The 286,595-nt window shown below is 47.7% G+C and overlaps 4 protein-coding genes and 2 long non-coding RNA genes across 17 annotated transcripts; 4 read left to right on the forward strand and 2 right to left on the reverse strand.

Moving 5' to 3' along the window:
* Nucleotides 1–2,697: 2,697 nt before the first annotated feature.
* Nucleotides 2,698–126,526, forward strand: TMEM121 (transmembrane protein 121). 10 transcript variants are annotated; one of them, XM_077332278.1, is made up of 5 exons: nucleotides 3,870–4,395; nucleotides 9,281–9,469; nucleotides 16,905–17,019; nucleotides 73,056–73,099; nucleotides 121,459–126,526. In XM_077332278.1, exon 5 carries the CDS (start codon nucleotides 122,244–122,246, stop codon nucleotides 123,180–123,182), a length of 939 nt encoding a protein of 312 aa, XP_077188393.1. In that variant the 5' UTR covers nucleotides 3,870–4,395; nucleotides 9,281–9,469; nucleotides 16,905–17,019; nucleotides 73,056–73,099; nucleotides 121,459–122,243; the 3' UTR covers nucleotides 123,183–126,526. The 10 variants fall into 10 exon arrangements, 9 of the variants coding, with proteins under 9 accessions (XP_077188398.1, XP_077188393.1, XP_077188397.1 ...); XM_077332281.1 differs by lacking the exon at nucleotides 3,870–4,395 and adding an exon at nucleotides 5,098–5,162; XM_077332280.1 differs by lacking the exon at nucleotides 3,870–4,395 and adding an exon at nucleotides 6,413–6,674.
* Nucleotides 126,527–146,574: 20,048 nt separating this feature from the next.
* LOC143835118 (carboxyl-terminal PDZ ligand of neuronal nitric oxide synthase protein-like) lies at nucleotides 146,575–234,800 on the forward strand. Of its 3 annotated transcripts, XM_077332286.1 has the most exons (12): nucleotides 146,832–147,248; nucleotides 170,554–170,625; nucleotides 192,196–192,288; nucleotides 195,924–195,982; nucleotides 197,779–197,887; nucleotides 199,256–199,397; nucleotides 200,709–200,869; nucleotides 204,868–205,035; nucleotides 206,246–206,411; nucleotides 210,940–211,092; nucleotides 231,212–231,518; nucleotides 233,595–234,800. In XM_077332286.1, the coding sequence occupies exons 1-12, from the start codon at nucleotides 147,126–147,128 to the stop codon at nucleotides 234,076–234,078; spliced, it is 2,037 nt and encodes a 678-aa protein (XP_077188401.1). In that variant the 5' UTR covers nucleotides 146,832–147,125; the 3' UTR covers nucleotides 234,079–234,800. The 3 variants fall into 3 exon arrangements, with proteins under 3 accessions (XP_077188402.1, XP_077188403.1, XP_077188401.1); XM_077332287.1 differs by lacking the exon at nucleotides 170,554–170,625 and having other exon boundaries at nucleotides 146,575–147,248; XM_077332288.1 differs by lacking the exons at nucleotides 231,212–231,518; nucleotides 233,595–234,800 and having other exon boundaries at nucleotides 146,780–147,248; nucleotides 210,940–217,045.
* On the reverse strand, nucleotides 224,240–228,075 carry SPATA46 (spermatogenesis associated 46). Its single transcript, XM_077332289.1, has 2 exons — nucleotides 227,896–228,075; nucleotides 224,240–224,869 (listed from the first exon to the last, which is right to left on the reverse strand). The coding sequence occupies exons 1-2, from the start codon at nucleotides 227,999–228,001 to the stop codon at nucleotides 224,322–224,324; spliced, it is 654 nt and encodes a 217-aa protein (XP_077188404.1). The 5' UTR covers nucleotides 228,002–228,075; the 3' UTR covers nucleotides 224,240–224,321.
* Nucleotides 234,801–239,461: 4,661 nt separating the features above from the next.
* UHMK1 (U2AF homology motif kinase 1) lies at nucleotides 239,462–258,757 on the forward strand. The gene is made up of 8 exons (XM_077332290.1): nucleotides 239,462–239,873; nucleotides 244,936–245,228; nucleotides 246,791–246,982; nucleotides 248,247–248,341; nucleotides 251,604–251,680; nucleotides 253,014–253,112; nucleotides 254,845–254,933; nucleotides 256,937–258,757. Exons 1-8 carry the CDS (start codon nucleotides 239,477–239,479, stop codon nucleotides 257,081–257,083), a joined length of 1,389 nt encoding a protein of 462 aa, XP_077188405.1. The 5' UTR covers nucleotides 239,462–239,476; the 3' UTR covers nucleotides 257,084–258,757.
* An 11,926-nt stretch (nucleotides 258,758–270,683) lies between these two features.
* Nucleotides 270,684–276,052, reverse strand: LOC143835122 (uncharacterized). The gene is made up of 2 exons (XR_013230009.1): nucleotides 275,758–276,052; nucleotides 270,684–273,585 (listed from the first exon to the last, which is right to left on the reverse strand). It is a non-coding gene; the product is annotated as an uncharacterized LOC143835122 (long non-coding RNA).
* Nucleotides 276,053–280,762: 4,710 nt separating this feature from the next.
* LOC143835126 (uncharacterized) lies at nucleotides 280,763–282,050 on the forward strand. The gene is made up of 2 exons (XR_013230016.1): nucleotides 280,763–280,837; nucleotides 281,467–282,050. It is a non-coding gene; the product is annotated as an uncharacterized LOC143835126 (long non-coding RNA).
* Nucleotides 282,051–286,595: the final 4,545 nt, after the last annotated feature.

Raw genomic sequence — 286,595 nt, forward strand, 5'->3', positions numbered from 1 at the left:
CAAGCATCCCCATATGAAATGGAGACGCTAGCCAGATTATATGTTAAGAATTATTATATTTAATTAAGACATTATACATTCCTATTTGGAATCACTTATACTGATCTAATAGTGAGAGGAAAAGTCTGAAAACTTTTTTTCCCCTGAGGAAAAGTCTGAAAACGGGACACATCTGGAGACCGTTTGGGTGGAACCTTCACATTAAAAGAAAAACAAAGAGAAGTTTGTTTAATTTGTATAGCTTTATTCCTTGCAAAGACATCTTCTGTAAAATATTGATATTGTTACCTTATTGTGAGCCTAAAGGACAGGTTTACTTTTCTGCTCAGTGAATAACTACAAATTGTCCCACTTTTCTTTGTTGTCGCCCCCGTTTCCTGGCAGGGCTCGCTGTTGTGCTGATAAGACAGTGTGGTGTAGTGATTACAATCAGTGGACTCTAATCTGGAGAACCAGGTTTGATTCCCCCACTCCTCCACATGCATCCAGCTGGGTGACCTGTAGCCAGTCACAGTTCTCTCAGAGCTCTCAGCCTCTCCTACCTCACTGGGTATCTGTCGTTGGGAGAGCAAGAGAGAGATGTCCGTAAGCTGCTTTGGGACTCCTTCAGGTAGTGAACAGCGGGGTATAAAAAAACAGCTCTTCTTCTTCAGCTCTGTAATCTTCCACGGCCTGCTTGGGAGTGTTTTATAACCTCTGATGATGGAGAAGGGCTTGTGGGTTGTGCACAAATGTCACCATTCCTAGCAGCCGTGGCAAAAATAATTGCCGAGGGCCTCCAAGGCGGAAGAATGTGTGTAACCGCTCGACTCGCATGTCTCGTGTTGGCAACTGAAATGTGGCCAATAGCAGCTCACAGACAATTTCGAGCGGGGATGCCAGCCTCCAGGTGAGACAAGGTTTGACAAATGTGCTGTTCAGCTCTTATCTACCGGTTGATGTTAGATGCAGCTAGAGCTATTGGGAATTCTATGCCAGAGTGAAATTAGTGTGAGTACAGGCATCATAAGGATGAACCCCTGGCCTTATATATAGCTAGGGACAAAGCCGTTTCATTCAGGAATTCAACAGGCGCTAGATTGGGGTGGGGTTGAAGAACTCTGCAGATGGCCTATCCCTAGAAAGGCTGCAGGCTGGAGGCCCCCAGGAAGGAAACTCACTGGCAGGGGCAGCTCTCACACAGCAGGAATCTGCAGCCTCTGAGCCTTGGAGGGAAATGGAAGGAGGAGGGGTTGGTCAGGGTTGGGGGATGGAAGGCGATTGGCTGGCCGCTGGACAGACAGGCAAGCCAGTTGGAGGAAGAAGCACCCAGGGGCGGGAAAGCCACCCTGAGCGGGTGTTATGTGTTGAGTGGCACTTAAGCCATGAGACCAGCTCCTCCTCCAAGGCCTTATCAGAAATAGTAAGTGGAACAGATAATCCTTTGCCCATTCACATAGCATAGGCGAGAACAACAATATTCATAGGAACTGGGAATGCTATAGCATGAATTAACATGATCCTGGACACCAGTGACACATTCTGACAGTTGAAAATATTTTCTGTCTCCTTTATGGCCATCCTTCCCAATCTCCTTCACTGACTCCTGGTGACCCCAGCAAGAGGCTTTCAAGGCAAGTAAGAAGTGTATGTGTGTGTATGTGTGTGTGTGGGGGGGGGGGTTGCCAAGGCCTTCCTCTGCAGAGCCCTCCTTGGCCTTCTTTCCAAGTTCTTGTGTAGCTTCCAAGAGCCAACAAGATTGGGCTGCACCACGCCACCTTCCCTCCCCAAGGAATACTTAGGAATAGTTCTCTAAACTGTTCCGGTGTACCTGCAGGGGTGCCTTTCCCCTTATACTCTCCCAAAAGTGCTGAGATCTTCACAACACCACCTGCTCAGGGCCCCCAGCCAAAGAGAGGTGAAGTTAGCCTCGATCAGGGGCAGGGCCTTTTTCACCCTGGCCCCAGCCTGGTAGAATGAGCTCCTGGGAGAGATCAGGGCCTCTATTATAGAGCTTTTCCACCTGGCTTATGGTCAAGGCCAAAAGAATACCTACGGTAGAAGCTGACCTCACCATTAGGGGAAGAAGGAGAAGAGATGGAAGATCTGTCCCTGCCAAACCACCTCCTCCTGGGACTTAGTCGAGGGCATAAGTGGCAGGCATTGGGATGTCTTACATTGGAAGGGCGGGATATAAATAAAAATGTATTATTATCATTAATAATAATAGTAGTATGCTATGTGATGGCTAGAGATCTTCCCCAGGACAGAAGTTCTCCCTCGCTCAATCCTCACCGTGCAAAGATCCGAACGCCAACGCCCTCTCCTCCTCGTCTGTGGCCTTCAAGGCTGTCAGAGAAAAGGATGGGATCTGAATGGCGTTTCTGTTCTCCCTCTGATCTTCCCAGGGACAGCCAGAATACATTTCAATCAGTCTCTGGAGAGCCTTGATCCCAAGACCCATTAATGAGGATTAGCTCTGGGCTGTAATGGCATAAAGGGACAGAATGCATATGGCAGACATGAAGCCAGGGGAAATGGGAGAATTTTACAAGGCCTGTAATAGCTGTGCATTTTACTCCCACGGGTATGAACCGGAGGATCAGTCTGATATTAAAACAACTTTCTCTCTCTCTCTCTCTCTCTCTCTCTCTCTCTCTCTCTCTCTCTCTCTCTCTCTCTCTCTGTTTTTGCAGGAATAAATGCTTTTGCCCTGCTCCGTTTCTCTCGAGATGGATGTGCCTCTTCAGGAGAGTCGACCATGAAGGAAGATGTCAGCCCCCAACAGAGCAGATGGTGGGTGTGTTTTCCCCCCAACAGGCCTGCTAGGGCAGGATTTGATCTAGTCCTAAATTGAGAAAGATTGCAGTGTGCCGGAGGAAAAAAAGAAGGTTCAATTTGCCATGTCAAACAGGAGGAAGCAGGCTTCTGGGAGGGATTCAGAAGTGATTTTATTTTAAAACCTCCGTAGCAGTTTCCTATTTAAAATATGCTCAAGGTGGCTGGCAATCTAGGTATGAGTACCGTGTTTGACAACCAGCTAAACGCACGTTTTGAAAGCATCGGATAAGGCGACCGACCACAGGTTGCGAGGTATAGTGGGTAGAGCGGCCTTTCTCAACTTTATTTACCATTTGAGAAACCCTTGAAACATTCTTCAGGCTTCGAAAAACTCCAGAAGTGGAGCAATTGTGCAGAATGCGGTCGGGAAGAATAGCTGTGTCTATACCCATCCGTGCTCCTCCCCTTCCCACCCTTTTTAGGCCCATCATTGGCCATTTAAGGAAGGGTGGGTGGGTCAACATGACCATATATGATCATATCACGCAATAAATGCTAAAATATATATAAGCAACTAACTCCCACCCCATTCAGGAAACACTTCCAGGGCTGTCAAGAATCATAGTATAATAGAAATAGAAGGGACCTCATGGGTCATCTAGTCCAACCCCCTGCATTATGCAGGACACTCACAACCCTATCGCTCATCCGCTGTAACCTGCCACCCCCTTAAGCTTTCACAGAATCAGCCTCTCCGTCAGATGGCTATCCAGCCTCTGTTTAAAAGTTTCCAAAGAAAGATGACCAAACTCTATCTTCTGCTGTCTGCCTACAAATTGAATAGCTTCTCACACAGCTTGGTGTCGTGGTGATCTGGAATACCGGGTTTGATTCCATGCTCATCCACATGCAGCCAGGTGGGTGACCTCGGGCTAGTCACAGTCCTTTCACAGCTGTTCTGGCAGAGCAGTTCTTCATGTGACTCCCCAGCTAGCACTTTAAAATGGATGATGCAGCTACCGATTTGCTGCTTTGGCACTGGATGCTGGCGACGTCGTGCAAAACGTCAAAAATATGGCGTCAGCATGAGTTGAGTATTCCACTATATTTATCAGGTGCAGAATGGCCCTCAGACACGGATTGCTGTTGCTTTCCCTGAGCGTCACAACCCTGGACTTCCTTGGAGGACTCCCAACCAAATCTTAACCAGGGTCGATCCTGCTTTGCTTCCCTGATCTGATGAGATCCGGCTAGCGAGGGCCATCCTAGTCAGGCTGCAGACAGACTGAGTTGCCATTTGAGGCAGAAGCCAAGGCTTGGGCACCACCCCGCTTCCCAGCAGTTCACAACAAACCAGCATAAGAGAAAACACCCTGGCATTGCTGGCAAAACCAGCCAACCAATCTGAAAGATGTCAAAGGTGATCTAATGCCAGTTGCTTTGACCGCTTGCTTGCTGTCGAAGGTGATCTAGGTCAGCCAAAGCTCGGGTAATTGGCTTCAGCTGTTTACATTTAATTCTTACTCTGTTCAGCTGGGGGCTGTTAGCAAAGATGTATTTTACTAAGGTGGCTTGTGGGTCCACATAAATGCAGGTTACTACAGCACTTAGGAGCTGCATTTTTTGTCCATGCTGGTAAGCATTTGGCATGTATTCAGTGCATGGGGAACTGTTCTTCTAGATGTTGGGATGGTTTTGCGTTTTGCATTATTTGTATTTCAGATCTTTTGCGTTTTGCATTGTTTGTATTTCAGATCTTTTCAGGTGAAATATGCTATGATAAAGCTGAGGTGAAACAAGGTATTCCATACCAGAACCTTGTTGCATATTAATACAGAACAATATACGCCACTTGAATGTAAAAAGACAACTTTTATATGAACACTTGAACTGGTTGGTTGGTTGGTTTTGCCAGCTATGCCACAGTGTTTTCTCTTAGATGGATATTGTAACCGTTTCCTGTGGCAGCCTGTATTGATTTGCTTGTTCACAACAAGCCAGGCAGGAAGCCAAGAAGGAGGAAGAGCAGATTGTGTTTCTAGGTGAAAGGGAACTGTGGATACAGAGACTGCTCAACTAAATAGAAGAAGAGCTGGTTTTATACCCCAGTTTTCACTGGCCAAAGGAGTCTCAAAGCGGCTTACAATCACTTCCCACAACAGACACTCTGTAATGTAGAAGAAGAAGAAGAGGAATAATTGGTTCTTATATGCCACTTTTCTCTACCCGCAGGAGTCCCAGAGTGTTTTACAATCACTTCCCTTTCCTCTCCCCACAATAGACGCCCTGTGAGATAGAAGAAGAGGAGGAAGAGTTGGTTTTTATATGCCGCTTTTCTCTACCCAAAGGAGTCTCAACGGTTTACAATCGCCTTCCTCTCCCCACAGCAGACACCCCATGAGGTAGGTGGAGCTGAGAGAGCTCTGAAAGAACTGATCTGTTTGACTGGCTCTGACTGGCTCAAGGTCACCCATCTGGCTGCATGTGATGGAGGAGTGGGAAAGCAAACGTGGTTCTCCAGATTAGAATGTGCTGCTCTTTAACCACTACACCACACTGGAATTCTGTAGTACACGGTAACTTAACAGTTGGCTTCGTTCACATATTGCAGGGTTGTCTAGCTTAAAAGGTACCTAGAAAAATAAACGCACTCATTCTATAACCAATAATCAACCACCAGGTTCCACCAAACTTTTTTCTTGCTAGGTTTCTAAGAGGGCAGGAGAGAAAGATGGGTAGAAGCCTTCATCACTACAGACTGTGATCCATATTTCCCTTTCCAACTCCAGGATTGTGGGACCCACGTGAAATAATGACAATACGAGTCAGTAAAGGTAGAAAGTGCCGTCAAGTTGTAGATCAGTGGTCCCCAACCCGCGGGCCGCGGCCCGGTGGTGGGCCGCGAAGGCCTTGGCGCCGTGCCGCGGCTCCTTCTTCCCTCCCCCCCCCCGAAGCGAGAAGCTCGCCAGGCCACGAGCAAATTGGCTGCCAAAGCGGCCGATTAGCTCATGGCCCGGCAAGCTTCTTGTTTCGGGGGAGGGAAGAGAAGCTTGCCAAGCCGCAAGCTAATCGACCGCTTTAGTGGCCGATTTGCTTGCAGCCCAGAGGGGCCGGGAGGGGGAGCCGCGGCCGGCGGCAGCGCAAACGCGTATGCGCGGACTGCCGTGCACGCGCTTTTGCGCCCCTGCCGGGCGCAAACGAGCATGCGCAGCAGTCCACGCATGTGCGCTTGCGCTGGGGCTGCCGCGTGTGCTTGGGTCCCCGGGCTGCCCTCTCCCTGGACTCCGGAGCAGCGGTCCGCAGTGGGCGCAAGCTTGCGGACCGCTGTTATAGATGACTTTTGGAGACCCTACAGAGCAGGTGTGGCTCTATTGCAGATTTTTACAATATAGTTTACAATCACCTGCCGTTCCTCTCCCCACAACAGACATCCTGTGAGGTAAGTAAGGCTGAGAGAGCTCTGAGAGAACTGAGACTGGGCCAAGGTCACCTTCCTGGATGCATCTGGAGCCCTGGCAGTGGCCAAGGCCAGTTTTAGCTCTTAGTCACGTTTGTGGCATTTGGGTATATCAGTGACTGTGAGCCGTACAACTTAATGGTTGCTGTAATGGTTGAGCCCATAAAGGCTCAACTTTTAGGGTTCTTCTTACAAGGAAAAACTCAAGAAGCCTATCTGGGTTTCCGTCAAGATTATGACATTTGTGAAAGAATAAGAAGCTTTCCCTGAGCGGTGTTGTATGTACTATACATTTCAATCAGACATGAGAGAGAGGAAATTTTGAGATTCCACCCATCAACCATGATGCCTTCGGATGAAAATGTTTCCCAAGTTGACTTCCCAAACACAAGACACACTGGTTTGTTGGTAGCCCAAGGATCACAGGGTGAAGACTGAAGGGCAGCAGTGATGAAAGGTAAAACACTGGATGTGTTCATGGAGCAAGCCAGTGAAATGAAGCTGGTGAAGGAGGTGGAAAGTCTAAGGCGGGGTTGGTCTAACATGCTGTCAGGGGCTCATGGGAATTGTAGTCCATGGGCATCTGGAGAGCCACAATTTGGCCACACCCGGTCCAAGGCTTATGTGCATCTTCATACCTTGAAGAACAGTGCTAGATTTCCTCACAGGACAGGATAATTCTCACGGTCTTCAAAGAGTTACGGACATAAGAGTCCTCAGTTAGGCAGTCACTCCTGCTCTCAGATATACCAGAAAGTGTGCAGTACTGTAACAAGAAGAAGAAGAAGAAGAAGAAGAGTTGGTTCTTATATGCCGCTTTTCCCTACCCGAAGGAGGCTCAAAGCGGCTTACAGTCGCCTTCCCATTCCTCTCCCCACAACAGACACCCTGTGGGGTGGGTGAGGCTGAGAGAGCGCTGATATCACTGCTCGGTCAGAACAGTTTTATCAGTGCCGTGGCGAGCCCAAGGTCACCCAGCTGGCTGCATGTGGGGGAGTGCAGAATCGAACCCGGCATGCCCGATTAGAAGTCGGCACTCCTAACCACTACACCAAACTGGCTCTCAAGCAGTGTACAAGCAGTCCACAGGCCAAAGCTGGGGTGGTATTCTTCTTTCTGCCTGTACGAGCATCTGAATCGTCACCCTGAAGGATTCCCGACCATCACACCATCTCAGTTCGTGCTCACCATATTTATTTACAAGAACAATCACACAGCTGGATTTCTATTATCCCTCTCACTCACACCAGACAAACAATGCCTGTTTCTGGATTCAGGGAACGCACAAAGACAGAATACCATTCTTTTTTTTTTCTTTTTAAAAAGGGCTTTCTGTTTTCAGCCTTCCCAAACTGCCAAGGTGACGATGGAACTCCAAATTTCTCTGCAATGGCATTGGGATAGTTTGGGGAGTCATTGACTATTCACCTGTACACAAATCCCTTGTGCCTCAAAAGAACAGACAACCATCCCTTTAAATGTTTCTTCCTTTCCTTATCATCATCATGGTCCTTCCCACCCCACCACCCAGATTCGGCAGGCTCAGAAGAAGAGTTGGTTTTTATACCCCGCTTTTAACTGCCCGAAGAGGTGGCTTACGCTCCCTCTGTGAGGTAGGTGGGGCTGAGAGAGCTCTGACAGGATTCCTTGGTCAGAACTGCACTATCAGGACTGCGATGAGCCCAAGATCACCCAGCTGGCTGCATGTAGAGGAGTGGAGAATCGAGCCCGGCTCACCAGATTAGAAGCTGCTGCTCTTACACTGGCTCTCAGTTATATTTCTCAGATATATCCATTGGAATATTATTTGCCCCATGAGAAACACACTGGTCCCTATCTGGCTTCAGGACTCACCTCTTAAATCTGGAAGTGAGGTAAGGTCTGAAACTTTGACCCAACCCCCTTTTCTCCCATGAATTCCTGGACTCTTCCCTACCCAGCAGCATTTCAAGATATTTTGTCACCCCATGCTAAAATACAGGCATAAAGAAAAATGGGCCCAATACATATTTTTGCTTGACCGACAGTTTTTTTGTGTGTAATTGGTTATTACAAAGTCATTTAAAATAAGAATATCAGGCAGGTAATGTTCCTTTATACTGTTCACACATCTAAATCATGTTATAAGTTACAAACCTACAGATATGGTAGAAGATTTTGGTTTTCGTTCTAATGTCCTAAGGCTTACCCAGTTTAATTTTTTAATAATAATATCTGTATTTTAAAATACATATCAATAATATAAAAGAGATACAAAAGAAAAAGAGGGATTATATAACAGAAAAAATATATGTCCAACATTATAACATTTGACTGGGTGTATGGAGCAGAAACTATTTCTTCCCAGCATTCCCTTCATTATAATTAAGACATTTTTCTATCTATTACTTCAAACATTTTAAATTGCAAATTTCATAGCTGATGTATTTTACATTTTTATTTTATTTATTATTACTTTTATAGACCGCCCTCCCCTAAAGATCAGGGCGGTTTACAGGAAATGTAGGGGAACAGGAAACAATGCAGGATAACTTGGTAACCATGACAGATAACAAAAGTCACAGCAATAACTGAGAGGACAGTGATTAACAACCTCAACAATTTAACAGCCCTGTGGTTGGTCCATTCAGAGCGTTGGATTCATGGGGAGGGAGTTTCTATTATTGATTTTATCACTGCTACATATTCTGTGGCAGATTTTTCATTCCTGCCTACTAGCGATGAATTTTAATATGCCAAAGTTTAATAGAAAGTTTATGACATAGTTCAATAAGTCTCTCAAAAGTTTATTTCAATCTGTAGAGTAACCCGAATGGGGTTGTATACAACCCCATAACATTGGAGCAGATGCCTATGTGATACCTTATAATTTGATTTGTATTAAGCCTTCTTCAAACTGAGAATATATAGAGGAGTAATCACCGAAGAAATATTGGGGAAACAGGTTTGAATACCTAGGATCCCGTTTTGGTTACTCTACACATTGGAATAAAGTTTTGAGAGACTTACCGACCAGGTTAGGATTGATTTATCAGCCTCCTGATTTCCTTTGATTTTTTGCAGACTGTATAATAAACATGCCATCTCTCCTGAAAGTTCAAAACTGATTTCGCCATCACTGCATAATCGACAAGTTTGTTTCCCCATTCTTCTAAGCTTGGAAAGCCATCCAATTTCCATTTTGCTGCATAAATTATTCTAGCCACTGTCACCGAATATTCAAATATCTCTACCAACGCTTTTGATAATTAGGTGAGTGGTAGTCCTTTTCCTTTACAAATTGTGTCGGTTTATCAGGAAGAAAGGTTAAATCATAAAAAGAAAAATTACTTGCAATTAACTGGCCCAACAGTCTTGAAATTCTTTTGTGGTCTTCTATTGATTAGGCAGGTTAACTTTGCCATTATTGTGAACTCTCTGATCTTTCCAATAGAGCAGTCTAAATCAAGGGGTTCTTGTTGCTTCCACCTTGATGCAATCTGAAGTCCGGCAGCAGTGATCGCGTAAAAGTAATATTCTCTATCTTGCAGTGGTAATTCCACAGGATGTTGGCGGTAGTCCTAGCCTCACATTCCTAACTTCTGCAGGGAATTAAAATTTTAATATATTCAGCATTGCCCCATGTATTTCCTTCAAATACCTTTTTCCTTTTTTACTAGTCCACCACATACAGTAAAAGATTCCGTCTATATCTTGACCTTTCCAGCATTTTCCTTTGTCATAGAATCATAGAGTTGGAAGGGACCCTCTGGGTCATCTAGTCTAACCATGTGCCCTGTGCAGGACGCTCATAATCCTATTGCTCATCCACGCTAACCTGCCACCCCTTTGAACCTTCACAGAATCAGCCTCTCCATCAGATGGCTATCTTTGTTGTTGTTAGGTGCCTCTGTTTAAAAATTTCCAAAGATGGAGAACCCACCACCTCCGGGGGAAGCCTGTTCCATTGAGGTCCACTGTTGTTTTTATCTACTTTCTCACTATCCTTGGGAGTAAACATTATTATACCCATTTTCTCTCAACGTCTGACTGGCTGCAAACTTAATTCCTTTTTCCTGACATTGACAAATGTTTATATCTTTAAGTAAGATGGCCAGCCAAATCGACTTTTGACTTGGGCTGATATTTCAGTACACTGCATTTTAATAAAAAAACCCACAAACATTTGTCTATATTTGTCATTTTCAATTTCTGTCTTGGTAGGTGTCCGGGGATTGTGTCAGATGCTGCCTTCCAATTAACAGAAGCTGCAAATAACCTCTACTTTGTGTTACAAATGTACTTATTTAGCAACAGCAACAAAATCGCTGCCAAATCGGTTGTAGATTTTGCTTTTCGAAATGCTTCCTGAACCTTAAATGTTGAATTCTGTGCTTTTGCCCGTTGTTTGTATTTAACAATGCAATCACATGAAAACAGAAGGCTGGTAAGATTACTGATGAAACTGTCGCATCTGGCCAGGGGTAGTCAAACTGTGACCCTCCAGATGCCCATGGACTACATGAGCCCATAGATGCCAGCAGTGCAATAGCTTTGCTGAGGATTCCCTCTCCCCTTCCTGTTTCCAATACCTTATAATGGCCCTGATCTAGATAGCCCAGGCAAGCCCCATCCTGTCATGTTTTGGAAGCTAAGCAGGGCTGACCCTGCCTCTAGTATTTGGATGGGAGACCTCTGAGGATTTGGGTGGTAGTTCCTCCAAGGAACACTAGGGGTCATAATGCGGGGACAGGAAATGGCAAACCATCTCCAACATCCCACTCCTCAGCTCTCCTGGTTACACGAAACACGCCATACGATAGATAAATCAATAACGTTGTAACACTTGAGCATGAGCAGAACCATAAGGGCTCCTGCTGAGGTGGTCAACTACATATAAAGATCGATGCTCAGAATATGGGGAGCAATTTTTAAAATTCCGCCATCTTGTCTTTGTATTTATATTTAATATTGTTTTGGGGGAGAATTTTTATCGATACTGTTTGTGAACCACCACGAGCCAGTTTCTGGGAGCGGTGGTATAGAAATACAACAATAAATTAAAAAAAATAAAAGGAGTTCTTAGCCCTTAGAGACCACAGCCCGGACCAGCTGATGAGTTCAGGTTGGACCCAAGATGCAGTTTGTATTTTTGTTTGGCTTGTCTGCTGTTTGCCGGCTTTGTTGCATAGGTTTTGCGCTTGGAGTCCCTTTGGGGAGGGTAGTAGGGCACAAATCCTTAAAAATAAATCAACAGAAGTGCCACTATGAGTGCAACTATACCCCACGCTTCCTTCCCTCAGAGGCCAGATTTTCCCTCCATTTTTCGTGAGGAGGTGGATGGAGCAGAACAAGAAGGTCTCTGTTAATTACTCTCAGCGTTCCACAATTAAGAAGGGTACATTGACCGTATCATTGGTGTTGAAAAGGTCTCTGCTAGTCCTACCTCCCTTACTGGGTGGTTGTCGTGCAGATAAAACAGAGGAGCACGGGACAAAATCTGTGAGTTCCTTAGAAGAAAGGCAGCATAAAAATGTACTATAGGAGTAAATAAATGGGTAGGCTCTGCACCTTCCCCAAAGAAAAAGGGGAAAAAAGAAGAATGGACAATATCTACCTCTAGATCAGAAAGGATTAGACTTGGAACAATCCCCTTATAACAGGACCAGGAAGAAAGGTATCCAGATAATAACATTATAATGGTGGGGGTATCTGAACAATTTGTAATATGAGGAAATAACAGATATATCTCATATGTACAATTCTCAAAAATAAGGCTCTGGCAGACCTGAGTCAGTTTTACCTACTGGGAAACTCTTCCTTTTTGGCCTGTTGTCCTTAACGTGATTAACAGAAAGATATTTAATGACTTTCCTAGCCATTCTTCCCAACCTTATTAGCAGTGTGTTGGGGGATAAAATCCGTACCATGGAATGGACGAGAAGGGAGATTTTACTTCTATGATGAGGACAGAGCCCGTGGTTAGCGTGTCGAGACTCAAATATGGGAGACCCAGGTTCAAATCCCTGCTCTGTCGTGGAAGTTTCCTGTGTGGCCTTGGCCTAAATCCTCAGCCTTATCCTACCTCACAGGGTTGTTGTGAGGATAAAACAGAAGAGAGGAGAATGTTGTGAGCTGCCCATCAGGGAGAAAAGAGAGGGTCTAAATGAAGTAACCAAACCAACCAGCCTCTTAACACAAAGAGGCCTTGAGGTAGGGAAAGAGATATGTGGTGGGCAGAGGAAGAAGAGTTAACCTTTGCTCCTTGATGCCTCAGCCTCATCTAATTCGGTATTCGTTTTTCCTTCTATAAAATGGGAATAATGCCGCCAAGTAAAGCTTTTGTCAAGACAGGGGTGGAAAAAAGACCCCATAAAGCTCTAGGGAAGTTCTCAATAAACATGCGGCTGTCAGAACAAGTCTCTCCCGTTCTGGGAATTCTGGTTTGGCGATAAAAGATCTCTCTCTCTCTGCGCTTCCTCTCTTCAGCGTCTTTATGAACACGACAGCCGGCTGTTGCCTTGGTCACGGCTGTAGCATCACCACTGTGGTGAAGCCATTTATAAATGACTAATTGTACCTTTTAAACAGCGGGCAAAAGGCCCGAGAAGCCCAAAATAGGCTATTGTATTCAATAAATAAAAAGCAGCTGGATTGCTTTTGAACTCTTTCCATAATCCCTGGCATTTCCTATTTAGGATGGTGGCTGTTGGATTGGGGGGGGGGAGGGGTTGATTCTCTCTCTAGGAGTGTGGTGTGTGACCTGATCCTTGCTTCAGTGGGCTGTGTGTCCCATGACTTAAGGCAGGGGTAGTCAACCTGTGGTCCTCCAGATGTCCATGGACTACAATTCCCATGAGCCCCTGCCAGAAAACGCTGGCAGGGGCTCATGGGAATTGTAGTCCATGGACATCTGGAGGACCACGGGTTGACTACCCCTGCCTTAAGGGACCCAAACCCAATCTGTGTAGTGTGGTTGAATCTTAAAACAGTGGTGGTGGTGGTGAGAAGTACAGTCAGTTGCAGCTGACTTACAAGCTGTTGGCCAAGTTTAAATACACAAAGAGTAGAGAAGCCCCGGATTGTTTAAGAGCATAAAATAGTTTTATTAAGAGGAGAAACAAGACTGAGCGTCCTAGCTAATAGCTGCTCATCGTTGTTCTGTTAGTCAGTTCTGGAGGCAAGCAGGGAGGAAGTGTGGGCAGGGGAGAAGGAAGTCTCCAGGACACTTCCAGGAAAAATGCCAGGAAGCTCCTATTCTAACTATGCCAAATACACCTATGCCCCCTGTAGGATATTCTTCAGATGCTTTTAAATCACGCCCACTACAGATCTTGTATAGTCCTACAGTGGTGACCCACAGGGTTTTGAAGGCAAGAGATGAGTGGTAGCGGTTTGCCATTGCCTGCCCCTGCATAGCAAACTTCGTGGTCTCCCCATCTAAGTACTAACCAGGGCTGACCCTGCTTAGTTCCCAAGGCCAGGCAAGATCAGGGTAGCTTGTGCTACCCAGGCTGGAGTATAAGCAGAGTTACCCCCTTCAAAGCCCTTGACTTCTGTAGACGTAAAGGATGGTGTAACTCTGCCAGTTAATTTTCTTAAGGTTTAATAACCCATAAGCCTTACACCTATCCATTCAAGATTTTTAAAGCTGGAAAAGCAGATGTTGTCTATGAAAACAACACCGTTGAAGGAACAGTGTTGCACAAGTTGCAGTGGCACCTCCCCACCTAGGGATCCTTGGAACTTTTTAAAGCAACGGACAGCTTCACTGGGCTGAAAACATTTCTTGAATCTTGGTAGGATGTGCAAGTGTAAGGCCCAAATAAGGGGACCTTCACAGTTGTGCGGTTTGTGGTTCACGCCCATGCTCAATGAGTGATATGCAAGTTCAGTTACTAACAAAGCGTGCATATTGCCGTTTTTTCATTCCTGTAGTACACAAACCACATAAATATATAACAATCGCAGTGTGAAAGCCCCCTCACTGCACAGCACCATGAAGCCCCCAGAAACAGGAGGCCCGTAGCACATGCTGTTTGTGCTTCTGCTCCCTAGCCAGTCTCTGCCTTCCCTTTTAGCAGCACCTGCTCTGCGGACTTAGCAAAAGGGAACCCCACTCCCTTTGGAAGAGATCTTCATCGTCTGAAGCAGGGGTAGTCAAACTGCGGCCCCCCAGATGTCCATGGACTGCAATTCCCATGAGCCCCTGCCAGCATTTGCTGGCAGGGGTTCATGGGAATTGTAGTCCATGGACATCTGGAGGTCTGCAGTTTGATTACCCCTGGTCTGAAGAGATCATGGTTGCCAAGGTAAAGAGTAAGTAGAAGAAAAAAGTCTCAAGCTGGCGATGAAGAAGTGATTTAATGTTCAAACCGAATTCACAATATTCGAAACAATTCCAAAACAGATTCCCAGGTATACGTCCATTTTCGATTTCTTCATCAGTGAAGAGGACTGAGTTATTACAATATTGAGGTATTCCCAATTTTATTTTTGTACTTTTGAGCTTTACATTGAATTAACATGTAGCATGGGGATATATTTATATGTTAGATAAAATATTATATATATATTTAGATTTAGAAATCACTGATGAAGAAATCGAAAATGGACATATACCTGTTTTGAAATTGTTTCGAATATTGTGAATTTGGTTTGAACATTAAATCACTTTGCCATCGTCAGCTTGAGGCTTTTTTCTTCTACTTTATCATGGCTGATGGGTCTTCACCTGTTGAAGGAAGAGAGCAAGGCTGCTTATTTCCACACTGAATTCAGCCAAGGAGGGACTGTCATTCCGCAGAGGATCTCTGGCTAATTCAAAGAATCAGCCTCTTTAGAATCTGTGGCACTTCGCAAAGTCCCTCCCTTGCTCTGATCAGCTTGACAGCAGCATGAAAGGAGAAAGGACCGCCCCGTCCCAGAACAAAAGGAATTGCTTGCAAAGATGCAATCCCCAGGGCTGCATGTAGCTCCTGCTTCTAAGCAACGGTGTGCATGGTGTGGGAAGGAGAAGGGACCACAAGGACCCTGGTTCTAGTCCCCCTCCCCCCACATACTTATGAAGAGGAGTGACATTTTTCTTTTTAGCTTTGTACAATTCCTTGCCTTTCATCCCGATGTCAGAGACAATTGATCGGCTTACCAAATCATCATTTTTCCAGCATTGCCGACTTCATATTGCCTGGTGCTCTGTGTCAAGTTTCCTTTGAAAAACTTTGGAAATGCAAAAAGGAAAGGTCTTTTTGAAAATTAATTCAGGGGTAGGGATCGGCAGCCCTGACCCGGGTGGCCCAGGCTAGCCAGATCTCAGAAGCTGAGCAGGGTTGACCTTGGCTACTGTTTGGATGGGAGTGCACCAAGGAAGTCCAAGGTCACTTGTAGGGATGCCAACTTCCAGGAGGGCCAAATTCAAAGAAGCACCACAGGCCAGCAAATAGCAAGAAACAGGAGACAGCTGTTTGAAGAGGCTGCCAAGTTAATTAACAGAGAACTCTCAAAACTTTCTCTCTTCCTTGGTGTCCAGCCAGAACAACTTCTGGATTTATTTCATTTTCTGGGATCTTTCCTCAATTGCTAGGATGGCATTTGCACTTTATGTCAGACAAGCCAAAGCCTCAGTCTCAGTTAACTTCCTGAACTATTTAAAGTATCTTCACAGTCTCTAGATGCATATGTTAGGTAAGGAAAAACCTCCCCGTCCTCTCTCTGTGGACCCAGCCTTTAAGTGAAGTCTGCGAGGGTGCTTGTGGTCTTCCAGGTGGGACCTGGGGATCTCCCAGGATTATAACTCATTTCCAGACTACAGAGATCCCTGGAGAACTCTATAGGCCACCTTTTCCCACCCACTCCCGACTCCACCCCAAAGTCTCCAGGTATTTCCCAACCCAGAAATGACAACCTTAGCTGAACAGCTCCCTGACAGCCTCCATCAATATGGACTTCTTAGGAGTCAACTTGGGGGAGGTGGACGGCGGAGATCTTTTAACCTCCTCCTCCTGCTCAGCTGGAGGCAGCTTGGTCTCTGCAAGCCAGCCCTGGAGTTCACCTCTCCAATGAATGAGGTGACCGGTCCACTCAGCAAGCCTGCACTTGATATGTGGGTCACGCATGTCCACTCTTGGTTGGGAAAGACCTGGCGACTTTGGGGGTGGAGTCAGGAGTGGGTGGGAAAAAGTGGCATATAGAGCAAAAGCAGCATATAAACTAAATCCTCCCCCACTCCTCCTCTTCCTCCTTCATTTGGAGTGGAGGCTAACAGTATGGACTCTACCCTCCAAAGTAGCCATATTCTCCAGGGGAACTCTCTTTAGTCTGGAGATGAGCTGTAATTCCAGGGGATCCCCAGGTCCCAACTAAAGTTGCCAGTTCTGGGTTGAGGAATCCCTGGAGACATTGGGGGAGGAGCCAGGAGTGGGCAGCATTTGGGGCAGGAAGGGACCTCAATGGAGGATAATAGTTCCTGGAGATCCTCCAGTCCCACCTGGATACTGGCATCCCTATTGTTGGCATTAGTGGCAATGGGGTACCTGAGTATGACACAGTGGTGTGGAACTACGTACCTGGGCCTTATGTGTCACATGCCACCAATCTGCTGAGCCACTAGACTGAGAAAAAGACAGCCTGCTGAGACCTCTTGCTTGTGGCTCAGAGATTTCTCTCATGCTCACTGTGAAGCATGCCAACAGAATACTTTCTTTTCCAGAGAGGTGACTTCTTCAGCCTGCACCACTCACTTATTCCCCCCCAGAAGGCCAAGATGTCAATTTGCCTGAACATCAACCTGCTACTCTTGAACCACATGGCTCTGGATTCTGAGGGTGAGTCAAATTATTACACACTTGTGCCAGAATTCTCTGCCTTGGGGAGTCAGTGGGGGAGATGCCCTTCCCAAAGCTTAAGTCTCAGAAGCAGAAAGGAATAACAGGGAAGTTCTACAACTTGGTTGTCCCTCTATAAAATCTAGACAAAAGTTAGCGGGGCGCATGAAACACACAAATAGGATTTGAGGATTCGGTTTTAATTATTAACGTTTTACTTGTTATTTTATACCTTGTACTCTTTTACTGTTGTATACTGCCCTGGGACCTTTTTTTTAAAAGAGAGGGGCAGTCTAGAACTCTCAGTATACCCTATATACTCGCTCATAAGCCTAGTTTTTCAGCACCTTCACACTGAAAAAGCCCTCCTCAGCTTATATGTGGGTATATACGGTAATTGAAATAAAAGCCTGCTCCAGCCAGTTAATCATTGCATTGACTTTGGCAAATGTGTGCTGCAATCTGAGCTTGCTCTGGCAGCTTGTAGGACATCAATGGTTTGACTGAGGGACTCTGATCTTTCCTTTTGCCTTCAATGGTAAAAGGAATGGCAATGTGGGATGGGAGAGCCTGTGATGATGGAGCATTTCCCAGCCTTGGCTTATATGCAAGTCAATAAGTTTGCCTAGATTTTATGGAAAATTAGGTGCCTCGGCTTATACGCGAGTATGTACGGTAAATAAATAAAGCGGCACTGAGTGCGAAAACAGCTAATCACATTGGAAAACAATGTAACATACCTGCAGGCATTTCTACCAATTTCTGTATTGTACTGTGACATGTTTGATGCTGTAGGTAGGAAGGTTAAATTGTACAGGGTTACTCAGTGCTTATTTAAATGTCACTATAAACCTTGGGGGTTACAAGAACTTGTGTAAGAAATTACTGTGCATTCATCGGCTTTGTTACACACAATACTTGGTTCTCACTCAGGCAACCTCTGTAAAATCCACCTTCCAAATTGTGCTTTTAAAAAATCTTGTAAAGCCCTTTGACTGAATCCCAGTTGCTGTGCAGCAGAGTGGGAAGAAGAATGTGCTTGGGGCGTGGCACCTTGTGGCATAATCCTGTTTCTTTCTTTTTTGACAATATTATTATTTCCGGTTGATCCCTAAATGAGGAAGCATGGGATGGGAAATGCTGTTCTTGTCGCTCACATGAAGAAAAATAATATCATTGCAACGAGAGGAGATAGAAAAGTAGCCAGGAAAGTGAATTAAAAGAAGCTGAACCCACAGAAATACCTGGAACGAAGCTTCTTCTTTGCAGGAATGGGGGAGGGGAAGGTGAACCAATGATGACAGGCAGCTGTAGATGTATGTCTAGGTTCCTCTGAGCTTGTGGTGATGGTATAGGCTGCAGATTACAGAGAGAGGAGAACTCAAGGGCTCCAAACCCCACGGCTCTGGTGTTGAGGAGGCATTCCTTGGGGAAAAGGTGTTAGTGTGTTTGTATCTATGTCAGTACCCTGCCAGGTTGGCTTGTCTTCTCTGGAATGACAGTGGTTCTGTTGAGCTTGCCACATTGGCCCTGGGTTTTGCTTGACTTCTGAGGTTTGAACTTGGTAATATTAGACCTGCATCAGAGTCCCTTGCTTCATTAGGCTCGGCTTGAATTCCAAGGGTTGACATGCGTTGTGTTGGGCTTACCGCATTGGCCCATGCGTTCAGCTGGGATTCTCTGTCTTGACGTTGCTTCTCGTGGGCCTTGTTGGTGCTGTTTGCCTTCAAGTGTCCCTTAAAAGTGGATACATATGTGCGTGCTCCAAGAGGTATGATCACCATGGTCAGAAAGAACGGTTAAAGTTGCATTCTTTGGATGCGTGTGCTCAAAATTTCAAGATAGCCCTCATATAACCTAATACTTTTGCCACAGAGGATATCTGGAATGCCTTATAATTAACCAGCCTTGGCACTAACACGTGATTATATGTTATAGTGTGCATCAATAGACCACTGAGAAAAGCCTTGGAGACCAAACCACGTTTGGTCCTGTTTTAATGCGGTTCGAGGTTATCAACCTAAATGTATTGAATTATTGGTCCTGTTTTATTAATACTGGGTTTTTAACCTAGAAATATCAAAATGTATCAGGCTATACTTCTTAGTTCAACTATTCACCACTTCAAGGGCGTATTGTACCAATGTTTTTATAGCCTCATTTTAGTGCACTTTGTAATAAATACACATAGTTTGGTTTATTTATTTATTTAATTTATGTGCCATACTCCCAGTGCACCAGTTCAGGGTGGTGTACAATTTAGTTTTGTTTCTTTAGCGGGAATAAGTTTTGCTGCCACAGACACTGAGAAATATTGCTTTCTGTGATTCCATTAGCCAAAAAATAGCGATCTATGCCGGGCCTCTTGTGGCGCAGAGTGGTAAGCGGCAGAAATGCTGTCTGAAGCTGTCTGCCCATGAGGTTGGGAGTTCAGTCCCAGCAGCCAGCTCAAGGTTGACTCAGCCTTCCATCCTTCCGAGGTCGGTAAAATGAGTACCCAGCTTGCTGGGGGGTAAATGGTAATGACTGGGGAAGGCACTGGAAAACCACCCCGTATTGAGTCTGCCATGAAAACGCTGGAGGGTGTCACCCCAAGGGTCAGACATGACTCGGTGCTTGCACAGGGGATACCTTTACCTTTATATAGTTGCCATTCCTCCTTTTCTGAATCAAACTCCTCAATTTTGCCATATGAAGCCATGTTTGCACCTTCATGACCAATTTTATAATCAATAAATCTAGATGCTCATGGGAACTGCAGAACTCAGCTTCTTCATTTGCAACCTAGCTCCCACTAACTTAGGAAAATGAAAGGAAGGAAAAAGAATAAATTGAGAGGTGGAGTTTCCCTTAATAAGGCTTCAATTAACTCTTTACTATCCAGTTTATTATAGTTTCTATATTTTATTCTCTCACCCAACTTTTGGGTATCCAGTAATAGCTATGCAGATCAGTGGCTGCGGTGAGAAAGGAGGTGTTGTAACCCTTCGTGCCTGCACTGCTACATTGGCGGAAGGGGGAGGAGACATGGCACCAGCATAGCTAGGCACTGGTTCTCTCGGGATTATGCCGGCAGTGAGCTCAGTCTGTATCCTAAAATGATTGACAAGGAAGTATAGAGCTGTAACCTCAGTCGGGTCACAAGATGGCTCTCAGAGGATTCTTCACATCATCTGGGCTACAGACCTACTGAAGGGACGTAACACAAACCTTAGATTGAGGAAGAGTGCTTGCACGCAAAAGCTCACGCCTTGAATAAATCTTTGTTGGTCTTAAAGGTGCCAGTGGACTCTGATTTTCTTAGATCCCTGGTTATTCTAGAACAGTTTCCTCTGTGCTGGCTCATACATTTTGAAGAGATAAAAAAGAAGACTAGGCAACTGTAAACGAAAGCCACGTAGGAAGGGACCAGGAACAAGACGGCACACTGTAGTTAGATTAATTTGCACTTGTTGTTGGTAATTACAACTCTAGAGCTAAGGCACTTTTAGAAAAATCATGGTAGGGAGGGGGAAGCTTTTTGTCACAATCAAAATTACTATATTTTCTGCTTGGTAAAAATGCAATCGGATTCAACAGGAAAGAAGTTTTGGAAGTCCATTGAAAGGAACAGGAAAGTAACCGGTGGGGGTTGCCTTGGGCCCCCTTTGTGGGGTGAATGTGAAGGCAGGTTAGCCATGGTGGGAGGGAGGGAGAAAAAGAAAAATGTTAGAAAGTAGAAAGGGAGAATAGGAAGGGAGGAAGGAAAGGAGGAAGGGATGGAGGAAAGAAAGAAAGACGGGAGGAAGAAAGGAAGAGGGGGGAAATGAAAAATGTTAGAAAATAGAAAGGGAAGGAAGGATCTCAATAGTAATATATATATTACTCTTAATATATATATATATATATATATATATATATATATATATATATATATATATATATATATATATATATATATATATATATTCTTCCATTCATTCTTCCATTCAATGAATGTTCTGGAGGCAAGCAGAGAGGAAGTGTGCTCAAAAAACAAGAAGTCTCTTGTCGACCCAATCAAGACACTGGAGGATAAAATGTGAAAACCATTAGGAAGTTCCAATTCTAACTGTGTTACATATATATCTCCTCCAATACCCCCTGCAGGACACCTTTTATATTTTGCTCAGTTATGCACACTGCAGATATTGCAAATTCTGACATTTTTTTGTGGAATGAGATTTTAACTGGACAGGCATAAGCACTTTAAATTCCAGCTGATGAGGAGAAATAAGAATTACAATTGGGTGTCATCATGTGACAACCAACTCTGGATTAAAGGTGAGCAGAACTGGTTTGCCATTCGCTTCCTCTTCATAGCAACCCCTGTTTTTCTTGGTGGTCTCCCGTTCAAGGAATAACTGAGGCTGACCCTGCTTAGCTTCTAACCTAAGATGAGAACGGGCTCATCTGGGCAACTGAGATAAGGAGAAAATAAATAGTTTTCTACAAGATGCCTAGTAAAACGTTAATCCTTCTTTTGCCCTGACCTGGGCCTATTCTGCACACAATAGATAATGCACTTTAGAAGTAGATTTTCCTGTCCAGCTGCCAAAGCACATTGAAAGTGCATTATCCTATGTGTGCAGAATGGGCTATGGATAGTTCAGGCTAGCTTGATTTTGTCAGATCTCAGAAGCTAAGCAGCATTAGTCTGATCAGTGCTTGGATGGGATTCCTCCAAGGAATTCCAGAGTCACAATATGGAGGCGGGCAATGGCAAACCACCGCTGAACGTCTCTTGCCTTGAAAGCCCTACGGGGCTGACATTAGTCAGCTGTGACCTGACAACACCACCAAAAAAATCCTTCTTTTGCTGTGGTGGGCAAAGCAGTCCTTGGCCTTGATGGGAACACTCCACTCTGGTTTCGGTTTGACTTCCACGTTACCCTGTGGAAGGGAGAATTAAACAATGAAAAATTGATTTCCTAATGACTATCAATTAACTGTCTAAGCAGAATATTAAATTACACAGAGGCATTGGGGGGGATGCTGTGCGGTTTGCGAGGATCCTCGCCTTCTGCGGGCAGGCGATTAATTCAGAAATTCATTACGCCTCTTGTAGTAAACGAGAGCACATGAAACCCGTAAACATATTTAATTAGGGACTAGTGCTGGCTCTTATGAGCTCGGAATATTCAAGGCGCCCGTTGCCACGGGAGGGGCTTCTTGTGCTGAATAGCCTGACGAAATTTAATTACCTCTTTATTACTTAGGGAAATTGACAGGAAGCTTGAATGATGTGGGGCACTCTGCAATGAATAGCTGATGTCTCTGCCCTCCGCTGCTAGCTGAGTGAAATGTTATTTGGCATTAAGGACACTGGCACATTCACAAAACGCCAGCTCTCTCTTACTCGTGTATTCTGTCTCTGCCTCTCTGTCTCTCTGTCTCTCTCTCTCTGTCTGTCTCTCTGTCTCTCTCTCTGACTATCTCTGTCTCTGTCTCTCTCTGATGAAGAGTGCTTGCACTCGAAAGCTCACACCCTGAATAAATCTTTGTTGGTCTTAAAGGTGCTACTGGACTCAGATTTTATGATTATTCTGTCTCTGTCTCTGTCTCTCTCTCTCTCTCTCTGTCTCTCTCTCTGTCTCTCTCTCTCATATAAACATCCATAGCTGCCACGAGCCATGATCTAAATCAGTCTTTCTCCACCTTTTGACCATGGAGGAACCCCTGAAATGATTTTTCAGGCTTTGAGGAGCCCCGAAAGCGACGCCAGCTGGTCATGTCTTCCTGCCACACCCCTCAGAGGAGCCATGTCACCGGAAGTGATATCACCACCCACTTTAGAAGGCAGGCTTGAGGAAAACTGAGGAGGGAGAGACAGGAGAGGTTTAAGGCGGAGTAGCCACCCAGGCTCTATCCCTTCTCAGGCACAGAAACCACAAGAGAACTCACAGGAGAGAGCAGGGAAGTAACAAAAGTGGCCAATTCCCTAGCTTGTGGCTGAGTCCATTAAGGCAGGAGGGGAATAGCTGCGGATCCCCTCTGGAGATCCCACAGACTCCCAGGGCTCTGTGGGCTCTCTGGTTGGGAATCCCTGCTCTAAATACTCTCCTAAAACATGTACATAAAGAGGCTTCAGCAGCATGCTCCGGTTTCAGGGGGAAGCAGTGCTGGTCTAAAATAGAACAGTTACCTGTAGCGTCTTAGTCTAGCAGCATCTTAGAGACCATTAAGAATTTCAGAGTATCAGCTTGAAAGCTCATATTCTGAAGCTGTGGTTGGTCTCTGAAGTGTTAATTAATTCCAGTCTAACTGTGTTGCAGTGCACATCTCTCTTTTTCTCCTACTAGCGTCCAAGATTTATTAAAAAACCTTTTAATGTCATCCTGCCACCCAGTTTAAGGTCTCCAAGATGGCGAAGCGGTCAATAGCATTGAAACTAACTTTTAAAGAATTGGCTGGTTTTAGTGGTTTTAAAATGAAATTTTTATTATGTAGGTGTTTTAATTTGTTAGCTTCGGTGGCTCTTGTGAAGGCAGAAAGGCAGGATAGAAATTTTGTAAAATAAACACACAGGCATGGATAGTAAAAGCAGTTGCTCAACAAAAGTTACAAAAAATTAACAAAACTAAGATACATCCATAAACAGGAGGGAGGTGGTCATTGATAAAAGGCCAAACAAAACAGAAAAGTCTTCACCGACGAGCAGAAGACAATCCTAAAAATAGGAAATAATTGCATTGTTTGGGGGCACAACCAAGAAGGCCCTTCCTGGGATCAACACTCAGCTAGCCTTAGAGGGTGGGGGGTACCCAAAGTGGGGCCTCTGAGGATGACCATAGTTGGTCAGATAGGTTCATATGAGAGTAGGCAGTCCTTAAGGTATGCTGGTTCCAAATTGCATAGTGTTTTCAAGGTCAATGCCAGCACCCTGAACTGGGCCTGGAAGCTAGCGTTGATGGTACAAGACTGCAGTGTCATGATCCCATGAGCTCATCACAGGCAACATTCTTGCTACAAGATGCTCTGCCAACATTAACTTCCATTCACTCCTCAATTTCACTCCCCCGTGTCATTCCAGCAACCTAATCAAGATGTCACAAGGGCATGCACCACAATGGCCAGATTACCTTGCACCTTCCTGTCTCTTTTTCCGATCCACATCCTGGAACCTGCCAACAGTCTCACCTACATGGAACAACCTGGTGCTTCACAAGAATTTAGCCTTTTTGTATTTTGCTGGTTACCTCCATCACCACACACCACAGGGCTAGGGGGATGACCTCAACCTACTCACAGGGGCAGTTTTCCCCCTTCCCAAATGGAGTGGACTGGTGTTGCAGAATCTGAAGAATCCCTATCTGGGATTAGGCCCCATTGAATAAAATTTGATTTCCTTCTGAGTAAACATGCATATTTTTTTACCATGCGATTTTTTTACCATTGAGTAACCCCTGAAACAGTCTTCAGGCTTCGAGAAACCCCGGAAGTGCTGCGATTGTGCAGAATATGGTTGGGAAGCACAGCTGTGTACATGCCCTCTCGGGGCCACTCCCCCCTCCCTCCAGGCCCATCATTGGCTACTTTGGGAGGGGGAGGGCACGTCAACATGACCGTATATGGTCATATCCCCTGATAAATGCTTAACAATTTAAAAAAAATATATTAAAAATTAACTTCCACCAATTCAGGAAATCCTTCCAGGTCCCTTAAGAAACCCCAGGGTTTCATGAAAGTAGAGAAAGCCTGGGTTGGACTGTGATTACCCACCAAACAATCCGTTCTGCGGTTATTGATTGGCTGCTTATCTAGATTATGAAATCATTTGTTTCATTCAGTGATATTTTCCTGGTGGGTGTGGTGGGGGAGGGGGTTGTCTCCTCCTCAAACTCTTCATCAAGCTCAACGAATGGAGTTCTCCATTCCCAGTCAGGCCAAGCACTCCGAGAGGACCATCCCGGCCAATTTGGCTAAAAGAAGAGTGGCATCTTTAAGATGACAAAAGTTTTATTCGAGGAATAAGGGTTTGTGCATAAGCACACTTTGTCAGAATTTGGATCACTGAAGGGAGGCTTTGTAGCAAAACATTTCGCCCCGAACACAGAGATCTTGGGATGAGATTTGGTACGCACAATTAGGAGAGATTCTGCTTTTGAAGTTCAAATGCCATCAGAACTCCCACACCTGGGAGGGACGTGCAAAATATATTGCAATATAAAATCCACCTGAGATTCATACTGAAAGTTTAATGAGAACCAGTGTGGTGTTCTTGATCCTCCATCAGTCTCAAGCCTCAGGTTTGTGTGTGTGTGTGTGTGTGTGTGGAGGGGGTGGGGTGATCTTGATCCAGGATGATTACACTTACAGGGTTCTCCCAGCCCCAATGATCCTGGGACTGGAATGTGTTGGCCTAGGATGGGAATCGGTCGAGAATTTAGCCATCTGGTTGGTGTATCGCCTACCCAACACACAACCAGCTGCCGGAGGTGGTAACTGCTTGGATTTGCAGTTCCCCAAGTTAGTGGTCATGGGGGACTTCAATGTCCATGTGGAGTTGTCATCTCCAGGATTTGGCTCAGACCTGGTGTTGACCATGGCAATGCTGGTATTCCTGCAATTTGTTACTGGTACCACCCATAAGGCTGGCCACACTCTCGATTTGATCTTTGCTGCTGGGGTACAAGTGGATCTGATGGTAGCTAACGCCATCCCACGGTCAGACCACTATGCCCTGAAGCTCCGGTTGCAAGTCCCACCCCCTCCCTGTTTGGACGGTGGGTGTATTTTAGCCCACCCACAGACACTTATGGATTTATTTAAGGAATCACCATACTGGATAGTGCAGAGGGGAAATAGAGATAGAGATAGGCTGTCTACATGGCTGGCTAGCAGTGAGTGAATAAGAGAGAAGCTTCAGAGAAGAAGCAGGAAATTGTCCCTAAAAGTAGCAATCTAGAGACAGACAAGAAGCAACACTTAACAGGAGAGAAAGGTCCTGACCTCACTGACCTATCTAATGGTCTTCTTGCTGCCCCCTTCAGGCTCTTCTTCTCTTTTTATCTTTGTACACCAGACATTGCCTATTCCAACACTTATATGCCGCTTTTCTCTACTCAAAGGTGTCTCAAAGCGGCTAACAGGAATTGTAGTCCATGGACATCTGGAGGGCTGCAGTTTGACTACCCCTGCTATAAAGGGTTAACAAATTTTAAAATTAACTCCCACCCATTCAGGAAACCCTTCCAGGGCCATCACAAAAACCACAGTTGGCAGCACTTCCTGTCTACGCAATCATGCAAATCTTATGCAGCAGAATTTTGCTAGTCTAAGTCTATTGATGTCAAGAGGTTTAGACCTTAAAAATGTCACCAGTTTACGATTCTCCTTTATCTTCACCTCATTAAAAAAAACAAAAAAACCCTGTTAGTGAGATTGGTTGACTCCATTGGTCAGAAAGGCAGCATGCATATTTTGAAAATAAATAATAATAAATCAGAAAAACTGCTCCGAGGTCTTTAAAAGAGAGGGGATGTCAGCACAATAGTGTAAGAAACTCTGAGGATGGTTTTCAAGGCATCTCTGCTAAAAGCCAGCATGTTAAGAACTGGGCTTAATTTCCCACTCATATTTCCCATATGCAACCAGCTGGGTGACCTTGGGCCAGTCACAGTTCTTACAGCTCTCCTAGTACTCTCTCAGCCTACCTCACAGGGTGTCCGTTGTGGAGAGAGGAAGGGAAAGTCATTTGTAAGCTGTTTCAGGTAGTGAAAGGTAGGGTATAAAAAACCCAGCTCTTGTTATCTAAAGATGGAAACCATACTTTCCCTAAAAGTAAAGAAAGAAGAGCTGCTTAATTTAGCAGCAAAATATCTGTGGAGGGAACATGATAGAGGTAAATGGCATATATAGGGAGAAATGTTTTAAATCTACTTCCCTTGTAATACTGGAATTCATATTGCTTACGTGTTGAGATTCTCTGTATGTGGCTCTTGCCACTGCTGCAGGTGATCACACTGCAGTTTCATCCACAATTTCCTTACTTCAGCAGCAGCCCCTCAATTGCCACCATTCCCTTCCTTCACTTTTGTAAAAATTAGGAATTACCAGATTGTTATAGAGTTATAATTTAAGAATGTTATATCATTATAGCAATCTATTGGTCCAATCTAGTAGAGCCCAACTTTCTTTTGTTTTAATATCTTGAGCCCTTTGTGTTGTGAGTCAAGGGAAATGTGCAATCTGCACTTTCTCCCTTATAACTCCATAATAAAAAGGCCTGGATTTTGACTTTTCTTTTTTAAGCTGGGAACATATAAATTGTGGAAATAGTTCATTATACTATTATTGCAAAATAGCAATTAATTCCCAGAGGATATTTTTTTTGACCCTTCAAAATATTTGGAAGGAAGCTCTGGGGGGGCAGGCTAACGCTACAAAAATAGCACTGATGGGGGTGTTACATTCCCATTCACACAGTAGCCAAAGGCACTTTACTTACAATCATTCCAAAAAGATTGTGCCAAATTAGGTCTGAGAAATAAAACAGCAAAGCAGGAGAAACCCAGCCCAGAGTGAAAGATAGACTAATATCGTGGTTTTCAACCTACCTAATGCTGCGACCCTTTAATACAGTTCCTCATGTTGTGGTGACCCCCAACCATAAAATTATGCAAGGGTTCTTTCACAGAAATTAAACCAAAACCAATGGTGTGAAGATCATGATTGTATATAAATTGGTTTTCCACCTGGGGTTTCTCAGTTCAGTTCTGCCCCTTGTCCCACCATGCCAATCACGCTCTTTTCTGCTGCTCCAGACAGAAGAACGCTCTATCTCGATCTACCTCACAATGCTGTTGTGTGGGTGGCACCCCCCTGACCAAGCTGCTTGCCTTGCCATGACCCCTGTGAAAGAGTCGTTCGACCCCCAAAGGAGACCCGACTCCCAGGTTGAGAACCACTGGGTTAAACAGACTGGATCCTGCAGATGGGATCTAGCTGCACATTGACCAGTTGCATTGCCTGCTTTGATCCTGCCTTGGACCGTCAAGCTCGGTCCTCGGCAGAACCACAAACACAAAAACCCCCATTTTAGCGCTCTCAGAAACCAGGTGAACTTATGAGGTATGGGATGAATCACTCAGAGGGGTCCCGACACCCAAAGGGGTCCTGACACCCAGGTTGAGAACCACTGGACTAATATCAGGGGTCACGGCTGACACATGTTGCCTTAAATATTTCCCCACATTTGGGGGACGAAGCAACATGCCGCTTTTCGGCAAGTATGCCACTAGTGCATTCATGGTAGAGAATTGGAAGACATTGTTGACAATCACACACCGAGGTCTGAGCTTCTCTGGACACAGGGCCAACCCCGTAGCGCTTATCGTTAGAACTGATTGGCTGTCTGTGGGGGAGGGGAGAGAATGAACCGAACAGCAAAAAAAGAAAAAATGAAAAAAGATCCTGTTAAAATGTCAACAAAGAAAAACACGAAATCTCCATGTGGTTGCCATGGCGATGCTTTTTAAAGGGAAGCGATGGCGTCACGGGCGATCTCGGTGGTTCGTTTTCGCCTCTGTCGCGGACGCGTTCGCAAACCTCTTGGCCTTGAAAGTGTGTTGACTCCATCTCGTCCACGTAGCCCTCCGGGGTGAATCAGAATGAGAGGGGAAAGGGCGTCAGCAACCTCAGGCTGGACTCCGGGTGCAGGGTCCTTTCTCTTTCACCCGGCAGGGTCTGAAGGCCTCAATGAAACTTCTTTACTAACAGGGTGTGACCCTGGAAGTGCAAACAGCCACCGCACAACCGCAAGCACTGCTTGGCTCCGGCTGTTCGAGTGGCATATTAAACAACAGCACGCAGGCGATCCAGCAACAGAGCTCGACTCGCATATAAATTAAGAAGAACCGGGGTTTCTTGTAAACCGCTTTTTGTATTTTATTTATTTTGATTTTTATACTACCCTTCCCTACGGCTCTGGGTGGTTTACATAAAACATATAGAACATTTACGTAGAACAATATCAGTATAATAATAACAATATGACAGATATCAATATAACAAATAACAATAACGTATCAGCTAGAACAGAATTTCAACAAACAACTTCGACAAGACCTCTCAGTCTGAGGGGAGGGGGTGGGGCCCTGTAGATACTACCCAAAGGAGTCTCGAAGCGCTTTACAATTGCCTTCCTTTCCTCTCCCCGCAACAGACACCCTGTGAAGTGGGTGAGGCTGAGAGTGCCCTGATATTACTGAAGAAGAAGAGTTGGTTCTTATATGCCGCTTTTCCCTCCCCGAAGGAGTCTCAAAGTGGATTACAGTCACCTTCCCTTTCCTCTCCCCGCAACAGACACCCTGTTAGGGAGGTGAGGCTGAGAGAGCCCTGATATTACCGAAGAAGGAGAGTTGTTTCTTATATGCCGCTTTTCTCTACCTGAAGGAGTTTCAAAGCAGCTTATAGTCGCCTTCCCTTTCCTCTCCCCACAACAGACACCCTGTGAGGTGGGTGAGGCTGAGAGAGCCCTGATATTACTGAAGAAGAAGAGTTGGTTCTTATATGCCTCTTTTCTCTCCCCTAAGGAGTCTCAAAGTGGATTACAGTCGCCTTCCCTTTCCTCTCCCCGCCACAGACACCCTGTGTCTGTGGCTGAGAGAGTTCTGAGAGAATTGTGGCTGGCCCAAGGTTACCCAGCAGGCCTCATGAGTCTCAAAGCAGCTTACACCACAGAGTTGTTTGAGGAGCCTTGGCACATGAGATCCTTATGACTACCTTGTTAATTGTATGTATGGGATGTATTCTATATCTGTATTATAGCAGTAGTAAGGCTAATCTGTATATGGCTATATGGCCATAGGCCTTTACAAAATAACAATATAATCAACACATTACAGGATATATTTGATAAGATGAAAGCCCTTTAAAATGATTGACACATAAATCATTAAAAGCAGCATACAAAAGTATAAAATTTAAGCCTTTGCTGTTGTGCTAACAACTTTGCTGCTTATTTTCCTCACTGCCATGGCATACCATGGCATACCATCACGTTTTACACGTTGCATAGTCATCAGCATCAGATAAGAGAGAGATAATCTTCTCAGTAGCTGAATAGGAAACCAGACCGGATAATATCTCAGCAAGAGATTTGGCCCTAGGTTGTGTATAGCGGGGACAGTCAAGTATATAATGAGATAAATCCTCCGAGGCGTACATGCTACACATACAAAATCGTTAATTCTTTGGCATACGGGTGTAACGGCCAGACAGAGCTGTCGTTGGCATTGTTTCAAAATGCAGTGTATCTGTATACTAGATATTCAGAATGACCATGTACTGAAGACAGTGGTCAATGCAATTTCATCCGCTTGTGTTTACTATTCAATGATCATTTGATTTAGCGTGATTTCGTGGCTTTACCTCGATTTTGTTTTTTCTTCATGGAGTTTTTGTATTTCCAACCCTAACCTACCTGACATGCCCCTGCCGGCCCTACCACTTCGTATGTGCTGTAGGCTGCAGACTTCCTTGTTTCCGATTCCCTCTCCCCCTGACCTTGGGCCCAGCTTGGTCTTCCCTGCTGTGTCTGAACCTCCTCGATACAGTCAAGATCCAAGCAGAGGCAATCAATTTCCTCTCATCCGTGCCAAGCAAATACATCCCTGTGGTCTATAGAGCGTTCTAAACGATTGCTCTCTTGACCTGTATCTGACCAAGGATCTTTACCGCTCTATGAACAGTTCCACCGGATGGCTCTGAACAGACACAATGATGGCAGAGAAGTATAGCTTATTTGTTGCAGGCTTAGTAGGGATGCCTGATCTCCTCCCTGATCCCCCCTCCTCGACGCTGCGGGAAGAAGACATAGGGGGTCACCCAGATGCAGCCAATGGTGGGACTTCCTGCGCAGTCAGTCTTCCGGGCCTGCAGCAAGAGGCAGGCAGTGACAGCAGCAGGAAGCGGGACTTTTAAGGACCCAGGTGAGACGCGGGACAATGTCTTCAATGGTGTGAGTGTCCTGCAGAAGTTGGGACGGATGGGCAGCTTAAGCTAGGGTGCCCATGGGCACCACGTTGGGGGTCAGTTCAATACAGTATGGCAGCTCTCCCCTCCTCCTTGCTACGGGCATGAGTCACTAGCTGGGAATTTGTTTGGTCTGGGGTTATTTAATTCTTTTTAACTTTCTCAGTTTTGTATGGTGTTATTTGAAACGTAAAGCATTAGAAAGTAATCAGGGAAGGCATCTGCCATTTTATTGGTGCTTCAGATGATAGAGCTGTTTTTACAGGGTAGTAATGTCAGGGCTTAAGAGCCTCTTGTGGCGCAGAGTGGTAAGGCAGCAGACATGCAGTCTGAAAGCTCTACCCATGAGGCTGGGAGTTCAATCCCAGCAGCCGGCTCAAGGTTGACTCAGCCTTTCATCCTTCTGAGGTTGGTAAAATGAGTACCCAGCTTGCTGGGGGGTAAACGGTAATGACTGGGGAAGGCACTGGCAAACCACCCTGTATTGAGTCTGCCATGAAAACGCTAGAGGGCGTCACCCCAAGGGTCAGACATGACTCGGTGCTTGCACAGGGGATACCTTTACCTTTAATGTCAGGGCTACCTCCACCTACCTCACAGGGTGCCTGTTGTTGGGAGAAGATGGGAAGGCGATTGTAAGCTGCTTTGAGACTTCTTCTGGTAGTGTAAAGCGGGGTATAAAAACCTGTTCATCTTCATCTTTTACGTTAAAAAAAATTATGACAGAAAAATTAAGACATTTAGGGAAGCGCTGACAAGCTTCTTATGAAGTATTTCCTTTTTAATAAATGAGTGAAATGCTTTTTTTAAAAACAAGGCTTTCCTCACTCAGAAAGCATGACATGGGCATTTTTAGGTAGGACAATCTACAGCATTAGCTAATGATAATTCCAACTACTAGACCTATACAGCATGTTCTCAAAGATACATTATTGCCTACTTGTGAATAATTACGGCAGCAATCAAGATGCTATATAGTGGCTGATCATGACATGTTGTTAAAAAGTTTTCGGTGCCATAAAATGTAATTTGGTATCCAGATGTGCTGGCCCTGTTATTGCGGCTATCTGTGAGACGGTTCTGCCCACACAATCCACGCTCTCAGATTACAACGTCTTGCATTCTCGTTTTTTTTTCTCCCTTCCAGCCGTTGGGTAGGTTCATCATGAGTTTTCTATTTTCAGCTTTTATTTTCCATACTTCTCAGGAGGCAAAAATATCCTACAGTAACACAGGGTCCAGCACTGTATCACTCTAACTCAAATATGAATATGTATTCATTTATGTGCATTTATTTATTTTATGGAGTGTGTAGTATAGCAGGAGATCTGAGAATTGTCTGGCAGCTGGCCAAGATATGTTCAAAGGGGATTCGCCAAATCCTGCCTCTGCGCCATGCCCCCTAGTGTTCCTTGGAGGAACTACCACCCAAATTCTTGTTGGTCTCCCATCCAGATAACAGCCAGGGGATGCTCTGCTTAGCTTCTGAGATCTGATGGGGTCAGGCTTGCCTGGATTATCCAGGTACATTTGTGTATGTGTATGTGTAGTGCAGTCAAGTGGCTTTTGACTTCTGGCAATCCTATAAATGAAGCCCCCCCTCCCCCCAATATCTGATAATTAACAGCCTTGCTCAGGTCTTGCAGTCTCTGGTGTCCTTGACTGCATCGATCCATCTCATGTTGGGTCTTCCTCTATTCCTGCTGCCTTCAGCTTCTCCTAGCATGGTTGTCCTTTCCAGCAACTTGAGTTCTCAGAATGTAGCCAAATTGGAATACTCTCAGATTATCTGTTTTAAATTCCCAGGGAGCGTTCAGTCTTGATTTGACCAAGAACAGATTTATTTGTCTTTATTTGCAGTCTGGGTATCTGTAAAACTCTCCCCAAACAGGAAATTACAAATGAATCATAGAATCATAGAGTCGGAAGGGATCTCTAGGATCATCTAGTCCAGCCCCTTGCACTGTGCAGGACACTCACAACTACCTACCCACCTACAGTGACCTCAATTTCATGCCCAAATGATCCCTCCACTAAGGTGACCAGATTGTCCCACTTTTGGAGGGACATCTGGAGGCACCTGGCAAATTGTACCTATGTTGAAATTTTAAAAATATATATTTTACAATACTATTTTTGCATTCTACGCATTCTATGAAACTTTTTGTTGCTCCATATAGACCAAATTTTAATCAAGACCCCCTTCCCCGGTCAATGGTGTCCCGCTTTGCCAATGTTAAAATCTGGTCACCTTACCCTCCACCAAAAATATCCAGAATCCAGCCTGGCTTGGAGGAATCACAGTGGTAATTGGCAACTTTCTCCCTATCTGCTTTCTTCACTGTTCAGCTTTCACACCCATCCATAGTAAGTGGGACTACTGGGGTATGAATTAACTGGATCGTGGCCACCAGCAGCACATCTTTTCACTTAAGAATCTTTTGTAGCTCCTGCATGGCTGCCCTCCCTGGTCTGTCTCCTGATTTCTTAGTTGCTTTTTAGGATATATATTTTCCATTTTTCTTCTAGAAAACAAAGGCATTTAGAACTGTAAATTCAATAAGCATGTTGAACAGTTCCATTTTATACCCCAACCAAATTATACATTTCAATTTCCCCAAAATTTCCGTCACGAACCAAAGCTACTCTTTCGTGAGCTGCAAGACAATTGAGACATTCTTTATCAAACACAGTTCAGAGTTGTTTTATTAGATCCAAGAGGGTACCAAGAAGTATCATGGTAGAATTCGTGGTAGAAGACTTGGCCATTCTTGGGATACATATAGACACCTTCCCCTTTGTCACCAGTACACCATTTTCCCCATCTTAAGTTATTCCCACAGCAGAAGGGCTTTTATCTTCAAAGGACAGCTAAAACAAAGTAACATCTACAATTTTACACCTAGTGGTCAAAAGGCAGCGAGAACATGGAGCCATAACATACAAAGCAAGAGATAGTATCGTGAAGGACGTCTTTAACTGGTTTGTGCGTGAGCATTGAGAGCCAGACACAGGGGAAGGAGAGGGGAGGACGGAAAGTAGAAATACAGGAATAGCACCTGATGCCTCCTAGGCCTCCAGTTCACATCACCTGAATCCATGGCATGTAGTACAGGGTAGTCAACCTGTGGTCCTCCAGATGTCCATGGACTACAATTCCCATGAGCCCCTGCCAGCATTTGCTGGCAGGGGCTCATGGGAATTGTAGTCCATGGACATCTGGAGGACCACAGGTTGACTACTCCTGATGTAGTATACCCGTCTATATGACAATTTCTTTCCCCCCAATAGCTTCCAAATTCCCCCAAAGTTTCAAAAAGCTTTGTAATCCTGGGAGATCTCCCGGCATCACCTGGAGGTTGGCAACCTTATTAACACCCTCCTCATTGGCACAACCCCACTTTCCTACATTGCCTTGCAAAATTACTGGGAATGGCTTTACAGCAATGGTCCACAACCAACGGGCTGCGGCCCGGTGCCGGGCCGCGGCTCCTTCTTCCCTCCCCCCCCAAGTGAGAAGCTCACCAGGCTGCGAGCAAATCGGCCGCCAAAGCGGCCCGGCTCGCGGCCCGGCAAGCTTCTTGTTTCGGGAGGGGAGGGAAGAGAAGATTGCTGGCAGCCCGGAGGGGCCAGGAGGGGGAGCCGCGTCCGCCAGCATGGCGGCGGCGCAAACGCGCATGCGCGGACTGCTGCGCACGTGCGTTTTCCCCCTTGCCGAGCGCAAACGCGCGTGCGCGGCAGTCCGCGCAGGCGCGTTTGCGCTGGGGCTGCCGCCCGTGCGCAGGCTCCCAGTCCGCCCTTTCCCCCCACTCCGGAGCAGCGGTCCACAGCGGCCGAAAGATTGTGGACCGCTGCTTTACAGGACAGTTTCTGCAAAGCTGCATTTGGAGTCAGGGAGAGACAGGAAACTGGGGAATTAATGTTAGCTGCAGGCTGAGGACTCCATCCTTGGGCTGCCTCCTGCCTGGCTTCACAGTGGGGCTGTTCTCCTTTCCCACCTGTCGCCGGGACAGGTCTCAGCCCTCATCAGACTTCAGGAACACCAAGAAATTAGATGCTTGCTCCTGGCTGACTTGTCTCTACCTTCTCCCCACCCTCCTTTTCAGCTCTAAGTGGCATTTTGCAGCCCTCTAATCACTAGGTTCTCATTCAGATCTTTTGTTTCCCCAAAGCCAAGGGTGGAGGAGTTCCACCCTCTCCAGGTCTGATAGAGAGGAAAGCTCTTTGTATAAATTGCAAGAGAACAAAGCTCTCAGTATAAATTATAATATATCGCCTGCGACACTTTTCCGCCAGCTGCCCCCTCATCTCGTCTTACTTCAGACCTGTCGTTCTGCTTCACGCTCCCTCCGCCCCCCCTTGCTTTTCCTACTTTCCACTTTTCAGTGGGGCTTTCTACAATCCCTGCACTCCTGTCGAGCAAAAATATGATTTCCACCGTGATTTGAATCAAGCGAGCGACAGCGAGAATTGATCGGCCGGCAGCTCGGCACAAAGGCCGTTTTATTCCTTAGAACCGTTGTCACCCTTGGCGCCCTCCCAGATTTCACAGGCGGGAAAGAGCCTTCCTTTCTTGTCATTTGGTAATGCCCCCATTTCCTCAGAACGAGCCGGACCTACCAGCAAGAGTTGCTGCTTTTTGTAAGGTATGTATAATAGAATGTCTAAACTGGGGTTGGGCCCTTCGGTGCGCTTCGGCACGCTGCGGCTGCTTGATAATCGCAGAAGCGGCTGAAGTGTGCTGAAGCGCCCAACCCTAGTCTAAACTCATAGTGGCCCAGAGTTAGGGATGCCAACCTCCTGGTAGGGCCTGGAAACCTCTGGGAATTACAACTGGCCTCTAGATCAGTCTTTCCCAACCCCTGGGCTGTGGACCAGTATCGGGCCGTGAAGCCCTTGGTACCGGGCTGCGGCAGGGGGGAAGGAGGCACGGGCTTGCTCCTGGGCCCTGGCGCAGCGAGTGGCGCACCATGGGGGGAAGGCGTGTGGGAACAGGCGGCCGCAAACATGCAGGCACGGAGCTGCCATGCTTGCGCCCACCAGTGCGCCCTCACCTCGCTCTCCCCCCTCAGTCCCCGGGCCTCCCTCTCAACCTGAAAAAGGTTGGGGACCACTGCTCTAGATGACAGGGATCAGTTCTCCTGGAGAAAATGGCTGCCTTGGAGGATGGACTCTGCAGGAGTGTGGCCCTCCCCTCCCCAAATCTCTCATCCCCAGACTCCCCCCCCCCAATTCTCCAGAAATTTCTCAACCCAGGACAGACAATCCTAACCAGAATGTGCTCCTAAAATAGCTACATCTCAAGCACATTCATTAACATTTGCTGTCTGGAACGTTGGTGATGGAAGAAGAGGGAAGATGGGCCCTGGGTCAAAACGCATCAGGACCTCCATTCTGATGTCCACAGGTCCAGGGGAGGGCCTGAAAAGTGAAATACATGGAGATTTTGTGGGTAGTGCCGGGAATGGGCGGGATTTGGGTCAGGAAAGGAGCTTAATAGAGTATGACGTTATGGAGTCCTCCCTCCAAAGCTGCCCTTTTCTCCAGGGGAAATGATCTCTTTCATCTGGAGATGAGCTCTAATTCCAGGGGATCTCCTGGTCCCATCTAGGACTGCCTGCTGTGGGTTGGGAAACATCTGGAGACTTTGGGGGTGGAGCTGGGAGTGGGCAGGACCTCAGTGAAGTATAGTGCTATGGACTCCACTCTCCAAACAGCCATTTTCTCCAGGGGGACTGATCATAGAATCATAGAATCATGGAATTATAGAGTTGGAAGGGACCTTGTGGGTCATCTAGTCCAACTCCCTGCACTATGCAGGTGATCTCTGTCATTGTCAGGCGATCTCTGTCACCTGACAATGAGCTATAATTCCAGGGGATCTCCAGGTCCCACCTGGAGATTGGCATCTCTAAACAAAACAGAACAGTATTTTACAAGGTATTTTAGTCATGCAGAAAAGCTCCTTAGTTATGCAGATTATTGACTGCATTAGAGAACAAAGCACGTCACTGGCAAAACTACAGGGGGCAGGGCTATGAATTGTTTCATGCAGAGAGCATTGCAATGTAGTTTTTGAACAGACTATATTCAATGCAGAACTAGAATTGTAATATAATAAAGCGGTCTAAACTGGTTGTTTTTTAAACTGTTTTATTTGGCTCCAGGTCCCACCTGGGGACTGGCATCTCTAAACAAAACAGAACGGTATTTTACAAGGGATGAGATTTCAGTTCTTCCCACTCCAGGTCAAAAGTTGTAGTTCCTGAGCAGAAAAGCTCTGGAGGAGACTCCAGAGAGATGCTGCTTTCCCTGGAATCCATACCTAGTTTTGATTTTTATTGGACTTGGACTCAATAGAGGGTTTGGGTATGGTTCGCGAGGGTTGCCAACTCTAGATTGGGAAATACCTGGAGATTTACAGGGTAGAGCCAGAGGAGGGCAAGGTTTGGGAAGGGGAAGGACTTCATTGCTCTACACTGCCATCAGAGTCCATTCTCTGAAGCAGCCTTTTCCTTCAGGGAAACTAATCCTTGTTGTCCAGAGATTAGCTATAATTCCAGGTGAACTCGAGGCTCTGATTAGCTCAGCACCGGTCCCTCCTGAAATGTTTCTGTGGGCTCTTCAGAGTCATCCTCCATTGTGAGTGTGAGGCATCATTACCTATTTCGGGTGCATCTTCTTTGTGTCTGTCTCTGTGTTCCTCTACACAATGCAAAACCCCTCTCCCTTGGGGAAGCTGGGCCTTTTCTTAGCAATCTGTTTATGCCACTGAAAAAAAAAACAGGCTCTCACTTCTGAAAGCCTCTGCTGCTGTAGTCCTTTAAGGTTCGTTATCAGTTTTGAATCCCTCAGGAGCCCCAGTGCCCTATTTGCATATGAATCACAGCTCAGCGGCTTAACCTTTGCGAGACTTTTCTCTCTCATTGGGTAATGTTTAAGGATTTCAGAGAATGACCAGGAAGATTGTCTGATTACTTCTGTAGAGGATAATTGTCCCTCAGCCTCTAGAGTAAACTAGACAATTATTACAGGATGGAATCTCAGAAGCCATATCATAGTATCATAAGGGGGTTGTTCAAGTGAGAAGTTTCCTTATACTAAGACAGATTCTTTGCCTGTCAAGGTCGGTCTTGCAGAAGAGTGACTGGCAGTGGTTCTCCAAGATTTCGGGGTAGGGTTTTTCTCATCTCCTGCCATCTGATCCTTTCTCCTGGAGATGCTGGGGATTGAACCTGGGACCGTCTGCATGCCAAGCAGATGCTCTGCCCATTGAGCCACAGTTCCTCCTACTAGCTCAGCCTCCAGTGCAATACATACAAGCCTTACTATGTCAACAATGCCCTTCTGCTGTATGCATCAGGCAAACAGGTTGCTCTCTGTGCAAAAGAATTAACAGCTGCAGTTCTGACATCAAACAGGGCTACATTCCTGAAGCAGTGGGAGATCTTTTTCATCTCCCAAGGCAACATGCCACTGACCTGAAAGTCACCATTATTCATTAGAGGAAAAGGAAGATGGAAGCACACCGTTGTTGAATTAGAATTTATCAGCTAGGTCTCAGCTCAGAAATTGGTTTCACAGATCTTGATTTACTCAACAATTAGGATTGCAGAACTCCAGGTGGAACCTGAAGATCCCCCAGAATACAACTGATCTCCAAATTACAGAGATCAGTTCCTCTGGAGAAAATGGCAGCTCTGTAGGGTTGACTTCATGGCATTGCAACCTGCTGAGGTCTCACCTAGGGATGAGGATGAACCAGCTGACAAACTAAAGTTCGTCACGAATTTTGGGGTGGTTCGTGGTTGGCGAAGCTATGTTCACAAGCTGAAGAACCATCATGAACTTCCACAAATTTTGGTACGATTCGTGGCAGTTTACAAAAAAACCAGTTGCGTGGCAGTCTCAGGACTCAGCTTTTTGGAAATCCCTGCTTTCTGCTCCCCACGAAAAGCTGTGTGGGCAGCAGAAAGCAGGGGTTTAAACCTTAAATATCTTGCAAACAGCTATGAACCAGGTTTGTTCACAAATCAACCTCCCATATGAGTTTGTGCTTCAGCCATGAACTGAACCACAAAAGATGTGATCCATTTCTGTCTCCAGTCCCTTCCTTTTCCAAACGCTGCCCTCCCCACACTGCTCCCCCCAAATATCTCCAGGAGTCTTCCAACCTTGAGTTGGCAAATTTAAAAAGTTTACTAGGATGTGTTACATTGTCTGTAGCAACATAAAAGAGCAAGACTCCAGTAGCACCTTCAAGATATCTGAAAAAGTGAGCAATGACTCATAAAAGCTTCTATGCTGCCACAAATTTTGTTGGTGCTTAAGGTGTGCAGAACTATTGCTCTTTTCTGCGGCTGTGGGAATGTTTTAACGTTATTTGCTGTTGTGGATGCTTTCATTTCAGCTGCACAGACCTTTGCATACAGCTACCGAAGACCGCAGTACTGGGCTATCATGGCTGCTAGCCATCGCTGAACCACTCCTCTGTGGCAAAGCCCTTTCTTGACGCCAGCAGCTTCGCCACATCTTATGCAAGCGAATTTCATTAGGTGTTGCAGGAAGAAGTAATCTCTTTTGGTTAGCCCGAAATCGATTGCCAATCCACTTCATTAAGGTCTCCCAGAGTTCTGGTATTAGGAATGAAGAAGGCTTTTCTCCATATCTGATTCCTCCACTCCGTTCTTCATTTCATAGACCTCTAGAACAGGGGTAGTCAACCTGTGGTCCTCCAGATGTCCATGGACTACAATTCCCATGAGCCCCTGCCAGCAAACGCTGGCAGGGGCTCATGGGAATTGTAGTCCATGGACATCTGGAGGACCACAGGTTGATTACCCCTGCTCTAGAACATCCCTGGGCTTTTTCTTATACTTGTAGGACTATCCTAAACCAATGGATGCAGAAAAGTGTGATTTAGGATTGCATTCTATGAGTCTCTGGAATTCGTTGTTGAGGAGGAAGGAGGAGGAGTTGCGTTTTATATTTATTTGTTTGTTTGTTTATAAATATGCCATAAAATATTCCATTGCTGAAGTTTATTGTTCCATTGCTGAAGGTTCAATTTATTTCAATACAAGTTTCCTTTAAAAAACAAAAACAAATTTATTCGTTTCCATTAATAGCTTAGAAAGAACAAGGAAATAGAACAGAGGAACTCAGATGATTACAGATTCGACCTTAACATTATTCATATGATATGTTATGAGACTGCCTATTCACAGAGGCCCAATAAGGTTGCCAACCTTTCTGGAACTCCTCTGGCGATCTTCTCTTTACAAAGCTTGTTAGGTTTGCCATCTTACTCAGTTCACCATTCTTGTCAAGCCAGTCAGTCACTCCTGGTGTGTCTTCTTGCTTCCAATTTCGAGCTATTACCAACCTTGCCATTGCTGTAGCATAAAAAAACAGCTCTTTTGCCTCCCTTGTAAGATTTCTGGGAAAGAAACTTAACAGCACATATTCAGAATTAAGTGGAACAAGTTCTCTATTGTTAAAAATGCTATATTTCAAACCCAGTTGCTATTATATCATAATACTAGATTAAAAGCCCATTTTATCTGGAAATAAAATGGGCGCTAGAAGTTCTCCCCCCCCCCCCGAAGCACAAAGGCTTCTGCATGGGGGGGGGGAGTGAGAAAGGCGCCCTACCTTGTGTGTGGGCCGGCGGCTCCGAAGCGTGGGGTAGGCGTGGGGATGGAGGATGGCGGGCGCCTCAGAGGCGGGCGACCACACGGAGCAGCGCAGTGACTGCGGCCTAGGCGTGTCGCTTGGGGCGGCGGCCCAGGCGTGGCACTGGGGTCGTGTCCTGTCTTTGGCCTCGTTTCGGGAGGCAGGCATTCATCAGCGCGGCGGTGGCCTGGAAGTCCGGGGCCAGTGGGGAAAGCGGCGAGCAGCAAGTGAGAAGGGTTGGGCGGTGTTGGAAGGGTCTGGCGGCGGCTGTGGGCGGCTGCGGTTGTCGGCGGGGTGGGAAGGGCGTGCGGTCGCTGAGCTGGGGGCGGAGGGTGGTGGGGGATTCGCGAGGTTGGCAGGCAGCGGCATTCACGGAGGGCATGGTAGGGTCGCGGCGAGGTCTCCATTCGTCGGAGGGCAGTCGCTGGGCGGCGGGAGCGTCGTTTCTCCACAGCCCAGCGGCGTGGGGCCAGGGTCCTCCCTGGCGGCCATCTGGCAAGGATGATGGCTCGGGAGGACTGAAGAGTTAGCGACGAGGCCTCCAGGAGCCGGGCCAAGTAGCCAATAGTAGCCAAATGACCACTTGGCCCTGGATTGCCACTCTGAGGAGCGAATCAGGAGCCGCTTCGCAGCTCCTGATTCGCTCCTCAGAGTTTTTATCCCGGACGGGTCCCGCCCTAACTCCTCCCCAACAGCCCTTACTCTTTTATTTAATCCGCTCCACAGGATTAACAAGCAAACAAGCAAACAAACAAGCCATTTTTCTCTATCGTGAGTCTCAAAGCACCTTACAATTTCCTTCCATTCCTCTCCCCACAACAGACACCCTGTGAAGTAGGTGAGGCTGAGAGAACCCTGAGAGAAATGCTCTGTGAGACCAGCACTATCAGGGCTGTGATGAGCCCAAGGTCACCCAACTGGCTGCATGTGGAGGAGGAGTGGAGATTCAAACCTAGCTCACCAGATTAGCTGCTGCTCTTAACCACTCCACAATGCTGGCTCTCTTCTTCTTAAGAAGAAAAGTTGGTTTTATGTCCCACCTTTTATTGGCCGAAGGACTCTCACTCAGCGACTGACCTTCAGCCCTCTACTGCTGTCACCACAGCTCAGCCAATAACATAAAATCATTCCAGGAGACTCTCTGTCTTATGGTGCATAGGTTCACCAGTGGCTGTAGCTCAACAGAAGCAACTTTGCCTTGATCTAAAGCATCTGTTCCCTCTTGGGATCTGCTGATGCCTGGCAAAAGCTAGAGAGGTCATCAATCAATAGCTCAAGTCGAGCCATGTCCCTCCAGCCTCAAGGGTACCCATAACCTCCCATTTGCTCCCGCACAAGAATTGTCCAAACACCTGGCATGCTTCACCACATGTCTGTGAGCTGCCTTCACATGTCCTAGAATCACAGAAGAATAGAGTTGGAAGGGACCTCCTGGGTCATCTAGTCCAACCCCCTGCACTATGCAGGACACTCACAGCCCTATTGCTCATCCACTGTCACCTGCCACCCCCTTGAGCCTTCACAGAATCAGCCTCTCCGTCAGATGGCTATCCAGCCTCTGCTTTAAAATCTCCAAAGATGGACACCACCTTCCGAGGAAGCCTGTTCCACTGAGAAACCGCTCTAACTGTCAGGAACTTCTTCCGGATGTTTAGACGGAATTTCTTTTGAATTAATTTCATCCCACTGGTTCTGGTCTGTCTCTCTGGGGAAGAGAGAACAACTCTGCTCCGAGTATCCTGACTTAACCTTGACTATCTTAGCCCAGGTGAATCTCTGTACTCTGTTTTATTACATTTTTATCTCGATTCCAATTTCTCTCTCCCCTTGGTGCCGTGGTTAAGAATGGTAGCCTCTAATTTGGATAACCGGGTTTGATTCCCCACTCCTCCAGCTGGTTGACCTTGGGCCGGTCACAGTTCTCTCAGAGCCCTGTCAGCCTCACCTGTTTCAGTTCTCTCAGAGCTTTCTCATCCCCACCCATTTTACAGAGTGTCTGCTGTAAGGAGTGGAAGGGAACGCAATTGTTTGCTACGCTGAGACTCCTTTGGGTAGTAAAAAGCGTGTTACCAAAAACAGTTCTTTTTTTCTGTTATATTTTAATCTCAGTTTCAGTTTCTCTCTCCCCTCTGAATGAAACAAACAAGGAATTCATTTTTAAAAAAAATAACTGGAGCAGGCCTTTGTGGGGCAGGACATGACCTGTGTTCTAACCATATGGGAAGCAGTTCTGCCAGCTGCCGCTGAATCCTCTCCGGTCCCCTTAATTGTAAAGATGTCAGGCAAAAGACTCAGGCCTTCCGTGGAGAGCTCGCCTGAAGGAAAGTTGCCCAACTGGAATGGTTTGTTTATTCAATTACTTCATTTAAACCCTGCCTTTTCTCCCCAATGGGGACCCAAGGTGGCTTACACCGTGGGGCAGTGATTAAAGAGCAGTGGGCTCTAATTTGGAAAAACGGGTTTGATTCCCCACTCCTCCTCCTCATGCAGTCAGCTGGGTGACCTTGGGCCAGTCACAGTTCTCTCAGCGTTAGGGATGCCAGTCCCTAGGACCTCCAGCGATACTCAGCCTCTGAGTCCCAGAGCCAAACATCTAAAATTCTGGCCTCCCTGCCCAGTTCATCAGCCAAGCTGTCGCCATGCTCAGATTTGACATCTGCACCTCCCCCCTCACTGGGAAATTAAATGCGGATTTGAATTGATTTGGTTGTTTTAATGTGACACTAATAGTATTGCTTTTAAATACGTTGTTAACAGCCCTGAGCCTTTGGGGAAGGGTAAGCTATCAATTTACTATTACTATTACTATTGCTATTGCTATTGCTATTGCTATTGCTATTACTATTACTATTACTATTACTATTACTATTACTATTACTATACTCACCTTCACATTAAAGAGAGATCAGTTCCCCTGGAGAAAGTGGCTGCTTTGGAGAGTGGGCTCCACATTCTATAATTAGAATAAGAATTTGCACAGAGAAATAAGAACACCGAAATGAACACTATGCAAATAATGGCCTGATGTATAATAAATACGACAAAGGCTGTTCTCCAAAGTCTTTTACTTCAGTTCATTGCTTGAAGTGTGTACAGGTGAATTAAGACGATCGTTTCTGTCAACACGACTTTTCTTAACTGATAATTACATGAGACATACAGAAGCGTTAAAATTATAACATAACAACCAATCTAGTGAACATGCATTGGAAACAGCTTGGCAAGGAACAGCTCACTATATAAAGTTTCTCATACACTCCAAAAAGAGTTTTCTAAAATACAGGAAAAGTTTCTACAAAAATGAGATCCTAAATCAGCCTGGGGGTCAGGATCCATTTGGGGGTCAAATGACCCTTTCACAGGGGTCATGGCAAGGCAAGCAGCTTGGCCCGGAGGTGCCATCCACACAACAGCCTTGTGGAGTAGATCGAGATAGAGCGTTTATCTGTCTAGAGCAGTGGAAAAGAGCAAGATTGGCATGGTGGGACAAGAGGCAGAACTGAACTGAGAAACTCCAGGGGGGAAAAAAAAACAATTTATATACAATCATCATGAACAATGGATCTTCGCACCATTGGTCAGTTTCGGTTTAATTTCTGTGAAAGGACACTTGCATAATTTTATGGTTGGGGGTCACCACAACAAGAGGAACTGTATTAAAGGGTCGTGGCATTAGGAAGGTTGAAAATAATAGTCCTAAATGCATCTTTTAGTACTTAATGTCAAAGAATATAAAGCTTATACCCAAAACTGTATTCTTCTTATAAAGACATCCTTACCTTGCATCCTAATCTACATTCATCCCTCAGGCTTCTGTGACTATCAAGGTGTTACTGCCTTAAAGCATGCTAGGTCCTTAAGTGCAAATTTAAAAGACTAAGTGTTACTGGAGTCCCATCAAAAACATTCTTTCAGTGGTGGAAAGCACAAATTAACAGGCAGTTGTGTTGTTATTACAAAGTGTATCGCAGAGAACAGCTTAATTCAAGACAGATTCAAATGGGTAGCCGTGTTGGTCTGAAGTAGCACAATAAAACCAGAGTCCAATAGCACCTTTAAGGCCAACAAAGATTTATTCGTGAGCTCACACCCTGAATAAATCTTTGTTGGTCTTAAAGGTGCTACTGGACTCTGATTTTATTGTGCTAATTCAAGGCAGTTATTTAGACCAAAAAGGATTTAAGGTTCTTAAAAGGATAGTTAGTCTGGCCTCCTCTTGGAGGAGAATTTTGCAAGCATCTGCAGTTATATTTATGAGGTTCAAATATAAACAGAACAAAGAATCTTAGATCACCCTCTGAATGTCTTGCTTCAACAAAATGAACTGGTCATGGCATATCAATATTTTTTATTTGTAATGCATCTACGGTGTCCAAGCACATGAACGCGGACTGCTGGAAACTCTTCTGAGAGCTGTTCTTCCAGAGCAGTTCCTCTCAGAGCTCTCTCAGCCTCACCTACCTCAGAAGGGTGTCTGTTGTGGGGAGAGGAAGGGAAAGGTGTTTGTAAGCTGCTTTGGGGCTGCTGTATTTATATTTAAATTTATTAACCGCCACTCTCAGACATGCTGGCGCAAGGCGGTGTACGATAAAACCCATAAAGGCAGAATAGAATAGCAACATAATGCCATCTAAAAAGGTAAAGGTATCCCCTGTGCAAGCATCGGGTCATGTCTGACCCTTGGGGTGACGCCCTCTAGCGTTTTCATGGCAGACTCAATACGTGGTGGTTTGCCAGTGCCTTCCCCAGTCATTACCGTTTACCCCCCAGCAAGCTGGGTACTCATTTTACCGACCTCGGAAAGATGGAAGGCTGAGTCAACCTTGAGCCGGCTGCTGGGATTGAACTCCTAGCTTCATGGGCAGAGCTTCAGACAGCATGTCTGCTGCCTTGCCACTCTGCGCCACAAGAGGCTCTTCTATAATGCCATCTATTCCCTCCCAAACCACCAATCCAGACCCAGTTCCCCAACCACCCACCAGCCTCGGGAGAGGTTGTCTGCGTAGATGGACAGGCAACCAGAGGGACACTAAAGGCAGGACCCTCTATTTGTCTGCATTCTCTAGGTTTCCTTCGTACTTAAAGGGGACATCGAATTTGTGCCTGGCTCTACGCATATGTTGTCTCTGAATGGCAGTAGTGGTTTTGCCTCATGCCGTTCACATTTACTTCGGAGGCATGAGCGACTTGTCCCATCTTCTGTGGTTTTTCTGGGAAGGGTAGGCGGCCCCGCTGCAACCTTTTTGTTGTTGTTGTTGTTTGCACATGTGTGGTAAAGCTTCTGTGCAATAAAAATGTCAAACCCCAGGAGCAGAACTTGCCTCTCCAATGGGTGGGGAGGGGGGGACAAGTACCTCCTCTCGAATATACTAGGCTCTTTGGAGGCTTTGGCTTGCAGATGCCCCAGGAGCAGAACTTGCCGGGGGGGGGGGGGAGACAGAAATCGTTAACTTTCTAGAGCGTTTCCAGAGCTTATGCTATTGTTATTGCAAATTTGTCTCCCAACACAATCATCTTGAAAAGTAAAAAAAAATAAGGAGAGGAGGGAGAGGGGGGAGGAGAGGCAGAGTACTGTTTGAAGTTGACTCATCATCACTTGAGGTGGGAAATGGAGGGGGAAGCAGACTCAATCTAGTGCTTCCTCATTGGATAAATGCGAATTCCGTCCCCGGGAGGCAGAAGAGATCGCGTTTTACCAGAATGCCCAAACTGGGCAGCAAACAGGGAGTACCTTCAGATCGGCACCTCCGGGGAGGGCGGTATAGAAGTATGATAAATAAATAAATAAATGAACAGCAAGCTTTTTGTGTGGAAATGAAGAAATTTGGCAGGGCTAGAGGGGTGCTGCTGTGAAGTTTTTAGTCACTGCAGAATCACACAGAGTGATTAAAATGTGGAATTAACTGCCAAGGATGGCCACAGGAGTGAACAACTTTGAAAGGGATTAGATATTTTGTGGAGGATAGGTGTATCAGTGACTAAATGGGTGGAGAGGGGAGGGACCCTGGCCATTTAAACCTTTGCTCGCCAAGGTTCCTTTCAGAGGCGTGGCCAGCTGATATCACTTCCTGGTACTTCAAAGCATGAAAAATAGTACCTCCATTGTCAAGAAGTTGAAAAAGGCTGGACTAGATGGACCACTAGTTTGATCCAGCAGGGGCCAAGCCCGTTGCATTCAGGAATACAATATGTGCTAGATTGGGGGGGGGGGAGTGGAAGAACTCTGCAGATGGCCTCCCCCTCCCCCCAGGACCTGGAAAGGCTGCAGGCAGCTGTTAGGGAACTTACTGGCAGAGGTAGCTCTCATGTGGCAGGGATCTGAAGCCTCCGAGCCTCAGAGGGAAGTGGAAGGAGAAAGGGATGGTCAGGGGTGGGAGATGGAAGGTGATTGGCTGGCTGCTGGACAGACAGGCAAGCTGGTTGGGGGAGGAGGCATTCAGGGGCGGAACAGCCGCCCTAGGTGGGTGTTAAGTGCACTTAAGACATGAGACACACTCCTCCTCCAAGGCCTTACCAGAAATATTATCTGGAATAGATGGTCACATGGGAACATGCCTTGGCCCTCCTGATATGGGGAGCAGCTTGTAGCTGCTTAACAAAGCTCCACCATTTTGTGCTTGTTTCCATTCACATCATCAACGTGTTCTCCTTTCCCTTCACAAGATGGATTTTGTAGGGTTCTCCTGTAAATTAAAAAATATATATATTATGAATGATATTTCAAAAAGAATATTGCAGAACTGGGAAAAGCATAGAAGAGAGGACAGCCAAGATAATTAATGGGCCAAATAACCTTTACTTTTGAGGAGATTAAAAGGAGAAAACTTTTGAGGAGAAAAAAGACAGGAAAGGGGGAAACATGAAAGAGGCTTATAAAATTATACACAGGGTCTTCTCCCAATTGAACCACCCAATGAAATCATTGGAAAACCAGCTAAGGATGGACCAAAATAAAATTAGTTTCTCAATGAGTATTTAAACAGTGGAGTTCCTTGCCAGATGAGGTAGAGATGGCCATGAGCAAGGAGTTGCAAGGGAGTTAGACAGATTCCTGGAGGAGAGGTCCATCAGTGGCTGTTATCCAGTTGGATGTCATACTTACGGTTGCTTCTTGCCCATCTCCCAGTTCCTGATGAATGAGGTGGAATTACTCGCTTGTAAAGGACAGGCACTGCACAACTCTTGCCTTGAGGCACACCTTCTTCGTCATGACTTCGTATGTGGTGGGCATGAGTTGTAGCAGCCAAAAGATGTACCACAACTAAGCTTTGGGGACTTCTTACCATATAAATCCAATGTCAAAGTTCCTACGTCAGGGGTAGTCAAACTGCGGCCCTCCAGAGGTCCATGGACTACAATTCCCAGGAGCCCCCTGCCAGTGTTCGCTGGCAGGGGGCTCCTGGGAATTGTAGTCCATGGACATCTGGAGGGCCGCAGTTTGACTACCCCTGTCCTACGTAAATGTGGCATCCTTGTGTCAGCCAGATGTGATGTAGCATGTGGCAGGCATGGGGAGGGATGTTCTGGTTTGTGGCAGAATCCCTATGTTAGAATTAGCTTCTTACCATAGAGTTTTGCAAAAAAAACCCCAAACCAAACCAAAAAACAGAACATCCCCCTAGTCACAGATGTTCATATGTTACTTCTGAGTGATACAGGGATGTCATGTTTACTTCCTGGTTCTTCCCATCCCATATCTCGTAAATTCACTTGGTTTCTGAGAGTGCTAAAAGGGGGGGGGTGTTGTGTTTGTGGTTCTGTGGAGCAGGGGTAGTCAACCTGTGGTCCTCCAGATGTTCATGGACTACAATTCCCATGAGCCCCTGCCAGCATTTGTAGCCCATGTAGCCCATGAACATCTGGAGGACCACAGGTTGACTACCCCTGCTGTGGAGGACCGAGCTTGAGGGCTGAGGCAGGATCAAAGCAGGCAATGTTAATTGATCAATGTGAAGCTAGATCCCATCTGCAGGATCCTGTCTTGTTTAAACCGAAACTCACACTGGTGGGAAGAGCCATTGTTTGCTACTGCATGTAAACTGGGTTTTTACTGCATGTAAGCTGTTTGCTTTTGCCTTTTGTAAACATCATGTTGCGATCACAATACAGAGCTGACTGAACTTCCAGTGGTCCTGGCTTCCTTGAACCCATGATATTAACAGGGGGAGAGACTCCAAACCAGGGGATCCCCAGGCCCCAAGTAGGGATTGTCAACCCTAAATCAAAACCATTACACAGGAAACAAACATTGCCCTTTTCTGTACGTCTTTGTGCTTAGTGGCCTTTTCTCTGTTTCCTACAATTTCTAGTCATCTTCATGAGTTCTCCGTTCCTTTGCTTTCTTATTTGATCAAAGATCAAATCTTGGGGAGGTTACCCTGTGTCATATTCTCAAGGCTTCTGTTGTTTTCCGTATTTTTACAGAATTAGCTTTGGCGTCTGTTGTTTTCCAAAGTCTGTCTCTTTTTTTTTTTTTACACAATTAGCTTTGGCAGCTTGACATAATTGCTTTAAGTCCAGTTTATCCACTTCCAATAACCCATTTGCTGATGTCAGTATTTCTTAAACCATTTATTCCTGGATCTTGAAGAAAACAAACGTTGGATTTTCAAAACCAGCTTAACTTCAGGAACACTGTTCTATAAATTGCAATGGGTAAACTCCTTGTTTAACATGTTATGAAAGGTGTACCGTTCAATGGTTCTGTGTCACTTGGATGTGCAGAAATCTTGGGGACTTGGAAGAATTAAGTGGTAATCGAGCAGCGTTGTGTCTGACATGGGAGGCATACAGCGACATATCACTTAAGACAGCAGCCAAATGTCTTCATTGGCAAATCTGGAGATACATCAGTTTATAAGTGTTGGCAGTTTCTAATATGCAAAGAGGGGCAAATCACCAAGCTGTAAGGATAAAACAGAGGAGAAACAAACTTTGTATTGAAAGAGTCCTGTCTCTTCTGTACACAGGCCGGGAGGAAGTGTGCTCAAAAGAACAGGAAGTCTCCAAATGAACCAATCAGGATGCTGGAGCAGATTATTTGAAAAACTATCAGGGAAATCCTATTGTAACTATGCTAAATACACATCGCCTCTGATGCCCCCTGTAGGATATTACATATATCTTCTTGAATCATGCACACTGCAGATCTTGCATGGTCCAACGATAAGAAGGTACGCTGGTAAAGCACCATGCCGATGTAAACTTGGTGCTGGCACGACTGTTGTCAGAGGGACCAGGAATGGGCAGCACGGGGAACATGACAGAGAGACATAGGGTTTAGTCATTGTCCTAAACCCATTCAGTCCAAGTCCTGTCTTGACAGTTTATGGGGGCCAGTTTATGGTACGACCCCAATGCTTACAGGCAGGAATCTATGAGCAGATGCCTTTTTGATATCCAATAATATTGATTATAAAGCCTACAGATCTCCATGGAGGAATTGACGGTTCGGCTACTACTTGACATTACCATGACATTATTCTGGCAAAAACCATGGCAAGTACAAGCAGCTATAGCCCCACAAGGCAGCAAGGTGTCCCCATGGTAACCAGACTCTGGGTAGTGGGAGACACTGAGTCAAGGCCTCAGCATGTGGGAGGGAAGTGGGAAGTCCACTCCTGACCCTTCCAGTGGACTGTTCCTACAAAGTTGGTGGAGGCTGAACCAAGAGAGAGAGGAAAGCTTCTGTGGATGTCGGGAAAACCCATGAACAGGGCCTGCAGGTCATTGGTCTTCAAGAGAGTGTGGTAGGCTCCTCCAGAACTCACTTAGTGTAGCTGGTTTGGCATGAGGGGGGGGGGAGAGAGAAAGAGGTTATGAAGGAGGGGTTGCTGGGGTCACTAGCTGCATGCGACAATCGTGAATAGGGTTGCTGGCCCTGGGTTAGAAAATACCTTGAGATTTTGAATAGCAGCTTTGCTTTCTGCTCGTTGGAGTTGGGTTCTACTCAAGACCACTCTTGAATGAAAAGGATGCCATTCAATTTTTTTTTAAAGCATTATCCCTATTAAAATAAAACTGGCTGTCAAACAAGGCCAAGGGCCTAAAAACAGCACAAAACCGGCACCAAACACTAATGAAATCCACAGGGTGTTTCCGCACAAGGACCAATGTTGCCAATTGGTCCCACAAAGCGGAAACGTTATTTTTAAAAGTGCAATCTCGGCGTTACGCATACCTGCCTTTGTAGTGGAATCCAGTAGCGTTTCAATCGTTTCCCACAGGTTTCCGGTCTCGCAAAAATCGCTAGAAAGGAAGAGATTTTTTCTGTGCTTTGTCCCTCCCCTGGCCGTCAATCAAACAAACAGCCAATGGGCAGTTGTTATCATGCTCCCGAAAAGCCTCTTTCCCTTTAAGAACAGGTTTTTTTTAAAAAAAGAAAAACACACGTTGCAACGAATATGCCTTGATTCCTCCTAACGTAGAGACTAATCTAGCTGGTGTGTGAGCTGGCGAGTCATCGTTACCACACTCTCCTGAGTGGGAAAAAAAATCCCCCCCCTGCATGGACGCGATTTTCGGCCGAAAATAAAGGGAACTTGCAAACGGGGCTGTGTTGTGCTTGGGGACTTAGGGGAGCTTTAAAGCACTTTTGTGGAGGGACTGTAGCCGGAGAAGCCTCGCTGGGTGAATGAAGCCTCGCTGGTTCGTTGCTTTCTGCTCGCTCCGAGAAAAAAAAATGGCGATCGCTTGGCCGGAAGTTCGGAGGAGAGAGCCAGGGGAAGGGACTTTGTTGGAACCGCAACAATGGGAACGCACAGGTCTTTTTCGCTAGTGTTGCAGATTGTTTGCAAGAATGTAGTGCTTTTCGGAGGGTCAATCCACTTTTCCCAATTTCCCTTTAAGTGCTACAATGAATCGCTTTTTGCGGGACTGTTTCAGGAGTGTTGCAGATTGTGTGCGACGTCTTGCGGAACTGCAAATTAGTAGCGTTTACAATTTGCAAGCCTTCTACTACATTAAAGTCATGCGGAATGGCCCACAGAATAGACCTCAGACCAGAGATGACAACATAGCTAAAAAGGAGAGAATCCCTTAATTAAAAGGTTGGGCTGCCTGGGCAAAGTCTGCACTTACTTTGTTTATTCCATTGTCAATCCTGTTGAATTCAGATCGATTTGAACTCAGGTCTTCTTCTCCCCCCCCCCCATCCCCATTGAAACAGAAAAGTGTTCTGCATGTGATTAGGGTAGTTCAGAAGGGGGGGAAGCCAAGCCTATTTCTTTTCTTGAAGGGGGGGGGGAAAGGAGCCAAGCAGGGAGCCTCTTTCTTTTCTTGGAGGGGGGGGAGAGGATCGAAGAAGGCAGAGGAGGGAGAAAAAAATCCAAGACCGACAGAAGTTGAGAGAAATTAGGGGCTTCTCCTTTAAGGCAAGCTTGTCACATGATCACCTTTGGCCAATCGGGGGTTCTCTACCACAGAGCAAAGCCCAGATTCAAAACAGCCTGCATTCTCAATTCGATTTTTAAAATACTGAGCATTAAAAGCACTCTAAGATATCGCACAATAAAGGTAGGGTCACTCCGAATCAATACTTATTGTTGCAGAAGGAATTATTTAAATCGCCCAAAATCAAAATGGAAATCGCATTCTGTGTAGATGGCAGGGACTGAATCGACCTGGGATTGGAATAAAAGCTCCATGCAGTTTACACCCTGGTCTCGGCCAGCAAGCCCCAGGAGTAACTGAGAGTCTGAGCATTGACCTCACTTCTGGTTCAAACCATCTAAAGGCTAGAAGGTCTCCTTCATATCACTTCCAATTCAGACCCAAAGTGACATAGTCACACACACCGGTAGGCATCCGAGGGAATTGCCAGGAGGTAGGGTTACCAGCTCTGGGTTGGGAAATACCAGTTTGGTGTAGTGGTTAGGAGAGCAGCCTTCTAATCTGGTATACCAGGTTCGATTCTGCACTCCCCCACATGCAACCAGCTGGGTGACCTTGGGCTCGCCATGGCACTGATAAGACTGTTCTGACCGGGCAGTGATATCAGCGCTCTCTCAGCCTCACCCACCCCACAGGGTGTCTGTTGTGGGGAGAGTAAAGGGAAGGCGACTGTAAGCCGCTTTGAGCCTCCTTCGGGTAGGGAAAAGTGGCATATAAGAACCAACTCTTCTTCTTCTTCTTCTACCTGGAGGATTTGGGGGTGGACTTGGGAGTGGACTGGATTTGGAATGGGGAGGGGCCTCAGCAGAGTATAATGCAATGGAGTCCACCCTCCAAAGCACCCATTTTATCCAGGGGAACTGATCTCTGTCACCTGGAGCTATAATTCCAGGGGGATCCCCAGGTCCCACCTGGAGGCTGGCTCCCCTACAAAGGCCTCCTGCTACAGCTATGGCATCACTACTTAAAAGGTGACATTGGGCGAGCGATTTCAATGCCACACCAGCATTCATGATCTGCTGCCGTCCTACGCTTAGGATGGCCCCGCCCGGCTATTGAGTCAGAAGCCAGCTTGGCTGCCAGCAGCATTTTGAAACGCGCCCCCCTCTTGGACGCATTCCTAGAGCTTAATCCCTAAACAAATTCAGTGTTTGCATGAAGAGTTCCTGCTCATGAGACTCGTTCTGTGCCAGGCTTTAATCTCTGGGTGCTTTCGACTGCTCCGTTCTTTAACAGCGTTTTGCCTCTTCCCTTGCCAGCCTTTATCCAGGTTTCAACCCGCTTTGTTGAGCCAGCTAATTAATATAATGAAGATCTGATTCCAGATTAGGAATGTACACATGGCGTGAGCATGTACAGGCTCTCCTCTGGGTCATGGAGCACCTTTTATTGGCCTTGGCTGATAGTCTGGCCATGCTGTTCCTTGAAACATTGGTCACTTGGTCATCTTTCTCTGCTTACTACAAGCGATATAGTTTATGCCAGGGGTGGCCAAACTATGTCTGTCCAGATGTTCATGGACTACAGTTACCATGAGCCTTTGCCGGCATGTGCTGGCACCAGCATGGTATAGTGGTTAAGACTGGTGGCCTCAAATCTGGAGAATCGGGTTGGGTTCCCTGGTCCTCTGCATGCAGTCAGTGGGGTGACCTTGGGCTAGTCACAGCCCTGAAAGTGCTGTTCTCACAGAGCATTAACATCAATGCTGTCTCTGCCTCACCTACCTCACAGGGTTTCTGTTGTGGGGAAAGGAAGGGGAGGCGATTATAAGCCGCTTTGAGACTCCTTCGGGTAGTAAAAAGCAGAGTATGAAAGCCAACTCTTCTTATTTTTCTTCTGTTGACATAGAGCAGTTCTCTTAGAGTTCTCTCAGCCCCAGCTGCCTCACAGGGTGCCTGTTGTGGGGAGAGGAAAGGGAAGGAGAATGTAAACCACTCTGAGACTCCTTTGGGTAGTGAAAAGCGAGGTGTAAAAGAGCTCTTCGTCTTCTATCTTGCTTTGTTTTTGATTTGGACCTTTTTTGCAAAAAGCACCTTACAAATTTAGTTTAAAACATTCAAAAAGTCACCCTCCTGTTTTCCTACAGTTCTCTTTTTTCAGGTCTCTTTATTTGGTTTTAAACGGCTGGAAGTGCCAGGGAATTCATGGTCATTGTCTGGGTCTTACAATAAGTAAATCGACATCTTGGCACCACATCTGAATGTTGCCCCTGCAGATCTGCTGCAGGAATAAACATCTTTGCCTCCCTTTGTGGAAAGTTTCTGCCGAAGTCATGCAATAAGGGCGCACTCTGAAGCAGGCGATGATGACAGCTATTAAATCTGTTTTATGTTGCACACCCGTTTCCATTACCCTGTAGGGAATTCTGAAATGAATTTATGGTCGAAGCATAACAGTGCCAGACACTTGACGACTGGATATATTAGCACAGCGACATGAATGTCACTCAAGATCAAGACACGTAAAGGGACAACAAGAAACACTGGAATGCAACACCTCTGATGGAACAGGGATTCTGCTTGCGGCTGCTCTTCCTGCCAGTTCCCCCTTCCATGGCAGGCTCCCCCAGTTTGCCCCCTCTGCTGACCCCCCCCTCCCAGAATCATAGAGTTGGAAGGGGCCAAACAGGTCATCTAGTCCAACCCCCTGATCAATGCAGGATCGGCTTGAAGCATCCATGAGAAGTATCTGTCCAGCTGCTGCTTGACGGCTGCCTGTGTGGGTGACCCCACTGCCTCTCTAGTCAGAGCCAAACTGCTCTGACTGTAAAAAATAAAATCCCCCCCCCCAGATATCCAGCCAGTACTTTCCCACTAGTAATATATTTGTGAGTCCTCTCTTCTGCTCTGAACAGGAACAGTTCCCTGCTCTGAGAGAATCATGACTGGCCCAAGGTGACCCAGCAGGCCTCGAGTGTCTCAGAGTAGCTGACAATCCCCTACCCTTCTTCCCACAACAGAACCCTGTGAATTAGTTGAGGCTGAGAGAGCTCTGAGAGAACTGTGACTGGCCTAGAGCCACCCAGCAGGCTTCATGTGTCTCAAAGCGGCTGACAATCACCTACCCTTCTTCTCCCCACAACAGGCACCTTGTTTGGTGGGTGAGGCTGAGAGAGCTCTGAGAGAACCCTAACTGGCCCAAGGTCACCCAGTTGGCTGAAGGTTGCCAGCTCTGGGTTGGAAAATACCTGGAGACTTTGGGGGTAGATTGGGGAGTGAGTGGGATTTCAAGTAGGAAGAGACTTCAGAAGCCCTCAATTCTGCCTCAGTGCTATGAAGTCCTCCCTCCAAAGCAGCCATTTTCTACAGGGGACCTGATCTCTTTCGTCTGGAGATGAGTTGTAGATTAGAGGATCAAACCCAGTCCTTCAGATTAGAAGCTGCCACTCTTAACTACTACCTCTTGAGGTATGATTCCTCTATGATTCTATAATTCTACTACTTCAAACTCTATGATTCTCACTTGAGTAAATTCAATGTTAAGTAACACAGTGTGTGGGAATGACAATGGGTAATATTTTGAAATTGTTGGATCTAGCCCTGACCTGGCTACTGATCCAAGCTATTCTTTGCTTTGCTGCACTTCACTGATTTCAAAGTTTTTTTTTTCTTTCTCACAGTCAGTCTTACTTCAGCAATCAGAGCCTGGCTGGGAGAAAACTGCTCCGAGAGGTGGAATTTCGCTCCCTTGCCAATATACTCCATTTTTGTTTTTAAAAAGACCATTCCCCACTTTCTCCACATCCTAACGCACAGACTTGTGGATTCCTTATTGATTCTCATATAGGATTAGGGTGCCAAAAATCTTTTTGGGGATGCCATGTCTCCTTCATGGGCCAGCTTTGCAAGCAATCCTTTTAATTGCCTACAAAATGACTCCCCTCCCCCCGCCCCCAGCTATCTGAAATCTTCCTGTCTACTGCAGGTCCAACCTATGGATGTCAATACCGTTTTGGAGGAGGATTTAGCCATCTAAAAATTGCTGTGTGTTCCTTATCCTTAGGCCCCTGTGACAATTTTTAAATGCCTAATTTGGGATTCCTAACCAGGGGTCTGGGGAACCCTGGGGTTCTGCAGCCTTTCCCAGAAGTCTGGATGGCCGCTGTCATCACTAGATCTCACTGGAGCCCCCTTCCTCTGTTGTTCTCCAGGTCTAGCCTCTTTCTCCACAATGGAAACGGTAAATTGCTTTAGGATGCTTAGGGCTGATCCTGCGTAGAGCAGGGGGTTGGACTAGATGACCCATGATGTCCCTTCCAACTCTGATTCTATGATTCTATGATTCTATGAAATGATTTATTCATCCATTGCTTGGCTCCCACATCTTACTCCCATGCCCACTTCTCTAAATGGGTCACCACTTCCAGGGTCCCTTGAAGGATGAGAAATTTCAAGGGTTCCTCCATGGTCCAAAGGTTTCTCCTCTAAAATAGAGTTGGTGGCCAAGCCACGGCCACTGTAGCATTTCATTTGGCCCTGAGGATTCCTTGGTTACAGAGCACTGTTTCTGAGAATTTTATCCCAGTGGAGTAGCTAAGAAAAGATACAGGCGCAAATGCATTCCCCATGGAAACCAATAGAGATGAAAAATGAATGAAAGCAGTGTGTCCCTGCTGGTTGGCTTGGGCTTCTCAATTGCTTCTTGCTATTCCAATCAACAACCATAGTAACTGTTGAAGCTACCTTGTTGGGATTGCACCGAGAGGTTCTGTAGCTCCATTCCTTCGAGAACAGGGGTAGTCAACCTGTGGTCCTCCAGATGTTCATGGACTACAATTCCCATGAGCCCCTGCCAGCGAATGCTGGCAGGGGCTCGTGGGACTTGTAGTCCATGAACATCTGGAGGACCACAGGTTGACTACCCCTGTTTTAGAAGATTCCACAGATGATGCTGAGGAATCTTCTCAGTCTTCTCAGTGGCCTTTGGCCCGCAGAGGTCCATAGGGTCGGACAAGACATCGATCTCCTTCTAATTTTCAAAAGATCCGAAAAGCAGAAGACTGTTTGAATGAGGCTCTGAAGGTGGTGATGATGCACTCCCTGACAGGAAGAGGAAACTGGATAACAAGACAAAAATGTTGTTCATTGGGACTTCTGCTGAACTGAGTTGTACGATTTGACCTCTCTTGGACTGTGGTCATACACCCCCTGAAGAGTCAGATTCGTGGTTGAAAGAGTTTCTGGGCCCTGCTGAGTTCCTGAATAGTTCAGTGGCCAAAGTATCCAGCTAGGATAAGGTGACCAGATTTTAACATTGGTAAAGCGGGACACCATTGACCGGGGGGAGGGGGGGCTTGATTAAAAATTTGGTCCATATGGAGCAACAAAAAGTTTCCTAGAATGCAAAAATAGTATTGTTATATATATTTTTAAATTTCAACATAAGTACAATTTGCCAGGTACGCCCAGATGTCCCTCCAAAAGTGGGACAATCTGGTCACCTTAAGCTAGGAGGCCCTTTTAACAGCCCGGGCTGGTTTTGTTCCCCTCAAAGCAAAGAGACCATTCAACCATCTGCAACTGCCATTTTGGGATTGTCCCTGACCTTCATGGTGACGCCTGCTAACTTAAGATCAAAATTGCAAAATTGCCTGCAGGCTCAACAAGATTGGGAGGCCCTGTTCTAAGTGGTCCCTTTAAAAAAAAAGAAACTTTTAAAGAGAGATTTCTGGGGAGTAGAAATTTCAGAAGCAGAGGTGTGAGTCCCTCACGCGTGTCTGCGTAAGGGAAAGCTGATCGGCGCGATTGCTTTTAACTCAAGGCTGTGTATCTTGCCCGGTTTTCATCTTGTGCATTGAAATTCTACAGAGAGATTTCTTCCTCTTCAAAGTCTACTTCTGTAGACAGAAGAAAACCTTCGGGGGAAAGAGAGGTGGGCGAGCAGCAAAGATTTTTCAAAGCGAAAAGATTCCGCAGTTTACTGAAAGCTCTTCGGCGGATGGCGGAGAATGTGTACGTGTTTTTTTGGGGGGAGGGCGGGTACCTGGCCATTAGAAATGAAGCCCTCATTAATCAGTTTCTCTTAGGCATAGCGAGTCACTGCAGTCTGCAATCCTTAGTGCGCTTTCTTGGCAGTACACCCCAACTTCTTAGAAGACCTGCTTAGAATGGCTTCCACAATTTGCTCATCAGAGTTCATACAATTATAGAATCATAGAGTTGGAAAAGCTCTCCAGGGTCATCTCAACCAACCCCCTGCACAATGCAGGAACTCACCACTACTTGCCTACATACAATGACCACCATTTCATGCCCAAGGATCCCTCTACCCAAAATCTCCAGAATCCAGCCTGGCCTGGAAGAAATCCCACAGTGGCGATTAGCAATTCCCTGGGTATGCAAGGTTGGGCCACAAGAGACAAACACTGGCACTTCCTGCCTACTCACTCACAATCTTTCTAAGTTCATCAAATCTGCATTTCTGTCACATGACTATCTAGCCTCTGCTTAAAACTTCCATGAAAGGAGAACCCACCAGGTCTCGAGGAAGCCTATTCCACTGAGGAACTGCTCTAACTGTGAGGAACTTCTTCCGGATGTTTAGCTGGAAGAATGAATTCTTGTGAATTAATTTCAACCCATCGGTTCTGGTCCAGCCCTCTGGGGCAACAGAAAACAACTCTGCTCCATCATGTGCAGCCTTCTAAAAAGGGCAGTCAGAGTGCTACAGCTGAGGCTATACACTCTTGGGAACACGTCACCGAGATATTTTATTCTTGGCAGATGAGTTTGTATATATCTTCGCTGGCTTCTGGGGGGCAAGTCTTTTGCTTGTCAATCAATGACAAGCCAGCCGGACCTTGTGACATGATTTAAAGCGTTCAGCTGAAATCATCAAATCTCTTTCCAAGGACAAATTGCCAGGATAAATAATAATCTCGGATACATCCAGGTTGTTTTCCACTGGGTCAGAAGCAACCTGAGTGGGTGTACAAATGCAGATCCCATCAGAAGAAGAAGAGTTGGTTTTTATACCTCGCTTTCCACTACCCAAATGACTCTCAAAGCAGCTTACAAACACCTTTCCCTTCCTCTCCCCAAAACAGACACCTTATAAGTGGGGCTGAGAGAGCTCCAAGAGAACTGCTCTGTGAGAACAGCTCTAAGAGAACTGTGACTTGGCCAAGGTCACCCAATTGGCTGCGTGTGGAGGAGCGGTTAATCAAACCCAGCTTGTCGGATTAGAACCACTATACCCTATGCCCTGGAAATTTGCACCTATTGAATTGTAGTTTATTTCCCTATTTCTTACATGTTGTTTCTTTATTTATTGCATGGCATGGGTGCAGTATAGCCTGGAGATCTGAGGATTGTCTGGCAGCCAGGCAAGAGATGTTTGAAGGTGGTTTGCCATCACCTGCCCTGGCATCACAACCTTCATGTTCTCTGGAGGTCACCCACCCAAGCGCTTGCTGGGGCTGACCCTGCTTAGGGTCCAAGGTCTGATGAGATCAGGCTTGGTTGGGCTATCCCAGTCAGGGCTTCCGGCATGTCTTTCTATCGCTTTCTCCCCAGTTCTCTTTAGGCAATCGTTTCATGTATTAAGTGCTCTCTTTAACACAGAGGGTTAGCTGTAGTTTTATCTGCTGCGTTGAAAGGAGGTTGAGTCAACATTTAGTCTAGGAATAGAAATCCATGTCGCAATCTAGTACTGCAAATCTTTGCATGCCCTAGCAGTTGCTCTGGATGGCCCAGGGTAGCCGGGTCTTGCCAGATTTCAGAAGCTTGACCTGGTTAGCGTTTGAGTGGGAGATTGCCAAGGAATTCTAGCTTAGAAAATCGGGCCGTAGCCCACAAAGTGCATTTTAGTAGGGGGAATTGCAGAGTATTCCATTTGGGTAACAATAGTGTGATGCATAAATATAAGATGGGGGAATACCTGGCTTGATAGTCATACATGTGAAAGGGGCTTAGGAGTGCTGGTGGACAATAAGTTGAATATGAGCTGACAGTGCGATACGGCAGCTAAGAAATCTAATGCAATATTGGGTTACATTGCTAGGAGTATAAAGTCTGGAGTAAGGGAAGTTATAGTGCCACTTTCATCTGTATTGGTTAGACCTCATTTGGAGTACTGTGTCCAGTCCTGGGCACTGGAGTTCAGGAAGGAATTGGCAGCGTGAAACAGGTTCAGAGAAGGGTGACCAGGAGGGCTGGAGGGCTGGACTCTATGCCTTACGCAGAGAGGATGAGAGAGTTGGGCATGTGTAGCTTGGAGAAGAGGAAGGCCAGGGCTGATAGGATAGCTGGCTTTAACTACGTAAAAGGCAGACACATTGAAATCTGTTTACTGCAGCTTTCGAGACAAGGACTAAGATCCATGGGCCCCAATGATAGGAAAGGAGGTTCCACTTAAATATTAGGAAGCATTTTCTGATGATGATAACTGTTCATGGAAGGAACATGCTGCCCCAGAGGGTGGCAGAGTCTCTGTTAGCTATTTGTGCATCTTTTTGTTATTTTCTTCAATAAGGCTTATTTTTTTGTTTTACCATTTACACCTGTTTCTGCCTGGAGTTCCTATGGGTGTTATTGACCCTCGTACACATAGGCAACGATCCTATAATGCTAGTTACCCCCCTCTCGCTGCATTTGGGCTAATCTTCCCCACAAGCTCTAAGACGCATGTTCTAGGATGCGTGTCCACGCAGTTTGGGTAACAGATTATGGTGGAGAATACATCTCCTTCATTGGAAGTTTTTAGGATGAGATTGGATGAGCCCCTGTCCGGAGTGTGTGATTTTTAAGTCCTGACAAGCTGGGGCGTTGGACTGGATGGCTCTCTGCATTCTCTTCTAGCTTTGTGTGATACTGATTCTGCTGCACAGAGGCAAACCATCCCTGAACCTTTCTTACCCCAGAGCTTATCCAAAGCATGCATAACTTCCTGACCACACTCAGTTCCTCACTACAGCCCCTGGAGAAACTGCCCCCATACATGGCCTTCCTGGAATATTGTGACAATAAATCGGCCTTGTTCAAATGTTTTACCATTCAGATTATTTTTAAAAGTTTTTATTTCCCCACCCACCACCCACGCCCGCCGCTCCATGCCCTGTTAGCCCACCCACCCGCCAGCTACGCCTCCCCCCACTTGGAAGGGCAGCGCAGCTGCTAGCCAAGCACCACATCCACAGGACCCCCCTGACTCCTGCCATGCGCTTGGTTTTAGTTCCACCGTTGCCAATGCTGCCTCCCCTGAGCGCCACCATGGTGGCAAGCCGGGCCCCACCACTTGCCCCCCACCCACTGTTTCCGCCCAGCCCTGCTGCTCCTCCCCGGCCTGAGGACACTCCTTTTTTGTAATGCTTAATCCCCATTTTGTACACCTGTATCTCTTGGCATGGGCCTAGGGATGATAGATGGAACCTGTATCCAACAAATATCAAACGGCAATGAGTTACCCTGAGAGTGGTAAGGAATCCATCAGTCAAACAAAAGCCTATTTTGTGTTTAACCTATCAAGGTCCTCAAAACCCTGAAACCTTGAGATCGTAAATCTAAATCCTTCCACAACAAGAGAACAACATCTATCTGGCCGCAGTTTGTTTTGATGCCGTTGTTTAAGGCTGTTTAATGTTGCTGAGCTTGGATTTTTGTTAAGGTTGTTTTATACTGTAATTTTTAATTTATTTAAGCCGCCACAAGCCGGCATTGCTGGAAGTGGTGGGTCAGAAATTAGAAAGAAATATCTTAAGAGGGATTCATTCGAGGCCATTTGCTCCTAGGACCTTGCGGCCTCATGAAGGAGAAGGAGGAAGGGAGGAGAGAAGGAAAAGAGGAGCTGGATTTTTGTACCCCGGCTTTACTACCCGAAGGCGTCTCAAGTGGTGTCCTTCGTCTCCCCACAACAGAGACCCTGTGAAGTAGTTGAGTCCGAGAGTAAGGTGACCAGATTTTAACACTGGTAAAGCGGGACGCCATTGACCGGGAGAGTTCTTGGTCTATATGGTGCAACAAAAAGTTTTATAGAATACATAGAACGCAAAAATAGTATTGTAATATATATATATTTAATTGCAACGTAAGTATAATTTGCCAGGTACCCCCAGATGTCCCTCCAAAAGTGGGACAATTTGGTCACCTTATTCGAGAGAACTCTGAGAGAACTTCGACTAGCCCAAGGTCAGCCAGCTGGCTGCATGTGGAGAAGCGGGGAATCAAACCCGGTTCTCCAAATCAGAGGCTGATGTTCTTAACCACTACAACAAGTTGGCTCTCAGCCATCACCACAAGCTGACTCTCAACCACAACACCAGGCTGGCTCTCCGATTTGTTCTAACTAATAACCAATATCTCTAAAACTGTAGTCCCCAAACTTTTTTGGGACGGGGACGGGAGGGGGGAGAGGGAGGCCCGGGGACTGGGGGGGGGGAGATCCCCAGCTGGCATCTCAAGCTCCTGACTGGTTGCTCTACAATCCCAGCTTGGACCTCAAGCTCTGGTCCTCTGGGACAGGGGTAGTCAACTTGTGGTCCTCCAGATGTTCATGGACTACAATTCCCATGAGCCCCTGCCAGCAAACGCTGGCAGGGGCTCATGGGAATTGTAGTCCATGAACATCTGGAGGACCACAAGTTGACTACCCCTGCTCTGGGGAACTGCATGCCCAACATATATATTTTAACTACCCCCAAATATCCGTGTTTGCTCCATGCTAGCAAGAGAAGGCCCTTGCTTGTCGCAAGACCTTCCCGTGTATATCGATTTGGATAATGGGGAAAGGTCGGGTGAGTCCAGGGAGGTGAGGCTGAGGCCTTCCCATTTGACTAAAGCATGTGAAAGTCACTTGGTTTCTTTTTAGAAAAAGAAATGGTCTTCTGCAGAGAAGCTCTCGCTCTCAAACTGAATCAGATTAACTCGCCTGGGGTTCTTTTTAACCACATAGATGAGCCAAAGTATTCTGAGTCAGGGCAGTTGCCCCATTGGCCCCTCCCTGACGACAGTCCTGATTTAAGGCAGCTCCTTACATAAGAGGGGGGGGAGCAGAGAGTGCTTAATTACTGGGCATGCTAAAAAGCACCCTACAGCCAACAGCGGCTGTAATCTTCTCGTCAAGTCGGTATTCGAGAGGGATATCCAGGCGTGTCCCCTGGTAGGCACAATTGTTCTCCTCGTCGTGCGCTCTGCCTCCGCCGTACTCGTGTCCCGGCTTCAGGTCACTGCTGATTTGCATGTTAATTAAAATTGCCTCTTGCCTTGCACTGATGCAGAGCATTAAAACAAAACAGAAAAAGGAAGGAAGGAAGGAAGATGAGTGTTTTGCGCTCGGCCACTCGTGTTTCCCGGCCTGCGCCTCTCGTCTTAATTAGCAGGCCTTTCGAAAGCCTTCCTCTCGTCCGCCTGAGCGGCAGTCGGCAGCGTTTCTCGATGGACTGGGATGCTCCAGCGCTACATTGTGGGTGGGCGAGACTCCCCCCTGCCAAGGTACGCTAATTAACAGTGCCTCACCGCCGGAGGCCTTTTCTCCCAAGCAATCAACGCCTCCCTCCAGTTGATTAAGGAGTGCTGCTCCGTGGTCCCGGAGATGCCGTCGTCGTACTTTGGGGAGTTTATTTTTGCTGGCAGGTGACTTTCGACTTCAGCCCACATGGAATGTGTTTGAGTGCTGTGGGCGCTATGAGATGAATCGCAGAAGAGCTGCGCTCGGATCTCTCATCTCTGTGAATTTGTATAAATAGTAACATGTGCTAATAGGATCTGGACCACGCAAGAGACAGAGTGATATCGCTTTGCCCTTGTCTCTCACTCGGCACACGCTAGGGATGCAAGTCCCCTGGTGGGATCTGGAGATCCCCTGGAATTACAGTTCTTGCAGAAAATGACTGCTTTGGAGGGTAGACTCCGCGGCTTTATACTCTACTGAGGTCCCGTCCCGCCCCAAATCCCACCCACTCCCAGCCCACCCTGAAAATCCCCAGGTGTTTTCCCAACCCAGAGCTGGCAACCCTAGGTGTGACCTGGGGCTCCCCTGGAATTATATGTCATCTGCAGACTAAAGAGATCAGTTCTCCTGGAGAATATGGCTGCTTTGGTGGGTGGACTCCACAGCATTATACTCCACTGATGTCCCTCCCCGCCTCAAATCCCACCCACTTGTGGCTCCACCCCTAAAGTCTCCAGGTATTTCCCAACCCAGAGCTGGCAACCCTAGCACCCACACATCCTGGAGTCTTTTGTTCCCCAATAAAGTAAACGTATGTGTGGTGCAGTGGTTAAATGCTGTAGACTCTAATCTGGAGAGTGGTGTTTGATTCCTCACCCCTCTTCCACATGAGGCCTGCTAGGTGTCCTTGGACCAGTCACAGTTCTCTCAGAACTCTCTCAGCCCCACCTGCAGCAATCTTGTCCCCTCTTCTCCAGCCTGAACGTTTCCAAGTCCCTCAGCCCTTCTTCACAGGGCTTGGCCCCCAGGCCCAGGTGATCCTTGTCGTTTTTCTCAACAGTCCGCCAAGCAGATATCTATTTACATCAGTGCAAGCAGAAAAATGTACACATTCAAAGCTGAAGCCATGACATCCTCTTTCCCAAAAAGCATCCTTAAATTAGACTCATTCTATTACCTTTTCTTCTCTTAAAATTCTACCCAGTGGGTTATACACTTTCCAAAAGTTCACAAAGAGAGATCACTCTTTGTCTAAAATGTCCTAAAGGTAAGGGTCCTACAACTCATATGGGGTGGACAAGAGCCGGCGTGGTGTACTGTTTAAGAGCGGCAGCTTCTAATCTGGCGAGCCGAGTTTGATTCCCTGTTCCTCCTCCACATGCAGCCAGCCGGGTGACCTTGGGCTCGTCACAGCTCTGATAGTGCTGTTCTCACAGAGCAGTCCTGTCACTCGGCCTCGCCTACCTTACAATGTGTCTGACTGTTGCAGGGAGAGGAAGTGGGGTATAAAAAACAACTGTTCTCCTCCTTCTCAAAGACAGGGGTCTGTTGTGGGAGGAAGAAGGGAAGGCAATTGTCAGCCGCTTTGAGCCTCCTTCCGGCAGTGAAAAGTGGGGCATCGAAACCAACTCTTCTAAATTGGTCAAATCTGCTGGAATAAGGCCATAAACACAGGGAAGGGTGTGCCTTTGATTTTTTACCGACTGTCAGGCAAGGCATCTTGAAAGTCGCCCTTGCCTCTTTAAGATTTGCTGCCTGGGATGTGAAGGGCCCAGCTGTGTGCAGCTGGCACCAGGCTGAGAGTTGCTCTGCTGTCTTCCAGGGTCGATTTGCCGTCCTGGATCACTGTTGATGGGTAAAACCTGGACTGGGAATGGTAGCTTCTGATTGGCCCTAGGTAGTCACCTGATGGTATGGGGCCAAGAGGTTAAAAGTATGGGCCTGGGTCCAGAGAAGAGGGGGCTGACTTGGGTCTGTATATGCACAAGTGCTAAGGGCTGCCCAGGAGAGGATGCTAGATTAGATGTTTATTTCATGCATGGCATGAAAGGTGAAATTGTCTGACTTAAGAATAAGGAAATGTCAGGCTACAAACTCGCATTCACCGTTTTGTGGGTTGCACGCTTTCTGGATTCTTTGCTGGAATGAATGCAATGGCTTTTTAACCCCCTTTTAAAATTTCCCTACAATAAATTTCTTAAAATATCTTAATTAATGTCTGGTTGCTTGCTCTGCCTTGGGGTCCCAAAGGCCTGGCAGGTCTGTTCCTCGACACCAGCAGCTTTCCTTATCAGGGAATGTCTCCATAGGAACTAAAAAAGGAGCATAGCAATCTGGTCAGATATGTAATTATTGCAGCAAGGGATTGTGTTGGCACAGGTCTAGCGTCAGTGGGTATCTTTGGAGACTGGCTTGAAAGGGTGGCGAATGTAAGGGAGAGATTGATCCCTCACTTATTTATGTATTTATTTGGTTTCTATACCACCCTCCTGGCAAGCCAGCTCAGGGCGGGTTACAACATAGGCATTGGTAACACTAAAATAAAACAATTAATAACATTTTAAACTACTAAAACAGCACCTGTGATTAGCAGGCACATCAGTTAATAACTATTATTTCTAGATCATTCTCTAACCATAGATCTAGTTCCAAATTAGGTGTTTTAGTGGGAGTGTCTTTGGAGGCAGACCCTGGAGAGACAAAACTGTATACATTATTCTCTTTTCCACCATTTATCCTCTCAACAGCCCTGTGAGGTAGGCTAGGCTGAGCGGGAGTAACTGGCCCAAGATCAGAGTAGAAATTCAAGCCAAATTCTAGGCTGACACTCTTATTGATGATGATGTCACCTGTTCAGTCATGTCCGACCCTCAACAATTCTATAGGAAAGTTTCTGCCACGTGTCTCTGTCCATGACAGTTTCTTTTAGTTGGTTCATGGCCATCCCTGTGACGGCTTTGATCGTGTCATGCCAACAAATCCTTTGGCGACCACGTTTCCTTTTGCCGCTGACCATGCCGAGCATTAATGATTTTTCTCGCGAATCTGATCGCATGATTTGTCCAAAGTAAGTTAGCTGTGATATCTTGCCTTCTAATGACATAGTTGGTTTGCTCCTCTCTAAAACTATCTTGTTGGTAACTTTGGCTGTCCAAGGTATTCGCAGCAGTCGTCTCCAACACCATAATTTGAAGGCATCTATTCTCCTCCTGTCTTCTTTCTTTACGGTCCAGCTTTAACATCCATAGGGGATCCATATGGGGAAGACAATGGTGTTGACTAGCCGGCATTTTGTATTAAGGGTGATATCTTTACTATTCCATATATTGCTAATGGATAAATGTATTACTTGTCTTTGAACAAGAAAGGGGACATACCAGTGTCTGCACTTACCACTCAGATTTGCCTTCATTCCAGTTCAGTGAGAACAGTGTATACTGGATGGCAGATACACTCCTGGGAAGCAGTGAGTGTGAACCAGATCTTGGGGTCCTGGTGAACTGTAAGCTAAATAGGAGCAGACGGTGTGATGTGGCGGTAAAAAAGGAGAATGCAATCTTGGGTTGTATCAACAGAGGCATACAATATCGTAGTCCCGCTGCATACCTCACTGCTCAGACCCCACCTGGAGCATTGGGTGCAGTTCTGGAGGCTTCACTTCAAAAAGGACGTGGACAAAATTGAGAAGGTGCCGAGGAGAGCAACGGGATGATCCAGGGCCAGGGGACCAAGCCCTGTGAGGAAAGGCTGAGGGACTTGGGAATGTCAAGTCTGGAGAAGAGGAGGTTGAGAAGGGACATGATAGTATCTGAAAGGTTGTCACTTTGAGGAGGGCAGGAGAGGAGAAGGTTGGCAGCAGAGGAGAAGACCTGCAGTAATAGGTTTAAACTATGTGTAGAATGGTACCAGCCAGATATCAGGAAAATGATTTTTTGCAGAGTAGTTCAGTAGTGCAATTGGCTGCCTGAGGGGGTGGGGAGCTCCCCCTCACTGGTGGTCTTCAAGCTGCAGCTGGACACAGACTTCTCCTGGATGCCTGTGGCTGATCCTGCACTGAGCAGGATCCAGCTCTATGATTCTAATGCCTTCAATGATCACATGGGGAATAAAGTTCGCCTGGTCTCTCTACTCCTCTGGGATGAGGGCCATTATGTGGGCTCAAGTCGGTCCGCAGTTTGAACAATCTGACTTAAGCAGATGGACTCTTGAACTCATTTGATAACATAACCAATTGGCCATAAGCATAGCCTGTCTAAAGGCAGGTGAAGAACTAGCCAGAACTTCTCCGTCTTTTCGCCTCTAGCAAATAAAAAGAATGCTTTTCAAATAAAAAAAAACCCACACCCTGAACTCCTCCTGTGCCAGAAAAACCTCCATCTATTCACAAACCCTGTCAAGAGCCAGCTTGGTTTAGTGGTTAGGCGTGTGGACTTCTAATCTGGCAAGCCGGGTTTGATTCCCTGTTCCTCCCCCACATGCAGCCAGCTGGATGACCTTGGGCTTGCCACAGCACTGATAAAGCTGTTCTGACCAGGCAGTGATATCAGGGCTCTCTCAGCCTCACCCACCTCACAGGGTGTCTGTTGTGGGGAGAGGAAAGGGAAGGCGACTGGAAGCCCTTTTGAGATTCCTTCAGGTAGAGGAAAGTAGCAAATAAGAACCAACTTCTTTTTCTTCTTTTTCACTCAAGAGGCACAAATTTCAAAATCAGGCTCAGTTTAAGGTTTTGGGAAGCCAGAAGATGAAATGGGATCACCAAACTCAGCTTGTGCAATTTGAAACGGAGCTCCGGCATCAGGATGCAAAGTTATGCTTTATTTTAGCGATCATCCCGACGGCGGTTGCTGCATGCGGGATACGCTGAAATATCGACTGCGAAACTCACCAGTGAGTAGAATATAAGATAAACTTGCAGATGTCTGAGTCGAACGAGCCGGGTGTCAAATATTGATACAGAATATGAAATATTCAAAGGCTGTCTCGGAAACTTTCGTGCAGCCAGAGTACGTCGGAGGAATCTCTGCCCACTGATGCAGAGAGGCGAATTGCATGGGGATTTTTTTTTTCTACAGGCAATTTCGTTTCAGCTCCGTTTCTGGCAGGAGAGTAATACATGGGGAAGGAATACACGTTTCCCCTTTTGGATAAGGAATCCAGCTGGATGAGCAGGCAGACATGCTTTTGATGGAGCGCCAGCTCTATCTGTAAGGCATGGACAAACAAACAAATAAAGAATGTCCAATCCGGATTGCTGTTGTTTTGTTTGGATGGCCCCTGTTCGTGTTATTCAAGAGTCAAAATGCTTTCTGCTTTCAGACAAGAGTGACACCACTGACAAACACGCCCATGTTCCAAAAATGTTATTTCTTTCTTCCCGCTGGAGACACAAAGGGGCTTGCACAACATCCTTCACTCCTCCAGCATGCGTTTAAGAGCAGCGGCCTCTAATCTGGCGAGCCGGGTTTGATTCCCCATTCCCCCACATGCAACCAGCTGGGTGACCTTGGGCTTGTCACTGCAGGAATATCAGGGCTCTCTCAGCCTCACCTCCCTCACAGGGTGTCTGTTGTGGGGAGAGGAAGGGAAGGCAATTGTAAGCCACTTGGAGACTCCTTCAGGCAGTGAAAAGCAGGGTATAAAAACCAGCTTCTTCTTCTTCTTCTTCTTCTTCTTCTTCTTCTTCTTCTTCTTCTTCTTCTTCTTCTTCTTCTTCTTCTTCTTCTTCGTCTCCTCCTGCTCCTGCTCCTGCTCTTCTTCTTCCTCCTCCTCCTCCTCCTCCCCCTCTTCTTCTTCTTCTTCTTCTTCTTCTTCTTCTTCTTCTTCTTCTTCTTCTTCTTCTTCTTCTTCTTCTTCTTCTTCTTCATCTCCTCTTCTTCCTCCTATTCCTACTCCTCCCCCATTTTATTTTTATAGCCACCTTTGATGAGGTTAGTTAAGCTGAAAGGAGCGACTGGCCAAAGGTCTCCAGGAGAATGTCGGTGGGAATTCCAACCTGGGCATCCCAGATCTTAATCTGACTGGCCAACTGCAAAACCATCTTATCATCTGCATCCCATGAACAATCATTGTGCACACGTTGGCTAATGCACTTCCAGCATACTTTGGAAGCAGACTTTCCTGTTTCAAACTGGAAACTCCAGAAGCAAGTTGAAAGTGCATTATCCAACATTTGCGGAATGAGCGTATTTATCACATTCTCCTATATGATGCTCATTTAGGCTTCATACAGTTCTTGCAGAGCAGTTCTCACAGAGTTCTCTCAGCCTCACCTACTTCCCAGGGTGTCTGTTTTGGGGAGAGGAAGGGAAAGGTATTTGTAAGCCGCTTTGGCGCTCCTTCAGGTAGTGAAAAGCAGGGTATAAAAAAACCATCTCTCTCCTCTTTCTCCTGGAACAAGATATATTTTCCTGGCCAGCTGGCAGCCCTACGTGCACCTCACCAGCGTTCCACCTGCGGCACCATTATCTCTGTATTTGTTTCATTGTCATCATCCCAGCCATTTTGCTAAAGTGCTTTCTTTAATGATAAGCTGTGTAATTATTGTGCTAATGAAGCCGCATGTTCCTTGCTCAGTGATGCTGAACATACAGTGGGAGATTAGATCCCCTCTCAGAGATGATTCATCACCAGGATCCCACCATCAGGATGGGCCCGATCCACACATTCCTGTTTTCTCAGAGGAAGAAGAACAACATCAACAACACAGTCTGCATGAGGCTTTGTGCATCAGAGCAAGTCGATTTCTCCCTCCCTCACCTTGCAGTTAATTTGGAGATGTTTGCAATCTATAAGGATCACAGGTGGCTTTCTTTCCTCCTTTTTCGCCCCCCTGCAAAACAGGAAGGTTGGGAAGATGCTTCTCTCAGAATCAAGCTGTAATCAGACAAGAGAGGAAGAGCTGTTTTTTTTTTTGTCATACCCCACTTTTTAATCCCTGAAGGAGTCTCGAATGGTCTTCCTCTCCCCACAACAAACACCCAAGGTGGGGTCGAACTGCTCTGCAAGAACAGCTCTAAGAGAACAGTGATTAGCCCAAGGTCACCTAGCTGGTGTCACATGAAAGAGCGGGGAAATCAAACCTGGTTCTCCAGATTCGAGGCTGCTGCACTTAACCATGAGGCCTCGCAAGGAACAATGCTAGACCAAAAACCAAAGCAGACACAGGGCGGTTTGTTTGATTGTTTATTGTTGGATTTCTAGCCCACTTCTGTTGGACCTGCCATCTAGAGGTGGGTAACAACATTCAAATACAATACTCCAACATACATATCATTTCCACATGAGGAATCTGTTCCTGGACGGTCCTCTAATGTTGGTGGCTATTAGAGCCCCCTCCACATGATGTCGCCTGCATCCTGAGGCTATCACCAGCCAAGTTGAGATTTGACTATTTTTAACTCTCAGTTTCGGGAATCGTCAAAACTGGATTGTCCACTCTAAATCATGCGTCCCATTGGTAAGCAACCAGTGAGCAACCAGGGATAAGACCATAGAGAGGGGAAAATGTGCGATAGTCTCAGCAGCTTTGTCCCACTCTCGAACCCGCCCACCCCTCTCCATTTCCTGTTCTGAGTAATTTTTTCAAAGGTGCAGTCCATGTTGCAGCCCGACCGCAAAACTACATTGTCAAAGGTGAAATAAAATCTTTAAAGTGTCCACGGTCTTTTTGGGATCAGGCAGGCCAAACACAATCTGTTTTCTGGAGCTGGGAAAGGGGGGGGGTGATCAGGCTGCCTTCTCCTGATGATACAGGGGTCTGAGGACTTTGCTTTTAAGCCAGTCATTTACAGAAAATGTCTGTTTGGGCTTCAGTTACCTGTCCTGCCTTCTCACAACTGGGGAAGGCAAAAACAGCTCCTTTTCTGTTTTCTGAAGGTGGGAAGTGACCTGGGAAAGAGGGTGTGTGAGATTAGGCTGCCTTCTCGCAATCATACAAGGGTCTGAACGCTCTGTTTTAAAGCCAACAATTAGCACAAAATGCCCTTTTTGGCTCCAGGAACCATGTTCAACATCTCACAAATCCACCCAGATAGAAATAAAGTCCAAAAGAATACAAATCCTAAGGGGGGGGGGAAGCTGTATCGTTCTGGCATTTCTCTATATAGCAGTGTTAATTTTTATTAAAAATTCATCTGTGTTGTGGCATTACCGCATAGCAATGCTGAAGTGCCTTTAAAAAAAAAAATAATTTTGGGACCGGGGAGGAGAGGGGGGGAGAAAATTTGTCCACAAGAGAACTACTGTGCTGTGATTGGTGGCTTGCTGTGATTGACAAGTTAAGGAGCAAAGGGAGAAGTTTGGCTTGTTTTCCCTTGCAGCCTCGTCCGGAGGCAAAAAGCCACAGAGCAGAGGGAAAATGCAGGAGGGATCTCCCCATGAGGAAGGCTGCAAATGCAAGGTTTACCATCCCACATTTGCAAGAAGGAAGCCACTTGCGTTTTACCCCTCTGTGCGGAAATGGTCACAGTAATACAACAATTGTAAGATCCTAAAATAGATAAATCATTTAAAACAATAAAACAACTATTCATAGAATCATAGAATCCTAGAGTTGGAAGGGGGCATACAGGCCATCTAGTCCAACCCCCTGCTCAATGTAGGATCAGCCCAAAGCTTGGTTGTGTCTCGATTGGTTGTGTCTCCATTGTTGGTCTTAGTGAGTAGCAGACAGGAGAGCACATCTGGATTGCAGCAGGAGAGGCCCTTAGTTCAGGGCAGATGAAGGTTGATGCTGGAACTCCAGGTGTCCAGTGAAGCAGATGGACAGTAGGTTCAGGATGGAGAAGAGGAAATATGTCTTTACTCATGATTAAAATGTGGGATTTGCTGCCAGAGGATGTAGTGATGGCCACCGGAACAAACAGCTGTAAAAGCGGATTACATAGATTCATGAAGGATGGGTCTATCAGTGGCTGCTAGGCCTGGTGACTGAGGGGGACCTCTGTGTTCAGAGGTAGTGAACCTCTGCAGCCCAGTGCCAGGAGCCAGCATCAGGGGAAGGTTTGATTCCCCACTCCTCCACATGCAGCTAGCTGGGTGACCTTGGGCTAGTCAGAGCTCTCTTGGAGCTCTTCTTGCAGAGCAGTTCTCCTGAAGCTCTTTCGGCCCCACCTACCTCACAGGGTGCCTGTTGTGAGGAGAGGAAGGGAAAGGTGTTTAATCTGCTTTGGGATTCTTTCAGGTAGTGAAAAGCAAGATCTAAAAAAAAATCTCTCTCTTCTTCAGATCTCCATGGTGATAGTCTGACGGTCACTAGCAGAACAGGTTGCCTGTAATTAGCATTGGCCAGCTGTCTTGCGATTGCTGGTGGGAACAAGTGAATCTCCACCGTGCCATGGGATGTTGTTGGGTGACCTTGAGCCAGTCGCACTCAATGTAGCCTCCACTGCAGAGTTGTTGTTGGGAGGATAACACGGAGAAGGGGTGAGTGGTGTGGGAATCCACTTTGGGTTCCCTTGGGGAGAACGTGGTACACATGATGTAAAATAAAGAAATCTTCTTGCCACTAAGTTGTACCCCTAAGAACGGGGGCATTACTACTCGAGTACCTTCCATTGATGGCGTTCAGTCAATTCCTTTTCTTTTTCTAGGTCATGTCACAGCCAGCTTATGGTGGCTCCGGAGGGTTGTTAAGGTAAGAGACATCCAGGGGTGGCTGGCTACTGCCTGCCTCTGCATATCGACCCTCGACTTCCTTGGGGGTCTCCCATCCAAATACTGACCAAGGCTGACCCTGCTTAGCTTCCGAGGTCTGATGAGGTCAGACTACCTTGGGCCACCCAGCTCAGGGCCATCGATGGACTTTCCCACCTAGGCTCTCCTGGTTCTTGGCCAGCCTGGGTTCTCCAGGTCAGGGCATTCAGTGAATCAGGTGGAAATAAATGGCACAAAATGGTGTGTGGCCTCCCTTCAGGATTTTCACATTTTTGACTCAACAGGGCTTATGTAAACACACATTTCTTTTGCCATACAAATGTATTCTGTAGGGTCTTCAAAGAGACCGCAGCCTCTCAATTGTGGTGTAGTGGGTAAAGAGTGGTGGCCTCTAATAGGTGGAACCAGGTTTGAGTTCCCACTTCTCCTCCACATGCAGCCAGCAGAGTGACCTTGGGCTTCACTTACCTCACAGGGTGTCTGTTGTGGGGAGAGGAAGGAAAAGATGTTTGCAAGCTACTTTGGAACGCCTACAGTTAGTGAAAAGTGAGGTACAAAAAAACAACTTTCCTTCCTTCCTTCCTTCCTTCCTTCCTTCCTTCCTTCCTTCCTTCCTTCCTTCCTTCCTTCCTTCCTTCCTTCCTTCCTCTCTCCCTCCCTCCCTTCCTTTTCCTTCCTTCCTTCCTTCCTTCCTTCCTTCCTTCTTTTCAATTTACCTCCTTCCTTCTTTCCTTCCTCCCTCCCTCCCTCCCTTCCTTCCTTCCTTCCTCCCTCCCTCCCTCCCTCCCTCCCTCCCTCCCTCCCTTCTTTTCAATTTACCTCCTTCCTTCCTTCCTTCCTTCCTTCCTCTCTCCCTCCTTCCCTCCCTTCCTTTTCCTTCCTTCCTTCCTTCCTTCTTTCCTTCCTCCCTCCCTCCCTTCCTCCCTCCCTCCCTCCCTTCTTTTCAATTTACCTCCTTCCTTCCTTCCTTCCTTCCTTCCTTCCTTCCTTCCTTCCTTCCTTCCTTCCTTCCTTCCTTCCTTCCTTCCTTCCTTCCTTCCTTCCTTCCTTCTCCCTCCCTCCCCCTCTATCTTTTCCTCCCTCCCTCCCTCCCTTCCACAACTTCTATGCCCCCTTCCTCAAAGACTCGGGAAAGCTTACATTTGTAATAAAATCAGGTAAAACGTTCACATTTAAAATCAATTATTCATGCACATTTTAAAACATAATTTATAATTTAACAATAAAAACCACCTCGTGTTAGAATCTTAGGAACTCGTCGAGATCATTGTTGTAATAATGGGCTGGTGTGGAGGAATAAAATGCCATTTTATCATGACGGCATCTCGGTGATTTTCCATTTAGTCTTATGTTTGTTTCGTTTTGTAGCGAGGCCAGCTGCTGATGGTGAATCTGTGGGCCTCAGCCATAGCCCAGTGGAATAGCTTTGTCTTGTAGGCCTTGTAGAATTGTTGTAGACCCTGCAAGGCCATGGTCTTGTTAGGAAGAGCATTCTACCAGACCAGTGCCAAGGCAGAGAAAGCCTTGGCTCTGGTTGAGGCCAGTTTCTCCTCCTCCTCCTCCTCCTTCATTATAGAACTAGGGACATAGCCCGTATCATTCAGGAATACAATGGGCACTAGACTGGAGATGGGGTGGAAGAACTCTGCGGACGGCATCTCCCTTCCCCCAGGACCGAGAAAGGCTGCAGGCTGGAGGCCCCCAGGAAGGGAACTCACCAGCAGGGGCAGCTCTCACGCAGCAGGGCTCTGTAGCCTCCAAGCCTTGAAGGGAAGTGGAAGGAGGAGGGGGTGGTCAGGGGTGGAGGACAGAAGGCAATTGGCTGGCTGCTGGAGAGACAGGCAAGCCAGTTGGAGGAGGCTGCCCTAAGGGGTTGGATAGCCACCATGAGTGGGTGTTAAGCGCTGAGTGGCACTTAAGCCATGAGACCAGCTCCTCCTCCTAGCCTTTTTGAGAAATATTAAGTGGAACAGGTGCCAGGTAAAATGTTCCTGTAAGAACTGGGTAGAGATGTATGGGTGAAACTCGAGAATGGAAATCAGATATTGAAGATGCAATAGGAAATCAGGTGGCTGAACTACTGCTATGTTGCAAGTTGAAAATTAGACCCTGGGGAAAATGAGCAGTACAAGGACAATGACAATTTAGATATAGATTAGCTGGAGAAGAATCCTGCTGGCAGGGGGAGAGTTAACATTCAAACATAGCTTGTTTGTACCCCGGCAAATTAGTCTTTCAATTGCTTTGATGATTTGTTGGCAACGTAGTTTTGCATCTGTGTAGTGGGAGCGTTCAGCATGGCAGCTGGCTGCACATTCACAATGACCAGGTTGCTTGGAGGATGTATGCACCAAGCTGCTCATGCCTCATGGATCACCCATGCGACCGTGCTGCATTTGCGCCTGCACAGCTGGTAACATTCCTCACTCAGCAGTATTTATGGTGCTTGCATGTACTGAGAACTGATTAGCTCTAGCTACAGTTTGAGGAAGGGCCTGCATCACAGCGATGGAGCATCTGCTTGGCATGCAGAAGGTCTCAGGTTCCACCCCCAGCATCTCCAGTTGGAAGGACTGGGCAGTAGGTGATGTGAAAGAACTTCGCCTAAGACCTTGGAGAGCCATTGTACGTCTAGAGAAGTGGTCCCCAACCTTTTTATCACCAGGGACCACTCAACGCTTGACAATTTTACTAAGGCCCGGTGGGGGGGGGTAGTTTACTCCTCTGCTCACAACTACTGCCCTAATGCTCTCTGATCGCTATGGTAATGTTTAAACATCCCTTCAAAATAAGATACAGACACGCCACAACAATGAACATAAGGAACATTTTATTTTCATGGAAATTTTAACTCATGACAATGACAAATCAATGGGAACCCTGAGCTTGTTCCTCTGCAATGAGATAGTCCCATCTGGGAGTGAAGGGAGACAATGACACCTGAAGTGTGTTGTAAAGGGCCGGGGGGGTTGAAGTAAAGGGGGGGAGAAGGCGTCCTTCGGGGCCCACCTCCAATTAGTTGACGGACCACATGTGGTCAGCAGCCCACAGGTTGGGGATCGCTAGTCTAGAGTACTGAATAGACCAGGGGTGGCCAGACTGTGGCTCTCCAGCGGACCATGGACTACAATTCCCAAGAGCCCATGCCAGCACATGCTGGCAGGGGCTCCTGGGAATTGTAGTCCATGGACCTCTGGAGAACCACAATCTGCCCACCTCTGGAATAGATATTGTTGACTTGGATGGCCAATGGTCTGGTTGGCAGCTTCATGTATTCATATATCCCAAACAGATCTTTTTGTGACCTAGGCCGTCAGCTGGTGAGCTACCTGTTGGTGGAAACCTGCGGTTTTGAGTATTGCTAAGGTGGTCCATTGGAGATGGTCTTGCTTTGGAAGAGTCTTGCTTAAGGACAAGACTGTGTGGAGGACCAGCTCCCAACCTGGGAGCTGGTTCCTGGGAGCTGGTTCTTGCTTTTCTCCTTTTTACCATTCTCTGTAATCGAACACACCAAGAGGGACCTCGGCGTGAGATTAATGTTCCCCAGTTAGATTTTACCAGGCCGTTTTAGGGATCAGTCAGAAGAATGCTCTCCCATTACACACGTTAAATTAGTTTAGCAAGTCTAGCACAACCATAAAGGTGTCTCCTGGCACCTTAAGGACTAACAGATTTATTGTGGCAGAAGCTTTTCGTGGACTGGAACCCGTTTCATTAGATGTGTGAATTATGATCTCGCTTGGCAGATACACACAAATGCACACTGGCAGAGAGGGGGGGGGGGGAAACGGTAAACAATGGAATCAAAAGACCGTAAAGCATGGGAGATACAGTCACTGACACTTCTACGCCAAACTCAGTTGAGAAAACAGAGAGGATAAGTAATGTTGCACCAGCCTGGAGTCCCAAAACGAGCTTTACTGTTGCCTTTTGCTCTTCTGAAATATCCTTTCCCAACATTCATTTGAAAGTAAACTTGAAAGGGAGGTCCCCGTATGCCACAATTTAGTGCTTATTCATCATAAGGAATAAATGGGGAGCCAGGGTGGTGTAGTGGTTAAAGCGCAACAGACTCTAATCTGGAGAACTGGCTTTGCTTCCCCACTCCTCCCAGTGCAGCTAGGGTGACCGTGGACTAGTCAGAGTCCTGTTAGAGTTGTCCCTGCAGCCAGTTCTCTTAGAGCTCTCTCAGCTGCACCTAACTCACAGGGTGTCTGTGGTGGGGAGAGGAAGGGAAAGGTGATGGTATGCCGCTTTGAGACTCTTTTGGGTAGTGAAAAGTGGGGTATAAAACCTAATTATTCTTCTTTATAAAAATCTGTCTTCATAAGTAAGTCTGAAACCCTTTTCAGCCAAGGTTCCAAAACAATGTGAATTATTTCCCCGTCTCCTAAATAATTCATTACAGTCAGCTTGGTGTAGTGGTTAGGAGTGTGGACTTCTGATCTGGCGAACTGGATTGGATTCCCTGCTCCCCCACATGCAGCCAGCTGGGTGACCTTGGGCTTGCCACAGCACTGATAAAGCTGTTCTGACCGAGCAGTAATATCAGGGCTCTCTCAGCCTCACCCACCTCACAGGATCTCTGTTGTGGGGAGACGAAAGGGAAGGCGACTGTAAGCCGCTTTGAGACTCCTTTGGGTTGAGAAAAGTAGCATTTAAGAACCAATTCTTCTACATCCTATACTCATTGAGCAATAATTAATTATTACTTCCTCTTGAGGAAACGTTGGACCAAACTAGTGCTTTTCACCTTCTAGCCAGCCAAGGCCACTGCAAATATCTTCTTCAGTTGTATTGCTTCGGATTGTAACCGTGTGGACAAAAATGAAATAGGAAGAGCGCAGTGATTTTGCTATGTGGTCGGCCACAAGTCAGCTGCAACTAGACTCGAGGGCCCTTTCCCTGAAGCGATTTTGTATGCCTCCTGAGTGTAAGCCGATAGTTAAACCACCCTTTGACAAGTGGTTAATTTACAATTGATGGTTTGACGCTGGGCATGCACCAGCCAGCCACCAGAGAAACAGGAAACAATGAACTAAGCTGGAGGAAGTAATATTGAAAGAGGCAAACAACACAGAAGTCCAGGGGGACCTTAGAGAGCAACTGGCAGCCAGTTTTCCCTCTGAGCTGTGTGTGTGAGCAGCCACTCACCAACACTGGAAACCTTGTTCAGCAGTAGTTTGTTTAGCCTGGAGAGGAGACGACTGAGAGGGGAGCTGATAACCGTCTTCAAGTATTTAAAAGGCTGCCATATAGAGCAGGGGTAGTCAACCTGTGGTCCTCCAGATGTGCATGGACTACAATTCCCACGAGCCCCTGCCAGTGAGCCCCTGCCATATAGAGGATGGAGCAGAGTTGTTCTCTCTGGCCCCAGAGGGACGGACCAGAACCAATGGGATGAAATGAATGCAAAAGAAATTCCGTCTAAACCTCCGGAAGAAGTTCCTGACAGTTAGAGAGGTTTCTCAGTGGAACAGGCTTCCTCGGGAGGTGGTGGGTTCTCCATCTTTGGAGATTTTTAAACAGAGGCAGGATAGCGATCTGATGGAGAGGCTGATTCTGTGAAGGTTCAAAAGGGTGGCAGATTACAGTAGATAAGCGATAGGGTTGTGAGTGTCCTGCATGGTGCAGGGGGTTGGACTAGATGACCCATGAGGTACCTTCCAACTCGATTATTCTATGATTCTATGATTCTAGTCTAGCACTGCACTGGGTCTTGCACTGCCCCTTGGCCATTTTAAGACAATAGCAGTTCTAGCCCACTCAGGATGTGAACTGCCTCTCTCAGCAAGGAGGGGAGATAGAGGGAATGTTGCAGCTGATCTTGTCAGCTCTCCAGTAGCTGAGCAGGGTTGCCCTGGTTAGTATTTGGATGGGGGACCACTTGAGAAGTCCAGGGTTGCTAGGCAGAGTCAGGCAATGGCTAACCACTTCTGAACGCCGTTTCCAACCTTTTGACCATAGAGGAACCCCTTGAAATATTTTCCAGGTGTTGAGGAACCCCAGAAGTGGTGACATGCCCTTCAGAGAAGTGGGTGCGGAGGAAGAGTCCAGCTCTGTGGAGCAACCAAGGAAGTGGGCTCCAGTGAGGTCTAGTGATGTCAGCGGCCATCTGAACCTCTGGGAAAGGCCGTGTGACCCCCGAGGAGCTCCTGTGTAACCCTGGAGTTCCCCAGAACACAGGTTGCTAATCCCTGCCCTATGGGGTCACCATTAGTGGGCTGCTGCTTGAGAGCACTTTCCACCACCATCACCAACAGTCTGTCCACACCAACCAGCAGATGCATTTATTAATTTTATTATTTATTAACTAGCCTGCAAGCCCGTTGCATCCAGGAATGCAATTGGCGCTAGCAGTGCACCCCCCCCTAGAGGGGAGTGGCAGCGCCCGACCTACCGTAGCAGTTTGCAGTGGGGCCGACAGCTCAAGGAGGCAGAGGGCGTGCAGCGGTTGAGTGGGGTGTTGTGCTGGCACCTGGGGGAACAGCCCCGCAGCTGGGCATGCAGCGGTCGAGCCGGGAGCCCTGCTGCCGGGTGGGGCAACAGCCGTGCTGCCGGTTGGCCTGCCATGGCTGCTTGTGGCCGGGTCCATCTGTGGCAAAGTCACTGCACCGCGGGAGTGGCCTTCTTGTGTCCATCTGTTAATAAATAGATCTGTCTCCCCACTCTCACCAGAAAGACAGTCAGAAGATAGACCCTGGCTGGTCGAGAGGGTGACTTTAGTTAGTTTTTTTTCCGCTTGCCAACTTGTTACCTTTAGTAATTGTAATTATGGGTTTTTATGGTTTTTACTGTGCTTTTATTCTTTTATTATGTGAACCACTGTGAGCCCAACTGGGAACGGCGGAATATAAATCTAAATAATAAATAAATAAATAAAATTGTTGGCCAGGCAGCGTCTGGCTGTGAGGCTGGCTGAGCGCCTTTCAGCCGGCTTCTGGAGGCGGGTGCACCAGGGGCTAGTCCAATCAGGGCGCGCCCTGACCCCTGGATGTGTCCTGGACAGTGCTCCGCCCATAGTGGCTTTTCAGAATCATTACAGCCACCAATGGTTAGGATTTGTATTATTTACCACCACTCCTGGACTAGCCAGCTCATGGCAGTTTACAGTGAGAAACAATAAAATACAATAAAAACAGGCCCCATGATCTTATCTGCACCAGCCACAACCAAACGCCTGGTGGAAGAAGAGCTCTGTGTTGCATGCTCTGTGGAACGGAATCAGCTCCATCAGGGCCCTCAGCTCTTCCGGGAGCTCATTCCACCAGGTGGGGGGCAGGATCGAAAAGACCCTGGCCCTGGTCAAGGCCAGGCACACCATACCGTGGGCCAGGGATCACCAGCTTATTTTCCCGCAGAGCAGAGTGCTCTGTAGGGGCATAAGGAGATAGTTGTCCCTCAGATATGCTGGGCCCAGACCGCAGATGACCCTGAAGGTCAATACGAAGACCTTGAACTTGATCCAGAACACCACTGGCAACCCATGCAACTGTTTCAGCACTGGCTGGATATGGGTCCTCCAAGATGTTCCCATGAGGACCCTAACAGCCGCATTTTGCACCAGTTGTAACTTCTGGGTCAGGGTCAAGGGTAGGTACAGTGTGAGTTACAGAAATCTAACTGGGAGTTGCATGACGTGTACATCCATGCAGCCAAATAATAGTGGATATATATCTTATGAATTTCTATATGAGGCTCCATGAAAGAGAAAAAAGCAAGAAGGTGAAGATGCTGCAAAGGCAGACCAGTCTAAAACATATTCCAGTGTAATCAGTCCTGGGTTTAAACTGCACAGAGCTTTTATTCCAATCCCAGGTCGATTCAGTCCCTGCCATCTACACAGAATGCAATTTCCGTTTAGATTTGGGGCGATTTAAATTTTCCTTCTGCAGCAAGAAGGATTGATCTGGAGTGACCCTATCTTTATTGTGCGATATCTTAGAGTGCTTTTAAACCACAATATTTTTCAAAGCCAGATTGGGAAAGCAAGGTAGAGAACCCCTGATAGGCCACACCTGGTCATGTGACAAGCTTGCCTTAAAGGAGAAGCCCCTAATTTCTCTCAATTTCTTTCGGTCCTGGATTTTTTCTCCCTCCTCTGCCTTGTTCGATCCTCTCCCCCCCCTCCCCCGCCAAGAAAAGAAAGAGGCTCCCTGATTGGCTCCTCTCTCTCTCTCCCCCTTCAAGAACAGAAAGAAAGAAGCTTGGCTCCCCCCCCCCCTTCTGAACTATCCTAACCACGTGCAGAACACTTTCCTGTTTCAAGGGGGGGGGAGGAAGACCCGAGTTCAAATCGATCTGAATTCCACAGGGTTGACAATGGAATAAACAAAGTAAGTGCAGACTCTGCCCCGGTGAGGACCTCTCCCAATTGTTGACCGACAAAACAGGATCAATGTAAAACTTCATCTGGGGAAGCGCTTCAGGAAACACGAAAAGTGGGTCCAATTAGAAAAGTTAGAGATAGGCTGGGCTAATTAACATCTGTACGGTGGGCCATGCGCTCTAACAAGGTGGCCAGACTGTGGCTCTCCAGATGTCCATGGACTACAGTTCCCATGGGCCCCTGCCAACACGAGCCCATGGGAATTGTAGTCCATGGGCATGTGGAGAACCATAGTTTGGCCACCCCCCTGCTCTAGTAGCTCCCAAGGTGAGCAAGAAAATCAGAAGTCTGTGTGAAGGGGGAGTCATATTTGGTAGCTACTGGTTAATCTGGAGGGGGGGTAGCCATCTGGGTTTAAGGAACCTCTGTTGAACTTTGACTGTCCCCATTCAGGAAGCCTAATGCTCGCAGTTGCTTTTTTTTTTTTAATTGCTTCACCAGCAAAAATAAAATAAAAACATCAGAGACAACACTGGAATGCAGCCGGCTGGCCGCAACAAAATCTTTTCCAATGGTTGAATGAGTCCTGGCCATTCCAGACTGAACAGATCTCATGGGACTACCCCCTCCACCCCATGGGTGTCCCCCAGTGGGTCAGGCCTTTGCCAGTCCAGATGGTACTATGAATATGAGCACTGGAGAATAGGCTATCTCCCTGGTCACCCCCACCCACCCACCCACCCACCCATCCCGCGTTCCCCAGGCCATGGAGACGGGGGGAAGATCACTCCCGGTGTGTGGGAGGGGTTGGGTGGGGTGGGGTGGCATGGGGAGCAAAGCCGCCTTCCTTCCCCCTTGCATCGGGACCCCTCCCGGGCGGCTGGAGCGGAAAGGTGGGCAGGCGGGAGTAGCTTTGGCCAGGGCTGCGGAGCTCCTCGACGCGCGCGGCTCCCGGGTCCAGCTGCGCCGCGGGAGCCTCCCGCGCAGATGCGCGCCCCTCGAGACGCCGAAGGGTCCAGGCGGAGGAAGCCTTCGCATCCGCCCAGCCCAGCCCAGCCCACCCCAGCCCAGCCTTGCGCGTCGCGGCGTTGCGCTGCCAGACCCCGTCCCACCTGGGGGATCCCTCGCCCCCGCGCAGCGCAGCGCAGCCGGCCGGCTTCTCTCGCCTGTCCCCCGTTTGGGAAGCCTCGCTGCCAATCAGCCAAGCTCTGGCGCTGGGAAAGAGGCAGGCAGGCAGGCAGGCAGGCGGGGGTAGGCTGGCGGCGGGAGCGGGGCGGGGGCGGGGGGTGAGGGGGAGATCCTTTTGCAACCGGCCCGCCGCCCCCCCCCCCGTCTCCGCCGCCCCCGTCATCACCCCGCCCGCCTCCCCCCCTCTCCCTCCCCCCTTTCCGCCTGCGTGCAACGTGGAGGCGCCGGGGAAGCTGCAGCTGCGGCGACCGGGGGCCGCGTCGGGCATCGCCGAGGAGCCCCCGCGGGGTGCGGGAGAAGCCCGCTGGCGGCCGCGGAAGGAAGGAGCGCGGGAGGGAGGCAGGCAGGCAGGCAGGCAGGCGGGGGCCGGCAAGCAGCGCCGCCTCGCTCCGGCCGCCTCTCCTCCGCCGCTCCCGCTCGGCTTGCAGCACCCAGGGCCGGAGCGAGCGGCGGCGGGGAGATTTTCAGCACCTGGACAGCTCCCAGGTAAGCGACGGGCGGACCGGCCCCCAATGGCGCGTCCTTCTCCAGCCACCTCCGGGCTGCTTGGAGGGGTTGGGTGGATGGGTGGGTGGGGGAGAGCTGTCAATCTGGAGCATCCTTCCCGGGAGAGTATTTCCTCTCCCCCCCTCCCCAACGCCTTCAGGGAGTGTCCGGCCTAGCGAGCCCGGAGCCTTGCGGGGAGGTCGCTTCCTCGGAGGCAGAGGGCGGGGGGACGGACGAGAACCAGCCTCCAGGCTCAAGGAGCCTTCGGGGCTTCCAGGGTCGGCGGCGGAGATGGGGCAGGCGGGAAGTGACGAGGCCAAAGGTCTCTTGAAGCATGTGCAGAGTGCTTCCCCTCCCCACCGCCCTTCTCTTCTGAGTCGGCACAACATCTGGGGGGGAGGAGGGGGAGGAGGAGGAGGCTTCCGGGAAACGGGCGAGCCCTTTGCTCATTCTTTGGACAAACATGCGGCGATGTGGGTGGCTGGGAGTTGCTATGCCCAGTTGTCAGGGCAGTTCATCCCAGGAGGGCAGGCAATGGGGAAAGCAAGTAAGATGCGAGAGAGAGAGAGAGAGAGAGAGAGAGAGAGAGAGAGAGGTATTGAAGAGTCCCCTGTTTCCTTCCTTCTCCACCTTCCCAGATGTTGTGGCTACCAGAGGAGAAGGGTGGAGGCGTCCCCTGCTGTCTTAGGATAAAATGGGGAATGGGTCTGTGTCAAGATTTCCAGGCAGTTCCTCCAGCTGTAGCAGGGCTCCCTTCCCAGCATCCCTTCCCTTCCCATCCTCTGCCTTTCAGGTGAGAGCAATTAGGGAGGGTAGTCCCTGGTCTCCAAGACAAGCCAGGCGTCTGCCTCACTGACACTCAACAGTTCCAAGAACAGGAGAGTCCAAATCGCCACGAGGGCAATATAAACAGGTGGCCATACCTGGCCTGGGGCAGGGACAGAGGAAAGGGGAAACCTTCACCCAGCTGTTTCCAACAACCAAGTAAAAAGCACCCCCCCACACACACACACCATTCTCTTGAACCAGTGGTGTGATGCTTTAGCCTGATCTATTCAGACTTCCCACTATTTTTTGGAGAGAGAGAGAGAAATGTTTCATCAGCTTTCTGAAGGCTCTGCTGCTTTGGGCTTTGAATAAGTATTGGGGTTGGATGGGAGAGCCTCTCCCACAGGACTGAACTCAAATATCAGTGAGGGTCCTCTCCCATCACCCTTATTTCTGTGGGACATCCCTGAGTCGTCCTTAGCACACCATGTCTTCAGGCTCCAGAGAGACACAGAGAGAGAGAGACAGAGAGAGAGGGAGACAGAGAGAGAGATGGGTAGTAGCCATACTACTCCCTCCGTAGTGGCGGAAAAGAGCATGAGTCCAGCAGCATTTTAAACACCAGCAAAATCTGTGGCATGGCAGGAGCTTCCGTGACTCACTCACAAAATCGGTGGCAGGGGATAAGCTTCCGTGACTCATGAGAAAGCTCCTCCCATGAGCCACCTATTTGGTTGGCCTTTGAGGTGCTATTGGACTCTTGCTCTTATTCTACTCCCCCAGGAGAGGTACTGTGGCAGAATGGCCCGATGGACAGAAGGTCCAGCCCAATCCCAAATAGGATTGGCTAAAAATGGCAAGGAGTCCTGCTGTGAAGCAAAAGGAAGCTTATTCTCTCTCTCTCTCTCTCTCTCTCTCTCTCTCTCTCTCTCTCTCTCTCTCTCTCTCTCTCTCTCTCTCTCTCTCTCTTTCTCTCTACCCCCCCCCTTCCACGTCTCCATTCTTGGCCACGGTGGGCTGCAGCTGGAGACAGATTTGCTGCAGTTCTTGGGGTGGGCTGGCTGGAAAACGTTGTCTCTCCTGGATGTTGGTAGCCTTTGACGATGCTGAGAACCTGCGGAATCGCGTTTGTGCAGAGAGAGACCGGGGGAAAGGCTGGTGCTTCCCTGGTGGCCTGGTGGTGGAGAAGCATCTCCAGGCAGTGGGTCAAAGGGACTCTTTGGCCAGGCGCTCTCCACCGGAGATACCTCAGGGAAAGCGTTGGGGGGGGGGAGGTACAGGGCTTCCGGAGAAAGGACCGGCACCCTGGCAGGCTGTCTCCCCAGCAGTGCTCCTTGAAAGAAAGAGCTGAGGAGGAGCATAATAGTATGTGTTTGACACATTGTGTTCGTGGACCACATGAGCACTGCTTCCTTCTAGACTGCCCTTTCTGCCAGAGACCTGCTTGAGAAGCTGTCAGGTGCTTTTGGCCTAATAAAGGAGAGCACAGACCTCTTTTTTTTTTTTTTAAAGGAAACCTCAACCTGCTTCTAGTACTGGAGTCTGCTGTATACACCGTTGACCCCTTCTAATGTTTGCTGATCATCCGTCATTTGGGAGCCCAGCTTATAGGTGCAGTGTTTGCCTGGGCTGTGAGTGCAGGGGTGAACTGAACTCTATGTTCTTCCCCTTCCCCCTGCCAGGCTAGATGCTTGAAATGGTATGTCCAGCCCCAGGGGGCTGATTCAGTTTGAGTGAGGTGCCTTTTGTTTGGAGTAGGTTGACGCTTTAAGGGAGAAGAGGCTGGCCCAGTTTTCATGTGGGGAGGGGGGGCCTTTGGGGCATGTTTCCTGCAAATGTTGAAACAATCCACCCTCTGTTTAAATCTTGTATGTGAAATTCTTGACATGCAATCTCTGCACCTCTTTGGGGGGTGGAGGGGCTGTTTAACCTGGAGAGGGTTTTTTTTTTTGCCAGGTAGGTTAGGTCAAGGTGCTAATGCAGTGACTGGCCAGCTGCCTGTGGTTTAGAAGCAAAATGGGCATCTTCACTGGGGTGGGGGAGCCTGTTTTATTAGTAAAGACAGGAAAATCAGGCCCAATCACAGAATGAGCAGAAGGAGACTTCCTTAAAACTGTTGCATGCCAATCCAGCAAGGGGGAATGCATGGGGCAGGGAGGGAGAATGTCTTTGGATACCTCAGGCTGCTTTTAGCATTGAGGGGCGGGGAGCCAAAGGCAAATCTTCCCTCTACTCCCCATCAAGTATCTCAGCCTAATTGTTGCTTTCCTAATAGGACACCTTATATTTAGCAGCGTATGTGCCTAGTTTGATCAGGGCCTGATTTATCTGTTTGGGCAGAGAGGGAGGGAAAGAATACAGGCCTGTCCCAAACTCAGAATCTGGCCAAAGGGGGTTTCTTCTTGTCCATGTCACTGTCCACCTCTAGGAAAAATCCATACCCTGTCGAGGAATGTTCCTTTTCGATATGAACCACGTTTTGTTCTGCTAATCCCCGAGCATTTTTAATTACATTTGAGATTTGCACCAAATAGGTCAACTCTCCCCCCCCCCCAGGTAAGAAATAATGAAAGGGTCAGAATCCAGGAGATTTCTATCAGATCTGTTGCCGGCTCCCAGGAAACAGCACATTCAGTTTGAACTGGGGCGATCAAAGAGGGCGCTGAATGGTTTCCCACCCATGTTGCAGAGCAGAAGCGGTCACCACGTGGAATATCAGACTTTGGCTCCAATGCTCTCCATATCGAGGATGTAAACAGAGAATTTTGTTCCTTTGCTTTTTCCTTTATTACAGGGATAGTCAACCTGTGGTCCTCCAGAGGTCAATGGACTACAATTCCCATGAGCCCCTGCCAGCGTTTGTGGCAGGGGCTCATGGGAATTGTAGTCCATGGACCTCTGGAGGACCACAGGTTGACTACCCCTGCTTTATTACATTTATCACATAAATTAGAGTTCTGATTACATGAAGCTGCTTGATAGTCCAGGTCTATTAAGGCCTGTATTATCTGCTCAAACTGGAAGCAACTGTCCAGGGTCTTGAGCAGAGTTCTTTCACATTGCCTACTGCCTGGTCCTTCTCGGCTAGAGATGCTGGGGATTGAACCCAGGACCTTCTGCATGCCAAGTATATGATCTATTACTGAGCCCTGACACACATCCCCGCCCCAATTATAAAAATAGATCAGAAACGTATTTTGTTTTCCGATCAATTTAATGTATATACCGCTCCTCCTTGAGTAGCGAGCTTGGAGCCATTGACAATAAATAATAAATACAGATAAAACCAATACTTTCCCCACCCACCCACTAGATACCCTCTGCCTAGGCCGGGCTTTCTCAGCCACGGTTTCATGAAACTCTGGGGATTTGATGGCCCTGGAAGAGTTTTCTGAATGGTTGGGAGTTAATTTTTAATACATATTTTTATTTGTTAAACATTGATCTGGAGATATGACCGTACATCATCATGTCGCTCTGCCCTCCCCCTCAAAGTGGCCAATGATGGGGCTGGAGGGGGTGGGAAGGGGCGGGGCCTCTTGTGGGCGTGTCCACAGCTCTGCTTCCCCACCATATTCTGCATGATCGTGCCAATTCTGGGGTTTCTCAAAAGCTGAAGAATGTTTCAGGGGTTTCTCACCGGTGAAAAAGTTGAGAAAGGCTGACCATGCGTACCCTTTTGAAGGGGACAGTACCCCCTTTTCACATTTCTCAACTGTCCCCTCATCATTTTAATAAAAACAGCAATTTGTCCCCTTTTTAGTAAAAGGCATGCACTTCTTGTACAGTTGGTTTTTTTTGTTTTGCCATCTTGGTTAAGTGTTGAGACAATGAGGGCTGTGTTAGTTTTCAGACAAAATTATATCATGGAGTGTGAGAAGTTTTATGAGAAGGTGCTGAAATTTGCTGCATAAGGTTACTGCATCGGGGAAATATTCATGGTACGATCGTGGAGCAAAACAGTTCCCCTCTACTACCTCTCCCTAATTTTTTATGGCTTCTGTCACTGAAGAATAATGGCAGGCTCCATAGGTTTATAATGCTTTCTTATCGTCTTACTTTCATGAGTACTGAATATTTAACCCCTGCCCCGTGTCTGTCATCCCACAGTCCCCTTTTTGCATCAAGGGAATATGGTCAGCCTACCTCTGCTGGAATAATCAGACGGGGGGATCTAAAAGAAGGGGGGGGGGCTGAGTTGAAGGAGGGAGGCCTGCATCATGACCAGACAGCCCTGGCTTCAGTCATGGGCCAGGCGGAAAAGTGCTGTTTTGCAGGCCCTGTGGAACTTTGACAGGCCATGCGGAACTTTCTGCCTGTTAATGATTTGTATGTTGGAGGTATCTCGGGGCTGGATAGCTGGGGCAAACCTGATCCTGTCAGATCTCAGAAGCTAAGTAGGGTTGGCCAAGGGTTGGCTAGCCCTAGGATGGGTGACCTCCAAAGAACACCAGGGTCGTGATACAGGAGAAGACAACGGCAAACGACCTCCAAATGTCTCTTGCCTGGCTGCCAGTCAGTCCTAGGATCTCCTAGCTACATTACACTCTTGCCGCCTGATAAATAATAATACATAAAATACACCAATACATTGGTGGTATTATCCTCCCCATCAGGGTAAAAATCTAAGGTTTTACACTTCTTAGTTGGGGGATCCTCCCTATTAGTCAATGCAGATATTAGGGGGAAGTGTCAACGTTTCAAAAACAATTAAATTCTTGCTTTCACAGTCAGCACCGAGAGAGGTGAACTGATGTGTAACTGAGTTTTTCCACCTTTCCTGAGATGCACAAGTATGGATGGGGAGTGTGTGTGCCTAGTTCTACTGAGGACAGCTAAATCCTGAACTCTCCCATGCCTTAGCTTCCTGCAGTCATGAAGGAAGCCAGTTAGTCTCAGATTTGTCAGAGTGGGTGAAAAATGCCTAGAGCAGCAAAGCAAGGCCCAGAAGAAGAAATGGGGCCAGTTCCCCCTTACCTGCACACTTGGAAGTCACAGCTGCCTTATGGTGACCCCGTAGGTCTTTCATGGCAAGAGATGTTCAGAAGTGGCTGGCCATTGCCTGCCTCTGTGTAGCAGCCCTGGTCTTCCTTAATGGTCTCCCATCCAAGTACTGGACTGTGAAATCTAGAAGAAGAGTTGGTTTTTATGCCCTGTTTTTCGCTGTCCTAAGGAGTCTCAAAACAGCTTCCAATTCCCTTGCCTTCCTCTCCCCACAACAGACACCCCGTGAGGGAGGTGAGGCTGAGAGAGCCCTGAGATTACTGAAGAAGAAGAACAGTTGGTTCTTATGTGCCGCTTTTCTCTACCCGAAGGAGTCTCAGAGCGGCTCACAATTGCCTTCCCTTTCCTCTCCCCACAACAGACACCCTGTGAGGGAGGTGAGGCAGAGAGAGCCCTGAGATTATTGAAGAAGAAGAGTTGGTCCTTATATGCCGCTTTTCTCTACCTGAAGGAGTCTCAAAACAGCTTCCAATTACCTTCCCTTCTTCTGCCCACAACTGACACCCTGTGAGGAAGGTGAGGCTGAGAGAGCCCTGAGATTACTGCAGAAGAATTGGTCCTTATATGCCGCTTTTCTCTACTCGAAGGAGTCTCAAAACAGCTTCCAATTACCTTCCCTTCTTCTCCCCACAACTAACACCCTGTGAGGAAGGTGAGGCTGAGAGAGCCCTGAGATTACTGAAGAAGAAGAGTTGGTTCTTATATGCCGCTTTTCTCTACCCGAAGGAGTCTCAAAGTGGCTTACAGTCGCCTTCCCTTTCCTCTCCCCACAACAGACATCCTGTGAGGGAGGTGAGGCAGAGAGAGCCCTGAGATTATTGAAGAAGAGTTGGTCCTTATATGCCGCTTTTCTCTACCCGAAGGAGTGTCAAAACAGCTTCCAGTTACCTTCCCTTCCTCTCCCCATAACTGATACCTTGTGAGGTGTGTATGTGTGTGTGTGTGGGGGGGGGGGGTTGAAAGTTCTGTGACTAGCCCAAGGTCACCCAGCAGGGCGGAGGGAGAGTGGGGAATCAAACATGGTTCCCCAGATTAGAATCTGCAGCTCTTAATGACCACACCACATTGACTCGCTGGGCTTTTTGCACGCTTAATTTTTCACTTAAAAGGGGGCTCCTTTTAACTTGTGAACAGAAGGTTTCCCGTCTTCATGTACGAACAGGTGTCCTGTCTCTTTCCCTGCCAGAATTAGTAGCATCCGGAGGGAGATTTGTATCCGGCAATGGCATGGATATTCTTTGTGTTGAAATAAAAATTGTCAAAAGAGATTTCGGATCCTGTCTCCGTTGTCTCTCGCAGAGAGAGCTGATTCCCTCTGCCATCACCAATCTCTCATGTCTTGTTTGGTTTGGCGTATTTTGTGGCAAGTCTCCTCCCCCTGCCTCTGTTCTCCGGCAGTCTACAAAGCTAGAGAGCTTGCTGCCTGTTGGGGTGGGGAGAGCTTTCATTTTTGTCTGTATCAGCAGATTGGGATGAATGCCATCAATCAGATCGGGCTCCCAGCCAATCAGAAATGAGGGCTTTCCCTTCAAACTCTTGGCCAATACGATTGTAGGAGGAGGCGGGAGTTAAAGTTGTCATGAGGGTGCTTCTTCTTCTTCTATCTATAGTCTGTACTTCTCTGTTGACCTGCCAAACTAGAGATCCAGCTTGGTGTAGTGGTTAGGAGTGCCAACTTCTAATCTGGTGAGCTGGGCTTGAATCTGTGCTTCACCACATGCAGCCAGCTGGGTGACCTTGGGCTTGCCACAGCACTGATAAAGCTGTTCTGACCGAGCAGGAATATCAGGGCTCTCTCAGCCTTACCTCCCTCACAGGGTGTCTGTTGTGGGGAGAGGAAAGGGAAGGTGATTGTAAGCTTTGCCTTTGGGCAGAGAGAAGTGGCATATAAGAACCAACTCTTCTTCTTCTAGTCCAAGCAGAATGTTTGCTTAGTTCAGCCTCTGGAAGGTTGGTGCAACACCCTTACTGAATGGGGCACATTCCTTTTGTGTTATCAGGATTTGAAATTATTTCCTCTTCCCATAGAAAGCAGAAGCAGCCAGGGGAGAATAGTTAGAACTAGTTGGTGACATGTTTGGCACAGTTTTTTTTGTTTTTTTTAAGAGTAGCACTGGTTATCAAACCAAGAGGTATTATTACTCCTCACAGAGGTAACATGTGGCGTTTGTCCCAAATCTCCAAAGACCTTAATCATGCCAGATAGCTATTGCCTCAGGTAAGGTTTAACATTTGTCCAGTAAGAACAAACAGCCCTTGGTTGATCTGAGATTGGGAAGCAGAGGACCATCTAATCCTTTTATAAAAGAAATGGGTTTTCTTATCAATACAGAGGTATGGTGGAAAATTCAGGCCTCTCCTTAGCTTTAGGGACATCATGGTTGGTAGATGTTCCTTTTCCATTCTAACTCCTATCCCTGAAATCATCAATAAATCGGAAGTCGGGTAAATACGATTAGAATTGTGACCACCGCCGCTTACATGTTATATGCGACTTGTTGTTGACGTAAATTGGGGTTTTTATGGGGATTTTATTGTGTTTTAACTGTTTATGTTGTAAACCGCCCTGAGACCTATTTGGAGAAGGGTGGTCTAAAAATTAAATAAGAATAAGAATAATAAGAATAATAAGAATAACAATAACAATAACAATAATAATAATAATAATAATAATAATAATATCATCATCATCTTGGGGCAGGTGAGACTATCATATAGTCAACAACACTAGAACCGGAAGTACAGGTGTAATCCCTGTGAGTATCCTGTAGGCCTGATCCCTTTAAATGTAATACAAAGATCTACTAAATATGGGCCTGCTTGGTTTATGGCCCGGTCTCTTGACTTTCTGATGAGCACAAATTGGTATGGTGCACGACCCACAGAGCTCCTTCAGCCTGTGTAGCATTGCCTGTTGACCAGTAGGTACAAACAAGGATTTACCCCAGCTTAGCAGGGGGTATCCCAATTAATGACGTGGGCACTGCTCATAGATAAGATCATAAAAGCCTTACTAAGGCTCCATCCTTCTCCAAAAAAGGTAATTTACTCATAGACAGGGGGGAAATCACAAAGTCTTGCAGGTTTTTCTGCACCGTTTCCGGCGATGGTGACTCTGTTTCATTGTGGCAGTCCCAAAGTCTGCATTCAGTCCCCGAAGAAGTGTGAACAGCCCCTCAGTGAAAGGGAATGAAAGAAAGCTTTCATGGAGATGGTAATATCTGGGAGATCAGGGGGCTCACATTTTAAGACTATTATAATGTAATAATAATTTTCTTTTTATAACCTGCCCTTTCTTGGATGGCTCAGGGCAGGTAACAGGTTTTAAAACAATAAATACAAAATTTACATAAAAGCAATCATACAGAACATTAAACTGAATTTAGGTTATAAGACGGGTTGTAAAAAGCCGCTCCCCCTTCCATTAAAATCGTTTTCTGTGGGTTAGACGCAGATGGATGGTTTTTTCCTTTGGGTGGGTGGATTTTCAGGTAGGGAGGCCAACATCTCTTTGGTCTTATTTCCTGGCCTCAACCGTAAGCCTGGCAGAACAGTTCCATCTTGCAGTTCCTCCGGAACGGTTTAAAGTCCCAGGGGGGCCTGATCTCATTGGGAAGAGCATTCCACCAGGCCTGGAGAAAAACCTTTAAATTGACAGTAGCAATAAGGAAATATTAGAATACACTTGGTACCAGAGACATCCACGCTAGACGCTGCAAATGAATCCTGAGCCATGGCTGTCAAAACTTAGCTCCAGCTAAACAGGCCAGGTGACCTTCAGTCCCAACCCATTCTAGATCCCAGCTAGCTTTATTCGTTGATTTGATTTCATGTCTTTATGCTCCATCTTTCTCTCCAACGGGGATCTACAGTGGCTGACGTCACTCTCCTCCAGTTAATCCTCACAACAACCCTGGGAGGTAGGTTAGGCTGAGAGACTGTCCCAAAGCCGCCCAGCAATTTTCTGCAGCAAACGGGGATCTGAAATTGGGTTTCGCAGATAATCATCTGCTGCTCTTAACCGCTACACCCCACTGGATTTGCACACAAGACTGAGGATAACTTGGGCCCTGCTCTATAAAACCCGCCACACAAACACTTGTCCCTGGTCCTGCTCAGTGGGTCTTCTTTCCCATGCTCCATCTGCATTTCTGTTCACAGCCTCAGCTCCTTTTTTTCCCCCATGCCTTTTATTTATATTTATTCAAATGATTTTAAGACTTCCTATCCACGATGCATCACTCTCAAAGAGGCATACCGAAAACATCCAAAAATTGGCAAATTAGCAATGTGTGATGCTCATACAAACAGCTGTCAGGCTGATGCTTCAGCGTCCTTTCCTCAGCCTTCAAGGTCTTCCTGCTGTGGTTGTTCCAGCTGTTAGAGGAGCCAGCTTGGTGTGGCGGTTAAGAGCGGCAGCCTCTAATCTGGAGAGCTGGGTTTGATTCCCCACTCCCCCTCCACATGCAGCCAGCTGGGTGAACTTGGGCCAGTCACAGTTCTATTAGGGCTGTTCTCACCGAGCAGTTCTCTTAGAGATCTCTCAGACCCGCCTACCTCACAAGGGGTCTGGTGTAGGGAGAAGAAGGAAGCCACTTTGAGACTCCTTTGGGTATTGAAAAGCAGGGTATAAAAATGAACTGTTCTTCTACTTTTATTCCTGCTGCCAGATGTTGCGGCTGTTGGTTAAAAAACAGGCACCCATTCTACCACCAAGGAAAGTTGGAGGAAAGCTTCTTAGGCTGGTGGAGGACTTCAGACTTTTCTGAGGATACATTGCAGAAATGGGTTGCCATGCGTGTGTTCTAGAAGAGCAGCGGTGCTCATCTGTAGCAGCAAAATGGAACAGGAGTCTAGTGGAATTTTAGAAAGGAATAATAATAATAATAATAATAATGATAATAATAATAATAATAATAATAATAATAATAATAATAATAATATTTATAGCCCACCTTTCTCCTTTGGTTCAGGGTGGGTGACAACATTTTAAAAAACAGTAGCACAATATAATAGAATACTTTATATTAAAAACATAATGGATCCCTAAAAATAATTCTAACTGCTTCTGTTTTTGTAGCAGAAGTTTTGCTCTAGGACAGTGGCTTTCAACCTTGGGGTCAGGCCCCCCCTTGGTGGGTCAAACGAGCCTTTCACAGGGGTTGCACCAGGGCAAGCAGCTTGGCCGGAGGGGGCCCCATCCACGCAACAGCCTTGCAGGGTAGACCAAGATAGAGCATTTGTCAGTCTACAGCAGTGGAAAAGAGCGAGATCGGCATGATGGGACAAGAGGCGGAACTGAACTGAGAAACCCCGGGGGGAAAAACAATTTATATATAATCATGAACAATGGATCTTCACGCCATTGGTCAGTTTCGGTTTAATTTCTGTGAAAGAACCCTTGCATAATTTTATGGTTGGGGGTCACCACAATATGAGGAACTGTATTAAAGTCTCACAGCATTAGGAAGGTTGAGAAGGTTGAGAACCACTGATCTAGACTGAATATTCAGACTCAGATAATTTGGCTGTTGTTTTGAATGAGCGGACAGGATTTCCGCACTCTTTTTAGGCCTCAGGCGTAGGCCTGGTGGAACAGCTCTGACTGTCCAAGGTCCTGCAGAGTCCTGCCAGGGAGAGCGTTCCACCAAGGTGGAGCCAGGGCTGAAAAGACCTTTCTCCTGTTTGAGACCAATTTGGTATCTCTGGAGCCAGGGACCTTGAGCAGGTTTTGCTCTCTAGATCTGAAGTTCTTTGGGGGTATATATTTTTCAGCGTACGCTTTTGATTGACAGGGCTCTCTTCATCAGGGGCCTGGCATGTGTATCCATGGCGTGTTGCAGTTGATTTACGGCGGCCCTGTAGGGTTTTCAAGGCAAAGGATTAAGTAGGGTGGCTTGCCATTGCCATCCTCTGCACAGCAACCCTATTCATTTCTTTATTCTTATATTCTGCCCTTCCCCGAAGGCTCCGGGTGGATTAACAACGATTAAAATACAATTTACATATACAAAAATAGAAATTTAAATGAAGTTAGGTTTTTACATTCTCATAACTGAGAACTAAGAACTAAGTTGCCCGAAGCCATCTCAAGGGAGAGAGGAAGGGCGGGCACACAGTGTAACTCACCGGAGGAATTTAATTAGGTGGATTTTGATTGGGAGGGTCTCAACCGTAAGCCGGGCAGAACAGCTTGGTCTTGCAGGCCCTGCAGAACCATTCCAGGTCCCACGGGGCTCTCATCTCACTAGGCGTAGCATTCCACCAGGCCGGGGCCAGGCCAGAGAAGGCCCTGGCCCTGGTTGAGGCCAATTTAATTTCTTTCGGGTCAGGGATCCTGAGCAGATATTGCTCACTAGATCTTAATGTTCTTGGGGGGGACATAGTGGGAGAGGCGGTCCCACAGATATTCTTTGGCAGTCACTCATCCAAATGCCATCAGCTTCTAATGAGATTGGGCCATCCAGCTCCGGACCACTGATGGGCCTTTTCCCCATGGATCTGTCTGACCCCTGTTCAAAGCTATCTGTGCTCCTGGCATCCACCAGGCTGATGCTTTTGTGCCCCACTGTCTTTCCCCACAGTTGTGGGCCTTCTTCTCTTGTGCAGTTACGAAAGAGGTTTGTTCCTCCCATTCTACCCTCTTTGTCCCTGTGTGCTGCGGCGTCTGCACCTTGCCCCTTTTCTGCTCCTGTTCCTTCCTTTCACTCCCTTTCCTTCAGGGCTGGTTTTCTGGGTTGTTTCTCCCTGTCCACATGCATCACATTGAAACCGTATCAAAACCAGTACAGAGACATGGCCTAGGGATGACTGAGTCAGTGGAAAATGAGACAATTTCATTGGTGGGGTAACCACACACACACACGGTTTGGTGAATCCCACTGGGAAAAAGTGTTCTGCTTCTTTCGGGTGGTCCCCCCCTCCCCACTACTGAGCTGCAAAACCAAACTGGAATCTGGAGGACTTTGTCTGACTTAGGATGTATACATCCATTAGGCAGGTGTGTTTATCCGAAAAGAGGCAAACAGCAGAAATCTGGGGGTGGGTGGGGGAGGTAAACACATCTGCCTAACAGATGCATGCTTCACACATTCGATGAAACGAGCTCTGAATCAGGATGGCTCAGGCAAGCGCCGGTGTCCTCCTGTTTAATTTTGCGGCTGCAAACACAGCTATCTGGGATGGGTGAATGCATGCTCCTTTGTAGTCTCTCATCCAAATGCTATGTTTGAGGCACAGCTGGAGTGCCAATGAAGAGGAGCAGCCTTGCCCGTTCAGAATGTTCGTAAGCCATTAAGTAGATCTTGTTGGATTAGAATCCTGGTCCCTCTAGTTTAGCATCCTGTTTTACGCAGCAGCTAAGCAGTTGTCCTGGAAGGCCAGCAAACAGGGTACAGAGGCCAAGAACATCCCACTGGTTCCCAGCACTGGTTTTCAAAGGTTTGCTGCAACTGTATATGGAGGCTCCTTTTCAGTCACCGTGGCTCAGAGCAACTGATGATCCTTTCTACCATGAAGCTGTCTAACTCTCTCTTAAAGCTATCTATACGCGCCGGTTGTGAATTCCAGAAGTGTTTCCTTTTGGTCTGTCCTGAACCTCTTTGCCAGCAACCTTATTTAGGTGTCTGTGAGTTCAAGCATTAGGGAAATGGAGTAAAAAGTTCCCTCTTTTTTCCCCCATCCCATTTGCCATTCAATAAATCTCTATCCCCTCTCCCCCTTTCCTTTTCTTTGTTGTCAAGTTGCAGCTGACATATGGAGACCCCCATAGGCAGGGGTGGCCAAATTGTGGTTCTCTAGACATTCATGGACTACAACCCCAATGAGTCCCTGGACTCGTGATTCCCATGGACTACAATTCCCATGAGCCCCATGCCAGCTGTATGCTGGCAGGGGCTCAGTCCATGGCCATCTGGAAAGCCACAGTTTGGCCACTCCTGGGATTTTCAAAGAGAGAGATGTTCAGAGGTGGTTTGCCATTACCTGTCATGACTCTAGACTTCCTCGGTGGTCTCCCATGCAAGTACTGGCCAGGGCCAATCTGCTTACCTTCCGAGATCTGACAAAATGGGGCTAGCCTGCACTATCCAGTCCAGGACTGTCTCCCCTTTTCTATCCTGAAAAGTCCTAAACTCTCCCACTGTTCCATATAGGAAAGGTATTCCAGCCCCTTCATCATCCCTTCCAGTCACACACTCCAAATTGTTCTTTTCCATCATGTTTGCCTATCCCTGCCCTCCTTCCTTGCCTGCCCAACAGAAATATAAACACAAACTCTTCCATGCATCGCTCTGCTTGGTTGCCTTAATCTGGCTGGGGAGGCAGCGGGCCACGGAGTGGCATTCTGGCACTGACCATTTTCTTTGGCTGATTCCCAGAGTCAAAAGCGCTTGGCTTAATTGAGTGCCCCTTTGAGTATTGGGCTGCAATACCTGATGCACGCTCGCAGGGCCACCTGGGATCTGTGGCCCAATCCATTAAGTTCTGAGCGCCTGCCAACGTGACGCGCACCGCCGACTGGCAGATGCCGCTGACTGTGCAGGCACGGAAACAGTGCCTGAGCTTTGAACATTGTTGATTGTAAATGATGCATAACCTGCCCACATAGCATGCCCAAGCCAAGCTAGCTGGGGAATTGTGAATATCTCCTTAGGCCACATGCTGACAGATATCAGGCTGTATCCCGCTGGCTTTTCGGCTTCTGATTCCCCCTCCTCGGTGTAACCACCACCCCATGTGGCTTTTGCCCACATGGCTCCTAAGATCTCCAGTAGGCTCCCTCCTCTAGGGTTGCAAGCCTCCAGGTGGAAAGAAAGCAAATTAAAGGGAACCGCAGCCATATATAACAAATTGAGATAACCATAGTAAATGGCTGTAATGTTGTTTCATGGAATGGGGAAGAGCAAATATTAAACAACGCACAGAAGAGCAATATATTAACAAGTGCGTACTGTCAATAAAATCCAAGAACCCATATATATAATGACATTAATCTTGCAAAGGACTCGCGTCTCTGCCTAACAGTAAACGGCTCTCTCATTTTGCTTGAGCAGCAAATGAAGAAGAAAAGTCCTTGGTAAAATTCTTTCCAGCCTCTGGACCGTGTAGCCTTGAAGCTCTTAAAGCAGCCCTTTCTGAACTTTTTTATCGTTGAGAAACCCCTGAAACATTCTTCAGGCATTGAGAAACCCCAGAAATGGCCCAATGGGGCAGAATATGGTTGGGAAGCAGAGCTATGTACACACCCACCTGGCCCCCCCCCTTCCCATCCCCTCCAGGACCATCAATGGTCATTTTTTGGGGGGGTTAACATGACTATATATGGTCATATCACCCGATAAATGTTTAACAAATTAAAAAAATAAAAAACATTAACTACCACCCATTTGGGAAACCCTTCCTGGGCTGTCAAAAAAAGCCTGTCTTGAGCCAATTTTAAGGAGGTTTCCTCCGACTTATATGTGCAGGGTTGGCCAAACTGTGGCTCTCCAGATGTTCATGGACTACAATTCCCAAGAGCCTTTGCCAGCACCATGTTAGCAGAGACTCATGGGAATTGTAGTCCATGGACATCTGGAAAGCCACAGTTTGGCCACTCCCATAGATGGCTTTCTCATTGGAGGAAGAGCCAGCCTGTTGGGGAAAGTCTCCTTCAGCTCAAGGGACTTCCTAACATTTCCACACTATTAAATCCGGCAGTGCCTGAGATAAATACTGTCCCTTGGTGCAATGGCATGATTTATTCCCTATCCATCTGGCCTGTTTTTTTTTTTTAATTTCCTTAATCAGAATTCCCATGCTTGATAAACCAAAGTCCCCAAAGGCTCGTTTAGGCCAGGATTTTTCTTTTTTGCATTTAATTAATTGTTCACGGCCTTCAAAAGCCTTTACCTTAGAGGTTCCCAACTTTGCTGAGTGTAGGGATGCCCATCCCAAGGTGGAACCTGGGGATCCCCTGGAATTATACATCATCTCTAGGCTACAGAAATCAGTCTCCCAGGAGGAAATGAGTGCTTTGGAGGGCGGACTCCATAGCATAGTACTCCACTGAGGTCCCTCTTCACCCCAAATCCCGCTTACTCCCATCTCCACCTCCAAGGTCTCCAGGTCTTTCCCAACCCACAGCTGGCAACCCTAGATACCAGCCTCCAGGTATGAACTAGGGGTCCCCTGGAATTAGAGCTCATCTCCAGACTAAAGAGATCAGCCCCCCTGGAGAAAAGGGCTGCTTTGGAGGATGGACTCCTTAGCACTAGACCCCACTGAGGTCCCTCCCCGCCCCAAATCCCGCCCACTCCCAGCTCCACCCCCAGACTCTCCAGATCTTTCCCAGCCCAGAGCTGGTGGCAACCCTAGCTGAATACAAAGAAGCATCACAGGTCAGCAATAGGCAAGGAAATCAAGTGACACCTTTGTTAAAAGACTACTCGGTAAACTCACACCTACCTATTTACGGCCCCACCCACTCATCTGTTCACTCATCTGTCCATCTATTTATGTATTGATCCACTCCCAAATAATCCTGAATTTCTGGGAGAATTTATTTATGACAGTATCGTTACAGTTTTAACCCGTCACTATTTATTTAAATTAATTTTATTAGTTGTAATTGTGTATTTTATATATGTGTACACCACCCTGAGCTAGCCTGCTGGGAGGGCAGTCTAAAAATGTAATAAAGTAAATTAAACCCTAAAAACTTCTCAAAGTTGTTCTTATTCTTTGAAGTCCAGCTAGAGTGATCTCCGGATTTCATTTTGTTTTCAAAGGATCTTTCCTCAATGGCTAGGACTACACTTACAACTTATGTAAGACAAGCCAAAAGCTTCAGCTTCAGTTAATACCTTGAGCTTCACAGCCTCTTGATACCTCTGTTAGATAAGAGGAAACCTTCTCATTCTGAGGGCCCAGCCTTCGAAAGAAGTCTACAAAAGATGCTTCTGGCCCTAGCCACTGAAGAAAGATCTCTTGAAAATAAAATAAAATCTGGAGTTCGTTCTGGCTGGACTCAAAGAAGAAAAAAAAGCTTTGAGAGGAGGTGTTTTTTTTAAGCATTGTTATTGTTGATTTACTTGGTGCATCCCTAGCTGGGCCTGGTGGCTCTTTAGGATTTTTTAAAATCAGAATTTATTAGTTTTATAACATTAAATGGCTCTTTAGGATTTTGATAACAAACAGAGAGCTTGACAACAGCTATGTCCTTCTGTGGGATGTAGGTGACCACAAAATGACTGCCACACAGCCAATCACAGAATGTTGGGAGGCCCCAAGCTAAGCGACCTCTTATGATGGAGTAGCTGTTCCTAAATAAGCCCTTCCTGCAGACCCCTCCTGTGGTAGGGTAGGGATGCCAGTCTCAAGGTGCAGCCTGGGGAACCCCCAGAATTCTAGCTCTTTAGACCAGGGGTAGTCAACCTGTGGTCCTCCAGTTGTTCATGGACTACAATTCCCATGAGCCCTTGCCAGTGTTTGCTGGCATGGGCTCATGGGAATTGTAGTCCATGAACATCTGGAGGGCCACAGGTTGACTACCCCTGCTTTAGACTACAACAATCAGTTCCCCTGAAGAAAATGGATATTCAGAGGGTGGACTCTAGGGCAATGTACCCCACTGAGGTCCCTGTCCTCCCTAGGTTCCATCCCCAAATCTCTAGGAATTTCCTAGCCTGGATCTTGCAACTGTTACCCACCCACCCCCTGCAAGTGGGCCCTGACAATCCTATACTGGGGTCTTCTGAAGCACCTTCTATCCCTTGAGAGGGGTGAAAGTTAGTCTTGGCTTGTCGGTTTGGGGCACAGATGCTTTGGGGCAGAAGGAAGTGGGCACCCAAAATGCATTGGAGAGTCCCCATTTTGCTTGGGTGAAAAATTGTCCAACTGGCCAATGTCTCAGGTAACCAGACCCCAGTAAGGAAGTTCCAAGCCTAGCCCTATTCCTCCATTCCTCTGCTTTCCCCATTGCAGCCACAGGAGAAAAATAGAGATCTAGAGTCTCCTTGCTAAGGATACCAATTATTTTCTTTAAAAATCCTTATCAATTATTTCTCTAGGCTTTCTGCTGCTTTCTTACCCAGATCCGTGCTGGGTATAAAGCAAATCCCGGCGAGTCAAGCTTTTCTTCCTTGTCCTGTCTCTGTGAAGGGTTTCTGGAACCTCTTCTTAATTCCCTGATTAGTATAGACAGGGAGGCTTTTATGCTGAGTGCGGGAAGGCCACCGAGCGACAGAGATTGAATGGAGAGAATAAATGAGGTTTTGCCGAGAATGTAAAAGTTACTGAATACACAAAGGAGCGAGAAGCAAGCCGAGCGATGTGAGGCCTATTTACAGCCACCGCTCAAAGAATTAAATAAAAGGGAGCAACGCACAGAGGAAGGACATGGCAAGCCATCTCTGAACCTCTCTGGCCTTGAAAACCCTAGGGGGGAGGTCACCACAACCAGCTGGGTGACTTGATGGCAAAAAAAAAGGGACATCCCTTTTGTTTATCTTTAATTGTTTCTTTAGAACCTCTGCCTCATTGTCCACACGGGGCATGGATATCCTGTGGGATTTAAGATGTTTGCGCTAGTTGGAGGCCTTCCGGCCTTCCGGAGGAGATCTCACTGGTTAAGCAATGGAAGTGGTGCACTCTCAACAGAATATTTAAAAACCTGCAGAAGATCCTGCCATTTAGCACCCTTGTGCGTACAACTTGCCCCTCTCTGGTAGTATTTAAACAGCGGCCAGAATTATAATGGATCCTGCGTTGAGCAGGGGGGGGGGTGGACTTCATGGCCTGTACAGTTTTACGATTCTTCCAAGTAAAACTATTCTATTGTTTTAAGGGTTTTATTCCCTCCGCATATTCAAAGGCTGCCAACTCCTTCAAGGCTTCATAGTGGTCAGACTGGAGCACACATGTGTGCAGGGGTAGTCAAACTGCGGCCCTCCAGATGTCCATGGACTACAATTCCCAGGAGCCTCTGCCAGCATTCGCTGGCAGGGGCTCCTGGGAATTGTAGTCCATGGACATCTGGAGGGCCTCAGTTTGACTACCCCTGTGTTAAAGCTTTGTTTATATAAGAAGGAGGAAAACAGCTGTTTTTGCTCCCCGCTATTTACTGCCCAAAGGAGTCTCAAAGTGGCTTATGGTCGCCTTCCTTTCCTCTCCCCACAGCAGACACCCTGTGAGGTAGGTGAGGCTGAGAGGGCTCTGAGGAAACTGTGACTGGCCCAAGGTCACCCAGCTGGCTGCATGTGGAGAAGCAAGGAATCGAACGCAGTTCTCCGGATTAGAGGCTGTCACTCTTACCCGCTGCACCACGCTAGCTCTCCACCTGTCCCTTATGCAGCATGTTAAGATTGGACCTCTCCCCTTCCACTCTCACTATTTTGGCTGGAGGAGAAAAACTCTGGGCAGGGACAGACCTACCCCAGGGCTGCATCCGCCCACAGCTGGGTATTGTCTTTGTGCTATAGTAATCATTCGCAGCTTCAGTTTCCTGTGCGGGCGAGCCAATCCGTTTCCAAATGCTTGCTATCGCGCTGCAAGGGTACAATAGCCAGTCTCGTGCAGCTGCACAGTAGCCAGCCAGGTGTCAACTCAGAAGCTGAAACAACCTGGTTCACTCCAAGTACTTGGTCGATTCTAGCAGGACGGCATTGTGAAATGTTAACTTTTGACAGAGGTGATGGACATGGCCAGTAGAAAACGGCGGCGGTGACGGGCAGAGGACAGCCGGCTGACCATGTGCATGCACAGTCAGCTCTTTTTTTCTCTTTTTTTGCACAATCAAGAACATATGCAAACTGCTCAAACGCAGTTTGTCAAACATTCAGCGACGCCGATCAAAATTGGCAGACAGCTTGCAAACGGAGCCATCTGGGTGGCTCTCTCTCTCTCTCTCTGCATGGCAATGGCTCTCTGGCATTGTGTCAGCCTCGTGGTGGGTCCTTGTTGAGATTCCAGCCGCTTCATCTCGAGCAAAACGAAAGGCGCTCCAGGCATTCTTCAAAGGCCGGCCTGTGCCTATCACATCTCAGGGGTCTAAAGCTGGATATTACCCAGGCGTGTGTGGACTATTAATAAGTCTGCTCTCTCTAGGAATAGCTGCGTTAATGCTTGGATCCAAAGTAGGCATAAGCCATTACCCCATAATGACCAATGTCAATGTAGTGGGGTGACCCACTTGAAAGCCCGCCCCCCAAAATGGCCAAGATAGGGAAATTATGTTCAAGTCTCTGTAGGGTAAAACACATTGTAACAATACATATTAATATTTATTATTGATTTTTATTTTATTTATTTATAATTATATTTGGGTACCGCCGCTCACAAATGTCTCGTGGCAGTTTACAGGAGTCAATAAAACACAATAAAATTCCCAGCAATACCCTAACAAAATAACAATATAACATCAACACTAAAAACAAGATGGCGAACCATCTGGCATCAACGTTCACACTCCGTTAAAATTAAAAACCCAAGGCTTGAAATAGAATCATAGAATCATAGAGTTGGGGCCTCCTGGGTCATCTAGTCCAACCCCCCGCACTATACAGGACACTCACGATCCTATCGCTCATCCACTGTAACCTGCTACCCCCTTAAACCTTCACAGAATCAGCTTCTCCAGCCTCTGTTTAAAAATTCCCAAAGATGGAGAACTCACCACCTCCTGAGGAAGCCTGTTCCACTGAGAAACCGCTCTGTCAGGAACTTCTTCCAGAAGTTGAGGTGGAATTTCTTTTGAATTAATTTCATCCCATTGGTTCTGGTCCATCCCTCCGGGACAAGAGAAAACAACTCTGCTCCATCTTCTATATGGCAGCCTTTTAAATACTTGAAATGCAGCCTCATTAAAATCCAAATATACATTCATGCTAATTTTAATAAATATTTATATTTGATTTTACAACACGTTTTACCCTACAGAGGCTTGAGCATACTTTCCCTGTTTTGACCCTTTCTTGGGGGTGGGTTCTTGACCTGGGTCAGGATATTTTCTCCTTTTTGTTGTGGCCCGCACAACAGCCCGATTAATATTGTTAGCCACTGAAAACCACTCTTCAGTGTTCTTTAGGAGGTGGGATCAGAAAGAACCGGCCAAGGGGACCCTTTCCTGTATTTAACAATCCAAATGATTATCAATATCATAACTGTGAGTCAGCTACTGATCCAGGAGTCCCCTGTGGATGTTGGATCTTGTGAATCTTCCACTAACAGAAGTCAATCTTTGTCAGTGGAATGGGACTTACCACCCCACCTCCAACTACCAGCTGAACTGTTCCCCAAAATGCTCTTCTGTGTTCATGTGGCTGCGTGTGGCCTTCAGCATGAGCATCCTGGCTGCACCTGGGTCTCCAGGCATCTTGCGCTTGCAGGTGCACAGGCGGCTCCCAGCGGCCTCTGTCGAGCCGCATCAGGTGGAGTGGGGGGGGGAGCTCGCTTTGGGGCGACAGTGGAGGGCAGCGCAGAGAGCCTCGGCTGCCTGTTTCGGCCCCTCCAGGGTCTGTTCCCCTTGTTCCCCGCGCCGCATCTCCTCCTGCCCTAAGAGTTCGGAGCACAGGGTCAGGGGAGGGCTGCTGCATGCCTGGTGTCCTCGCCATCCAGGGACCATCAGGCAGCGAGCCTGTGCGAGCGGCGGGAGAGCGGAGACCAGAGGTGGGCCCTTTGGGGGGTGGTCCAATCACCAGAAGGCACAGAGCTTGCTGTGCATCTTCTGATTGGCCCAGGGCTGTTTGCACTGGACGGACAGGGCCTGCACTGGATGGACAGGGCCCCGGGCAGTCTCCTACTTGGAGGCTGTTTCCAAAATAGAAGGAGCACATGTTAAGGATTATGTTTTTGCGTCGTATTTGTTGGAATATGTAAGATCCACAGGGTGCATAACTGACCAGAATATAAAGAATGTCCCACAGGGGGCATCAGAGGAAATATATATTTAGCATAGTCAGGACAGGCACTTCCAGATGATTTTCAAATCAATTTCTCCAGTGTCCCTCAACAGTGTCCCTGCTTTTTGAGCATACTTCCTCCCAGCTTGCCTCCAGAACAGCAGTCGATTAGAAGAATAGCTTCAACTAGCTAGTTAGTTGGGTCTCTGTGTCTTTCTATACATAGTTGTTTCTCTTCATAATAAAATCTCTTTAATTTCTCAAGTAGCTTGATGCTTCGCTGTCTCTCTCTGCATATTCACATGCTGGCAGCAATACTGTGGCGTGAGAGTTTTTCGTGACTTCATACCTGCATCTCACAAAGACTCCGCCACTCTGGAGGCAAGTTTTAAACGCCAGCAGCTGCCTTAACGTAACCTTCTGAGCTGCTTGCAAACACCCAGATGGCTGCTTCCACCTCTCTGATTGGTCAAACAGTGGGTGACATGAGTCTTGCACGGTATCAAGTCCAACCCCTAAAAAGAAAGAAAGGACTGTTGTTTTTCAACTGGTAAAGGGAACTCCAAAGCCAGTGCTTGCCCTTGAAAACAGTGATTCCTAGCATGGTGTCCCCTGCTGTATTTCCTGGAGTCGCTTGCTTCTCCTTAAAATAAAAGTACAGTTTGGGCTTTCCGGCACCTCAGTGGAACTAGAAGGCTTGCTAGGGGTGGGAACGTGGCAGGTGAGGTGGCTCTCAGTGATGTTGTGATGTCACTTCCAGGCACAACCAGGAAGTGATGTCATGCCTCCCTAATAGATTGGGGTCTAGTACAATGGTCCCCAACCCCCGGGTCCAGGGACCGGGACCAGTCTGTGGATCAGTCGGTTCCGGGCCGTGGCTCCTCCTCATCCTCCTCCCTGGCTGCTGCCTCAGGGGCTGCCCTGCCACTCTGCTCACCTTTAGTGCTCTCCAGCGGCCGCCATGGCTGGGGCTCCCCCTCAGCGTGGCACTGCGCAGCTGCTACTGGTAGCGCCTTCCAGGGGGTGGCGGGAAGTCAGGGACACCAGCGAGAAAGCAAGCGGAGCAGGGGCTCAGGTGGTGGCAAAAAACAACCCCCCCCCCCCGGGCCTCAGTAAAATTGTCAAGCGTTGACGGTCCCCGGTGATAAAAAGGTTGGGGACCACTGGTCTAGTAGATTGGGAATTTATGTGGGAAAGGGAAGATAACATTTTTTAAAGTGCTGTATCTTAACCACTTTGAAGGCTTCATAGGCAATCTATGATCCTAGCAAAGGGGCGTGGAATTCTATCATCTCTCTCTCTCTCTCTCTCTCTCTCTCTCTCTCTCTCTCTCTCTCTCTCTCTCTCTCTCTCTCTCTCTCTCTCTCTCTCTCTGCTCCTTCATCATGCTCGTCCTTTGCCTCTGGCACTGAACGTTTCACAAATTTCAAAGGCCAGCTGGCTTTTAGTGGCCTCCAAAGCCCTGCACAAAAGCCGATCCCAAGGCCCCCCTGCCAAATACTCTGTATCAAGGCATGTGGGATTTTTCTTTCTTTGCTTCTTTAGGTTGTCCCTTGCCTTCCTCCCCCACGGGAACCTCAAGTGGCTTTACATCATTACCCTTCCCTCCATTTTCTCCTCACAACAACCCTATGAGGTAAATTAGGCAGAGAGGGTGGGGTAACTCAAGGTCACCCCGTGGTAGGATTGCCAGGTCCTTTGACACTGCTGGCGGGGGATATGCAGGAATGTTCTGGGAGTGGGGAGGACTGCCGTGACATCCTGACATCACCCTGGAGTGCCGTCAGCATGTCAGAGACGTCATGGGTTGACGCTCTGGCTTTATGGCAAAATTCTATGGTAGAATTTGTTTCGAGTCATAGAGTTTTGCCCAAAACACAGAATGCCACACTCCTCCAATGACCGTCACTTCTGGGTGACATTAACACGTCGCAATGTTCTTCCGGGTTCAGGGGAGTTGGGGGAGTTTGGGGGGGGATGAGGTACATCTGGAAAGTGGGGGTTGCCCTCCCGGACCAGTAGACCTGGCAATCCCCCCCAATGGGCTTCCATAGCATGAGCGGGGATTTGAACCCAGGCCTCACAGATACTTGTTCCACACTCTCAACAAGCAATATGGCACCCTGGCTCTCGACTCTTCCACATCAGTACTTCAAGTCACTTTGGACGAGGTGGCCATTTGTAGATCTCCACACTCCCAGAGCCTGCTTGCCTCTGGATCATTCCAAGCTTACCCATTCACCTTTTGCTGGAGATTCCCACACTTAATGCACCCAGGATTTACACTTTAAAGTCCCAGCAGAGCAACCAGGGATGAACCCACTACTGGTCAACACATTAAGACTCAACGTAGGTGCGGAATCATTCTAGCAAAATCACAGTAGCGGCGGTATTTGAATCGGGGACCACAGCTGCATTCTCTTAGCCGCTGTGCCAGACCGGCTCTTGTACGAATGAACCGGAAGGAGAATGGGGGTCGAGCCTGTGCCTCTCTTTTTGGGGGGTGAATGGAATGCATGCACAAGTATCTCTTTGGCTGTACTTCCGGAGTCAGGCCGCAGGGCGGATTGGATCCAAATCATTCATTCGCCCACGTTGTCCTCAAAACAAAACGACTACGCTTGGTTTGTTCTCATTCGCCCTTAATTAATCGATGCTGATTGCAAAGGTACCAGCCCATTTTCTTCTTGATGGAAAAATTGATTGTTTTATGTTTTGCGGTAATTACTTCCCAAGGTTGGAACTTGAACGAATGGATTTATTTGCCCTTCTCTGGCCTTTGGGAAACTCTGCATATTTTCAGATTTGAGGAATTCATGGTGGTGTTTTTCAGGCCTTGCTGACCTGTAGCTACATATTCTTCAAGGAATTCTTTTCTTGCCTTGTTCTTTGCTTGGAATGCATTATAGTCTCCTCCAGGGGAGAGAGGGGGGGGATAACAATTTCATAAACGAATAAACGATAGGCCCCACAACTACCTCTCCTGAGTTTTTCGTGTGGTAGCAGTTGCTTAGGTAGACATTGTGAGGGATGTGGCTGTGACTGGATTGGAGACTGAATGCCATCGGAAGAAAAACCACAACCCTTAGGTCCATAGGCTTGGACTCTACACCTTGATAGAGCAGTTCTGACCAAACAGTCCTCTCATCTCTCTTCAGCCCCACCTACCTCACAGTGTGTCTGTTGTGGGGAGAGGAAAGGGAGGGCGATTGTAAACCACTTTGAGCCCCTTTCGGGTAGAGAAAAGTGGCACAGAAGAACCAACCATCTTCAGTAATATCAGGGCTCTCTCAGCCCCACCTACCTCACAGGGTGCCTGTTGTGGGGAAATTCTGCCTTCACCAGTCACTGATGCTAGGGCAACATAAGGATGTGTGGACCAGATGGGGAAGAAAATGAGCCTGAACTTCTGGCCCTGGGATCTGTGCCCTTTCTGGCTTCTAAAATCTTCCAGAGCAGGGGTAGTCAACCTGTGGTCCTCCAGATGTCCATGGACTACAATTCCCATAAGCCCATGCCAGATTTTCCCAGCAGGGGCTCATGGGAATTGTAGTCCATGGACATCTGGAGGACCACAGGTTGACTACCCCTGTTCCAGAGGACAGTTCATCCCAAGAATTCAAACATCATAGAGCAGTGTTTTCCAACCTGGTGGCCAAGGGATGCCAGCCTCCAGGCGGAACCTGGGGATTTCCCAGAATCACAGCTCATCGCTAGGCAACAAAAATGAAAAAGCAGCTGTCTAGAAGGTGAACTGTATGGCATTGAAGTCCCTCCCCTCCCCAAACCCCACCTCTGCAGGCTTCACCCCCAAAGTCTCCAGGTTTCCCCAACCCAGAGCTGGCAACCCAGAAAGGGACATCAAACCCAACCTGTATGTTGTCGGTTATAAACAGCTCCCTGGCTGAAAAGGTCTGATACCTTTGGCTTGGAAACAGCCTTCCTTTAAACAAAAAAACAGCTTTGCTCATAACTCTGTGAAATCCCCAGCTATCATTTTGAATCCGGAACAATGGATGGCTGTGAAGAGTGTCATCCCCCACCCCCGTTTGCAGCCAGCCTAAGTCCTCCCACCGGTCTGACTCTTGGAGGAGAGATCTCTCTGGGGCAGCCTGTTGTTAGGATAGCTTCCAGCCTGCAGATGTTGGGGATTAGCTACGCGGAAGGGTGGGATTTTGTCTTCTTGTAATGCCTGCAGCTTTCCTCAAGGCACCGGGCCAACCCGGCATCCGAATCCTCCGCCAGAAGGATCGTTCATCTCCCCCTCCCTCAATATACAGGCCTCCTCGTGCTCTTATTCATTTCCCAGGCAGCCGGCATAAGCCTCGGAGGAAATCTGAGCTCTGGCTAGGGGCGATTGTTGTGCGAGCAAAAGAATGGAGAGGCAGAGATAGGCTGGCTGGCTTATAATTGGGGGGGGGGGGGTTCTATTTTTGTTGTGTGTGAGGAGATGCCAGATCTGCATCTTTGCTTTCCTGATGAGTCTATCTGAGACTTCCAGGCACATTTCGGCAAAAAGGAAGCCCCGAACACAAGGAAAGCTCAAGAATATTCAGGGGAAGATGTTTCGAAAGGGTTTGTCCGCTTTTGCTTTAAGCAAACGAACCGGTTTATTCAAATTGTTAAAAAGAGACAGGTTTTTGGAGATCTCTGTTTTTTCTTTTCTTTTCTTTTTTAATGCCTAGCCTATGTCAGATAGGTGCATTTGGAAAGGACGGGATTAAACAGTGTGGTAGATTTATTCGAAATTTTAAAAACAGATGGGATTTTAAACAAATCTGTCCATCTTGTCCTTCCTCCAAGAGAAGACTGTTTTTTTTATATCCTGCTTTTCACTACTCAACAGAGTTCCCGAGCAGCTTACAAACATCTTTCCCTTCCTTGCCCCACAACAGACACCCTGTGAGGTAGGTGGGGCTGAGAGAGCTCTAAGAGTTCTGCAAGAACAGCTCCAGGAGGACTGTGACTGGCCCAAGGGCACCCAACTAGCTGCACTGGAGGAGTGGAGAATCAGACTCGGTTCTCCAGGTTAGAATGTGCCATTCTTAAAACACTACAACAGGCTGGCTTTCAAGAGCTGAGGATGGAGTAAATAGTATTTCTCCCAACAACCTTGTGAGGTAGGCCAGACTTGGTGCCTTCCTAAGCATCATTACAACTTTCTAAACTTTCAGATTTATAATAGGAATGCCAGCCTCCACGGGGCACCTGGGGATCACCTGGATTAATAACATATTTATTTATTATAAATAATTATATTATTTATAACCTGGATTAATAACATACTTTAAGACTACAGAGATCAGTTCTCCTAGAGAATATGGACTCTTTGGAGGGTGAACTGTATGGCACTGTGCCCCACCGAGGGTTCTGCCCACCCCCCTTGGCTATATCCCCAAATCTCCAGGACTTTCCCAGTCTGGATTTAGCAACCTTACCTACCCCATGCTCTGTCAGTGGCCTAGGAGGACCTGCCAATGAGGGGGGATGTGGTGTCACTTCCAGGTGATGCTCTAGGCTGCATCCCTGAGTTTCTATGATCTTCACCATAGAAACTAGGGGAAATTCCCAGCATGTCATTATGTGGAAGCCATTTTCCCCCCCTGCTCCTCAATTCCTTGGGGGAAATGAGGCTGATGATTAGTAATTCTGTACTCCAGGCGGGTAAATGGGGGGGCCTATCCATAGCAGAGACAGAAATTTGAACCTGGGTCTCCCAGATGCTAGCACAGTGCTGTAACCACCACACCATACTTGCTTTCTCCCTTTCCTGAACCACCTCTGCAGGCTTCCATGGTCCAATCTTCTGCTGGGTGGTCTGAACAAAATGCAGCCAAGTATTGAAGTTCTAGGCACAGTTCGTTGAGTGTGCTTTGTAGAATGTATGGGAAGTTAAGATGCGGGCCTTCTCTTGCGCAAACGCAATCAGTGGTTTTTATTTTCTCAGTAAGCGCACACCAAGGCATAATTTCACTGTGACGGCCCTTTGGACCAGGGGTAGTCAAACTGCGGCCCTCCAGATGTCCATGGACTACAATTCCCACGAGCCCCTGCCAGCATTCGCTGGCAGGGGCTCGTGGGAATTGTAGTCCATCGACATCTGGAGGGCCGCAGTTTGACTACCCCTGCTTTGGACTTTCACCACTTCTCATTTCTCATTATTTTCCCCCCAAGAAGAAAGGCTCAAATTGGCGTAATTGGACTCATTCTATCATAGTTGGGAAAATTCACAGCCCTTATTAAGGGTCATCTGGGCAGCTTCTGCCACCTCCCATTCTAGTGAGAAAGACTTGCCCTTTTGAGACATTCTGATGTTGGCACCACTGCCTCTTGGACTAGGACAGCGTGCTTTGTGTGTGGGCCTCTTGTGGTCACTATTTTGTGTGAATAGGGCAGCTAATGTATTTTCCAGCACCAGGAAATGCAAGATTGTGCCTACAAAACACCTGGGGATTTCTTACTGTGTGTGTGGAAAGAGGAAAATACATGACCTAACCAGTTCACACAAGATGGCGCCTGGAGTGTTCTCCTGCTATGCAAAGTAAGCGCACCAGAACCGTAATGACCGAAAAGGGCTAGGAGAACCGAAGAGAGCCAGCATGGTAATGTGGTTTAGAACAGCGACTTCTAATTTGGCAGTCTGTTCTGACTGAGTGCTGTTCTGACTAAGCAGTGCTGTCAGAGCTCACTCAGCCCTATCTCCCTCACAGGGTGCCTGTTGTGGGGAGAGGAAGGGAAGGCAATTGTAAGCCACTTTGAGACTCCTTCGGGCAGTGAAAAGCAAGGTATAAAAACCAACTCTTCCTGTTCTTCTAAAACAGAGGTCCTGTCAGTGCCACACTGTAGGTCGACATCTTTCCTGGTGCCCTCCAATTGTTTTGGGGAAGTGGGTCAAATCAGGTGGGGCTCTTGCCCAGCAAGGCCATTGGAGATTTGATTGTCTGTTCAGATGTTCAAAAACATTGCTTTGGCAGCAGCTGCCCCCGCAGTGCAAGGATGGACGCTGTGTGACCGAAGGCAAGCCACGGCAGCCATTTTGTGGCTGATTCCGCCTGCTGCGGCGGCCATTTTGTGGCAGCCCTTTCGTAGCTGTGCACCCACTAGGCCGCGCCAGGATTCCGAAGGTAGCCACAAGTTGGGGAAGGCTGTCCTAAACCAGCTGAGCTCGTGGGCTGCCGTTTCCTAGCCAGTATTATGGCAGGGCCTATTCAGTGGGCTGCTTCCGCTGTCAGTGAACAGCCCGGCATTTCCCACGAAGCCCGCAAAGAGGAGCAGGAGGAGGAACAAGGAGCCTTCAGTCAGATCCCGGCAGAGCTGTGCGAAAAACAGTCAGTCGGAAGCACACTTCCTTGTTCTCGGCATCTCAGTCATCGCAGCCCACCAGAGAGGCTGCGAAAGAGAACAGCGGAGGGTTCCCAAACACAGCAAGGGGTGTGGCGCCTCGCCGCCTGCCACCAGGGCGGGTGTGGATCAAATGTAATGGAGCATTTGATGACCCGCAGCATGGGGCTCGAAGCTGCAGCTGCTTACGACGCAAGGCAGTTTCGTTCAAGCAGCTTGCCAGGAGGAGCTCTTGCCGAGACAGCAGGGAGGAGCGACGGGGGTGCAGGAAGCAGAGCCCAAAGAGGGCAAGATTTGCATCGACGCACTGAAGAAATGAGTCCTGGATGTTGTTCGGGCCACTGACCTGGAATTCTCCCCGGTGAGGGGCTCTTTGAAGCAGCCACAGCAGGGTTAGTGTTGGCAGGTACTTCCCCGAGGCTTTCTAGATCTTCTTGTCTGGACTAATGAACTCCCCTGGAACAATTTATGCAACTGGTGAGAGGGCTCCATTGCTGAATTTATAGAATCACAGAATCGTAGAGTTGGAAGGGGCCGAACAGGCCATCTAGTCCAACCCCCTGCTCAACGCAGGATTAGCCCTAAGCATCCTAAAGCATCCAAGAAAAGTGTGCATCCAACCTTTGCTCGAAGACTGCCAGTGAGGGGGAGCTCACCACCTCCTTAGGCAGCCTATTCCACTGCTGAACTACTCTGACTGTGAAATTTCCCCCCCTGATATCTAGCCTATATCGTTGTACTTGAAGTTTAAACCCATTACTGCGTGTCCTCTCCTCTGCAGCCAGCAGAAACAGCATCCTGCCCTCCTCCAAGTGACAACCTTTCAAATACTTAAAGAGGGCTATCAATTTAGACTCCCTACTCCCGACTGGAAAGTGGGCCTTGCCTCTGTGGAAGATAGGGATGCCAGCCCCCAAGTGGGACTTGGAGATCCCTGGAATTATAGCTCATCTGCAGGTGACAGAGATCAATTCCCCTGGAGAAAATGGACTCCCTAATCCCTTCCACTCCCGGCTCCATCCCCAAACTCTCCAGGTATTACCCAATCCAGAGTTGTCAATCCTAGGTGGGGCCTGGGAATCCCCTAGAATTATAGGTCATCTCCAGGGGAACAGAGATCAGTTCCCCTGGAGAAAATGGCTGCTTTGGAGAACTTCTTAGTATTAGAGATACTGTCTCTCCCCATCCCAAACCCCTTCCATTCCTGGCTCCACCCCCAAACTCTCCAGTCCAAAGTTGGCAACCTTAGTGGGAGAGCATCTGTGTGGCCTGCAGAAAACCCCAGGTTCAACCCCCTGCATTTCCTGGCCAGGTGGTAAAGGTAAAGGTATCCCCTGTGCAAGCACCGAGTCATGTCTGACCCTTGGGGTGACGCCCTCTAGCGTTTTCATGGCAGACTCAATACGGGGTGGTTTGCCAGTGCCTTCCCCCGTCATTACCGTTTACCCCCCAGCAAGCTGGGTACTCATTTTACCGACTTTGGAAGGATGGAAGGCTGAGTCAACCTTGAGCCAGCTGCTGGGATTGAACTCCCAGCCTCATGGGCAGAGCTTTCAGACTGCATGTCTGCTGCATTACCACTCTATGCCACAAGAGGCCAGGTGGTAGGGGAGTTGAAAAATCTCCTCCTGAGACCCTGGAGAGCTGCTGCCAGTCAGAGCAGACAATTCTGACCCCGATACACTGGTAGTCTGATTCAGTAGAACAACAGATTTATGCACTTATGAAATGCTGCTCTGAAGGATGCGGATCCTAAAAGAACAACATTAGGGCTGCGGCAACAAAGGAGAAGTGGTGTGATTGGTCAAGTTCATCTGGGTCTACTGAACTATTTATTTGTTATGACGGGCTCCAAAGCCCCTGATGTATTCCCGAGTATCCGGTTTCTTGCCAAGCTAGGACACTTGGTGGGTGGGGGAACCTTCCCTTCCTGTACATCTTTTGATCTTAATGCCACACTCCTTACTTGAAGGGGACAATTCATTAAACATTCATACACAAGGCAATGAGTTTTAGTGTTTGACATCATTCAGGGAGCCCTTGAGCATCGCGTTGACTCATAAATACTGCAGATTAACCTGAAATGAAATGTTCAGTCGGTGAATATCAGCCAAAAGATCAAATATTCCGATCTGAAGCTAGGCAAGTGCAGGCAGGGACAGATCAGAGACAGAATGGAAGGAAGTGGAGGACCCACAAGGAGTTGTGGAAGGAAGACTCTAATTTCCTCCTTCATTATTTCTCCTTTCCCTTCCCCCCCCAATCCCCACAGTCGCTCCCCCTTTCTGCCTACCTTCTGTCATTCCAACCCACCTGCCAACCTACCTTTCTTTGTCCCTGTCTCCAGCTTCTATTCCCCTCTGACAGGTAAACCTCAGCTGGTGGTACCAGCCACCAGACCAAGCGGTGCAGTGGGGAATTCACCAGAACTTGCCGGAGGTACCTTGTTTCACCCTGTAACCCCTTCCCCACTATTTCCCCCTTCCCTCCTTCTGGAAACTCCCACATCCTCACCTCCCCCCGCTTCCTTCTCTCCATCTATCCGTCCCTCCCACCAACCAACCTGCCTTTTATCCACCCCCCTGACTTCAGTTATATTATTTATATTTCATTAATACCCTGTGTTTCTCAGTGGGACTCAAAGCTTTCATCATTCTCCTCTGTTTCATCCTTACAGTAGCCCTGGGCCACAGTAAGGCTGAGAATGTGTAACTGGCCCAAAATCACACAGCAGCTTTCTGTAGCTGAGTGTTGACTGGAACTTGGATTTCCCTGATTCTTATCTAAACCTGTGCCTGCTGCACCAAACTGGTTTTCATGGGGTGATGCTGTTGGATAGTTGCAAGCAGACAAATCTGGATGAGCAATGGCACATCTGTGGAGTGGCAACCTGTCCTGGGTGCCATGTTATGGAGAGCACCATAGGAGCTTCCCCATTGCTAGAGAGGTCCTGGAAGCCAGGGAGGGAGGGGCCTGCCTTTGTCTTCCAGGCTGAACTTGGCACCAATCCTTTGCAACTCGTCCTTCCTGGGTGTCTTGGTAGGGCGCTGCCTCCCTCACCAGCTCCTGGAAGGGCCAGCCTGGCAACCTGCACTATAAAGTCAGAGGCTCTTCCTGTCCCCTGTGCTCTCCCCATACTCAAGAGCACTCCTGTTGCAGAGCCGTCCCTGGTGCCTGTAGCCCAGCCTGCTCTCCCTCACTCTCTCTGGCAGCACCTATTGCCATGGCCTTGGGCACCCACCTCATACAGCCAGTAGAGGCAAGGTGAGGCAAGGAGGATAGCAGCACACAGCTTGCAGGGACCTGGTGAAGCAGCCAGGCACGAACTCTACCAGCTGCTAAGACTGCCTGGGTATGCCCCCCACGTCCACATCTCCAATCCCCGCCCCACCTGCTCCCACCCTCCATGTCACCATGCGCCTACCCCCACATCACCAAGATCCATCCACCTGCCTGACCTGGGTGCCTGGTACTCTAGGCACACCACTGTGGATGGGTCATGAAAGCTGGCCCTCCAACGCCCAAACAGCCCTGGAAAGGGGCCCAGCTCTGAGCCGGGAAATGCCTGGAGATTTTGGGGGTGGAGCTTGGGGAGGGACTTCAGCAAGGTATAATGCCACAAAAGCCTCCCTCCAAAGCAGCCATTTCTCCTGGGAAACTGGTCTTGATCGCCTGAGGATCAATTGTCAGAGCTGAATCTCACCAGGTGCAACCTGGAGGTTGGCAACTCGATCCCCAGCCCTGCCTTTTGCCCTTGAGCCTCAGTGGCACGAGAGGCCTTTGCAATGGCGCCATGAAGGCAAGGGGGTTGCATTTGCGGCACGAAGCGACCCAAGCCGGAGATTCTCCTGCGAAAACTACTTCAGACTGTGCGGCATTAGCATTAATAATTAACTCTAAAACAGCACTCGCCGGGGTAAATGAGTCAGGGATCATTGCTTTTTAATATACTTTCCTCCCGCTTCCCAACCAGATAATCCAATCCAAACCCCTAGTTTAATTGCAAAGACTTTGCTCTTCTGCCTGCTTAACTCAATGGGGGCAAATTGGCTTAAATCCTGTCGCTTTGGTTTTCACCGGGCTGCCGATGGACTCCGTGCTGATGGGCCCTTCTCCTTGTGGTTATTGAATTTGTTTCTTATTGGGCTTGTAGGCCACCCCTCTCTGACACGGACTCGGGGAAGTTCACAACCATAAAACCCACGTGTACATGGCGTTGAAATACAATAGACTACTTCAAACCACTTCAAAATTAGTTTCATAAAAATATATAAAATGCTCTGAATATAACAATGGGTTGTTCTGATTCAAGCTCCATAGTTCAGGTCTGGGTTCCAGTCTCCGCACTCCAGTGGTGGAGAGGAGAGGAGAGGAGAGGAGAGGAGAGGAGAGGAGAGGAGAGGAGAGGAGAGGAGAGGAGAGGAGAGGAGAGGAGAGGAGAGGAGAGGAGAGGAGAGGAGAGGAGAGGAGAGGAGAGGAAGGCCTGCTTCAAAGTTTCTGTGTGCTTATGTTGGCTTCAACCATAAGGCTGGCGGAACAGTGCCATCTTACAGGACCTTCAGAACTTGGTAACTACTCAAGGGCCCAGTGTCAGGAACCCCTGGTTCCTGACCCATGGACCACATTCTGTAAGGTTCTTTGTTTCCTCTGATGTTGCTTGTTTCCTCTGATGCTCCCAGAACTCCCGCTGAGTTGTGGCGCCTCCGCAGGCCCTAGGGGCAAAGCCCCTCCCATCCCCCAGCTTTCATTTCAAAGGCTCATCCTGCTTACAAACTCCTTGCTATCTCACTTCAAGGCTAGCTTCCCATGCTGGGCAAAACACCAGATAGCTGGCTGAACTGCTTTGGCACCTTCCAGTATCAAAGAACACTACGGCCCTGTTTTCCTGTGTGAATACTCGGTTCCCACCTAAGACCAATCCCTTGCCCCTTTTCCCAGGTATATATCCCATGTAACCCCGCCCCCTTCCAGCATCTCTGTCAAGATTCCTGTCTGCGAGCCTATGCAAAGTGTAGATCCTGAATTCTGATTCTTCCAATTAAGACTTCTACTTAAAGCTTTGGCCTGACGCCCGAGAATGAGGACTGTGGAGTGATTTTGCGGGGTCTCAACCGCTTGGTTCCTGACACCCAGATCTCTTCCAGCAGATCATTCCACCAGGCTGGAGCCAGGGCTGAAAGTTGCACTTCTCCGGGGCCAGGGATCACCAAAAAATTGACATTGGCAGCACGTAGTGCTCTTTGGAGGCCTCTTGTGGCGCAGGGTGGTAAGGCAGCTGACATGCTGTCTGAAGCTCTGACCGTGAGGCTGGGAGTTCGATCCCAGCAGCCGGCTCAAGGTTGACTCAGCCTTCCATCCTTCCGAGGTTGGTAAAATGAGTACCCAGCTTGCTGGGGGGTAAACAGTCATGACTGGGGAAGGCACTGGCAAGGCCACCCTGTAGTGACTCAGCCATGAAAACGCTGGAGGGCATCACCCCAAGGGTCAGACATGACTCAGTGCTTGCACAGGGGATACCTTTACCTTTAGTGCTCTTTGGATAAGAACCAAGATGGGGCCTCCTGAGCTGGGGAGATTGGCTTAACTGGCTGCCACCTCTGACGTTGCATGAGAGATGGATCTGGCATGGTTAGGGTTGCCAGCTTCTCCCTGGCTGCCAGTAGGAGACAGGGGGTGGGGGTAGGATTGTCAGATCCAGGGTTAGGAACCTCCTGGAGATTTGGAGGTGGAGCCTGGGGAGGACAGGGGCCTCAGTGGGTACAATGCCATAGAGTCCACCTCCAAAACATACATCCCCTTCCAGGGGAAGTGATCTCTGTAGTCTGGAGATGAGCTGTCATTCTAGGGGCCACACCTGAAGGTTGGCATCCTTAGGTATGGCGTGTCTGCGATGAAGGGTGAGGAGGAGAGGGCTCCTGTGGGATCTGTATGTTTCTGGCCTACCAATACCTGGGAGATGATTCGGGAAGAGAGGGGGGATGTATTACCTAGAACGCACAGCCAGAGTATGCGGCTAACCATCCATAAATCATGGCTACAGGTGATAAATGGAACTAGTTAGTGGAGCCAAAAGCAATGGGAAAGTTTAGCACCCACACAAATTATGTATTTCAAGGCAAAATGAAACTATGTTTATTGATGGTGGCAGAGAGTTATTCTTTAATATTGTAAGAGAAGGGCGGGTTCTTTCTTCCCTTAAATCAATCTTTCAAAAACAGAATAGAAAGGCATTCATGGGTGTTTGTATAGAAAGACACTTACACACATTTTTACATTCAGCCTTACAGCCAGACTTTCTAAAGCATAATATAAGGAGGGTGACTTCAGAATCAAGGCGAGGGGAAATTACTAGAGTGTCACTGGGGGGAGGAGGCATTTATTTTCCTCCCACAAATCCTGGGGTATAGGAAATTTTAAGGGGTGCCAGACCAAACCTGGAAGCCAGCACAAGGATTTGAGACATGGAGGTGAATGCCATGAGTACAATGAGCAAACCCAAGCTCTGAAATTGCTGGCAGTCATTTAAACCCTCCCTTTGGCTTCCCTCCGTGTGGAAGGGCAGGGGGAACAAAAGGATTAAATGGCTGGCAGCTATTTAAAACCTCTGTTTTACTTCCCCCCTCCAAATAAGCCATTTCAGGGATCCATTTTGATTCCCTCCTGCTTCCACAGCCTGTCTGCTGTGAGGCCAAACTGGCTGCCAGCCATTTAAAACCTGCATTTCACTTCCCCCCGTTTGGGGGGGGGGCAGGAGCGAAACAGAAGTTTTTAGATAGCTGCTAGCCATTTAAATCTCACAGCTGACCAACGGTCCAGTGAAGTTGTGAGGTTGAAATGGCTGGCAGCTATTTAAAGCCTGTGTTTAGTTTTCCCCCTTACAAACAGAGAGAAGTGAAACAGGGGAGTTAAATGGCCTGAACCCAATCAGACAAAAGATTTGGGGAAGGCATCTTCTCTGAACCTGGGCTCGGGGGTGAATGAACCAGCCAAATTCGTCATGGATTTAAGGCCATGGTCTAAGGCAGGGGTAGTCAACCTGTGGTCCTCCAGATGTCCATGGACTGCTGGCAGGGGCTCATGGGAATTGTAGTCCATGAACATCTGGAGGACCACAGGTTGACTACCCCTGGTCTAAGGTTCATGCCTACTCTTAGACATCATACCAATGAAAACAAGAAACAACAGCAGTAGCTCTAGGAACCACTAGTATCTCTGTGTATTTACCATAGAGTTTCCAGATATTCCTAGAGCTACAAGGTTTTTCATGAAACGATGTCATCATGCTCCAAATGCTGGCCTGTATTTTAAAAAAAACCCCACACCATGGCTTGAAGCAGTGGCAGGCGGTAGCAGCTTGGAACAGGGGGTCCCCTTGCCCTGTCCATAGGTTTCCCAGCCTGGACAGGCAAAGGGAAGGCCTAGTTGGAAATCGCAATAGCTCATGCTCACTCCCAAATGCTTGTGCCTCCCGTCTTGCAGATGCCCTAATAACCTTGGGCTAGATGTCTGAAATCCATTTAAGTGACTCTGGAATATTTGAAGCCAGCCGCTCTGCCTCAGGGACAGCGACGCTACTAAAGCACCATCCAGTTACTTACAATTTGGTGCCTTAAGAACCAGCAACGAACGACATCATGCAAATGGCTGTTACCTTGTCCGCTGCTGTCAGCGAACGACTATGTAAGCTTTTAGCAACACCGAAATAAATAGTACAGTAGCACAGGATTATTCACTTTCCAGAGCCACTTGGCATCTGTTTCTGGGTCGCTCTGGCATCATGTCCTGAAGTTTGGGCATTCGAGCACAGGTGCTAGATGGATTCTCAAATTAAGCAGGCTGCACCGTGAAAGGTTGATGGGGCGTTCTGGAAACCTGGCACCCTGGGCAGGAGCAAATCATGACGGAAGTGCAAGCACCTGTCAAAAATGCTCCCTCGTCTATGACTACCTGGCCTGGCGTCGTGTGGTGTAGCAGCAATGGCTCTTTCTTGTAACCGAAGCATCCTGTAATAACTAATTGCCACACTAAGAAAGGAGCAGCTGCTAAGGGAGCTCTGGGCCTCTTGATGGGAGCTGATAGCAAGCGACTGCATAGAAACACAGATGGACTCGGTGTCATTTCCCCGCAATAGATGGCCTGTGGCTTAGTGGCAAAGCGTCCGCTTGGCAGGCAGAAGGTCCCAGGTTCAATCCCCAACAGCACAAGTTATAAGGATTAGGTAAGTTGTTGATGGCTCTGATTTGGATGGCCCAGGCTAGGTTCAGAAAGGCGGCCTCCAATCTGGAGAACCAGGGCTGATACTGCACTTATTTTGTTATTTCCATTGCTGATCCTGCTGAATTCAGATTGATTTGAAGCTGGGAGTTTTTAAATGTGAAAATCTTTAAAGAGGGTACAAGCAGCGGGCGGGTCATAATGCCCATGAAGGTATCAAAGATATGGACAAAAATATAGGAGAACAGTTGTTGGACTTGACCATATATATCAAAGAAGAAGGAGTCTCAAAGTGGCCTACAATCACCTTTCCTTCCTCTCCCCACAACAGATCCCCTGTGACAGAGCTTTGAAAGATTTCTGACTGGCCCAACATCGCCCAGCTGGCTGCATGTGAAGGAGTGGGGAAACAAACTCGGGTCTCCAGATATAATAGAGGAACAGAGCAAGCCTAGCCTCTCAGTGAAGCATGCCAGGAAGGATAGCCCAAGCAAGATCCGATCCCATCAGATCTCATAAGCTAAGCAGGGCTGTCCCTGGCTAGTATTTGGACAGGAGGCCTTTAAGACTCTGGTTGGCAGGAAAACCAGAGGCAGGTAATGGCCTAACCACATCCAAATGTCCTTTGCCTGACTGCCAATCAATCCTTAGGTTTGGCAAGAAGGGAGTCTAAATAATGCCAAGAAGGGAGTCTAGAGATCCAGAAAAGCCTTGTAGAGCGATAAGAAGACATAGTAATAGCATGATTGTATGGGTTTGTGTAGATCAGAAGCCGCCTAACCCACTGTCAATGGATACAATTTGTTGAGGCCCAGATGCAGAAGCAGCTGAGAATTTCAAGAATGTTCAGCTTCACAGAAATAAAAATATAGTTCAACGGAAAGGAAAGGAGGGGAGAGGAGAGAAAAGGAGTGGGGTCAGCCAGGGGGCTGCTAACAGAATTTCAGAATTTCTCATTGTTTATTGGATGTCCCATCCTGTTGACTATATTGTCTTACAGTGTGTAATCCATCTTGCAACTCAGTGAGAAAGGCAGACTATAAACAAAGAAAATAGCACCGCTGGAATGACCAAGGTTCTTGAGATCTTTGGTATGATCTCCATTTACTTGTTTTCCATGTTCTGTTGCAGATCACTGTGGATGAGATGGTGGATTGGGCCCCTCACTGGGCAATAGAAGCCTTGCTCATCATGGATGCAACTCCAGATAGGGCAGTGGCAAGAAGAGCAGAGAGAATTGTAAGCAAGAGGATACACTGGGAAGCCAGCAATCCTGTCTGCAGCCTTGGAAAAATCTGAGTTACCTGCTTGGGAGCAACACATTTTGACCTGTTTCTTCTCCGTCAGGCTGATGTGGATACCCGATCAGTTCTGTAATTGCAGAGGTTTTGGATAAGTGGCTGCCAGAAAGCCCGTAAACGGATTATCTACGGTCCACTGAGGGACTATCCCTTGTGAAAAGCCTGGGGTGAAAAGTCCAATGGAATCCAACAAAAGGAAACACACATGAAAGAAAGGGCGGTTTCCCAAAAGTACTTTTACAGGGACTGAAGGTAGCTCTGAGAGGGCAGTTCATTCCCTAGGGGAGCCCAATGGAGTATTCGTTTGAAAGCTTTGCATGTGGGAACCTCACTTCGCAGGCCGCAAAGCCTTTGGGATTTACCGTTGCGCCAGGTATGTTGTAGTTCCGAGTGACTATAGCCTGCAGCTATCCCATGAAATACCAGGCTCATTGGGACTCTCTTCTCCCTAACTTCCTTGGAGGAAGACTGGGATAAAAACCTGCCCTAAAAATAAACAAGTGAGAAGCCTGTCGTGTGCCAGGCGGCACTCCATTAATAAGGAATGTAGGACTGTCCTCGTAGCAAGACCAGGACGCCCGGAAGAGAGGGAGAAAACAGTGCCATCATCCCACCATGGTGCTTCCGCCTCCGGACAAGCGTCACGTGTGTCTCACCACGATTGTCATCATGACCAGCATGGCGTTCATGGATGCCTATCTGGTGGAACAGAACCAAGGTCCCCGTAAAATTGGCGTCTGCATCATCGTCCTGGTGGGAGACATCTGTTTCCTGATTGTGCTGCGCTACGTGGCCGTGTGGGTGGGGGCCGAGGTGAAGACGGCAAAGCGCGGCTATGCAATGATCCTTTGGTTCCTCTACATCTTCGTGCTGGAGATAAAGCTGTATTTTATATTCCAGAATTACAAGGCCGATAAGAGGAACCTGGAGACCGTGGCCAGGAAGGCCCTGACCTTGCTGCTCTCCATCTGCGTGCCGGGCTTGTACCTGGTGCTCGTGGCCTTGGATAGCATGGAGTACATACGCACCTTCCGGAAGAAAGAGGATTTGCGCGGGCGTCTCTTCTGGGTAGCCTTAGACCTCCTGGATATCTTAGACATCCAAGCCAACCTGTGGGAACCGCACAAAACGGGGCTGCCCATCTGGGCAGAAGGCCTCATGTTCTTCTACTGCTACATCCTGCTCCTCATCTTGCCTTGCGTTTCCCTCAGCGAGATCAGCATGCAGGGGGAGCACATCGCCCCCCAGAAAATGATGCTCTACCCGGTCTTGAGCCTGGTGACCATCAACATCGTCACCATATTCATCCGGGCCATCAACATGGTCTTGTTCCAAGACAGCCGGGTGTCCACCATCTTCATCGGCAAGAACATCATCGCCATCGCCACCAAAGCCTGCACGTTCCTCGAGTACAAGAAGCAGGTGAAGGAATTCCCCCAGAACGCCATCGCCCTCGAGCTGCAGCAGAACTCGGTGCCCCACAACCAGACTGTCCACAGTACGCAAGGCATGGCCCACGAGCCCTCGCCGACCAGGGAGATCTTGAATACATGACGGGGTCCTGCCGGACACCAGAACTTGCTGACGTTTTCTTGGGGGAGGGGGCAGGAGAGGGGGATACTGCTCTCATCCCAGCACTGAGAGCTGCACCTGGGCACAAGCTTTTGATCAAAAAGAAAGGGAAAAAAAAGGTGACATGTCCCCTGCATCTCAGGTATTTCCTAGGGGCCCTCTAGAAACAAAAGAAAACCAAATGAACCTTCGGAGAAGAACCTTGCCCCAGAATCTAATCTTTTGTATCTGTTCCTTGTGCTTCGATAGGCCAGGAAGGACCATTTTTGTTAGAAGAGTCTTTTTAAATGGGGGAGGGGGGAGGGACTGGCAGGGAAGGGGGTGGGAAGGTCAGGAGGAGTGCTTGAACCAGTGGACCTGTGTCCTTCGATGTCCTATTCGAAATGACTGTGTTTACAGTTTCTGGATTTTTTTTTAAAAAAGAGGAAACGCTACCTGTTTAATCATTGCTGGGAATCCTGGTTGAATGTTGATCATTTTTTAAAAAAACAAAAGATCTTTAACCATTTGATCCCCGGACTGTTCTGTTCAAAAGCAGACAGCAAATGACGCAGGTAGGAAAGTCGCTAGCTTCAAAACGATAAGCCAGTCCCACGGGGGGAAAGCATTTGACCAACTCAATTTTATAGTCACCCTGGTGCTTTTATCACATCTGCCAGAACAGTCTTTCTGTGTGGGGAGGAGGCTCTTTTCTCTTGTTCCCCAACCGCATTCCTGGAGGCATGAGAAGGGAAGGGAGGGGAAGGGAAGGCGAGGGCAACCGCCAGGTGTGGCTACCTGCAAATGCAACTTGTGCGATCGGGCAGATTCATTGTATTCCAGCACGAGCTGAAATTCTAATGAGGCTGCTGCTTTTTGGTTAACCCAGACTTTGCAATCCAATGATCGGGGCCTTCAGATGGTCAGGGAACCCCTTTGACTGGATCATGAGTGCCAAGTATTTTTGTGGCCTTTTTGACGGATTGGTCTAAAGAGGGGTCCTACTTCCTGGCTTTCTCTGCATGCATGCTAAGAAGAGGAGCGGGAGAGCGAGGGGAAATCCCTCAGTGGGGAAGAAGATGCCCCTACAGCTCAGCCCCTTGGCCGGGTCCTCACTATGGGACACATCCTGGGGCTCAGCTTGTGCCTCCTGTTCCCAGCTTTTTTGGTCTCTTGCCCATGGGTCCTGGCCTCAGCACCAGTGAGGTCAGAACTCTGGCTCTTCCTGTCACGTGGCCCTGATGGGACGTGACTTCCTGCCACATGCTTGCCACACAGTGGGTCCCATGCTCAGTAGATCTGGGCTGTTGAAAGGATGAAGACAGTTGTTGTAAAGTAAATCCTGGAGTACTGTAAAAATTTGCAGGGCCCGTAGCACCAGAGCCAGTTTAAGGATTCGTGGGGACATAGAAAGAGTACAATTGTGGCGGGAGTAGCCAGACTGTAGGGGGTGGAGGGACCCCCTCCCCCACAGTGGAAAGGGTTCAGAGTGTCCTTAAAGTGGGGAAAGGGGAGAGGAGTGAGGCTACATCCCTAATCCACGGGTGCGGGGCCCATAGCACATGCTGCCTATACTACATGGAAAAGCCAGCCCTGTGTAAACTACATAATAATCTGGACAGGTAGTTCATAGAAGCTGCTAGGTGAGAAGGGAGGAAAGCAGAAAGATCAGCATTAAAACACCATCAAGAAATGACTGGTCTTGGATGGAGGGTAAATTAGGCTTCCCAACACTGCCTCAAAATTGTGGAATAATTGAGGGGTGATACCTGGAGAGGGCAGAGTTTGGGGACAGTGTGCAGTCACTTCGTATTGATACGGTAGACTGGCCTCCACTAATGTCTATGCAGGGGTGGCCAAATGGTGGCTCTCCAGATGTCCATAGACTGCAATTCCCATGAGCCCCTGCCAGCACCATGTTGGCAGGGACTCATGGGAATGGTAGTCCATGGACATCTGTAGAGCCACAGTTTGGCCACCCCTGGATGGTGCTTACCTTAGAGTGCAGGGAAAATATCTTGAGTGTCACTATGTGGAGCCTGGTCCCCCCCCCTGTTTTTGGGAACAGGATATTGGGATGGGGATGAATAAATCCTCACCTCAAGCAAGTAAACAGGGGGCCTAGCGTACATTGGAGCTCTGTTTATTTTTTAGCTTGTAAAGGTGAATAGGACCTAAATCTGGACAGTGTTGGCCTGACAGAGACACCCTCTTGGTGATCTTCTCCCATGGCTTCAGCACATCCTTGTTCTCTATCATCCCATGCCCGTCAAACTCTTCAACAGTGTCTATGGCTGACCACACATCTTTTGTGGCTGACAAGACATCATTCCCACAACCTCCTCCCTGTTTTCTTAATTTATGAGGCTCCATGCAAATCGCCTTCAGTTACAAGGGTTGCTGGAACCAGTCTGGCTTCCTATTTACCATGTCGAAGGAATAGGTTCCCAAACTCTCCAGCCAGGTTTTTACAGTGTGTTTCAAAGCTCCGTTTCAGAATTATGCAACAAGAGCCTGACAATGATTGGTGTGCATTATTGAACAGTGGAATGCCGCTCCCTGGGAGCCAAGCTCTGAATTTCATAAAAGAGAAATGGAAAGGGATAGAATGACCGTAGAGCACAACGTATTTTCACATTCCTTCTTTCTGGCAGGTAATACCCAGTTCAGCTTAACTAAATTTGTGTCCAGTGGCACCTTTAAGGTCAACTCAATATTGAATAAAACTTTGTTGATCTTAAAGGTGTCCCTGAACTCAAACTTTGTCCTGCTGCTTCAAGCTAATGCAGCTACCCCCTGAATCGAGTTCTGCTTCGTTTTCCTCATTCCAGACAGAGTGAACTCGTGATAGAAGGAAAAACTCAGTCTTTCTGTTTTTATCAAGCAATCATTCTCATCTAAATGACTGAATGGAAGAATCATGAGGAGATAGGGTAGGAGGTATACTCTGGATGTGAGTAGAGAATGTAGGTTACTTTTTGTAGCAGACAATGTGAAGTCTTGCTTTTGGATATTTGGTATCTGACAGTAGCCTATTGGGTCCTTTCCCCACCCCTGCTCCATATAGCCCTTCCGTGAACGACCCTCCAGACCTGCTCCTCTCAGGTTCAAGATGCAGAAGATCTTGAAGGTAATCAAGCCAACTGGCCACCTATGAACAGAAGGTCAATCAAAGTGCTGAGGTCCTTCTGGCTGCAAAGCCACACTTTCAGATTATTTTGTCACCATCCCACAAAGGGGACACAAGTCCACAAGGGAGCTTGGTCATAGCACTGGGCTTATGTTCTTAACATGTTCAAAGAGAGTTCTGTTTTTATGTAATAAATGGTTCTGGACACCCACCAAGAGGTTCTCTTTGCTGTCCATGCATCTCCTTCTTTGCTATCTTTTGAGATCTGTTGCTTTCATATGTCTATAAACGTTAGTCCTGTGAAACATTGATTCCAGACACCAAGGTTGTAGGGGTTCCATTCCCAAGAGAAGCACAAATACCCCACAAAATATTCAGCCCATGGGTCATAGACTAGCAATATTGTTCAGCCCATGGGTCATATGCACCAGCAATATTGCTCAGATTTGCTTTTTTTAAAGGACAACTTTTCCATCCGTTTCTGCTTAAAAATTGACCTGTCTAGAGTGTATTATGCATGACAGGAAAATTCACAAAAAAGTCTGCCCAAAAAGATGTTTTTATTTCTGCACATGAGATTGCTTTCATTGTGTGAACCCCATCATGTTATTTTTGACTATGCATGGCAGCCCCTCCTCATAGCGTTGACTGCGTATTTTCAGTGCAGTATTTAAAACTAGCTTTGCAATGACTTTTCTTGTGTGACATTATTGAGCCTCCCCTTTTATTGATGCATAAATGTAAGTGTGTTTTGGTCTCCTCCCCTGACAGCCTCTTTTCTAGTCGCAGTCCCTTATCCACCAATGGGAACTGAAGGCATGTACTGCTGATTTTCTGCCTCCTCAGTGTCAGCAATCAGTCTCCCTGGCAACCCAACCAAAATTATTGTTTTATTGTCTAACAGCCCAAGGATTACCTCTGCTGGTGGTATGCGTGACATTTCTTGCTACAACAGCCTTTCTCGAACACTCCTGAGACTACAAAACTAGCATCTCTGTAGAACTATATCATACAAGTGATTACTTGCAGCAGCAGTCTACCTCTCATCAGTAAACATGGGTGTGGGGGGGCTGTTTGACAGTTTATCAGGCTGGCAAATTAGCGGGGTCTTCCCTGTGCTGCCTTGCATTGGCTCAGCAGCTGTCTGAAATGCCAGTTCTGTCTTGCAGGAAGATGAGGAAGCAGAGCTGCTTCAGGCTATGAGCTCTCATTTTGGGCTTACCAGTAATTACATAGCAGGCACCATTTTGTTAAAAACACATTTTTGGAAAAGTGAGAGAGAGAGCAAAGCATGATGGGAGGCAGCCTCCATCAAATCGAGTGCAGAAAGCCTGTCATGAATTTCAGCCTGGTAAATGAGGGGAGGAAAGCCCAAATGCGGAAAGGCTAGAGTCGACTTGCAGCATTCAAAGGAAAACCAAAGCGAGGCAAAACCAAGAATGTCTCCTAGTGTGGAAACAGTCATAGAGAACTTCCTGCTCTTTTGGGATCCCCGAGAAATGATAATTCAAAAACAGTCTGTAAGGGAACTGGTCATTTGAGGACTTGCATTGCCTTGATCGTGACCTTCATTTTGAAATCAGGCTTACAAGCTGCTGTACAGAATGTTTTACCGGTCCTCCACATACCAAAGGCAGGTTCTGAGCTTTGTTCCCTTTTATGGTTTCTACTTATTCAGTACGGGCAGGCAACTTTCCACTGATGCTGCTTGTCCCTCTTGGAGCACTGGAGGGGGGAAGTGCAGGGGAAAGCAAAACATTGCGCAATCCATTCTCATCACTTCTGGGTGAGCACCTGGAAGTGACTGCATTCCGAAGCTCTTTAGAAACTTCCTCTAACCATTTACCATAGATATTGGGTTCCTAGAGCTTCACATAGCACAGTGACATCACTTACTGGTTTTCATCCAGAAGTGACTTTGAGATGTTGCACTAACCTCCCCTTCTTTCTCCATGCTCTGCCCACCCCACCCCCAAACTCCTAGGGGTCCCTCTACAATCACTACAGTCTCCCTTCACCCCACACCAAGCACTGGTAGGGTGAATAGTATAAGATGCTGCAGTCAACCAGAACATGTTGATGGCCTCGTTAATAAACATCTAGTAAGTTTAGGATATATGAATGAAGGAATGCAAGAACCCTCCATAGCAGTCCTTCCAAGTTTATCTCCAGACATGAGTAAAACCTCAAGTGCTCCAGGGTCTAGCATCCTGGAACTAACATGAAATGGATTACTGAACATTACAAAGAGGTACCAGCTCTTTGTGTTGGCAGAGAGCAACAAAACAGATGTAAAGTTTACTCACCACCACCTCTGCTCACAGATGGCCTGGCTACTATCCTTTCTTTCTCGGGGTATTCCCCAGAAGCAGAGGGAAATGCGACTAGGGTAGCAAACTCCAGCAAATTCCTGGAGGTTTTGGTCTCAAGAAGCAGGCTTGGCTTGTTCAGCAAAAGCAATTTACTTGAAAAGAAACAAACTAAGCTCATGATATTCTTGGTTGATGTGGAACACATCTTCTGGCTCGCTCCTTGGGATGGAAACGGGAACGGACATGACGTCCCGTCCCAGAGAGCAAGCCAGAAGAGGCTGGGCCAGCTGTGGAGCTGTGTGGAAGGTGGCCGGTCAATGCCACGACTGCTCAAGGCCTCAGGATACACATGAAGCACAGGAGGTGGCCCAGCCAGCACAGCACCTCCCCACCCAAGGCCTCAGGATGCATGTACAAGCCCAGTCAGCACCGCTGCAAGGGTAAGGAGAGGGGGAGCTGGGAGGGATGAGGGAATCTGGGGGGGGGGGAAGGGAAGAGGGAGGGACCAGGAAGGAGGTCAGGTAAGTGAGAAGTAAGGGGGGCAAAGGCAGGGGAAATGGGGGGGGAGCTTGTGTGTGTGCGTGTGCAAGGGGAGGAGGGGGGAGTCAGGCTGTCACTGATTTTTAAGACTGCCTGTAAATACCACATATAGATCGATATATTCCCCATTGGGTCTGCCTTCATATCACGTCAAGCCACCCCCTTTTGAGGGTAACCTCTCCACTTTCCCAGCCCAATTTGTAAGACACAGGTGCCAAACCCAACTAGCAGACTCTGAATCTTCAAGAACATAGTTATGCAGGAAATTTCCTCTCCTTTCACCTCCTCTAGCCACTAGAGACATCAAAGTGAAACTAAACGACCCCTTACATCAAAGCAACCCAAGATCACCACATTATCACCCCTTCCCACTCCTGCAAGAGAACGCAGGAAAACAAATCATGCATACAGTAAAACCATGGCAGGGTGCAGATGCCAACCTGACACTGGGGAGGGCAGAATTTGGGGGTGCCAGGGAGCTCAGAAGGGATGTGATGCTATCTGAAGCTTCCATTTTCTCCTGGGGAAGTCATGTAGCAATCAGTTGTAATTCCAGAACTCTGGTACCCTCCTGACTTTCAATAACCCTAACCAGCGATAACTCTGGGGAGGCTGCGGATATAGGGAAGGGGTAGTCAACCTGTGGTCGTCCTCCAGATGTTCATGAACTACAATTCCCACAAGCCCCTGCCAGCAAACGCTGACAGGGGCTCATGGGAATTGTAGTCCATGAACATCTGGAGGACCACAGGTTGACTACCCCTGATATAGGGTATTTGTCAAAATTGCAATCACCAAGTAATTTGGTGAAGTCAGCCTTGAAGAGCTGTTGCTAAGCTGTTTAAAGCAGCTGAGCTGTATCTGTATGCTCATTAGTGCATCAAATGGCCATGGCTGAGGTTACTGCTGGCTGCATGTGGAGGAGTGAGGAATCAAACCCGGGTCTCCGCATTAGAGTCTGCCACAATATAATCACACTGGCTCTCTTGCTCTCTCTCTTTTTGTATTTCTTGATTGTTAAACCCTTGCAGTGAGGAGAGAGCCAAGGAGCCTGCGGGCTCCCTCTTGAGAGAATCTCAGCCACGTATTCGTCCGTTTCCAGGGAGCTGATGCTTTGCCTGGAGCCCGGACCTGAGGCGCCACAGGAAGGATGCTGACGGAGACTCATTAAATCCTAACCGCTGTCTTTTCCTGTCTCCAACAGGGAAGCCAGAAACTGTTTCCCCCTCTCTGGTAAGTGAGAAACAGCAAAAGCAGCATTTTGAAAACAGCACCAAGTGCATTGAAAAAAAGGAAATATTCCCTTCTTCATCATTACAGAAAAAGAAGAAGATTTGGTTTTTATACCCTGCTTTTCACTACCCTGAGGAGTCTCAAAGTGGTTTACAAACACCTTTCCGTTCTTCTCCCCATAACAAGCAACTTGTGAGGTAAGTGGGACTGAGAGAGCCCTGACAGAACTGCTGTGCAAGAACAGCTCTAACAGAACTGTGACTAGCCCACCAGCTGGCTAAATGAGGAGGAGTGGGGAATTGAACTCAGTTCACCAGGGTAGAGGCTTCTGCTCTTAACCACCACACCACACTGATTCTCTCAAAGTTCCAAACTTTTGTTGAATGTGGCAGGGAGAATGAATTACACCCATCAGGCACCAAGCTATCAATACAGAGAGCCGTTTTGGGAGTGGCAGGATATAAATCCCCAAGATTAATTTTAAAAAATCTGTTCCACATAATATATATCTGGTAAGGCCTTTGGAGGAGGAGCGTGTCTCATGGCTTAAGTGCCACTCAGCTCTTAACACCCACCCAGGGCAGCTGTCCTGCCCCTGAGTGCCTCCTCCTCCAACCAGCTTGCCTGTCTGTCCAGCGGCCAGCCAATCGCCTTCCGTTTTTCACTTTATTTTTGGCCGAAAATAGCGCCCGTGCGGGGGGGGGGGTTTCACTCGGGGGGAGTGTGGCAACGATGAAACAGCAGCTCACACGCCACCTGCTAGCTAGATTGGTCTCGTTGCAACGAATCAAGGCATATTCGTTGCAACATGTGGGTTTTTTTAAAAAACCTTCCTTAAAGGGAAAGGGGCTTTTCGGGAGCATGATAACGGCCGCCCATTGGCTGCTCGTTTGATTGATGGCCAGGGGTGGGACAAAGCTCGGCAATATCGCTTCCTGGCTAGCAATTTTTGCCGAGACCGGAAACCTGTGGGAAACAATAGAAACGCAACTGGATTCCACTACAAAGGCAGGTATGCATAACGACGAATTCCACTATTTAAAATGGTGTTTTTTCGTTCCGCAACCAATTTGCAACATAGATCCTGGTGCGGAATGGCCCCAAGTCTTTATTATTAGGGTACTAGACCAGTAGTCAAATTACAAGATACATAAAAACATTTGACATTAGCAAGATAAAAGAATCATTGATAACTAAAATATTATAAAATATAAAAACATTCCAGCTATAAGAATCATTCTGGTTTTAAAAGTCACAAACATTATTTCAAGCAATTGAGACTATCTCTAAGTTGCTCCAAATCTACCCAGCTCTTCCTTGTTTTGATAGCTCTCCAAGCAAATCTGGCCACAACAGAAGTTATTTCTGTGCTTTTGTCTGACAACATGTCTGTGATTGACTCTGAGTTGGGCTTATTCTGTAGGGAAGGTATAAGTTCTCCCCTGAATTGATCGTATATCCTACATTGGAGTAATACATGTTCAGATGTCTCAGTGCTCCCATCCTGGCAGATACATAAACGATCACAGATGGGTATTTTTTTGAATAATCCTTCCCTAAAAGCAGATGGGAGCATGTTATATTGTTAAGAGAGTAAATGATCTCCTATGTTCTGGGAAAACAAGATTAGATAAATAAGGTAATGGCCTCAAATTAAGTGGAGGCATTGGAAAAAGTGGATTTTTTACGATGGATATCTAGGATTCTTTGTTTTATTGTTTCCTTTGTTCGGTTGAAACCCAGAGACAGTATGAACTGTTTGGATAGACCATATGAGCAAAGTTTTTTCTCAAGAGTGGATATCCACGGCACAACCAATGATTCAGACATCATTAGGTAAAGCAAATCCTTTGTGGAAAAAAGCAATTTTAACCAGTACATGGATGTACATATCCATATTCTGGTCTGGACAAAATACATTCCTGTTTTCAGGAATTGAAATCATGGCCTGGAAATTATGGGCTTCAAATTGAAATTATGGGCTGGAAGATCCCATCCCAAAGAACCCCAACCTGTCCACGATGGGATCTGAGAAGTCTGGTCTGAGGAGGGCACCTGGCTATGAACAGGTTTACCAGCCTCTATAGATGATAGCTGGGGATCTCCTGGGTTTACAGCTGATCTCCAGGTGCAGAGACCAATCCACCAGAAGAAAATGGCTGCTTTGGAAAGTGGATTATATGCCATTCTACCTCACTGAAGCCCCTTCCCTAAGCTGCACCCCCCTCAGATTCCATTCCCAAAATGTCCAGGTGCTTCTCACCTTGATGCTGGCAACCCTAGTTATGAACAAGGGACTAGAATTTTAGTCACAGAAGTAAGGAACGGCCCATCTGTCATATTCCTAATATCTGTTTGGCTGTCCACCCTGGGCTTTTCTGTACCAGCCCCCCCCCCCTCTGGCTTGGCTTAGATTGTCTCCCTTCACGACCAATAGTGTCATTTGCCAGCTATTGCTGTCCGATTTGTTTCAAGCTTTTCCCCTGTGTAAAAACATGAGGGAAACCTAAACAGAATCAGAGTCTCTCTTTTCATTCCCAGAGATGGCCACTTCTCTCCTCCTGTTGTCTGTGCTCTTACAAGATGTCTGTGAATTATCTATTTCTTTCTTCAGATGGATTTTCCACCCTTTTGGAACTCTCTCAGTTTGCTCTTCACAGAACAATGTCCCCTCAAGTAGACACCCCACCACTCAAGTCAACAAGACCTTGATGTTTTGCTTCTTCCTGAGAATCCTTTTATGTAACACCTGTAAATGCCCCTTTCTGTAGTGTTCTGAGGTTGCTTATGCCTTACTTCTTTACTTTGTCCTACTTTTCTTCACTGACACCAAAGGCTCTCACATTAGAAGCCTTAGTTCCTTCCAAAGAACAAGATGGTGTAGTTGAATTTGGTAGAATGACAGAATGGTCAGTGCATGGGGGTGGCTCTGAGAGAACAGGAGATCTTTTACTTTAAATAAAACAGTTTTGTCTGAAACATCCTTATCCATTGTTGTTCCTCTATATATTTCTGAAACAGCCTAGGGTGGGACGTGTTCGGCTGTCCAAGTTAGAATAGGGCCAATCAGGGTGCAGCCAGCTTTGCCCTGATTGGCCCTGCCCCTGCAGCTCCCGCCCTCCATCCCTGGACTCTAGCCTCTTTGTTCTCAGATGCCTCAGTGCCTGGAGCCAGCAGCAGGTAAAGGGAGAGGGCTCTGGGCAAAGGGTTGTGGTGGAGGCCTTGCTAATGAGGGCCTCCCGGCCTGCTGACTGCCTGCTAAGGCAGTGGTCCCCAACCTGCGGGCCGCGGCCCGGCGCCGGGCCGCAAAGGCCATGGCGCCGGGCCGCGGCTCCCTCTCCCCGCCCCCCCCGCAGTAAAAAACTTCCCAGGCCGCAAGCTTGCGGCCCAGGAAGCTTCTTACTGCGGGGAGGGCGGGGAGAGGGAATCAGGGCCGGGCCGCGTCCGTGCAGCTTGCGGGCGCGGCACAATCCGGGGGTGCGGCCCGCGGGCGCGGCTTGCGGGCGCGGCCCGATTCATGGGTGCGGCCCGCGGGCGCGGCCGGGCGCGGCCGGGCACGGCTCGTGGGCGTGGCCTGCGCGGTCCCTGCGGGCGCGGCCCAATGCCCTGCCGGTCCCCAGCCTAATAAAGGTTGGGGACCACTGTGCTAAGGAGCTCTGTCCAGCCCCCGCCCACCCCACTTGATCTGGCTGTGAGCTGCGGCCCAAAGCCACCTTAAACTGCCTGGCCAGGGGCCAGGGGAGGGGACCCTTTCAAGGCCCATTCTTAGGAATGGGGTTTGAAGCTAGTAAGGTTTATGTAACAATTTCAGTAATGGTCAAAAGCGTAATGGTTTCAGACCGGTGCAGTTATTTTTTTTCTCTATGGTTCCTGAAGCAGACCTAGCCACAAAGCTAGAAAAACTGCCCAGAGCTGTAAAGAATGGGTGGTATAAAAATCCAAATAAATAAAAAAAATCCAAATAAATAAATAAATAAAGGCTTATTTTCTTCACTTCCCACAGATTTCTCTCACACATTCAAAGCACAGTGTGCGCGATGGAAGAATATCCTACAGAGATAATTGCGGGAGATAGGTAATTAGCATATTTAAACCAGGAACTTCCTGGTATTTCTCAGATGCTCTTCTCCCACAGCTTGATTGGCTCAACTGGACTGATTCTGCATGGGCAGAAAAGGCCGAGAGGGTATTTAGAAGTGGGGCTAATCCCTGCTTCCACACGATACAGGTTTAGGAGTCAGCATCCCGGCCCCCAAATGTTGAGGAGGGGGAGATAAAGACTAATCTTGTACCTCCCCTGCTGAGGAATCAAAAAGAATACTACATACTATTTAACCATGTGCCAGACCTTCTCCAAGACCCCCCCCCCCCAGTCCCCCAGAAAGCTTTCCCTTCTAGCCAAGGAGACATTCCGGATATCAGGGCATTGCCTCCCCCCCACAAACACACCCTCAGGTTTTTCTTCACAGGTCACGTATCAGCTTTCCTGTCAGTCAGTAAAGCGGCACGCAGAGGAAAGATGCGACAGCTGGAACATCTCCCAAGAACTCTCCTCCAAACAGCTGTCTGAGGGCAGGGAGCGTCGAGAAGCCGGCTGATGGGAAATGACTCAGGGGAACAGCCCCCCCCCCCCCCGCTCTGCACGAGCAAGGCCATGGTGGGTATTTCAAGAGGGGCAGATATTCCCCCCCCCAGGGGAGGGTTCCACAGCCAGTGGCAAGTCACCTCCAAAGGGGCAACCACAAAGGGAGTCAGTTTCCCTTTGGGGGGTATCTCTTAGGAGGGGAACCTCCATTGCAGCTGTTAGCCACCTGAAATATCCTTGTACAACCATGAGGCAGGAGATGCCTCTTCAAATACACAGAATACATGCATAGATTTAGGTGGGCAGCCATATTCACCTGAAGCAAAGAATAAAGTTTGAGTCCTTGAATACCAACAAGGCTTTATTCGAATACCAACAAGGCTTTATTCAAGACTAGGACCCAAGGCCATTGCATTCAGAAATACAACGGGTGTCAGACTGGGGTGGAAGAACTCTGTGGATGGCCTCCCCCTCCCCCCAGGACCTGGAAAGGCTGCAGGCAGCTGTTAGGGAACTCACTGGTAGGGGCAGCTCTCACGCAGCAGGGATCTGCAGCCTCCGAGCCTCGGAGGGAAGTGGAAGGAGGAGTGGGGTGGTCAAGAGTGGAGGACGGAAGGCGATTGGCTGGCTGCTGGACAGACAGGCAAGCCAGCTGGAGGAGGAGGCATTCAGGGCAGGACAGCCACCCTGAGTGGGTGTTAAGCGTTGAGTGGCACTTAAGCCATGAGACACACTCCTCCTCCAAGGCCTTACCAGAAATATATTATGTGGAACAGATAGAAGCTTTGGTGTGCATGCTCACATCTTCAGATACAAATAAAATTTGTTTGTCTTAAAGGTGCCCCTGGACTCAAACTTTGTTCTACAGAATGCGTGAGGCAGGCCGATTGCAGGGTCTCACACACATCTGTATCACAATGCCCGGCAAATGCAACCCTCCCTCTTGCATGCCTCCATCTTTCTGTACACCTGGGAGAAGTTGAAAATCAGAATACACGTATAATGAATGCTACCATTCCCCCGTTTTAAGAATCCCAACTCTCATTGACGACAAAGGTGGCTTCTAATCTTGTGAGCCGGGTTCAGTTCCCCAGTCCTCCTCTGCATGCAACTACTCTGCTCCTCATAATCCTGATAGTGCTGTTCCAACTGAGCAGTCCTCTCAGAGCTCTCTCAGCCTCACCTCCCTCACAGGGTGTCTGTTGTGGGGAGAGGAAGGCGATCGTAAGCCACTTTGAGGCTCCTTTGAGCAGTGAAAAGCAGGGTATGAAAACCAATTTTTCTTCTTGTTCTTCTCAAATGAGCATGGGAGAAATAATGTCAACCATGTGAATTCATGTACTGTGGTATATTCATTCCGCAGGAGTACTGTGGTATATAAATTTAAATAATAAATAAATAAATAAACAAACAAGTAAATAAATAAATAAAATTCCATCTGTCACAATTAAAAGGTCTGTTTTCCCTCTGATTTTGATATGAGTTGATAAGCGGGTTCTGTTTGTTAGCTAGCAGTAAGGCTTGTCTGTTCTAAAGCCAGTTTCTCACACTCCTGGATCTTCTAACATATTGTTTTGATTTGGGGTTGTCTGATCTAGGCTAAAAAAATCCTGAAGATTTGAGGATGGAGGCTGGGACGTCAGTGAGGTACTGTGCCACAGAGTTCATCCTCCAAAGCATCTGTTTTCTCCAGAAGAAGTAATTTCTGTAGTCTGGAGTTGAGCTAGAATTCCAGGAAATCCCCAGGTCCCACCTGGAGGCTGGCATCCAGTTTGATGTAGTGGTTAGGAGTGCTGACTTCTAATCTGGCATGCCAGGTTTGATTCTGCGCTCCAGAGAGCCAGTTTGGTGTAGTGGTTACGAGTGCGGACTTCTAATCTGGCATGCCAGGTTCGAATCTGCGCTCCCCCACATGCAGCCAGCTGGGTGACCTTGGGCTCCCCACGGCACTGATAAAGCTGTTCTGACCGAGCAGTGATATCAGGGCTCTCTCAGCCTCACCCACCCCACAGGGTGTCTGTTGTGGGGAAAGGAATGGGAAGACGACTGTAAGCTGCTTTGAGCCTCCTTCAGGTAGGGAAAAGCGGCATATAAGAACCAACTCTTCTTCTTCTTCTTCTTCTTCTTCTTCTTCTTTTCTTCTTCTTTTCTTCTTCTTCTTCTTGTACGCCCAACTCTGCTGTGTGAACCTGAGTGAATACCCTAATCCTGACTAAAAGTAATACCGAATGGAAAGTCTTTTTTTAATGTGTTGGTTTATAAATAAACATTTCATTTCCTCTCATCTTGGTTGAAGACTGTGAGGGAAAACCAGGACTTCCCTGGTCGGTGTGAGAAAATGCATTCCTGAAATCCTGTCGCTGTTCATCTTGTCTGCATATGTGGGAAGGAATTCACCAAACCGATTCAGGCTGCTCACGAACATCTGAGTTGCCCCGCAAAAAATTGGCTCACTCCTCAGGATCGGCGAACGGAACACATGTTGATTCTGAACCAGTGGGTGTTTGCGCATCCTTCATTTTTTTGTAACACGACCAAAACATTCAGTTATAAGTATAATATTTGAATAATTCAAAGACCAGCAGCAAGTGTTTCTCTAGGAATGCTGCCAATGCTTAATAGAGGCAGTTACATATTAAATGACACAACGATGACGATTCTTAATATCAAGCTGTCCTTTCTAGATATACGTAGGAGGTGTTTTCCATTTCAGGTTCTGAAATACATTTCCCCCTGAAATGTACAGGCAATTCAAAGAATGCCTGAACATATAGCCTTGGTCACTATAATTCTCAGGGTTGCCAGCTCTGGGCTGGGAAATACCTGGAGACTTTGGGGGTGGAGCCAGGAGTGAGTGAGATTTGGGAAAGGGAGAGACCTCAGTGGAAAATAATGCAAAGGAGTCTGCCTTCCAACGCAACCATTTTCTTCTGGGTAACTGATCTCTTTAGTCCGGAGATGAGCCATAATTCCAGGGGCTCTCCATGTCCCACCTGGGACTCCTAATTCTCAATGCACAACGATCACTGAATGGCAGCTCCAGGTGGGCAACCATGTTGGTCTGAAGCAATGAAACAAAGTGTGCTCTGTCTGTAAGGCTTGAGGAAGTCTGTTTTAAGGTTTCTGAAGACGTATGCCTGCACACAAACGCATAGAATTAAACTTTGTTGGTCTTAAAGGTGCTGCTGGATTTATTCTATGTTTCCTGAAGAGCCCTAAGAACTGGAGACCAAAATCTGCTCAAGATCCCTGGCCCCAAAGAGAGCAAACTGGCCTCAGCCAGGGCCAGGGATTTTCCTGGTGGACATCAAGTAAGTGACAAAATAACAGTTTGGGTAGTGCATAAGGAGTTGTAGAAAATGAGAATGGTTGAAATCTTTTCTCTGTTCTTGTGCCAATGTGGTGTCATGATTACAAGTGGTGGTTTCTAAGCTGGCGAGCTGGGTTTGATTGACTGCTCCTCCACGTGCAGCTGGCTGGGTGACCTTGGACTCCTCACAGGCCTGATAAGTGCTGTTCTCACAGAGCAGTCCTGTTAGAGGTCTATCAACATCACCTATCTCACGGGGTGCCTGTTGGAGGCAGAGGGAGGGAAGGCGATGGTAAACTGCTTTGAGACTTTGAGAGAAAAGCGGCATATAAGAACCAACTCTTCTTCTTCTTCTTCTTCTTCTTCTTCTTCTTCTTCTTCTTCTTCTTCTTCTTCTTCTTCTTCTTCTTCTTCTTCTTCTTCTTCTTCTTCTTCTTCTTCCTCCCCAGCTAAGAATGGGACAAAAGTATTGTAGTCGAGTAGGGATTGCCTTGGAATAGAATGGTGTGCTCAACCGCCATGCCATCTCTACCCAGCAGGTGGCGTCAGTTCACCACCACCGTTCCGTCACTCCTCACAGCCTCATTAAACCCCTCTGGAATGATTTGCCCGAGTCAATATTTACTTATTTAGAAGATTTATGTTCTGCCTTTCTATTAAATTAATGTCTGAGATGGATTACAAAAAAAAAGAAGAAGTCTTAACACCCCCTCCCTCCCCCCCGGAATCAAACACTAATCCAATATCAACCTAAAAGCAACCTCTCTGCAGAGAAATTGGAATACATTCATCAATTAAATTCAACTGAAGGGTCCAGTGAATAAAATACTTTTCATCTGCTGGTTTTAAGATGCTAACAGGCATTAAGTGAGCTTGGGTTGCGCAGAAAGCCAGCATGGTGCAGTGGCTGACTAGGAGAGACCCAGGTTTTAATTCCCACTCAGCCATGGAAATTCACTGGGTGATATAGAATCATAGAATTATTAGAGTTGGAAGGGACCTCATGGGTCATCTAGTCCAACCCCCTGCACAAGTTAGGACACTCACAGCCCTATCGCTCATCCACTGTAATCTTCCACCCCCTTGAGACTTCACAGAATCAGCCTCTCCATCAGATGGCTATCCAGCCTCTGTTTAAAAAATCCCAAATATAGAGAACCCACCACCTCCCGAGGAAGCCTGTTCCACTGAGAAACCACTCTAACTGTCAGGATGTTGAGACAGAATTTCTTTTGAATTAATTTAATCCCATAGGTTCTGGTCCGTCCCTCCCGGGCAAGAGAGAACAACTCTGCTCCATCCTCCATATGGCACCCTTTTAAATACTTGAAGATGGTTATCAGATCCCCTCTCAGTCGTCTCCTCTCCAGGCTAAACAGACCAAGCTTCCCCAACCTTTATTCATACGTCTTGGTTTCCAAACCCCTCACCATATGGTTGCCAGATTCCAGGTGGGGTCTAGAGATGTTCCCAAATTACAAGTCATCTCTAGACTACAGAGATCAATTCTCCTGGAGAAAATGGCTTTGGACAGAAACAGCTTTCTCTTTTTTCTCAATGTCCTTTAGAATAATATACCAATTTTCTTGTAATGCCTGGGTAGCTCTGAACTTGTTTCTCTTTCCCATAACCATTTCCATTGGAACACATATATTTGTTCTCTAAAATTCTGCATCCATTTAATCATACATCTTTTCACTTGTTCGTCTTCTGTTTCAAACTGAAGTAGCATCCATTTTAATAAACAGTCCATTTAATATAATCGAGAATTCAAACAGTCTGCTCTCTTAGGGCTCCACCATCCATATTAATTATTTTCTTTAATGTCAAAACTGATAATATTCTAACCATTGAATATCCTTCATATCTGATCTCCTGCCACGATTTGAATTTCTGCTGAATGTTTAGTATATTGCCATATACTTCAAAAATCACTTGTATTGCTTGTATTCTTACCATAATAAGCTTCTACATAAGCGGAGAGTTTGGAGGACTTAACGGATTCTGACGTGAGAAGCATATTCTCAGTACTCCATCTCTTTGTGCCTTTCCCCCCTTGTGTTGTAATCATTTTGATTGATTCCTTAAGCCATAAATAATTCATACTATATATCCATTGTGGTCTATTCACACCCCTAGTCAAATGGCTCCTTGAGCATCATAGACGGCATTGCTGCTAATGAGCAGGCAATCGGATGGATTACTTAGACTTAAACAGCTACAAGTACGTTACAGGTTTCCACGGAGCCACAGGGGAGAGGAAGGGAAATCATGCGCTCAGTACACGCGCTCCTACTTGTCCGCAGCCGAGCGTTAATGTTCAGAGAACGCCTCTGTGCATGGCCGTGTCAAAACCACAACCGGAGCATTATTTAAGCGAAGGTGACTGTTCTAAGCCTGGCCTCCTGCGTTCCCCTCCTCATTAGCGAAACAACTGTAAATCCATGTTCCTCTCAGATGCGCTATTGTTGCGCGGAAGGGCCTCCAGCTAATGGCAAATCATAATCCCTTTGAACTTCATCGGTAACCTGCTGAGGAATTTGCGCTGCAGGTATTGCAATTGAAAAGTCAAAGAACGACGACAACAAAAAATGACGGCTCTGGAGCATGAGGGAGCAGCTAAGCATACGATTCATGACTCCAGGCAGAATAAGGAATATGGAAAAGGGGAGGGGGGGAAATTCCTCTTTGCAGGGATAACAGTGCCAGTGTTCTGTCCTGTCCCATGTGCCTTGCAAAAAGCTATTCCTTGACCCATTCCCTAAGGCGGTGGTCCCCAACCCCCGGTCCGGGGACCAGTACCAGTCTGTGGATCAATTGGTACTGGGCCGCAGCTCCTCCTCATCCTCCTCCCCAGCTGCTGCCTCGGGGGCTGCCCTGCCACTCTGCTGCCAGCTCACCTTTGGTGCTCTCTGGCAGCCGCCATGGCGTGGGACTGCGCAGTGGACAGCTGGAAGTCAGGGGCGCCGGCGGGAAAGCAAGCAGAGCAGGGGCTCAGGCGGCAGTGGCGACGTCCCTTGGCAAAAGACTACCCCCCCCCACCGGGCCTCAGTAAACCTAAGGGTTATTATCATACAGCATGTCTGTAATATATTCACTATTGAAAGGGATTGCAGTGTTCCAGATTATATCAGCCTTTTTCAACTTTTTGATTGCGGAGGTACCACGGAAATATTTTCCAGGCTTCAAGCTAACAGGAAGTGATGTCATCCGGCCACGCCTCTGTGCCACGCCCCCTGGAAGTCAGAGGAGCCTTTGGCCGGCAAATGGCCAGGGCCTCTTCCTTTCCCGCCCCCTCCAGGCCCATCTTTGAGCACTTGGGAAGGGAGCAGGTCAACCTGCCCAAATAAGGGTAGATATATTTTAAATTAAAAACTTTCTTTCCATTTCGCTCAGAGCCATAAACAGCAGGTGAAGGGTGGGAGGATTCTCCCTAGTCACCATTTTGGAAAACCCTACACTGTGGTATCCTTGAAGGGGCCTTCACAGTACCATATGGTACCATGGTACCATGGTTGGGAAACCCTAGATTATATGAACAGCAAAACACAATGTGGGAAAACTCATAAAGGAACAGGCTAGGTCTCAATGCATAATTCCACAGCACTGGCTTAATTAAGGAATCTACAGACATGCCCTCAATTTGATCTTTGGCTGTTTTTGATGTTGCTGTTTTTATGGGGGGGTATTGTTTATTGTAAACCACCACGAGCTGGCTGGCTCAGGAGTGGCTGTGGATAAATCAACATAATAAACAAACAAATAAATTGATGTTTCATGACAACAGATACTACCTGTGGAATTGCAGCCTGGGGACTGCTCCTTTAAGAGTGATAAATATCTGAGAATTTCATTGCTGCAATTGTTACTGAGTGCCCCATGTTAGGCTGTAATACTGGTGTCTAACTCACTAGGTCGATTTAATAATATATGGCCGTTTATTATCATTCCTTGGAATAGTGGTTCTCAACCTGGGGCTCGGGACCCCTTTAGGGGTTGAATAACCCTTTCAGAGGGGTCGCAGCAGAGCAAGCAGCTTGGCTGGGGAGCGGTGCCATCCACACAACAGCCTTGCAGGGTAGATCGAGATAGAGTATTCGTCTGTCTGGAGCAGCAGAAAACAGCGAGATCGGCATGGTGGGACAAGAGGCAGAACTGAACTGAGAAACCTCAGGAAAAAAAAACAATTTATTTACAATCATGAACAAGGGATCTTCACGCCATTGGTCAGTTTAATTCCTGTGAAAGAATACTTGCATCATTTTATAGTCTTTTGGGATAGTCTTTTGCGGAGGGACGTCGCCGCCACCGCCTGAGCCCCTGCTCCGCTTGCTTTCCTGCCGGTGCCCCTGACTTCCCGCCGCCCACTGAGGGCACTGCCAGCAGCAGCTGCGTAGTGCCACCCCGAGGGGGAGCCCCAGCCATGGCAGCTGCCGGAGAGCACTAAAAGTGGGCTGGTGACAGAGTGGCAGGGCATCCCCTGAGGCAGCAGCTGGGGAGTAGGACGAGGAGGAGCCGCTGCCCGGTACCAACTGATCCACGGACTGGTCCTGGTCCCCGGACCCGGGGTTGGGGACCACTGGCTTACAGCACCATGACAGGCTTTTTCGATAGTGGATGTCCAGAATGGGCAGGGAAGTTGCATTCACTGACTATATTTAACACGGCCTGTTTCAGAGCTGATCTGGTAGAGGGTGAATTTTTAAAATCGATTTGGTTTTGCTTGTTCTAAAGGTATGTGTTTCTCCCCACCAGGGAGAAACACATACCTTTAGAACAGCTTTAGCCCACCTTAATGCCACCCCCTCCAGAGTATTCCAGGTTGGGGCCTGGAATTGCCTGAGAATTACAAGACCTGAGTTTTGGTACCCTGTTTTTTACTACCCAAACAGGTAGTAAATGGCTGACCGTCGCCTTCTTTTCCTCTCCCCACAACAGACACCCTGTGAGGTAGGTAGGGCTCAGAGAGCTCTGAGAGGACTGTGACTGGCCCACGGTCACCCAGCTGGCTGCACGTGGAGGAGGAGTGGGGAATTAAACCCAGTTCTCCAGATAAGAGGCTGCCATTCTCAACCACTATGCTTCATCTCCAAACTTCAGACATCAGTTTAACTGGAGGAAATAGATGTTTTGAGTGGTGAACTCTATGGTATTATACCCCATTGAAGTCTCTCTGTTCCCTAGGCTCCACCCCCAATTCTTTAGGAGCTGGATCCGGCGACCCCAATACCCCCATCCCCCCCCCCCCAGTGGCCAGAGGAGACTTGGCAGTTCTAATTACAGGGCAGATTTCGCCATAGTCCATATTCAGATTGTCTCTGCCCTTGTGTTAAGTGTAAAATCGGCCTTCTGTCTCGCAAAATATTGGAATGCTGTTGTTTTTTTTTAACCATTTTTGCAAACCGCTGGAGCTCACCACGATACATTCCTCCTTAAAGTTCAAAGGAATAACATACCCTAACGGTTGCTCAAGTGTGACCTGAACACCACCTACTTTGTTGCTCAAGTTCCGTCTAGCATATTTTCCTTTAGTAGATAACGTATTAGTCTTTTTAAAGTCATTGTTTCAAGATCATCCATTCATAGGAGCTCCGAAAAGGGAAGCAAGTCTGTAGATGACCGTGTGTGTTCATGATTTTGTGGATTTTAAATCTGGCACGCTTTTGATTTGCAGCGGGACAGCTTCCTTTTTATCTGAGTTGCACTTTCGATAACTCTTGTCTTCACAATCCGGTCACAGCCCCAGCAGCTGCCTTCAGTCCAAGGGGAGAAAGAATTTCAATAATAATAGTCTGCACACGAGAGTTGTTTATGAGGAGGGCTTTCTTGGAGAAAAGAAGAGGGCTGCCAAGATGATGAACGGGTTGGAATACCTTTTCTCCTGGGTTTCCAGAATGCATGGGCATAGATTAGAGGAATAAATTTGAAAAATAGATTGATATGTATTTCTCTGGTTTGGGGACAGGAGAGATAACTTTCAACAGCCAATCACCTGACTTCAAAGAAGAAGATGCTGTCAAGATGCCTCCATGCTTGAGGGGAGACAGATGATGTGTACTGGCATTCCTCCTCCACATGCAGCCAGCTGGGTGACCTTGGGCTTGCCAGAGCACTGATAAAGCTGTTCTGACCTAGTAGGAATATCAGGGCTCTCTCAGCCTCCCCTCCCTCACAGGGTGTCTGTTGTGGGGAGAGGAAAGGGAAGGCAACTGTAAGCTGCTTTAAGACTCCTTCGGCACTTAAGAACCAACTCTTCTTCTTTGGTTAATCACTCTCAGCATCCCTCAGTTAGGAGTTCATCTGCCCATTAATCTCCCATCCTGACATATTTATTTCCTTCACTATGTTCCCCCCCACCACTTTATATGCTAAGCTTGTTATTCCTGCTTGATCCCTGTTAAACATCATTTAGGTCAAACTTTCTCAACTTTTACACCATGGAGAAACCTCTGAAATATTCTTCCGGCTTTGAGAAATTCCAGAAGTGGCACAATGGTGAAAAATATAGTCGGGAAGTATAGCCATCTACAGGCCCACCTTGGGTCCCACCCCTTCCCACCCTGTCCAGGCCCATCATTGGCCATTTTGGGAGGGAGGGTTTCAATACCCACCCATTTGTGAAACGCTTACAGGGCTATCAAGAAACCCCAGGATTGAGAAAGCCTGATTTAGGTGAATAACCACGTTAGTCTGAAGTAGCGGAACAAAGTTTGAGTCCAACAAAGTTTTATTCCAGGTATGAGCTTTCATGTGCAGGCACCCTTCTTCAATTTGAATAAAACTTTGTCAGTCTGAGAGGTGCCACTGGACTCCATCTTAATTAGGCTGTAGGCTAATTTCCTGCTCACCCCCTACCTATGTGTATGGCCTGTTAATCGCCAGTGCATTGTATCTGAGGAAGTGTGCCTGCATTCGGAAGCTTATACCTTGAACAAAATGTTGTTGGTTTTAAAGGTACCACCAGACTCAGCCTTGGTTAAAATGCCTAGGCATTACTGTTCCCTCCATCTTTCACGTCTGGCGGCTCCATTGCCTTTGAAGTCGGGCCTGTGGCATTTGATCTCCGACAGACCAGTCCCAACTGCAAGCCCCTCTTTGAAGTTATTCCCAAGCTGGAAGCACCAGTCTAGGGTGTGGTTTATTGCCTCCAGGCAGAGCTGGATGGTCCTGGAACCTCAGGGCAGAGAGACACCCTTTCCAACTCTGTGCTCACCCACTCTAGGGCTGAATCTGCACTTACTTTGTTTATTCCGTTGTGGATCCTGCTGAATTCAGATCAATTTGAACTCAAGTCTTCCTCTATCCCCCCCCCCTCCCCAATGAAACATTAAAGTGTTCTGCCATGTGATTGCGGAACTCAGAAGGGGGGGAGCCAAGCACAGCAGAAGCCTCTTTCTTTTCTTGAAGGAGGGGGGAGGGGATTGGAGACAGCAAAGGAGGGGGAATAAATCACAGAGGCAAATCTCTGTCGAGAGAAGTTAAACCTTCCCCTTTACGGCAAGCTTGCAACCTGAGGATAAGGAAGCCTTTGAACTGACACCCTGAGCAATCAGGGCTTTTGTCGGAGGCTCAACAGCTACTTATTTCCGGGGGGGGGGGGCTGCATTCTTGTGCTGATTTTTCAAATACTGAGGGTTATATCCATTCTAGGATATTGTAGGGGAAAGGTAGGATTATTCTGGCTCAACCCTGCTTGTTGCAGAGGGAAAATTTAAATCGGACAAAATGAAAATGGAAATTGCGTTCCCTTCTTAGTACTTGTATGGAAGACCACCTTGGAACAGCTGGCCAACGGCGAAAGTCCTTTGCTTGTATCTTGTTTTAAAAGCCTCTACAAGCATCCCCATAAGTAAGCTGCAATTCAACAGCACCTAACAGGACCTTCCACCCCCAGGTCCCTCTGCCTTCTGCCCAATTCAATCAGAGTCCAGCAGCACCTTTAAGACCAATCAAGATTTATTCAAGGCGTGAGCTTCCGAGTGCAAGCCCTCTTCACGCCCTGAATAAACCTTGGTTGGTCTTAAAGGGGCTCCTGGACTCTGGTTTTATGGTGCCGCTTCAGACCAACACGGCGGCCCATGTGAATCCGCCTTCTGCCCAAGCCAGTGTGCGCCGAGCCGGATGGCACTTTTGAGCAAACATGCTTTACGGCCGCCCTGCTGCCTTGGAGAGCCCACCAAGGCACGGATCATACATCCATGGGGCCTGACAAGGAGGGCTGTGTAGGCAGGGTAGGCTATATACCTGCAGTGCTAGGAAAACCAGCCCTCTGTCCACTCCGGGCTTCTCCCAACCCTTGCCGGTTGCCAGGGAAAGGGGCTGGTGGGCGTCGTGGCGGCCGCGGGCGCCAGCTTGGGCACCCCCTCCCCATTATCGCGAGCCCCACTGGCCCCAGCCTGCAAACGAAACCCCCGCCGGGCTCGGGGCCGCGGGCCGGGAGCTGGGCGAGCGCGTCGTGCGCCAGGGAGCGGCTGCCAGGAAGGGGCGAGCCGCGGGAGAAGGAAGTCTGGCGCTGAGGCGCCTTTGCCGCGCCTCCTCCTCCTCCTCCTCCTGCTCTCCCCTCCCGGCCGGGGCGGGCGCGGGCGCTCGGCTCCCCCGCCAGGGCCCTGGCTGCCGGGCCGCCTCGCTCGGCTCCTCCTCTGGCTCGGCGCATGCCCGGCGCCCAGCGGCTCTGCCTGCCTGCCTGCCGCCGTGGGCGCCCGCGGAGCCCAGCCTCCCTCCCTCCCTCCCTCCCTCCGTCGCCGGGGTCAGGCAGAGGTGGCGCCCAGTGCAGAGCAGCCGCCGCCGCCGCCGCCGCCGCCGCCGGGCTCAGGTGGCCGCTCGGCCGGGCCTCGCCATGCCCGTGGGCGCCTCCCCCGCCGCCAAGTCCCGCTACAGCCTGGTGGACGACCGGCACGACCTGCGCCTGCCGCTGCACAACGACGACGCCTTCCAGCACGGCATCGCCTTCGAGGCCAAGGTAGGCGCGGGCGGCCAGGGCGCACGCCGCCGGGTCCCGCCTGGGCAGCCGCATCGGCTGGAGGCGGACAAAGCGCTCTGCACGCGCGCCGGAGCCCCTTGGCTCAGAGCACGCAGCTTGCCCGGCCACGGGGTGCCAGGCTCCATGTGGGACCCCGGAGTGGTGCCTCGTCTCTACACTACAGTTCCCTGGAGGAAATGGATGCTGTAGAGGGCGGACTCTGGGGCTTGGGACCCCACCGAGGACCCTGTCCCCCCACCCCAAATCTCCCGGATTTTTCTAACCTGGATCTGGCAACCTCTATGCCGGCCGATCCAGGCTCAATCCCACCCCCGTCCCCGGGATAGCCCTTCATGGGAGGGAAAAGAAATCCCTACTTTACTCAGGGATGCCTGTGCAGAAATAGGGCCCTGGACCCAATTCTACACACACACCCCTTTGCTTTGTCTTCTTCTTATGGGTGGCCTGGCGTTTATGCTTACATTCTGATTAGCAGGCTTGCTCTAAGCACACCTAAACCCGTTGATTTAAGTAAATTTAGGAGGGTCTAATTCTATTCGGGATGGCCGAGACTGGTGAGTTCTTAGCTGGGATTTCCTGACTTCATTCTGCCCTCTGCAGTTCCAGGAGCAGGTGCTCTGAGCTTTGTTTCCAGGAGCAGGTGTCCTTTCTCTCTTGTGCATGTCAACAAACCGTGTCCTCATGGCATGTTTTTAATCTTGCGGCTTGTTTCAGATCAAAAAGGAAGAGGGGAAAGGCTCAGAGCTGCTAGTGATCCCCCATCCCTATGGTTTTCCCCCATTGTCCCCCATGCTTGGAGTGCACCACTAATTTAAACCCTGCGTCTTCATGGGGATGTAATGGCTCTCCTGGATTATCAAGGGAATTTCAATCTCTCTTCTCCAGAGAGGTGCTGCAAGCAACTTGCAAAACCGTACAGCGAAGCAGTAATGCAAATACCACAAAAGTACGATCTGGGTAAAATCCGAGCCAGGGGCGTTAAGGAAAAGATGTACGACAACATTTGGCTGCCCAAAATGATCTCCGTTAAAACAGGCCTTGGGCTAGAAGCGTTTCAAGAACGCAGCTGGGAAAAGATGGATCCTCTCCGTGAAAAGCCGTGGGGGAAATAAAGAGGAATGTCTCGGCTTGATACAGCCAGGTAGACAAGGCACAAAGTGGGGGAGGGAATTCCGAAGGCCACTGCTGGAGAATTGAACAGATGCCTTCTCTGGAATTCAAGAGCCGCCTTCAAGCTTTTAGGTGGAAGGGGAGGGTTTGCTCCCCTATGCGGGGTCAGGTCTCGAGCCAACACCGTATCTGTTCGGTTAGTGCATCCCACAGGATTATAGGGAGAGCACTGGGTAATTTGTGCTAATGACTGATCTTACACAAGGCAGAGCAAGATAATCAACATGCCCGGCACTCTTAAACTCTCCAAAGCCTGCGTTGAGAGCAGCCACAGCGTCTAAGCAGCAGATCTGGGTTTGATTCCCCGCTCCTCCACATGTGGCCAGTTGGGTGACCTTGGGCCAGTTCTCTTAGAGCAGTTCTCTCAACCCCACCTGCCTCACAGAGTGTCTGTTGTGGGGAGAAGAAGGGAAAGTTGTTTGTAAGTCTCTTGGGGACTCCTTCGGGTAGTGAAAAGCAGAGTATAAAAAAACAGCTCTCTTCTTTCTGTACTGATCCTTGTTTGAATGGATTGCACGTGGCATTTGAGTAGTCTGCCATCCTCCAGAACAGGTGTGTTACACACAGGTGGGTGAGTAAGTAAAACTGCATTGCTATAACTTATTGGCAAGGTGGGGTGTCTGTTCCCTTAGTGTCCCCCAACCTGAGTGTCTTGGGAAAGGGGCACATGACGTTACCGTGTTGGATGTCCAGAGGGAAGGGTGAGCACTAGGGTACAAAGAGGCTTCTTTGGGAGGCGAATTGTCATAAGGAGAAAGCTGAGGAAGTCGCTTTTCCAGACCTGGGACTCTTGATTAAGTTAATGGCGTGTTGGAGAGAGGAGCAATTTCTCTGCAGGGACCTTCGAGCGCCGTATTCAGGCAGTTTGCTTCAGGACCTGTTTATACAGTGATATTTTTCCTCATCTAACAGGTGAAGGTAGCAAGTAAGGAAAGGGGTGCTTGAATAGGTAGAAACAGAACTGGGGCTTACTTTTTTATTCTTATTTTATGGCTTACCTTTTTCTTAGTTCCTCGAGTTGAAATGAATCTCTGTCTCCACTGTGGTTAATATAAGGACCACAGTGTTGTTCCTTTGCTCTTGGCTTTCAAAGGGACACACATGTTTCATTTGGTGGCAGGACTTTTTCTGGTCAGCTGCTGGTTGTTATGCTTTGCCCCTAGGGTTGCCAGCTCTGGGTTGGGGAATACCTGGAGATTTGGGAAGGGCGGGGCTTGGAGTGTGGAGAACAAGGTTGCTTTAGGATGCTTAGGGCTGATCCTGCGTTGAGCAGGGGGTTGGACTAGATGGCCTGTATGGCCCCTTCCAACTCTATGATTCTATGAAGGTTGGGAGAAGGGGGGTGGACCTCAGTATGATATCATGTCACAGAGTACACCCTCCCAAGCAGCCATTTTCTCCAGGGGAAGTGATCTCTGTTACCTGTAGACTGATTGTAATTCCAGGAGATCTCCAGTCACCACCTGGAAACTGGCAACCCTACCTGCACAGCTTCCATTTTTGTTGTTATTGCTTGCTGCTGTGAGCAGGCCAAGAGTGAAGTCTGCCACCCGCTATACCCTGAGACTATTGAAATCAACCAAGCACCAAATGCAGGATGCTGATCGAGATTCCTGGCCTGAGAATTATTTCCCCCACTCCTTCTATTTGCACACTCAGCCCAATGCAGACTTCTGGAGAACTCGAAAGCTTGCATGCTTTGGCTGACGTTCACAGAGGACACTTGACTCTCTTCCTCTCAATCTGGAGAGGTGGGGAGGGGGTGATCATAGCAGATTAAATGTGGTGGAGTTTGAATTTCTAGGGAAACGCTAAAGCAGTCTTAGTCCTTACCAGGGCGAGCTGAATAAAATCCAGAAAAACTAGTCCTAATTAGAGAGGGCTCAAGATTTTGCAGAGAAGATGAAAAAGCTAAAGGATGTTGCTTGGGTTGACCTTTTCCTCTGGATTAAACACTTTGTATGGGTGCATTGATTATTTACCCACTTAAAATGAGAAGTGTTTTTCGTAGCTCTCTACCTCTGCGCGCTAAGTAGTGTTCAGAATGGGCACAACGGATACTCCAGGCCCATGCTTGTGATCTTATGGCTTGGATTTGGCCTGCAGCTCCCTCCACCACCTCTTCCAGCGGGACCGAAGCACAAGACTCCTGATTTTTCCTTGGTTCAATAATTATGTGAATTCCAGGGTCGCTGTGCAGAGGCCTGTTAGTCACTATGCAGAGGAAGGTGATGGTGAATCACCTGGAAAACCCTGTGTGTCGTGGTTAGTCAGCTGGGATTTGAGTACACTTTTCAGACGCACGTCTGGTCTGGTAGGCTGGCTGAATGGCAGAGGGTGGGAAGAGACGGCGAGAAAATACGCGTTTACAAAACCTTTGGGGTACAGTTTAGAATGATTGCAGGTGCGTGATACAGGCGCATACATTTTTTGAGACAAAACTTTTTATTCAAGATTTTGAAATGTCACGTAGAAACAAAGAAAAGGTACAAGAGGAAAAAGAAAGAAAAAAGAAAAGGCTTTTGATTTTATCTTCCATGACAAATTTCAAATCAAATCAAATTTATTTAATACAGCACTACGGTCAGGTAAAACAGATAGCAAAAAACACTGGGAACCGATAAGGTAAAGGTAAAGGTATCCCCTGTGCAAGCACCGAATCATGTCTGACCCTTGGGGTGACGCCCTCTAGCGTTTTCATGGCAGACTCAATACGGGAATACGGGGTGGTTTGCCAGTGCCTTCTCCAGTCATTACCGTTTACACCCCCTCCCCCCAGCAAGCTGGGTACTCATTTTACTGACTTCAGAAGGATGGAAGGCGGAGTCAACCTTGAGCCAGCTGTTGGGATCGAACTCCCAGCCTCATGGACAGAGCTTTCAGACTGCATGTCTGCTGCCTTACCCCTCTGCGCCACAAGAGGCTCTTTGGGAACCGATACAAAATTTAAAAATATTTAAAATTGCATGATTAATAGGTACCTTAAACATTGCATAATAAAATTCCTCTAAAACCCTTTTAATTGAGCTTGAGTTGTCTTTCCCGCATGCTAAGCACACGAGCGCAAAATTTGGCGACCTGATTAATAATATAGACCTTACTATTCCAAAGGAGAAATCCAACTTTTCCTTTGTTAGAGCTAATGGAAGAATCCCTGAGTAATGGGAGGATGAATTTATTTCTTGCAGAGTTGAAGGCAGGGCACCTTAAGAGGACGTGCTTGATTGACTGTCTCCCCAGAATTACAGGGGCAGATATAAATCAGGTTATTTATCTGTTACGCTGTGATAGCAAAAGTGAATTTAACCACTCTTTTCCCCCCATGTACGGTCATATTTTTCCCCTTAATCCTCAAAACCCCAAGCCATCTTTTCATTTTTGTTTATTTCCACGCAGAAAGTCTACAAGAGGTTTCCAGATAACTTAGTTGTCTTTTCTCTAACTAAAGCAATAAATTTGGCCATTTCAGCCCAATTCAGCCAGTGGTATCAACCACTCTTCAGTCGTGGGTAGTACCGCTCACCTCCATTTTTGAGCATATAACTATCTCGCTGCTGTAATCATGTATTAAAACAAAGTTCCATCGGGTTCCCCCCTCCTCCAAATTCTTTTCCCATTAGACCCAAAAGGAATGTCTCCGGTCACATTTGTGTATCAGATAAAAAGCATATTTTTGAGGGAGGATTCGGCCGCTGACAGTGTGCGGTCCAGGGGTCATTCAAACAGAGGGGTGGTCCACTTGTCTCTGGTCTAAACAGAAAGTATTACTGTACTGGTGCTTTTGAGGTTTCCTTTTCTTATTAGGTTGACATAGCTGCTTGGATTTCTGGTAGACAGCTACAGTAATAGAGTTCCAGGAGAGTTGGCAGGTTTTGATAATATAGCAGAATGTATTAAAATAAAAGTCCATTAGACACATTTTTAAAAGAAAGCAGATTAAAGATCAAAGCTATTCAGTTTCCGTTTCATTATACATTTATATTCAAATTTTACTCATTGTTCCTTAACTGATACTATGTTTACTATATACTTTTATTTTAAATTTGAAATCTCTTCTCATTCTGGATTTATATTCTGTTTTTGTCATAATTTCCATTTCTCCTCAAACTTCGAAAGCAGTGTGTTTTTTAAATATGATGTTAATTTCACCATTACTGCATACTCTGCCAGCTTATATCCCATTCTTCTACATTTCCACAAACGTCAGACCTCTATTTTGCTCCTCCATATTTTAAGGGCATCAGCAGAGGCCTTGCTCTTGGGACTCGTCAACCTTCAGAGATAACTTCTGTGTTGTGGTATGCCCTCCCTTTACCCCTCAACCTTATGCCTGGCACTAAATCTCTTAGTTTTTAAGCAGTAGGCCAAAGCTGTTGTAACTTACCCAAGCTTTTATTTATATATTCCTCTCCCTTCTGCCGTTGGCTGACTTTCTGCATTATGTTGCTGTTTGGTACTTGTGGCACCTTTAAGGCCAACAGAGTTTTATTCAAAGCATAGGCTTTCCTGTGCAAGCACGCTTCCTCACATAACACACCTGAAGAAGTGGGCATGCACATAGAATCATAGAGTTGGAAGGGACCTCATGGGTTATCTAGTCCAACCCCCTGCACTATGCATGAAAGCTTCTACCCAGCCTTAAACTTCGTTGTTCTTAAAGGTGCCCACTGAACTCAAACTTTGTTCTGCTACTTCACACCAACACAGCTAACCAGCCTGAATCTACCTTTGTGTTACTTGCACTGTTGCAGTTCATTTAGAGGCTATATGCAGGCGGGAAATTTCTTTTGGCACCCACCTTTGGAACTTTGGAGAGGTAGCACAGAAATACATTAAGGAAATCAGTCGTATTATAGCATCTCGTTCCAGTAGAAGAGGCGGCAGCTATTCACTGGGCAGCCTTACAGGAAATAAATTTGCTGTTTTCTGAAGGAGTTGAGAGCTCTGGCAGGCATCCGACAGCAAAAGCGGCAATTTGGGTGTGTGTGTGCTCTTTTTAATACAGAACAACAAAGGATGTGTGTATTTGGGGGATGTGGGAGTCACGTGTTCCTGGACAGATGAATTTTTGAGTGGTTTGTAGATACGGCATCCTTTTAAAGGCTTGGGAGTTGGGATTGTTAACTGCGCCCAGCAATGCTCTCTCCGTACTCCCTTCTGAGCTACTCATTGACACCAAATGACCTTTTGTTGGCGGAAACTGAAGTGACTCCGGCTGAGATTTCTAGTCTGGTCGGCGGGTCCCCCTGGAGCCACCCAAATGCTTTGCTTAGAGCAGGGGTAATCAAACTGCGGCCCTCCAGATGTCCATGGACTACAATTCCCAGGAGCCCCTGCCAGCGAATGCTGGCAGGGGCTTCTGGGAATTGTAGTCCATGGACATCTGGAGGGCCGCAGTTTGACTACCTCTGGCTTAGAGTGTAGTTAAGATGAGCAGCACTTTGAACCCGTAGATGCTGCCGTTTTAGAACCTCTGAGGCAAAATGCTAGATAACCTTTCCTAAAACCAAGGTCTCAGTTTATTAGGAAACTGTACTAACTAGCAAAGAAAACACGAGGATTGCAAATGCATCCTGGCTCAAAGTGACCGAGAGCCATGGTTGAAGACCCTTCAGAGATGCGACCCTCCGGGGTGTTTGACTTGGCAGCTGTCGTGAGGCGCTGAGCCAAGGTACAGAACTTGATTAACTTAATCCAGGAATCTCCATCAGAAGCAGAGTCCACGTTTCAACCTTAGCCCCCAGTCGTTTGGCAGTCGGGTAGAAAACCAAGGGAGCTCTCTGCTAAAAAAAACGTGCTCCATCATAGATTGTTTTTAGTTACTTTCTTCTTTTTGTTGATAGAACTTTAATTCAAGATTTTACAAAAAATAAGGGGGGGGGAGATGCAGAGGTTTCTGATTTTATTAGTGATGATGATTATAAATCAAGTTGTTATCTGTTACACTGTGATGGTCACTCCTAGTGGAAGAAGACTCGGCCTCCGTCTGAACGAGGTGGGATGGGATAGATTATTGGTGTTTTTGACCACTTGCTTGTTTTATTGTAAATTGGGGTTTTATTGTATTTTAATGTTTTATTCTGTGAACCGCTGCGGGTTCCGAGGAAATGCGGTATATAAATCGAAATAATAAATTAAAATAAATAAAATTAATAAAGGAATTTAAAACCAATCATTTTTTCCCTGTACTTTCATATTCCCCCCCCCCCCCCTTCAAAGGCAAAAATCATCATTGCATTTTTATTCATATCGGGCAGAAAGTACATAAAAGGTTTCCAAATAGCTTCAAACACTATGGTTGCTTTTTCTTTAATTAGAGCAGCAAGTGTGGCCATTTCAGGCGATTCTACCATCTTTATCAAATCCTTCTTCAATCCCAGGTAGCAACAATCATTTCCCGTTTCTAGTTTCTCTCTTGGGTTCCTCTGTTTGTTTTTCCCAGGGTGTTTTAAGTGTTTCTTGTGGGCTAGTTAACCCTTACTAGGGACTTGTTTTAACCACAGCTGCTCTGCTGCGGTTTGAAATGTGAAACTGGGGAAGAGGTCGGAGAGAACAGGCGTTGAAGACAGGGAGCCTGTTGGAGGATACTGGGGTGTGATTTACAGCCTTGGGGTTTTGTATTGCGCTTAAGCTGGAGAAATAAGCACCCTTATTTGTTCTGTTCATAGGTAAGGGGGGTCCAGCAGTGATGAGGACTAGCCAAATTAAGATGGGAGAGCGAAAAAGTGTCTATAGAATCATAGAATCATAGAGTTGGAAGGGGCCATACAGGCCATCTAGTCCAACCCCCTGCTTGACGCAGGATTAGCCCTAAGCATCCTAAAGCATCCAAGAAAAGTGTGTATCCAACCTTTGCTTGAAGACTTCCAGTGAGGGGGAGCTCACCACCTCCTTAGGCAGTCTATTCCACTGCTGAACTACTCTGACTGTGAAAAACTTTTTCCTGATATCTAGCCTATATCGTTGTACTTGAAGTTTAAACCCATTACTGCGTGTCCTCTCCTCTGCAGCCAGCAGAAACAGCATCCTGCCCTCCTCCAAGTGACAACCTTTCAAATACTTAAAGAGGGCTATCATGTCCCCTCTCAACCTCCTTTTCTCCAGGCTGAACATTCCCAAGTCCCTCAACCTATCTTCATAGGGCTTGGTCCCTTGGCCCCAGATCATCTTCGTCGCTCTCCTCTGTACCCTTTCAATTTTATCTACGTCCTTCTTGAAGTGAGGCGTCCAGAACTGCACACAGTACTCCAGGTGTGGTCTGACCAGTGCCGTATACAATGGGACTATGACATCTTGTGATTTTGATGTGATGCCTCTGTTGATACAGCCCAAAATGGCATTTGCCTTTTTTACCGCTGCATCACACTGCCTACTCATGTTTAGTTTACAATCCACAAGTACCCCAAGGTCTCGTTCACACACAGTGTTACCTAGAAGCGTATCCCCCATCCAGTAGGCATGCTTTTCATTTTTCTGACCCAGATGCAGAACTTTACACTTATCTTTATTAAATTGCATCTTGTTCTCATTTGCCCATTTTTCCATTGTGTTCAGATCTCGTTGAACTCTGTCTCTATCTTCCGGAGTATTTGCCAGTCCTCCCAATTTGGTGTCATCTGCAAACTTGATGAGTAGTCCCTCCACCCCCTCATCTAGATCATTGTTTGGCCTCCTCTTAACCAGTGTTTACCTGATAGGCATAATAGAGTCGAAAAAGAGAGAAAAGCTGTTTTTTATATACCGCTTTTCACTATCTTATAAACGCCTTTCCCTTCCTCTCTCCAACACACCCTGTGCGGTAGGTGAGGCTGGCAGAGCTCAGATAGAACTGCTCTGCGATAACAATGCTAAGAGAACTGTGAGGCGCCCAAGACATGGGAGAAAGATGTAAGTTGTCAGTGAGGAGAAAAACAGGGTATAAACGAAATATATAAATAAAAATAAAATTTGAAATATAGTTAAAGTGTGTGTGTGTGTGTGGGGGGGGTTGTTGTTGCTTGCCCTCATTCTTTAGAGGCCTACCATCCGAATACTAGCCAGGGCTGTCCTTACTGAACTTGGGTCTCCGTGTCTTTCCTGTGGTGCTGGCCTGAAAGTAGCAAAACTGAAGAGAATCCTTTGCAGGGGTAGTCAACCTGTGGTCCTCCAGATGTTCATGGACTACAATTCCCATGAGCCCCTGCCAGCAAATGCTGCCAGCAAATGCTGGCAGGGGCTCATGGGAATTGTAGTCTATGGACATCTGGAGGACCACAGGTTGACTATCCCTGCTTTGAACCCATCTGAAAGCTGCCTGTTTGCTCTTCTAGATGTGGATTCACTGTTTCTGTGTAAACATACTGCGTTCACGTACCCTTTCTCCTCAGAGATCACTTGGACGAGCAATCTTATGCAGAGTGTCATCAATCAGTGGTCCATTCTGGTTGGGCTTCTGATATCATGTTTGGGAAGAAAGAGTGCTGGGATTCTGGGCCATCCTCTTGCCTTTCTCATTTCTTTGTTTGCACAGGGCCCAGGTTCAGCTTCCCCGCTTTTCCACGGTGACGCATGTTTGCCTAGCCGTCAGCTGACATCTCTCACTCAGAGATTTTCCCATGTCTTCTCCTGCAGAGTCCCTCTGACATCTGCCTTCCCAAATGGGTAGGTTTTCCAGGAAATTCTTGACTTAAGCCTCCAAGCGTCTTTTTGCCTAGCCTTTTATTAAGCCTCCAGGGATTCGCCGTATACCCTCATTCCATTTCTGTGAGCTGAAGAAGCCCAGGCAGCGGGTGCTGGCGAACGAACTACTTCTCGTGTATCGGCAAAGTTGCCAGGATCGCTCTTCTGCAGGGCAAAGAGGTTACGTCGCATAGTGTCACTGGCAGTATTAATACACAATGTTGTCTGTATTGTCGTACCACTGGTCTGTCTAGTTTAGTATTGCTTGATTAGCAGCAGCTCACAGGGTTTCGGTTGTTCCCCAAACCTGCAAGCGTTGATCCTGGGGTAATTTTCATGTAGGGTGCTCTGGTACTTAGCTTTAGCTCTTGCTTGCAGCTTGTCTGCAGAACTTGAAATTTACTTTAACTTTCTAACCAACATATGTTAATTGTGGAACTGATGTGGTGTGGTGATTGGAGCATACTTTCCTGACTTTTTTACCATTGAGAAAACACTGAAACATTTTTCAAGCTTTGAAAAAAAAACCCAGAAGTCATGCAATCATGCAGAATATGGTTGGGAAGCATAGCTGTGCACACCCCCACCTGGGACCCCTTCCCACCTCTTCCAGGCCCATCATTTTGACCAAATATATCACCCAATAAATGTTTAACACATTTTTCTTAAATTAAAAATTTACTCCCACTCATCCAGGAAACCCTTGCAGGGCCACCAAGAAACCCCAGAAATTCACAAAACCCTGATTGGGAAAGCCTGGGTTTAGAGTATCAACCTAGGATTTGGGAAACCCAGATTTAAATCCTCACTTTGGGGCCAGTCAAACATAATCAGCCTTGACTACCTCATAGGGTTGTTGTGAGGACAGAAGAAGGAAGAACAATTTAAGCAGTTTCAGGTCCCCCTTGGGAAGAAAGGCAGGGGATAAATGGTGAATAGGAAAATAATTGGCTCGGTCTTAACACTGTTTCTTTTTCCTCTGGATTTGAAGTGCTGTTAGTTTTTACGTAGGCGTTTATAAAATGTTTACAAAGGGGGAGGGGCACCAGGCCACACTGTGTATAGAGGTTGTTTTGTTTTTCATTATAAAGAATATTCCTTTATACTCTCTTTCTCTCTCAGTCATTTGGCAGGAAGTCAAAAGGCTTTGGAGAAGTTGTCTCAAGGTGTGAGAGGACACATTTTCCCTCCGTCCTTGCTTAAGGAATCCCATTAAATGGGGCTTTTGTATCACCAAACCTTCGATTTTTTAGATTTATTTGGTTTATTAGATTTATTGAACCGCCCCCTCAGCACAGCTGTCTTGGGTGGTGAACAACAATTTAAAACCAATAATACAATACAAAACAGTACATATTAGTTACCTAAAAGCCATCGAGAGCAGCAGTTGGCATCCTTTTACTTCCAAGCCCAGTAAGAAATACTCATCTCATCTAGAGTGTTACAAGGAAGGGAGTACTCCTAGATGCTCCTTGTGGCCTGGCCTCAACCAAATGCCTGACAGAAAAGCTCCGTCTTGCAGCCCCTGCAGAACTCCACAAGCTCCAGCAGGGCTGGAGTTGGTTCCATCAGGTGGGGGCCAGAACCGAAAAGGCCCTGGCCCTGATCGAGGCCTGTCTTGAGCCAGGGACCACTAGCTTGTTGGAAACGGCAGAGCGCAACGCTCTACTTGGAGCATATTCAGAGAGCATATTGGAACATATCCTCAGTTATGCTGGGCCTGGACCGCGAATGGCATTCAAGGTCAAAAACAACACATTGAACCTAATCCAGTACTCCACTGGGAGCCAGTGCCCGAGCACAGGGCATATAAGAGCCCTCCACGGGGTTCTGGTGAGGACTCTAGCAGCTGTATTTTGGGGCAGCTGAAATTTCCAGAGTAGGGACAAGGGAATACCCACGTAGAGCCTTAGAACAGGTCCTTTTAGAACGGGGGGTGGCAGGTTACAGTGGATGAGCAATAGGGTTGTGAGGGTCCTGCATAGTGCAGGGGGTTGGACTAGATGACCCAGGAGGTCCCTTCCAACTCTATGATTCTAGGCAGTAACTTTCCCATTTGCGTACTGGTGTGTTCAGTGCAAGATCAGTATTAGTAATTCAGGGTTTGTATCTCGGATGAGACAGGTTGTTCTGGAGCCTAGGATCTTGTATCCCTTCTTTTTTTTTAATTACAGGGAGGACGATTTTGGTTTAAACCTTAGGAAGCACCCACTTTAAAGAGCCGTTCAGAAGTGGAACGTGCTGTTTAAGGAGCTCATATAATTTCCCTTGAAGTTCAAAGTTCGAGGCAGCAAACCATCGGATAGTCTGTGAAACATGTTGGCTGCGGATGCCTTGTGATAGAAATAATGCTCCCCCTCACACACAAACACATCCTGAGTTGTTTGGGACAAAAAGAGGCCGAGCTGCTTCCTCCCCCAAAGTAAGGAATGAAATTGATTCCCCCCCCCTTCTTTGCCGCTAGCTGTAGCTTAGCCTTCTCTGCCTCTGTAGCAGCTGTGTGTGTGTGTACTCCTGTGAATGAAGGGCGTGAACCGTATTTGCTTCCTCCTGCCAACGCAGTAATCTCTGATCCCTTCTTGGTGCTAGCATCAGCATGGCTTTAGAATGGCAATTCACTGGCAGAATATTTGGGCTGGGTTGTGTGTGTGTGAGTGTGTGTGTGGCTATTTCCCCCCCAGAATAAGGTCATTTTTTCCCCCAAGATGGAGATTCTAAGCGCGTAGGCATATGCTGGCTCCAGTTCTCTTTGGGTTTTACACTACAAAACAGATTATTTTTTTCTCTCAGTGTCTTCCCACAACTTTGCCAGTCGTGAGGACAGCAGGGGGAGGATGAGTGCGTGAACGCCGGGGTCAATACAACAGAATCTTCTAGAAAAGTCTGTACTTAAACCTGCTTTTTGAAAAGTCACGGTGAGGGGATTCTAGTGAGCAAAATGGCCGCTTTCCCTGGCTGTGTACTGCGCTGGTGTGCTTCGGTTCGCGTGAGGTGCTGTGGTGTGTTTGGCTTCCCCCCAGTAAGTGTTCCAGGTTGCCATCTTGTTCCTGTCAGCTCCAATGAAGCCAAAGTCTTGCTCAGCTAATTTATTTGAAAGGTTTTCCTCCAGCAGCACCAATAAAATGTCCAAGGACAACAAGAATATAACAAAATTAAACCCGTGGAAGATTAATTGAAAATAACAGCATAAGAATAGCGCCGTATTCAAAACTTGAAAACAAAAGAGCATACAGTTTGGTAGGGTGTCTGTCTTCCATTAACTGGGGAAGCTTGCCTTTTGCCATGTTCTGATCTTAAATCTTTGACATTTTGCAGCTTTTCTTTTCTGTATTGTTACAGACTTTGACATGTGGGGAAAAGGCAGGGTGTTGATTTAGGAAATTCAAGATAACTGAAGAAAAGGAGAGAGGCTTTTATCCACTGAGGAAAAAAGAGATTGATTTTGCTCCCATCTGCCTCAACTCACATGGATGTTTCTCTCGTGAGATCCTACAATCCTGGGAGAAAAGTTTCCCCAGAAGTGGAAATGATAGCTTGGGGGAATGGGAGAGCCAGGAAGCTCCGGGATCCTTGGGCAGAGACCTCACAAGGTGCTTATGCAGGATCACAAGACAGTTATTTTGATTGGAATAATAACTTGTAGGAAGATAACCAAGGACCGCAAGAACAGGAGAGCTTTCTGCAGAAAGAGGCTGGCATTGAAATCGAGAAGAAGATGGAGGCTGCTGGGAGAGGAACCTGAAAGCTGTTGGCGGTAGCAATGGAATCTTCTAGAACAGTGGTTCTCAACCTTCCTAATGCCGCGACCCTTTGATACAGTCCCTCATGTTGTGGTGACCCCCAACCATAAAATTATGCAAGTGTTCTTTCACAGAAATCAAACCAAAACTGACCAATAAATTGTTTACTTTTCTGGGGTTTCTCAGTTCAGTTCTGCCTCTTGTCCCACCATGCCGATCTCGCTCTTTTCCGCTGCTCCAGACAGACGAACGCTCTGTCTCGATCTACCCCACGAGGCTGTTGTGTGGATGGCACCCCCCTCGGCCAAGCTGCTTGCCCTGCTGCGACTCCTGTGAAAGGGTCATTCGACCCCCAAAGGGGTCCCGACCCCCAGGTTGAGAACCACTGTTCTAGAAGGAGGACCTTGGCGTTATAGCCCCAGTGCCTTCAGCGAATGGTCCTGGAGGAGCACCGGAAGTAGTGCTGGTGCCTTCAGTACCTATAACAGCCAAGGAAAAATTGGAGATGAATGATGCCTTTGGAGCAGAGCAAGCAGGGTTCTGTGAATGCTAACTTGGGGTGGAGGCTGGGATAGAGGGAAACTGTCTATCTGAATTTAATTAGGGGAGTGAACTACCGCTGGGATTACCACCTCCTTTAATTATAGCAACAAGAAGTTGTACCGGTATTACAGATGTCCAGTTAAGCAACCGCATTCAGGTAATTTTAGTCGTTAATTCTCAAATAAAGATTTCTGAAAATATGTTGGGCTTTTGTCAAGCCATGGTATCTGTCCTGTGCCGAGCTACTAGGATATAATAAGAGAGTGTTCTGCCTTCAGTTTTAAATGGGGGCAGAAGATTATAAGGGAAATATATATATTATTATTATAATGATGAGGTATGCTTTGTAAAACAGGGACCTTATCAGTGAGCATCTTGTGGCGCAGAGTGGTAAGGCAGCAGTCTGAAAGCTCTGCCCATGAGGCTGGGAGTTCAATCCCAGCAGCTGGCTCAAGGTCGACTCAGCCTTCCATCCTTCTGTAGTCGGTAAAATGAGTACCCAGCTTGCTGGGTGGTAAATGGTAATGACTGGGGAAGGCACTGGCAAACCACCCCATATTGAGTCTGCCAAGAAAACGCTGGAGGGTGTCACCCCAAGGGTCAGGCATGACCCGGTGCTTGCACAGGGGATACCTTTACCTTTATCAGTGACTTAGGTGTCTAGATGGCTTGTTCTTGGGCATTTTTGAAGTGGGTATGGGATTTCAACCCCCATCCTCCTCTTCTCAAATCATTTATCCATAGATGGGTGGTAGCAGAGAGATCTTACATCCATTCTCCACAGTCAAATGCCTATTAATACCACTGGCCTGATAATCCCTTGAAGAGATGCGCACATGTTTTTCCATGTTCAGAATCATACACACATTTCCCCCCACTTCTCCCCTTCCCTGTCAAGGGACCATCCTTTCGTTTTCAAGACTGTAAACACATTTTGGTTACAAGATATGCCAAGAGCTTTAATTCTCTAGAGTGCTCACAATTTTCCAGAGTTCTGATAACTTTAAGGTTAGAGTAAATCCTTGCGATTCCTTGACTGCCTTTGGATTCGGTTCAGATCCTTGCAGATGATTTTTGTATTTTCAGCTCTTTATCAGGTCCTTCTTTTCAAACGTTTCAGCTGCTGTTTGTGCTTTTGGCTCTGTGTATTCTTCACATTCCTGCAGAACTGGTGCCTCTGTGGTCTGTGAGTTCCTCATCAAGGCATTCGTGTTTTACCTGGCTACAATCCTACCTGTTGCAACCAGAAATAAGCTTAATAGGGAGTCTGAATCCTGAAACCCTGCCAGTAGACCTGGGTTACTCAAGTTCTTGCAAAGAACATGTATCTCTCAGATTCATAGCCAAGGCTTTCCATCTGGTCTTTCTGCAAACATACTTGCAGAGAGAACAGTGTTTATTCTGCCTGAAAGATTTTTTCTCCCTGTACCTTTTCTTTCTTTTTTAAGCATAGCACTAATGACCTGAATAGCTCAGGATAGCTCAATACCATCAGACCTTGGAAGCTAAGCAGAATCGGCCCTGGTCAGTACTTGAATGGGAGACCACCAAGGAAGTTCAGAGTCAGGCAATGGCAAGCCACCCCACCTCTCAAGGTCTCTTGCCTTGCAAACCCTATATGGTCGTCGTGTCAGTTGTGACTTGATGGTACTTTCCACCACCGCAACACTTAATAGCCAGTTATGGGCCATTCTCATGTTTGGGTCTACCATTTCAGAGGTAAGCAAGATGTGACTTCTTATAATGGGAGGGCAGGTTAAACTTTCCTGCTGGGCCTGTTATGTTTCTTCTCCAGTTTCTTGGGGGTGATGGGAAGTGATTGCCTACCTATCCCTTGGACCCTGGCCACAGTCTGAATCAAGGCCGTCTCAGATAAATGCACAAAGCTCTCTTATAGTGAGAACCTTGGCCTATGCAGATCAGTAATGTTGTCTCCTATGACTAGCAGTTGTTTGTCTTTGTAAAAAACTGAAGATGTCTATGATTGGTCATGGGACCTGGTACATGCAAGTCAGTGTTCTACCAAAGGAGCTATAGCCCTGTAGGAAACCCACAAACCTACAGTCACAGGAGCACTGTGGAACTGTCTTATACGGGATCAAACCATTGACCCAATCAAGGTCAGGATCACCTACTCAGAGTAACAGCAGATCTCTGGTTCTCAGGCAGAGGCCTGTCCCCCACTGCCTGGCCATGCTAACTGGAGATGCTGGGGATTGAACCTGAGTCCTCCAGCATGCAAAACTGTGACGGAGCCACCGCCCCTCCAGCATGACCTCATTTGATCCATAACCAAATACAAACCTGGTTCTGCTCAGTTGCTGCAATTCAACTCCTCTCGGGATGCTTCCAAATATGGGCCTCCTCGGCACATTGCCAAAATGCTAAATCCTCTCCAATCGTTCTCTTCTGTCCAGGGAGGAGCGTGTCGGTTGCCCATTGATTCCCTCGGCTGTAATCGCAGCTTAAGCCGCTTTTGCGCAAGCCCTCCGAAAGAATTAAAAAAAAACGATAAATTCCGCACAGATTGCCCAAGCCGGAAAGCGATAGAACATGTCGATGCAGAGGAGACGGCGTAGCGTCCTCGTTCGGCATTCCTTGGCGGACTTGGCTCAGTTTTTAATAGGATAGGCTCTTATTTCCATTTGCCCTCCAACTGAGAAAGCAGCAGGTGATGCTTGTCGGCTCTTTGGCAAAATAATTTCATCCTTTTAATTAATAAGTGCATCCATTGCAAACAGCGTTTGCTGGCAAAGGCGCTTGAAATTACCGCGCTAAACAAATATCCTCATAGCAATGGTTTCTTTGCTGGCTGGGGGCTGGATGAGTCAGAGAGGGCCAACGCGGGTCATGTATCTGGTGCCCTGGTGTCGTCTTCTTTCATTTTAGCATTATGATTTGTGCATTAGGGTGAGTATTTTAAGCCGCTCTGCCAGGGGCATGGAAAGCGATTGAAGTCACAAGAAAGAATGAGCCAGCAAGTCGCTAATTCGACAGAAACCTAAAATCTGCTGTGGAGCATCTATTTTCCAGTTCTTGGCGTATCTTGTGACTAGGACGTGTCCCGGGGTTATTGCTGTCGAGGCAGTTCTTCCCCCGATGTATCCCGATGAGCCACCTCTCAGAAGCCTGTGCCATTATGCAGCAGGGGGATTAGCTTTGCCTTGCATTGCTTGCCCTATTTCTTCTGAACGGGTTATTTGCATAAGTGTCATAATTCTACACTGTGCCCCCTCCCCTTAATGCACACGCTCCTGCAGTAAAGAGAAAAAGTGGTCTGTCTGGATTAAAGGAAGACTGTCACTCTATTGCCTGGTCTGCAACTCACAAATTTTAACAAAGTTCCGTTTACCTCTGTGTGGGTATTTGCATGCCGTTCATCTTGTCTGGGCATGACCTTTGATCGCCACAGTTCAAAGGCTCGGATCAGTAAACTCACTGTCCTTGCTTTCTGTCATCTGTGTGTATTAAAGGTGTGTAGGGGAGAATTCTGTGATTATTGTCAGATCTGCTGTTCAGTTTTGGGGATTAACAGATCCTTCTGGTCAAAGGCCACTTTCTACCCGTGGGTAACCCCTTTCTTGTTTAGTTGCATCACAACAATACATTCATTTCATTCAGCTTGGTGTAGTGGTTAGGAGCACGGACTTCTAATCTAGTGAGCCGGGTTTGATTCCCCGCTCCTCCTCCACATGCAACCAGCTGGGTGACCTTGGGCTCGTCACAGCACTGATAAAACTGTTCTGACCGAGCAGTGATATCAGGGCTCTCTCAGCCTCACCCACCTCACAGGGTGTCTGTTGTGGGGAGAGGAAAGGGAAGGCGAATGTAAGCTGCTTTGAGACTCCTTCGGGTAGAGGAAAGCGGCATATAAGAACCAACACTTCTTCTTCATTTGGTTATTTACAGCCATTAACCAGCATCAAAACATAGGTAAAACCACAGTAACATCATTAAGTCAACAACCAAGTCACGTAGCATCAACCAAGGATTTCCGCACTCCGCTGGCAGTGTGGGTATTTGCCACTGTATAAGAACTTTGCCACTGTATAAGAAATAGAATCATCTTTATCTACTCCATCAGTGGTCAGATCTGTGTCTGTAGTGATGTAAACAAGGGGTCAGACTTTGTAGCGACCACGAGTTCTTAGTACCGCGAGGCCTACTGCTTTTCTAAGTTCCTCAAAATCGAATTAACGCTGTGCAGAACATCTTGGAAGCTAAGCAGGGCCAGCCCTGGTTAGTAGTTGGATGGGGGAACACCAAGGGAGTCCAGGAGTGGCAGGCAATGAAGAACCATCCATGTTCATCTCTTGCCTTGAAAGCTCAGTGGCAGGGGTAGTCGAACTGCAGCCCTCCAGATGTCCATGGACTACAGTTCCCATGAGCCCCTGCCAGCAAACATCTGGAGGGCCTCTGTTTGACTACCCCTGCAATATGGGGTCACCAGCTGGGATGTGACAGCACTTTCCGTGGCCATGGCAGTAGTCATGCTTGGCATCACCACCAAAACCCAGGTCTTCTCCGGTGGTGGAGGAAAAGGCTGACCCCTAGGGTTTTCATGGCCCTAGATGTAGGAAGAAAGGTTGGGGGAGCTTGGTCTGTTTAGCCTGGAGAGGAGACGACTGGGAGGGGATCTGATAACCATCTTCAAGTATTTAAAAGGCTGCCATGTAAAGGATGGAGCAGAGTTGTTTTCTCTTACCCCAGAGGGACGGACTAGAACCAACGGGATGAAATTAATGCAAAAGAAATTCCATCTAAACATCCGGAAGACGTTCCTGACAGTTAGAGAGGTTTCTCAGTGGAACAGGCTTCCTCGGGAGGTAGTGGGCTCTCTATCTTTGGGAATTTTTAAACAGAGACTCGATAGCCATCTGACGGAGAGGCTGATTCTGTGAAGGCTCAAGGGGGTGGCAGGTTACAGCGGATGAGCAATAGCGTTGTGAGTGTCCTGCATAGTGCAGGGGGTTGGACTAGATGACCCATAAGGTGCCTTCCAACTCTATGATACTATGATTCTATGTTCAGAGGTGGTGTGTCATGCTCCTGATATTCCTTGGGGGTCTCTCATCCACGTACTACCAGGGGCCAACCCTACTTAGCTTCTGAGACCTAACCCTTCCCTAACTACTTTCTGCCAATTCCTCATCATTCCATTATTTTAAGTTCAATTTTAACCCTGTATTGGTGCCAGCAGAAATAACGATTGGTTCAGAAACGAATTCTGAACGCTTGAGCTCTCTGAGTCTAGTTCCTAAGTAACCTCACACCGATGCATGTAAAAAATCATTCTTTAAAACACTCTGAAAAACTGCTTTCCGAACAGAAATGCTGCTCATCAATGCAGTGGAATTCTTATGTCTGCTTTGGAAACGGTTAGGTGATACTGTCTTTCAGAAGAGGCTTGCTGTGGCATTAATATTGGGAATTAAACAAGTGACGAGAGACAGAAGAGGCAGTTCTTAATGCTGAACCGAATGGAATGCCTGTCGAAAACCGATCAATAGGCCTTTGGGCTCGTAGGAGTGAGTGTGTCTATCTGTGGGAAAACGAGGTCAGGAATGCAGAAGTTTATATGTTGGAAGTTGACTTCCCTTTATTCTCAGGCCCCTGTCCATACCGTCCACCGCATGCTATCTAAGTAATCATTTATTAAGAACAAGTCTTTGCTTTAAGAGAAAGCTGTGTGAGTGGAATCCTGTTGGGATTAATGGTTCCCCTTTTCAAAGGGGGTTCAAAGAGCCAGCTTGGTTGTAGGAGTTAGGAGTGTGGACTTCTAATCTGGCATGCCAGATTCGATTCTGCACTCCCCCACATGCAGCCAGCTGGGTGACCTGGGGCTCCCCACGGCACTGATAAAGCTGTTCCGACCGAGCAGTGATATCAGGGCTCTTTCAGCCTCGCCCACCTCACAGGGTGTCTGTTGTGAGGGGAGGAAGAAGGGAAGGCGATTGTAAGCCGCTTTGAGCCTCCTTCGGGTAGAGAAAAGCAGCATATAAGAACTGACTTCTTCTACATTGTCTGAGTGAAGCTGATGACGTATCTTCATGATTTGTTGATGGTTTGAAAAATAATTATCGGCCAGAATTCATGAAGAACATGTAGTATGAAGAATCAAGATCTTTTTTTTGGGGGGGGGGAGGGGGTTGTGTGTAAATGCCAATTTTAAGAGATGAGCTACACTAGCCTTTTTCAGTCTTTTGACCATGGAGGAAACCCTGAACCTCGGAGGAACCCCGGAAGTGGTGACATGCCCCTTCAGAGAAGTGGGCGCAGAAGTAAAATGGAACCAGCCAATCAGTTGACCATTTACCACTTCCATTGTGGAGAAAGAGACTAGACCTGGAGAGTAACAGAGGATCTAGTGACATTAGTGGCCATCTGACCTTCTGGGAAAGGTCACGTAACCTCTGGGGAGCTCTCATGTAACCCCAGGGTTCTCCAGAATACCTAAATTACACCTTTACAGACTTCTTTAAAAATAGCTTTTCCTCCTGAAGAATTTTTGAATTTGAAAACTGCTAGGAACTGGTCGATTCGTATAGACCCATAGACAATCTTTACCATTCTGTTTTTTTTAATTCACTTTCTTGTGGGACAAAGAATAAGAGTTTTTCAGAAGAAAGTTAAAGGCTGAACAATGGTCTTGAAGGGTCTGCACAACTTTGGAAGATAATATCCTAACAAACCCTAATTTTAAGACTCGGGGCTCCATTTGTCTTATAGACCAGCTGTCCCCAAACCCTGGTCTGGAGACCGGTCCTGATCCGTGGATCAGTCGGGACCGGGCCGCGGCTCCTCCTCGTCCTCCTCCCCAATTGCTGCCTCAAGGGCTGCCCTGCCAGTCTATGGCCAGCTCACCTTTGGTGCTCTCCAGCGGCCGCCATGGCTGGGGCTCCCCCTCAGCGTGGCACTGCACAGCTGCTGCTGGCAGCACCCCCCAGTGGGCGGCGGGAAACCAGGGATGCTGGCAGGAAAGCAAGCGGAGCAGGGGCTCAGGCAGTAGCAGCGACGTCCCTCAGCAAAAGACTAACCCCCCGGGCCTCAGTAAAATTGTCAAGCGTTGACCGGTCCCCAGTAATAAAAAGGTTGGGTACCGCTGTTATAGACTATTGCTTATCCATCGTTTGCAGAATCCGTACTTTGATTCAGAGGCCTAGACTCAAGAGATACATGTAGTCAGTCTTTCTGGATCCAGAGTAGGTATTTATCTCTTTGTTGTGTTTTTTGTTCTGTGAGAATGACTCTTGCTGCAAGATGCGCTCTACTATGAAGGGGTTCTTTCCTTGTAGGCCCTCCTCCCCCCCATGCCGAGGAGAATCTTACATGGAAGGTCTCGCTGTGGTTGACCTGTCCCAGTCTCTCAAATCCTTTATAAGCAGAGGATAGTTGTGAGGGCTGGATGAACTCTGGATCCTGACAGAGCATACAGCTGAAAATCGATTAGCCAGGCCAAAGGCTTCTGGCCTCTGATGAGGCAACGTACCTAGAGAAATCTCTCTGTCCAGGACCTTATTCTCCTCTATTATGCCTGGGGTTTAGGCACTGCCTTGCCAGTTTTGGAGTGCAGATGACAAGAGACATTGGGTAGTCTTCCTTGGCCCTGTCCCTTTTCTTTCTCCTGTTCCTTCCTTTCTTCGGTTTCCACTTCCCAGTTGTTGCCTGTTGCAGTATTGTGCCTTTCCTGGTTGCCAGTTTTTCTTACTCTCCAAGTAGCCAATTCGCCTTATGCACTTCTCCTGACTGCCCTGTTGGTTGCCCAGTGGGGAGCTTCCTTCTCCACACAGTCTTTCAGAATGAGAACTACAGAAGATTTTCACATTAGCATTTTAAATGGTTTGTCATTTGTTGCTGGCCTGATTTCAAGTAAAGCGATACAGTGATGGGGGTTCACACAGCGAATTTCCTTCCGTTAACAAGCTGTCTCTGAAGCACCATGACAGGGGTGGCCAAACTGTGGTCCTCCAGATGTCCATGGGCTGCAATTACCGTGAACCCCCAGCTGGCAGGGGCTCATGGGAATTGTAGTCCATGGGCAGCTGGAGAGCCAGGTTGGCCACCCACCCCTGCACCCCTCACCCTTTTTTGCCATGTGATCTTGGAGTCAACAGAGTCAAGGCATTTCAACGGTGCCATTATATAGCGCTAAAGCACTGTATTGGTTTGGTGCTATAGCACTCAACTTGGACCATTAAAAAAAAAAAGTCCGTGGAAGATTGTACAGCAAAAATGGACGAGGGGGGAAAGCACCATTGTGGGAACTGTTATGCGCCTTTTAAACAGCATACCACAGTGATTCAGACATGCAGCAAAGGGCTTGAAATCAGAAGAAAACAGTTTCTCTCAAAAGCAGCTCAACCACGCTTTGCTAACCTGATCCAAGTGGGTTTGCATGAACAGGTAACCCCATTACGCTAGCAGCCAATTACTAAAACAGGCCTGTCTGAAGTGACAGAGAAAATCCATTATCAGGTAGTTACTAAAACTGAATACGAAGGCAGTTTGTAAATAACCACAGTATACCGTGATGTTACCAAGACAGGGTATTTCGGGTGCATCATAATTCACGTGGCCACACAAGGACAGGGCTTTTGGGTTCAGTGTTGGCTTGGCAGCACAGGGAGAACTTGAATATGGTATGTGATGATAGGGGCCAGGATGAGATGGTCCACATAGAGCTGCCAACTCTGGGCTGGGAAAAGCCTGAAGATTTTGGGGAGGGGGGCGTTGGGATTGGGAGGGACCTGAGTGGGGTCTATCGCCATACCGTCCACCTTCTGACCATCCATTTTCTCCAACTGATCTCTGTTGCCTGGAGGGAAGCTGTAATTCCAGGGGATCCCACCTGGAGGTTGGCATCCCTAGCCCCCCGTTCTCTGCCTTTGAGTCCACAAAATAAGAACGTAAACAGAACCTCGTGGCATCTTAAAGGTTAAAAAATATATAGCGATCAAATCTTTCCTGGCCCAGAGCCCACTTTCCCAAATGCCCGATACAGGCATCTTAAATTAGTCACTCTTTTACCCTGGGCACAAAGAGAACAAGAAGAAATAAGTTCAGCAGAGGAGGAAGTTGCCCGACAGGCTGATTTCCTAGGAAAGTTTGACTTTGTTCCATCCAGAATGTTTCCACTGTAACTTCTCTTCCTTTTTTCTTCTCTCCCTTTTCAGTACATTGGCAGCCTAGACGTGCCTCGGCCAAACAGCAGAGTGGAGATTGTGAATGCTATGCGGCGTATCAGGGCAAGTAGCGATGTGATAATGTTGTGGCTCTCTGTTGTGTCCCAAAGAGATGGAGTTGGGGGGCAGGGGAGGAGGCATGTGTGCACATCTCTCCCTCTCTCTTTTGCCTTGACATTTGTACAAGCTGTGGGACTTCTGAGGAATTGCTGGACAGAGAGAGAAAAGACATGGACATTTTTTTTCCTCTCTTCATATACATTGAAACTGCCCTTTGTTGGATTTTGTAAAATTTTAGCGCCTTGAAGAGGCCAATTGCCCTCTGACTTCTTCCCTCACTTTAACTCGCCATCAAATTTACTTATTTATTTTATTTATTGGTTGCATTTTTATACTGCCCTCCCTCGCGGCTCAGGGCGGCTTACAACATGGTCCAGTATACATGCTTTAATAGGGGATTTCCGCACCCTTTAAAAATAGTGAAATGCTTACCTTTTGTTTTCGTTATATTCCGGCTCCTCCATATGATGTTGCCAACATGGAGCATCTGGACAGTAAATGGCCGGCTACATCCTCCACTTTAAAGCGCAAGTTTGTGAATCCCCCAAAGTGGATTCATCAACATATGTAGCACTAGCTACAGGAGAGCAACCAGCAGGCCATCAACAAAAAAAATGTATGGAGGCGAAGAAGTGCTGTCTTCGCCTCCAATGTCCTGTCCTTTCACCTCCCTCCCTCTCTGTCACGCATAGGTGTTTCAATGGAAAAGTATTTGAATTAAAAAAAAATAGGAGGCATCACAGGCCCTTTAAAGCATGGAGAAAAGAGATTGGCTGCCTGGCTTGATTGACAGGCGGAAGAGAATCACATATAAACTGTGTTACTCTCTTCCGCCATTTCAAGCAGGAATGTGGAGGGGGAGAAGCATGAAATGGCAGCAGAGATGAGACATCAAAAAGGTGAGGAGGGTCGGGAGGCGCGATTATGTTTAGCATTACGCCATTCAGCTGGCATAACGCTGTTTTTAACGATGTGCGGAAATACCCAGAGTTTTCATGAGAAGCGCAAGGCCAACTATGGAACTCGTGGGGTAGAGCGTTGGATTTGGACTAGGGTGAAAATCGGGATCACATCCCCCTCACCCATCATGAATCTAATTGGATGACATGGGTCCTGCAACAAATTCTTTGCCTGATCTGTCTCAGAGGATGAAATGACAGTGAGGAAAAGCCATGCCACAGGCCCTTATCTCTTTGAAGGAAGGGAAGGGTTTTTTGTTTCCTTTCTTTTTTTTAAGTGCAATAAAATCAACACTGTTAATCTGGCTTCTTATCAAAGGGGGGGGGAGAGAATTGTTACCTTTTACAAGGATAATCCTGGATGTGTGTCACAGCTCTGACATTTCCATAGAGCCAGCGTGGTGTACTGGTTAAAGAGCGACAGACCCTAATCTGGAGTACTGTTTTTGATTTGCCGCTCCGCCACATGCAGCCATCATAGTTCTCTGAGAGCTGTTCTTGCAGAGAAGTTCTCTTTGAGCTTTCCCAGCCTCAACTGCCTCACAGGGTGTCTGTTATAGGGAGAAGAAAGGGAAGGCGAATGTAAGCTGCTTTGAGACTCCTTCGGGTAGTGAAAAGCGGGGTATAAAAAACCCAGCTCTTCTGCATTCTGACTTTTAACAGCCCATACCGAAATATGTATTTTAAGACTATTTATGCCTAAGCATTTTAAGGCTATGTATGACAAAACTGGAGATGAGACTTGGCTGCGAAATTACTTTATATTTATAAATGTACGAAAAGAGGAAAGTGAAATGCTCTTCATATTCGGCCTGCTGATGACTTCATACAGCCCCTCACTGTTTTTCATTTTTCTCAACCTGCCCTACAGATCTTCTCTCACTCATGAGAATTAAACAATGGTTCCTAAAAGTTCAAGTAGGAGTGCAGGGTCAGGGATATTTCCCACCAGCTAAACTCATTGAGGGATGGAGAGGAAAACGAAGGCTTTAGGCTGATCCTGCATTGAGCAGAGGGCTGGACTAGATGCCTACATGGCTCCTTCGAACTCTATGATTCTATGAATCTTCAGCCTGTCATCTTTGGAAATTTTTAAACAGAGGCTGGATAGCCATCTGACGGAGAGCCATCTGATTCTGAAGGTTCAAGGGGATGGCCGGTTACAGTGGATGAGCAATAGGGTTGTGAGTGTCCTCCGTAGTAAGAACCAACTCTTCTTCTTCTTCTTCTAGTGTGGGGGGTTGGACTACAGGACCCAGGAGGTCCCTCCCAACTCTATTATTCTATGATTCTATCCTCTGTGGGCTAAGGGCAGGGTGCATGGGTGGGGGGGGGGAGATGATGTTTCTTCCCTGCCCTTCTCTATATTTTTCACATCATTTGTACGCCCAACTTTCTACCCAGTTTTGCTTAGAACATTTTCATCCCACTCTTTCTTCAAGGGCGTAAGGGCAATTAAAATGGTTCCACCCACATTTCGTCCTCACAACAACATTGGGAGGTGGATTAAGCTGAGAGAGAGACTGGTCCAAGATCACCTGAGTGTCCCAGGTTCTTCCCTACTGTTCTAAATCACCACGTGGCATTAATTGTCTTTTGAACTTTGCCTGGATTTAACCAACAGGCACAGAATCATTTGCCTTCGCTAAGCAGGAAGGAATAATTATGACGTTTGTTATTGGTTGGTTGATAATAATCATATAATACCCAAAAATGTGCAATTAGGAAATAAGATGGGATCTTGTAGATAAACAGAGCCATCTTAAGCAGAGCTAACACCTTTCTAAGTCCATTCAATGGCAGAGATTGGGAAGAGGAAGGAACTCCATGGGGGTGTGTTGGCATTCTAGGACGTCAATTTCTTATAGACTCTATGATATATCATAGAAACTGCCCTTTGTAGCTGCCATTTCCTTCAGAAGAACAGGTCTTTGTTGTCTGGGGAATCAGTTGTGACTGTGGGAGAATTTCAGGCACCACCTTAAGCTTGCTAATTCTAACATCTGTTATGGAATAAGCAGCAATTCCTGCCTTCATTCCAGGCCATAAGCAGAGCACAGTTAGGCTGGCTGTGAGGAATTGTGGAAGTGGGGTGAAGTTTAGTTATTCCGGAAATAGAACACTTAAAACTGCCTGGGATTTCTCTCCCCCCCCCCCATCTGTACTTCCTACACATGCAGATGTTACACAAATCCTATAATGTATTTCTGAAATCCATACTTCAGTACTATCTTCACTAATGCTACGCTGCAAAAGGCAACCTATAGGGGAGGGAAAAGGAACAAAACCCCGAAAAATTGGGAGCAAATTTAATTTGACATTGGAAAAGCACTTTGAATGGTTACAGAACATTGCTCAGAATCCTAGAGGAGACCCAGGTTCAAATCTACCAGGACCTGATCCTGAATGAACCTGTGCAGGGCCAGCCTATGGGTATTGCCTTTATTAATAACATGTATGTGGAAGGGTGGGTATATGGATATACAGAGCGTGATTTTCTGGGTTTAAGGATTTTTATGGGGTGGGTACTTTGGCTTCCTTGGAAGAACCTTGATCCTAACATTTTTTGTTTTGCACAGAAGTACTAGGGGTTAATTTGCAAGGTGAGAGCTGTTTGGACTAAGGTGGTTTCTGGGAACTTTTGTGGGCAAGAATCTTTTATTCCCGGGGCCAGTCAGTAAGGGAGAGGGGGAGAGGCCCCAAACAGAGATCACTCCATCACTCCTCAATGGCTTCCTCATCTCTTAGGTCTCCTTGACACCTATTAGATTTAAAGTAATGAGATAAGGGAAGGCTAGCAGACTTAATTCAGTGTCTTGTGAGACTTGTTCTTCCCACTTTAGATTTAATTTTGATAACAGCAGCGTTACCTGCCTGTGGTATAATTAGTTTGGGTGAGATTAGATTTCCCCGCAACTCTTCTGAGCTAATCATGCATAGCACCTCCGAACAGTTTGGCATGGAGATGATATTAGAGGCATTCTCAGCCTCAGAAAAGTTGACTGGGTTCTCTGGGTCTGCTACTTCTGACACAGTGAGCTTGCGTTGGATTAATTGTTGTTCTTTTTTAAGGTGTCAATGGGTTCCTGTTTTGTTTTGCTGCTCCAGCCTGACCCAGCTGCACTATCAAGTCTCAGCTGACTTATGGTGGCCCCGTAGGACTTTGAGGGCAAGAGAGGTTCAGGTTTGTTGTTGCCTGGACTTCCTCGGTGGTCTCCCATCCAAATGCTAACCAGGGCCAACCCTGCTTAGCTTTCAAGACCTGGTGAAATCAGGCCAACCTGGGCCATCCTTGTGTTGGTCTCACCTGCAGGGTTTGTGAAATGTCCATATGGACAGTTCATGGTCTTGTCATGGTCTTCATGATTAGTACACTTTATGGTCTTGTTATGGCTCCTTCCAAGTTTGTCATTGGAGGACCTATCAGTACAGTGCTCTGCCCTTTGGGCTTGTCTCACCATGAATATTCTCCACAGTTCTGATAGCTGTCACTGCAGATCTCCGCGTATGCGAAGTATCTGGGTAATATCCTTGTCAGGGCTTTTGTGAGGGAGGATTCTGTCTCACGGAGCTCGGCAGTTGCCTCACTTTGATTGCTGTGAGTTTTAATTAATTTGGAAAAGAGCCAGCTGGTCCCAGCATCTTGACTACAAAAACTACTTTTTGGCCTGGTCTTCCACACGGCCCAGGCCAGAGCCTTTCTCTCAGTAGAACCCTGGTGTCTCATGGGATTGTTATGTCTTCTTAGCCTTTCTCTTGGCCACTCATGGACTTTGAGGCTCTGATCTTGGCTGGGAGTTTTGTTGAACTCAAGATGCTTCTTGCCTAAGAGGTATTCCCCACCATGCTTTCCATTTGGAGGAAGACACCCTTCCCTGCACATATATGGTGATGTCCTATTCATGATGTGAGTCCTGTCGCTCCGTTTTTAAATCAAATGTATCTAAAAATAATTAAAAATGGAGACGGCAGGTCCGGTGATCTTTTAGGCCAGGGGTGGTCAAACTGCGGCCCTCCAGATGTCCATGGACTACAATTCCCATGAGTCCCTGTCAGTGAATGCTGGCATGGGCTCATGGGAAATGTAGTTCATGGACATCTGGAGGGCCGCAGTTTGACTACCCCTGTTTTAGGCAGCCCCAGTGTGGTGCTCTTACTGTGGAGCTATGCTTGCTTAATCAGCGATATGGGAAAAGCAATCTCCATGCGATCTAATGTGCTCTCCAGGAAACAGGCAAGAAGATTGCTCATGCTAACATGTACGGAGAGGCAGTTGAGCCCCAGAACTGAAGACAGGTTATTGTTATTATTATTATTATTTATTCAGTTTATAGCCCACCTTATTCTGAAGCTCAAGGTGGGTTACGTAAAACCATACCCCATTAAAACCCCTCCCTTAAAACCAACAATCCCAATCAAAGCATCAAGATAGCAAAGTCCCCCCCCCCAAAATCAACCATCAGAGGGGCTTCGCTCGATGACATAGTGTTGCCTGAGGGGGCCCAGTGATCCACAGCTGAGCATGGGTTCGAATCAAGCCTGGGAGCAGGATTCCAAATTCCATTGGCCCTTGAATGTGAGACTGTATCATGCATACTTGGCTCGTAGCTCAGTCTCTTGCTTGAAAAGGTGGACTGCATTTGGGTAAAGCAGGCTTCTCAGCCAGGGATTCATGAAACCGTGGGGTTTCTTGATGGCCCTGGAAGGGTTTCCTGAATGGGTGGGTGTTAATTCATTTTATTTTTTAATTTGCTAAACTTTTATTGGGTGATATGACCATATATGATCATGGGAGCCTGCTCCCACCACCCAAATGGGCAGTGATGGGCCTGGAGGAGGTGGGAAGGGCAGGGGTCCCAGGTGGGTTTGAACACAGCTCTGCTTCCCAGCCATATGCTGTATGATCACACCACTTCCTGGAATTCTCGAAGCCTGAAGAATGTTTTGGGGGTTTCTCAACAGTAAAAAAGTTGAGAAAGGCTGGGATAGAGCTTGGTTCTCCTTGCTGGTTACCATTTTGGCTTTGCCTTGATTTTAAGTTTTGTCATCGACCGTCCTGAACATGTCAGAAGGCCGAACTGTTGACAGTTTAAATAAATGCCAAATGTTATTTTGAAACATTTCTTAACCCACCTTTCTCCCTAGGAAACGGGGACCTGGAACAGATAACTCTATAACCAATATATTGTTAAACACCCCCCCTAAAAAATAACCATTCGAATAGCCGGTGATATCAAATTTTAATAACAAAAGTAGTTGCCTTTCTGTGCCGGGTTGTTAGCGACATAAAAGCGACAAAATCAGAGTCCAGTAGCACGTTTAAGACCAACGAAGATTTATTCAAGGCGTGAACTTTCGAGTGCAAGCACTCTTCCTCAGTCTATGAACTGACCATCATAACAGTAAGAATATATAAGCAAAAGTTAATCCTGTTACATTACCACTGTGTCACTGATAAACTGGCTGTTAGCGAGAATCTCTGGGGATTTGGAGCTGTTTTAGCACAACAAATTTGCGCTCTATAACTTGCCTCTCTGAGAACCAGCATGATGTAGTGGTTAAAGAGCATCGGACGCTGATCTGGAGAACCGGGTTTGATTTCCCCGCTCCTCCACATGCAGCCAGCTGGGTGACCTTGGGCTTCTCGCAGAGCAGTTGTCTCAGAACTCTCTCAGCCCCACCTACCCCACAGGGTGTCTGTTGTGGGGGGAGGAGGACAAAGATGTTTATAAACTGCTTTGGGTAGTGAAAAGTGGAGTATAAAAACCCAGTTCTTCTTCTTCTTCTGTCCTTTTTCTCTCTCCATCCCCTTTACTGCTGGTTCTCCTTCAGGCCTTTGCATGTCAAGTGGTTGAGAAGGACAGGATAAGTACCCATCTGTTCATTTTGCACCCTTTTTGGCCTTAGCGGTGAGGTTACCTGCTGGAGGTATTCACTCACCTGGCCATTCAACCCTTCCTGAGAGCAGCACAGCATGGTGGTTACAGTGTCAGACTAGGACTGGTGAGGCCAGGGTTCAGCTTTTATCCTTATGGTCATAGACCAGCGCAAATCTTTCAATCCATCAGAATACAATAGAAATTAGTCCCATGCATGAGATAAAATTGAGCAGAAAGCACATGTTTAGAAGGCCTTCGTCTTAACAATAAGTAAAAGAACATTAAAATCCTACAGTGTATAAGAAGACTTAAGTCACCAGTAACTGGCTAATTCTAAAAACAGACATGCAAAACTTTCCAGTAAGTGCAGATAGCTGTGGATTTCCATAAGTAGAAATTTTGCATATACCGGGTCTGACTGCCCAGGTTACCTACTGATAGAGGAAATAATAAACTTGGAATGAGGCTCTTGGTATATTGCTCAACGGAGAAGAACATGTTCTGTAGTTTCTGTTTCCCCTGGTCCACAGGCACATAGCCTGTCTGAAGAAGAAGAGTTGGTTTTTATACCCCGCTTTTCGCTACCAGGGGAACCTCTGGGTAGCTTACAATTGCCTTCCCTTCCTCTCCCCACAGCGAGGGAGGTAGAGCTGCGAGAGCTCCGACAGAACTGCCCTGTGAGAACAGCAGGACTGTGACTAGCCCAAGTTCACCCAGCTGGCGGCGTGTGGAGGAGCAGGGAATCAAACCCAGCTCTCTAGATGAGAAGCCGCCACTTTTAACACCACGCTGGCTCTGCTTTGAGAGCCTTTGTGTAGCACCCCTCTGAAACCGCTGAAGGGAGTACTTGGCCTCTGGCCAGGGAAAACAACTTCCTGTGACTAAAAATCTCCAAGGCCAGGATTCCAGCCTCTGCTCGCTGTGCAACTCCCTGGGTGACCTTGGGCCAGCACAACCTGTCTCACCGGGGTTGTGAGGATAACGCCAAAGGGGGAGAGAGCCACACATGCTGCCCTGAGCCCCTCAGAGGAAAGGGAGGGTGGAAAGGGAAAGGATCCAAACAAATAAATACAAGAGCAACTTGCAAAGGAGGGAGGCCCCTGGTATTTGCCTGGAATGCCTGGAATTGCCGCTGTGTGTGGTAACCTTTGACCTCTGTCTGTACCAAGACACGTTCCAGATGCACAGCCCAAAAGGCACTGCAGTGCCTAAAATCTAGCTTTAGTTTCTCCGGACAAACTTGAATCCCATCTGCTCACCACATTCTTCTTGAACGGGTGATATTCTACCAAAATATTCTACCCAAATCCTTTTGGGCTCAACTGTTAACCATTTTTCTGTCATGGATCCCCAAGATCCATCAAGAGCAATCTGTTGCTCCCTTTCTCATGGCCTCTGATTGAACAAGGTGGGGCTAATAGTTAGAATGTCGTCGTTGTCTGTATTTTTGTAATTGGAGATTATGGGTTTTTTATTGTAATTTTAATGTTTACTGTGAACTGCCGTGAGACCTGTTGGCTAGCAGCGGTATATAAACCCCAAAATAAATTAAAAAAAAAATTTCATTATGCTGTATGTTAATTTGTACTCTCACACTCTACCTATAAGTTTGAACTGATTCCTACTATTACATTATATTGTATCTGAGGAAGTGTGCGTGCCCACGAAAGCTCATACCTTGAATAAAACTTCGCTGGCCTTAAAGGTGACACTGGGCTCTAAATTTGTTATTTTGGGCTCAACGTCTGCCTGCTTTGTCCGTAGCACCTTCCCTTGTGTCATCTGCCTCTCAAATATTGCGGGTATTCTGGAAGCCCCGTCCCTCTCCTAGCTGAGCGGCAGCTCAAAAGGAAGATGGGCAGGCAAGGAAGGGCGAGCTCTCTGATTGGTTGCTGAAAGAATGCTCCCAGAATTCCCATGGAATGTTATGCATTACCCTGGCTTCTTACATCTGGTTTGCATCAGATGGTAAAGAAATGCAAAGCAAGGCTTCATCTCACGATGATTGATTGATTGATTATTTATTACGGTCATTGACCAGCATCAAAGTATCTACAGACCACATACATATACGATGATATCATACAGGGAGGAATATAAAGGGAAATGCGTCCCTTCTGATCGCCTTCTTGATGTGGACCGTTTTGGGTTGACTTGCAACCTTGAGTTGGAGATGTAAATTTATGAGGAGCCATTTTAAAATTCTTGAGTTCAGGCTTTTATTCACACGGCGGCCGATCTTTCTTACTAACTTTACAGTTGCATTCTGATCTAATTCAGGGGTTTTAGGTGCTCTACAGGGGGAGCCCCACACAGAGCACATTGCAGTAGCCCAGTATGGAGGACAGTGAGACAGATATTACAACAGACAAACAGCCCACTCTGGGAGGCGTTGTTTTACCCGCTATAAAATTATTATTATTATTATTATTATTATTATTATTATTATTATTATTATTATTATTATTATTATTATTATTATTATTATTATTATATTTTTAGACTGCCCTTCTCCAAATAGGTCTCAGGGCGGTTTACAACATAAATAGTTAAAACACAATAAAATCCCCATAAAAACCCCAATTAACATCAACAAAAGTTACATATAACATATAAGCGGCGGTGGTCACAATTCTTATCTGCATCCCATACCAGTGCACATCTGCTTTCAAAATGGAGCAAACAGCACTTCCATTATTTAGCATTGTGCAATAAAATATATCTTTAATAGCTACTGGACTCTGATTCTTTAATAGATGGTTATAGTAATGATTTTTAGATTTCTCAACCTTTTGGGCTCCGAGCTTGTTTTACGGGATGGGTTTGTTTCTTTTCCCTTCTCTTTTTTTTTTTGTTTTCAGTAGCTTCTGATTTCGACCAGTAGCCTCAGATGTTTTGAAACAGGGAGGGGAACAGAAAGCAACCAGGATGGGAAATTTTCTTGGAAGATGGGCTTCCCTAACAAGCAATTGGAAAAGTTGAGAAAAGGCCCTGTGAATCTGAGCCCAGCTCATCACGGTCTGATGATCTTCCATCTCTAAGGTCACCCGAGTCATGAGAGCCGCTTCCATGCAGTCTCAAATTAAGTTTGGCTGGCAGCTCGCAATGCCAGCCTACGGGGGGGGGGGCTGGGGATCCCCCTGAATGACAGCTCATATCTAGGCAACAGAGGTCAGTTTTCCTGGAGAAAATGGCTGCTTAGAAGGTGAACACTATGGCATTATAGCCCACTGAAGCCTCTCCCCTCCCCAAGCAACCCCTCTGCAGGGTCCATCCCAGAAGTCTCCAGATTTTTCTTAGGGTTGCCAGCTCTGAGTTGGAAAATACCTGGAGATTTGGGGGGTGGATCCTAGAGAGAATGAGGTTTGGGGAGGGGAGGGACCTCAGCATGGTACATTGCTGTAGAGTCCACCCTTCAAAGCAGCCATTTTCTCCATGGGAGCTGATCTCTGTCAGCTGGAGATCTGTTGTAAAAGCAGGAGGTCCCCAGGCCCCACCTGGAGGCTGGCAACCTCGTGGCAGTGATCTAAAAAAGATAATCATGTCCAAAGCAGGTATAGTTGCTCAGCAGTCTTTCTGAAGAAGGGAAGGCTGAAAAGAAAGCAGTGGAGGGTTGGAGAATCAGAGTTAAGTCTAGGGGATTTTGGGAATGAACTTGGGGGAGGGAATGCCCAACAAACTCATATTATGTTTTATTTATTTAACATATGGCAGAGTGACACACAGGAGGCGTCCAATAAATATAAAGACAAAGAAGAGTTGGTTCTTATAAGCCACTTTTCTCTACCCAAAGGAGTTTCAAAGCGGCTTACATTCGCCTTTCCTTTCTGCACAACAGACACCCTGTGAGGGACGTGGGACTGAGAGAGCCCTGATATTACTGAGGAAGAAAAGTTGGTTGTTATATGCCGCTTTTCTCTCAAAGTGGCTTACAGTCGCCTTCCCTTTCGTCTCCACACAACAGACACTCTGTGAGGTGGGGGAGGCTGAGAGAGCCCTGATATCACTGCTCGGTTAGAACAGCTTTATCAGGGCTGTAGCAAGCCCAAGGTCACCCAGCTGGCTGCATGTGGTGGAGTGCGGAATCAAACCTGGCTTGCCAGATTAGAAGTCCACACTCCTAACTACTACACCAAACTCTCTCTTTGACTATGGGTAGGTACAACGGTTATGCAGATAGATTGGGCAATCCACCTAATATCTACGTTTTCAGTCCGCTCCCTTGCAGCTGGGGAGAGTGCAAAGAGCTCTGTCACATCTTCCTGGAAAGCACGATGCTCACATCCCTGTGGCCGATGGAAAATAGTCACAGCACAGTCACATTCAGGACCTGTTAACGTGGAAACAGAATTGCTAGGCTCTGTAGGCACAAAGCTCTACTTTTGAATTGTTGAAAGCTTCCACAGCTGACTGTGGAGGGTATTCTGAGCTAGACGGCCGTGGTCTGCTAGTGTCAGTCCCTGATGTTACTCCAGTAACTATGGCTGGTGTCTTCAGGGGTAGCGAAAGACTGTCTAATTACGGAACCCAAACAGAGAGAAAAAGACCTCTCCCATGGCAATACAATAACATATTATCAAAAAGAAAGAAAAATATCCTTTTGTAGTTTTCCTTATCTTTGTATTCTGTGGGCCTTCTGTCAAAACGGCATCCAGGGAATGTCTGTTTTCAGTGAAATTTTTTCCTTAGTGACAAGTCCTCTGATTCTTTGGGTCAATTTTTGGGTCAATTTTACAGGTATCAGAACTGTAAACCTCATACGACAGGGGCTTGTGTAAGTATGGGGATCCCGGTTTGTGATGTAAAATTGACACAGATATTGACAAATCAGAGGACTTGTCGCTGAGGAAAGAATTTCACTGAAAACGGACATTATCTGGATGTCATTTTGACAGAAGTCCCACAGAATAAAAAGACACTACAAAAAGGACACTTTTCTTCCTGTTTTTGATCATATTTTATTGTATTGCCATGGCATAGGTCTTTTTCTCTCTGTTTTTATCTTGAACGTTCAGGGAATGCATTACCCTTGCCGTCTGTTAACTCCTTTAGGAAGAGGCGTGTCCAGAAGTTTAGCAACTAAAGTAGACTTATTTCACCATGAAACCATAATAGTAAAAACCCCAGTCTTAGGGAGAGGCCCTCAGTAACATTTCGTGGAGGTGTTGGTAATTTATTTCTACTTCCAAGCCTTGTGTTTATCTCTGTCTCCACCCAGATCCTACACCTTATTCTTCCCTTGGTAATTTCCTTTTCCCTTTGACTATCAAGTGTTCTCTTACGATGCTGTGGTTTTGCAGGAGGGTTGTTATCTCTCTTCTTGAGGTATTGTGAGGCCACTCACAGCGTGATTCCACCTCTTTCTCCGGGTTTTGTCATCTCTGCAGATACCAAAGATGCATTGACTGCTTGCCCAGGAGAACTGGGCAGAGGAGACCAGTGGAGTGGGGCTTGCTCTCTGTTTAGAAGGACAAGGCGTTTCAGGAATTGCAGGCAGGGCTGGTCTGGATCAGCTTCTAGGAGCAGGGCTGAGAGTTGTGGGTGGCGTTGTCAAAACGTTCATTTACTTGGGGTTTCGAGAGTGATTTTGCACACCTCCGTAGCGCGCAAAGCCATCTTATACCAAACCATTGGTCCAGTAAGGTCACTTGTCTACTCACTCTAGTAGCAGCTCTCCAGGGTCTCAGGCTGCTCTCCCTGAGAGCCAGTTTGGTGTAGTGGTTAGGAGTGCGGACTTCTAATCTGGCATGCCAGGTTCGATTCTGTGCTCCCCCACCTGCGGGCAGCTGGGTGACTTTGGGCTCGCCACGGCACTGATAAAACTGTTCTGACCGAGCAGTGATATCAGGGCTCTCTCAGCCTCACCCACCCCACGGGGTGTCTGTTGTGGGGAGAGGAAAAGGAAGGTGAATGTAAGCTGTTTTGAGACTCCTTTGGGTAGAGGAAAGCAGCATATAAGAACCAACTCTTCTTCTCTTCTTCTACAAGTGTCATGATGAAGAGCAGCGGCCTCCAGTCTGGAGATCTGATTCCCCACTCTTCCACACGCAGCCAGTTTGGGCCAATTACAGTTCTCTCAGAGCTCTTTCAGCCTCACCTACCTCACAGAGTGTTTGTTGTGGGGAGGGGAATAGTAGGTGATTGTAAGCAGCTCTGAGTCAGATTCTCTACCACTGAGGCATGGCCCCTCCCCATGAAAGATTTCTTTGAAAAGTTCCTGTGCAACTTGGAAGGTAACCTGAGATTCTGCACATACAAAGAGTGCATTTTTAGTGGCTTTTATCCATTCCTGAACACAAAACCCAGGCAGATACAATCAGAGTAAACAGCACTGGAGATAATTAAAAACAAAACTCTCCAGGGAACTGTGAGTAAGCCCAAGAAAGCTTTGAAGTTAAAAATAAAAGGCCATGCAGTCAGTCCCTGAGCTGCTTTGTCTGGTCTCTCCGAAACGTCTTTTGTAAAAGTCCTTATTTTCTTGCTCTTATTTATTTATTTATTTCTATTTTAATTTATATGCCACCCCTCTCTAAATGCTGGCTTACATCGGTGAATAAAAATGCGTATAAGATTAAAAATTAAAATACATTAAAACCAATTCCTACCCTAACTCCAGCTACAAGCCTGGCTGTTAAGATGTCCAGTCACTGGCCAGGTGTAAGAGTTACCGTCTTATAAGCTCTCTGGAACTTAGACAGCTCCATTAGCGCTCACACTTCTGACAGCAACTCATTACACCAGGTTGGACCCAAAGCCGAAAAGACCCTGGTCGAGGCCAAGCACATTTCTCTGGGGCCGGGGATAGAAAGGAGGCAGACGACATTATTCAGAGCCAGTTTGGTGTAGTGGTTAGGAGTGCGGACTTCTAATCTGGCATGCCGGGTTCGATTCTGCGCTCCCCCACGTGCAGCCAGCTGGGTGACCTTGGGCTCGCCACGGCACTGATAAAACTGCTCTGACCGAGCTGTGATATCAGGGCTCTCTCAGCCTCACCCACCCTACAGGGTGTCCGTTGTGGGGAGAGGAATGGGAAGGCGACTGTAAGCCGCTTTGAGCCTCCTTCGGGTAGGGAAAAGCGGCATATAAGAACCAACTCCTCCTCCTCCTCCTCCTCCTCCTCCTCCTCCTCCTCCTCCTCCTCCTCCTCCTCCTCCTCCTCCTTCTTCTTCTTCTTCTATTCCCACAACCCCTAGTGTTAACCGCAAGCGCTGAGCTCTGCAAAATAAGACTTTTTTGCATTCTGCACATGGGCAGTGGTCTAATTTTATACTCACATTCAAAACTCTTGCAAGGGAGGAGGATTTCTTAAAAGAAATCATTTGCTGACGCTTGTCATTGCTCACCCTCTGCTAAATCCAACAGAAATATTTTACCCATCACTCATACACCCTCGAGCCATCTGAGAGCCCCAGCCTAGCCCAATCTCATTGAGGTTGGAAGCTGAGCTGGGTTGGCCACAGTATTTAGGTGGGAGACCACCGAGAAGGACCAGGGTGACTACCCAGAGGCAGCAAAGGCAGAAACCACCTCTGCTGGTCGCTAATCTCTTGCCTTAAAAACCCCTGGGTTGCCATGAGTTGGTTATGACTTGATGGCACACTATTAACATTATTATTAGTGCACGATCGTGGACTGAGGCGTTGCGCCATGATTAGGAACAACCTGAAGAAATGTAGCCTCAGTTGGAGCTGAATGCACAAATGCCATGCCCAGTTGATTTTGTACTATTTGGACAATATTTCCTTTGTACCTTACCCTAAAACAACCGATAAGATTATCTGATAGATCGCCTAACATTACCCTCACTGTCACTCAGAGATGATATTCATCAGAGCAGGGTATGTGACTGCTCCAGACATTTGATCAAAAGAGTCAGATGGAAAGGAAGGAATGACACGGTTCGGGAGTCCCAGTATACGCTGGAGAGGTTTTCTTTTGCCCAGATCTAGAGGCCGCAGACAAAACCTTTATTAGACATTTGGGCTTGAACAACTGGCTTGCACAGATGAATTTTGCGCAACCTACTGTTGGTGCTGCACTGCCCTCCGCTGCCCATCTGAGCATCGCAGAAGAACCAGAGCCAAGCAAACATGTGCTGCGTCATCTCCATAGCTCAGCATGCTGTGCAAACACATTATTTTCATCCTCTAGTTTTTCCTGAGAAGTTTCTCCTAAACCACAGCTTGGTCCTAAAGGGCAAGTTGTCTGCAAATGTGCATTCACAGGTGGGCAAAATTCATTTTATTTACACCTGTATTAAGCAGCGAGCTCATTACCACCTGCTAACAAATTCCCAAGTTTCTTTGCAGTTGAGTTTCGGACTGCTGTTTTATACTCTCCTGAAGGCCAGTGGTTTCTGGGGCTTTGGGCAAGCAAAATTCGAAGGCAGGGATGGCAGAGAAAAGAGAGAGGCAAGCCCCAGCTGGCAGGAGCTCATGGGAGTTGTAGTTCATGGACATCTGGAGAGCCACAGTTTGGCCACCCCTGCTAGATCCTGGTCACCCTGCTATATCCTGGTCAATATTTTGCAAATATGTCCCTGCTAGATCCTGGTCACCCCTGCTAGATCCTGGTGGATATTTTGCAAGTATGCCTCACTACACCTTTTGTTTGTTTTTAAAGTAATAGTCTTTCTCCATGCTTTGTGAAAAATAGTCTTGTGAGATTTGTATCAATAGATCCAGGTGATTCTGCTTGCTATGACCTCCCCCACCCTCTCAACTATGTTTAATTCCTCCCCGCCTATCATCCTACCAACTGACCAATGACTTAAGGCCATATACTTATGAATCTGAGAGGAAAGTTCTCGTCTGAGTTCATAGATCAGTGACATGAGATACTGAGAATTCAACAGCCAATTAGGGGTTCTCTACCACGGAGCAAACCCCAGATTCAAAACAGCCTGCTTTCTCAATTCGATTGTTAAAATATTGAGCATTAAAAGCAGTCTGAGATATCGCACAATAAAGGTAGGGTCACTCTGGATCAATCCTTCTTGCTGCAGAAGGAAAATTTAAATCACCCCAAATCCAAACGGAAATCGCATTCTGTGTAGAGGGCAGGGACTGAATCGACCTGGGATTGGAATAAAAGCTCCGTGCAGTTTACACCCAGGTTCTGAAGGCAGGAAATTTAGGGAGATGAAATAGATGTGGAATTTTGTATGAAAATAAAGCTTCTGCAGAAGAAAGCACAGACAGGAATGTCTTTGGTTCTTTTAGGCAAGGGGGTAGCATTTTAAAACAGACAAATTCTGAGAGAAACAGAACCTTCTAAAATTTTGGCACCAGCTGTATGTCCTCCTGTAGGCCACTTACAAACTTACTGGAGCACCCCAGTGCCCCTTTCTGTGCCCTTCTCTGACTGATGTGCACCAGGGCTTCAGGCCACTTACAGTGCGATCCTAAGCAGAATCCCCATCCTTTGAAGCCATCCTTTGAAGTCAGTTAGTGTAGGAACAGTGTAACTCTGGTTAGGGTTCCTTTTTCCGGATTGTAAATGCAGAATCTCTGCAGCCTCAGTTAAATTCCCCCCACCTCAGGCCTTCATCCCAGAAGAAGAAGAGTTGGTTCTTATACGACTGAATGGGTAACATCATCATCATCATCATCCCCTCCACACTGTGGATAGGGATACCTATCTCCAGCTCATCTCAAGGTGATAGAGATCAGTTCCCCCATAGAAAATGGCGGCTTGGGAGGGTGGACTCCATAGCATTACACTCCATCAAGGTGCTTCTCCGCCTCAAATCCCGCCCATTCCCAGCTCCACCCCCAGTTTCTAACTCCACCCCCAACCCTAACTAGACTTCTAGTGTAAATGCCATCATGGGTTGGTGCACCCCCTTGTGAACATCTGACTACTAGAGAGCTGTAACAAGATGAGGGAATTGGTGAAAATTGTCCTGTCTCCTCTAGTAATGGAAGTGTCTGCTTACTTTAGTAGGACCAGAAAGGGCATTGAGGAGCCAAGCCACAGTTCCTTGTCCACAAGGCTTGTTCTGCCGTAATACGCGAAAGGCATTGTCTAGCTGCCGGTAGATTCACTGCCAAATACGGCTCCCATCTGCAGCTTCCCTTCAGCTTGCTGTGTTGGACTGTGCTGTACTTCACACCCAATCTGTCCCTGAGGCTTGTGCTTCATGCCAGCCAGGGTTTTTGTGTGTATGTGTGTGAGAGAACGTGTGCCTGCAGTATGTGTGAATCATTTTGTGCTGACGTATTCTGTTTGTACGGTCCCGTTTCTCGCCTGCTCCAGCCCAAGAACTCAGGATAAGTCACCCTGGTTACAAGCTTGAATAAAACTGACAAGTACAAAATAAAAGCTCTGGGATTAAATTACATTATTGTGCTTAACTCTAGCCTGGACGCTTGACTGTGAATTTATAATGTATATCAAGAGAACATGGTGTGTTTCTGACAAATGTTTTGGTGGGTGCTTGCCATCCATTCAGCTCCTTCCTCAAAGGAACGCTGTGGGGGCAGTGGGGATCCGGCTTGCTCAGTTTTGGCCCCCTTCCACCAGCTCTGTCTACAGTTCAGGGGCAGAGTAGTGGGGACAAGTGTTCATCAACAAAGAACACACCTTGGACAGAAAAGAATGGACATACAACCTATATCATCTCCACACCCCACCACCACCGCTAATAGCGGTGGAGAACACAAGCCTCTGAGAATGTGCAGAATGCTTTCCAGCTAAATTCCCATTAACCCCACGGTCTCTCCCTGACCAAACCAAAGGTTTGCCCTGTAAAAACCTTCAAAGGTGAGTTACCTAGCTCTGCTACCTTGCTGTCCTGTGGGTAAGGCCAGGAAACTAAGATGGAGAAATGGCTGGCCTTCCTGCTTGAGAATCCCACACATAAAACATCAGTCCACCCAATATAATTAGCCTTCCCCTCTATGAGGTTTTTGTAGGCAGCTTTTAAGAATATGATTTTAACTGAAATCCACATAGTAACTATTTTAATGTAAAGCATATTATTATGTGTGGTTTTTTGGTTGTTACCCACCCTGAGCCATATGAGAAGAGAGTTGGTTTTTTGTACCCCGCGTTTTTACTATCCAAAGGAGTCTCAAAGCAGCTTACAATCACCTACCCTTCCTCTCCAAGCAACAGACACCCTGTGAAGGAGGTGGGGCTCAGAGAGCTCTGAGAGAACTGTGACTGGCCCAAGGTCACCCAACTGGCTGCACATGGAGGAGTAAGGAGTCAAACCTGGTTGTCCAGAGGCCATCACTCTTAACCACAGCCCCAAATTGACCAGCAAGGACCCCTTATTTTAAAAAATCATCTCTCAAAAGCCTCATATCCCAAAAACCAGATATTCTCCCATGCTAATGGAAAGTGTAAATTTAGATTTCACACTTTTCCTTTCAGATTTTGGTCACAAAGACCTGATTCTTTTTATATAAAGTTGACAAAGGAGTGTCTTAGAAAAGGAAAATATCACTGAGCGTTGAAAGGTCCTAAGCAAGTACTTCAGTAAAAAAATGACAAACAGTAACAGAGTAGTCAAGTTTATTTATACAGTCACGGAACAGAATGCAGATAAAACTTTGAAACTTTTAGACAATATAAAAAATTACATTTTCCAATAAAATCAGCTAAAAGGACATGATGATGGTGGTTGTGTTTATCTTCCTGGGCGCAGGATTCCCTGGGCACAAAATTTCGCTATCTAGATGATAACGAAGTAAAAAGAAGACAAACAAGAATTCACAGACAGATACCCAATATGAAAATAATTACGCTAGGCTCCGAAGCCAAGTAAATTGCAGTCTTTTTCTGTGTTCAAGGCATGGATTCAAAACAGTGCCCTGCCATACACTTACTTCTATGATTCTATGATTCTACTCAGAAGGGGAAAGGAGCAGGGAGTTCAAGTATACTGACTGAAAGATCTTGATTGGTACCAGAAAACTCAAAGAAGCCCCCCCTCCTTCTCCAGCCTCCCGGCAAATTATAAATTTTACAGTTAGGATTGGCTGGCATGTGTCTGCTTTAAAACAATAAGACAGCAAATTAATACAACCACACACATTGGATAATGCACTTTCACCACACTTCAGAAATAGCTTTTCCTGCTTCACACAGGAAAATCCAGCTGCAAAAGCACATTGAAAATGCATTATCCAACATGTATGAAAAGGGCCTAAGAGATGATGCACGGGAAGATCATTCAGGACATCCATGAATGGCCAAAGCCTTCAAAAGAAATTGCCATTGGTATGTTTAGCCTAGAGAGGAGACGACTGAGAGGGGATCTGATGGCCACCTTCAAATATTTAAGAGGGTGCCATATAGAGGATGGAGCAGAGTTGTTCTCTCTTGCCCCGGAGGGACGGACCAGAACCAATGGGATGAAATAACGTAATTCAAAAGAAATTCTGTCTAAACATCAGGAAGAAGTTCCTGACAGAGCGGTTTCTCAGTGGAACAGGCTTCCTTGGGAGGTGGTGGGTTCTCCATCTTTGGAAATTTTAAAACAGAGTCTGGATAGCCATCTGACAGGAGAGGCTGATTCTTTGAAGGCTCAAGGGGGTGGTAGGTTACAGTGGATGAGCGATAGGATTGTGAGTGTCCTGCATAGTGCAGGGGGTTGGACTAGATGACCCAGGAAGTCCCTTCCAACTCTATGATTCTATGGTCACTTCACACCTGAGCTGGCAGGAAAGGGAAACTTCCTCCAGCAAAAACTCTTGCCATTAACATATCACAAGAAGGGAGTTGGCAGCTCTAGCTTGGCGACAGACAACAGGAAGTTTCACTTTTGTACATTCCTCAGCATTTCCCAACAAGTCAGTGGGAGGCCGGGAGCTTGTCGCCAGACATGGAATGTGTTCGCATAGAACTGTAGCTAAGTCTGTGTTGTCGATTGATTGAGATGGCTGAATGCATACGGTGTGATCTTGCTGTAGGAGTTGTGGCTGTGGGTGGCTAGGCTGAGGGTGCCGTAAACATGTCAGTACAAATTGGGTTCTAGTCCTCAAATAGAGCCCACCTTCACATGCTGGCCTGAGGAACCCAGCTAAGGGAAACTACTTCTCATCTACAGCCTCCCATTCGTAGATGCTAGCTTAGATGTTAATGCTGCAAAAGAGCTGTGTAGGGAGTAGAATGTGAACCCTGTGACTGATCAAAAAGGTCAGAACAAGTCTCTGGCATTGTTTTCTTTGATCTTCTTGCCAACATATCACAGTAGAAAGGGCAACTTCGAGAGTAGAGTAGACCATCCTGTTTCGAATAAATTGTCCTCAGTACAGGGGCACTCGGACCTGCCGTCAGGAGAAGTCCCAGAAGACTGAGGAGCTGTTTAAAAATTGTATTTGATTCTTGTATGTCCAGTGAAACTACTTTGCTGGACGCACCGTGATTGGGCTGGATTCGAGTCTGGACACTGTCCGGGGACACGCTCCACCTCCTGGGCAGTTTCCCAAATATTAATAGGAATTATGGATAAGGCCTTATTTGATTTATATGCCGCCCAGGAAGCCATGAAATAACAGCAATGAAATTTAAAAACAAATCAATTGATATAAAACAAATAGAAAATTAATCACAATTGAACCATATTGACAACATCAGCAGTGTCAAACCATATCGAGGACATTGTCAGCAGCTCTCAATGGATAATAGACCACATTCAGGTCTCGCAGAGCTAGACTCCAGCATGGTGGCTTTGAATGCGTTTTTTTCCTGTGAGAGAGAAGACGACAGTCCTTAGAAAGGGAGGGCCCAATGGAAACCACAGGGAAGGTGGCAAACAGGGCTTAGAGATGGCAGGAGCCAGTTATGGGCATGACTACATCAAATCAGAGACATGGTAGTGATGGTTGGGTAAGTTTGGCTTACGTCGTGAATGAGAGGTTATGTTACTGATAGCAGGGAGTGTGGTTTTAAGCCAAAAGGCCAACTGATGAAGTTATTCCTGGCCTGATTCTACACTTACTTTGTTTTTTTTCCATTGTGGATCCTGCTGAATTCAGATCGATTTGAACTTGGTTCTTCCTCTCCCCGCCCCCATTGAAACAGAAAGCTCAGAGTGGGGAGGGGAGCCAAGTTAATTTGCAAAAAGCAGAGTTCTGCATACTTAGTGATGCTGATTTTTCAAATATTGAGGCTTATATCCACTTCTGGATATTGCAAGGTCACTCCGGATCAATCATGCATGTTGCAGAGGGAAAATTTAAAGCACCCAAAATCGAAGTGGAAATCAAATTCCGTGTAGAGAGCAAGGATTTATTCAAACTGTCACAGTGGGTAAAAAGCCCTGTGCAGACTACACCCTGGTTCCTAAATTGTAATCTGCAAACTTCTGGCTGTTGTTTTTTTAAAGAGATGCTTTCAGGAGGGAAGCCAAGTTGATCTGCAGTAGAAGAGGCAGTTTTGAGTCCATTAGTACCTTGGCAGACAAGCAAGGTTTTTGAGGGTATAAGGTTTCGAGAGTCCAAGCTCCCTTCGTCAGATTTATTACAAGCCTGCCAGATCTCTGACTAGTACCGTAAGCTTCTTTCCTATCCCTTGTCCCTTTCTTGACTTGTTCACAATGAGTGATTCCCTGTCTGGTCCATCCCACCTACCTCTGAGCATGCTCAGTGCTAGTAGGAAACATGGAAGCCACGACTGGGACACCAGGAGGTGCCAAGAACTGGGTGGAGGTGCCAGATGGGAAGGAGAACTGAACTGAACTGAGCTGAAGGCATTTAATTTCCTCTGTGTTTTGCTTCCCACAGTTTGAGTTCAAAGCCAAAAGCATCAAGAAGAAAAAGGTGACCCTGATGGTGTCTGTGGACGGTGTGAAGGTGGTGCTGAAGAAGAAGAAGAAGGTGTGTTCCTGATTTCTCACACTGCACGTGGGATCCTTTCTGGGGAGTGGAAGGAGGCTTTAGGACCACCCCTGGGGAGTTTGCCTTTTGAACTGATCTCCTTCCAGCCTTTCCTATTTGTTGTGAATGGACTGTGTGCACTCCCATGCTTAAGAGGCCTCAGCCTCCCCTGTAGCATAACCGTTATAGGCCACGTTGCAGCATTTATGGCTGTATCCATGCAATTTATTTATTTTATTGTATTCATTTATTTTTTGATTGATATACTGCTGCTCATCCAATGGTCTCGCCACACAATTTAAAACAATAAAACCCTATAAAAACACCCCTTACAACAATAAAAGATGGAAAGATAGATGGCGACCTCTTACATATCCAATCTCTTCCCTCCCTCTTCCTCCTCCTCACATTCATCTGGAGGGTCAGGTTTTCTTCCGCTGGGAGCGAGGAGCCAGATCTAATAGGCATTTATATAATTTGTGTATGGAGGGGGGGGGGTGTTCCAACAACAACAAAAATAAAACACCTTACAATTCTAGAAAAAACTATGGGGGGGAATAGAAACGTATGCTGTTATAAATACAAAGGTATAATTTCCATCTTCCGAGATATAAAATTATATTAAAGAAACTCAGTTATCAAGACCATTTAGTAGATCTGAGGTCTGATTGCCAGTAATCTAGGAAAGGATTTCCATGCACTGGCCAAAAATAGGTTTCTCTTATCTGCAATTCCGTAAGCGAACTCAATTCACTCAATTTAGACCTCTTAGCAATTTGCGGTCCCTTCTTAATCCATTCTTTAATCGTATGTTTTTAAAATCAGTTGTTAGGATGATCCTCTTTGCGGCTGATAATACATCTGCAAGCACTGGCTGATTGTTTACAGAAACATAAAATCATCTAATAATATTGCTTTCATGTTTTCGATTACATAATCCTTGTCACTTTTTTCCCTCTGTTGAGATTTTGACTCATAGATTCGTTACCCCACCGTCATCTAAATGGCCTAAGACAGCCAGTCTGATCAGATCTTGGAAGATAGTCAGGGTTGGTCCTGGCTGATATTTGGATGGGAGACAACCAAAGAAGTCCAGGGTCACGGCACAGAGGCAGGCAATGGCAAACCACCTCTGAAAATCTCTTGCCTTGAAAACCTTTTGGGGTCACAATACGTCTGCTGCAGCTTGACAGCACTTTCTGCCATCCCCAGAGCAAATGACTTTATGACCATCTAGTCATGCTGTGATGTGTGTGTGTTAGAGGGTGGCCATATTCGGTATTTTATGGAAGTCCAGGGTCACTCTGCCAACGTAGGCAAGGGCAAAACACCTTTGCTCATCTCTTTCCTTGAAAACCCTAGCATGTGTTGGGAGGGGCTTGTGGGAATTGTAGTCCATGGACATCTGGAGAGCCACAATTTTGGCCACCCCTATGAGTCATAAGTTGGCTGCCACTTGCTTGCACTTTCCACCCCCAATAGTTAGCCTCACAAACACATATTTACCCTATTTGTGTGTTCAGTATGAATCTTGCAAGGCATTTAAGTGCAGGTAGACTAAACACATTCTTACTAATTTTCCCTTATTAGAATACAGGTTCAAAGCTGAGTCACCTTGTTAATTTTTCCCAATATGTTTTTTGACGAGTCCCCAACATGCAGGCCAATCTAGCTGCCCACCATCATTCTGCAAATGTTAACTTCCCAGCTTCATAACTTCCCAGCTTTGGATTAGGGCTTTCTTCTCTTTTGGTAGCCCCCCACTTTTGCGGCCAGGAGTTGGACTCCAGAACTCCTATGTAGACTTCTGATGTAAAAGAGAGTTTTAGGTGGATTCACTATGTTGTTAATCAGTAGGAGATCAAGAATCAAGTCCAACAGCAACTTAGAAGACTTACAAGAATCCAAGGTGTAAGCTTTTGAGAATCAAGGCAGATTTGGGGGATAAGAGAAAGAGAGTCAAAGAGAAAGAGATTTCTCTCTAGTGAAACTTGTAACCTAAGAAAACTTTGTTTCCCCTTTCTGTTCCCAGTTGCAGAATGATGTTCACAGGAACACACGTGAGGCTGCCTTGTTCCACCTTGGTCCATCAAAGTCCATTTTGTATAGTTAGATGGGCAGCAGCTCTCCAGGGTCTCAGGCAAAAGCTTCTCAAAGCACCCGCTGGCTGCTCCTTTTAACTGGAGGTGCTGGGCAGTAAACCTGAAACTTTTTTCATGCAATGCAGAGGCTCTTCCACTAAGCCCCAACCTGTCCCCAAAGAACACAAGACAGATACTACCAGTTCTCATTAATGCAGTTCAGAGATCAGGTTGCAATTTATTGTATCTGGGCAAAGGCTGTCCCAGTATAACAAAAGCAACTGCCCAGCCAATGATAATTTTCATTCATTCATTCATTCATTCATTCATTCATTCATTCATTCATTCATTCATTCTTGAATTTATACCCCGCCTCTCTTGACAAAGTCACCTCGAGGTGGCGTACAAAATAAAACCATAAAACAACCCATAAAATCCCATTAAAACATAATACATTCATCATGAAATCAGCAGTCATAAAGGTGGTGGTGCAAAACAGTTTCTCCCAATCTTAACGCAGCTGGTCCCAACTGAGGACCAAGTCAAGATCTTAATAGAATGGTACTGGTCCTGATCTCATATGTTCAGTATGGGACGCACAGAATAGGACAGGGCCCCCAGTTTGTAATTCCGGTCAGTCCTCACCCCGGCCTCAACCAAACACCTGGTGGAAGAGCTCCGTCTTGGAGGCCCTGCAGAACCTAGATAGCTCTGTCAGGGCCCTTAGCTTTTCCGGGAGCTCATTCCACCAGGCCAGTGGAATGAAACAACAGTAAAAGCACAATAAAATCCAAAGTGGTGTTAAAATTCCCGAAGCCAAAACAACATACATTGAAGCACATTAAATGCTGAGCAAACATTTCTTGCAGATTTTGTTAATGGACAATATAGAGACACTGTATAAGTTAACACACAGGTTATTGTTACAAAGAAGATAGTCGCACTGTGGTGGTTCTGGTGGAACGGGGAATCGCATCTGGTTCTCCAGAGCAGAGTCCGCTGCTCTTTAACCACTACACCACAGTGGCTCTCACAGTATGGATCTGGGCCACCATGGTGTAATGGTCTGAGTCCCCACTCCACCACCTGCAGTGGACTTCTAATCTGGCAAACTGGGTTCAATTCTGCACTCCCCCAAGTGCAACCATCTGGGTGACCTTGGGCTTGCCACAGCACTGATAAAACTGCTCTGACCGAGCAGCGATATCAGGGCTCTCTCAGCCTCACCTCCCTCATAGGGTGTCTGTTGTGGGGAGAGGAATGGGAAGGCATCTGTAAGCCGCTTTGAGCCTCCTTCAGATAGAGAAAAGCGGCATATAAGAACCAACTCTTCTTCTTCTTAGAACTCTCTCAGCCCCACCCAACTTACAGGGTGTCTCTTGTGAGGTGCTTATAAGACGCTTTGGGACTTGTTTGGTTAGTGAAAAGCAGGGTATAAAAAACCCAGGTCGTGGCAGCACTGCATGAAACCATTCTTTGGGAATACTTTCATTTCTGTGTACTGCTCTGTGAGGCTTCCCTTCTGTTGACTTTTGGTTCTCTTTTTACCACCAGAAGAAAGATTGGGACTGGGATGAGAGCAAGGTGCTGGTGATGCATGACCCAATCTACAGGTAAGAGCTTGCAAACAAGGCAGAGGCCCTGGCTGATTTCCCAGAGCTGGTCTCTAGTAAGGAAGGAATTAACCAGCAGCCGCTTGCCCAGAATAGGGGAGTTTTGGGTGGGCAAGACAACTCCTTGGTTTCATTGGTGCAAAAGAGGTATTTGAAGGGGAATTGGATGAAACGAATACAGTAGAGGAAGCTTGTTCATCCACAGGAAACTGCTTGGAAGAAAGCGCAGAGAGGTGAGCCATTTTGCAGCTGGCTGTGGTTAGCGTCCTCCCCTCAGCCTCCATGTGGGTCTCTTGGGTTTGAAAAGTGGTCTTGTATGTATTGGAAGCCTTGTTAGAGTAAGAGCCATGGTAATATGGCTAACTAAATAAAGCCCAACAGGGTTGGAGGGGGGCATTTACAGTGCTCAGAGAATGAAATAATTCTTTTTTTTTAAAGGAAAGGAAATGGCCAGTTTTCCAGATGTTGTTGCTGTTTTTGGTGTAGTGCTAAGAAAGCCCAGATATCCCCTTTGTACTGAGTCTTTAGGTCAGGGATGTCCATACTGTGGCTCCTCTGGGCTGATTCTGCGTTTACTTTGTTTTTTCCATTGTGGATCCTGCTGAATTCAGATTGATTAGAAACTCGGGTCTTCCTCTATCCCGCCCCCCACCATTGAAACAGAAAATGTTCTGCATTCTGTTGGGAAAGCGCGGAGCGGGGAGGGGAGCCAAGCACAGCAGGAATATCTTTGGTCCATTCCGCACAGCGTTAATGTAGCCGAAGTGTTGCCATTGTGTAACGCTATGTATTTCTCGTTATTCACGACGTCGTACACAATCAGCAACACTCCTGCAACACTCCTGCAAAAATCGCTTCGTTGTAGCGCTTTTCAAAAGTGGATTCCCCTTAAAAAAAAACGCTAGACTCTTGAGAACAACCTGCAACACATCCGGAAAAGACATGTGTGTTCACAATTTAGCGGTAGAAAGAATGTCCCTCCCTAATCTCTGACACCCACACTTCCGGTTTCACAATCACCATTTTTTCCCCTTAAACCAGCAAAAGCAACGAATAAGCATTGCTTCATTGGCTGAAATCGCTCCACAAGCAAGTGTCTGTAAAGTTTCCAAGCACAATACAGCCCACCTCCCCACCCCTCTTCGACACTGCCCATAATTTCAGCCAGGAATAGCAGGGGAGGGGGAGGGGGGATTTTTTTTTCTTTAAGAGCGTGCAGACGATTAAGCGCCAGCTCCTACACCAGCAGAAAAGGTCTCTCTGATACACAGAAGTAACGAATATGCGTTGCTACCGGTGTTTTCGAGTTTTTAAAAAAGAGTTCTTAAAGGTAAACACGAACACAACAGTTAATTGGCTGTTCTGGTTGATTGATGGCCAGGGGCGGGATGTAATAGTCACTGTTCAGATTTTTACACAAGGACTGATAAGTACCTTGTTATGAAGAAAATGTTTGGAGGTCAAAATATAATTCATCTTGTGCTTGGAGAATGCTATCGCATCTACATAAGAGCAGTCTTGAAGGATCTGGAGGGTCCGCTTGTGTATAACAACGACATAGTTATCGATCGGAAGCAGTTAATAAGGAGATAGCTTCAGACCCTTCAAGGCCGCTCTTATGTCAATGGGATATCACTGTGAGATGAGATGAATTCTGTTTTGTGTTGAACCCAACCCTGCTATAAAGAGATCCATGTGCTGAACAGAATATGAGAATCATTCAATACCCCAAAATGTACGTAGACGGTGTGTGCATTCACTAGTGACACTCCTGCATGTTGTTGTCGCTCCCACAGAATATTCTACGTGTCCCACGATTCCCAGGACCTGAAGATCTTCAGCTACATTGCCAGAGATGGCTCAAGCAATGTCTTCCGCTGCAATGTCTTCAAGTCCAAGAAGAAAGTAAGCCGGCTGACTGAGGGATGGATCTAAGCCCTGCTGCTGCCTCCACAGCAAAACAGAGCCGCCCTGTGGGGGTTTTCTCCTCTGTCTCTATGCCAGCATGTGATAGCACTTAGGCCTGGTTCACACATGGAAGGAAATGAGGTGACAGAGCCTTGATGGTAGAGTGGTTGGTACAGCTTCCAAGTGCAAATGCAGGGTTCCAGCTTAGAATGCTTTTTTGTATAAGATCTCCATGCAATTAGAAAACATGCACGTGTGGGGAAAGGTTTTACCCTCCCTCCCTCCCTCCCTCCCTCCCTCCCTCCCTCTCTCTCTCCCTCCATTTCGTTGCAGCAAGTCTTTAGGAAGAAGGCTTTCCTAAATAAGAACCCAGCACCCACAAATTTAAAGCTGTGCAGGCCACCTAAACACGTTGCAAGCCTCCTCACCTGGATGCATGAACCAGGCCTTAGGTAGGGGTTGTGAGAAAGCTGTAGGAAGTGAAATGGCTTTCGTATGGCTGTAAAGGGAACCCATTAATGTCTCTTGATGTATAAGAGTCCAGTAGCACCTTTGAGACCAACAAAGATTTATTCAAGGCGTGAGCTTTCGAGAACAAGCACTCTTTGTCAGACTAAGAACTGACCATCATAACAGTTCTTAGTTTGAGGAAGAGTGCTTGCATTCGAAAGCTCACGCCCTGAATAAATCTTTGTTGGTCTTAAAGGTGCTACTGGACTCTGATTTTATTGTGCTACTTCAGACCAACACGGCTTTGAATCTATCTTGATGTATTGGCAGCATCCAAGGCAGAAGCAAAATGCTGAACTGCCCATTTGCTCTGAGGATGGTATGATTACCGGGATGTTCCTGCAGAAGTGATAATGCCGGCTTTGACTGCTGCAGAACCTTCTTCCCAGATCAGAAAAGGGCTTCTTCCAGATATTGTCCATCTCCCATCTCCTCTGCCTTTGGGTTCCAGCAGCATGTCAGATAAGATAAACTGTGGATCCTTCGTAGCCCTGACACCAGAAAGGAAAGCAAAAAATTACTGGGGAGACAAAGGCAGGTCTGTTTCCTACCACTCAGGATCCGTTTGATTTCAGTATGTGCCCCAAAGGAGTTCCTGAAAGCCACTGCAGGTCTTAAGCCAGGATGCAATGGAGCTGCCTGTGCTCTTCCACATTGCTTGATTGACACACTCCATGGTGATTGGCCACTGACCTCTGCTGTGCTCCTGGCTACTGCTGATCCTTACTGTCCTGCCTGTCTCATGAAAGTAGCCTGGAGTCCTCTTTCCCTGTCTTGGCCTGGCAGGAGGCCTTGGATTTTCAGATCCTGGAAGATGCGGTGAGACAGCCTTTCTTCTTCCTTCTCTTCCTGCAGAGCCAAGCTATGCGCATTGTCCGAACTGTGGGGCAAGCCTTTGAAGTCTGCCACAAGCTGAGCCTGCAGCACACTCATCAGAACGCCGACGGCCAGGAGGACAGCCAGAGCGAGAAGGGCAGCGAAGACTTGGGGGCGCCAGGTACACGGATGGGGAGGGGGTTAATAAGAGCCTTGGCAGGCGTAGTGGATAGAGTTGCGGACTAGGGTCTGAGAGACACAGGTTCGAATCTCCAGTTTGCCATGGAAGCTCACTAGGGGACCGTGGTCCAGTCGCTCGCTCTTGGCCTAACCTACCTCACAAGAATGTTGTGAAGATAAAAATCAAAGGACAGGGGCGTGTAAACCACTTTAGGTTCCCACTGAGGAAAAATGTGTGGCATCAGATGCAAAGAGGGTGCAAGGAACGGCCCTTCCAAGCTTCAAGGAAAAAAGATTGTCAAAATGTCCTGTGGCATGGTGAATGGCTCTCGCTGCCCAACTTGCTCAGAATGATGGCCCCCACTTCTGCAGGTTAAATGAGGAGGATCTTACCTGCAAGCACTGGCAAACACAAAACAAAGGATGTGCGTCTCTTTCGGTGCCCTTGCTGCCCCCCTCCCCAGCAGGCAAAATTTTCTGGAAAAGCAGCTCACAAGAACAATCACGAACCTGCCTTCTATGAAGGTAGCCCCAAGAAGAAGAAAAAGAAGAGTTAGTTTTTATATCCTGCTTTTTACCACCTGAAGGAGTCTCAAAGCAGCTTACAATTGCCTCCCCTTCCTCTCCCCACAACAGACACCTTGGAAGAGGAGGTGAGGCTGGGAGAGTTCTGATGAACTGTGACTGGCCCAAGCTGGCTTCATGTGGAGGAGGGGAATTTGACCCAGTTCTCCAGATCTTCCACCTGAAGGAGGCTCAAAGCAGCTTACAGTCACCATCCCACCCTCCCCCCACAACAAGCACCTTGGGAGGTAGGTGAGGCTGAGAGTGCTGTGAGAGAACTGTGGCTGGCCCAAGGTCACCCAGCAGGCTTCACATGGAGGAGGAGTGGGGAATCCAACCCAGTTCTCCAGATCAGAGACTGTCACCCTTAACCACTCCACCACGATATCTGCTCAAACTAGCAGCAGCTTTCCAGAATTTCTGTTAGAGGTCATTCACATCACCCACTGCCTGGTCCTTTTCACATCACCCATTAACTGGAGATTTCAGGGCTTGAACCCAGGACCTCCTGCCTGGAGATGCTCTGCCACCAATCTCCAGCCCATCCTGCTCACTGTTGCTCTTTGCCATTGAATCTGAAGAAGTGAGCTTTGTCTCCCGGAAACACACAGCAGAACAGAACTTCTCTTTTCTGCCAAGGCCTTCCTGTTTGTATGAAGCTCCGCAAAAGGATGCTAAAGCCCCGGGAGAGGCGGAGAGGGGATCCGCCCAGCTTTCCCCATTGGTCATGCTGTTGAATCTCTTGCAGCCAGCGGCGTGCTGGAAGCGCCACCTGTCAGCACCGCCGAGGAGACGGACATTGACGCTGTGGATGTCGGGCTGCCTGGGAGCGACCACCTGGAGTTCAACAGGGGGGTGACGGACCTCGATGCTGTCGGCGGGGAGTCGCCCATCCTGCCCTGCAACAAGGTATGCTTGTCCCAGTATCCTAAAGAGTTTCTCAGGGAGAATGAGCAAGGGCTAGCCCCTTGCTGGCCACCTCTGAAAATCGGGAGGTTAGAGAGGGGAAGCTCACCACACACACCTGCTCCTACACCTGAACCTGGATAACAATATAGGAGCAGAAGGCCCCAGACAGCCCAAGCAAATGACTGGAGTCATCCAGACATCAGGGGACCTAAAGGGTAATTGGCATCCTAGGCGTTCTGATGGCAGGTTGTGTGTGGGGGTGTTTTCCATCCTTAAAAGAGCTAAAGGCCCAGTCAGAACTAACACGGAGCTCTTCCACCATGCTTGTGGGTTTGGGTGGATGCCAGGTGAAAGGTGGAGGTCTTGGGTCCCTCCTCTCACACTCTCAGACTATATCCACCTACATTCCCAAGGGTAGGTGGTTGGCAGTAGGGTGGGGGGATTTTTAAGGGGACTGGGTGGTGGGTGGTTTTAGGTTTATTACTGCTGTTTATTTTTTTTTACTTTTTTAACTCTTTTTGTTTATGATATTAATGAATTAACAAAAAGAAAAAGGAAACCAGCTAACAACTAAGTTAACACTACAAAGAATATCTTAACACCATACCAAAAAAAGTAAGATAAGGGTCCTCCTCACTCCGTCTGTACTAGTCCATGTGCACCTGACTTCCTTTCTTAAGATAGTCCATAAAATAGCTCCATTGTTCATCATATTCTTCCACCGGCCTTTTGTTAATCATACTTGTAACTGCTGTCTATTTTAATTGTATTCTACAACTGTTTTTTTTAACTGATGTGAGTTGCTGTGAGATGGCCGGACCAAGAGCGGCGGCATATAAATGTAATCAATCAGTTGATCGATCTATCGATCGACACCCTCACCCTTTGGAAGGTCTTATCCATACAAATGTTTCCTACTGGACCAGTGATCCTGTTTCCAGAGTGGAAAAATCTGCAATCGATCAACAGGCAGCTTCCCATTTGTATGTGTAACACCTTCCGAAGGGTGAGGGAAGCTTGGAAACTATTGTTTTCTACAGCTTGGTATTACTGAGCACTAAATTTCTGATCCTTTCTGATAAGAACAAGATTTGTGGACTTTGATCATTTTCTGTGATTTCATGCCATTTGCAAACACTTTAGCATTCACAGAGACATGAGGGGACCTTGCTGTAGACTAAGAGAGGAACTGGGTCAGTTAAATCCATAGTCAGATCAATATCTGTGACGTTAGAACAGTAAAAACTCCTTTCTGTTTCTAACTCCCTACTGTTCTTCTCTCTTCAGCCTTAACCAGCAAACTCTCTAACTGTCATTCCTCAACTGTCATTCTCTGTCAGTTTCTCCTTTGGGTCCCCTGGACATTCTAAAATGGGTCTCCATAAGTGGGCAGAGGCCTTTCCATTCAATCACCCACCAGTTTTTGTCAAAAAGATACATTATATTACAAAATATAATATGTTCAAGGGGGTGGCAGGTTACAGTGGATGAGCGATAGGTTTGTGAGTGTCCTGCATAGTGCAGGGGGTTGGACTAGATGACCCAGGAAGTCCCTTCCAACTCTATGATTCTATACAATTTCACCTAACGGCCCTTAATGCCCTCCTATGCAGACATAGCCAAACTTAAAATGCATGTCTAAAACAGTGTAATAAAATAGTTTTGTCACATTCTTGCTGTTCCTTTGAAATCTGTTGGCTCTATTTTCATCCAAAAGCTCCAGTGCTTCCCAAGCTAGTTTCCTGCTTCTAGTGTCTTAAAGGAAATCTGCTTCTTGTGCTGTTTATTATACAGGTGCTTGTAGCTGGCCTACAGATAGGGGGGTAAAAATTCCATATGCATACATATCCATCCATCCATCCATATATAGTGTTGTAAACTGCTGTCTAGTCTTAGCTGGCTATCACATAGAGCAGGAATTCCCAACCAGGGGTCCATGGACCCCTGGGCGTCCGCAGGAGTTCTGAAGGAAGTTGATAGAACCTCTGAAGTGGCATAGTATTGAGCGGGGGTCTGGACTTTCTTTGCAGCTCCTTCTCTTCTTTCTGGCTTACACGAGGCAGAGCCGGCATAGTAGCAGCAACGCTGCAGGGGGGGAACAAAAGGAGGGCTAAGGATATGGGTTGTGATGTCATTTCTGGGGGCGTGGCAGAGAAGTATGGCCAGCTGACATCACTTCCAAGGCTCCTCGAAGTCTGAAAAATTATTTCAGGGGTTCCTCCATGGTCAAAAGTTTGAAAAAGGCTGGCATAGAGTTTTATAGGCAAGAGGTGAACAGAGGTAGTTTTCAATTGCCTGGCTCATATATTTGTCTGTGTGTGTGTTTGTGTATATATACACACATAACACACAGACCCCACACATTACAATATACCTGTTCACTTCCTTAAAAGCATTGGGTGCAGAATCGAGAACAACAAAATCAGCGTCCAGATCTTAGTAACAGAATCTTTTGGCTTGGACCTATACATTTTCATCCCTTTTAGTATAATTCAAATCTTAAAAGAATGGTAGCCAGTAAGAAAAATAACCCTGTGCAGAACCTCCCATGCCAACTTGAAGATCTTTATCATATCCGTTAGCATCCAAAAAAGTCTTTAGGAAGCCAGAAGATGGCCCATAGCCTAAATGAGAGCTGTTTGGTGGAGCAGGAGTGCTTTCACTTGGGGAAAAGGGATTTCAGAGTCACTGCAGGTGAGATTAATTCAGGTGTACCTAAATATGCATCAGAGCCATTTGGGTCACTGGGTCTCAAGCAGGCCAACTCCTCCTTGTGTGCCCTGATTTCCATGGTAACTTCTGTGGTCTCCTTTCAAGGTGTGAGGTGGGGGGGAGGACAAGCTTGCTTCTAGTTCATCCCCACACTCCCTGTTTTCTGTTGGATTTTTTGCATCTTTGCATACAGGCACTCTCCATATGAGAGGGAGGATCAGTGCATGTTTGGGGTGAATTCGAGCTTATTCTTTGTCGGTTAGATTCAGTTAATAGCTTGGTGTAGTGGTTAGGAGTACGGACTTCTAATCTGGTGAACCGGGTTCAATTCTGCAGTCCCGCACATGCAGCCAGCAAGGGTGACCTTGGGCTCACCACGGCACTGATAAAACTGTTCTGACCGAGCAGTGATATCAGGGCTCTCTCAGCCTCACCCACCTCACAGGGTGTCTGTTGTGGGGAGAGGAAAGGGAAGGAGACTGTAAGCCACTTTGAGACTCCTTTGGGTAGAGAAAAGCATCTTATATGAACCAACTCTTTTTCTCTCAGTCAGTCAGTAGGTGCCTCTACTTCTGTATCGTCCTCTGTTTGAGAAAGAGTCAGTGTCGCAATAAGTTACTGTAACAAAAAGAAATGTGTTAGGAACAAAGTTTACCTCAGTGAGAACCTATGAGATTGAATGTATGTTTGTTATTACAATTTAACCAACTGAGAAGAAAAGAGAAAAGCCTGTCAGCTGTACAAGCAATGTCCTTTGTGTTTGTTAAATGTGTTCCAACAGTTACTCAAGGAAAACCGACCAATTATTTCAAGAAAGGAATATCTGCCCAAGGGGAAAAAACAGCTGATGCAGCAACATTGTCTCAAAAGAATACTTCCCCACTTACTCTTGCCTGGGATTCTGTGAGGTCTAAAGCAGGGGTAGTCAAACTGCGGCCCTCCAGATGTCCATGGACTACAATTCCCAGGAGCCCCCTGCCAGCGTTCGCTGGCAGGGGCTCCTGGGAATTGTAGTCCATGGACATCTGGAGGGCCGCAGTTTGACTACTCCTGGTCTAAAGGCTGTCAGGCAGTTTTATTCTCATATTCAAAAGGGATATTGGTTCAAATTACAAACCCAGATACATCATTTTCTGCCCTGTCCCGGTAGCTCCTCCTAAGTATGCCTCTATGCATTGGGAAGAAAGTGGGTGGTATTGAGAATGTTAATCTTCAGGAACGGGGAGGCAGGAGGCAGTGAGTGATGAAGGGCCTTCACCATCTCAGCATCTGCTTGTGTTTTTCAGGGCTTGCTGCATCCAGGGAATATCCTGCTGGCTTCCCCCAAGATGCTGCTACCTTCCTCTTCCCAGTTACCTGAATCAGGGGTCCCTCTGTCGACTCACCATCAAATGCAGCTTCTTCAGCAGCTCTTGCAACAGCAGCAGCAGCAAACGGAAGTTGCTGTAGCCCAGGTTATTATTCATGCCTTGAGACCATAGGGGGGGGGATGCTGGGAAATCCCTTGCGGATCCACTGATTGGAATGAGCATACGAAATGTGGTAGTCTGAACTGGCGGGTCAGGTTAGACAGGGCAGAGATTGGGGATCCATTGGTCCATGCATAAGTTTGGGGCCAGGCAGAGGAATGGTCATCAGAACCCCAGGGCCTTGCAGCAGGCCAGAACCTGAACAGAAAACGGCTTGTTTTCATCGGTCTGTGATGGATAGGTGCTTGAGCATTGACTGTTTTTGATCTCTTAAGAGTTCGTTATTAGATTTTCTCTGTCTTTTTGCTTTCCGAAGAGATCCCTCATGTCTGTTTTTGTGCCTTCCATTCCTTGACTGCATAGTCTGATGGGTTGTTGGAGGGAGAGGCGAAGGTTATGACAATGATTTTTTTCAGTTGCTTCATTCTGATGCGCAAATGTTGAATATTTTGAGCTGATGCTACCCTTGGTAGCTCATCCAAGATCGTAAGGTTGGTTTCAAGCAGGGCCATTTCCCCACCACCACCCCAACCAGGTTTAATTCCCCCCTCACCTACATGCAGCCATCTGGGTTATCTTGGGCTTGCCACAGCACTGATAAAGCTGTTCTGACCGAGCAGTAATCTCAGGGCTCTCTCAGCCTCACCTCCCTCACTGGGTGTCTGTTGTGGGGAGAAGAAAGGGAAGATGATTGTAAGCCACTTTGAGACTCCTTCGGGTAGAGAAAAGCAGCAAATAAGAACCAACTCTTCTTCTTCAGTAATCTCAGGGCTCTCTCAGCCTCACCCACCTCACAGGGTGTCTGTTGTGGGGAGAGGAAAGGGAAGGCGAATGTAAGCCACTCTGAGACTCCTTTGGGAAGAGAAAAGCGGCATATAAGAACCAACTTTTCCTCTTATTCTCATCCTTAAGTGATGTAACCTGGAGGGCATGTTGACAGACAATAGATATGCCTGTTTGCATCAATATTTATTTTAATAATTATTTATATTTATTATCAACTAGCATAAATAAAAATTGTGGTTACTTACCAGAAAGTGGCACTCTGACTAATATGCATTGTATATCAGGATGCCTAATATGGAGCCCACATTGCGAAATATTGTTCAAAATGTTGCTTGCATAGAGACAGATCTAGCTTGCAGCCACCAGGCTGCCTCCAAACCAGAGGCCCTTTTCTGTGTCTGTCCCACAGGTGCATTTGCTGAAGGACCAGCTGGCGACGGAGGCTGCTGCACGCCTTGAAGCCCAAGCCCGGGTGCACCAACTCCTGCTGCAAAACAAGGACCTCCTCCAACACATCTCCCTTTTAGTGAAGCAGGTGCAGGACCTGGAGGCAAAGCTGTTGGGACCCCACACCAGTAAGAGCCTCCCTCTCTGCCTCTGTCCCTCTGGTAGTGCTCTCCTTCTGACGCTTCTTATTTTGTATCTAACTTCATTTGACACCTGCTTCTTGGCCATGAGAGCCAGCGTGGTGTAGTGGTGCCCTCTAATCTCATAGAATTATAGAATCATAGAGTTGGAAGGGACTTGCTGGGTCATCTAGTTCTACCCCCTACACTATGCAGGACATCACAACCCTACTGCTGACACTGTAACCTGCCACCTCCTTGAACCTTCACAGAATCAGCCTCTCTGTCAGATGGCTATGCAGCCTCTGTTTAAAAATTTCCAAGGATGGAGAACCTACTACCTCCTGAGGAAGCCTTTTCCACTGAGAAACCACTCTGTCAGGAACTTCTTCTGGATGTTTAGACGAAATGTCTTTTGAATTAATTTCATCCCATTGGTTCTGGTCTGTCCCTCTGGGGCAAGAGAGAACAACTCTGCTCCATCCTCTATATGGCAGCCTTTTAAATACTTCAAGATGGCTATCAGATCCCCTCTGGAGAACCGGGTTTGTGGCTCCACTCTGCCACACACAGCCAGCTGGGTGACCTTGGACCTGTCCCAGTTCTCTTAGGGCTGTTCCCACAGAGCAGTCCTTTCAGAGTTCTCTCAATCCCAACAACCTTTTCTGGGGAGAGGAAGGGAAAGGGTTTGTAGGCTGTTTTGGGACTCCTGCGGGTAGTGAAAAGACGGTTATAAAAAAAAAACAGCCTTTCTTCTTGTTCACCCTCGCCATGGGCATGGTAGGACATCATTATGGCGGTGGGACCTCAACTCAGGGGTAGAATTTCAGATAGATATCCCTGTCTGTAGGCAACCCCCTAGGCTTTTCAAGGCAAGGGACGTTTAGAGATGGTTTGTCATCGCCTGCATTTGTGAAGCAAACCAGGTATTCCTTTGTAGTTTTCCATCAAAATACTGAGCAGGGTCAACCCTGCTTAGCAGCCACATCTGATGAGATTGGGTAGCGTAGGCTATCCAGGTCAGGTCTCTTCTGTAATAGTAGAATGAAATTCAAGCCTGGTAGCACCTTAAAGGCCAAGCTTGTTTCCTCAGATACGTCCATGGTAGAACTTGGAAGATTTCTGTTTCAGTTCCCAGCATCTCCAGGTGGCACCAGGCGAGACAGTTGCTTTTATACTTTCATACTTGTCGTTTTACAGAGAGGTAATTGGGAGAGGTCCTGAACTGGATGGCCCAGGCTGGCCTGCTCTTGTCAGATCTCGAAAGCTCCACAGGGTCGAACTTGGTGTGTTCTTGGATGGGAGACCACTAAGGAAGGCCAGGGTCAACATGCAGGCCATGGCAAACCAGCTCAGTTTTGTTAGCAAATAAGGCAGTAAGGTTGTACACCCTGATTTAAGAATAGGTAAAGGTTTATTAAGAGCCTCTTGTGGCGCAGAGTGGTAAGGCAGCCGTCTGAAAGCTTTGCCCATGAGGCTGGGAGTTCAATCCCAGCAGCCGGCTCAAGGTTGACTCAGCCTTCCATCCTTCCGAGGTCGGTAAAATGAGTACCCAGCTTGCTGGGGGGTAAACGGTAATGACTGGGGAAGGCACCGGCAAACCATCCCGTATTGAGTCTGCCATGAAAACGCTAGAGGGCGTCACCCCAAGGGTCAGACATGACTCGGTGCTTGCACAGGGGATACCTTTACCTTTACTTTTAAAGGTTTATTAGCGCAGAATGGTAAGGCAGCTGACATGCTGTCTGAAGCTCTGTCCATGAGGCTGGTAGTTCAATCCCAGCAGCCGGCTCAAGGTTGACTCAGCCTTCCATCCTTCCGAGGTCGGTAAAATGAGTCCCCAGCTTGCTGGGGGGTAAACGGTAATGACTGGGGAAGGCACTGGCAAACCACCCCGTATTGAGTCTGCCATGAAAACGCTGGAGGGCGTCACCCCAAGGGTCAGACATGGGAGATAGACTGGAACTGTGGCTTCTGAGAAGAAGCAGGAAATTGCCCCTAGTAATTTGGAGACACAGAATGACACTTAACAGGAGAGAAGGTCCTGACTTCACTGTCCTATCTAACAGTCTTCTTGCTGCCCGCTGCAGAGTCTATTGTCTATTGTCTATTCCAACAAATTTGTCTCTTGCCTTAAAAATCTTACCGCAAAGGCAGCCAAACTGTGGCTCTCCAGAGGTCCACGCCCCATAGAAGTAATACAGCTTCATGTCCAGGAGAGTGAGTACTCGCCTGGGGGACTGAGGTTCTTAGGCAAGCCTTCTTGACTTGAATTCTCTTACAAACATTGGAATTTATGGCACAGCGCCAGCCCAGCTAGCCAACACAGTGCCAGACTGAGAGAGAGAGACACCGTGAGGCGGGATTATCGAAAAACAGCCATGTGGAAACTTAAGACATCCATCCGTTGGGTTGAATTTTGAACACACAAAGCTGCCTTCTCCTGAATCAGACTGCTGGGCCTTCAAAGTCAGTATTGTCTCCTCCAGGCTTTCTCAACCAGGGTTTCGTAAAACCCTGGGGTTTCTTGATGGCCCTGGAAGAGTTTCTGAGATGGGTGGGAATGAATTAATTTGTAATAGATTTTTAAAATTTGTTAAACAGGTATTGGGTGATACCGCCATAGATGAGAATGTCAACCTCCCCCACTCCTAAACTGGTCAGTGTTGGGCCTGGAAGGAGAGGGGCCCTGGGAAGTTTTATAGAGTGTGTATGCATGGGAAATGCTATATTTCTGCAGAACTGCCTTATTTCATTATGTTCCCCCATGCCCAATATCATATTTTTTTCACAAAACAGGGCAGGCTGAGTTAAGCGTAGGCTAGTTGACAGCAGCAGTGTTTCTTTCCTGGGATTTATCACCGCAGACCAACGGCTATGCGGGAAAAGTTATTCCAGCTGTTGCGTGGACTTGTTCCTGCTAGTTGCAGAAAACTTCCCAAGGACACCAACTGTGCATTAGAACAGCAAGAAAGAAAAATGCTTTTGGAGCTGTTACAGGAAGTAATTAGCAGATTCAGTGAGCCTGAACTGATTCAGTTTGGCTTATGCTTACTAATGATGCAAGCAAGACCTGTGAGAAAAAACACATGCTAGATTCAGGGCATGATTTACATTAGATTCCTTGACCGCTCACTCCATTAAAAAAAAGAAGAAAGAAATGGCCAAAAAGAGCCACTTCCCAGGAGCTGAACATTTTTTAACTGCATTGGAGTTCGTATTTACACTGTGTTGACGCCTGCAGAACAATAAAATACTCTCTGCCATTCCACAACTGGTGATGCATCTGCCCGTTGTTCTCCAGAACTTGACATATTTATTTATTTATTTATTTATTTCCCTTGGGATGGTTTTCCCCCAGAGTTGAATCCAAACAAATGATAACCTTATAAATTTAGCTTGTAAGGCCTTTGAGTCTTTTAAACATCATCTCTTGGGGGCGCAGAGTGGTAAAGCAGCAGACATGTAGTCTAAAGCTGTCTGCCCATGAGGCTGGTAGTTCAATCCCAGCAGCTGGCTCAAGGTTGACTCAGCCTTCCATCTTTCCGAGGTCGGTAAAATGAGTACCCAGCTTGCTGGGGAGTAAACGGTAATGACTGGGGAAGGCACTGGCAAACTGAGTCTGCCATGAAAACGCTAGAGGGCGTCACCCCAAGGGTCCTGGGTGCTTGCACAGGGGTTACCTTTACCTTTAAACATCATTATGCTGTGTACTAATTCATGGTTCCCCCTCTGTTTATATTTGTGGACGTGTAATTCTCATTTCGTTGCATCTGAGGAAATAGGCTGCGCACATGAAAGGTTACCCCTTGAATAAAATTGTTGGCCTGAAAGGTGCCGCTGGACTCAAATTTTGCCCTGGGATGAAAAAAATCTACTTTCTCTGATCTGTGACCAAGAAGCCATTGGCCAAAGATACATCTTTCCCAAAAAGTCCCCTCTCCTGAAACTAGCCCTCAGGTTTTAAGGATTTTGACTAAGCATGCATATGGGAAAACACAGATATTGAGGAGCACCCTATACTAGATGTGAATTTCCTGCATCCTGCAGGGGGCTGGACTAGAAGACCATTGAGGTCCCTTCCATCTCTATGATTATATAAATCGGTGAAATATTGCATAACTCTAGTAAATGAGAGAACAAGCAGTTGCTAGCTAGATCTGTTTAAAATGTCTTAGGGCTGGGTTCAAGGCCATCACTAGGGAAGAGAACCAAATGTATTTAATTTCCTAAAAAGTCTCCCTGTAGAATTTGCTTTGTTTCTGCTGAATGTTTGCCATCTTTGAGCATTTCTTAGCCTAAGACTGTAAGGAATACATGAGCTGCCCCCGCCCCAGCATGGTGCTAGCAGGCCCTGCAAGAAACAGGAGCAGCCGAATCATTATCAAGAAGACCTAGGCTGGACAGACAGTGTGCTTTGTTCAGAAGAGAACAGTGTTCAAGTGGGGGAGGGCTCTTGGATCCACAGACAAGTCACCTTCTCTCTCAAGAGATTTGATCAGACCCCTCTTCCTCCCCCTCTCTTCCTGTTTTGCAGTGGGCTCTCAAGACAGTTTGCTGGAGATCACCTTCCGAGCGGGCGCCCAGCCCATGCTGTGCGACCCCACCACCCCGATGCCTGCGGACACCCACCTGCTCCAGCTGGACCACAGCTTCCCCGGCACTGCCAACTCCCTGAGCAGCCCTTTAGGTAGGAGCGACTGCTTGGCCAAGCTGGAATGCTTCCGCTTCTTCCCCAGCACCACCCCGCCCCTGGGCAGCTTGGAGCTCATCAAGTTCCGAGAGTCCGGGATCGCCTCTGAGTACGAGTCCAACACGGACGAGAGCGAGGACTGGGACTCGTGGGCCCAGGAGGAGCCGCTCCGGCTGGCCAATGTCTTGCACAAGCAGGGCCTGGGGGACAGCCTGGATGATGAGATTGCCATCTAGGGAGCCGCAGGGGCAGCTGAGGTCTGTGGCCAGAGGTCGGGGGCCTTCTTGTCGATGGGCCCGAACCAGCCTGCATCTCCTGCCACGCGGGCAGCCGCAGAGCCGTGCCCGATGCCTGGGGACAGACTTCCCAGGAGAGAAAGTGCTATTGGGGAGCACGTCAAGGGCTGCTCCCTCCCTTTCCTTTGGCCTGCTGAGAGCTCTTAGCAGGTGGCAAAGGAACTGCTTTCCTTTCAAGTGAAAATAGCCATATGCCAGAATAGTCCTCTCCGAACTCAGGGCTGCGTATAATTTGCGACTCCTCCATGCACCAAATGCAGAACTTGGCACCCGGTTCCGATTTCAGCATTGTGAGAATCTCAGCTATTATATATATTTAAAATTTTTTAGGCCAGGAGGCTGCGACAATGCTCTTGAAAGCATGCAGGCAGTGGCTGATGAGATCTCGAAAGCTGGAGGTGGAGACGAGAAAGGGGCTTGCACCAGACGAGGACGTGGCATGCATAGGCCCTGGCCCCTCACTTTAACTAGAAGAAGCAGAACTCAGATGCAAAGTCAGCTTAAGAGGGAGGATGGCATGTTCAGGTAGCCGACTTCTGCTTCTTTGGGGACAGAGTGAGGTTGAGCTTGGCCAGGGGAGTCCATGGGATGGGGTGGGGAGCAGTCATACGACGTTTACACCAGGAGTAGTCAACCTGTGGTCCTCCAGATGTCCATGGACTACAATTCCCATGAGCCCCTGCCAGCAAATGCTGGCAGGGGCTCATTTGAATTGTAGTCCATGGACATCTGGAGGACCACAGGTTGACTTCCCCTGGTTTACACAGCCCCAGTCTCAGCAGTGACTCTCCGGCGTCAGGCCTTCCCTTGTGCAGAACTGTTTAGCCTCCAGACGCAACCCCGTAGCCTTAAGTTCCTTCACTTTAATGGCGATCCGAGTTGCCTCAACCGGCGACACAGCCGTCCCTTCTCTCGACTTCTGTTTCAATCCTTCTCTCTCTCCACCCCAATGCCAGAAGAGCCGCTGGGCCGGTGCGTGGTGACCCTGGCCCCTTAAAGACAGATTGTTGCAGTACTCGGCCTCGACTGCACGTCCTAACTGCAGGCCTCTGTTTGTCATAGTGATCATTTAGCGGTGGCTTTTTCAAGGCTTTATAAGGCAACATTTCCTGCCCTGCAGCGGAGGCTGTCCTTGAATGAGGCATCCACATGGGCTAAGCTAATTGCCCAGCTCTGTCACCCCAGGTCCGTGTCTTTCTGGCTGTGTGCTGATCACCCGGGAGTGACTCGGTTCACATTGCTGTATGTTTCTCATGCAGTAGCGCGCCATCCTAAGGAAGACACCCCCTCCTCCCGTCCCTCCACAGCTGATGTGCATAGGAAGCCTCTGCATCTGGCAGAACAGGCTGCTGCCCGCCCCCCTCCCAAAGGGCTGGCCGGGGTGAATCCGATTTGAGAAACTGCACCCACAGTTCTGCTGTCGTGTAGCTCCCAGTGACGTCTTGGCACAGGCAGTGTTGCAGATTGGTATCCAGCACAGCGAACGGGTAGAGCCTCTGCTCAGCATGCAGAAAGTCTCAGGGTCGGTCCCCAAGACAGCTAATCAAAAGGAACTCTAGTCCTAGGCAACCCTGGCTTCAACCATCTAGTTGTCTGACAGAACAAATTTAGAGTCCAGCAGCACCTTTAAGGCTTAAAGGTGCCCCTGGACTTCACATTTGTCCTGCTGCTTCAGACCGACATGGCTACCCACTTGAATCTATCTTAGTGGTCTGACAGTGGCAGAAATGGCCGGGGCAGCTTTGCATGGCAGAAGGCCCCAGGTTCAATCCCTGGCATTTCCAGATAAAAGGATCAGACCTCTGCCTGAAACCTCGGAGAACTGCTTGCCAGTCAAAGTGAACAGCTCTAACCGTAGCCGTGTTGGTTTGGAGCAGCAGAACAGAGTTTGAGTCCAGAGGCACTTTTAAGACCAGCCAAGTCTTAAGCTATAATTTTTCAAGTGCATGCGCACATCTTCAAATGCCTGAAGGATATATTTGAAGAAGTACACATGCACACAAAAAGCTTATGCCCTGAATCAAACTGGGTTGGCCGTCAAGAGGCCAGTGGACTCAAACTCTCGCCCTGACCAGGATAGGCCAAGAATCTGACTCTGCAGAAAGCCGCTTTGCATGTATTCCAATGTTTTCTCCTCCAAGCACCAGCAGGGTACCAATCTCAGACCGATCGGGTTCCTTTCCTTTTTTTCTTTTTGCTGCTTCTATCGGTTCCTTCCACTTGTGTGCTTTTCATTTTCTAGAAAACCTCCCATAGGAGTGCTCCATCTTCCAGACACACACACATCCCTGCCTCTCTCTTCACAAGGCTGATTTCCAGCACCAGAGGTAGCAAATGCTTCCTCCTTTCCTGAGTGAAACTATAATCCTAAATATGTTTTGCTTCATTTCACCTGTCCCTAAAATCTTCTAAATCAGGGGTAGTCAACCTGTGGTCCTCCAGGTGTCCATGGACTACAATTCCCATGAGCCCCTGCCAGCATTTGCTCTTGGGGCTCTTGGGAACTGTAGTCCATGAACATCTGGAAGACCACAGGTTGACTACCCCTGTTCTAAATGCTCTTGTGTTGTTCTGCTACTGCTGTTGTGGATTTTGCCGTTGCAGCATCAGCTGTTTAGAGTGTCAAGCTCAGAGCCCTGGGTTCAGGTACCTACTCCACCGTGAAGCTCATTGGGTGATAGTAGACCAGTCCCTTGCTCTCAGCCTAGCCTACTTTGCAAGACTGTTGTGAGGAGGCAATGAGAAAGGGAAAAGAGCCATGTCTGCCATCCTGTGCTCCTTGGAGAAGGAGTGGGATAAAAATGCACTAGTTAGATAGATGGATTTGCCATTCCTTGATTCAAAGAGGGTGGTTTTCAGATCCTTCGAATGGGGAAGGGGGGGAATAAGAAGGCATAAAGGCAGATCTGCAGTGAACGCAGGTACTGATTATGGACTGTAGGGCAGGACTCACCTGCAGTGGTGCCCGTGGAAGTAGGGAAGGCATTTGATAGTGTCGTTTTTAATGTTCTCAGCTGGACTGCCATGTAGTTCTTTCTGATGAAGCTAATTCTTTTTATTCTCCCTTCTTCTTCTTCTTCTTTGTGTGAATTTGTGCACAATAATGTGAGCAAAAAGCCCTCGTCACCGGTTGGAGCTGGGAGATGACCGAGCAGCTGCTGCCCCTGCAAGCAGCCTCATTTGAGCCCATGTTCCCATGAGAGTCTTCAACCCTCAGATTGTATCTCTTCTATATTTATGTGGTAGATGGTCTTTTAGATATTTCCCATTCCCTCTTCTGTTCTTTCCGGTACTAGAATGGTCATCACAGAATGAAGTTCCCTCAGGACAAGGCTTGAGGCGGAAGCTGAGGGAGATGAGGCCTAACTTGACATCACCTCAGGTCAAGGCTTGAGGTGGAAGCTGAGGGAGATGAGGCCTAATTTGACATCACCTCAGGTCAAGTCTTGAGGTGGAAGCTGAGGGAGATGAGGCCTGACTTGACATCACCTCAGGTCAAGGCTTGAGATGGAAACTGAGGGGAGATGAGGCCTAACTTGACATCACCTCAGGTCAAGGCCTGAGGTGGAAGTTGAGGGAGATGAGGCCTAACTTGACATCACCTCAGGTTAAGGCTTGAGGTGGAAGCTGAGGGAGATGAGGCCTAACTTGACATCACCTCAGGTCAAGGCCTGAGGTGGAAGTTGAGGGAGATGAGGCCTAACTTGACATCACCTCAGGTCAAGGCTTGAGGTGGAAGTTGAGGGAGATGAGGCCTAACTTGACATCACCTCAGGTTAAGGCTTGAGGGGGAAGCTGAGAGAGATGAAGCCTGACTTTAAAAATATTCTCCGTGGGAGGGTTGCCAGGTCTGTTGGGCCAATCAGCAAGGGATGGGGGAAACTTATTGGGAGTGTGGAGGGGAGAAGCCAGAAGTAAACACAATATTGCCTTGTCAGCTGGAAGTGATGTGGGCACATCAGTGACATTAGGGGGCAACACTCTGGTTTAGGTCCAGTGTTGCCCCCTGACATCACCAATGTTACTACATCACTACCAGATGATGTTGCAATGCCCCATTTATTTCTGGCTTCTTACCTGTTTGGGTGAGGGAGTTAATTTCCCCGAATTTCTGAGAGCCCAGAAACAGGAGGAGAGGCTCCAAAGTCGGGGGTCCTCTGCCCCCAACTGGGGACTGAAATTGTGGCAGCCCAGTTCGCCATCTCTAGGCAGCATCCGCCATATGGCAGGCCAGCTGAAGCCAAAGCAAACTAGGCCCATTGTTTACCACTCAGCGGGACTAGCTGGGACACAACTCAGGGAGACAGTGCCTTTAGGACAATGTGGGAGGAGGGCTTCTCTCCCCGCCTGGTCTCTATGCTGCCTAGGAAAGGGGGCCTAAGAAGGGAGCGACAGGATTGCTCTAGAGTCCGTGACAAAGGACTAAAGCGGTACGAGAAGCTGCCGCATTTTGCGCGCATCTCTCACATTAAAGCCAACTCTGGAAATGTAAGACCAGGGCTTTGACGAGCGTAATAGTGACAAGAAGTATGGGGAGTGAGTGTCGAGAGCAGGGATTCCCAACTAGGGGTCTGTGGATCCCTGGGGGTCCACAAGAGCTCTGAAGGTGGTCTGCAGGAGTGGTATGGGGGAGGTCACAGCTGTCTTCTTAGCTCTTCCTTCCCGCCTATATGAGACAGAACCCCCATAGTCATAGTCAAGGCAGGGGGGAGGGAGCAAAAGGAGGGCTAAGGGAGCAGGTAGTGATGTCACGTCTGGAAGTGTGGTAGGAGGCGTGGCCAGCTGACATCACTTCCGGGGGCTCCTCAAAGCCTGAAAAACAATTTCTGGGGCTCCTCCACAGTCAAAAGATTGAAAAAGCCTGGTCTATAGAGAAGGAAAGGGAATTTAGGCCAGATAGTTTCTCCCCCATGCCAAAAAAAGAACCCATGATGTGGAGAAAAGATATTTAGTAAGACAAGGTCCACAAGACACGATAGCCAGAAGCAGTGCGTGCCAGGCGTGACCTACAGAACTGCTGGCAGGTGCCCCAGGCAAGAGGTTTGATGGCAGGGGGAAGTCACCTGCTCAGCTTGGCAAATGTTTAGTTCATGAGGAACAGAAAAGGCCGCTTCCTGTGGGAACTCGACAGCAGCCCTAGCCCCACATTAGCAGCAAATGAGCACACAGTCCGTGTACTACGCACGCACGATTTCTGCTTGCGCACACAATGCACAGCTCTTACATTCAACGTGCTTGCGGCAGAACGCATGGTTCAAATGCCATGTGCATCCCGGCAGCCGGTCCCCAGCTTTATTTTGAAAGAGAAAATGCATCGGCTCTCAAACAAAGGTGCGCACGTGCATGCTGGGATGTATACACATTTGCTGTCATTGGGGGGCTAGTTGCTCACCTGGGGTTTCTCAGGATCCTGTGGCCTACCTTGAGTCCTTGGGAAGGGTTTTGACTCTCACCTTGTCTGGTATCCCTGTATATTTCTGCTTCCGTCTCTTTCTTCACAACGCCTCCTTGGAGCGCTCTGTGTTTTGTTCTTTCTCGGACTACCACACTCGCTGTTACAGAACGACTTTCTGTGTAAGTGCACTTAACCCCCAGGGTGGTGGTGTTTGCTTCTTGGCTTTTGCTAAATAAATCTTACTTATTTCTAAACCTTCTCTGTCGTTTCTGCTTTCTTGGCTTTCCTCTGTTATCTCCCTCACCCTTCCTCTCTTGCCTTCACTCCCAGTGACCCTTAGAGAGACATCCAGTTTGCTCACGACCCCTTGCAAACAGCAGAACAGGGAGAAAATAGAAAGAAAGCAGTTCAGGAGGAGAAGAGTTGGGCTTTTGTACCCTGATTTTAACTACCGGGAGGGGCATACAATTCCCTTCCTCTCCCCACCACAGACACCCTGTAAGGCTGAGAAGGCTGAGAGAACCGTCACTGGCCCAAGGTCACCCAGCAGGCTGCATGCGGTGAGTTGGGAAATCCAACCCAGTTCTCCAGATTAGAGGCCACCACTCTTAACCACTACGCCAAGCTGGCTTTCCAAGGGCAACAATTCCTTCTGTCTTCGAAAACGATGAGAGCCAGAATGAGTTCCAGGTTGTCACTTGTTTGCAGGGTAACCACTTTCCTTGGTAGCTCCCAGCACTTACTTCTAATCAATAAATCTGTATCTCCCCCAGGGAAGTTTGTTTGGTCTTGGCCAGGGCCAAGGCTTTTTTGGTCCTGGCCCCGACCTGGTGGAACGAGCTTCCAGACGAGCTGAGGGCCCTGTAAGATGGAGCTCTTCTGCCAGGTCTATGGTTGAGGCCAGCCCAGGAAGATCTGATACCTCCCTGGACAAGAGAGGAGCGAAGTGTGAGACTGGACGCCCCTCCCACTAGCCGGCCATCGCCGTGGGCAAGGGGTCGGCACTCAGGGCTCTCCCTGTGACTGTTTTTAAGCTTTTAGTTAGCGCCATGGGATTGATGTGTCGCCGCCATAGGGGTTTTTAATGGGTGTTTTAATGGGTTAATACTGTATTTTATTGGGGGTTTTAGTGTGACCCGCCACAAGCCAGTTTACTGAGAGCGGCGGGATATAGATCACACCATAAATAAATAAATAAATAATAACATGTCTTTCCACATTAGTATGCAACACTTTTGCATATCACAATATGACCAAGGACCCACAGGGACGGTTGCTACTTGGGATCCTCCATTTACCATTAGAACCGACGGCCATATTGATACGCGGAAGTGTTGCATACACCTGTGGAAAGACGTATTATGAGATATAAATTCATTGAGTAGAAATAAGTGCTGGGAGCTACCGAGGAAAGTGGTCACCCTGAAAACGAGAGAGAATCTGGACCTCGGTCTGGCTCTCGTTAACTTCTAATCAAGAAGGAATTATTAAATTTGTAGCCATCCATGTCAGCTTTCTTCTTCTGTAGCAGCTTCTAGCAGCTGACAGATCTTCTGATTCAGCTTTCCAAGAGCAGCAGACTGATCTGGACAACTGGGTTTGATGCCCCACTCCTCCTCCACATGAAGCCTGCTGGGCGACCTTGGGCCAGTCATAGCTTTTTCAGAACGCTCTCAGACCCACCTACTTCACTGCCATTGGGAGAGAAAAGAAGGCGATTGCTTTGAGATTACGTAGGAGATGAGAACTGGGTATAAAAACCAACTCTTCTTCTAGAGAAAAACCTTCCCAGATCTAAGGCTCCAAGTTTGGCAAAGTGGAATGGGTACGTTGAGAGTCCAGACTCAAATGGTGGCAAGTTTGCAGCATTTTGCATATACCCTGGATTGCTCGTAAGCCCTTAAACGTTGTAGAAAAATCCCCATAAAAATAATCATGGCCGAAGTAAGACTCTAGCCCAGCCCCAAAAGGGTTTCGCCAAGTGGGTGGGGGGTTAATTAAGAATTTATCGGATGACATGACCATATACAGTGGCTGAATTTATCAGGTGACATGACCGTATGGCCAATGATAGGCCTGGAGGGGGTTGGAAGGGGAGGGGCCCCAGCCTTACAAATACTTGCTGGCCCAAGCTCATCGCACATGGTAGTGACTGGAGTCCAGAGAGGTAAGTACTCTTATTTTAATTTCATTGCCTAGGTGGAGGAGGGGGGGTGACAGAGTGGCAGAGGCCTGCCCTAGCCCTGTTTCTGGTGAGCTGGGTGACAGAGTGGCAGAGGCCTGCTCTGGCCATGTTTCTGGCATTGGGGGGGGGGGGATGTGGAAGCTATGGAGCAGCTTAGGCCTGTCCCAGCCCTTTTTCTGTAGGCTCCCTTTGGTGAACAAGAGCAAACTGGTAGCCAGCCCAGAGTGCAGACATGGTTCTATTCACAATCATCGGATATCTCTTTGTTGTCACTTCCTGTGCTGTGGGAGTGGCCTGGTGATATATCCGGTGGGAGTGCCTGGAGTGACGGAACTTCTGGTGACATGTGACTTTCAGGGGTGTGGCAGGAAGGTGTGGCCTGCTGACCTCACTCCCAGGGTTTCTCGAAGCCTGAAGAATGTTTCAGAGGGTTCTCAGCAGTCAAAAGGTTGAGAGAGGCTGCTTTAGCCCCTCCCATTGCAATGAAATGAAACCCCTCCATTGGGGTTAGAGGTAAATGATGCCCTGGGGGTGCGGGCTGAGAAAAGGAAAATGTCAACCAAGGGCTAAGCCTGCTTCGCTCCTGAGAATCGTCCTCGTCAAGAGCCCTGACCTGGATAGTCCAAGCAAGCCTGATCCCATTGGATCTCGGAAGCTTAGCAAGGCTAACCTCGGCTGGTATTTGGATGGGAGACCTCCAAGGATTTGGATGGAGTTCCTCCAAGGAACACTGAGAGGCCTGACACAGAGACAGGCAATGGCAAACCATCCCCAAACATTTCTCGCCTGGCTGCCAGACAATGCTCAGATCTCCTGGCTACCCGACACACGCCATATGGTAAATAAATGATATAAATAATCCTCATCAAGTAAGCAGAGAAAGCCCCCTCGTGGCTCTATCACAGCCGAAGCCCGGTGCCAAAGCTGAATTGCAGGTGATTCTTACAGCCACCCTCACCCGCCCATCAGCCCTCAAAGAGAGTCATAATTTTGCTTCTGTTGCAGGTGACCTCCTGCCCAGTCATGTCTAAGTCATGCCAAGCAGGACAATGCTTCCAATGCTACCTCTAGGCTGGGGGCCAAAGCACTGGCCCCTTCTTCCTCTACAAACACTACCTGTGCCTTTAGATTGGTGCTTGGGTAGGTGGCATTACATGCAACCCTGCCCACCAACCAACACAAACAGAACAGTCAAGGCAGCAGAGAGCAGAGAAGGAGCAGCCAGGAGTTAATTGCTTGGGCAAACCATCTGAATGGCTGACCCCAGCTTGTATTTGGATGAGAGTTCCTGGCAAGGATTTGGAGGGGGTTTCTCCGAGCAATACCAGGGCAGGCAATGGCAAACGACCTCTGAACGTCTCTTGCCTGGCAGCCAGACAACCCTTGGATCTCCTGGCTCCACTACACACACCATACAATAAATCACAATCATTTAAATTGCAGTGGGACCAAGCATAGGTTTTTTTTTTTCTTTTTCAAGTGCTCTCACTCAAGGGCATTCCTGTTTGCGTCCCTGCCAAGGCCTGGGGAGCGGGAAGCTATTCCTGGCATCGGCAAAGTGGCTCCGAGCAGGAAACATCCATCTGGCAGGGAAGTGGAAATGCTGCTATAGAGAGGCAGGCAAGTTGGGAGCCCTGCTTGACCATAAGCAAAGTCAGCTTTAGATGAACTGCATGAGGGATGTGTAGGAAAGCCGAGCAGAAGGGAATAAATTTCAATGGGAGCTCCTTAAGAGGAGATCTTTCACCAAAAATGAACTTGCAGAGTTAACTCTGCTATGGGGGACTGTTAAATCCATGAAAGAAGAAGAGTTGGTTCTTATGTGCTGCTTTTTCTCAACCTGAAGGAGTCTCAAAGCAGCTTAAGGTCCCTTCCCTTTCCTCTCCCCACAACAGACACCCTATGAGGGAGGTGAGGCTGAGAGAGCCCTGATATTACTTAAGAAGAAGAAGAGTTGGTTCCATGCAAAGATCTTCCATGCTGGGATGAACTCTGTCCCCTTCACATTCTGCCTGCTGATGCCGTAGCCCTCCTGGGGCTTGGCTTGTCATTTAGGGAGCTAATGCAGCTCTAGTTTTTCCCTCTAGAGAGAGATTAGAGCGGTTTCCCAGATACATCACTGTGTGGCAGCTGCATCCCATGCTGCCTAGCAAATCAGATCTAGCAAATCAGGTCATAGAATCCTAGAGTGGGAAGGGGCCACGCAGGCCCTCTAGTCCCACCCCCTGCTCAGTGCAGGATCAGCCTCAAGCATCCAGGATAAATGTCTGTACAGCTGCTTCATGAAGGCTGCCAGTGGGGGAGCCCACCACCTCCTTAGGCAGCCCATTCCATTGCTGAATGCGATTGGAAGGGATTTTCCCCCTCCTCCAATTCCCTGACAGCCTTCTAAGCACTGCCAACATTACAAGAAACATCCTGTGTTACTCTCCACAAACACACACACACACCAAGTGCATATCCATGCACATAAAAATTGTGTGCCACCAAGTTGCAACCAACTCAGGGCAGCCCAAAGTCTGTAGAGGTTTCAATGCAAGAGATGATCCAACGTGGTTTACCATTGCCTGCCTCGCAGCCCTGGATTTCCTTGGTGGTTTCTGCACACAATAGATAATGCACTTTCATTGCGCTTTAGAAGTAGATTTTACTGTTCTGCGTAGAAAAATCCAGCTGCCAAAGCACAATAAAAGTGCATTATCCTATGTGTGCAGACTCTGCCCTTGTCTGACCCTGCTTAGCTTTCCGGAGTCGGGCTCCTGAACACTCTCCTGCTCAGCAGAAAATGTGCTTTCAAATCCCCAGGTGCCAGAAAGTCAAGTGCAGTTTCATTGTGCACAGCCTGCGGAGAACAGCACATCGGTTCTCTGTAACAGGCTGCCAGGATCTTGTTGTTCCCGGTGCAGTTACATTGCTTGAAAAACTGAGCAACCAGTCCTGGAGAAAAGGAGTCGTTCGTATCCCTGCACAGTTAAAATTAATGAGCAAGCATCAGAAAGCTCAGCGTGCTGCACCAAAATAAAGTTTTATTCAAAGGTATAAGTCCAACAAAGTTTTATTCAAAGGCGTAAGCTTTCATGTGCACGCACATGAAAGTTTATGCCTTGGATAAAACCTTATTGGTCTGAAAAGGTGCCGCTGGACTCCAATTTTGCTCTGATGCTTCAGACCAACACGGCTACACACTTGAACACTGCACTGAGATCTCCAAAGCATTTCTCTGGAGCAGTGGTTCTCAACCTTCCTAATGCCGCGACCCTTTAATACAGTTCCTCATATTGTGGTGACCCCCAACCATAAAATGATGCAAATATTTTTTTACAGAAATTAAACCGAAACTGACCAATGGCGTGAAGATCCCTTGTACATGATTGTATATAAATTGTTTTTTCCCCGGGGTTACTCAGTTCAGTTCTGCCTCTTGTCCCACCATGCTGATCTCACTCTTTTCCGCTGCTCCAGACAGATGAACGCTCTATCTCGATCTACCCCGCAAGGCTGTTGTGTAGATGGCACCCCCCCGACCAAGCTGCTTGCCCTGCCACGACCCCTGTGAAAGGGTCATTCGACCCCCCAAAGGGGTCCCAACCCCCAGGTTGAGAATCACTGCTCTGGAGGTTCTTGTCCACCTGGCCTTTATAGTAAGTTTTTTTTTAAAAATTCCTCATAGATTACCAGAAAAGGAATTTACAACACACGTTACTAAAAAGGATGGAAACCAGGGAGCAAGCAAAAACAGGTTCACAGCGTTGCAGCTCTGATGAGTCTGTCTCGGGATTTTCCAGGACCGCTAGGCGACGTTCACCTTCAGCGTAAACCGTTTCAGAACAGAAATCATTTTTACGATGCCTGTTACCTGTGAGATGCCACCTACCAGGCCCATGAAATGATGCTCAATTACCTTAATTGCAGGCCAATTCACTACACTTCCACAGTTTACAATCTCTTCCTTCCCCCCCTTATCGGCAGAGCTGCTCGTGAATCACGATGCCCACACGCCTGGCTTTCGTTTTAACCGAAGGCATTTACTGTGCTTTTGAAATCAGCAGGAAAAAGGGGGCTATTTACAGTATTCACAAAAGGAGATTTACAAAAGGAGAACGCCGGATGAGCACGCAGAGACGCCACTTCCTCGAACGCATAGATAAGTGAGCATAAGCCATGCAAGCCTTTTGTCATCGTCGGCCAGCGCAAAAACGCATCCTGGGATGTGCTGAGAGATCGTTGCCAGCTGCGCAGCGTGTAAATTCAGGCCATTAGCTCACCTTATCAAGTATCAGGGGAGGCCCCGGATCCTGTTTTAAGTTGCTTGCCTCCCACGTCCCTCGTTTGGGGCCCAGGCACTAGTGGTATTCCAGGGAGAGAGAGAGAGAGAGAGAAAAATCAAACTGAATGCTAGGCCAAACACTGCCACTGAGGCACTTTGGCTTCAGGTCTTCAGACCTCTCTGCCTTTGGTTCCCTGTTCCCACGACAAGTGCTACAATGCCTCTGCATGGGGAGGGAAGTGCACTTCCACACGCACTGAACAATGCACTTTCAATCCACTTTACAGCTGGGTTTTACTGTGTGAAATGGCAAAATCCACTCGCAAACCATCGCCTCATTGCATTGGAACTGCGTTATTTAGCACGTACGAAAGCGCCCAGGGAGAAGATCGCCTGAGGCACGCCTGTAAAAGCGAGGATTCACACTCCCGGTTTGATGCCGTCATGCCGAAATGGCAGGGTTGGTGGGGGAGCAGGCGCTCCCCTCAAGCTCCCTTCCCTTGCTGCAGCAGGTCAACCCCCCCCCCCCATAGTCATTTTAGACAATGGCCAGTGCAAGCCTAAAGCCTTCTCCCTGCAGCCCGTGAGGTTGCACAGGGTCACCTCCTCACCACCGTAGCTGCGCAGGCCTAGCTCTGAAATCTCTATTGGCTACATTTGGTGCCCCATCATGGGGGGGGGCAGGGATCTCCGTCCACTTCTGGGGTACTTGGGCAGTTCGAAGAAGCAGCCTCCAGGCCCTTGGTGCCGCTTCTGACCAGGGTGGGCGAGTGTGCCTTGACAAATCTAGGAGAACAGTGGGGAGAAGAGGCAGCCAAGCTGTGCTGGCACCAGGGCCGGAGCCTGTGCGCCAGCCACAGAAGCCGAGAAAGGCCAGTTTAACGGAGCTAAGAGGAGAAGAAAAGCACCTTGTCCGGGGATCAGAGGCTCTGGAAGAGAACAGGAGAAGAGCTGCCAGTCATTGACGGAACAGCAAAGGGTCAGTGGGAGGAATCTGCCAGGGGACATCAATAATTTGCTTTATTCTTGTCTTGCTGCTGGTGGTGGAGTAGATAGGTGATTGCTTTCTGCATAGAGGCAGGGCTATTTGAGCTTCTTGGAACTCTGGCTGCCACTACCCACTGAGCATTTGGTAAACTGGCACCTGTGCTCCTTCTCCCAGAGGGCTTTGAGCTTCTGGTAGTAGACCTTGCAGCTGAAGCCTTCCTTCGCCCCGCACTTGATGTGGGTCTTGAGGGAGTGCAGCGTCGGGAACATGCGGCAGCAGGCCATGCACTTGTAGCCGTTCTGCTGCAGGGGCTGCCACCGGGAAGCCAGGAGGATGTCGTGGGACGTAATGCTGCCCTTGTTTTCAGGGGTGGGCCCGCCCTTCCTGCTGCCGCTCTCCCGGGGGCGGGCTTTCTCTAGGGAGCCGGAGGAGGACGAGACGCTGTTGGAAGCCTCTTCGGCTTGGCCGGCGCCCACGGGGATGTCACTGCTGCCGATGCTGAGACTCCCGGGGAGGGCGCCGGAATCCCCCGGGGCGTTTTTGTCCATGTATACAAAGTAGCTGTAGGGGGAGTACCAGGGCCGGTAGATGGCACAGTTGTGTCGCAGGGGTTCATCGCCCTGCAGGTCCATGAGGAGGCAGTCTACCAAGAGAAGAAGGTGGAGTGAGCCAAGAGGGCCTCGGACCAGGGTCCAGGAGGCACGGGTTCCAATCAGGGTTGTGTGTGGCGGCTGATTTGGACGCCGCCAGGCACAATCCTAGTTCCAATCCCCACTCTTCTATGGAAGGTTGTCGGGGGACCTTGGGCCAGGTGCGCATCCCTCCCACGGTGGCCTTTGTGAGGATAAAACCGAGGAAGGGAGAACAGTGGGCCCCCACTGGAAAGAAAAGCAGGGTGTAATCTTCTGAATGAATCAATTCTTGTGCCAAGCTTAATAGGTGAGAAGGGCACCAGAGAGTTGAAGGGCAGCGGTACTGAGAGCCGCGTTCCCAGTTACCATCGTCCCAAAGAGATGGATTTGCTTCCGTCCCTGGGATGCACCCCGATGGGGGCTTGAAGCTTACCCATTCCTCCAGCAGTGGCTATTTTAGTGTGCCACCTGCCAAGGACAAAACCCGTCTCTTTAAGGACCTTGCCCACTTTCCTGAAGCGTGGCCTTGGTGCCATGCTGAGTCACAGGCAGTGCATCAAAAAGTCACATGGGGTTCCTGAGCCACCTAATGTACACCACTGCTGTGGGGGATATGCACAACTGTATAACCTCCGAACATCCATGGTTGGAGCCAAGTCTTTTGTGCCATGCTCAGCTTTCCCCCCTGGAGTCTGTTTTTCTGCATTAGGGACATGGTGACTCGTTTCCTTGCCCTCTTTAGGGTCTGTCTCCTGTTTGGCCCCACTTCTAGCATCACCCCCAGGACCTTCTCTGCCTTGCCATTCCCTCTTAAAAGCTGCTAGCCCTCACCTGGGCCAGTAAGTTCTTAGACACCTGATGTGATTGGCCCAGGCAAGCCCGATCCTGTCACATCTTGGAAGCTAGGCAGGGTCAATCTGGCTAGCACCTGGAAGGGTGACCTCCAAGGAATGCCAGGATCATGATGTGGGGACAGGCAATGGCAAGCCACCTCTGAACGTTTCTTGCCCGGCTGCCAAACAATCTTAGGAACTCCTGGCTATATTAGAAGAAGAGCTTGGGTTTTTTTGTATTCCACTTTTCCCTACCCAAAGGAGTCTCAAAGTGGCTTATAATTGCCTACCCTTCCTGTTCCCACAGTGGATGCCCTGTGAGATGGGGGAGGCTGACAGAGCTCTGAGAGGACTGGGACTGGCCCAAGATCACCCGAATTACACATCTGCCATACGATAAATAACTATTAATAAATTAGGCCCCTTTTGGAAAGAACAGAAAAACAAGGAACCTTTCCAAGGCAGTATACTTGTGATAATGTATATATTGAATTTTAATACAATTTCTTTTACAATTTATTTTATATATACCAGAAGGAACAACCATAACTGTTTCTAGATAAATTCTGTTTCATTGACTTCATCAGTGGTTGAGTTCTCCAATCCTCCCAAAACAGTTTGTTGTATTGAAAGTGACAAAATCCTACCGTCTTTCCTTATATTACTTTTTTAGCATTTTAGTACCAATAGGCCATAGACTCTAAGGCAGTGGTCCCCAACCCCCAGTCCGAGGACCGGTACCGGTCCGTAGATCAGTCGGTACCCGGCCACGGCTCCTCCTCGTCCTCCTCCCCGGCTGCTGCTTCGGGGGCTGCCCTGCCACTCTGCCGCCAGCTCACCTTTGGTGCTCTCCAGCGGCCGCCATGGCTGGGGCTCCCCCTTGACGTGGCACTGCGCAGCTGCTGCTGGCAACGCCCCCCCCAGTGGGCTGCGGGAAGTCAGGGGCGCGGGCGGGAAAGCAAGTGGAGCAGGGGCTCAGGCGGCGGCAGTGACATCCCTCAGCAAAAGACTACCTCCCCCGAGCCTCAGTAAAATTGTCAATCGTTGACCGGTCCCCAGTAATAAAAAGGTTGGGGACCACTGCTCTAAGGTACTTCGGGGAATGTTAGTCAAAGGCTGCGAGAAACCCAAGAAGTGGCATGATCGAGTATAGTTGGGAAGCATAGCTGTGTACATGCCCACCCGGAGCCCTTCTCCTTCCAGGCCTATCATTGGCCATTTGGGGAGGGGGAGGGGTCAACATATATGGTCATATCACCAAATAATTGTTTAACAAATGTTACATATAAAAGCTTATATATAAATTGTATAAATAAAAATTAATTCCCACACGTTCAGGAAACCCTTCCAGGGCTTTCACGAAACCCTGGTTGATAAAGCCTGCAGTAGCATTTTGCTCGGGAGGGAGAACCCACCAGGTCAGGAGAAATGTGGTAGTGATGGGGCTGTGATTATCAGGGGGGACAGAGTTCCAAAGGGCCTGAAAGATGGCCCTCTTCCACCGGCCATATGGTTCGAGGCCAACCAAAGCACAATAGGACATTCATAAGCCCCCCCCCCCCATCAATCCTGAAATCTGGTCACAAAATCGATGCCATAATTACTCTGACAGATCAGGGGCAATTGTGGGTTTTTAGATTAAGCATTTTTTAAATTAACACCAAATATTTTATATTTGTATATGTATTTTTAATTGATCTTGGCTGCCCTGAGCCTATTTCTAGGGAATGGTGGCCAATAAATCCATCTTCTAATGTAATCTTCGAAATCCTTATCCATTGTTCCTCTTAATATTTGTGAAACAGCCTGGGGGGTGGAACGTGTCAGGGGTGTCCAAGTTTGAATAGGGCCAATCAGGGTGCGGCCAGTAATAGATGTTCAGAGGTGGTTTGTCATGGCCTGCCTCTGTGTAGCAACCCTGGACTTCCTTAGCAGTCTCCCATCCAAATACTCAATAAGGCTGACTCTGCCTTTTTCTGCATTCTGATGAGAACAAGCTAGCCTGGTCCAGGATGCTACAGTGGCAGAAAATGCTCAAGTGTGCAGCTCTGTAGGCTCAAAAGTAGCCATCAATTTTTTCTCATATGGCCAAGGAACTTCTCCGACAGCCTGTTCTAGCACTGCTCTCGTTCACATAACATAAAGGAAAGAATCCCCGCTCTAACTTCTCAGCGCTCCCTCAGATTCCCAGGCCCCCAACTCACCGGGCAAGCTGGCTGGGTTTACAGGGGATGTTAAATCGGGCACACTCTTCGGGGCAAAGCTGGGGAGGCGCGGCCCTGAAATGGTTAAAAGAGAAAAGTTTTCCATTGGCCTCTCAAAACAGATGAACTGGAAGGGTGGAAACCTCAGCTGCGTGCAAGTATTTCTGTGCAAAATGGCCATCCTGGGAGCTGACATTGTGACGTCACGTGCTGATGTCACAGTCCTATCAGTTTAGTCCACCTGCATTAAACCCGAGGAGCAAAGACTCCTGCAATATTCCTGCAAGCAATAGGTACCGAATCTCAAGAGAAGACCATGCTGAAGTGCAGCTTACTCAAGGCAGCTTGGTGTAGTGGTTAAGAGGGGAGTCCTCTAATCTGGAGAAGCACCAGGGGTGGTCAACCTGTGGTCCTCCAGATGTTCATGGACTACAATTCCCATGAGCCCCTGCAAGCAAACACTGGCAGGGGTTCATGGTAGCTGTAGTCCATGAACATCTGGAGGACCACCGCTTGACTACCCCTGAACTAAATGACTATAGAAATTTTGCATTAAACCACATTCAGTGGCATCACTAGTTGTCTTTCTACCAAACATAAACTGTATATTCGATTTCCAGTCCCTGAGTGAGCGGGCACGCGAGGATCTGCTCCGTTCGGGAGTGTTTTCAAATTATTTACATTATAAGTATAGATAAACTTAATTGGTCTTTCTGACTTGAAGCATGTTTTTGTTTTTGTCCAGCTAAGCCTTATCTTTTAGCTTGCTGCTGATTTTTTTTTTCTCTTTCGGTTTTTCAGTCTGTGATTTGGGAATTAGGGAGTAGCCCAGGAAGGGCTGGGTGGAGGCCGGCGTTTTCTTTCACAGACCGTGCTCTCTGCACTCTCGGCTGGGAGACCTGTTCTACCCTCCCTGAACTTTCTCTCTTCAAATTTATTTTATTTTTATTTCAGTTTTAGCTATTAGAGTGTTGGCTGTTTTAGACTTGCTTTGTTCATTCCCCCCCACCCCATGTGGGGGAAGGGGAAAAGAAGAAGGTTTTGTTATTCTTTTTCTTGGTTGAAGTCAGGCTCTGTCAGGGAATAGTTTAACCTTTACTGCTTAAAGTTTTAAAGTTTGCAAGGAAGTAGCAAAGACTAAAGATTTTTCTCCTCATGCTGCAGGATCTTTCTCCACAGTATTGACTATGCTTCTTATTTATAATTAATTGACAAGGTTAGTTAATATTTCATTATTCTTAGCAATATTATTACCTTTTTTTTTTCTTCCTGTCTATTTTAAATTGTAAAGGTAAAAGTATCCCCTGTGCAAGCACCGAATCACGTCTGACCCTTGGGGTGAAGCCCTCTAGCGTTTTCATGGCAGACTCAACCAGGTTGTAGCCCAAAGAGAATTACCCCAACTGCTACCACTTCTTGTGGACACCTCTGGAATTCTGACAGTGTCCAACTGTAACTCTCGTTTCAGGCAGAAGTACTGAAGATAACGCCATTCCTGTTTTCAGCCAGGGTTAGGGTTCTGGCCAGATAAGTCCTGGGCACAGAGTGGGGGGAGCGTGTGCTTTCATTTGCTTGTTGCCTGCAAACTATCATGGTAGCTGTTTTACATTATTGCATGAAGTGACATGAGAGTATAGTTCCAGTATAGGGTAGTCAATAGAATGCAAGGAAGGAACCATTCTGCAGGGCCTATAAGATGGAGCTCTTCCGCCAAGCTTTTGGTTGGGGCCAAAGGTAACACCCGTCTTCCGACCTATTTATGGCCCCACCCAGCCATAGACTGTGGAAGTAGCGCTGCTTTTTAAATCTGCCGTTATTAAATCAAATGTATCTGTTTTAACTTTGTATTTTACGTAAGCTGCTCTGAACTGGCTTGCCGGGAGGGCAGTTAGTTTTGGGAGCGGTGGGCAGAAGTAACACGAAAAAATAAAGAGTGTGAAGGATGCCAGTTTGAAACCGGCCCTGTGATTCCAGGGTGCTAATTACTTCATGTCCAGCTATTCTCCAGAGGTATTGTGGAAGCTTTCTTCATTGTTCGAAGACAGTTACTTTTCCCGTTTCCTTAGTGTGTTAACAACTGAATGGGACTGAGCCTGCCAAGAAATTTGTCCTTGATACTTCTTTACAAGATAATTCTGTGTTACGCTCCCTCATGAGAACTTTTCCCCAGATAATTTCCAGCACTCGGTTAAAGTGAAGGATTAATGTTACAAATACTGAGAATAAGAGCTGCGGGATTTGTACCATGCTTTTTACTATCTGAAGGAGTGTCATAGTGGCTCATAATCACCCCTGGGCACCATGCTGCCCCTTAAGTGCATTTAGAAAATTGGTGGGGCTAGGTGTGGCCTTTTCCCAGGAGGGCTTTTGATTGGTTGTACAGATTAAAAAGCATCCTGTGAAACAGAACTTCTGCCTGAAATGTTGAAGAGTTACAGTTAGACATTGTCAGAATTCCAGAGGTGTCCACGGGCTTGAAAAAGTTCAGGACCCTCGGCGTAGCCTATGCGTGATCGCCTTACGCATCCGCTACCAAACTGGGGTATGCAAAAAGCAAAAGGCATCTTTTGGATTGTGTCTATTGGACCAGATTTTTTAAAATATATTTTTGAAAAATCCTGGATCCCAGTGTCTGCTGCCCTGTCTGATCTTGAGCTGGCTCCTCTTCCAACTCAGTTTAAACCAAGCTGCAGTGGAAGCCAGCCCCAGCTGAGGTGTCCTGGAGCTATCAGCTCCCACCGGCCCAGCTGATCTTCTGTATAGCTGAATATCCCTGACTAAGAGCCAGAAAAATTCAACTTTTATTCAGGCTCAGTTCTATCAGTAGTAGAAGACGAACTGGTATGTATCCTGCTTTTTACTACCCAAATGCCATTCAAAGAGGCTTGCAATTGCCTTCCTTTCCTCTCCTCACAACAGACACCCTGTGAGGTAGGTGGGGCTGAGAGAGCTCAGACAGAACTGCTCTTTGAGAACTGCTCAACAAGACTGTGACTAACCCAAGATCACCCAGCTGGCTGCCTGTGGAGGAGCAGGGAATCAAACCTGCTTCTGCATATTAGAGGCTGCCACTCTACACCAAGCTGGCTTTCTGATCTGTAATTGGCTTAAATTATACCCAAAAAAACAGATATTTTTTTATATATTTTTCCAGCTTGGTTTATGCCAGATGCTCACCCCCCCAACTAACAAACTGAGAGCCATTTTTGGGTCCTGTTATCATGATGGATGACCAGACAGGCTGAAAGAAGTGCATCTGTGCTTTCTCCCTGGCAGGCGCCCCCCTCACACAGGCATTGCTTTCTTTCTCCCACAGCTGACCACAGAATGTTTGAGAATTCAAATGCTGCCTTTGCGTCAACACTGCCGCCTCCGAAATCGGCTTCCCAGCCATTCAGATCGTCCTTGAGCACAAGCCCGCGAGGGCTGCCGACCGCGTTTGGCGGGAGCCAGCACTTTAAGAACCTCGGCAAAGCCGTCGGGGCCAAAGTCAGCGACTTCCTGCACAGGAAAGAGCCCTCCAGCCACAGCAGCCTGGGCGTGACAGAAGTCAATGAGAGCGCAGGAGCAGTTCTCCCGCACACAGAAGACGCTGCGTCGGGAGCCCTGGGCCAGGCAGTGGGGTAAGTGGTGGGCGGCCACCATGTAAGCTTTCCTGGGTCAGTGGTGGAAAGTGCCATCTAGTCCCTGCCAATGGATTTCCAAGGCAAGAGGTGTTCCAAGGCAGTTTGCCATCGCCTGCCTCTGTGTAACCACCTAGGACTTCCTTGGTGATCTCACAGCCAAATGCTAACCAAGGCCGACGTTGCTTAGCTCCCACAATCTGCGAGAGCAGGCCCTTAGCCAGGAAAAAAATGGGGGAGGGGGGCAAATGAGTACCTGGCTGATCGGCCATCTTTATTTATTTTCTCTGCTTTACTCCCGACGTGATTTTGCACACATCTGTTTGCAGGCCTTTTGCACCAGGATGCTTCAGCCCCGCCAGCTGCTAATTCTGTTCTAGTCAATTGCATAGAGGATTCACATTTGGAAGATCGAGGGCAGGATTCACACCCTTTTACCTTCTTCACACAGAGAATTGACACTTGAAAGACTTGTGACAGACTGCATGCTGAATGGAGGGGTGTGGGAAATGATTGAGGGGGCCCGGCCCCTTTGTGTGCCATTGCGGCTATGGGACTGGACAAGAGTGAGCTAGCCTGGGCTGTTCTAGCGATGGCTTCCAGGGGTTAGGCCTATAGCAAGGGGGCTGCAGCCAGAGAACTGGCTGTTTCTTTCTTCTGTCTGCCATAGCAATCCATAGTTATGAAATTGCCAAAGGAGGAAGTTGCCAAGTAGGACTAAGTAGGGGCTGGGAGCATGAAAGCCCAATGTGGGAATATGGCCTCCTAGATGAATACTGATGGTGAATAGTCATAGAATCATAGAGTTGGAAGGGACCTCATGGGTCATCTAGTCCAACCCCCTGCATTATGCAGGACACTCACAGCCCTATTGCTCATCCACTGTAACCTGCCACACCCTTAAAATTTAACAGAATCAGCCTCTCCGTCAGATGTCTATCCAGCCTCTGCTTAAAAATTTCCAAAGATGGAGAACCCACCACCTCCCACGGAAGCCTGTTCCACTGAGAAACCGCTCTAACTGTCAGTAATGATGATGATTCGATTTATAAACTGCCCCGTTCTAAAAATCCAGCTCGAGGGGGTTTATAACATAGCAATTCTCAGTATAAATTTCCAGTAAAATCAGTAAAAGTCTACAGAAAGTATGGAATAGAAATAGAATGAATGAATGGAATTGAATTGAATGAATGAATGAATGAATGAATGAATGAATGAATGAAAAAATCCTAAATGCCCCGTTATTTGATTCTTGGGCCTTGTTCCTGCCAGTATCTCTTTAGACCACCATGTGGGGAAACTGCAGAGGGGGATGCCTATTTGATTTTGTTTACTTGCCCTGGCCTGAACCATATGCTTAGTGAAAGAGGGCCATTTTGCAGGCCCTGCAGAAATTTGATAATTCCATCAGGGCCTGAGTTTCCACCAGCAGCATATTCCACCAGGCGGAGTGTAGCCAGCCACACTTCTTTTGGTCCACTGTATCATCTGATAATAGTATCATGTGATACCGTTTCTTGTGAATAATATATATGACAATTATGTGAATCATACCTGATAATAGTATCATGGGATACCACTTGGGACATCTACAACTGGTGGGGGTTCCAGCCCCAAAATAGCCATTTTGCCGTTCCAAAGAAGCAGATATTGTGATACCAGCCAGTTTCATTTAGTTACTCCCAGAAAATAGCATAGTTTAGCAGGGCAATAGGGATAGGAGTGTCCTGCATAGTGCAGGGGGTTGGGCTAGATGACCCATGAGGTACCTTCCAACTCTATGATTCTATGATTCTAGGGGACTACAGCCATGTGAATCCTGGGGTGAAAAAGGTGCAAGCTGCTTTGAGACTCCTTCAAGTAGTGAAAAGCGACATAAAAACCAACTCTTCTTCTTTTCTTTATGCACTAGCTATTTCCCAAGTCTAGGAATTGTCTTTGGCCCTGGCCATGTTGAAGAAGATGGACATGCCAAAAGTTGCAAAACCAAACTGATGGCAAGTTCTGCTTTGGGAGGGATTTGGAAATGCGTTGGGAAAGTTCTTCCCTTGATTGTATTTCTCTTGCACCTCGCAGGCCGTCACCAATCGATGCCATCCCCCGGCTTGACCCACCACCGCTGATTACCAAAAAGCGCACACCCAGAGCTCTGAAAACCACTCAAGACATGCTGATGGTTTCCCCTCCGTTGGCGGGCAGCGTAGAAGCTTGCTTTCCAGAGGAAACCCAGGAACGTGCCTGCACGCCAGCCAGGACAAAGGAAGGGGAAGAGGGGTGGAGTGAAATGGGTTCGCCAGCACTGGAGGAGAATGGAGGCAGTCCCAAGATGACCTTTAGCGTCCCCGACCTCATCCATAAAGAGAACCCAGAGCCCAGGCCGAAGAGTGATTTCCAGACGCCTCCTCCTACTTGCCCGGAGAATTTGACGCTCCTTCTCAGCGTGACCCCCGGCAAGCACCTCCCGGAGGGCCACTTGCCGAGCAGCATCGATCCCTCCACGGCAAGGACACCCACACTGGAAAGCGAAGGCCGCAGCCCGGACTTGCTCTCCTTCGAGTAGCTTTGTCGCCTCCCGCCAGGTCTCAGCTCTGCTTCCCTTGCCAAGTCAGTCATCGGAACTGGGCCACTGGACAGTTCCCAGGGCCGGATGTCTTCCTGCTGAGAACAGACTCCAGAGGGACACTTCCTGTTCTCCTTTTGGGACAAATGTCGCTAGCAGGAACTATCCTGAGGAAAGGCCGGAACTTTTGCCAGCCGCAGGTCATTCTCGCGCACACCAGCAGGGGCGCATCCCCTTGTGACCGTGTCCGTGGGCTCGCCGGAGACCCAGCGCAAGCTAAGAGGCTCCCGAGTACTGGAAACACACCCTCTGCCATCATCACACCAAACTCTCAGGATACAATCTTGCCAAATCTCTGGGTGATCCTAGATCGAAGTTACCTCCCCGGATTCTAAAACTGGTCCCACGATCGGAGCCAGAAGGAAGCTCTCGATCGATCAGGATCCGTCAAGGCGGTGCCTTTCAGCCCAGCCTTCCCCCCTTCCGCTGTGAGCGCTACAGGGGCCCCTGCAGTGTAGGGCTTCACAACGATTGTCGTCCCAAAGTGCAGCTCGAAAGCGAAAGCCCTTAAAGCCGTTGTGTCCTTCGTGCTCCCTGGCCTTTGACCGCTAGCCTTGCAAAACGCTTTCTCGTTTATGGCAGTCGTTTTGAAGAGTGAGAAACGGGAAGTGTTCTCGGGCTCTGTGCTGATGTTCGAAGCTAGTGAGAACTTTAAGCCAAGCCCCCAGGGGTAGTCAAACTGCGGCCCTCCAGATGTCCATGGACTACAATTCCCAGGAGCCCCCTGCCAGCGAATGCTGGCAGGGGCTCCTGGGAATTGTAGTCCATGGACATCTGGAGGGCCGCAGTTTGACTACCCCTGCCCGATGCCTTAATGTGAGAAGCAAAACCCATTCTGCTCCGAGCCACCTATTCAAAGGCAAGATTTTTTTCTCAACTAGTCACACTGACGTTAGGTTAAAGTCTAGTCTTGGCCTTTTACACAACTCTGACCCAAATCTACTTGAAACGGGGAAGCATTTGACTTCCGTGACCCTCTTTATAGCCTTCCCTCCACGGCTTCTGATAAGAGTTCTGTCCACAAGCTCCTGTTCCTTTTTGTCAGCTCAGTTCTCTCTCAGTGAGCACAGCTGGAGCCGCACAGAGGCGCCTGTACCTCAGGCCAACTGAGAGGAATCCTCTATTGATGCACAAGCGCTGGCTTCCTCGAGCCAGCCACGGTGGTTTAGTTGTTAACAATGGCAGCTTCTAATCCAGAGAACTGGCTTAGATTCCCCACTCCTCCCCATGCAGCCAGCTGGGTGACCTTGGGCCAGTCACAGTCCTCTTAGAACTCTCTCTGCCCCCACCTACCTCACAGAGTGTGGGGGGGAGGAAGGGAAAGGTGTTTGTGAGCCGCTTTGGGACTCCTTCGGGTGAGTGAAAAGCAGAGTATAAAAAATCACCTCTTTTTCTTCCTACTCCTACGACAAGCGTGGCTTCCTTTCTACAGCGTTCCTGCCACCAAAGTCCTTCAACCAATGTCCTAAGCAAAAGTTGAGTGGCAGAAAAAGGCAGCCCTGGACTGCACAACCTATCATTGCATTTATATATCGCTTTGTACATCGCCCTGAGCCGGCTTACCTGGAGGGCGGTTTAGAAATCTAAGAAATAAAAGAAAATAATCAGAACTAAAGGTGTCCTGACTGAGGCAGCCGGGGTCCTTAGGAGAGCCATCTTTGTCTGCAGTTGCTTGGTATCCTAAGCAGCACCACAACTCTGTAGGCATCACAGCAGTGGGTTGTTTTTTGCTCCTGCTGAGCGCAGCAGTGTTTTCTGGCCAGTGCTAGGAAGTAGGCTGGAAGGATCAGGGTACAAATGAAGCCCTGCTCCCCATCCTCACAGTGGCCCTTGAGCTGCCCATTTCTAGTTCCGGCATTGGGGCAGCCAGGCCAGGTGCATCACAGGCAGAGATGTAGCATGGATCTTAATTGCTCTCCTAAGCCGCTTGCAAATGGACTTCAGGAGCGCTCTGCCCAGCTCTGTAATCCTTCCTGAAATCCTGCCAAGTCTGTAAAATTCCTCTCGTTTGCTATCCTAAGCCAGCCCCGGGTGTTTTGAAAACAAAGAGGAATGTACAAAGGCCAGTATAAAGCAGTGGCTAGATGTTTTGACGGAGAGAGAAGAGCCCATGTCCCTAGTCTACCATGCAGCCCATTTGGGTGACCTTGGGCTGCTCATTATCTAAGCAGCCACCCAACGGTGCTGTGAGAACAGGATGGTGCCAAGGAACGCCATGAGCTCCTTAGAGGGGGAAAATAAATATGCTGCTCCTGACTTCCTTCCCTTGAATTACTTTGCGCCATAGTCTCTTCTATCCAGCCTTGTCTAGCAGTGCCATTTGAAAATGCCAGACTGCCAGTCATAATGGCACACAGCAATCCATGTTTCGCAAGCGCAAACATTCCAATGTGTAGATGATTTCCTGATGATGGCCCTCCACTGGGGATCTCATCCCATGCGTTTGTCAGTGTGTGCTTATTTCCATCTCTGGTCTCCTCTCTTGTAAATTATAGCTGCTGTGTTGATGAGCCTTGCTGACAGGTTCTCTAGTCTACCAGAGCTGATGCTAAGCGCTTGAAATGTGCTGGATTTTCTTGGTTGACCCTCAGCTCTCTCGAAGCAGGCGTTTCAAATTCCGGGTTCGAATTTTGAATTTTTACCTCGGGTTTTGAAAACGTTAAGACTTGCAGACATCTCATGAGGTGTCAACCGTCCAAAATATTACTGTATTTGTTTCAGGCCCATCCTGTCGGTTACCAAATACTGCTGTGTCTGTTAATGTTTTAGGATTTTAAAAAAAAATGTAAGTGCATTTGCATTATCAAATGTAAAATAATGTTGCGTGCAACCATCCAGTAGCAGCAAATTGTAGGGGATTTCTTCCGGGAACCCCCAAGCTCCTAGCAAGCTTATGGGAAGTTCCATGGGGGCTTAAGTAGACGAGAGAACCATGAAATCCTAGAGTGGGAAGGGGCCATACAGAGCCATCTAGTCCAACCCTCTGCTCTATGCAGGATCAGCTTCAAGCATTCCCGACAAGTGTTTGTCCAGCTGCTGCTTGAAGGCTGAGGTGGAGCACACCACCTCCCTAGGAAGCTCTGAACCCACTGAATTCATTGGGCTGAAGTACACAGATTCCATATAAGTTCTGCCCCCCCTCCCCCATTTGGAAACATGGGCACTCTGCTCCGATCAAGGTAGACATATCAGTTGCAGAACTGATTGGGACAGGAATGCTTTTGAGATGCACTTGAAAGAAGGTGGTTTCAAATTGAAGTCATTTGCAGCTCCGTACTCTGCACGCTTAATCAGAAGAAAGGCCTACTGTATTCAGGGAGAGTCATGCTCAGGCAGGAGCCCATAGGACTGCAGCCTTCATTTCCCGAGAAAAGGGTCACGAGGGGAAAATGTGAGAGAATTATCTGCATCACTTTCTGTTGAAATGTATGCATTCTTTAGATGTGTAATGCTGTCACAATATTTAATATGCATCCAGTATAAATCTATAATATATAAATGAATTTATATTGGTAAAGAAACCTGAGATTCCTTATCGCCATTTTAAGGAAGGAAAAATTTGTGACCGAGCCAGTGTCATAGGTGTGGTTCCCCCCCCCTCAAAAAAAAAACAATGGATCTTTTTAGTTATCGTATTTAAACTCACGAAGGAATCTGTATATTTCTTGATTGTTTATTTTGCACAATAAAACCAATTACACTAGTGTGAGCATGGGATTTTTTTTGTCATGAAGATTTTCTGTGTGGCACCAAGCTATGAAAAAGAACTGCCTTTTCTACTTGTACAGTTCTACTTGGGCCTTTACGACCAAGTTGGAAATTCCTTGTCTGGGAATACAGAAAACAGGGACATGAGCCTTCTTAGATGGTGCATTTCCAGTACAATTCCCCCACTTTGAAGACATTTGTAAAAGCTCCTTTCGGAAAGGTCCTTTGGTATCAATTATAGGTTTGGCTGTTTTTACCAGAAGTTTGCAGCTGCTTTATGGTGACCTCATTGCACAAACAGGCAGAGGTGGTTTCTCATTGCCTGCCTCTGCACAGCAACTCTGGACTTTCTTCTCTGATCCAAGTGCTAACCACGGCCTATTCTGCATACGATAGATAATGCACTTTCAATGCACTTGGTAGATTTTCCTGTTCCGCACAGGAAAATCCAGCTGCCAAAGCTCATTGAAAGTGCGTTATCCTATGTGTGCGGAATGGGCCCAGGGCTCACCCTGCTTGGCTCCCAAGGTCTGCCCAGATCTCACTAGCCTTTAGTAACCAGGTAAAGAGATTATAAATGTTATAATACTTTTTTTTTTGCTAGCCTGCGCTTAGCAGCTGCTGATTGTTTCAGTGACATGGTTTCAGTGCTAATGTCCAAGAGTGAAGAGTTGCTCCTTATAAATTGCTGGAACTGGCCACTAGTACCCCTCTTAGTGGAGAATTTTGCCCTGTGCTTTATTGCATTAGCAGATGCTGCTGCTTACCCAAATGTTTACTGTTTTGTAAATTCTGGGATTCATATGTCCCATGGAGCTGGCATCTACACATGCAAAGTCTTAGTCCCTGTTTATACCCAGAATTGAACAATGCTGGTTTGCGTCATGTCACCGGACTAAAACTTCCTTCTCACATTCTCAACAGATCCGTATGTTAATTTACTGCTATTAACTTTTATCTGGGTGCTAATTCACTGTGTTTCTAAGTGACCCTGCAGCTGCAGATTTGTGTTGAAATCAGCTGCCAACAACTGGACCTTTAGCACAATGTCTCCTCTTGGCAAATGTCTGTATGACTAACTACACTTTTTCTGTTCTCTGGCACAGCCTAAACAGTCTCAGGGAAAATACATTCCTGCGAGTAGCAGCATTGGTCGGAAGTTGTGTGGTTGTTGGGACTTTGCTACGGGCTACTGAAGCGACTGTTCCTGTTACTATTGTTATTTGAAGCTGTTGTACTGTACTTATTCCTATGTTACTACAGGCTACTGAAGCGACTATTCCTGTTACTATTATGTTATTTGAAGTTGTTGTACTGTACTCATTCCTATGTAAACCGCCCTGAGCTGCAAGGGAGGGCTGTGTATAAATATAGATGGGGGGGGGGGAGGATGAATGGATAGCTTAGGTAGGTGGCCGAGTGGATGGACAGCAAGCAAGCAGAACAAAATGTGAGTCTAAGAGCAGCTTTAAGACCAACAAAGCTTTATCCAGGGTGTGAACTTTCATGCGCACGCAGAGTCCCTCAACCCGTGCACTACGGAGAATGGACGCCTTCCCTGTCCGTGGAAGGGAGCGCGCGCCCCCTCGCCCGCCGAAATGGACGCGCAGAGGGCGGAGCGACTCTGCGCATGCCCGCCCGCGGTTGCCGGGCGACGGGAGCCGGGAGGGCGCGGAGGGGGCCCCGAGCGGCTGACGTGAGGGCGGCGGAGGCGCCTGCGGGCCCGGCCAGCCTGCCTGCCTGGCTGCGCGACGGCGATGTGAGTGGCGCCCGGCCCCGGCTGACGATGGCGGCGGGGCCTGCGGTGGTGGCGGCGGCCGGGCGGCTGTGGCAGGTGGAGGCCCCCCTGGGCCGCGGCTCGTCGGCCGCCGTCTTCCGGGCGCGCTGCCTCGGCCACCCCCGCGCCCCGCCGGCCGCTGTCAAGGAGTTCCTGCCGCCGGGCTCCGGGCCGGGAAGCGGCGGCGGCGACTACGGCTTCCGCAAGGAGCGGGCCGCGCTGGAGGAGCTCAGAGGCCACCGCAACATCGGTGAGCGGCCGCGGCCCGCGAGCATGGGCAGAGTGCCGCCGCGAGCGGAGGGAGGGCTTCGGGCCAGGCGCAAAATGGACGGGGAGAGCCGGCGCTGGGACGCCGCTGCAAGGGAGGCAAGGCTGGGAAGCACCAGCTGCCCCTCCTCAGGCCTAAGGCTGGCACGGCTTGCGTGGGATTTAGGGATGCCAGGCCCCAGGCGGGACCTGGGGATCCCCCGGGTTTGCAGCTCATCTCCAGGCGACAGAGATCGGCTCTCCTGGAGAAAATGGCTGCTTTGGAGGGTGGACTCCATAGCAATATACACCACTGAGTCCCAGCTCCACCCCCCAAAGTCCCCGCCCCAAATCCCAGCGCCACCCTAAAGTACCCGCCCCAAATCCCAGCGCCGCCCCAAAATCTCTGCTCCAAATTCCAGCTCCACCCTCAAAGTCCCCATCCCAAATCCCATCTCCACCCTCAATGTCTCCAGGTGGTTCCCAACCCAGAGCTGGCAACCCTAGGTGGGTACTGGGAATCCCCTGGAATTCTAGCTCATCTCCAGGCAACAGAGGTCAAATTTCCCCGGGGAAAATGGCCGCTTTGAAAGATGGATGGCATAGGATTCAATTCCACTGAGGTTCCTCCCCACCCCATATTCTGCCCACTCCTGGCTCCACCCCCAAAGTCTCCAGGTATTTCCCAGCCTAGAGCTGGCAACCACAAATTGATACATTCCTTCAGAGGAAATGGTTTCTTTGGAGGGTGGACTCCACAGTATTATATTATACTCCACTGAACTCCCTCTCTACCCTAAATCTCACTCATTCCTGAGTGCACCCCCCCCCCCAATTCTCCAGTTATTTCTGAACTCAGTGATGGCCACCCTATCTGAATTCCATTTTTTTTAAGTGTCATATATAGACAAAGGAAGAGCCTCTTGTGGCGCAGAGTGGTAAGGCAGCAGACATGCAGTCTGAAAGCTCTGCCCATGAGGCTGGGGGTTCAATCCCAGCAGCCGGCTCAAGGTTGACCAAGCCTTCCATCCTTCCGAGGTCAGTAAAATGAGTACCCAGCTTGCTGCTTAGGGGTAAATGGTAATGTCTGGGGAAGGCACTGGCAAACCACCCCGTATTGAGTCTGCCATGAAAACGCTGGAGGGTGTCACCCCAAGGGTCAGACATGACCTGGTGCTTGCACAGGGGATACCTTTACCTTTATAGACAAAGGGTTGCTAGGTGCCCCCTGGGCCACTTTTGGTGGGTAGGGTTGCCAGTTCCGCATTGGGAACCTCCTGGAGATTTGGGGACAGAGCCTAGGAGGGGGAGAGAGACCTCATTGGGGAGCAGTGCCATAGAGACCACCCTCCAAAGCATCCATTTCCTCCAGGAGAACAGATCTCTGTAGTCTGAAGATGAGCTGTAATACTGGGGGATCCCCAGGTCAGACCTGGAGGCTGGCATATCACCTGCTCCCTAATCCTTTGGTCTGGAGATACCATGGTTTGAATCTGGGATCTTCATCATGTGAAGCTGTTACACTGAGCGACAGCTCCTCCCCTCCCCCCCCCCCAGCAGGCTTGATAAGTCAAACAAGCAAGTAGGCCAGCTGGTATAGTAGAGGCTTACTTTTTACTATATGGCAGAGGATTATGGCCCACTTAGGAGAGCAGGTGTCTTAACTGTGACTGCCATCGCAGCTGTGCCAGCGCTTGGGGAGCACATGGAGTAAGCACATAATGACAGCTGTATTTGGGGCTCAGAGGAAATTTCCAGAGACACTGAAAAAGTCAAGGAGGAAGAGATAATACAGAACATTTATTACTTACCCTAGGACTTGGAGGCAGTCTTCCACTATATCTCCCAGGGAACATTCCAGTCACTCCACCTAAAAGAAGAAAATTTCCCCAGTTTTTACTACCCAAAGGAGTTTGAAAGTAGCTTTCAATCACCTATGCTTCCTCTCCCTATAACAGACACCTTGTGAAGTAGGTGGGGGGCTGAGAGAGCTCTGAGAGAGCTGTAACTGGCCCAAGGTAACCCAGCTGACTGCACATGAAGGAGTGGGGAATCAAACCCGGTTCTCCGGATTAGAGGCCCCTGCTCTTTACCACTACACAAAGTTGGCTTGCCAAGCTGCCTTGTGACCATTCTGTCCCTTTTTCTGCATATATGGATCTGAGGGTGATCTGGCTGCCACATCTGCAATATTTGTTGTTGTTAGGTGCAAAGTCGTGTCTGACCCATCGCGACCCCATGGACAATGATCCTCCAGGCCTTCCTGTCCTCTACCATTTCTCGAAGTCCATTTACGTTTGCACCAATTGCTTCAGTGACTCCATCCAGCCACCTCATTCTCTGTCATCCCCTTCTTCTTTTGCCAATCGCTCACAGCATTAGGCTCTTCTTCTGCAATATACATGGGACCAAAAGTTCTTTTGATGTGGGATCCTTCCTCTTCCTCCCCTAACAACAGAAAAACCAAGGCACCCTGCATTCTCTTCTCAGCCCTGATCTGAGCACACTTATTGCTCTTATTGCAAAGAGGTCACCTCAGACTTGCCGAATCATTACAGCTTCATCCTTGATGGGATCTGATCCGGTCAACTTTCTCTACTGCTCATGGAGAGGGTGGTGGGAGGCTTTTCAAGCAGCAGGCGCCTTCCCTGAGATCGGATTCTGCAATAGTTAATTAAAAGTATTCTCCTTTGGCATGAATCTCATCTCTGTGCCTCACATCCATCAGAGACTAACTCGCATCTTCCTTGTGGTATATGCATGCGTTACTCGGAACAACAGTAATGAAGCAAGCGTAGAAGAAGAAGAAGAAGAAGAAGAAGAAGAGTTGGTTCTTATTTGCCGCTTTTCCCTACCCGAAGGAGGTTCAAAGCGGCTTACAGTCGCCTTCCCATTCCTCTCCCCACAACAGACACCCTGTGGGGTGGGTGAAGCTAAGAGAGCCCTGATATTACTGCTCAGTCAGAACAGCTTTATCAGTATCGTGGCGAGCCCAAGGTCACCCAGCTTGGTTGCATGTGGAGGAGCGCAGAATCAAACCTGGCATGCCAGATTAGAAGTCCGCACTCCTAACCACTACACCAAACATGACGTATCCTGTCATGTTTCGGAACCAGTTCCCAAATTGCCTGGAATCCATAGTAGCCTTCTATCCACACTACGTATGTGGAACTAGTGAGGGTTTTGTCTCATTTTCTTTCCTGTTGCGGTTCTCATTTATGGAACTGGCCTTTGTTTCATGGATGATCTAGAACTGCTGCATCTCTGGAACCTCATCCAAGGTGTAAGAAATGGCCAGGTCAGGGCACAGCTGCACAGGGGAATTTGAAGTTTTAATACAGTCAGTCTGATCTTCCCAGGCTACAGGGTACCCATGTGCAGTCTGTGTGGATCCTTGATACTCTGCTTGAGAGCCAGTGCAGTGGAGTGTTTCAGAGCAGCAACCTCTAAACTGGAGGACTAGGTTTGATTTCCTGCTCCTCCATCTATAGCCAGCTGGGTGACCTTGGGCCAGTCACAGTTCTCTTAGAACTGTTCTTAGGGAACAGTTTTCTTAGAGCTGCCTCAGCCCACCTACCTCACAGGGGTGTCTGTTGTGGGGAGAGGAAGGGAAAGGTGTTTGTAAGCCGCTTTGAGATTCCTTCAGGTAGTGAAAAGCAGGATTTAAAAAACAGGTCTTCTCTTCTGCTTAATAAATTAGGAAAAGCCTAACCCCCTGCCCAGGCTTCTTCCTGAGCCAATCCCCTCTCACCCAAACTCTGCCATTTGCTCTATATCTTGACGGTGTTAACATCAGGCCTGGGGAGATGTTTTAACTGATGGGGCAACTGTGGTAGTATTTTAGTTTAATTTTAAGGTTTTAAATATTTTATTGTCCATTATTATTACTCTTGTTGTAAGCTGCCCCGAGGCGTTTTTGGGGAGGGGCGACCTAGAAATCCAAGGAATAATTAAAATGAATTAAACTTCTGCCTCCTTCAGCCCTGTTTGTGCAGTCCTCAAGAGAAAGATCATTCTAAGCAGCATGTGAAATGTCACGGAACTTGAGAATAAAATATTTCCTGCTTATATAGTAGCCATCTGCAGCAGTGAAGGGATCAAATATATTGTGTGGAGGGGGGGGGGGGGGAGTAGCCACAGAACCAAGAGCAAGAGGTTGCATTTTGGAACTTGTAATTACACGACTGCAGGTTAAGTCGTCTGTAGGAAAATACAGACTTGGATTAAAGATTCCCAGACAAGGGGAACACCACATCGCTGCAGATGTTCAGCTTGAGATGTGTTGGATCTGTGCAAATGACTCTATATATTTGAAACGTCTAGCCATATTAATTTGAGCCATGACCTTCTCTGTGAAGGAGCTACATCCTAAACAAACCAAAATATTCCAGGGAGGTAAGGATAAGGCAGTTGGTTCCTTGAAATGCTCTGTCAGTTATATTTTGACAAGATTGGTGGGGCTGCATTCCCTAGAGAAAGTTGATCTGTCTTGCAGAGGGTGCTTAATTGTCAGTGGCAAGCACCCCAGGGAGACAGCCTGAACACCACTGCGGGAATCGCTTCAATGCTCCACCGAGAGCTGCTCCCAGGTTCCGAAAAAGTGAGCTCTGACTCGCGATAGTCTGTGCTGAAAGAAATGTCTTCAAGGCAGGGGCCCATATCCCTTCGAGCCTGTCAGCACCTTTGTAGTTCTGACTCAGCGTAGTGGGCACAGCCCAAATGTCAGTGCCCCAGAAGGTGGAGCCAAGGACAGAACAGCGGCCGCAGCTCACCTTCAGTCACCCTGCACAAATCTTTGCATTGTGGTGGCAGCTGCTGCCAAAGCAACATTAATAAGAGTCTGCACAGCCATTCAGAATTCTTGCTGGGCAAAAGCGCCACGTGTCCCTGCCTGCTTTCTAAAATACATGGGTGCCAGGAAACATGCCAGCACGCCCCATAGCACCCACAGGCAGCACACTGGGGACCCCTGCTTATAGGTGCCATTGGAGTTCCACTTTGTTTTCCAAGCCATGCAGGTGGCGCAACAAGTCTTGCTGATGCTTTCGCCCGTTCTCTGTTTGCAGTGACCTTGTACGGTGTGTTTACGAGCTGCTCGTCTATCAAAGGCCCCTCTCACTCTCTCCTCCTGGAGTTGCTGGACATCAGCGTGTCAGAGCTCCTTGTGCATTCCAGCCAGCACGGCTGCTCCATGTGGATGACCCAGCACTGTGCCCGGGATGTCCTGGAAGCCCTGGCGTTCCTCCACCACAAAGGCTACGTGCACGCTGACCTGAAGCCCCGCAACGTCCTCTGGAGTGCGGAGCAGGAGTGCTTCAAGCTCATTGACTTTGGACTCAGCTTCAAGGAAGGGAATCAGGTTGGCCAGACAGTGTTTCAGTGTTCTCTCTCTCTCCCTTTCTTTCTCTCTCCCTATCTCTCTTTTTCTTTCTTTCTCTATTACTCTTTCTCTCTCCCCCTTTCTTTCTCTCTCTCTCTTTCTCTCTCTCCCTCTCTCTTTCTTTTTCTTCCTCTCTGTATTTCTCTTTCTCCCTCTCTCTCTCCCTTTCTTTCTCCATCTCTCTCTTTTTCTTTCTTTCTCTATTACTCTTTCTCTCTCCCTTTCTTTTTCTCTCTCTCTTTCTCTCTCTTTCTCTTCTTTCTCTTTCTCTCCCTTTCTTTTCTCTCTCTCTCCCCCTCTGTGAAGGCAAGGGGACCACCCAGCAATCAGGATTGCTTCAGAAAGCCAGGTTGCTGGATATTTTTCAGTGGTCCTTGCCAGCTGAAGCTAACTGTAGTCCCACGGCCCAACATTTGCTTGCCAATTCCCCCCCCTTCAAAAAAGTTGAAAGATGGATCACTGCACATGGTGTGTGTGTGTGTGTGTGTGTGTGTGTATATATATATATATATATATATATATACATACATACATACATACATACATACATACATACATACATACATACATACATACATACATACATACATACATACATACATACATACACACACACACACACACACACACATACACACCACTTCATCTTACAGATGGTAAATTGGTTGTGCCAGCTTTTGTATTTTGTTTCAAAAACCTGCAAGGCCCTTTTTGTCCAAAGAGACCAGCTGGACAAAAAAAGAATGTATACCATGGGAAGCGATATCTCTTTCAGAATACTTTCGGCTCTGTTTGAAACGAATGTCTGTCTCCAGTTACAAAACTGTTTCGTAGCTGTCTCCATGAGCTAAGAGCAGGAAGCCTTCCTTATGTCTTGTGTATGTTTTTTAAAAAATCTCCTGAATCCTTTATGCAAAAAAGTTAGTAATTATACATGCACTTCTATGTCACTGTTGACCATAACATCATGTTATCCAGTCTGAGCCTTCGGGGAGGGCGGTATATAAATACAATAAATACATTAATAAACGTTCCCTTAGAATACTGTGAAATCGGGCAGGTGTAGCTTCTTATGGCATGGTTTTAAGTGACAGCACTTTAAAAACAACACCCTGTTAAAGGGATCGAAAAGTTTCTCTCCAGGCTTTTGCCACTTCTAATGGGTCCTACTGATTGCTAAGATCAATAAAACTTCTGCCTCCTTCAGGCCTGTTTGTGCAATCCTCAGGAGAAAGATCATTCCAAACTGTGTATATTTTTCAGTGTGCGAAATCATTCTAGGCCATTATCACACCACACTTTGTAATTAGCAGTGGGGTGAAGGGGGTGATAATTAATTCACGAGGGCTAGATGTGTACTGTTAGAGCAATGAAGCTTATCTGTTAAGAGCGTTTACAAAGATTCAAGCCAGTGTCACCAGTGGGGCTTGTCGTAATCTTCTCCAGTAGCCGAGTGTCAGAAAATCCAGAACAGTGCAAAAGGTGCAACTGACTCGCACTTACAAATTGACACTCTAAAGCAGTTTTTGATTTTTCTGTAGGATGTGAAATATATTCAGACAGATGGGTACCGGGCTCCTGAGGCTGAGCTACAGAACTATCTGTCTCAGGCTGGACTGCAAGGTGGAACCCAGTGTACTTCTGCTGTCGATCTCTGGAGTCTAGGAATCGTGCTGGTCGAGATGTTCTCAGGGATGAAACTGAAACACATTGTCCAGTCTTGGGAATGGAAGGTGAGGAGCGAGAGAAATCGGTGTGCTTGTGTAGTTTTAACCTCCCACCTCCCAGAAGATGCCTTACGGTTTTGGTGGGAGTCGCTCCTCAGGAGCTTTAAAAACTCTGCCTCTCTTGAAGGCCAGCAGCATCCTGTACAGCAGAGGTGGCCAAACTGGCTCTCCAAACGTCCATGGATTACAATACTGGCAGGGGTTCATGGTCATTGTAGTCCATGGATACCTGGAGAGCCACAGTTTGGCCACTCCTGGCATATGGCTTGAATTTGCCTAGCTGGAGAGATGGAATAGTAAGAACTTCTCATGTGCCCACTGGAAGCCAAGCTGTAGCTTCCTTCAGGGAAAGGCGCAAGGGGACAAAGCAGGTCAATCCTATTCAAGCCTTCTTCCCCAGCACAGAATCTTCCACTCATTAGGCCCCTGTAAATCTAGCTGTACAATCCTGGCCACAGTGAACTTCTGCAAGAGAGGAGTCATTAACCAACTTCACCGCATCGGGGTGCCCACAGACCTGATAATGAGGGGTGAATCCATCCAGGCAGTTAGCACAATTTAAGTTGCTCTAAAGTTTTCCTAAGAGATGATGGCAGATTTCACTGCCTCCTCTCTCCTGCTGCAGTCCGCTTAGCCTCCTGAATTTTTTTCCATGGGGTTAGCTGGCCTCCAGCAATTATCTGCAGCAGATAAGACAGAGTTGGCAAAAAAATAACAGCCTTTGCTTGAGCAAATTTAAGTGCACTGAAGTTTCCTCATCTGAGGAAGAGCGCTTGCACTTGAAAGCTCACACCTTGAATGAATCGTTGTTGGTCTTAAAGGTGCCACTGGACTCTGATTTTGTTTTGTTGTGTTGGTTTCCTTATCATGGTTGGACTCCCCTCCCCACTATGGCATATATTCTAAGTAAGTGAATTAACTGCATTTTTTAACAGAGAGAGAGAGGAAAATTTAAATCTGAGAGAGAGAGATTGCTGTTTCTTGTTAAACATGAGAGCCAGTGGGGTATAGTGGTTAAGAATGGCAGCTTCTAATCTGGAGAGTTGGGTTTGATTCCCCACTCCTCCACATGCAGTCAGCTGGGTGACCTTGGGTCAGTCACAGTTCTTTTAGAGCTCTCTCAGCATCGCCTACTTCTCAGGGTGTTCCTTGTGGGAAGAGAATGCGAAGGAGATTGTAAGCCACCTGAAGATTCCCTTGAGTAGTAAAAAGCAAAGTACCCAAAACCAGCTGTTCTTCTCAAGATTTTTCCTTTTCTTTTCCTTTCTAGGCAAATAACGCTGCCGTTATTGATCACATTTTTATCAGCAAAAGTGTGGAAAATTCAGCCATCCCAGCTTATCATCTCCGTGACCTCCTCAAAAGGTATGTTGACCCTTAGGGAGAAGAATGGTGGTAGGGATTAGGGTTGAGCACTCTGGTGCGGTTTGGCCGCTTTGGCGATAACTGAAGCCTGAGGTGGCCAGCAGTGTGGACAGGAGAGGTGGTACCAGCGATGGCACACCAGCCAGCACCCGCACACAGACACAGAGCTCTACGCCTGTGTGTGGGTGCCAGCTGGTGTGCTGCCTCTGCCCCGCCGTGGCGCTGGTCTCCTCGGGCGTCGGTGATCACCGAAATGGCCGAACCACTCCGGATTGCACAATCCTAGTAGAGATGGGTAAAGTGATGTCACATGTCCAAGCTTGCACTGGAAGTAACATGGTGACTCTTCCCAACCCCCATATTTCCCCTGCCACCCTGTGGGAACAACAGACAGGTAGCAAGAGGGTTCTTGGCAAAGCAGGAAACTTGTGAAGCCTAGGGAGATGATCAAGTAATCAGTTTTCTCCTTGCGGTTCTAGGCCAGGCTTACTATCAGCAGTGCTGGAGCAGAATCTGTTTCCTGCAAAAGATATGGATCGTCCTTTAGAGTTCCTCAAACCATCTGACGTAGTTGGTTTAGCTACAGGTTAGCTTGGAAATTGGTTGGATCAATAAACCATTTTATCACACTCACGTTTACGTGCTATAATTTTAAAGATGGCTGGGGCAGATTGGTTGGAGTGTTTTTTCTTCCCCCTAGCTGTATTCTAAAGCCTGAACTAGACTAGATGTTCTTGCAAGTCAAGTCGGGGTTCTCCTGACTTGCCTTGCTTTCCTTGCATCCAGAAGGCAGCTGCAAGGAACTTATTTGCCCAAGTGCTTCAGGGCCTAATTCAGACCAGGGCAGAAGGGATCAGTGTCCCACCCCTGCTCCAATTGTTCTCCCAAGCTTCATGGGGATTGCTGTTTCACCCACAGGAATGAAATTGGAAGAGAGATTGGGGAAGCCAGGCACAGTGAATGGGAGCTTTCTAGCATGAACTGTGCCTCTTCAAGCCTAAGGGGAAGGCTTGCACACATTCCCCTAGGGACGCCATCCCCCAGTTTAACAACTCATCTCCAGGTTGAAGAGATCAGTTCCCCTGGAGAAAATGGTTGGTTTGGGGGGTGGACTCCCTAGCATAATACTCCACTGAGGTCCCTCCCCACGCTAAATCCCATCCACTCCTGGCCCCACCCCCAATGTCTCCAGGTATTTCCCAACCCAGAGCTGGCAACCCTAACCGTGGCCAGTATCACACACACCCCATCTCAATTCAAGGTCTTTTTACTGATCTTTTTAATTAGAGCTCACAGGGATTGAATCTGGGACTTTCTATTCCTTGTGGTCCAGTTTCTGTTGTAGTTTTGGTCTGATCCTCTGTGGTAGGGGTGGCCGTGGAAATCTGGAGAGTTTAACTCCCCAGCCCTGCGGTATAAACCCATTCAGTACCTCATTAATAAACTAAGCTGAAACTAAATTTAACAGAACGAAATTCCAAGCAGAGCCTCATCCAGAGATCCAAAGGCCAAGAATCTGAAATCTTCATGCAGCACAGTGACTGAATGCTCCTTCCATTTATTTATCTATCTACTGAAATATTTATATGCCACTTTTCCACCGCAGTGGCTCGGACAGCTTGCCAAAAACAAATTACCCACAGCTAACAGTATCTTCCTTATGATATTAGTTGGGAAAAGCCCACTTTAAAAGAATGGCCTTACCTTTCTAATAGAAGGCAGACGGAACTGGGAAGCTTTGCACCTCCCTGGACTGAGCATTCCATAATGATCGGGAAAGAACAGGGCCAGGTTGAGTCAGAGGGACTGATTATCAAGTGACAGTGACCATGGCTTCTCCCCGTAGCTGCTGATGCCTCGCTAGAATCAGAGAGAGAGAAAACCTATCCCTAGACTAAATATTTTTAAAATTTATACAGAATAAAGTAAAAGCTCTCTTCGTTCTATGCTGTTTTATTGTAATGTAGAATCCAACAAGAACGGCTTCTAGATATATCCCGTTTTCAAAGGGTAATTTTCCTCAGTGGTTGTCCTCTCACTTTTAAGTATAATGGTAATCCAAATAGATAATTCAATGCCTCTATTAGTTTAAAGCAGTGGTCCCCAACCCCCAGTCCGGGGGCCGGTACCGGTCCGTGGCTCAGTCGGTATCGGGCCATGGCTCCTTCTCGTCCCCGGCTGCTGCCTCGGGGGCTGCCCTGCCACTCTGCCACTGGCTCACTTTTGATGCTCTCCAGTGGCCGCCATGGCTGTGGCTCCCCCTCGGTTGGCACTGCATAGCTGCTGCTGGCAGCGCCCCCCAGCGGGCGGCGGGAAGTCAGGGGCGGCGGCAGGAAAGCAAGTGGAGCAGGGCCTCAGGCGGCGGTGGCATCCCTCGGCAAAAGACTACCCCCCCCCGGGCCTCAGTAAATTTGTCAAGCGTTGACCGGTCCCCGGTGATATAAAGGTTGGGGACCACTGGTTTAAAGCATACACCAGCCTTTGGCTCTGCACTCTAGGGATGCTAGTAATCCAACTGCAGTGCCTTTGTTTTTGCACCTGAAAAGATGTCGGGAGAAGGGACAAGAGTTCCCAGTGCCACCAGACTACAACTGTTTCTAAAAATGTTGCCAGCGGCCACAGGAAGGACCCATGACTACTGTCACTTATAGTATTGCTCCGAGTGCACAGATCCAAGAGATTAGTTATTTATTTATTGTATGATGTGTGTAATGTAGCTCAAGGGGTAGTCAACCTGTGGTCCTCCAGATGTCCATGGACTACATTTCCCATGAGCCCCTGCCAGCGTTTGCTGGCAAGGGCTCATGGGAATTGTAGTCCATGAGCATCTGGAGGACCACAGGTTGACTACCCCTGATGTAGCTAAAAGATCTGAAGAGTGTCTAGCAGGCCAGGCAAGGGACACTCAGAAGGGGTTTGCCATTTCCTGCCTCCGTGTCATGACCCCTAGTGTTCCTCGGAGGAACTACCGCCCAGATCCTTGGAGGTCTCCCATCCGAATCCTAGCCAGAGTTGGCCCTGCTTCGCTTCCAAGATCTGACAGGGTTGGGATTGCCTGGACTATCCAAGAGGGGAAGCTCAGAATTGGTCAGCGAGGTGTCCGCTGTTGCTGAGGGGACGAATTCTGCCAGTGTGTGACTGAACTCCTGAACAAAAACTTCCAAAATTGTATTTGTGCCTTTTCCAGTGATTTTTTACCTCGCACTCTGAGGATTCCCTATTAGGTTGCCATGCAAAGTAAAGACAGCTTTTTGTTTCCTAGCATGCTTCACGAGGAGCAAGAGAAAAGAGCAACTGCTGCCGAGTCCCTGTGCAGTCCCTTCTTCAGCATTCCTTTTGGTAGGTCCTATAAAACCTTAATGTTTTTTTTTTAATAATAGGCTGTTTAAATGTGTCTCTTCTCAAGGTGGCTAACAATCTTCAGATTGGCTAAGGATTGGCTTCTGGACTTCTTGTGACCTCGATGGGGCATGCTGTTAGTCTGAGATGTTTCTTCTGCACATGTGCACACTCCTCCCTCCCCCTTTCTGTTTCATTGAAGTTCCAAATCATGATATAGTGACCTCTTCGAACACAGTGGAGTCCTGGGAACACCTTAAAGCGGGGATTCCCAACCGGGAGTCCATGGACCCCCGGGAGTCCGTAGGAGCTCTTGTGTGGGGTCTGCGGCCTTTCCCCCTTTCCTGCCTTAACTTCCATTGCTCTCCTCAAGCATGAGTGAGATTTCTTGTGGTTTCTGCATCTGGGAAGGGGCAGAGTATTCATGCCTACTCCCACCTTAAACCAACTCCTGTCGTCCCCCCCCCCCCAGTCCTCGACATTGCCTGTTAGCGCAGGTGGTTATGTCACTTCTGGTGGCATGTCACTTCCAGGAGCGTGGCAGGGAGGCATGGCCAGCTGTCATCACTTCCGGGGCTCTTCAGAGCCTTAAAAATTATTTCGGGGGCTCCTCCCTAGTCAGAAGGTTGAATAGGGCTGCTGTAAAGTCAAAAAAAGATATGCAGTAGCTTGAGCTTTCGTGACAAAAGCCACAATGTCTTGTGAACCAGGTTCCGTAGGGCCTGCAAGGCAGAGCTCTTCCGCCAAGCATTCGGCTGGAGCCAGTAATCCTATAAGATCAAGTGCCCCCCCACACACACACACAAAAGTCACTCCCTTGGAAACAACTGATCAGAACGCAACCTACAATGAAATGATAACGATGTTGGTGTTGCTGCTGGTTATAAGTCCTGTTAAATGGTTTTGAAGATATAATACATTCTTTTTTTAACGCACTTTTATTGTTACCTATTATTATGCTGGACCGGCTCATGGGGAGAGCGGTATAAAAATTGATTGAATGAATGAATGAATGAATGAATGAATGAATGAATGAATGAAATTAAATAAGGTCCACAGCAAAATAAATAATACTGTTCCCAGCAGTTGAACACGGCTACCCTTCTGGCACTGATAACTTCTCCAAAGCACCTATGCAGTTTATCCAGACATAATTATAGAGGTCAGTTGCAATGACTGGCACATGACAGGAAAGCGTGGTAGGAAAAACAGAAGATGGGGCTTTCATATTACTGAGGATAGAGTGGACAGATTCTAGCCTCTCTTGTCAATTGTTGCTGTCTTCCTTTGGTGGAATAACTTGTTGCTCTTTGAAATCGTATGCTCCGTACAGCTCCCCACATTGAAGATCTGGTGATGCTTCCGACTCCCGTATTAAGGTTGCTAAATATTTTGGATGATGCTGCTCTTCAGAACGACAAAGAATTCGAAGGTGCGTATCCTGCCCTTTCTCACAGAGCTCCTGACTGTGAAGCAGGCCACAGAATAGACTAGCAAGGGAAGGTGCCTTAAGATGGGCCAGAGAAAGCTTCCGGCATCTGCCCATCCCATAGGGCAGCCTTCTCTGCTGCTTAAAGCAAGATTGTGTTTTCTTTCACTGCCGCTGCTGGAAGTACATAGGATGCCAACTGCACAATTCTCTCCTTATGCCTGTATAAGCAGCTGTGGGTGCCGTTAGCATGACTTGCCCTTCCAAGATTTTGAGCATATCTTTATACAGTTTTCGCTGTATTCATATTTGGCTAAGGGCCAAGTGGGCAGAGAGGGCGGGGCCAGTCCTCATCAGGACAGACAGCAGTTCTAGCCAATCAGGTGAGGGTACAATCTAGGCCCTCACCAGGACAGGCCAGAAAGGCTTCTAGGCCCTCACCAGGACAGGCCAGAAAGCCATGGAGAAGCGGCAGGACACCGTGAGTAAAGACGGAGGCCTTCCCCTCAGGCCTACAAGCACACCCAGTACTTTTCATAATCCGTATTTTTGATCATTTGCTGTTGCATCCTGCTTGTTCTCCAAGAGTCCTATTCTGGGTCAGTGGTCTATTACTGGAATGCTCAGACTTTTTGAGCCTGCCAGTGCCTTTGGAATTCTGACCTATAGTGATCGATGCAACCCCAGCAGAAGGCAGGAGGCAAAACCGACCCCAGGTGTTCGGGAGTCAGGTTACACACGAATGGAATACAGCTCTCAAAACATTTCAGGAAAGAACGCTGGTTAATACAATGCCTTTAAAATTAATAAAATGCCTTTTGAATTGTTTAAAAATTATTTCTACCACACACGAAACCTTATCTTCAGTCACACAGAGAATCTTAGAATCATAGAGTTAGAAGGGATCTCCAGGGTCATTTAGTCCAACCCCACTGCAGAATGCTGGGAATTCATAACTACCTGCCCACCCACAGTGACCCCAATTCCATGTTCAGAAGATCCCCCTTCGCCCCCCCCCCAAAAAAAACCAACAACTGGCTAATTTGGCCTGGAAGAAATTCTCCCAACCCCAAAGCGGTGAAGGTTCAAGGAGGTGGCAGGTTACAGTGGACGAGCAGTAGGGTTGTGAGTGTCCTGCATAGTGCAGGGGCTTGGACTAGATGACCCAGGAGGTCCCTTCGAACTCTATGAATTCTATGAAAGTGATGATTGGCATTTCCCTGGGCCTGCAAGAAAAGGCATCCTTAAATTGTGGTGGCAGCTGCTGCCTGTGTGGTTTTTAAAAATCTGCCCAGCTATTCAGCTCTCCAGTGTCCTGTCAGATTTCCTACAGGGAAAAGGCCACACCCACTTTCTACAAACTTTCATCAGGTACCAGAAAAAGTGGCAATGGGCAACACGTTGGGGCCCCATGGTCTAGTCTCTTAACCACTGAACTCTTTGAGGCAGAGAAATAATGATTTTGCCTAAAGTCTGTACGTGAGTTTCGTTCCTGAATGGGATTCCTGTGTCCAAAGACTACGCTGTCTGTTTGAGGCACAACAGGTTGGCTCAGCTAATGGTGGACCGAGCCTTGCCAGGGAACCAGGAACCCTCCTCTGACAGATGGTGCTCTTCCAGTCCAGAGGAAGATGCCCTGCAGGGGAGAAAGGCTCTTGCTTTGCTGCATGGAACCATCAGTTCGAATCCCACCCTTCTTTGATTGGCCCCTTACGCTGTCTTTCTCATTTCGCAGATATCGTGGATGATATCAGAGAAGAATGTAGTAAATACGGGCAGATAGTTTCCTTGTTTGCTCCAAAGGAAAATCCAGGCAAAGGCCAAGTAAGTACATGGGAAGGGGGATATGAGCTTTATTTTGTTGGCCTAACATCACGGTGGTTTATAATTTCCCATTAAGACTGTTGAATAATATATGCATTCCCTGCACCTGCAAAGCAGCAGCAATTTGGGGCTCTCAGGAAAGGTCACCCTACAGCAGGTTCATTGGCAGCTCCGGTGGAGTAGTTTGGAAGCCCGTCCCCACGCCCTCCCTCAGAATCCCACTGCACTTCAGATGGGGAGCAATCCTGGAGGTTGAATCTTATGCCTAATCTCTTCCCTGTTCCAGAATAAGAAGACAGATGTGTTGGGTGCAAATGAGAACTTGATGCAATAATGATACATGCAGAGTTCTGCATCTGGGTCTCAAGAATGAGAAGCATGTATACCTGATGGGAGATAGACTTCTGGGTAGCAGCATACATGAATGAGATCTTAGGGTACATGTGTTCTGTTAGTTAAATATGAGCAAACAGTGCAATGCGGTGGTAAAAAAGGCAAATGCCGTCTCAGGCTGTATCAACAGGCACCACATCAAAATCACAGGATGTCATAGTCCCCCTGTATGCCTCATTGGTCAGACCGCACCTGTACTACTGTGTGCAGTTCTGGAGACCTCGCTTCAGAAAGGATGTAGACAAAATTAAGACGGTGCATAGGAGAGCGACAAGGATGATCTGGGGCCTGGGGAAAGGCTGAAGGACTTGTAAATGTTCAGCCTGGAGAAGAGGAGATTGAGAGGAGACATGATGGCCCTTAGTATTTGAAAGGCTGTCACTTAGAAGGGGGCAGGAAGGGGTTCCTTTTGGCAGCAGAGGATAGGATCTGCAGTAATGGGATTAAACTACATGAAGAATAGTACCAGCTAGATATCAGGAAAAACTGTTCACAGTCAGAGCAGTGGAATCAGCTGCCTAAGTAGGAGTTCAGCTCCCCCTCACTGGCAGTCTTCAAGCAATGGCTGGACAGATGCCTATCATGGATGCTTTAGGCAGATCTTGCATTGAGCAGGGAGTTGGACTCTTATGGTTCTATGAATCAGAATCACACAGAGCTGGAAGAGACCACAAAGGGCCATCCAGTTCAGCCCCCCCCCCCCCCCCAGCTTCTCGAGGGCTTAAAAATCACACACTCCTGACCAGGTGCTCATCCAATCTCCTAAACTTCCAATGAAGGAGATCCCACCACTTCCTGACAAACAGAAAATGCTTTCTAACATTAAAGTGGAACCTCGTGTCCTGTAATTTTAATCCATGGCTCCTAGTCCTTTTCTCTAAAGCTGCAGTAAACCGGTTGGCACCCTATTCAACATCTTTCCCTCTTACACAGTTAAACACAGTTATCCTGTCCCCCCTGGCCCTCCTCTTCTCCCAGCGACCCAGACCCAACTCTCAACCTCTCCTCACAAGGCATAGATCCCAACTCCCGAGTCATCCTAGTCACCCTTTTTTGAACACACTCCAACTTGTCAATACCCTTCTCGAACTACGGTGCCCAGAACTGGACACAGCATTCCAAACGAGGTCTAACCACTGCGGACTGGAGTGGTATTTTAACTTCCCTTACTCTAGATCAGAGGTTCTCCACCTTACCTGCTCAGCAACCCCAACTTGGCGGCAGTGTGCGTGCACGGGTAGTGTGCGCGCATATGCGCACATGCGCACAACATTTGAGGCGGTGTGGAGGTGGCCGTTTCCATGGCTCCAACGCCCGCCGCCAGTTCCGCCCACCCACCTGCCGCCCGCCGCCGCCACCATGGGCAACCTGGTGACCCCGGAGAAGGGGCCAAGTGACCCCAAATGGGGTCGTGACCCCTAGGTTGAGAACCACTGCTCTAGATTCTATGCTCTTAGCAATGCAGTCTAATTCCGCATTTGTCTTATTCGCTGCCATATCGCCCTGTTGGCTCAAATTCAGCTTACTGTCCACCAGGCCCCTTTCATTGTGCCAAACACCGAGGAGATTAACTATAGCCCCCCCCCCCCCACCTCCCCATTTCATTCCAGGTCTTTGTGGAGTATGCAAACGCCGGTGATTCCAAAGCAGCCCAGCGAGCCCTGACCGGGAAGAGGTTTGACGGCAAGTTTGTTGTGGCCACCTTCTACCCACTGAGTGCCTATAAGAGGGGATACGTTTACCAAACGGTGCTTTAGTCTCCGGCCACAGTCAGGAGAGAGCAGCATTGTCTCCCCACACACACACACACACACACAAACACACCTGCCTGGCTTTGCCCGAGTGGTCGTCTCTCCCCGCCCGCCCCCCACTCCCCCAAGTGATGGAACCCGTGCGTCCGCCCTTCCATTTGGCCACTCGCAAAAGCGACCCGGATCTGTTTTTTTTGGTTTGGTTTTGACAAAACCCGCCCCGCCCGCCTCTTCCTCGGCGAATTCTGCCGAAACTGGAATCCTAAACTGTGAAATGGAAGCAAGAGTTTTCTAAGCCGCCAAAACACTTAGGCCTCCCTGTTGCCGCGTTGGTTAAAGCAACCCCGACGCAAGAAGCAGCGAAAGGCAATGGGAAGGGTGGCCGTTGTCCTGAGAATGCAGGGAAGCCTCACCGGAGCTCCTTGTGTCGCCAGGCCAAGAAACAGGGAAATTTGCTTCTCTGGGTATTGGGGGAGAAGGCTGGGAGCCCAGGCCGAGCCGTTCATGCTTGCCCTGGGCCCGCAGAAAACCCCTGCTGAGCATCATTGTGACCGAAACAGCAGGGACACTCACCTTGGGAAAGCGTCTTATTCCAAAGACAGAACATGGTCCGAAAAGCATCGGTCTGAGGGAAAGACGCAGCTGCACTTTCCTAGGCAAGGCTAAGGCTGAATAGACACCGGTGAAAGTATTGCTTGCACTTATAGGGTTGGGTCCAGGTGGAGGATTTCTGCAGATGGAGCTGATTTTGTGGGTTTCCCCTATTTCTGCAGCAGTTTTCCAACTCCCCGTGTCCTGTCGTTCCTGATGGCCCTGAGGGATTAGCATTTGGGGGAGGCATTTGGAACTGCAGCAGAAGAGGGGAGGCAAGAAATTCCCTCCCTGCTTGTGGAAATCCCTTCTGCTTGTGGAATTTTCTCAAGAATCGTAGATGTCACTTCTTGAAATGTGTAAGAGCCCTTCCTCTCGGGAGCCACGCTGTTTAAAGTTACATTTGGGCTTGCATTAGAAAGCTGTGGCGTCTCCACAGCGCTTCTTTGGACGGAGGCCTTATTGCGAAGGTGATCCTGGTTTGTATTGGGGGTCTTGGCAGTATTATGTTTGCTAGCCAGGCAGACACACCCTTCTAGGATTCCGTTCTGCTCCAGTCTGGGTCCGGACAGACTTGTCTGCGTTGTAGATACTGCCCAGACTACGGAGGTGTTCTTGCCATCCAGCAAACGGGAATGCCGCTCCTCACCTTCCTTGCTCTCGGAGGAATTAATGCTCTTGAGGCAGCTGGGCGTGGACACAGGTGGAGGAATGTATGCATGATGCACACAAGCAGATGCTGGGAGAACAAACCTGTCTTGGTCTTATGCAGTAGCAAAATACAGAGAAGTAAGAATGGGTAGCTTTGAGGGGGTGCCGTGAAAGTGTGTTGGCTTGACTGGGAGGACAGGCAGAAGAGTCCAGCAGCTGCTGCTGAGGTCAGGCACTGGCCTTGTGGGCAGCTGCTAGGAGCAAGGGAGACAGAATCCTTGGGGGCAGGAGGCTGTTACTCAACAGTCCATCCATTGAGCCAAGATGGGACCAGATGCTCAAAAAAGACCATCAGGCGGTGAATTTGGTGAAAGTGCTGCTCTTTTGCCCTGATCTGGTATTGGCTTCAGCTGCGTTAATATAATCTCTAGGCAGGGCTAGTCAAACTGCTGGCCCCTCCAGATGTCCATGGACTGCAGTTCCATGAGCCCCCGCCAGCGCTGGCGAGGGCTCCTGGGAATTGTAGTCCATGGACATCTGGAGGGCCACAGTTTGACTACCCCTGCTCTAGGGGAAAATGCTTGCAGCAAAGAATGTATCTTTTCGTTTGCAGCCCTGGCCAATCACCTCTTTGGCCTCCAGTTTCAGAAACAGCACATTTTAGAACTGATCTTGACCCCCTCAAAAGCCCTAAGAACTTTTGAGTTTCAGAGAAGCTGCTGAACCGGGCACCGGATCCCAAATTTCCCATCAGCTCGGTGAGGTCATGCGCCTCCGCGGCCCTTGCAGCCCTGCTTTGGTGGGCCCTTGCAGGCAAAGAGATGTCAGACCTCTTGCAAAAGCCCGTTGCTGCTAACCACCTTCTCTTTGGACATCTGTCTGCATCATACTCTTCGGTGCACTCCTGACATGTTGGTTTGGCTGTTCCCTATGCCGTCGGCAGATACGGTCCGACAGTTCTCCAACCAAAGTCGTCTGCCGACTCGTCTGCCCTTGTTCTCTTGCTTATTGCAACAACACACCGTAGAGCGGATCCTTATCTAGCTGGTGGGGTGGGGTGGGTGGGGTGGGGTGGGCGGGGACCAGATTTTTCTGAGCACATTTTCAGAGGGAAGTTTAACAAACAGAAACCTGTATAAAAACTTGAAGCTTTCCATAGTGTATGCAAAGACAGAGGTCCTGTCTGAAGATCAAGCGTATAGCTTTGCACTTTTTCCACTTTGTTGAGCCATGAACCTGACTTGAGAGCCTCAACCGTGCCGGCAGCAGTCTCCCATCCGCCTGCCCCGATAGCGTGATATTAGCACTGCCCATCTTTACTGTATTTTGAGTGTTTACATGTTTTCTTTGAACTGTAATTAAATGTCTCCTGTCCAGATTATTTAAGGGGCACCTGTGCTCTGTGCACTGCCGTTGAGCAGCTCCGCTGGAGAAAGGTGACTGATAAAGGAAAATTGAAAACCGAAAACGCCGCCTCAGTTCTGACATCTGAAGTGTTTCTTGCCTGTTTAAACTAATTATGTTCTAACGCCCACGGGTTCAGCTCACGTTGGATTTGCCAGCGCAGGTGGTTCTGTGCTTCGCACAAGGGTGGTAACTTGAATGGTCATACTCCTGAGGGATGCTGCCTGTTCTCCTGTCAATGAAATGGCTGTGTTCTCAGACTGGGGGAAAGCAGGCATCAGTTTTTGGTGACCAAGCAGCAGCTGTATGGACACGAAACCTGAGACACACTTCACCAAGGCCCATCGAGGCGATCCAGTCAGGAGGCTGCCTTCCACGTAACCGAGGGGCTCAAAACGGGGTATGTTTGCCACCAAGCCCTTGACATGCCTTGTTTAAACCGCAGCCGTTCGCCAGGTTGGAAGGGAGGAAAGCAGGAGTTAGTAATGCATTCGGGATGAGCAAAGAGGGTGGAGGGCTGGGGAGCTGCATCTGTGCCACATAAAAAGTTTATTAACAGTAACATCTAATTTTTACACTCTTCTTCACAACACTCAAAAACGGTTTGTGTACATGAACTTAAGAGCTGATCCTAAGCTAAACACAGAAGGAGAGAAAGCAGATAACGTTTTTAGGCGAAAGGAGAGTTGTTGCTGTCTGGCCAAGGAACAGCTGATAAGGTTAACGGCGTTTGTTTATCTGGTCTGCCTGCACTGGGGAAAGGTTTCTGGATACTGCTTGACAGTTTAGCTAACATAGTAGAAATTACATCAGACTGGGCGTCCTTCAGATTTCTTCTTGAGGCAGCTATGTTTTTTGCCCCTAAGGGGGGTAATTTTCATCAAGATTGCTCTTTGGTTAGAACTCTTATGAGTGTGGACATCATACGAGGGACCAGATTTATGAACGCTCTCTCTCCCCTCTGCCCCAGGTGTGCTGCCTTCTGTTGTACACCTGATACCAAAAAGCAGTGGGTGCTACAGTGGAGTACACAGCAACCAAAAGCAAAGTCTTCACGCAACTGACTCGACTAGGTCCTGCCAGCAGCTACAGCCAACAGCTCTCTGTAAGGCAGAGAGCAGCAGAAAAACAGCACCAGGCAGATAGCCAAGTTTGTAGTAGCAGAACAAAATTCGAGTCTAGCAGCACCTTTAAGACCAGCAGAATTTCCAAGAGTATAAGAAGAAGAGATGGGTTTTTTTGTATCCCGCTTTTTATTACCTCAAAGCGGCTCACAACCACCGACCCTTCCTCTCTGCAAGAGATATTCTGTGAGGTAGGTGGGGCTGGGAGAGAGCTCTGAGAGAAATGGAAGATGGCAGCAACATGTGAATAACAGGTGCCTTGAGCTCTCTGTCCCAGTTTTTATCTTTCAGAATATTTGAGCTTTGAGCGAACCGTGATTGGCCCACGGTTACTCAGCCGGCTGCGTGGGGAAGAATGGAGAATCGAATCCAGGCTCTTCACATTGGACACCACCATTCTTAACCACTATACCATGCTGGCTGCATGACAAAGTGAATTTTGACAGACAAAAGTTTATATTCTGGAAAGCGTTGGTCATTTAAGGTGCTGCTGCCTTTGAACGTGGCTTTAGAAAAACATGATATTCCTTAGGAGCATAAAGATGAAGAAAAATTGACAGGCCTAGGTGGCCTGTCAACAGAAGCCGAATTGGATGGCATTACCCAGTAATGTTGAGGGCCCATTCCGAGATCCTTCTCTTCCGGTTCCTTTGTTCGCAAAATTCAATGCTTCCGTTTCCCGAAACAGGCAAAAATTGTAGGTCGGCGTATTGGTCCAGGGGGAAGTTTCAAGAACCATTTGAAGTAGCATTTTCTGATAGTCCCAACATGCTTCGGCTCCTCAACTTTCTCCAAAAATCATCCTTCGTTCGAATCCGATGCGGATGAGCTGCAGGCCATCACCGGAAAGGAAGCGGGGCATGTCCTCCTAAGCCCTTGACTGATTTGGATCTCGCTGTTTGTACACGGTGAATGCCAAAGGAGGTCTCGCTAAGCAAACTCTTGAACTTAGCTCTTCTTTCCCCTCCCCCACCCCGGATCTCAGCCCAATTCCCAAGCTTGTGTCTTGATCAAGCTGCTTCGCGACAAATCTCCATAAAGGAAGGGAGATTACCCATGCGCACACCGCTCTGCAGTTGGCCACGTCTATCAAGTCAGCAAAATAAGAGGCACTGGAATTGTTCCCTGGCACACAATTGTCCAGAAAAGAGAACTTCCTTGTCGTTCCTCTCAGGTCAGAAGTCACTGTCTTGCTTAGCCAAGTGTTTCAGATTCCTCCAGCTTAAGGTTTAAATCTGTTTGGGTTTATTTAAAAAAAAATACTGCTAAATTTCTTGTAGGCATGGTAACAAAATGTGTAAACCTTATTGAAATCGGATCTCCTTGGATTCCAGAAGATGGGATTCAAATGAAATACTTGGTCACACCGTTGCTACGGCTTGGAGAGCGACACGGTGACTTTAACAGGCAGGATTTTGAAATATTTATGATGATCCATATTTAAGGGTATCACTGAGCTGCCATTACAATGGTGGGGTGTGTGTGTGTGGTGCCGTCAAGTTGCAGCCAACCTGCGGCAATCCCAGCAAGGGGCTTTCAAGGCAAGCGAGAAGCAAAGATGGCTAACCATAGCCTTTCTCTGCTGATTTCCTTGGGGGGGGGTCTCCTTCCCAAGTACCAACCCTGCTTAGCTTCTGCAATCTGATAAGGTCAGGCTATCCCATGCCACTTTCCCTCCCTACAATGGTCATGGGGCAAGGGTGGCCAAACTGGCGCTCCGGATGTCCATGGACTGCACTCCCTGTGAGACCCTGCCAGCATGTTGCAGCTATTATTCTGCATTCATACGTGACAAGGTCCCGGTATTGAATACCTTGTGCTGATAAAACATGCTATGGCAAAGATAAAACAAGGTGTTCAATACCGGAACCTCGTTGCATATTAATACAGAACAATATATGCAACTAGGATCAAAAAGAAAACAACTTTTCTATGAACCTTTGGATTTTTCGGTTGGTTTTGCCAGCTACACCCCGGTGTTTTTTTCTCATACGGGTGTTTCTACCAAGCAATCAGAGATTAGGGGTGGAGGCAGATTTGGGTTTGTCACCAGTAAGTGTACTCTTAACTAGGAAATTGGGGGGTTGTTCCCATTGCCTACTCATTGGATCGTCTTTTCTTTTGGATTCAAAGAGAATCACATTTCTACACCAGGCTGGCTCGAAAGCCTGTGGTTCACCTGTCGCTTCACCTTATTGTGCTCCTTCTCTTCCAGTGTCATTCCTCTTGCCTAGCTAACTCCTCCATCGGAGCCTGCCCTAGAGGAAAAACCACCAGAGTAAGGATCAAGCCAGATGACACACATAACGTGAATCATGCTGGGGGATTATAAAATCTCCAGGGAGTGCAGGGGGAACTCCATGCAATGCAGGGGGATAAGTTTCACTGTTCCCTCCCTCACCATTTTCCTGGGCCAAAACTCTCGGGGGGGGGGGGTTGTCCCATTGGGATTCCACACGGTACAATCACTACACATAGACACCACCTCAGGGCCCACCCACGGCCATTTCGGCTCAAGAAAACGAGAGAAAGCTGAAGCCCCTTTCTCCCTGGGCTGTGTTCCCGAGGTGAATCAGGAACCGAAGTTATCAGAAACATTCATTCCTTAGTTTTCCATGTGACTGCAAGTGGGGTCAGGGGACCTGTAACCTAACTCATACCACATTTGTCATCGAGTTTTGTCCTAAGGTGTGGACACACACACACACACACACACACACACGGGCATTCTCTGCATGTGCATGAAAAATGGTTAGCTTTCTCACCCTTATACTCCCCAATGAGATCAGGCAGTCTCTATCTGCTTAGGGCCCCGGGCCCCAAGGAGAGAAATCTGGCTCAAAGAGGCCAGGGCTTTCTCGGCTTCCTGAAGAGATCAGGCCCCCCCCCCCCCCAGAATCTTAAACAATTCCGGAGGACCTGCAAAGCTGAGCTGTTGCGTCAGGCCTGTGGCTGAGGCCAGGCGATAACATCACCCCTAATCAAAACATCCACCAACTGGAACCTCTCCAAGCTCCGATCAGTCCCCATAGGGAGACAAATAATAAGAGACAGTTTTTAGGGAGGATTTTCTGCTTTATTGCTTATCGTGTATTGTTTTAAAATGAAGCTAACCATCCTGGGCTAACAGGGACGGGGCGGTATGCAAACAAAATATTTAAATAACATCTGGACAGGTGGGATTTCGATTAGAGACAAGGTATGGCCGTCCAGCACGTTGGCATGAAATTATGGACATTGATCGATCTCAGGACCTTAAATCTTTTCTCAAACACGGAGGCTGCCGCTACCCTGCATCCTCGCTAGTCTCTTGACCTCCTCTTTAACTCAATTCATCGGTGTGTTTCTGCCACCTGGTGGGGAAGAAGCATTTGCCTGCTGATCGCTGTGGAAATACTGGAGCATGACCCATAAGGGCATTAGGCAAACCTCTGACCGCAGAGCCAGAGGACATCGCTGAGAGCCAAGAGAGGAAGCAAAATGTGAGCGCCTACCTCTGCTTCCCCCATCTTGGCACCCTGCCTAACGAGTACAAGTGAAGTTGTCCCTCACAGAGCCTAGAATCAGAGTTGGAAGGGACCTCCTGGGTCATCTAGTCAAACCCCCCCCCACCATGCAGGACACTCACATCCCTATCGCTCATCCACTGTAACCTACCACCCCCTTGAGCCTTCACAGAATCAGCCTCTCCGTCAGATGGCTATCCAGCCTCTGTTTGAAAATCTCCAAAGATGGAGAACCCACAACCTTCCCAGGAAGCCTATTCCACTGAGAAACCGCTCTAACTGTCGGCTATCAATTGCTGGAAAAGCCTTTTTCAACCTCCTATGGAAGAGTCCCTGAAATAAACTCTCAGGCTTCAAGGACCCCCGGAAGTGATGTCAGCTGGCCACGCCTTCCTGCCACACCCCTTGGAAGTGACGTCACCAGAAGCGTCATCACCACACGCACCTTTCAGTCCCTCCCCCCACCTTTCCTATCCCCATAGCTCTGCCTCATGTAGGCTGGAAGGAAGGGCAGGAGCTAAGAAGGCAGCCCGGACCCCCAGACCATATCACAACCAACTCCCCCGCTTTGATTTTTACATCCATGACTATCCAGCAAGCCCTCTGGGCAGAGGCAGCCCATTCCTTAGCTTGTGGCCAAATCCATTAAGGTAGGAGGGGAAAGGCCGCAGACCCCCTCTGGAACTCCTGTGGGCCTCCAGGGGTCCTCTGACTACTGGTTGGAAATCCCTGTGCTAGGGAGAGGGGGGGAGAGAGCGCTAGCTGTATCACAGATTCTTTCCCCACCCCATTCACACACACACATGCTCTGCCAGCTGGTGCAAGGAAAGGGAGGCCATTAAATCTGTGGGTTCAGAGGTGGACACGGACGCTGGAGGTGATTTCAGATCTTTATTGGGACCCCAGCCAGAAGAACTGAACTGAACCAACCCCCCCCCCCCCCAAACTACTTATATACATGCACAGACAATAGGATCTTCCTGCCCGCTTGCTGTATTGGCCAGTTTCACTTTAAACTGATGATCCTGCAGTTGGGATCTGTCTGCACATTGGCTAATTGCAGTGCAGACTTACGATCCTGCCTTGGACCTCAAGCTTGGACCTTGGCAGGAGAAGCATCAGAATCAGAAATTGCTCTTTAGGCCAGAGAAAGGTGGAGGCCTCAGCAGGGGATGGGAACCCCCGAGGACAGAAATGCCAGCTGAGAAAGATCCCCTTTCTAGCACGGCCATCAGGCGACACCTTGATAATGCAAAGACCCTCCCTCTCCCACCCCTGCCACTCAGACGCTCCCACTGCCGGGGGAACGAAGCCAGACGGATGAGACGCCCCAGGAAACAGTCACATCAGAAGGCTTTCCAATTGCTCCCAAATGTCAGAAATAAACGGACTCAGGTTTTGGAGAGTCGTTGATCATTAAGCATAAGGCAGTTGTTCACAACGACCAGCACAACACCCCCTCCTGCCGCATAGGCTGAGTAGTACATCACTGGATCAAAATGGTTTCCTGATGACTTGGGGGAGGGGGTTCCCCGCGAGTGCAGCTGGCAGCTCCGCCAAAGTCCCTCATGGAAGGCAGGCTGGCCCAGGCGGGTGATGCCGGTGTTTCCTTCAGCTGCATGGCTCAGCAAGGAGCTTAAAGGGTAACGCAGCAGGCCGGATGGTGGCTGGAGAACCTGGTGATGGAAGACTCAAGCCAAAGACGATCCATTGCAGGTTAGGGTCTTCGTACGACCCGCTCTTGGCAGTGAAGAATAAAAATCTCTGCCCCGGTTGCATGGGCTTATTGTTGTCCTCCTGCTTTGCTCCCACCAACAGGTTACAAGGTGCGGTAATAACAGTGGGTGGGCAGAAAGGGGTGCTGGTGGCAGCAGGGGGGATCACCTTAGGGGAAGGAAAGAGAGCCAAGTCCGAGCTGCTCTCTCATAAATTCAAGGCCATGGATAGCCCTGGGCAGGCCAGGAATGCCCCATCTGGTCAGATTTTGGAAGCTAAGCGGGGTCAGTCTTGGTCAGTGTTTGGATGGGAGACCTCCAAGCAACACAAGGGTCATGACACGGAGGCAGGCTGTGGCAATAAATAAGGGTTGTAGGCCTGGCTTAAAGGGTAATAGGTACAGCTCATAGCTTGACTCTATATATTTTCATTAGGGGAGGGTGTTACCTTGAAACAGTTTTGCCACAATTCTCCTTTCTGCTACTAGCAGGAGCTGGTATCCAGAAGCCATTCTCCTTCTCTTTGTCCAAGAGAGCGGACTCACAGTGTGGGTCTGTTACTTGACCCAACTTTGTTCTTGGTCATTTAAGCTGTGGCTGTGACAAGGAATGCGTTTTAATAAGTGAGGTAAGCATTCCCTTGAGAAACCTGGGCAGGACCACTGTTAACGGATGCCCCAGCGAGGCCCATTGTGCTGTATGTGTGGGGTGGCCTTTGAAATGCAATTAAATCCCTTTTTCTCCCAGACTAGGAGAAGAAAAATTGGTTTTTGTACACCAAAGGAATCTCAAAGTGGTTCACGATCACCCTCCTTTCTTCTCCCCACAACAGACACCCTGTGAGGTAGGTGGGGCTGAGGGAGCTTCTGACAAAACTGCTCTGTGAGGACAGCTCTGACTAGACTGTGACTGGCCCAAGGTCAGCCAGCTGGCTGCATGTGGAGGAATGGGGAATCAAACTTGGCTCGCCAGATTACAAGCTGCCACTCTTAACCACGCCACCGCGCTGGCTCTAGATGGACTCACACAAACATCCAGATTCTACCAATATTTTATAGAGAATTAGTCTTGTTCCTCTAATAAAAGCTGTTTTAACAGTATCCACAACATAAAATTTAAGAATCCCAGCCAATATTTGGAAAGCATTACGGCCTAAGACTGGAGTCTCCAAGCGGCCTGCAATCGCCTTCCCTTCCTCTCCCCACCACAGACATTCTGTGAGGTAGGAGGGGCTGAGAACACCCTGACAGAACTTCTCCGTGAGAACAGCTCTAATAGGACTGTAATTGGCCCAAGCTCACCCAACTGGCTGCGCGTGGAGGAAGAGTGGGGAATCAAACCCATTTTTCCAAATGGGATGCCACTGCTTTGGACCTCTAGGCTACACCAAACTGGCTCTCAAGGGGGAAGCATTAGCGGCCAATACGTTTGTTGAGCTACAATCATAAGATTCTGTCGAGCTTTATGCAAAGTTTCCGTACAAATAGAAGCCTTTGTGCTACAGAATGGGACAGTGAAATGTTCCCTCTCCTGGTTGCTTTCTGATTTACATCAGGCGCAGGTCAGCAGCCAACCTGTTTGGCCTCTGTAAATGTCCATGCAGCAGGCACGCTTTAAAAAGTGGGGCTCCCGCTGTAGGCACTGATTAATACCAGCCGTCCCACACGCTTCATTTCTGTAGCGAGCAAAGAACGGCTGCTTGAGCAGCCTCAGCATTGTGCTTCCAGCTTGCAAAGCTGTCCTGCGTATTTCTTCCCCCCTCAAATCTCAGAGCTTAGTCTCTCCCAACAGATGACCTCAAAACCCATGCATGGCAAAATGGCTGTCATCGTAGATCGGTGCGTTGTAACCTGATCGCTGCGATTTGTCCTGGTTTGTTGCTGGGGTGCAACAAGGCAATTATTTCTTTTTTGGGACCAGAGGCTTTCCCCGGGCCTCAGAAGACGATCTTGACCCTGAAAAATAGGGATTCTTCTCCCAGCAACCGCCTCCATCGTCAGTACCCTGTGGATCATGGTCATACAGGTGCCACAGATGTCAGGCCGCCCGTGAACCGATCTTCTGAGGTTGCTGCTAAGCTTAAAAGCAACTGAGTCTGGGGAGGGGGGATGGTCGAGGGACACAGTGCTGGATGCGGGGGGATGTTCCTACCCCGGAGCTGGTTTCCACATTCAAATTACCTCTGTTCCCAAGCTACTATCGGCCTCACAATAAAAATATTCGTTTTGTTTTGCCGTCAAGTCACAGGTAGGGATGCCAGCCCCCAGGTGGGACCTGGATATCACCTAGAATTATAGCTCATCTGCAGACTAAAGAGATCAGTTTCCCCTGGAGAAAATGGCTGCTTTGGAGGGTGGGCTCCATAGCGTTATAGTCTCCACCCCAAATCCTGCACACTCCAGGCTCCACCCCCAAAGTCTCCAGGTATTTCCCAGCCCGGAGCTGGCAAGCTTGGGTGGGACCTGGGAGTCTCCCAGTTTTACAGCTCAGCTCCAGGCAACAGAGGTCAGTTCCCCTGGAGAAAATGGCTGCTTTGGGGGGGGGGGCTCCCTAGCATTGGACTCCACTGAGGTCCCTCTCTGGCCTGGATCCCACCCAGCTCCTCCCCCAAAGACTCCAGGTATTTCCCAAGCCAGAGCTGGCAACCCTAGTCACGGCTGAATTCATGGCAACTCGGTGAGGTTTGCAAGGCAAGCGATGTTCTGAGGCGTTTTGCCATTGCCTGCCTCTTAACTTCCTTCACGGTCTCCCATCCAAATACCAAACAGGGCTGATCCTGCTTAGCTTCTGAAATCCGACAGGGCTGGTCCAGCCAGGACTCAGGTGTCATCGCGATATGTTTTCCCCCTGGGGCAAGTAGTAGCTTATGAGGCAATCCTCATAAGGAAAAATGGCATGGGGTTAACCCTGGTACAAATCCCTCCCCAGGTCAATGCAGCTACTGTGACGATTGGAAAGGACATCTGGTGTGACTCATGGATAACAGAGGCCTGTGGGGCAATTGTGGCCCTCCCATGCCTATCTCAAAGGACCCATACATGTTGATATTTCATTGTGCAGCATTTTAGATACTGTGAGCCTTAGAGTCTTCCACTGAAGTACAAATGCCCCTCCCTACTAGGAATACCAGTCGCAAGTGGGACCTGGGGATCCCCCATTTTTACAGCTCATCTCCAGGTGACAGAGATCAATTCCCCTGGAGAAAATGGCTGCTTCTGGAAGGGGGGACTCCATAGCATTATACTCCACTGAGGTCCCTCCCCCCCCGCCAAATCCTGCCCAACCTTGGCTCCACTCCCAAAGTCTCCAAGTATTTCTCAACCAAGAGTTGGCAACCCTCCCTACCCACAAATCCCACACTATAATGCCCCCCTGGGTGTCTTTTTATTAGGGTTTTCTTTCAAGGACAAGTGCATCCTTTTACTAGTGGGCTATTTCCCCCTCTGGAGTGCGAGTGCCTTAGGGCCGGGGTAGTCAACCTATGGTCCTCCAGATGTTCAGGGACTACAATTCCCATGACCCCCTGCCACGTTTGCTGCGTTTGCTTGCAGGGGCTCATGAAAATTGTAGTCCATGATCATCTGGAGGACCACAGGTTGACTACCCCTGCCTTACGGGAGGGATTCCCAGCCTGGGTGCCCTGAGGTTACGGGACAACCCCCCAGGGGTTACACGGCCTTTCCCAGAATTTGGGATGACCGTTGACATCAGTAGCCATCCCTGGAGCCCTCTTCCCCTGTTGTTCTACAGGCCTAGTCTCTTTCTCCCCAATGGAAAAATGGTAAGCGATCAACCAATCGATTGGCTGGCTCCCGCATCTTACTTCGGCACCTATTTCTCCAAAGGGGAATGGCACCACTTCCGGGGTTCCTCGAAGCCTGGAAAATATTTCATGGGTTTCTCTGTGGTCAAAAGGTTGAAAAAGGCTGCCTGAGGATCAAGGCCACGTTCTCGTTACCTTACAAAGAGGCGGGATCGTGTGCTTCCTATTTCGTATAAGGCCCCAAGTCATCAAGATAAGCTTTCATTAACTTTTTCTGTGGCTTGTGCCAACCATTACCTATATGTGTGCTTTCTGTAAATTGGGGGGAGAAATGAGGAATCTAGCAAAGGGTTCTGTCACGGTTTCCCTCCTAAGAATCCAGCCATTCAATTTGTCACACGTTATGTGATTCCTGATTTAAATCAGGGGTGGGCTGGGTGGTGGACAGTGCCATCCGGTTGACCCACGGCAACTCCTAGTAGGGTTTTCGAGACAAGGCTCATTTAGAGCTGGTTGGCCATGGCCTGCCTCTGCATCACAGCCCTGGTCAGGGTTGAAGGTAGAATCTGCTCAGCTTCCGAGATTGGACGAGACCAGGTGAGCCGGTCTCTGCTAAATTTGCATCCCAAGTGCCAGAAAGCAGGAAACAACAGAGTTCTGCTTTCTAAAAAAATAATAATAAAAATTGGCTGAGGGTTTAATATCGGGGAAGGGGCTCCTTAAAAAATCAGGGCAACGTTGGATTTTGCGTCCCTGTTTGCGGTGCAGAGCCGAGCGTGCCAGCGTTCGCGGTCAGCCAGTCCAAAATCGTGAGGACGAGAGAACTATAAAAAGCACAGTGAGAAAAAAAAATTTCAGCAGTGGGTTTTATTGCATTTTGTTGGTACCGTTCACCTCTGGGGAGTGAACCGTATACAGAGGGCGGAGTCCTTGAACCAAGAGACCGGGATCCGGAAGGTGACTTGGTGAAGATACTCTAGTCAGAGCTGTTCTCTCATGGGCTGGTGGTCTCTCAGGCTGGGTTGTCACGTGTCTGCCTGTCTGTGCCTGCTGTACAGGTGAGAGGATGTTCTGCACAGCAAGTGTAGACAGGCAGACACGGGACAACTCTGTCCAGCCAGCCTCACGGGCTGCTCCAGCAGGGGGCTCTCTGCTCTTTGTTTTACCGGACCGAATGACTCCGTTGCAGGGGTAGGGGAGGCAGTGCAAAGTTAACTTTTCACACCTTAGGGAGCTGTCAAACAAAGAAGACATTTTGCTTTATTCAGAAAACATTTTTTTTCAAGCATCATAGTTTATTTTCCTTCCAGGTGTACAAGGTGAAGGGAGGACGACACAAAGACGCACCCTTTTAAAAGCCGGTTCCGAGCCAGTGCATAAAACTGGTTCCATTCACGGTTTCGCATTCATGGCGATCATTTGCAACGAGATCCTTTGGGCCCGGCAAGCGATGAAAGGCCAGATTCCAATACGAAGGAATAAGGTTACATTACATGCTTTCAGAAATTCTCCAAAGATGCACCCTTAAATTACTATTGTCACGGGCCTATAAGGATCTTAAATGGTCCAGCTGATACAATGGGCACTATGGTCCTTACTTAACATTCTGCTGACAGTATAAGCTGCACATGAAGCAGGGGAGAGAAAATACCTGTCCCAAGGATAAATAGTTAAATAAGAAACTTATATACCAGAAATGCACAAGCGAGAAGTTGATATTTTCTGGATACTTTGGAATAGCCATTTTTTCCTTCTGTAGCCTAATACTGTTATAGGTAAATTGACGCAATAAATTGGTGTTTAGTTCTTACTGAGAAGAGGGGAAGAGGTATGGAAGCTGTCCTTACAATACTACTTGTGGAATGACCCAAGAGGTCCCTTCCAACTCTATGATTCTATAAATCTATGATTCTATGATTCTATGAGTATAGACATTCCATAGAAAGTCTTTTGTTCATAGCTAAGTCTGAACTGTGCCACATTTGATCATAAAAGGGAACAGAGTACTTAGTAACAAAGAAAGGGCTCAACTGAACGCTTGACGTGCTTTCTTAAGGATGCTTAAATGTTGTCTCATTGATCTTTTTCTTATGTGGGTTTGCTTTCAAAATAACTTTGCGCATCTCCCTAAACTGTTAAAATGGACATCGTTCCTTCAGCTCGGAAGGAAGATCGATAATACCGGTGACGCAGCACGGCCCCTTATTAGAACAGAATTGGCCCGAGTGCTTTGATTTTGGAAAAGAGGCCATGAATGTCTAAACGGTCCTGGCCTTATTCATTACCGTGGCAGATTTTCAGTTTTGTGCTCACTAGGATTAATCTCGACCTACTCCACAAGATTCAGATGAAGTTGCATTTGTTTCTCAAATTCTGGCCCAACTGCTGTGAATGTTTCTAGGATATTGGGAAGGCAATGTGGACATTGAACATACTTCTAATAAAAGGGGGGAAATAGCAAAAAAATATTATTCTGTAGCGCGTATATTTAACAAAGGCACTTTCCCCCTTTGTGATGTTTTGTTTGTGACCCCTGTCTCTTGTCTTGTCTTTTCCTGCATAGAGGTTTTGCACAGGCAAAATTATTGCCAATTAACAAACAGATTGAATTATGAGAGATACTTTAGTAAACATTAATATTTACTGGTATCTTTCCCCCCACACACAGTTTCCCCCCTCCTTTCCTGATCCTGATTGACTAACTTTTGTTTATTTACTTTTGAAAACCGTATTTGAAAATACGCTGGCTGGGAGGGTGGGCGGTTTGGAGAACTACAGTATTCTAGTCTTGCAGAGAGGTCTGTGTTGGAGGGACGCAGACAGCAGAAGAGTTTTTAAAGTGCAAATGTATTAACAGGTGGTCCTCATCCTACGGTGGGGGGTTAAATAACATCAGGAAAAGTATGGTGCAAGCCTAACTAGCGGTCTTATCTGGGTTCGGGCAGCTGGTGGCTGAGATCCATTACATGAGTCATTTCAGCCTTCAGAAATGAGGTCTTGGGACTTTTTGCTGATCCAAACTGCGACGTCCTCAGAGAGAGCCCAGCTTTCTTTGTCTCTCTCTCTCTCTCCCCCTCTGGATAAGTCGTACGCACTGCGTGGCATAAAATAATAGGCTGCATATGGTCTAGCACAGCGCTTTTGTTTGTCACATTCCTTTGTTGTGATAGGTAACGGTTACTTATGAGACAGTGATGGTTCCCATAAACATGAGCTCCATTTCATATATTCCAGCAAACAATATTTCCGGCCATACGGGGGGGGGGGGGGGGGGGGAATTATTTTCAGCTTTTGTGACTGAGTCATCCATAACTGTAGAATAACTTATTTGAAACCTTGGCTGTGTGTTTTTTTTAGTAATACGATTCCTACGTGTCTTTTTTTAGAATTCACACGTAGTTAATCAGCATGAAAGAGAAAACATGCATATTTACATGTAAGGCTTATTTAGACCCTCAGTTCTCTCAAAGATAATTACGGAAGGTCAGTTTATAAATGAAAGGATGTTTGGTGGTTGTGGTAGCCATCAAGGCGTTCCCTCTTTGCTGACATTGCAAACCTCCCCCCCCCCCTTTAGAAGAGGTCCTTACTTTTCCCTGCTGGTTGAAGAAAATTATAGACATTGTAGTAAACAGATACCATGTCTACATACTGTTTCCTGCGGAATGCGTCCCAACGCAATTTCACTTCTGTTAGTGTGGTGCAATAACGTTTCCAGAATTTGTATCTCCCACTGGAATGTTAGTTGCATTTTCTGTTAAAAAAAAAAAAAAACAGAAAAAAGGGGGGGAGAAATAAATGTTTTCTGCAAATTCTGCACAAGTCTGAAAAAACGTTAAACTTGCACGATTGACCTTCATTCTTGAAATCCTGTGGGAAACGTGCGCTTTTCTGGATCATTGGCCTTTCTGGCTGTGCCGTCAAAGTTTACAAAGACCGGCGGTAACACAAATCCAAAGATACAAAACAGTTAACCTAAGAAATGTCTTTCATTTTATTTCTCTCTCTCTTTTTTACACCTTTCTAGATGCTTGCCATAGAGTAAATTCCCTGTAGGGTTTAATGGATACTTCCCCATGGGTAAAATGCAGCAAATCGCAAAACATTAAAAACTACTGGCTTTGAAATTCGGAAAGCCTAATGCAATGATGCTTCCATACAATTCTGAAGGCCACAATCCTATGGATTCTTATTAGGGCCAGTTGAAATTGGCGGGAAATACTTCTTATGCATGAGGAATGGAGACCAACAAGGCATGATTGCCAAATGAGATATTTAGTATAGATTTGTGGTAAAAAAAAGAATAAGGCCTGAAAGATGCGGTGAACAGGAATTCGGGACTACCCCGAGAGGGGAAAAAAAACAAGGAAATATAAGCTGGAACAATATTATTATTACAATTATTATGTGCATGTGTGCCTCATTTTGTCAATTCTTATCTAAACAATCCTGAATTGTTGCATACCATTTTTTTAAACTTCTTTACTTTGGTAAAAGTCCCTGCATTTGCCGTTGCCCGTCACCCCCACCAAGTTTAAAGAAATGGCCTATGCAGTTAAGAGGGAATCAAATTACAGCCCAGAGATTCCCCCCTCCCATTATTCTCTCCATAGGAGAGGACTCATTCAGCATGTCCCGCTACCCGCCCACCTCAATAGGATAGCTGGAGACGCACCAAAAGAAAATGCTGCATCTATTTATTAAAGTCATGTCTGCCGGTGAAGTACAAAGTCCCAGGGACAGAGAAGTCAAGCGCTTGGCTTCAACAGTCTTACAGGCCATCCGGCTGCTTCCTAAGCCCAGCATCATTGTCTAGAAGGACAGAAGTTCCCGTTTCCTATCTCAGCTCCTCATCTGCCAGCTGGTCAACAAAAGCATCCCCCTCCCAAAAACTTCTCTCCTTTGGGCGGCTGCATTTCTTGACAAGGAACCAAATGCCGCCAAGAGTTTAATCGGTCCGTTGTCAAAGATGCTTCTCGTTCCGCTCCATTGTTAAGAACGCTTCTCGTTCTGTTCAGTCCTGGAGGAGCTTTTTGCACGGAAAGTGTCAGAGGGGAGAGATCTCCCCAGCAGGTCTACTTTTTACGCAGGCAGCCCAGGATGGAATCTTGCTGGCTGCGTGCAGAAAGCCTGAGAGGTCCCAGGCAAACTAGAGGGTTGCCTATTTCGCCTTCTCCAGAGGCACAGATGCGGGTGCCATTCGGGCAATGCGCCTTTGACTCCAGCGACGTGCGAGTCTTGGCTTTTGCACTCAGAGACAATCTGTGTGCTTACTTCCTGCACCTTCCGTGCACAAAACTACTAGTCCTCTGCACTTGGGGGGGGGGGTTGAGCATCTCTTGATGGGAGTGTTATTAGGCAGAAGGCAGTTTGACTAATTTCAGAGAAATATCCGCCCCCACCCGTGTCATTTGATGAATTGGAGGCTCTTTTAAGCATGTATTTTAGGAGCCTGGGGGGCTAAAAGAATGGCTTGTTTTCATCTTTGCAGATAGGAATCATGGCATTAAACTGAACGTAAAAATCTGAAATCTAAGGATAACCATAGAAGAGCGACAGGAAAAAAAAAAAACATTGAAAACTAAGTTATTTTCCCCCGCACCTCCACATCACGTTAAACGCTGTTAGTCGTCCAGCAGGCCATTCATACGTATTAGTAATTCAACAACAACAAAAATTGCACAATTACATTCTTTTCAAGGCAGAGAATTGCTTTCCGTTCTCAATACCACAGGGGGAACGGCGAGCATGGCTTCTAGCATGCGACCCATTGGACCGAGGGATACCTTTTGTTTCTCTGGCATGCTTGTTAGCCCACCGGGAACCCCCCCCCCCCTCTGGTCTTGCCTGTTCAAAGCAAGGTCAGGAGCATCACCTATTTCCCAGACACAGGCCAGAAGCTCGTCCGAAAATCCACAGGCCTTACCAGCACGTCTTCCTTGCATAACTCAGAAGTCCTCTATATTTTTTTTTTCCATTGTGCCCGGGCAGGGTCCCCTACTCCCCTAGCTTGCCAAACCTGCGAAGGAAAACACTGGTATATGAGATCTGCAAAGCGTGCCCCCCAGTTGGTCTTCTCCTTGGCACTCTCTGGAGTCCACGCCGCCGCACGCCCTTGCCCAGTCTAACCAATGTGCAGACTACTGTACAACTGCATTGTCCTGAACAGGTAGTCTGAACACTGGGCCGACGGAACAGGATCGGGTTCGAATTCTACATTAGTCCTCCTTTTAGTCTTGGTGGGGGGGGGGAGAGAAAGAGTGGGAGAGAGAAAGAAAAAAACCTCCCTTCCCGCGTTTCAGGATCTGCTCTTTTCCCCCCCTTTCCTAGTTCTGCAGCCTTCCTTCACAAAAACGCAAACCGGAGTGCAGCGGATTCCGAGCCTTGACGTGGCACATTTGCAGTAGACGGTGGATCTGGCAATGAATTTAGGACTAGGGGAAGGGGGGAGGGCTGGGCCCGAACATCCATATATGGGATGATGTCACCCTAGGGAGGTTTTGGGTATGCACTGTGCCGCTGGTGAGACCGCTGGAATTGCCTTCTCTCAGACATGGGTCTGTGTATAAAATGGTACCAGATGTTTTAGTGTAATGTTAAGCAGTCATTTCATCTTGAGGCCAGGTTTTTTTTTTTTTCCCCTCCTCCCCCCACCCCCCTTCTTCTTCAACTGGGCAGGAAGTGGGCCCCACTATGGAAAAGCTGTAAAAACTTAAGACATGCAGCTCTGCTCCAGCGGCTTCAGTTCAGGGCACATTCGTGGAAATCTGTGAAACAAAGTTGAACCAAAATTCTCTTCGATGAAATGTTGGCTAAGGGGGAGAACAATGCTGTGTATTACTCCCCCCCCCCCTCTATACACACACACACACACACACACACACACACACATACTCCTTGATTATTGTACTTGGGGATTTCTTTCTTTCCTTCCCCCCTCTCAATCTGTTGGCCTTTCGGGCTCAGAAAAGGGATTCTTTTTCGTCTCGGACCAGGCGGCTCGAAAGCACGGCTCGCTTTTGGACTTGCCCAGTAATTACAGCCACTTCCTGAACGCGAAGCCCCCTCTGAAAAGTCTGCAGAAATGTTCTTTGTCAGAGACTCCCCTTAAGTAATTAGTTCCACATGCGCTCTTCCTATTTTCCTCCAGCTATTTGGGCTGGCTTGAGACGGTCCTGGAGCTCAAGTCTGGCTTTAAACTTTTCACTCCGGGCATTTTGCTCTTCGACGGTTTCTGGGGGCCGTAATGAATCGTTTCTGGTGCTATCGGGGGCCATCCGTGTAAAACAACAACAACACTCTAGCCCTCCTGGTCTCATTTTACTCCTCTTGGTGCTTGCTGGCGCAATCCTGGCAATTTTGCTGACTTCAGCGTAGATTTGAAAATATTCCCTTCCTTTCTCTTTCCTAATCTTCCCTGCCCCTCCACAGGCATCAACCCATCTCTCTTTGGAGTTTTATTGGTGGTTTTTTTTAAATGTTGTACTATTTGGGGCCAAGACAAAGTACGGCGTGAATAATCTTTTCAAGCAAAAGTGTTCCTTGTAAACAAAAAACAAAAAAACCCTGCAAGATCCCCCCTCTGCCCCATTTTTTTAATGTTACAAGAAATACACTTGCCCAGCATGTCATTTGCTGCAACGAAAAGATGAATCCCGGACATCTCGCTCACATCGTTCCTAGCCATTTGGTTGGAATACTAGAAGGAAATCCAGACGTTCTAGCTATCCCTGAGCCAAGGAGCTTGTTTTCTATCACACCTTACTGTGTTTCATGACTGCTGAGTGCCTGGGGTAGAGGGGGCTAGATGGCTTTGTCTGCATACTTACTGGCGATTGCACCACTGGCCGTCATCTCTCCGGTCACTTTGGCCCAAGGCTATCTACGCAGAAGAAGAAGAGCTGGGGGTTTTGTACCCTACTTCAAAGCAGCTTTCCTCTCTCTTCTCCCCACAACAGACACCCTGTGAGTCAGGTGGGGCGTAGAGAGCTGTAAGAGAACTGCTCGGTGAGAACAGCTCTGAGAGAACAGCGGCTGGCCCAAGGTCGCCCAGCTGGCTGCATGTGGAGGAATGGAGGGCAGGAAGGGGAACATTTCCAAGAGTCCTACTAAGATTGCTGGCCAGGCACCACTAACAACCAACTTGAGAGACCCTGGGGGGCAAGGACCATGAAACCGGCATCGTGCCAACGCTCTGACACCACTTCCACCATAAACCCAGAAGCGGCATCCCTGCATCGGGGTGATGCTGTAGTCTTCATGCCAAACTCTATGGTTTTCAGGTTAATCCTAGAGCAGGGGTGGCCAAACTGTGGCGCTCCAATTGAAACTGAACCAAGGAACCTTCCAGAAGACCCCGGAATTACATGGTACAATCCTACCTCGGATCTCAAGCTCTGTCCTCGGCAGGACTACAGACACAATATTAATGAGCCTTATCTCTATTGAGAGCAGACTGCACTCAAGTCCAACCCTTACAGTCTCCGTTTCTGATGGAGAATGGTCCCCAAGAGGTAGAGACACGACCAAAACCATGCAGTAAGAACTGAACAGCCGTGGGTTGCATCCACGCCTCCTTCAATATGGCACCGTTGTTGCACTATAGCAGTGGTTCATCTTGTCCACATCCAGACATGAGTGATTGCTGTAGCACAACGAGAATGCTGATAGCCAAAGAGGTGCGGATTCAGTGCTATTTTCTCATCCCCAAACTAGCTTCTTTAAGCACTGACCTAGAACGACCACTAGGCTGTGCCTAGTGCCGACTTTTTGACCTTTTGACCATGGAGGAACCCCTGGAATATTTTCCAGGTTTCGAGGAATCCCAGAAGCGGTGCCATGCTCCTTCAGGAAGTGGGCGTGGAAGTAAGATGCGGGAGACGGCCATTCATTAATTCATTAATTCATTAATTCATTAATTCATTAATTCATTAATTCATTAATTCATTAATTCATTCATTCATTTTTACAGACTGCCAACCTTGGCCCGGCTGGCTCGTGGCGGTTTACAGTAAGTAAGGTATAATACAATTTATGCAATTTATGCAATAAAAACAATATATGTGAAACAATACAGTTGATGGCGGCAGCAGTCAACATAACTCCCTTGCGGACCCTTGACTCTTCCGCTCACAGTCGTTGTGTCCCGCTGCATGACCTGGCGATGTTAGCCTGAGGGGGGTACAGATCACTAAAGGAAGGGAGGGACCCGATCTTCCTCCCCGGCCTCTCCACCCCGGCCTCAACCGAATGCCTGGCGGAAGAGCTCTGTACTGCAGGCCCTGCGGAACCCAGAGAGCTCTGTCAGGGCCCTTGGCTGTTCTGGAAGCTCATTCCACCAGGACCAAAAAAGCCCTGGCTCTGGTTGAGGTCAGGTGCATTCCCCGGGGGCCCGCAACAATCAGCAGATTCATAGCTGCAGAGCAGAGATCCCTGCAGGGGGCATAAGGAGATAAGTGGTCCCACAGATTTACCATTTCCATTGTGGAGAAAGAGACTAGGCCTGTGGAGCAACAGGGGAAGTGGGCTCCAGTGACATATAGTGATGTTGGGGGCCATCCAAACTTCTGGGAAAGGCCACATAACCCCTGGGGAGCTCTCGCGTACCCCCAGCATTCCCTGGAACCCTGGTTGGGAATCTCTAGCCTAGAACCACATCAGGATTCTCTGTTTCCCCTCCTCAACATTCTCTCCCACAACTCCCTTCTCCCTTGTCTTCCTCTTGAATCTCCTGCTTCATCATCCCTATGCCCATTTTAGAGATGCCGGCCTCCAGGTGGGACTTGGGGATCCCCTGCCATTGCAGCTCATCTCCAGACTGCAGAGATCAGTTTCCTCGTAGAGCACAGCTGCTTTGGAGGGTGGACTCTGTGGCATTGTACCCCACTGAACTCCCCGTTCTCCCCAGGCTCCGCCCCCAAATCTCCAGGAGCTTCCCAAACTGGAGATGGCAACCTTCCCCCCTTCCTCTGCCGGGGACCTGGTAGCCCTAGCCCACTTCCAAGTACTTCTAGCGTTCTCTGCCCATCACAGGCCCATCATGGTGGGGGGTTTGTCCCCACTATCCTGGCCAATGGAAGATGGCAACCTCCACGTGCCACACCAAGGCCAATATAAGAGCGCCAGACTGGGCCTGCTCTGGCCTGCTGTTGAGAGAGCCCAATGCCTTCCCCAGAAGGTTATTCTTGGCAGGGCCCGCAAGTATGTGAAAGGTTTTCCCAATTAAACGCTGACAAACCTACACACTGCTTTCATTATATCCACTGCCTCTCATGCATTTTATTCTACGAGCTTTGCCATAATGGCCAGGCAGTATTTCATTCTGTGCGGCGGGAACCGCTGGAGGATGCTTTTTAAGTGCACATTTCCACTTGTCTGGGCGACGCCGTTCTCCGGGAGAGATCTGAAAACGTGGGAAGGAGCAGCGCAGCCTGGCGTGGCTCAGGGTCAACATGGCAGGCTCAGGGGGAAGGGCACAGAATACGTGGGCATGGGACCACTCGGGTAAATCAGTTCCGTTGATCTGGAATGTATTCTTAAGCGCTGGATCGAGTGCGGTGTAGCAGAGCTAGGGCTGGGGAGATTTCCATTCAGATTCCCAAATAGCTGAGTTAAATGACCTTGAGCCATTATCTCACCATCCCCCACTCTCACACGTAGCTTTCAGGGATGCCTGGTGGATGGGCAGGTTGTTGGGCAGATGAAATACAGGAGGGGAGAGCTGTTCTGGCTTTCCTGCTGGAGAAAGGAGATCAAAATGAAACAGTTCTGTAGCTACTGGGGTCGCCAGCTCTGGTTTGGAAAATACTTGGAGATATGGGGGGTGAGGCCAGGGGAGGATGGGGTTTGGGGAGGGGAGCCTTCTTAGGAGGGTGTAATGAAGATTTTTTTCAGCCTTTTGACTATGGAGTTACCGCTGAAATTTTTTTCAGGCTTCAAGGTACCAGGAAGTGATGTTAGCTGGCCATGCCTCCCAGGCACGTACCCCCAGAAGAGAGGATCCTCAGGTGGCAAAGGTTTAAATGTCTGGGACCCATCCCCTTACCATCTTACATAGAAAAGCGTTTCTCAACTTTTTTACCATTAAGAAACTCCTGAACCATTCTTCAGGCTTTGAGAAACCCCAGAAGTGGAGTGATGGTGCAGAATACGGTTGTGAAGCAGAGCTGTGGAGACACCCACCTGGGGCCCTCCCCTTCCTACCCCTCTAGGCCTCTCGTTGGCCATTTTGGGAGGGGGGAAATGGGTTGACATGCCCATAGATGGTCATATAATCTGATAAATGTTTAATAATTTTAATATAGATAAAAATTAATTCCCATCAAATCAGGAAACCTTCCAGGGCCATCAAGGAACCCTGGGATTTCATGAAACCATGGTGAGAAAGTGGGGGGAAACACTGCATTACAATTATATACTACAACTACTATTTGGAAGAAAGACAAAATATTAATAAAGCATAGATTTAACAATGTGTATCTCATTCTTTTATATCACCCAGACGTTATTGACTAGATACTGTATTGACCCCATTTTAACGTTTCTCGTCTTCTGTTACAACTTGGTTTTATTGTTCATTAATATCTAATATTGGTAGAATTTCTTTAAAAAAATTAACCCCCCTTTTCTTTCACAGGGTGAGAGGGCTCTCCTCAGCAGTCATTTTGAAAAACCCTATCCTGCAGCACCATTGAGGGGCCTTCGTGGTACCATATGATATTGTATGGAAAACCCTGGTATAATGCCATGCACACTCCATTTTTTCCAGTACCTGGAGATATCCAGGTACTACCAGGAGGTTGGTTGGAAAGCCTGGTATTGCGTTACAAAGCATCATCATCATCATCATCATCATCATTATCATCATCATCATCGCCAAGTAATACTTATTATTAAAACGCACCAAAATGTCACAGCACATTGGGCAAGTTTTTGAGTTCTCCAGAACTCTTCATCGGGTTGCAATTCCAGAGATCTCAAAAATGTGTATAGCATAGACCAGCCTTTCTCAGCCAGGGTTTCGTGAAACCCCAGGGTTTCTTGATGGTCCTGGAAAGATGGGACATGCTTTGTGTTACAACTTTGAAGAAAAAAAATCCTTCAGACTCCCTCTTTTCCCTTCTTATTTTCTCCTTATCTTCCTCTTCTTTTCTTCTTCCGTTGTATTCTGTGCGTGCACACAAAAGCTTATACCAGAATAAAACTTTGTTGGTCTGAGAAGTCCCACTGGACCCAAACTTTGTTCTGGCTTGAAAGGTCCAACAAGGCATTTTCCTTAACCTCAATGACCAACGGGATAGAGCCAGGACTTCAACTGAAGTTGCCAGATCCGGGTTGAGAAATGCCTGAAGATCAATGGACAGAGCCCGGGAAAGGTGGAATTTAGTGGAGTAGAGGGAGCTCAGTGAGGATACGAAGCCACTGAGTTCACCCTCCAAAGCTACCATTTCCTCTGGGGCAGGGGTAGTCAACCTGTGGTCCTCCAGATGTCTATGGACTACAATTACCATGAGCCCCTGCCAGCATTTGCTGGCAGGGGCTCATGGGAATTGTAGTCCATAGACATCTGGAGGACCACAGGTTGACTACCCCTGCTCTGGGGGAATTGATCCTGTATTCTGGACATCACTTGCAATTCCAAGGGAACTTGAGGCTCCACCTGGAGATTGGTAACTCCAACTCCAGCAGCACCATCAAGGGCACCTAGACCAGCTGAGGCTATTACTGTTGGAATAGTCCCCACCCACCAGGGATCTCCATGCAACATGTGGTAGAGAGAGCAGAGTGGATCGGAGACATGATTGCCCTGGGACACAGGCTACAGCTGATCAAGAATTGCTGATCCACGTAAGTTTTCAAGAATATGGAGCATTTTAAAATAACTACAGCGGCAGCCTATTCCTTTCTGAACACAATTTGAAGTTCCAGCCCTCATTGTTAAAGCCCGACATAGGCAGAGACCAGGGTAGGGTTGCCAGCTGTGTTTTGGGATATTCCTGAAGATTCGGGATGGTGGTAGAACTTGATTTGGGGAAGGGAGGGACATCAATCAATAGGGTATAATTGCAGCACCCCTTTTCCTTTCCCCCTTTCCCCCTTTCCTCCTTTTTTCCCCTTCCATCTTGTGCTTTCCCCCCCTGCCCAACTAGAGAATCTGCACCAACAAATAAACTCTGAATGGTAAATGGAGGCAGCTGGGGAGGAGGGGAGTTACTTCTTGTTTTTATCAATTGTTTTCTTGGTTTTATTGAGGGAGTTCCCAGCCCAGAGCTGGCAACCCAATCTCTTGGAATTTCAGCTAATCTCCAGACTACAGATATCAGTTCCCCTGGAGAAAAGGGTGACTTTGGAAGGTAGGCTGTGTGGTTTTATACCCTGCTGAGGTCTTTTCCTTTCTCATATCCTTCCCTCCGTGAGCTCCGTGCTCAAATATCGCAGAATTTCCCAACACTGGGAGCTCTACTCAAGGCAGCACCCAGAAAAATAGGATGCAATGTAAAAATTAGACTAAATACTTAGCATAGAGATAAAGGAGACACCTTATGGCCATTTAAAACAATCAACGAATTGGTGTGCCTTAACTGGGAGGAAAGATCGATGTAAGGTATGGTGAGCTTTCTAGATTTTTTTTAAACTACAGAGATGAATAGGATGGGTGACCTTGAGCTAGTGACAGTCCTCTTAGGGCTGTTGTCTCAGAGCAGTTCTCTTAGAGTTCTCCCCCCCCCCTTCTCATTAGCAGTCTGTTGTGGGGAGAGGAAGGGAAAGGTATTTGTAAGCTGCTTGGGATTCCTTTTGGGTAGTGAAAAGCAGGGTATAAAAAACCAGCTCTTCTCTCTTCTTCTGAGTGAGGCATATATAATTAGGGAGGGATTGCAGGAAACTAAACATATAAATAAAGAAAGAGTTCTTTGTACAATTCACAATTAAGATACAAAATTAATTGCCGTGAGATGTTGTTTTCTAGCAAAGCTGAGGTCCAGCAGGGCGAAAACCGATCCTTGAATAGGCTAATTTGAGCTGGGAGTTGACCTGTAGCAGCAAATTCCAGGCAGTGCGGGGATTTTATGGGCCAGTGGGGATGAGGCTTTGAGATCCCTTAGAATTACAGCTCAGACCATTTCCACAATGCAGTCTTACCTCGTTTTAACGGGGAGTTGGAGCCCTTTCTCATGCTTTGAGTTTGCGATTCTTGTTCTACAATAGGGCATTTAAAGCAAGGATCAGACCCACTTAATAAGTTCCATAAGTTTACTTCAAACGGGGACCGTGCCACCTCCCATCAGGGACTTTATCATTAACAGAGCCCTCTTTAGTATTTAAGATTAACTAATTGGCAGACAGATGAGTGTTTGAATTGTTTTTCATGTCAAATGTAATTTAAAAACTATTGTTTTTATGTGCTGATGGTACCCACCCTAGGCCTCATGGGGAGGGCGGGATAGAATACTAAAGATTTTATTTAGCACATGCCCATTAATGTTACAATGTACTTGCATTGTTCCCCACTCCCCACCCCCCCAAAAAAAACACTCACTTTGTAATGGGGAAAGACTTGTGAGTCTCTGTTTTGATTCCTACCACAGGTAGTTCCTTCCCATCATCCATTTCAGGGTCCACTCAAACTCTGAAATGGATGTTTGCCTCTAATTTTACCCATAAACTAGGTTCACTTGAGTTGTTCCCCACCCCACCCTTGTAAACAATAATGTAGCAACATACTTGAACTGGCAAAAAAGCTCAGCTTGCAATGGGGAAAGTCTGCCTTACCCCCCACCCCCACCCCCCAAAAAAGGAATTGCATTTGCATTTGGGTAACAACAGCCGAGGACCTGAGCTTAAAGATTTGACATTAACATAATCGACACTAACAATTAATTAATTAATTTGAGTGCAGGTGGCTTGGGGAGAGCTTTGCTGGGGGGGGTAGAGGGACAGTCGGCGGGGTTAGCCCAGGATAATGCCAGCAACAAAATGACAACATAAAATGGTGGCACAATGGGAGAACAAATTCAAATTCGGGAATTCCTCGTCTGGAAACTGCAAAGAGGGGAAAAAATCGCGGTAAGAGAGGATTTGGAAAATGAGGGGTAAGGGGACATGAAATTTGGATCCGCTCCTGAGGAGGCAAAATTTTATGCAGAAACCTTTGCATTCTCCGACCTGGTGACTGACAGTTACACTTACCAACTTCCTAGAAGAATTCTTCACAAAGTTCAAGCAGTCTTGTCAGCCCAAAAGAGCATATTTTCTAACAAGGGCCCATTCTGCACACATAGGATAATGCACTTTCCATGTGCTTTGGGAGCTGGATTTTCCTGTGCGGAACAGTAAAATCTAATTCTAAAGTGCATTGAAATTGCATTATCTATAGTGTGCGGAATGGGCCCTAAATACATAGGAATGCTCTGGGGTAGAATTGTTGGGACCTTTCATTTTGGCACCTATTTAGACATTGTCCTATGTGGTTTCTTGGGTCCGCTGACAAAGCAGGAGGCTGGTGAAGTGGAGGACATTTCCGCACCCATTAAATGTAGCGTCATGCCAGTTGATTGCAAACTGAATATTCCTGCCCTTGCACATGACGTCACCCACATCTTTGGGAATTGCAAACAGTGAATACACCACCCCCAAAAGCGCTAGCTACCGGACAGCAACCAGCAGAAGAAAGGTATGGAGACTCAAACATGCTAAAGTCACCTGCTTCGTCCAGCCCTCGCACCACCTCCCTCTCCCTTGTTCCCGGGGACGGGAATTTCTTTTTAAAAATGGCAACATGCCTGGAGCAACAAATAGGCAACATGCAGGTAGGCAATGCCAGAAATAAAATAATATTTTATTTAACAAAGGGTACCTCTTGAAAGTTTTCTCCCCCCCCCCGAAAAAAATCAGAAATGATATTGATTTTTTAATTTATCAAAGGACTTGTGATCCCATAAGGGGTGGGGTACTATGTACTATGCATCTATGATTCCATGCATAGTCATTGCAATGGAGAGGTATACATTTTTAAAAAATTAAAGGGCATTGTGGGACCTTTAAACTGTGTCAGAATATGGAGGGAGGGGATTGGTTGCCTGAATTGATGGACAGGCGGAAGCCTGACGCATATAAGGCATGTTGCTGTCTTCCACCTCCTCCAGCAGCAGATGAGGAGGGTAAGACATGCAAAAAGAAGCCAGACAATGGCGAGACAGCAAAAAGATGAGGAGGGCCTGGGAGGCACGATATAATTTAGCTCTTCGCCATTCCGCAGGCATTAAGCTATTTTTACTAATGTGCGGAAATGTTCAGAGGTTTATTGGCTCTTCGTGTGGCTAACTGTGACATCTGAAATAGCACATTTACAGCAATTTTGTAACTCTGTGTATTGTCGCCAAAGATTCTAAATCTTGAATTCAATATTTTTGTAAAAGCTATTAATGGTGTAAGGATTAATCATGCAGGGCTTCCTTGCACAGGGATTTCTGGTCTGCTGTGTCATTTCCACACACTGTGCAGCTCCCTGGTCTTTTCTCCCCACCTGAGGACTGGCATCCCTATGCGCTATAGTGGTGACGTTTATGGGTTCGACCTGTGGAGACCTTCACATTTGGCCCTGAGTTCCTGGGTATTGGATGTTTTCAACATGAAAGTCCCTGGGGCTGGGGCTTAGGACATGGTGATGCCCAGTAGGGTTGCCAGCTCTGGATATCTGGAGACTTTAGGGGTGGGGGCAGGGGTGGGGCCACCTGGGGACTGGCATCCCTAGTGCCTGGCGACCTC

Source organism: Paroedura picta, chromosome 4 (assembly GCF_049243985.1).
Source record: "Paroedura picta isolate Pp20150507F chromosome 4, Ppicta_v3.0, whole genome shotgun sequence".
Taxonomy (NCBI): domain Eukaryota; kingdom Metazoa; phylum Chordata; class Lepidosauria; order Squamata; family Gekkonidae; genus Paroedura; species Paroedura picta.

What these genes read in the sequence shown, in the direction of transcription:
- TMEM121 (XM_077332283.1), top strand. Translation starts at nt 122,244, where the DNA reads ATGGTGCTTCCGCCTCCGGACAAGCGTCACGTGTGTCTCACCACGATT.
- LOC143835118 (XM_077332286.1), top strand. Translation starts at nt 147,126, where the DNA reads ATGCCCGTGGGCGCCTCCCCCGCCGCCAAGTCCCGCTACAGCCTGGTG. An exon ending in GCATCGCCTTCGAGGCCAAG is followed by an intron (nt 147,249 to 170,553) that starts GTAGGCGCGGGC and finishes CTCCCTTTTCAG; the next exon opens with TACATTGGCAGCCTAGACGT. An exon ending in ATGCTATGCGGCGTATCAGG is followed by an intron (nt 170,626 to 192,195) that starts GCAAGTAGCGAT and finishes TGCTTCCCACAG; the next exon opens with TTTGAGTTCAAAGCCAAAAG.
- SPATA46 (XM_077332289.1), bottom strand. Translation starts at nt 228,001, where the DNA reads ATGGAAAACTTTTCTCTTTTAACCATTTCAGGGCCGCGCCTCCCCAGC. An exon ending in AAACCCAGCCAGCTTGCCCG is followed by an intron (nt 224,870 to 227,895) that starts GTGAGTTGGGGG and finishes TTCTCTTGGTAG; the next exon opens with ACTGCCTCCTCATGGACCTG.
- UHMK1 (XM_077332290.1), top strand. Translation starts at nt 239,477, where the DNA reads ATGCCCGCCCGCGGTTGCCGGGCGACGGGAGCCGGGAGGGCGCGGAGG. An exon ending in CTTCTTCAGCATTCCTTTTG is followed by an intron (nt 251,681 to 253,013) that starts GTAGGTCCTATA and finishes TGCTCCGTACAG; the next exon opens with CTCCCCACATTGAAGATCTG. An exon ending in GAACGACAAAGAATTCGAAG is followed by an intron (nt 253,113 to 254,844) that starts GTGCGTATCCTG and finishes CTCATTTCGCAG; the next exon opens with ATATCGTGGATGATATCAGA.